At 43.1% G+C, this 224,584-nt stretch overlaps 7 protein-coding genes across 9 annotated transcripts; 4 read left to right on the forward strand and 3 right to left on the reverse strand.

Moving 5' to 3' along the window:
- Positions 1 to 5,055: 5,055 nt before the first annotated feature.
- LOC102574601 (septin-2) lies at positions 5,056 to 68,037 on the reverse strand. Its single transcript, XM_006270931.4, has 13 exons — positions 67,937 to 68,037; positions 53,019 to 53,070; positions 51,928 to 52,027; positions 50,504 to 50,590; positions 48,117 to 48,240; positions 38,028 to 38,162; positions 37,438 to 37,555; positions 32,928 to 33,029; positions 32,020 to 32,165; positions 29,816 to 29,899; positions 28,670 to 28,727; positions 20,868 to 20,961; positions 5,056 to 5,904 (listed from the first exon to the last, which is right to left on the reverse strand). The coding sequence occupies exons 2-12, from the start codon at positions 53,043 to 53,045 to the stop codon at positions 20,893 to 20,895; spliced, it is 1,050 nt and encodes a 349-aa protein (XP_006270993.1). The 5' UTR covers positions 53,046 to 53,070; positions 67,937 to 68,037; the 3' UTR covers positions 5,056 to 5,904; positions 20,868 to 20,892.
- Positions 68,038 to 87,274: 19,237 nt separating this feature from the next.
- Positions 87,275 to 90,514, forward strand: CLDN5 (claudin 5). Its single transcript, XM_019486594.2, has one exon. The coding sequence runs from the start codon at positions 87,484 to 87,486 to the stop codon at positions 88,132 to 88,134; it is 651 nt and encodes a 216-aa protein (XP_019342139.1). The 5' UTR covers positions 87,275 to 87,483; the 3' UTR covers positions 88,135 to 90,514.
- Positions 90,515 to 118,906: 28,392 nt separating this feature from the next.
- CDC45 (cell division cycle 45) lies at positions 118,907 to 140,378 on the reverse strand. Its single transcript, XM_059713477.1, has 19 exons — positions 140,180 to 140,378; positions 139,322 to 139,381; positions 138,943 to 139,035; positions 138,194 to 138,331; positions 137,519 to 137,662; positions 135,430 to 135,485; positions 134,848 to 134,896; positions 133,046 to 133,107; positions 131,226 to 131,276; positions 130,593 to 130,712; positions 129,938 to 130,069; positions 129,449 to 129,547; positions 128,821 to 128,982; positions 125,948 to 126,086; positions 124,665 to 124,748; positions 123,841 to 123,959; positions 122,986 to 123,062; positions 122,055 to 122,121; positions 118,907 to 120,675 (listed from the first exon to the last, which is right to left on the reverse strand). The coding sequence occupies exons 1-18, from the start codon at positions 140,228 to 140,230 to the stop codon at positions 122,057 to 122,059; spliced, it is 1,701 nt and encodes a 566-aa protein (XP_059569460.1). The 5' UTR covers positions 140,231 to 140,378; the 3' UTR covers positions 118,907 to 120,675; positions 122,055 to 122,056.
- A 336-nt stretch (positions 140,379 to 140,714) lies between these two features.
- On the forward strand, positions 140,715 to 156,047 carry UFD1 (ubiquitin recognition factor in ER associated degradation 1). Of its 3 annotated transcripts, XM_019486592.2 has the most exons (13): positions 140,715 to 140,842; positions 141,845 to 141,978; positions 143,058 to 143,190; positions 143,951 to 143,983; positions 144,843 to 144,964; positions 145,323 to 145,453; positions 146,753 to 146,825; positions 148,794 to 148,862; positions 149,368 to 149,433; positions 149,724 to 149,771; positions 150,958 to 151,046; positions 153,956 to 154,037; positions 155,769 to 156,047. In XM_019486592.2, exons 3-13 carry the CDS (start codon positions 143,070 to 143,072, stop codon positions 155,841 to 155,843), a joined length of 909 nt encoding a protein of 302 aa, XP_019342137.1. In that variant the 5' UTR covers positions 140,715 to 140,842; positions 141,845 to 141,978; positions 143,058 to 143,069; the 3' UTR covers positions 155,844 to 156,047. The 3 variants fall into 3 exon arrangements, with proteins under 3 accessions (XP_019342137.1, XP_014453902.1, XP_014453904.1); XM_014598416.3 differs by lacking the exon at positions 141,845 to 141,978; XM_014598418.3 differs by lacking the exons at positions 140,715 to 140,842; positions 141,845 to 141,978 and having other exon boundaries at positions 143,080 to 143,164.
- Positions 156,048 to 159,402: 3,355 nt separating this feature from the next.
- On the forward strand, positions 159,403 to 161,454 carry C10H22orf39 (chromosome 10 C22orf39 homolog). Its single transcript, XM_014598535.3, has 3 exons — positions 159,403 to 159,486; positions 160,014 to 160,181; positions 160,962 to 161,454. The coding sequence occupies exons 1-3, from the start codon at positions 159,463 to 159,465 to the stop codon at positions 161,085 to 161,087; spliced, it is 318 nt and encodes a 105-aa protein (XP_014454021.1). The 5' UTR covers positions 159,403 to 159,462; the 3' UTR covers positions 161,088 to 161,454.
- A 393-nt stretch (positions 161,455 to 161,847) lies between these two features.
- Positions 161,848 to 164,641, reverse strand: MRPL40 (mitochondrial ribosomal protein L40). The gene is made up of 4 exons (XM_019486589.2): positions 164,505 to 164,641; positions 164,180 to 164,263; positions 163,015 to 163,173; positions 161,848 to 162,381 (listed from the first exon to the last, which is right to left on the reverse strand). The coding sequence occupies exons 1-4, from the start codon at positions 164,561 to 164,563 to the stop codon at positions 162,072 to 162,074; spliced, it is 612 nt and encodes a 203-aa protein (XP_019342134.1). The 5' UTR covers positions 164,564 to 164,641; the 3' UTR covers positions 161,848 to 162,071.
- A 1,730-nt stretch (positions 164,642 to 166,371) lies between these two features.
- On the forward strand, positions 166,372 to 224,269 carry LOC102573332 (protein HIRA). The gene is made up of 25 exons (XM_019486588.2): positions 166,372 to 166,606; positions 176,684 to 176,746; positions 179,882 to 179,992; positions 180,701 to 180,791; positions 182,365 to 182,459; positions 184,724 to 184,819; positions 187,526 to 187,686; positions 189,204 to 189,371; positions 196,095 to 196,208; positions 197,136 to 197,206; positions 204,123 to 204,228; positions 204,819 to 205,046; positions 205,845 to 205,930; positions 207,124 to 207,318; positions 208,529 to 208,696; positions 210,662 to 210,866; positions 211,773 to 211,877; positions 213,261 to 213,409; positions 215,596 to 215,757; positions 216,563 to 216,621; positions 217,706 to 217,811; positions 219,162 to 219,284; positions 220,620 to 220,783; positions 222,161 to 222,249; positions 223,307 to 224,269. Exons 1-25 carry the CDS (start codon positions 166,570 to 166,572, stop codon positions 223,421 to 223,423), a joined length of 3,069 nt encoding a protein of 1,022 aa, XP_019342133.1. The 5' UTR covers positions 166,372 to 166,569; the 3' UTR covers positions 223,424 to 224,269.
- Positions 224,270 to 224,584: the final 315 nt, after the last annotated feature.

Genomic DNA, 224,584 nt, shown 5'->3' on the forward strand with positions numbered 1-224,584 from the left:
TCTGATGCAGACACAGCTAACCTCATTTGATGCACACACAGAGCTCACTTCATCTGATGCACTACACACAACTTGCTTCATCTGATGCGCACACACTTTGGTTAGTGCAAATCTACCCTGCCTTGCATTAATGTAGCCTGGCTGCATCAAGCACCTCACCCTTCCTGGAGCCCCAACACTCATTGCTTTGCAGACAGGATATTTTGGTTATTGCCGCACTTGAGTTTCTCAGTGCTTTCTGATTTCTATTTAAAAATATGGCTTGCTAAAACCACCCAGGCTTGGACACTAGCAGCCAGGACTGGGCTTTTAATGAAAGTGAATGTGATGTACTGGTCATAGCTAAGGAAGTGAAGCACAAAGCCACTCTAATTGGGGCTTTCTAAAGTAATTTAAAAAAGACTGCATTGGGTAAATTCAAGCTTCCTCAGGGTGCCTGGCTTTGGCCTGGAGGGTTTTTTTTTTATTATTTCTGTTTAACAAAAGTTAGAATAGTTTGAGAATTGTTCCTAAACTTGCCAAAAGTTGCAGAGTAGAAGACACTGCCGCATGGTAATGGATGCATGGAGAAACCTATTCATAGATAAAAGATAATCCGATCCAGGACTGCACAGACATTACAAATTCTTGGGGAGAAGAATATCTTTCATCATACAAAAATTTCTAGTTTGCTTTCAGCCATATATAACATGGCTTATATTCTTCTCCACATTCAGCAGCTCTGCAACCTTAACATTACATTCAAGAAAATATTTTGCCCGCATTACATCTTTAAACGGAGTCATGTTATGTACCATTTCTATTCCAGAGGCTTCACCCATATCAGAGCTCTCCAGATATTTCAGGAAATAAGCCCCACCTGGTAGAATTTATAATTCTGCCAATTCACTCACTAACAAGAAAACCATGACTAGCTTGCAGAGATGTGTAAACAGTTGTGCATCTGGTTTATGGAACCATGGTTTCTGCATTTCCTGGCTGTGTGATTTCAGCAGCCATAATGTTGTATTATTGTAATGGGATTATGAATTATTGGTAAAAAAAGTGCTTGAACAAAGGGATTCTTAAATGTCACAAACCTTTACACCAATGTTTAACATATAATGTGCATGTCCTGTTGAAATCACAAGTCATGCATGCATGAGTAATATGCAACACGTTAGTAGCCCACTACAGGAAGCCCTGGGATCACAGAAATTAGAGAAATGAAAACCCATTAAGAGACTTGGTTGTCGTCATCCCCCTCTGCCCCCGGCAACTGGACCAATTAGAAAATGTGTGCTCTGAGATTTCACATGGTCTCAAGGTGCAATACAATTCTAGCTTTCCTCACTACAGATACACTGCGCAGAGTAGCAGTTTGACATGCTGCCCTTAATTCATTTTAATCGCTAGTACTGAAATTATAATTTCAGACAAAAGCTCTGCCAACTGAACTACAGCAGAAGTCATCTGAGACAAGGCAAACATAAAACACTCTGCAGACAAGCAGGACTACAGGGTAATTTAGAAACAATAGAAACCTTTTCTCAATACCCAGCATGCTAAGAGCAAGAAGGACACCTTGGAGTCCTCAGAGGCCTGAGTTAACAAAGCTGCTCCCTCAGGCTTCCCCAGTGCCTTTGAAGAAAAAAAAAAAAAAAGAAAAAAAAAATCAGCCTCAAAATATCCAACAGCAGTCATGGGCTCTTACCTGTCAGGTAGTCTGAGGTTACCATTTCCTTCAAGTAATACTGACCAAGCTCATACCAGTACTATGATCTTATATATGAAAGAGGGGTAAATCTCCATCACTGCTTAGTTAGTTTCCCCACTGCCCAAGAATAGTTTCTAGTCTAAGTATTTGGCTGACTTCTGTGTGTACTAACATGCACTTCTTTGACACACACAAGAGCTCTGCACAGCAATGGCTACGCTTAGAATAATAATTGCATAGTAGTTCCAGATTTTGGACCAGAACTGGCACCAGTACTACAGCACTGGCTTTTCAGATGCTTATTGTGGTTGTTACTCCACCTACGCTATCATCACTCCTCCTCCTCTCCCCAAACAATCCTCCAGATCAAAACAAAGAAAGGCTTGTATCTCCTGGCATGTTTGTTTTAACAAACTCCATGAATTGATCCCAAATTCATTTTCACCCATTGAGTCAAGGCTCAGAAAAAAAAAAAAAATGTCAAGTAATTGTTTCCACATTTGCTCATTTCTAAACACTAGACAACCACAAACCGTTGGAGACTCCACCACACGCTACACGGCACCAACGATCCAATAATTAGTTTCATAAATGGCTTTATAGTCTGCCCCAGAATTTTTAAATCTAGTGCAGATTGAACAGATTGTAGCCACACTCCCCCAGACCCTGCTAAAGATAAGCCATTAGAAGAGTCATATGTGAACTCTCAGTCCTGCACTTAGAAGTGGCAAGTCTGCTTATGCCAACAACACTGGGATGGAAAATGAGATGGAAAGCAGATGGATGTGGAGTACCTGGTGCTAAACCTGGGGTGGGCAATTACTTCAGCTGGAGGGCAGCTTAAACAGTTTTGGTGAGCTTACAAGGGCTGCACACAAACCCTTTATGAAGATCTCATTTTAACAAATTACACATAAAAACAAATCATATACTAAAAATCAAACATCTATTGTAGCATTTTAATTTTATTGCAAAAAATACTTTTTGTGCTGATTTGTTGGGGGTTTTTTAATACTCTGTGTGTATAGAGAGATTGCATAATACCTCAAAATAAAGTCTTACTCTTGCATTTTGCATGGGAGGGATGGGTGTGGGGGGGGCATGTGGGGGGTGGGCATAGGGGATGGGGGGGGTGTACAAGAATGAGGGGTTGCCCACGTGCTAAGTCCCAAGAACCAGTCAGGGGTGAGGGGAAGGGAAGAGGGGAAGGGGGGCAGGGAGTGCATGCACCAGAGCTTGCCCAGGCACTGCAGGTACAGTCCATACCCCCTCCCCTCTCATCTGGTCCATGGCTGCCTCCACAGCGCTCCACGTGGAGCTGAGTCCCAACCTGTTCCTGCTCGCACTGCTCCCAGTACAGCTGCAGCCACCCAGGTACTGCTCAGCTCTCCCCCATCTCCAGCAGCTCCTCCTCCCCCTCTGCCCCTTCTGTGATGCTCTGGGTAGGGGGGAAGCTGCAGCCAGGCAGTTCCTGCCCCAGCGGGTGGGGCTTCAGCTCCCAGCTACCTTCCACCCACTCTGCCTGCCCAGCATGATGAACAGACCCCTGCAAGCAGCCAAATGGATGGGAGGCAGCCAGGAGTTGGAGCCACACATACTGGGGCAGCAGCTGCCCAGCTCCAGCTTCCCCCCGCCTGGCTGGGCATTTGCTGCCCAGCATGCATCCCCACAGCTTCTCCACAGTGCCTGCTGTACAGAGTGGTGCAGCAGGGACAGGAGGTTGGAGGTGGTGTGGTGGGGAATCCAGACACCACCCAGGCAGCTGCAGTCACACTGGGAGCAGCCCCACTGAGAAGCTGCGCGTCCTGGCCAGGGCCAGCAGGAGCACAGTTCTGGCTGCCCTGGGCAGGAACAGGCAGCACTCAGCCCCATGCAGGGCACTGTGGGTTGGATACAATCAATCTGCAGGCGCTCCAATCAGCTGAAGGACCAGATCCAACCCATGGGTCATATTTTGCCCACCTCTGAGCTAAACACTGCCCTGCCAGAAGTGAGAACGTAGTGGAAAGGGAGATCCAAAAAAGAAAAACAATCAAACAAACAAAAATCCTACAGCTCAAGAGAACTACTCAGACAGACATCAAGCAACAGCAAAGAGTGCTTTAATGAATATACATCCTCCTCCATAAACCATGAGGCTTCCAACAAAACCACAGCTCTAAGTGTGGTTGAAGAATAACTTTTAGAAGTTGCTGGGAAAGTCATAAAATCAATAAACACTAAAAATTATTTTGAAACATTAGGAATTTGAGCAATGTATCTGTTCAAAATATAAGGTCTAGTGTCAAATCTTTTTAGACCATTTTTCAAGTTGAGTATCCTTTTTCAGACCGAGCATCTCAGGGCACAGTCTCAAAGACAGGGACACAAGCATCAGTCACTAATCTTTATTTGCTTATGCAGCTATTTCTCTCCAATGGGAATTCTGAGACAAACTGAAAAAGTGATCAGTGATTTTCAGCACCTCGTTTTTTGGCTACTGAAATGAAAACAGAAAAAGGGAAAGAGTGGGGGGAGGGAAAGTAGTGGGAGGACTGCTTTTTCAGAAGGGCTGTTCAGCAGTTCCTGAAGAAAAAAAAATAAAAATCAGGCTTTTTAAAAGTATACTCAGGCACCCCAAAACACTGATTTTTGAAAGTTTGCTTCTCAGACCATATCCTTTGCCCAAGAGTTACTATAGTACAAAATTACCTTCTAGTCACCAGGGAAGGGCTTAGCAGTCTCCTGACTTTCATGAGCACAAATGGATAGTATAATGCTTTATGACAGCTGTAGAACATAATGAAACATCACCGAAGAAATATTGCTAACAAGAAATCATATATTAACTTAGTTGAATGCACATCCTTGTCAACTCATGAGAAACAAGTGCACAGATCCACCCCACTCCCCAGCCCCCAAAATAACCACCTCTCACTAGGCAGGTCTGTAGAAGTTTTTAATAAAGTAGTATATGAATAATGACCGTTTAGCTCATTTCACCTTCAACTTCACGTTGGCAACTTCTGTATTAACACTGAAGCCTTACAATATCATGCCTATTTAGCACCAGTTTAACACCACTTAATACAAGCCAAATACACATCCCTTTGAAGAAAATTGTTTGCTAAAGCTGTCCTGATTCAGAAGATAGGAGCTCAGTGGAATTTTCTAAAGCACCTAAGCAGGTTAGGTGCCTAAGTTCAAAGTCAATTTTTAAAATGATTTAAGCTACTTTAGTGTAGTTTGTGTACAGACCAGCCATGGAAAAAAGCCTCTTTCTTCATGATAAATATTTTGAGTCTTTAATACATGTTCTGTATATGACTTGGTTATTAAATAGCAAGCTTACTTAAATGAAAGGATAAACACAAAAAACATTTAATGTTCATTCAATTTATTAAAAAAAATCCAAGGAAAATTTAGTGTTATGATATACATTAAAAAAGTTCAGTACATACCAGCAGTCGCTTGGCTGAGCAATGAAAATGCCTTAGATAGAAAACTGTGCAGCCATACTTGAAGTCAAGTCTTCATAGATATCCAAAAAAGTTATTTGGCATGCAGGGTGTCTACGTATTTTTAAGGCACTATGGTTGGTTTAGAAAAAGTCAGCCTCTCTATCATCATGGCGTAGCATCAGTATTTTGAACCTTTTGTTTTACGTTATGCACATATAAACCACAAGAGATGATGCTACAAAAGTAAACAAAAGCACAACTTACACAGATGGCCCAGGTGTATCATTATATACGAGAGAAAAAAGTTATGATAAACTAGTGATTAGGTATAATGGTTCAACTAAGAGAGCAAATGAAAGCTAGGATAGTGTGCAAACAAATACACATTTACTGTAAACAGTTCACAAAATCTTTCAGCATTAAGTGACAAGACCTAGCTGAAAGGTGGTACATCATCTTAAACCCATTCACAATGACTAATACAAGTAGTGCAGGACATTTTTGGATAAAAAGATAAAAATTAGGGTGTATTATCCTTCCTATAAGTATGAAGACATTATTACCAAGAAAAAAAACAAGAGATACATAGACCATGATTAAGGTTGGACAGAGATATATATAAAAAGTTGTTGCACAACATAATCTTCAAAACTTATTTTGCAGGTTTCGCTTGATCCGCAGCATCCAGCATTTCATTTGAGCATTATCACTGGTTCATTAGTGTCAAAAAGAATAAAGCACCCATCCATTTAAGAGAACTGTATACCACTGCGGGTGAAAAAAAAAAAACAAGAGTGTATTAGGACAGACAATAAAAGAATAAATATTTCAACTACTCAAAAAGCTGTTTTTTTGCTATTTTCAATCAATCCTGGTAGAGTATAGTACAACCTAGAAACCAACACACTTACTCACCACACTGTATACACCCCCATGTCAGAGCTGGAATGAATAGAGTAACTCACTAAAATTAGTGGGTATTGTGTTTGCTCGCTCCTGGATTGAGTTTGGTTCAAATATCTAATACACTCAAATCTTTACTAAGAGCAGAGGACAGAGAATTTATTTTTAGTTATGTATTTTCTCACACACCCACACTCCCATCAGCCCGTAAGATGACTTATATTGAGCATGAAGTGTCTGCAGCAGCAATGTGCAGTTTGATTTCTTTTTAGGAAGCTAAATGCAACTACTTATCTATTTGAGGTTAAAAGGAAATAAGTTTTTATTATTCATAAGGTGTATGCTAAACTGGAAAAGGAATACATTTTTCCACGTCCACCTGAACTGCTCATATAGTAAGAGATATTGGTCTACAGTTCCAAAATTAATTTAGGCGGCTATCTCCACATTTGGACAATGATCTGCAGCTCCATAAAGAAGCCCGGTTTTATGAGGATGGATGCTCGGCACTTCCTGAAAAAAAAAAATCAGGCATCTTAAAAAGGTATCTCAAATTTGAATCCAAATTAAAAATACCCAAATTCTGTAGCCACTAGGCTCCTGGGTCACAAACAAATGAGCTGCTTTTATCCAGTCTTTTATCTGGAAAACAGAAAAAGGAAACAGTAAGACTGCCATATCAAGGAGATCAAACACCTAATACAGTACACCCTCACTGATCCAAGGTAGCATCCCCCATGAGTATCACATGGAATGGAAAGCAAAACTAGAAAATAGCTACGTTCCTCTGCTCTTTGCAGTTCTCATCATGCACATTTTGTGCAGCTAACAAGTCATCCATCATTTTAAGCTGGTCACTTCACAGAAACAAGCCAGCACTGGGTTTCTAAGAAGTCAGAGATCATGGGCAGCTGACTGTAAACTCCAACTATTATACTAAAACAAGATTCCAACTTGAAAAGAGAAATTGTAAAAGTCTACAAATGTGCAGCTGCCTGGCAGGTAGAAGAGAAGTGTGGCCATTATGGAAAATATCCCAAATGGAGATGGGAACTGATATTTCAGATTCAGGAAAAGGGCCGGAGTTTCAAACACATCCAAAGGATCCGATTATCTTACAGAGTTAAGCAAACCCAAGTTGTTACAAACATTACCAATCTGATTTTCATTGTTCATTTTATAATTATAAACCCCTTTTAGAGAAACAGCCAAAGTTCACCCCACGTTCACTGTGTGGATTCATTTCACTGGCATTTCCTTCTCTCTCTGCTGAGAAAACACATTTTACTCTTGGCATCTGTTATATTCTCATCATTCCCTTATACCAATCTGACGCCTGGTTTTGCTGCTCTAATCAGTAAGTCTCCCATATTTTCCTGAATTTGACCCCAAAGTGGTTAAATAACTTTAATACCTCCGTCATACAAAAAAAATGTAATGTAGTAAGTTTTTCCAATGTAATGCCATAAGATAAATCTTACGTAGCCAGGGTTTGCTGGCTGCTACGTGTCAATGCCCATGCACATATACTGGCGTTCAGAAAGCTACAGCCCCCAAGTTAACAGCCCTAACTTCCATAACAAGTTCCAGGGAATCTATAATTAGTGCATTCTGACAGACTACACTGCATCCAACAACAGGGTGTCCTGCCCTGTAGCCCAATGGAAGGACAATTATTATATACTGACTCAAGCATAGAGGGTCACTTTGGGGTTGGTGATTCAGGAATATCTCGTATCATCTCAGTAAGATAACCCACTGAGGCTTAATTCATTCATTCAGAACCTGCTCTGATCTTATGACAAGATCAAAGCTTGAAACAGTATGCCCTCAGGACCTTTCTAAATAATTCTGACTCAACAGCTTGTACAGAATGTTACCCCTCAAAGGATCACACCATAAAACAATTCTTATTAGGCAACCTGAAAATGTCACCAAAGGAAAAGTAATAAGGTAAGATCACATGACTCATCAAGGATGTTTGCCCATAACTCCCTCCAATAATAATTAAGAAGACACTCTTCCTCCACCATGTAATCCTTAAGGTAAGAAACCTGCTTTATAAGCCAAGTCCTTTTCCTCTCTCTGATCCCAGCTGCCTTTTTTCAAATTTTTTTTTTTTTTGGTCATCGCTGCTGCATTCATATAATTAGCATTAGTGGAAATTTGGGAATATGCCATACTTCTGAATGGCCCTAGGCATGAGAATTTCAATCACCAGGACATTCTCTACTCGGAGACATAGCAGTAGGAAAAGTTTGCTTCAACTCAAAAAAGAAGTTAATTTTGTACTTCATATTTCACTGGCTACTTTTGACTCACACATGCTAAATATTTTGGGAGTTCCTGTTATTTCACCATCCTAGTCAATCTCTCTGCTTCGAGTTTGTTCCATTTTGTGTTCCTTTCTGCTGATTTGCAGAAGCATCTTTTATTTTCCCCATATTACATTTCATTACTTAAGTATCTGGAACTGGTCCAGATGCCTTCAAACTTCCTTTTATTGTGTTTTATCAGTAAAATTAGTATGCTTACTGCTGGCCTGCCTACTGAAGTCATGTTCCTCTGTGTTATAAGACTACAGCCGTTCTGAAAATGCTGTTTTAAGCAGATATGAAACCTTGGTTTTACCCCAAATCCCTGCTGCTATTTTATAAACTGGACTGACCCTAGCAATCCACTCCTCAGGCTCCCTATTACTTAAGGAATCTCAGTAGTAAGCACCTCTTCTCCAACCCCCACACCCTGCACTGTGTGCTGGTGATAAAGTTGCACAGTTGGACATGCTGAACTTTTTTCATCATAGCATAGTCCAGACTCATTTCAGAGAGACAACAGACTGGTGCACTTGGACAAGAGAAGAAAGAATGTAATTACTCCTTGTGGGGTCTATTTCCAAGTGCATATGTGTGAGGTACTGTACAAAGGAGGTTCACTTTAGACCTCTAAGTATTATTGAAAAATAAATATTTCCTCCTCCCCAGTAACAATTCATATTAAATTGGAGTTTTGCAGAGCTTTTAGAACTCCAAAAGGAAAAAAAAAATAGAATTTGATAACTAAAGATGTTGTTTTAAATTCAAATTCATAACACTGCACCAAAATAAAAAACCCCTGACATTTCCTACAATGAGCCAATGTTTAAGATCATGTAATCAAGTCTTTTTAACGTGAAACAATCATCTGATGCAATGTCTTTCTGATGTGGGATCACTCAGTGAAATCAAGCTTTCATTTTTTTAACTGACAGAACAGCTGATGCTGAGATACAGGGCCTGTAATTATATGGAATTATTATATAGGAATGCATCTGCACTGTTGGAAAATCATTCCATCTTTTTTTTTTCCATCATTCCAAACATTTCAACCAAAATGTTGAAATGCACTTCTTTTCACTCAAAGAAATCAGAAATCCAGCACTTCACAAAACTTCCTTTGTTCCAGAGCAAAGCCGTAAACATTTTGATTTATGCTCCCAATCTATGTGTAATCCCTATGGACAGACTAAAAATGGCTTCTGAATAATAAACTGAATCCTCCAAATTTTTAAGAACTGCTACACTGAACAGATAAAAGTCTACAAAAGTACAGGGCGTTTTCCCATTCCTCCTTCTGCTGACCTCAGAAAGAGCGCTGAAAGGTTAGACTGAATGGAAATGGAGTTTTGAAGAGTCAGAGATCTGAAGTTATATAGTTAAATGGACACACTGCAGGAGAGAAATAGCAGGATGTTTTTTCCTGGTACAGAATTTCCCAAAGCAGCACTGAATTCCTGGGAACTCAGCATACCAAATGCTTCAAGAAACAAGGAAAAAGCAGAGTTTTGCAGGCTTCATAATACTTCAGATTTATTTAGCACTTAAGTGAAGAATAACTTCCATGTAGTGTCTCAAAGGTATTTGCAGTGTTCTCATGGGAAACTAAATGATTCACCCAAGGCCACAAAGAGAATTTTTGGAAGAGCTAGGTTTAGAATAAGAGCACATGATGCTTGAAGTCCCAGCTACATTCAATAAATGCAAATGGTCTACCAATCTGGGATGAGTAAATGGATGAGTTTTGAATTATATTTTTATCTCAACAGGCCTACATAGAACAGTTTTATATTCCTCACCTCAAGTATTAATAGTTTTCTAAAAAAAACAAATCCACAATCCTAAGCACTTCATAAACATTACAGAACTTCAAGCTGCATAATGACTTTCATACTAGGAGTTTAATGTTTTACCAGTCTTGAGCCTTCACAGCCTTGCAAAATAAGCAACTATTCCCATTTTACAGTGGGTAAAGTTATGTCACTTGCTGAAGTTCTTACAGATCCATGAAGAGACCTTGCTGTTCAAATTAATTGCAAGGCCTGACCACTGCTTGGTGTGTAAGGAGAACATGAACCACCCACACCATTTAGAAAGACAGATTCTCTTACTAGTAAGCAGAATGTTTTGCAACAGCCTAACTTCTACAAGTAAAGCTGCAAATCATTCAACAAAACTTGTGTAAATGACAGGCTGACACACCTTTCCAAGTTGAGGAAAGCCAAAAGAACGGGAGGAGAATGGTGCGGCCTTAGCCTGTCTATCCTAGCATAAAAAACATCCACAGGCTGTGCCAGGTGGTTGTTCCAAATACTAAAAATTTGCCTAAGCTTCACATTCCCTAAGCTTTGGACTTCAGCTGCCAAAAACTACAGCACGATACATTCTTCCTCAGATGACATTTCTCATCACATCAATTCGGTATCAAACATCACTTGGAAGACTGGTTGCTAGGAGAATGCACTGCATTTACATTAAAAAAAGAAAGAAAATTATGTTCATCCATTTGTAGTAAGAACTAGTTATCTTCTGTCTGTGTGTTATGCTTGTCAGAAGAGAACAACAGTGTAAAGACACCACTCTTATCTCCCTAATTTGTGGAAAAAATCTGCTAGCATAGTGGAGTTTTCAGCACACTTTCTACAGATGTTATGAGAACAAAATGTCTTGGTTTTTCTAAAAAGATTTCACTGGAAGTATGACTGCAGTTCCTTCTGGCTATATTCGTTTTACATAGCTTAGGTTTAGCCGTCTTTGTCCCAATATGACCCTGAAACTATCCAGAATTGTCCGAGTGGAAGATAACAGCGATCCAGATGTGCAGGAATGAGGAGGGGAAACAGATTGCAGCAAGCTAAGTGGGGTTTTTTTGAACGAGGGAAGGGGAAGGACAGAACTCCATCTCTTATAACAATCCTTTCATTTTCTTCAAGAAAATCTATTTGGGAGCCATTACTCCTGAGGTAGGCAGGCTCTGAGATGACATTAACTCCAATAGTAGATCTACTAAATCTTTCTTTAAAAGTGAAAGGAAACATTTCAGATTCATAGGTTGTGTTTTATTAGGGTCTGCTGAATTCATAGTTTCATAGTAGCTAGGGTCAGGAGGAACCTGAACAGATCACCTAGCCTGACCCCCTGCCACAGGCAGGAATGAATGCTGGGTTCACAAGACCCCAGACAGGTGATCATCCAACCTCCTCTTGAATTTGCCCAAGGTAGGGGCGAGGACCACTTCCCTAGGAAGTTGGTTCCAGATTTTGGCCACCCTAACTGTAAAATATTGCCTTCTGATCTCCAACCTAAATCTATTCTCCATCAGCTTATGACCATTGTTCCTCATCACCCCAGGTGGTGCTGGGGAGAAAAGAGCTCTGCCTATTTGCTGTTGATCCCCTGTGATGAGCTTGTAGGCAGCCACCAGGTGAGGCCCCCTCAGCTTCCTCTTGCTAAGGCTGAACAGGTTCAGGTCTCTCAGTCTCTCCTCATAGGGCCTGTCCTACTGCCCTCTCACCAAGCACAGTACTCCAACTGCGGCCTGACCAAAGTCGCATAGCGGGGGAGTATCACCTCTCTGGACCGGCTTGAGATGCACCTTTGATGCATGACAAGGTATGGCTGGCCTTGCTGGCTGCGGTCTGGCATTGGTGGCTCATGTTCATCTTGGAGTCAATAATGACTCCGAGATCCCTTTCTGCCTCTGTGTTTTCAAGAAGGGAACTCCCCAGCCTGTATGTATGCTGTGGATTCCTTCTCCCAAGGTGCAGCACCCTGCATTTGTCTACATTGAACCCCATCCTATTCTCATCTACCCACTTTTGTAGTCTGTCTAAATCTAGTTGCAGCCTCTCTCTCCCTTCAAGTGTGTCCACCTCGCCCCACATCTTAGTGTCATCAGCAAACTTAGACGGCGTGTTTTCCACCCCCTCGTCCAAGTCGCTGATGAAGATGTTAAACAGTGCAGACCTGAGGACTGAGCCCTGGGGGACCCCACTGCTCACATCTCGCCAGGCTGAGTACAGCCCGTCCACCACTACTCTCTGGGTGCACCCCATCAGCCAATTTTTTACCCATCCAACTGTGCAGGCATCAATGCCACAGTCGCTTAATTTATTGATGAGGATGGGGTGAGAGACAGTGTCAAAGGCCTTCTTAAAGTCTAGAAAGACTACGTCCACAGTGACACCATCATCCAAGGATTTAGTTACTTGGTTGTAAAAGGCAATCAGGTTGGTCTGGCAGGGCCTGTCTTTGGTGAACCCATGCTGATTGCCCCTGAGCATGATCTCCCCTGCAGGCCCCCTACAGATATGCTCCTTGATGATCCTCTCCAAGGGCTTCCCAAGCACCAAGGTGAGGCTTACAGGCCTATAATTACTTGGGTCCTCCTTCCTCCCCTTCTTAAAAATAGGGACCACATTAGCCAGTTTCCAATCCCCCAGCACCTGGCCAGATGACCACGAATGCTCATACAGCCGGGCCAAAGGCTTCACGATGACCCCTGCCAGCTCCCTCAACACCCTTGGGTGGAGGGCATCTGGACCTGCAGATTTAAAAATGTCTAGCCCTTCCAGAAGATCCCTAACTACATCTGCACTGACTGAAGGCTTGATAGAGCTATCCCCAAGATTGTCTCTACCTCTGGTAGGTGGGATATCCCGGTCCCTGTTCAGGAAAACAGAGGCAAAGAAACTGTTAAAAATATCAGCTTTCTTGTCTGGCGTGGCCACCAGATTACCGTTTGTGTCTTGCAGGGGCCCTACATTGCCTGGTGCCCTCTTCTTGCTCCCAATGTACTTGAAAAAGGACTTTTTGTTGTCCTTAATCCTGGACGCTAGCCTGGGCTCCATCTCTGCCTTGGCCTTCCTAATAGCCCTCCTACACTCATGGGCCAAGGAGGAGTATTCCTCCTTGGTGATAGTTCCTCCCTTCCACTGCTTGTACACCTCCCTTTTAGTCCTCAGGCATTGCTGAATGCCCTTGCTGAGCTAACAGGGTTTCTGAGCACGCTTACCCCCCTTGCCAAAGAAAGCAATGTCTGGTTTAGTTTTTGGTTACCTATTGCTCCATACACATACTTACATAATCTTTTACTTGAATTCTCAAAATACAAGAGCTGAGAGAGCTCTTATACTTATTTACAGGGATGCCATGTTGCCCAGCATTTTAGAATGCAAACAGACAACTTGAAAAACACAATCTTGTGAAAATTCTGTATCTACTTCATATAAATCCTTAAGAATACTGCAATATAAGTAAATGGCAAACATTTCCTGGTGTGTTTTACTTTGATATTTTGTAAGGAACACTTCCACTGAAAGCCAGCTACCCTGCAACTTGTCCACTGGCTTGGCACCACCCCTTATGCTCTGCCTTGTGGATGGAAGGGAAATCATATCCATGGTCCCTCTAGACCCATCAGACTTCCTTTACTATTAGCCACAGCAGCAAAACTGAAAGTTGAAAGCAGGCACATATATAGAAATGAAGTGGTATATCCAAGGATGTTGGGCAGGACTGTTTCTTATAAATTACAAGTGAGGGGCAGAAAGTCTTCCTTGAAATTTGGATGAGATAATGAAGTCTATATGTATTGGCTGCCCCATCCCCCAAGATCTGTTCCATTCTCCTTGATTGCTGGCCATGTCTCCACCACCACTTCTCCAATCCCTTCACAAATTTCCACTCTGACACAACAACAAAAAAAATCAAATTATGCATCCTTTTGCACAGCTCTAACACAATCAATTTCTGTCTACAGTCTTCATCTATACCACTTCATCTATACCACTTCCCCAAGGCATCCCTTAAGCAAAGTGCAGATGGCCCATCCTGTTCCTTCAGCATAATTCCATTGTCTCAGAAAGATTACCAGCTATGATGATGATGATTTCACAGCTGTCTGACACAGTATGTTCTATGCTGTGCATCATCTTGCCCATGGATCTGAAGCCTGTATGGCAAGAACTCATTTAGCACATTTTAATCAGTATATGCGGCAGTGCACATCTGCCATAATATAAATATGTGGAAAATAAATATGGCCATAGAATTAAACCAACTTCTTTCCTTAACACAGGCCCACAAAGCAATCAGTGACTATTTCATATATTTGAATTTGATTCCATGACACTCATCTCTCAGTGCTCCAGCTTTTATCTGTCTAGATAACTAAAACATTCTCCTTCTCGTATTATCCAAGCATGTTGTGCAATCTCTGATGTATTGGGGAGAGAACTTTTTTTTTTTTTTTTTAATTCTGAGAGGAATGTGAAAGTTCTACCTACTCAGAAGAAAAAAAGCAAGCAAACCTAACTTAACTAGTAGAATCTCTGCCAAAGATATGGATGAGATCTGTTCAACATCTTCTGCATCTGGGGAGGAGGACAATCTATGAAGAACAGTTTAACTGAATTTTAATTAATGCAAGAGGCAAATCAACTTATTAGAGGTGCACCAATGCATTAGTCCCATATCGTATGGGCACCAACATAAGGAAAATTGCCATTATCGGCAATTTGCTTTTTTTTGGCTGATGCAGCCGTTAATGTCACCGTGAATGTGCGCAGCTGCAGCGCAGCATGCAGGCGGCCAGGAGCACAACCCAGCAGCGTGGAGAGCAGCATCTGGCTAGTACATCTGTTGTGGGAAGAAGGGGCATGGAGGGGTGCAGATCAAGGCCCCTACAGTAAGGGAGGAAGTGGGGCTGCACAGCTGGGGCGGAGTGGGGCACAGGACAGAGCTGCGAGCAGCTTGTCCAGGGGGCATGGGGAGAGGAGGCAGCTCCCACCACTACATGCACCCCAGAAGGCCATGGGGGAATGTGCCTTCGGATCTGTGCGCAGGGCAAGGGTGGGCTGCCACTGCAGGCTGGGCTGGGGCTGTACTGAGGGGGGGCTATAAAAGGTGGGCTATGGTCGCTTCAAAAATTCACCATAGCCCCTGCTCCCAGCATTGCCACCGCCTGCCCCAAGCGCAGCCCAGGCCCAGTCCCACCCTGCTGGGAAGAGCCCGACACCAGCCCTGACCCCAGCTGGCAGCTGCAGCCGCCCTCGCCCTGTGCATGGATCTGGGCATACATGCCCCCCAGGATGTGCGTAGCGGTGGGAGTCGCCCCCCTCTCCCTGCACCCCCTAGATGAGCCGCAGCTCCGTCCCATGCCCTGCCCCACCCCCGCTGGGCAGCCACTGCCCCTGCCCGACCCCTCTCCCTCCCTCACCACAGGGGCCTTGATCCGCCCCACTGCATGCCCCTTCCCTCCCCCTTTGCCTCTTCCTCCATAACAGACTTACCAGCCAGATACTGCTCTCCAAGCTGCTGGGCTGCATATCAGCAATTGGATCAGTATCATCCAATACAGCTCATTAAAAATCAGCAATCGGTATCGACCCAAATAATTTCTATCGATGCACCCCTATAACTCACCTTCTCAATTTTATTTATATTACAAAAGTAATAAAGACAATTGACAGTGGGTAGAAGGAAGCAGCTGCAACACTCAGAGGACTGACTTCTCAGAAAGCTTTCTGAAGAGTATCTGAGGCAAAAAAAATATTTCTACAGACATTGTCTCATTTTGCCACATTCCACTAGCTAAGGCCAGAAAAGGGTATGGTTAGATTTAGGATGCAAAATTTCCCACTTACAAAGAGAAGAGGCTTCCGCCTAATTAATAAGAAATCTTAGACTAAGGTGCAGATCCCTGCATTTTTACTTTTGTTTTCAATGATTCGCCAACAATTTTGTTCAACGTATAACCAGATTGTTGTGGAGACTGCTGCAAACCCTTTTATCCACCCAAGAGAGGAAGGCCTGAGATCAAGTTCTAGGTTGTGGGTGTGTTGGAAGTGGACAGTGGCTGTGCCATTTGGCTGCGCACTCACTGGACCTGCAAAAAACCACACACTCCTCTGCAACAGAAAACCCCAAGAGATCCATATTAGGGTATGTGCATGAACATTCAAAATAGTTTGAGGGAGGCAGTGTGGCAAGCCTAACCCTAACTACAACCCCAACCCAACAGTGTAGTTGGGGTAGTATTAGTTAGAGCTGCTGACGGGCTCCCATGTCAGCCCTTTGGTTTAGACAACCCAGCACCAGAGCTGCAATGATTTATACCAACTAAGGATCTGTCCTACTTCCATGCTTGGTACATCCAGTGATCTGGTTTTGACAAAAACCGCAGAAATTCTCTAGTTCAATGGCTACTTAACAAATGGCAAGCCCTATAAATAAATGGTGTAGACATGAAATTTTTAACCAAAATTTGTTCACCCCTAGTATTTCAAAGATATGTATGTTTTTCAAATATATGTTAAGCTAGATCCAGACAACTTTTATGGATATTTGGTTAGAAACTGTGCTTTGTTATGACCAATTTTGCAATGATTGCTGGTACAGCACATCTGGAAAGAAACTGAAACAGTCCAGGATTCATGTTATTTTGTATCAAAATAAAAATGTCTTAAAAGTCCACGCTACTAGCCCTTTGGTCTGTAACACAGTGACCTAATATAAGGGCTTCATCAGGCTTCCTCTATACATGCAGGTAGACGTCATGGGATCTAATAAGTGATGCACACCCCCCTACCATGCCACACATGCACAGCAGGAGATGTGACTGTGGGATCGCACTTTAGATCCCATCACACCTTATTGTGGGTCCAGGGGGAACCCAATCCCAAACTCCCCGTGCACCAGCAAAAAGTAAGCTCCCATGGCTGAGAGTCCCACACACCCCAGCTGAGGGGCTCCCAGCTGCAGAGCACCCCATGCATCCCCAAGCCAGAGGATCGTAATCCCTAGGGCTCAGGGGTTTTAATGGCTGGGCACTCCTGAAGCTGGAAGCCCATCAACTGACAGGGCTCCCAGCAGGCAAGTTAAAGCTCAATAGCAACCAACTATAAAGTTAGTACACATTTTTGAGGTCTGTCTTTATAGCTGGTTGGAGCTTCTTATGGTGTGATATCTACTTTGCATGTGTAGCTGATCTCCAGGTAACTGCACAATTAACCAGTTAACTTTGCAACTTTGCAATACCTGTAATGTGTAGAGGGAACCTCAGTAATGCAAAAACCCACAAAAAAAGCATTATATACAGACCCACAAAAGTGTGCCATGGATGCAAACATGGACTGAGATAAATTCTGCTCCAATTTTTAAAAAGCTCCTTATAGCAATACTGGATATGAGTTTTCTGGAGCAGAGGGAAGGCTAGTGTCACTATTAGCCAGTCAATACCCAGGGGGATTTAATAGCAACCTTCAAAAAAAATATTTCTACAGACATTGTCTCATTTTGCCACATTCCACTAGCTAAGGCCAGAAAAGGGTATGGTTAGATTTAGGATGCAAAATTTCCCACTTACAAAGAGAAGAGAAGACACAGGGGATTTAACAGCCAGCTCTCAGCTACTGTATTGCTTAGCAGTCAGTGTTTATGCCCTGGAATCAAAATAAAAGCTTCACGCCTTCTTGTGTCCAAAGTTCTTTTGTGCTTGCAGACAGCAGTTGTAGCAGAAATGTTGAGAGCCGAGTGCAGTTTTATGCAATTTGATATTTTATATGGTGTTGTGCAAATATCTCATTTACAAATGCCAGCAAGGGCTGACTTTTTTTTTTTTTTTTTAAACAAGGAAGTGAAGTACAACGGCACTTGAGACTTCATGTGAAAATAGCTGCTTAATAAAAAAAGGTCATAAGGACTAGCCATGCTAAAACAGAGCCACTACAAATATCTCAGGATGATATCCCATGCACCAGTACAGGCTGGGGGCCAGCTGGCTGGGCAGCAGCTCTGCAGAAAAAGACCTGGGGGTTACACTGAACAATCAGCTGAATATGAGCCAGCAGTGTGCCCTTTTTGCCAAGAAGACTAATGGCATACTGCGCTGCATTGGTAGGTGTGTTGCCAGTAGGTCAAGGGAAGTGATTATTCCCCTCTATCCAGCACTGGTACAGCCACATATGGAATACTGTGCTCAGTTTTGGGCTTCTTACTACAGAAAGAATGTGGACAAATTGGAAAGTGTCCAGTGGAGGGCAACAAAAGTGGTGAGGGGGCTGGGGGACACAATTTAAAAGGACAAGCTGAGGGAACTGGACTTATTTAATCTAGAGAAGACACAGGGGATTTAATAGCAACCTTCAACTACCTGAAAGGCGGTGTGAAAGAGGATGGAGCTAGACTGTTCTTAGTGGTAGCAGAGGACAGAACAAGGAGTAACAGGTCTCAAATTTCAGCAAGGGAAGTTTAGGTTAGATATCAGAAAAAAAACCTCTCACTAGGAGGGTAGTAAAACACTGGAACAGGTTACCCAGAGAGGTTGTGGACTCTCCATCCTTGGAGGTTTTTAAGACCTGGCTAGACAAAGCTTTGGCTGGAAAGATCTAGTTGGGGATGGTTCTTCTTTGGACTAGATGGCCTCCCTAAGGTCCCTTCCAACCCTAATGGTCTATAATTCTATCTCAAACTGCACAAATTTTAAAAACCCACCAATTTACCAGCTAGTATCTATGTAAAAGTGAAAGACTAAGGCTGAATCATTGCTGCTATATGCATAACATGCTCAGCCAGAAGTGACCTTTCAGTTTAGCATTTCAATTCCAGGACTATGTATTCTAGTTTGGAGGTGGGGAGACATGGTCAGTCTAGTCTCAGCTGTGAAGGCTTCTGTTTGCTGGGAACTTCAAACTGAGAGGTGGGGTAAGAGACCAGAGTTTGGTTTTGTTTTTTTAAAAACAGCTTCCACTCGTGGGACATGGTATACATCCCAGCAGAATCATCAGCTTTTTCTTCTTAAATAGGAGTCCAGTGAACAAGCTTATTCCGTTAGCAGGATTAAAATAAATTGTGGGTTGTTTTTCTTAATGTAAACAGGAAAAGTGAAGGTTCAAGTAAAGGCAACAAAAATCCCCTTATTTTAGGTCTGGAATGTTGGCAGCTGTCACAAGGTCATAAGGGATAATATAATCCATTTTATTCAGGCTTTACATTCCAGCAAACCAAAAACTAGAGTATTAAGCTGAAATACTAAGTAATAGTAACATGGACCCTCATGTGTGTTTAGGCTTGATGCTTGCATTTTTAAATAATATAAGAACTGTTTTCTGTGAGCACTTGTGAGGTTTACACTCAGGCCCCAAGGACTACTGTACTACATATCAATTTAAACATGAAGAAACTGCATCTACTGGACACATTTGGTTTGTCTACAATTTCCTTTGACACACTGTAAAAACTGAAATTAGTAAGCAATCTGCTAACAACTCCGCTCTCATTTTTTTTTATAGAGTCAAGTTCACTTTAAGCAACACTTTGCTACAGATACACAAAATATTTTTCAAAGGTAATAGCCATTGCATGTATTAATAAATACCAGCCATTCGGATTTACCTCAGTGGAGCCTTGTATGCAAGAATGAATGAGACAATACATAATTCTGGCAAGAGACATGCAAAGAAAAATGCTACAAAAAACTAGTGTGAACTGAAGCCATATCTTCTATTCCTGATGAAAGAAACCATGTAATTAGAACAGAGCAAGGGGAGTAGGAAACATAACCTATTGCCCCTCCTTTGCAGCTGTCTGGGGAATAGGCGAGCACTAAAACACTGGATGTCTTTGCAATAGGGTGGGAAAGAGCCCCACTTACATGATGCATAGCAGGAAATGTACATGCTAGCCTTCTTCAGCACAAAGCTATGCATCTGGGATACAATGCATTGCCTAATGGCTGTGTTTTCTCTGCTGTAATTGACAGGTGGTTTCATTTTGAACTGCAAAAGCAACTTATTAATATTATTCTTTTGCTCATTTCCTGACTCATTTGATTTAATTTTTAATTATGATTTGAAGACAAAGTAGGTGCAACATTTATGCAAACCACTGAAGAAAGCCCAGTTGGAAAACAGAGCTGCCATCTCGGAAGAAATGGGTACCACTGCGCTGCTCACTCTGTATCCAGTGGAGCAGTCTGATAGACTAAACTTAGCCTTCAAAGTAAAAATGAAAAGGTCCGTATTCAGTTTAACTTGTCAGAAGTACCAAATTAAATGATCTTTTCTAAAGTTATTATAGTAGCTGGACAGCCAACATGCAGATCAACTACATCAATACAAGTTGTGCTATGTCCCTCTTCCTGAGGCAATCAGAACACCTTTGGTTATATGTTTGCTTCTGAAAACACCCAAGATGCCCTAGGCATTGGAAAGAAACAGAAGTGAAGAGGCAGTCCCTTACAAGAAAAACATACATGCTAAAGAGCGAGGGGCAAGTTTAATAGGACCCTGATTAAAATCAAGTATTCAAGATCTCCAGTAATAAATAGAAAAATACCCCTAGGATCTCTCTATCTACTTAGCTCGTAACCGATCTTAGTGTTTCTAAAATTTCTTAAACCCCCAACACCACTGTTTATTAACATCATTGTGAAGACATGACAAAAGATTCCACTTTCTATTACTGAAGTATGACAGACATCACACACACACACACACACGAGAAAAACTGTACCTTGTGTAGCCAGATGTTTGGCATCTCACTCATCACCTGGCTTCATCCTCATCTGGGCTTGCATCTGTGCAATCATCTCCTGCATGCGACGCAACTGTGAAGGGAAAAAAATGACACATTGCATTCTGATTTTGGACAACTAACACTCATTTCTCTTGCATCCAATGGCAAGTACTCAGCATACAGGAAGTTGTGAATCTTATCCTCCCTTGGCAGAAGACAGGTCTTGTATCTTTCCCACCCTGCATTTAACAATATGGAATTTAACTATAACACATCTTTCTTAAACGCGTGTCCCAGTCTGAGATCTTCTTGGCATGAAGTGCCACATCAAGATCATGTAAGACTCAACTGTCAAGCAAATATGTCACACAAGAATCCTAACTGTGAGAGTTCAGTGGTAAAAACCCAGATCTTTTGAAGTCATATTCATAGACCTGTAAGTTGGCCTTTGTGTTTGTGTAGGTAAATAAGGTGAAGCAGCTTTGTTACTACAATTGCTTAGGCCATACCACCACGAGTGAATAGCAATCTTGAGCCTGTTGTCTGATTTTACTAACCAGGCAATTCTGCAAAACGGAATTAACATCCCTAAATGTTAAGCGACTCATGAGTGATGAAAATGGAATTCATCTCCTGACTCCTTAGTCCTGTGCCCTATTTGCTGGGCTATGTGTATGGTTCTGAAGCTAAAAACAAAGTCGTAGAGAAGAAAAGTAAGCCTAATTCTTGGGTAGGAGAGATGACTGGAATATAAAACTGAGGGTTTTTTCCCCCCACCACAGACTAAATGCAACAATATTCTCCAACTAATATTCTAAAATTAAAATAGTATCTAGTGACATTGCCATATAATTATTGCCATTATTTAATGGAATAACAGGGCCCTCCTGCCATAGCAACAAGTAACTGATGCACAAAAACTTAATTTGTTTGGTATATAGGCTCTGTGGTTTAAAATTTACAACAAATTTATGTACAACTTGCAGGCAAATAGTAGAAGACTTAATTTTTCAGAATTGTAAGAGTACAAAATACATGTGCAAATGTGTACTTAATTTGTGTGTGCAACTTATATGATTGTGTGTGTAATGATACTTGGGCATTTGTGAGATGGATGATGACGTGACATTATCTGAAAATCCATCTCAGTGACTTATTTCCTTTTCATTTCTTATTACCATGAATCTAAAATGAATGCAACTCTCAAAAAAGATATCATGTAAATCACTAGCTTGTTTTCTCAGGTGGTAAGATACTGATGTGTCTGTGTCTTAAACTGTGGTTATTTCCAAGAAAACGTGTAGCACTTAACAGTGAAAGCGTGAGTACCTAGTAAGACTTGCTTTCCTCTCTCTCTCCAAATTCTAATAAGCTTCTCTATTTAGCTGTTGGCACAGTTTAAAATCGGCGAGGTTGGGCTTTTCTGCCTCAGTTTCCCCAAGAGAGGGATCTTGCTTACCCAACTTGATGTAGGGTGCTGATGTTCACAAAGGAAGTACAGTAGTGCAAACACTATGCATGTGGTATTTTCCCCATAGTTAATTTCTGCAACTAAATAATGTAATGGCAAGCATCTGAAACCCTGTTAATATTAACAACAGGATCTTTCTTGGCATGCAATGCTCATTAAGCTACCCACACAGTTAGTTGTGCTTCCACCCCACAATCAAAGAGCAGCGGCTAGGAACTGTCTTGGCCAGGGGCACGTCCCAGCTCCGTGCCCCAATTGGGTGATCAGGACAAAGGGCTTGGAAAGAGTTGCAGGGGTGGGGTAGGTCCCAACCCCTCCCTGGACAGCTAGCAGCGAGGTGGCTGCCCCACCAGTGGATTGGGGCTAGGGGCTGGTACCTCCCCTGCAGCTCTCTCTAAGTCCCCTTCCCCTGATGGGGGAGCTGGGGCCAGGAACTCCCTGCTGCCGAGGCAGAGGAACATTGTCCCTTCTGTGCTCCCTGCCAGCCCCTGGGCAAGCACCTAGGGCAAGGGTGGGCAAAATGCAGCCCAGGGGCCAGATGTGGCCCGCCAAGCCATTCTATCCAGCCCGTGAGGCCCCTAAAAAAATTTAGATAATTAATATTAATCTGCCCTGGGCTGCCTGTCTTGCAGCCCTCTGCCCAAAATAATTGCCCATACCTGACCTAGGAGGAACCTAGAGCTCCCCCTGGTCACAGTAGGGGCCTACTGCAAGGCTCCAGAAAGTGGGAACAATTTGCTGCCATTAGCAACAAATCTGCTCCTGCTTCCCTGAACATGTAGATGCCTGCCTGGGAGTGTTTACTCGCACGTAAACTGCTCCTGCATCAAATGTGCATGTAGAGACACCCCAAAACTCCTTTTCTAAACCCAGGGTATACAACAGACCTAATTAGATTACTTTCTATTTGCAAAAGCTTAACATCTGAAAAAGATACTTAAAAATTTGGCCAAACAGACCACTACGTGCTTCATCATAGCATTTTTTCATAGACAATATTTGAATGGGGGTAGATATAGAACCCTAAATCTGGCTGTATCAGCACTTGCTGAAAAAGGATGTAAAATGGTTTTGAAGAGAGAAAAAAGGAAGTATGGGAAGCAGACAGTTTAGTTACCAGGAAAGAATGCTAGTGGGCTATTTGTAAAGTTATGCAATGTAATTATTGTTTGAATTTCTGCTAAACTGTATAATACACCCAGTGAAGAATTCCATGCATAAAAGAAGGATTTTCAATACAGCTAATAATATTTTCTGTTAACTAATGAGAATTATACTTTTACATACTATGGGAACACTCTTCAAAGCCTGAAAGTTATGAATTATCTACAACTCATAATAGTCTTAATTTACAGGATACTGCATTAGAAACAAAAATTGCAGATAGCAGCAGATATGTTCGGCCTGGAACAGACTGACTTATTTGTTTCACTGCATACAATCAGTTATTCCCCCACCACTTCGCCCGCCCCAATCACTGAGCATACAAGGGATAGAAGACTGTATTTAGCACGCCCTTTCAAATAAGTCCTCATTGCTGGAGGAGGTGGCATTATATGTATGGAAGCCAACAAAATCATCTCAATCCATTGATTTTGCAATGTTAGAAAAAATGATTCAGGGAGAATGAGCTGACCTAGATTGCATGCAGAGAAGTGATGTCTGATATTCATCCTTATAAATGAGGAAAGAATGAAAGAACCACTCCTGCAAGTTAGAGCAGCAAGTGACTTATCCCTTTCCTCCTCACAAAAAGAATGTCAGAGACCAGCCAAACTGCACATAAAGACAAACATACACACTCTTTCTACTCCTTGAAGCAGAGCTATGGAGAGACCACACAAGAGACTCAAGCTCATATTTCATATACATCCAGTCTCTTGTTCCTTAGGTTGGCAGGGGCTGGAAGCATCATGGGAGCAGCATACTCTGATCTCACTTAGCTCAGAAGCAAATCCTCTTGCTGATGCAGGAGCAGTATGAACATGCTCCTCAAGGAATTCACATTTATCCCCTGAGAAAGGAGGCTGTTATAATATGGAACCTGAGAGGGCTGATATAAAACCAGGAACAAAAAGCAGGAGAATCTCTTGAAATGCAATTCCCAAAAATTCTGACAAAGCAAAAGTCCAAAAGCAAAAATTACTTAAGGGTAAAATCTACCCATCTTAATGGTGAGAGAGCTACTCACACCAGGGCTGAATTTTACTTCCATTACTATTAAGGCAAAGAAACAGGCATTTTGCAGGAGAAAAGAGAATACAATTAAAAAGGAACCATGTAATACCAAGGATATCAAAGAAAGAAGAAGTCAGCACCCTTCTTGTGCATCCTGCCATTGCGAAAAACCTCAGAGATACAACTCAGCATTATATGGCTGATTATAACCTACAGGGTTGTAGGCTTTGGCCAGAACACAGAACCAGCAGTACTGCACATTGTAAAAGTCGTGCTCAAACAGGTTGAGTAACGCTTAGGCAACAACCCCATAGATGGAAAAGGACAAGAACCTAACGTCTTAACTGGAAAATGAAACATTCATTTTTTCAACTAAATGGAATAAGGGACAGAAATATCCAGATTCTACTTCACAGTAAAATTCAGATTAGGAGGAGACTGCACGAAGACAACAAGACAAAGAAATAGAACTTGGAGCACTGGACTCTCCAGTAATATCAGGATGTTCCCACGAAACTTGCTGTATTTGTTAAAAATACCTTCAATACCAGAGGCTACAACTAATCCAGCTAATTAAGGCCAAGAAAAACAGTCTACTCAAAATTATTATATTGCAAAAAAATAAAAAGACACTTCCATCAAGAGAAATGCCAGCACTTACAAGACACACTGGCATTATAAACACTATATTTTTTAAAAGACAACAAATCATTATGTTCAGTGACAGTACTTTATGAGCAAGTATTTCTTACTTGAAACAACCAATAGAACATTGTACCCGTATGTTACATAGTTTCAAAAAGCAACTTTAAGGAGGCAAAAATATACACCTTTCTAGTCTCCACCAGACTGACACTGACGATTGCTTTTCTTCCTCCCCCTTGATTTTCTAAGAAAAATTTATCACGCTCTAAAGATTGTTTCATCAGTTTGGTGCCCTTCCATTCTTAACAGCAGTCATGCTTGCCTTTTCATAGGAGTACTTTATTCAGCTACAGTTTCAACTAAGTATCTCCCCAAACACATGCAATAAAAACTAATTTTACTATATTTAAATAGCCAGTCCAGGGTTATCCAAGATACTTAGTAAATGACAAGTAAACAGAGGAGACTGCCCCCTTGTGGTTTATTCCTCACACTTTGACTATTACCTGGTTCTCTATTTACCGGTGGGGGACAAACACCAGTGAGCTAAGGCTCACTGCCTCGAGAATAATGTCCAGGTATGCACCTTCATCACAGGGTGCTTGGTTTGCCACTGACTAGCACAATTTGGAGGTAATTAGTTTACACATTTGCATAGCACCTTTCCTCCTAAAGTCCAGAAAAAGCTTTTGCAAAAAGTGCTGTCTGCCTTTTGATACATGGAGAAACTGAAGCAGAGGAAAGAGACATAGTTGTGGAACTGGGGTTAGAACCCACGTACCCTGATGCCATAGTGACTTCACAGCCTAACAGTCCTATTCAAGTGCCTCAGACTTTAAGTTTTATTCTTTTAGCTTTTCAATGAGAACAAATGTCCTTGCAAACAAGTTTGATGCAAGAGGATATGTTTTTACTAGACAAATTACTGGGACTGTTTATAGCAAAATGTCACAATAATCTAAACTGCAATAGATTTACAAGAGTATAAACAACCATTACTTTCTTTTTTTCCACTCCCCCGATTCATAAAACCAGGTCGTGTTATACCTGCAGATCAACAGAAAAAAAAATTCACCCCACTATCTGTAGAAAAGCCAAATTAAATCTCCACAAGATCATTTCTGACATGTAATTTGGTTGAAGAATCCATGTTAGAGATTAATGATTCCACCTGGCCGAGGGCCATGTCCTTTGATATAATAAAGAATCATTATTTAGCAGAAGTGATGCCTTGATAATGATGGCCTTGGCACTAAGCCAAACTTTCATTCCCTTTGAGGTTATGTAAACCTCACAAAACTGTAATAGAACTTCAAGCACCGTTACCGATGGGAATGCAACGCAGAAGGGGAAATGGATGTTTGTTTTCTCAGCAAAAGCCAAAGAATGTAAGCCCATTTCCTCTGCACCTCTTTCCTCCCCAACCTATACCTAATAGATTGCCTTGGAGATGAAGAGATTCCATGCCAGCTTATCCAAAAATGACACAAAAAAGCCTCTCAAAGGACAGGAGACATTGAAAGTTTAAATCCATCTGTTTTTTTCAAGTTTCAGTTTAATCTTCTGAACTTTAACAGCAGTTGTTTAGAGTTGGCTAGTCCCACAGGGAACATGTAGACATTGTCCCTCAATAAGTTTAAGTCTTGATCGCTCTGACCACTTATTTACATCTGTATATGTGCACGTTTTATATTTAAAACAAGGAGAAATACTAATCACTAAACATCTCTCTCCGTCTGTCTCTGCTGTCAGAATAGTCCATGTAACAAGAAATAAAAACCTTTCCAAATAATGCTTCTGAAACTTTTCAAAGCAGCAAGTGATGCTGGCCCATTGTTTTTCAGTCTGGAAATCAGTAAAGACACTGTATTCAATTTGTGGGTACAATACTCTGAGATATTTCAGCACCACCAATGTGAGTGCTAATGCTGCTGGAACACAAGCTTACAGTGCTGTTTTTAGCACTGTAAGAGTTACAGTAAAAGAAATATTGCCATCTCATCTCCCATAGTAAAACAGTGAGGAATTTTCCAAACAAAAGTGTGCCAACAAGGCAGTTAGCAGGAGCTGACCATTTTTATTACGTGTGCTAGAAGAAGAGAGGGAATTCAGGAGATAATAATGTCAGGTTCCTCTTATAGTACACCTGAAATACTGTCTCACAGAGAGATGCTTTCTTTTATAAGACTCTGTTAGGGCCAGTTTAAGCTCTGCCACCTCTTAATCATGCCCTTCCTCCATTCATTAACTGTGACCTAGAGATAAGCTATGTTAAGGTAAAAGAGGGGGTAAAGAGACTAACAATCAATGATGTAGCATACTGTATATACATACTGTAGAGCTTCAACTAAATATGGTTCCAATAGCATGTAGAATTAAACAAAGTTCTGGGTCAGTGCTACATCTGCATGCTGGAAATATCTGATATAACAAACATCAGATTGATACCAAGCCAAGAACTACTGATGTGGCATTTTGGTTTTCTAACATGACAAGTACAGAAAAGGAAAAATAAATCTATCTGCAATAAGATTGAAGACAACCTTACAGTATGTGTGTGTGGGAGGGTGGGGTGACCAAGAGGTAGTGCTCATGGAAAAATTAAGAGATCGGACAGACAGACAACAGGACACTAACTCATCCTGTCGTGCTAAGATAAATCAGGCAATTCACAATCTCTCCACTATGAAATGACTTTTGCACTATAACAATTACTTCAAGAATAATCTAAGATTTAAGACACAATAATATGCTTCTACACTATGCAAAAAAGTGTAAGGACAAGCTAATTCTCAGGGTGTTTATACCATATGCTGCGAGAACATAATGAAACATACAGTATTGCTCAATTATATCAAAGAAGCAGTTTTACCTTGGACCTACCTTTCCCGAGGTGTTGCTTGAAAGGAATAAACTGAGCTAAGACATATAAGCAGGTCTCAATGTTCAAGCAAAAAGTACATGACATAAATTTAAAGAGAATTAGCATCAAGGTGCAAAATATGGGTCTATAACCTGTTTTAGAAGTTACACTGTTCTCTTATTGTAAGCTGCTTTGAGTCTTTGCTGAGAAAAGCAGCATATAATTCTAATAAATATATAAATAAACCAAGTAAATGTAAACACTGTACGCACAAAATACAATTAAGTTTGTACAGACAACTAACTGCGTACAAGTCCCTATTCTCCAAAACTAAAATCTTAGACAACCTGTTGCCTAAGATAGTCAAGTGGACTAGGACACAGAAATCAAAGCTGGGAAAATAAAACATGGAAATTATTCAGAAGACAACCAAAACACTTCTATCAAGGGATTTTTCATGTTCTCCTGAACACAGGAATCTCTACTTTAATACAACTTTCTCTTACAGCACAGGAAACAATTCATTATGAGACCTCATTATAAGACCTACTTGGATCACCCAAAAATTGAATACCACACTTGTTTAAATTTAAGTTTTGTAACAAATCAAAAGAAAAAAAGAGGGTCAGAATGTTGCCTTACCTCAGCTTCTTTCTGTTGGAGGATCCTGTCTTTGTCTACAACTTCTTCTTCAACAGGCCTAGCAGGCATAAATACATATTGAATGGAGTAAGGAAAAAGAGGAGGAAAAGTGCACACTGTCTCAAACTAGATTCAAATCTCATACTTTTGACAATATAGGCAGAAGAAAACTGAGTGCTCTCTCTCACTGGAGGAAGACATACTGATTTAAGAAACTATAGTAAACAATATATAATACTCTGTAGTGTAGGTTTTTGTCACTCATCTTCTCATTTTCCTTCTCTAGTTTCACACACGAGTGCAGGAAGCATCTCAGGTCTTGTTCCATCATTTACTGTAAATTTAAAGATTTCCTCCGCCATTTCCACCTTCTACCACCACGGACACAGAACAAGTTTATCAGGTAGTTGCTGCAAGAGTTATTTCTGCTCTCCTTGAAACTTAAAGTATTTCTGTGAATATTAAACATTTTAATGTTGAGTGGGGAAAGGCACAAGCTGCCATCAGGAAGGAAGCAACATTAGCAGATGCGTTCCTCACATAAGAAACTAAGGCTGTCAAGGGCACAAAAATGCATGGAGATTGAGGACAGTAAGTCTAATTATAGAATGCCAATGTAACACCAACAGTTTGGAACAAAAACCAAATACACAGAGCCTGTTCAAACTAGCTGGGCATGTCAGAATATCCAGTCACTGAACAAGACAAAGTCAAATCGAAATAAAAGTGCCAGCCTCGCACTAAGAAGAGAAGTAGCATCGACCCTAGTCCCCTGAGGCCAGGCCTCAGTTAAAATAATAAACTTAAAGCAACTGAGGAGTATTTTTCTCAGTCTGCTATTAGAGAAAAATATAACGTTTGCAATTTCCCTGCTACTACATGTATTTTAAATTTCCAAATTCATGAGGGAAGGATGAAGGACAGGATATGAAAACAGGACCCAACAAGACAGCAATCTGTACGTGGTATTACCTACTTACTCTTCCATCTGAAATAATGCCTATTAAAACCGTTTCTAGATAAAGACTCTAACGGTGCACTTCAGAAGAAATGAGCTAGGAAAGAACTTCAGGGAAAGAAAATCCACCCCACAGCACATGTGCAAAAGGATAAACAGAAGCAAAGCTCCAAGGAGCTCATACTCACTTGCCAGTGCGTTTTAGTCTCTCCGAACGGAAATTCTCATAGTGCAAATCCTGGGTCACTTCCTGCAGGTCCTGCATGTGCGTTCTACAATAGGGAAATTGGTTTGTGTTTTACACGTCTTCCAAAGGCACAATCACCTGTTTAAACGCACATTTCAAGAACACAAGTGCTGCGTATACTTAGGACTAAATCTGTAAGCAGTAACAAATTATGTCCTTCAGCCAAATAATGTTCATCTGAACAGTGGCAACAATTCCACCCCTCCCTTCTTGAAAATGATCTTCAAAGCCAACTTGATTCTGCTGTATTGCAATGTATTGTTATTCTCAACTTCAGAGATGTTTGCAGCAGTCTTCAAATTGTAGTCATGTTTGCCTTTCCATTATGTTTGGTAATCAAAAGCAATTTCATGAGATAAGTGCTCAAAGGGGATCTCCTTCCCCAGTGCCACAGCCTCCTGGTATGCAAAACCTTTCAATTTGTAGAGGGACACACATCAAGGGTGACCAGCAGAGGGTGATCTCTGTCTAAGAGAGCCTTGCTAAAATGTCAGAAATCTATAATGAAATTGTTTCCAGTAACAAAGTTGCCATAAACACTTTCACTTTAAAAAATGTCTCACAGCCAAATTATTTATACAGTGTATATTAATAAATCAGGTTTATTGCACTTAAGTGGCACTTTCTACATTATCAGTAGGTAAGAACTAATCTATCTTAACTTCTGTTTTAGAGCACTTTAGAAGTGTAAACCAACAGAACAAATTCCTTCAAGCCCTTCTGCTGCAATTCTACTCGTTAAAAATCCCTCTATTTACATGTCACAGAGCAATCACAATCAATACACATAAAACAGAGTTCAGAGAAGAGCCACCCATATGATCAGACACTTGCAAGGCAAACCATATGAGAAGAGGCTGAGGGACTTGGGCCTCCTCAGCCTAAAAAAAACGGTTAAGAGGGGACTTGGTGGCAGCTTAGCACTACATCAGGGGAATACATCAAGGGCTCAGTGAACAAGGTTCACCAGGGCACCCTTGGGGAACACTAGGAATAATGGCCACAAACTCCTGGAAGACCGCTTTAGGCTCAACTCTAGGAAAAACGTCTTCATAGTCAGGGTGTCCAGACTGTAGAATAAACTCCCCCCCGAGATGGTGCAATCACCTATCCTGGAGATCTTCAGGAGGAGACTGGATGGTCACCTCACTGGGGACACCTGACCCCAGTTGTCTTTTGCCTTGTGCAGGGGGACTGAACCCAATCATCTTGTGAGGTCCCTTCCAGCCCCTAACTATCTATGAATCTAAGAACATGTAAAGATAAATCTGTACATGTGTACAGCACACAAAAACATGCATAAAGCTTTCAGGTGTGCATGTGCTGGAAGCAGATGGCAGAGAGTGGCTCCAAAAATATTCCAAGGAATCTCTGAGGATACTGAAGTGCTTAGGAACATCTTAAGACAGGCTTGAACTGGACAGCTCGGTATGAAGCAAAAGGAAAACAATGATGGCTTAAGTCATCATAGACTCTACAGTATATTATAAGTCTTCTAGACCTGTAAAAACTGTTTCTTTATGCTCATTTATTTTACTAGTAGCTTAGTTAGGTGCAAGCAAGAAAGTTACTAATATAGTCAAGTTGACATAAATCATATCTTCCAAAATCACCACAGGTGATTCAGCAGAAAAGAAATCACTATGTAGTTAAATATACAAGCTGTATATTTGTGCAGTAAAAGCTGTGTTAACTGGCATTTTACTAACCGGAATATTCTATTATCTGGCATGCACATAAAGTATTTCTTGAGTAGGGCTGGGGTGGGGAGCGGGTGCGGGCTGCACAGGTGCCGCCCAGCCCAGGAGGAGAGGAGTTTGCACACAGCAGCAGCTGCCATCACCATCCACCACCCTGCGTCGCCGCATTAATTCCGATAACCAGAATTTTTAGATGACCAGCACCCTCCTTATCCCACTCATGCCGGATAGCAAAGCTTTCACTGTATATCACTTCACTCGCTAAGAACCAAAAAACTCCAGAAAGAAAGTAAAAATCAATACAGCTAGAAAGATGTGTTCTGTACACAGAAACAAAAACATCCACAAATGAAATAAGGACACTTTGCTGGGAAGATACAAAAGCGAGATATTTTTCAAAAAGCAAAGTCTTCTTGTCAAAGATTTAACGCTTGCTTTTACTCACACTAGCATTGTACGCAATTTAAGGAAGTCATTGTGCTCTGGATTCTCAACTTCAACCACTCCCCAAGGGTACAGACGACCTCTGATTTTTTTCCCTTTCACCTCAATCAGTTGGTTGGACCCAATAACAGCAAAGGGAATGCTAGCCTAGATAAGACAACAGAACAAAAGTAATTTATTTCTGTAGTGTTATAATCTAGAACACATTTCACTAGAAGACAGAAAAGAAAAAAAAAAATCTCAGATCAACAGGACTAAAAAACCCTTTCCAGTAATGAAGTGTGATTTTTAATCTGTACACAGAGGCTTCCTAATATTAATATTTGTAATCTTATTGTAATCAGTTGTCTCAACACCTGAAAAAGATAGACAAATTAGTGCTTTCATTTCTTGTTACAGTGGTGTTTTTTAAGGTGTGCTATCAAGAGTCTGCAGTATAGATGTCTTAGAGCATGGGCAGAAGCGACCAATTTAAATTGAAAACATCTTCCCTATCCCCGAATCAGATGAGTAATGAAGTGGCCCAATACATTATATTTCTTTACCTCTCTTCTCTGATCTCATTTCAAACATAGATTAACTCAGAAAGAGAAGAAGAATAACTAATTGCAGCTCCTAACAGACATCTGCTTACTTTTAAGTCAACCTAGCACAACTGGACATCACAATTTGAAACTGGTTTCAGAAAGCATGTGCAAAATCAAAATCAAAGTGTCCTACCAAACACACCTGGAAACAGGTAATATAATGCTTCACGCTCATGAAACCGAGTGATAACCTTAAATATTTCCTAAATAAATTGTAATTGAACACAACAGCTGCAAGAATAAAGTAGTTTTATAAAAAATAGTTACAACAAAATGATAATTCTTTCATTAAAAAACAAAACAAACAAACAAACAAGCTCACCTTCAGAACCCTGGTCTGTTCCTTGAACTCCTCATCTTCATCAGAGTCTGCATCTGGCAGCTGGTAAATCCTAATGCCATGCTCAGAAATCTCATCCAAAACCTGAAGGTATTTTTGAGGAAGGAGAAGGATAACAATGACGATTCTTATTTGGCTATAGACCTACAATAGCTTTTAAGTAAATTAATCTCTTATACAGAGCTGCCATCCAAATCCTCTTTACCCTTTACCCTGCAAAGAGAAAAATTTCCAATATGCTTCCTACTCTAAAGGAGCTTGACAAAGCAATAGAGGAAGTTATTAACATGAATTAAATGTGCTTACATTTTGGTTATGTGTATTACCTCCAGAATATCTAAAATTCTTCAGCTTTACTTGGAACCTGCCTTTACCCCTACTTTAAATCAGCACTTTCCTATTTTTAAGCAGCAATGGAAGCTACTTTGAACATTCAGTCCATAAATATCTTAGAAAGCACAGCTCAAAAGTGCTGATTTACAAAACTGTATGATTTGAGATATAGAAGACTAATATTAAAGTGGAAAATAATTATGATGTCTTAAGATGCCTTGAGACCTCCCGTAAACTTTGTAGGAGTTCAATTACTTATCCAACAAAGTTACATCTTGAAAGCATTATCAGGTTTTTTTAATTTGTTTAAGTTGACCAAAAGAGAACCTAGGAGACATATTCACTGAAAGGCATTTTAAAAAGCTGCAAGCTTTTGTGAAACTAATTTTCCCTAAATTATTAACAATTGAAAAAGGCAGTGGCTGCTAATTTACAAGTGGTTAAAAATGAATGACGGCTTTCCATCTTTGCTCTCATTACTTAAGAGCAATGCTTAGAATGTCAAAGCACACAACACGATCGTCTTACTGTGCAATGCATCACACTGATACCTAAATAACGTGAAGCAGCTAGCTTACATTTAAACTTAATTAAGTAGCTTTATTATTCCACATCTGGTGCTTTAGATGGTAGTAGTTCACTAAATTCAAATGTTTAAGAGGTACCATTCTACTATTACCAGCCCTTTACTCAAGGAACTCAAAGACTATATAATATGCACTTGGTGTATTCCCAGTGAAGATGCAACATCTCACTTGTTATGGATGTTAATCTTATTACCAACTAGACAGTGATGCAGCACATGGTACTTTACAAAGATTAAAAGCAAGACGCAGCACTTGCAGTCAAAAACAAACATGGACTTAAAGGACAAAGAAAAAAAATGTAAAAGCAACAGGCAGGAGTTTTAAATAATTTAAGTTGTATACCAAGTATATCATTACCAAGGCTGGAACTTTTAAGAATAGATAAAGGCAGGGCAGGAGAGCAGGGGTAAAGAGCTCATGAAGAGACACAAATGGTGAAAACAAGGAAAAGCTATAGCTTTTGAGAAGAGATTTAATTACAATATCAAAAAATAGCCAGCAGTCAAAAGTGTGCCTTTGTTTATTAATTTTATATATGTTATTTATACAAAAAACAAAGGCTTAGTTCAAGTTTTATATAACCTACTCTACAACTGTAGCCAAGGTCCCATTTAAAAAGGAGATATTATTCAAAATCCTCTACAAGAGAAAAATGTCTGCGCACAATTCTCTTTATTGTAACCAATATCTGGGATTAACATAAAAACTAATCTGGACTTCTGTATACATTCTTTCCCTAATGAAATCACTGCAGGGGTAAGTAGCTAGCTTAACTCTAAGACCTCTGGCAGTTTCAAAAGGTGGTACTATTTAATTTTCCCTACAAAACAGAGAAGAAATTTCCATCGTCACCCAAAGAAAAGTAATTCCCCTCCACAACACTAAGAAGATTTTGTTTAAGTAAAAATAAAATAAAAAAAGTGACTGCACTGAGTCTCTCAGAAAAAATTAATAAGAATATCCTGGGAAAAAATCAGCGCTCAATTATATCGTGGATGCTCAGAATAATTCAAGAATTGTAGCTGATAACACTTTGGCTGAATCTACACTAGCAATGCTAGTGCCCATCTCAAACAGCAGAACAGCTGTAATGGCTTGAGCCCTACATAGACAGAGCTCGGATATCCCCAATATAACAAACGCAGGCTTCTTACGACAGCAGTAAAAATGTTCAAGTCTGTGCATAAAATACTTACAGCATTTTAAGCACTGGGTATGACTGCACAGATCAGTTAACAGGTACTAAGTTGGATAATCCAGATCCAACTACTGAACAAAATATCTTACTACAGTCTGTAGTAACATGGGGTTTCCTTGATTCCTGTTATAACAGTAGCCAGTAAATCCTACTAGCAGAAAAATCTCTTGGTTAACAACCATCTAACTAAAGCTTAAGCAACTCCTAGACCATTTGTTAATTTGGGGGCAAAGAGATTCATGAACATTTTAGAAATCTCCAAGGAGCTCTCTGCCTCTGTAGTGTAAACATCTGGTTTCCCAGGTAGACTACACTGCATCTGAAGCCACAGGAACTCCAGCAGGCTTACAGGGAGATCTCTAGACTCTCAATTTTTCAATTTTAAGAAGGAAAAATAATGCCAAATAAGCTACAGCCCAGACATTAAAAAAATATGGATGTTTAAAGGCTTGCTTGTTAGGTTTTCAAATTGGCAATGTTAGTCTGCAAAAACGAAGGAACCTTTCAAGTTTATTAAATGTATTTTTATTAGATAAGAGGATTTTAAGTAAGCTTCTGTTTTAAAAATAATTCTTCAACATTCAAGTCCACAATCCTGTAGTAGCTAAGATTTCAACAGGGCAAAAAATTAGCCCCATCTAAACCAAAGCAAAATATTTAACACTAGGTAACTGATTCTATCCCAAAGATACGTAAATCTGTACAAGTCAGTAATATTTTGCTGAATGGAAGACAACGCCTTATTGGAATTTATGCTGTCACCACAAGAGAGGGACGTGCACAGCTGGCATAGGTGAGGCAACGCTGCAGTGTGCACCTTTAAAGTGGATGCATGGAGCAAGAAAGAACATTTAACCTGACTGAGATCTTAAAGATAAAAATGTAACTGAAACAATAACGGGAAAGCCAACAACAAGGGGTGCAAGAATAATATATTACAGCTGTTAAGCTTAGTGCTTTCCTGAAAGGAAAAAGAATTGCAATAAAAACAAACTGTATTTTATGGTCTTAACAAAGAAGCAGCATTTTTCTTCTCCAAATCTCAATTTTATTGGCCTCAGAGGGTTCTGTGTTCCTAAAGATTAGGCTTCCCATGGGAAATTTAAAAAAAAAGCAAAATATTAGTTCCCTTTTCATGAAGTCATTCTTCTGAGCAAGTTTCCTCAGCAGCTTTGCATGGCACAGCTTGTGAAACTGCCTTGCAGCTCTTCCCACTCGAGAGTTTTAAAAAATAACTTTGAATTCCAGCAAGACAAAACAGGAATTACTGCAAGCCGGGTTTCCTTCACATGTACCACAACTGATCTTTCTGCTTAATCCAAAAAGCAAAACAAAAACATTCTACCTTAGATTGATCGCCAAGTGGCAGAAACATCTAAAAAAAAAAATATAAAAACTTCCAAGCCCTGCCAGCACAGGCAGATTTTGATTCTTATTCCTGATTAGAGATTTTGTAACTGAGATGTTTTGCGTTAGAACAATATACAGTAGCTAGACTTTCAAAGGTTTGGAACTACATTATACATTTTAGCAAGTTAAACCATTTGTGCTGACCTCTTCCCAAAGGCCAAAAATAATTAAGACCGAATTGTTTACTTGTTTCTTAACCACTCCCACCCAGGCAGAAGTATAGATGCCAACTTCTGTTTTTATAGTGAGGCAACACATGCATTTAATAATGTAGTATACTTCTGCATGAATCAAGTTTGTTCTGTGAGATTTGTTTGTTAAAACGACATACCACTATAAAAAGCAGAGAACAAAGACATTCTGGATTGTCTCTATTCCTTACGCTTTTTGCGTATTTTAGGGATCTTTCCACTGTAAAAATAGATGCCCTGGGAGTGTACACTTTTACAAAAAATGTGTATACGTGACTATTAATTGCAACAAAATGTATGAGCTGTAAGAATACTACTAGTCAGCGAGTTCCAAGGCATGATTTATAAGGATTGCTTTCAAAAAGGCACTTCATTACAGGATACACTGGACGGTTTTTGAGGAGTTAAAACTAAACAGCGTCATCAAAATGACCAAAAAGCAAGATTTAACCAAAGTTTTTTGTAGAATAATAATCTTGCAGCTCCAATTCAAGAGCAGGAACTCATGAAAATTCGATTGTTCCCCGAATTGTGACTTGTACCAACCCAGCCATTTTTAAAGGAGAGGGGAAGATCTGCTGGTGTAATCTGATGAAGGACCATGGACTTTCACAGGATTTTCCTAATTTATATGCATGGAGGACCTGGACGTACATTAGAAATACTGTGCATCTTGGCTAAGGGTGTTTATCCACTTTCAGCCTTAATTTTATTTTTATTTGGCATGAGAGCTGTGCTGAGCCACTTTTCTGATGCCTGAGCATTAAACCTACTCTTCTCTTCAGTCTCTCTCTCTCCTTCAGCGTCAGAGTGTCAGCCTTGGCAATCACAGGTACAATGTTGACTTTTCCATGAAGAGCTTTCATGAACTCGACATCTAAAGGCTTCAGCCTACGAACAGAAAAGCACAATTATACTAAATCTAAGGTACTACTGAATTAAACAGACAGGTTAGTGGCACACATCAGTGATTACTGCACTAACAATGAAGAAAGATACCTTGAATTAAGGGCTACCATGTAAATACTCTGTGCAATAAAATTAAATTACTTGGAGCACTCCTTTATTGGGTTGCTCGTTTAAGAGCTGAATTGTAATCAAGCTTTCATCTACATTCTACTAATTTTTGTGCTGCTGGGCAATAAACAATTTAATATCTACTCCTCTACAACAATATAAAAATCCTACTGGAATGAGGACAAAGTAAAAGGCAGTTATTAATCCAAAGACTTTTTTAATTGTGTTGGCTGACTGACAATTTAGGAGGTAACCCCATCAAAATGAAGGTTAGTTTCCAATTCAAGGAAATTACCAAACTCATGCTTCAGACAAAACGCTGTAAAATACAAATTGACTTTCTTACCCATGTCCAAAAGGAGATATGAAGTAAAAACAGCAGTGGACTCTGTTGTCTATGATGTGGCGCCTGTTCAGACCACTTTCATCATGAAGGTATCTTTCAAATTGATTGTCAATGTACTGGATGATTGTTCTGAAGCTGTGATATGAAACAGAGGCATTTTAAATATGTTGGGGGGGAGGTTCTATTTAATAATTTCTGATAAAAAAGGAAAAAAGAAAAGGAGGAATATATGATCCAATTACGTTTTTCACAAAGAAAATTCAGTTTCCAAATAGTCTATCTGCCGCTGACAATAAGAACAATAAAATAAAGATGAAAACTGTACAGCGTGCAATATGCAGTCTCCCCCATAATGTCTAATCGTGTCCGGCACAACTTTAAATTAACTTCTTTTGGGTAAAAAGTTCAACTGCAAGTTCAGAGAAACGAACTCAATGGTGAGACAACACAAAGACAGGAACATAGGGTTTAAGATTTTTGTTTTTTCTTAAACCAGCTGACAAATGACATATCCAGGATATCCTCTTGATTTACAGTTTGACAACTCTGACCTCAAAACCAGGGTTACCTACAAAAATTCTGATATTTTAGTCTATTTGAATACAGTCTAAATATATTTGAAAGCCATGTGCTAAAACATCAAGTGATTTATTAAGCTATTTTTTGCTACATACAGAACCTTCTTTTGTTGGCAAAGAAAAATCATTGTACTTAGTACACAGCAATTTCACATACACACTGAAAGGAAGTAATGAAATATAAAGTTATGTTGCAGGCAAGCACTGATACACACATACACTGGTTACTAAAAGGAGAAAATGAAAGGGTTGGGGTTTTTTTAAATACCAAAAAGATTTGTTTTTCTGGCACCCTAAAGCTTAGTAGAGGTATCACAAAACAAGACTCTTTCCTTCTCTGGAGTGTTTACAATGTAAATAATGAAGGAGGGGGAAAAGGCAAAGGAACCTACAGAATACATATGCAAGAGTAGGCAGATATCCGTGCACTATATGCTCATCTTAAAAAACTTACTATTACCTTTTTCTCTGCTGAGATAAAAATTGCAATACCATCACAGTGGTACTCTCTTCAATTTCTCGATAACCAAGACCAGTGCTACAGACGTGCGAGTCATCTAGGTGTTTGTCTTAAACAGGAACAGCATTAAAAAGATCATAACAAATATCCAGGTATGAAGTCGGAAGATGACGTCTAGCCTTAGGTCTGGAAATATCATCATGACGCCATCTGATATTAGGGCCTGAGTCAGAATCCTGAGGACAGATTTCCCATTAAGGAAGTTTCCTCTCTCTCTGCTCCATCATGGTTTTACACATATGGAAATGGAATTATGCGGAGTTTATGCTTTTCAGTTTCATACAGATCCATTTAGCCTGCCATGCAACAGGCATTTCTTCCATGCATTACAGACATTTCTTATTATTTTTTACATTACAAATTTAAGTATTTTACTTAAGTGAAGCAGAAGAATAGCCTATCAAAATTTTTTTAAAAAATACAAGGACTTTGGATGACACAGAAGAAGCTGGTATATTCAAAGAGCATCCACCTGCAAAACTATACTTCCTTCAAATCAAACAGTATTAATAACTGAATTAACATGAATGTCTGTTTGGTGCATCTTTAGTATCATGATAATTATAAGCCTTATGATGATAAAGACACTGGAAAGCAGACAAAATGTCTTTAAAATAAGTTTGAAAAGTTCTTGCAAAACTTTATTGTCTTAGTAAAACTCGTTCAAAAAAGCAGCAGCTGCAGCACATATATGTTGATATGTTGAAAAAAGGCTAGACAGTAGGAAGAAAGGACTAAACACGGATATTGGTTGTATGGTATGTTATATTTTACCTGACTCCTGAAGTCTTTTCACACATGAAAGGTGAGAATCACCCACCTCCCTTTTGATAGGCCCACTTGATCTTCCATTAAAACCAGCTGCTTTTCTTCTGCTACTTATTTTTCTACTACCCCTGGGAATTTCTTTCACCCCCTCCGACAACTGTTCTTTATTATTCTGTACCTAACTCGTTCTGGTCAGACCTGCTGAAGAATGTCTTGCACTGGAAAGCTTGTCTAACTCTATCCCAACTACACAGTTGGACCAATACAAGGTATCACCCTAAGAAATCCTTCCCTTCCTAAAAAACCTTACGTTCTTGTTGATCTCCAGACAGCTTATTTATGATGGTGAACGGTAATGAGACTGAAGAGACATGAATACAGGTTTCCCTCGCCTTATGCGGGTTCTGTATATGCAAGTTTGCTCTTATGTAACAACCCTTTTTATAATCAAAATTTGTTACAGGCAAAGTAAATTCACTCTCATGCGATTGGCATAGGTGCCCCCCCCAAGCAGGTAAGTCTGTGGGGAGAGGGGCCCCCTCACCCCAGCCCCTGCTGCAGCTGCTCTGGGAGCAGCCGACGCCAGCTGCCTGGAGCCGCTGGGCTACACCGTGCCCCAAACCCTGCCGGGGCTTCACACTCACCCCAGCTCCTGGGCTTTCATGCCATGCTGCAGGCAGGTAGTGCTGGCTACTCCCAAGTCTGCTGCAGCAGGAGCTGGGGTGAGTGGGGACAAGAGGAGCCCCAGGGGGCTCGGGGCACGGTGCAGTCCAGTGACTGCAGGCAGCTGGCGTCAGGTGCTCCTGGGGCTGCTGCAGCAGGGGCTGGGGTGAGTGAGGAGAAGCGGAGGCCCAGGGCTGCAGCAGGGAACGAAGTGGAGGGAACTGTCAGTGGGTGCAGGGTGCGGGACAGGGGAGCGCAGCTCTTGCTGCGATGTGCACCCCGGGGGGCTGCGAGCTGGGCTCTTCCTGGGGGGCGTGTGCCCCCAGATCTGCACATGGGATGAGAGTAGGCTGCTGCTGCAGGCTGGGGCCCATGACAGCACCAGACTCTTCCCAGTGCTTGGCAGCGGCGCTGGAAGGGCAGGTTGGGGAGGGGGGGGCGGCTACAGCAAGTTTTGGGGAGGCAGCAGCCCCCCCTCCCAGCACTGCTGCCCACCCTGAGCACCAGTGCCACCCAGAGCCCAGTGCCACCTGCTCTTGCCCCACACACAGATCTGGGGGCACATGACCCCCGGGAAGAGCCTAGCACAGCCCCCCAGCCTCCCAGGGTGCACGCTGCAGCAAGAGCCACACACCCCAGTCCCACGCCCCGCACCCACTGACAGTTCCCTCCACTTTGCTCCTTGCTGCAACTCTGCAAGCAGCTGATGGGCTGCACCACACCCATCCCCGGCCCTTCTCCTAGTCCAAGCCTTCCTCCCTCCCTCCTTCACTGCCATGAGAACATATCCCTATTTCTTACATTGTAAACTGGGTTCCCTTTATGTGAACTCTATTTATGCACAGTTTTCTGGGAATGCATGTACTGCATAAATTGAGAGAAACCTGTATTAGAACAGAAACCAAGTACAAACAGTGGAAAAAGCAACACACACAAATCTGTCTGGCAACATAATTAGTTTACGTGCAGTTTTCTAGTACTAACTGCTATAGTTTTTCCTATAAATGTAGCGCTAGTGTCCCGTACCTTCTGACTTCCGGGAAACACCTGGCTTTGCCCCCCAGGGCTAACGTTACTTAGAAGACAGCATATCCTGTACGATACAGCAAACAACGTGACCATTTCACTTAAATAGTTCATTGGGGAAAAATGACAAATATTCCCAAGCTGCCAAAAAACACAGATCCAACCTAACAAAAGCCAGGAATAACAAAAAGTAATAGTTATCAGTAACTGAGTGATGTATTTAAGAGTATTCTGTCACACTGCAGCAAAGATAAAACAAAAAATACATGGACAGTATCTAACAATCAAATTTGTTAGCGGTGAAGTTGTCAGGAGTCCCTTTCATGACTGCTTCCTGCAACAAAGGGTGTATTTAGTAAGTGTGAAAACTGCAAAGCACTCTTCTAGGTACAAAAATCTCAGTGTAAAATCCTTGCCCTCACTTTACACTGAAGACATAAGAGTTGCACACAAAACTGATATTAAAGGAATGCTAGCACTGCAAAGCTGGCTCTCTTAAATCTGGCATCTGTTAACTTTCAACTGTCTGTCACTTCCTAGGTTTTTTGGGGTTTTTTTTTAAAGCTAGCTAAAAGCTAACTACTTCACAATAGCATATGGACAATACATGGATCAACAGCAGGGTTGGCACATTTACACATCCATCACTCAAGCAAATGCTGCTGCTGGTTGCAGTAATAAGTTGCAATATCCCATGCAGACCGACAACTAGAGAGGGTGGGATAAATATATTGCCAGCAAATTCAACAAACATTTGTTGGCTACAGAAAAGGAAATCCATAACTCAGATTGGAACTCATCTCTAGTAGTCACAGACTTTTCTTCTCTTCTAGCTCTTCTTCCCTAGGTCATCTCTCTTTCTCTCCTCTTGGGCTCCTCATCCAAATCCTTACCTCCCTTCCCCTCACCAGTATCTTTTACCCCGACTCTTATTTTCTGTTCCCCTGCAAGACAGTGGAGTTTTTCAGAAACTTATGATCTGGCCATCTGGGGGCTTTTTTCACTGAACTGTAACAGCAAAGATCCCTAACATGCAGATAACATTCTTCCTGAATTTTGAGTCCCTGATTGAAAACATATAAGCACTCAGACTTCAAGTCAAAGGTGGTTAATTAAAAGGAAAAAAATCCAAATATTTTCCGACAAGCTTGTCCAGATGATCCTTTCTTCAGAGACTTTTAATATTTAAGATGAATGCAAACATCTGACCTGGAACAATAGTTAGGGGGCTGGGGTAAATGACTTGAGAGGCCGAGGGAACTAGGCTTATTTAGTCTGGAGAAGAAACGACTGAGGAGGTATTTAAAATAGCAGCCTTCAACTACCTAAAGGGGGGCTCCAAAGGGGATGATGGAGCTAAACTGTTCTCAGTGGTGGCAGATAACAGAACAAGGAGCAATGGTCTCAAGCTGCAGCAAGGGAAGTTTAGGTTAGATATTAGGAAAAACTCTCTCATTAGGAGGGTACTAAAACACTGGAACAGGTTACCCAGAGAAGTTGTAGAATTTCCATCCTTGGAGGTTTTTAAGACCCGGCCAGACAAAGCCTTGGCTGGGATGATGTAGTTGGGGATGATCCTGCTTTGAGCAGGGGGTTGGATTAGATGACCTCCTGAGGTCCCTTCCAACCCTAACTTTCTAGGATTCTGTGGTTTCAGAGCAAAAGGTCAAAGTTATCATCAACTGATAACAGGTCCTTTTAAAAGAAATGGTACCAGCAGCATTGCTTATCACCTAAAATGATTTACAAAAAGTAGTATCAGTCACTACAACCATTGCAAATGGAAAAGGAAGCTGTATAGATAATTACAAGACAAACTGATGATAAAAATTAAGGTAAGTGAGACAGACAGACAATACCCATCTCTTCTTATAGATGTTTAAAATGCTCTCTATAATACATTATTGTATAAATTCCAGAAACAGATTTATAAAAGGGAAAGAATACATCCTCCCTAATTTACTGCCTCCCCTCCCACACCAAAGCTGCTGTCCTTTCTTGGTCAAAGGCCATTGCTGACAACCTTCTCCCAACTCATACAAATTGTTATTGCTCCTTTCAGGATGGCAAGCCAGTCAATGAACAGGACAGAAAACAAAAAAGGTACATAGGATGCCTATGCGGAAAGTATTCAAAGACTGTTAAAGAGTTAGCATTAGCCTTTTGGAAGTGGTTTCCTGACATTTTGCTACCTTTTACCACCTTCCATGCAAACATATAATTTACTGTGGGTATAGTGTTATAATACCATCAGAAAAAAAATGACAGTTACTTATGTTAATTCAGAAGCAAGTGTTTTCACAAACCTAATTCCAGACCAGCACCATCTGCTGGTAATTCCTTACAGCAGCAAATTGTACTTCAGGAAGAAGCAACGAGGATAAGCAGTGAGAGAAAGTAATCAAGTTAAAAGCTTGTACTCAGTGCTAGTAGCAGTCAATGGGAGGTACTGCTGTCATAGGATATCCCCTTTGGATAATAAAGGTAATTCACTTCTCTGCTACCCCTCTCCACAGCTGTCTTGGACCCCTCTACACATGCAGGTAAAGGTACAATGGGATCTAATGCACAATCCACAGAATCACACACGCATAGCAGGAGGCGTGATTGTGGGATCATGCATTAGATCCCATTGCACCTTTCTGTTGATGTAGGGGGAGCCCAGTCCCAGGTTTCCCCAGCACTGGCAAGAAGCAAGCTCCCATAGCTAGAAGATGCAGCTGCTGCAATCTCCCAGTTTTACAGGTGCACGAAACCCCTAGGGATGGGAAATCACAGCCATGCCCCGCAACTGTCAGGACCAGGCTGGGTCCCAGTACCAGGAGACCCACAGCTGGGACCCAGCATCTGCAGCTGTGGTACTCCCTGCCCTGGCAGCTACAGGGCGCTGCCAGAATCTAGGGTCCACAGCTACAGGACTTCCAGCCCCAGCTGGGCATGGTGGACCCCTGCAGTTGGGAGCTCAGTCAGGTGACATGGCTCCCAACCACAGGGGAGACCCTGCTACACAAGCAAATTACAGCTGGGTACCAACCAGCTATAAAGTTACACCTCAAAAACGTGCAACTTGGTAGCTGGTTGGACCTTTTTATGGATATTGGTACTTTGCATGTGTAACTAGTATCAGTTAATTGTGCAATTAACCAGCTAATTGTACAATACCTTAGCGAAAGCTCTGTAAAAGCCAGGAGACACTGTGTTGTAATCACCTTTACTGTTACACACCAAACTTTATGGACAGGAATAGTGTATGCACTACACTGTATAATGCATATTGCTTTCCTGCGTTTTGTACACTATCATTTGTAGTCCTTTTCAAATTTAAAAAAAATAAAATCTATGGTCTCTAATATAGACTGAAGGAAAGGAGGACAGGAGGAGAAGAAACTAAAAGTATGTGTTGCACTATGTTGAAGGAAAATGGTTTGGTTTCTATTGTGTACTTCAAACTGTTCTGAGAACTAGTACCAAAAGCCTAGTACAGAATTCTCTGCTATGTTATTCAGACATGTCTGAATCACCATGGAACCACCTTGCTTGGCAAGCCTCTCCAGAAGGGGGAAAACACGTAGGCCTCTAAGAAATATCTTTACAGAATAAACAAAGGGCATTATAACACAATCAACAGGAAGATGATCTTAATGTAACACAATACGCTGGCTTAGGAGGTTTTAACTGCAACGGAAGTCACCAGTACTGAAAATGAGCAAGAGCATACTGCAGTCCAGAAGGATACCTCACGGTTAATCTGATGTCACAATTAATTTTAATTAGTTTAACATCACTGGGTGAACGTAAGGAAGCTGAAAACACTATTCCCACTATGCTTTCAACTTTTCAACCAATGTACTCCACATTAATTTCAGAAAGATTGTAAAAGAAGTTAACTGCCTCCATGTTATAGTCATCTTGCAAAGCGCTGCATAGAAAGAAAGGAAAACAAAATACAGCAACCAACTGTATTCTTCATTACAGTCTAAATTTTGTTCAATGAAAATACAATGCAAGACTGCAAAATGCAGTCTTACGTGTAGGGGCTGTATAGACTGTTCGCCATTTCCACTAATTTTCTTTGTGTTTGTTTGCATTTCTGGCATAAACTAGAATGAATAAAGTCTTCTATTTATTTTGCTTCTATTTATTTTATTTTGCCAGCTTCAGCTCCAACACAGAGCACATGGCAGTGGGAACCCTGACTCCAACCCAGCACAGAGCAACAGCAGGGCCAGTAGAGACAGTAGATCTGTGGCAACAAGGATGGGCAAAACAATTAGATCTGTATCAGCCGTCACTCACCCTCCTACCACCCATCACCACATCCACCAGGGCCCAAGGGCCCCAGATTCTGTAACAGGCCACACTCACCCCAGCCATACACTTCATTTCAGGTGGTGGATAGAGACGCTCGGCAGGCCAGGTCCTGCCTGAATGCTATATATTCAACACCCCTGTTCTTAGGTATTTGTCTTGCTCTATTTTAAGAGGAAATATTTCAATAAAAATGGAGTGTATTTTGCTCAGCTATTCATCAGATGTTTTTAAAAGCATTAGTATGAAAATTTAAAGTTTAGCCACTGACTGAATTGGAAACACTAATAATCTAGGCCCCCTAATTAGCACTGCCTTTACATTGTATCTTCATTTACAATCCACATACCCCAGGGCCAATTTTCCTAATTTAATTAACAGCATACACAAGAACTTAATAAATTGTACACAGACATTACTCAACTCCTGTTTGGCTTTATGAACTACCCAATTTCTGTACTTTGTAGCTATCATTTACTTTTCCTTACCTTGCAATCCTTAGACTAAATAGTGAAGCACAGGGGTGATGCACTAGCACAACGCCTATAATTAAGTCGTTCATTTAAGACTGTTAGATCTGGCAAGGCAAAATAAATCAGCAACTACATCTTAGATAAAACCAGTTTTCACTAACTTCTCTGCAGAGAAGGTTTGGAGAAATGACAGTCCCCTGGGAGAGGGAGTAGAGAAATAAGTGCTGGGGTCTTTTAAGGCACAGAAACTGGATGGGCCAGTGACACAAAGGAGGGTTTGGGGCAGAAATGAGCAACAAAATGCAGCAGGCTTTTGGTGATTGGGGGAGAAACAAGTCAACAGATCAGCTAAAAGGGGAAGCAGCTGACTATAAAGGTCAGAAAGACTCCATGTGTTGGAGGAAAAGCCACGAACTGCAGGAAAAGGATCCTGGACAGCCCAGAGCACTTTGACCAAGGCCCCAAATATACTCAAAAGCAGGAAGGAAGCTGAGGCTGGCAATGGTAAATGAGTTCCTTATAATTTCCCTAGGACTGTATATTTCTTGTGCCGTCTAAAGTAAAGAGGAATCGTATTAGAAATCTCTTTTACAAAGACTCACTAGTCCGTTCACTAGCCTCAAGGCATAGACAGTGAGACTGCAGGGCCTCAGCTGTCAGAAGTGACAGAAGAGAATCTGTATCCCAAGAATGTCTCCAAACCCACAGGCAGTGCTTAGACTCTGTTGAGACACAAGATGGCTTAAAGCCAATGATCCAACATATGGGGGCCCTAAAACAGCAGCCTGGCAAGTGTTCGGAATAGGCAGGTTTGACAAGGCTTTGACATACAGAAATAAGCAGTTTTGATTAAGAAAACAAGCATCACTAGCAACTAGTAATGTACATAGAAAAACGTATGTCCCAACAAAACAGCGGCAAGCAAGATATTCTAGAGGGGACAGTTATATGCAGAGGAGGGAGTTATATGGAGGCAGATATGTCTGTCTGCACATAATTCCAGCTCACTGCAGTTAAACTACATCAGAGAAGAATTTGGTCGATACTCCATTTTTTTAATCTTATGACAAGGAATTTTTGCAGTCAGGATACAGGAAATAAAGGTTTTATGGTCGTGATGAATATTCTATTCCATTGTAGTTTGTACATGAACCCCGTACTCTCAAAGTTATTTGGGTAAATAAAATTACAAAACAAAACAAAAAAGCAAACACTAGGCCAAATATCAATTTTAAATGGTCTCTACCTGATGTCTAAAGCTCCCTTCTGTCACCTCTCCTTGTGCAGAGTCCTCAAATCTCCCCTGACAACTCCACACTTGTCAACTTCCTTCTTTTAGCAGTTATGACTACTGCCCTCTGCCCCCGCCATTCCCACACCATTCAGGTTTTGTACTCAACAAGCATCAGAGAAGAAAGTCACTATGAAAAAGCAGAAAAAGCATGAGCGCTTTAGTCACTATAGTGTTTTCTTTCCAAACAAAAATGGACAGGGCTAAGAAGACAGTCTACTGTAATCTCAAGATAACAATACATTACTATAAAAAAAAACAAACCAAAAAAACCATGAAGTGGTTGCTTCCCTTTTGGTGTCACAACATAAAAGAACAATACGAGCTGTTCTCGAAAAACCACTCCCAGCCACTGAATCGCCAAGGTACATATAAAAAGGACAGATAAACATATTCAGCTTGTCTTTTTAGGCACACACAGACGTGTTTAGCCAGTAAAGATGGTGGTTAAAACAGACATACCAGTCTTGGCTGTTAATGGCATCTCCATATCCTGGTGTATCGACTACTGTTAAACGGAGTTTCACTCCTCGCTCTTCTATTTCTACTGTAGAAGCTTCAATTTGAACTGTTCGCTCTATTTTCTCTATCAGAAAAATAATATTTCACATGTTAATATTTCCCTTGCCTGGGCCTATGGCTGCCCATATATTGGACGATGGGGAAGCAAAAGTGATATTTAAAGTCTGCTGTGAGCTGTGCAAAACGGCATCCCTCAGACAAAAAAAAGACAAATAAACTAATAAAAATGCAAACAAGCCTTCTAATTAATTGCTCTACCCAAGAGTATAATGAGCTAAGAAACCCTGATGTGTCATTGAGGCAGATGCTATTATGTTTGTTTTTTAATCACATATTTTTACAATACCTGGAAGGTGCGCTAGCTCTTTAAACAGGTCAGTCTTTGTTCCAAAGACTAAATAATCTAGATTAGATACAACAGTTAGGTTGGACAAGCTGTGGAAGTGGGGGTTGCAATGAAAATCACAAAGTCAATTTAGCTGTCTGGACATCTTAAGGTTTCTTTAGTATAACAACACTTATTGGAGAAAACAATGGAAGGAAATTTCATGTAAAGGATAAAAACGAGAAAAAAGTGGCCTACACAACTCTGCCTGGAAGAGATCTTTGATCCACAGGTGGCATGGGGGGCAGGGAAAAAAGAGAAACAAAAGGTGCTTCAAAGCCAAAAATCACTGTCTAAAGCTAAGTATAGAGGCTCAAAAAGCCCAAGGTTTTTCTAAACTGCATAGCTTGAACCAATAACAAACTGAACTGACATGCAGTGTTTGGGTGGCCAAGACAGGCAGAAGCCACCCACCGCAGCCTGGCCAGCAGGGCTCCAGTTGGCTCAGCCCTGCCCCGCCAGCCCCACACCCATGAGAGGGGGTGGGGGAACTCACACACTCGGCCTGGCACAAGCTCCCCCAGTCAGGAGCTGCCCAGCAAGATGGAAACACCCCACTGGGGAGGAGGGGGGAGGAGAGGGTCACTCCCCCATAGCCCAGGTCATCAGGCTGCCCCCACCTGTTGGAGATGGAGGTCAGGCATTGCCCCAGCCCCCACCACTCCAACAAGGTCTGGCCAGTGTGGAGAGGGACCTTCTGCTCCCCTGCAGCCTGGCTTACCAGGCTGGGATCAGCTGAGCCCTGCCCTTTCACCAGCCCCCCACCTCCAAGAGGAGAGGGTAAATGCACCAGACACCCCAGCCAGGGTCTGCCTGGTGCTGAGCTGGGATCAGCTCAGCCCCGCCTGTGAGAGGAGCAGGGTGCAGAGGCAAGGGCACCAGCCCAGCCAGACACTGCCCTCCCCCAGCCAGACCAGCTCAGCCCTGCCACATCCCCAGAACAGGGTGGAGCTGACCCGCATCTAGCTCATCGGGCTACAAGGTTACAAAAAGCTCCTGGTGGGGGCTGGTGCATCTGCCCCCCATGCTTCTCAGATGGGGGCTGGAGAGGGGGCAGGGCTGAGGTGATCCCAGCCAGAAAACCAGGCTGCAGGAGACCCCCCACCTCCTGGGCAAACCACAGCTGGGGGAGGGGGGCAGTGATGGGCCAAGCCAATGCATTCCCCTCTTATACTACCTCCCCTATGTGGGGGGGAAAGAGGGAAGAGGGTACGGGATTGGGCTGCAGGGGAACAAAAAGCCCCTGCTGGGGGCTTTCCCCCTGTGCCGGGCAAACCCCAGCTGGCAGGGAAGAGGGGAGCACCAGGGCCAGGCCAGTGTGGTTTGCTACCCCACCCCCTCTCACAGACTGAGGAGGAGGTGGGGCTGAGCTGCTGCCAACCATACTTGCCAGGCTGCTGGAGGGGCAAAAAGCCCTCACTGCTGGGGCTTTCCTTCACCTTGTCCTGTATAGATACGGGGCTAGGTGGGTCTGGGGGTCCATTTCCTTGCTGCGCTGACAGGTGCTGGCAGGGAACAAAGGCTTTATGCCTTAATAGCTGGGGGAAAGGTCAGCCCTGCCCTACTGGAGCAGACAGCACAGTCCAGGGCTGCAAGACATTCTGGGATGCTGGGGAGTTAAAATGAATTGGGAAGGGATCTGGGACAGAAGTTCCATAAACTGGTTTGACCCAAGTCAGTTAAGTCTGATAACTACATCTAACCAGGTTTATCTTAAACTGGTTTCAGCCATTTTGAAAGTGGTTTTTGAAAGTGTGCACTGAACTGCTGTTCTGTTACAGGTTTAAACCAGTTTCGGATCACTTAAACTGGTTTATGTGCAACTTCTGTCCCTAGTCTAAATGGTGGAGCAGTGACAGGAAGAATATGAAAGTTAATAAAGCTGGAGTGGGCGTGCCTCAGTGAATTATCACAAGGAGTAAGAGAACACAATCATATTTACCTGCAGCTCCTGGAATATAACGTTCTGGATAAAGATCAGTCAGGAATAAACTATTAATTAAGGTAGATTTTCCCAAGCCAGATTCACCTGCAAACCAAAATTCAGGTAAGAAAACGTATTCATCCACCCTTTCCCCCTTGCCCCAATCCTTCTTTAAGCAACTCAATAAGTCTACTACATGGAATAAAAAATAGTTTGGTCACTGAAGGTCCACCTTAGCTTTTAAGATAAAGACATCAAATACTCAGCCCAACAATGCTAAGAAAAACAGGAAAAACAACCCTTTGATGTTTCCAAAAATATTTGATTAAATTTAGCAGTTTCATGCAGTATAGATTACACAATGTAAGCTAAAAGGTCATATAAAGTATGTCTTTACCAACAGAAATAATGTGAAATAAAGGCTGCCTATACACGTGCTCAGAGGTGGGGATGGGCATTTTAATTAGAGTGGTTGCTGGACAGGCACTCTAATTAAAACAGCTCAGTGTCACCTGTATTAAGCTCCCTGCATTTCAAAATAGCTGCAGGTGCACTTTACCTAACCCTTGTTAAATGAGCTTTAGTTAAAGTGCCACTGCAGCCATTTTGAAACGTAAGGGGCTTAATACACATGACACTGAGTCAACACTAGAATGTTCTAATTGGAACGTGTTGGAGCATGTCTATAGGCAGCCAAAAGGACCAAGTTTTAAATAAAGGGGAAAGGTTTGCAGCCATGTTAAATTCAAAGAAACCATAACATTCCTATTTGCATGTTTGCCAACTTGAAGGTTTTCCAAGGCTAGAAATGGAAGTTGAAACAGTGTCTTATACTGAGGTTAAGCACAGCTGGCAGCCAGGTTTAAACTTAACATCTATGCAGAGTGGCGCAAAAGTCAAGACCCAAAGGTATTATAACGGAGTCATTCATTTTTTGTCTTTTGCCCTTTATCAGGTGAAAAATGCCCCAAAAATTAATGAAAGAAAAGTCCTAGCACCACTTCAAAAGAGAATTGAGAAATGTATTGAAGTTAATAGTAGCCAATTTGAACTTTTACTAGAATACATGTTATAACCCCTATGGGTTCTGACTGTATATTAAGGACTATACATTCTATGTTCCAAGAATCAAAGACGGCCATTTTCAGACTGGGAAATGTAGTCAAATTATGTGACTTTCTCTAACATGAAACAGTGAATCACAGTAGCACCAGTAGAAGAGCCAGGAATGGAACACCGATCCATTAGCTCTTGGTTACAAGATTTAACCACTAAAAGATTACTCTGTTTTAAACAACCTAGAAAACAAGATTGCAAAACCAGATTACACTACTATAAAGTTATTTCCTTCCACATACCTGTTCTTAACTAATTAAGAAATACCTGCCACCTTCACCTGCACGATTATTTTACTATTTAAAGCCATTAAAGACGACACCTACCAACCACCATTAGAGTGAATTCAAAGCCCTTCTTTACGGACTTCCTGTGGACCTGGTTAGGCAGATTAGCAAATCCGACATAGCCTGCTGCGTCAGAAAACTGACAAGGAAAAAAAAAAGTTAAGTGAAAAAAACAGGAAACCTTAAATGAAGTTCATGTGATCCTATATCAAAACTGTGACGATGTATACAAATGACATAAAGATAGTCAAGCACTTATCTGCTAGCACTGCTAGGCAGACCTTGGCATACGCCCCTTCCTCCAGTAGCCTGGCAGTCCCAAATTCCCTTAGTGCTCTGGGAAATGCTGCCAGCTCTCCTTGGACAGTGTGGTCTGCACGTCCCCAAGAAAACGCAGTGGTTAAACAGTACCACAATGCATTACAGCTAACCCTGTTTGTTACCAAGTGAGAACTCATTCCATCAGTCATGTTTGTTAAACTGCTAATAGGAATGATTTAGATCAGTAGTATTCAACCGGTAGATCACAATCGACTGGTCAATCATGGAGCCTCTGACAGTCAGTCAATCTCAGTCGCAGTCCTAGGGTTACCATACATCTGGGTTTTCCCAGACATGTCCTCATGTTCAGGCAGGTTTTTGAAATTCGAACAAATGCCTGGGTTTTTGCTTTGCCTCTGCTTTCCTGGGCTGGCTGCTTGCAGCTGGGAGCAGCGGGCAAGATGATTGGCTGTCAGGGGTCATGTGGTCTGCACACAGGCCCCGGCAAACTCCCAGATAAAAGACAGAGAAAAAGTGCTGCGTGGATAGCAGGGCTCAGGGGGCAGGGGCTTAGGAGTGAGGGGTAGAGGCTGGGCATGGGCATATCACTGCCCCCCCACCCATGAGATACCCCTCCCCTCCTCCTCCCTCCCCCAACCCTGACTCCTGCCCACAGGTGTCCTCTTTTTTGGTACTGGAAATATGGTAACCTTAATTCTACCTTTTCTTTGAGGTAGATCCTGAGTTGCACCTTAATTCAAAAAGTGATCTTGTGCCTAAAAAGGTTGGAGACCACTGATTTAGATTCAGGAGTTTAACAAAAAGGAATTTTAAAAAATCAAATTCTAATTATGCAAGCATCTCTTTACCTTTACTTTTTCACCCGACTGAGACATGTTCCGTCACCACAAATTTCAGACCCTGAAAAACAAAAGGCAGAAGATTCAGTGATTTAGGTCAGATTCATTACCATTTTGTATACACAGCCAGGATGTAACATCTACCACACTTTTATGCTAATATACCAAAAGGAAAAGGGATTCTTAGCATACAGTTAATCAATTGCTTTGTATTTGATCCTGTAGTTTTAGTCATTCAGCTTGTGAAAAAAGAACAGTTTATCAAGCAAAGCTGCCCTAATAAAAGGATTCCACTTATTCAAGTAAAGGATTTGTCTTTTGACAATACTCACAATTACAAAATGTCAATGCACAGCTTAAAATACCACCATTCAAAGAAACCTCAGTTAACAGCCATCTATGCAAATGAACAAATTTTAGTTTGCTATGGTTCTACAGTTTTCTCATTAAACCTGACATCCCAATGCCCTGCATCTCCTAACTCTATGTACAACATCATTTCCTTCTCTTATTCTTTTTCCTCTTCTCACAGATAAAAAAAAAAAATGTATTCCCTGCCTCATAAAGGCAATTTGCATACAGCTGAATGCATTTGATCAAGCTTCCAAAAACATACATAAACAAACTTTTGATCCAAAACCATTTATGAAGTTTTTTTCCAGAAAAACAGAAGGCCCAAAGGCTTGAGTGAAACATTAAAAGTAAATTAACTTAAGAGTATAAACACAAGTGCTCTCTCTAAACATTAAGGCTACTCTGAGACCTCAGTGAACACGGCAGAGTCTAGGATGTGGCTAAAATCCAGCAGATACTAAAATTCACAACAACCTTAATGTGCATATCAAAAAAAATATTTTGACTCCAAGTCCAGATACCTATCTGGAAGAGTTATGCATTTTGGTAGCTTCACAAGCCTCCATGCTTGAAGATATTAACTGTGTTACATTCATTAGCGGCTGGGTAAGTGTGGTGCCATTGTATTGAGAGTAGCTATAAAACACAAAGGAAATGGAAAAGGGGAAGGATACTTCACAGCTTGACTTGTTGACAAGATGGCTTTTGGCCTGGACAGAAAGGAAGTGACCTATACAGGCACCTGTGCTCTCCCAATACAGATGCTTTCCTGTTGCTCAGTGAAAGCCAATTTAACCAGCAGGATGCAGTACAAGTTTTTAAATGCAACTGGTTAGCCAAAGCTGAGTATTTCCAGAGCTAGGAAACAACCAAGCAGGCAAACCCCAAGTTAAACATATTTGCAATGTAGTATTTAGCAGAAAAGATCTTCAGTTTGTATGATTTTAAGTTGGCCCAGAAGCAGACATTTCAAATCCTCCGCAGGCTATGTATAACAATACTGGAATCAACTTCACTACCAGGTCAAATGAGGGTCATCTCTACTCCAACCAGTTGCCTATATTTCCAGTTCATCTGTAAAGAAATGGAAACTTGATTGGGGGGAAAAAATCTTGTTTCTAGGAATCTCCTGGCCTTCAGTAACTAGGCATTCCCCAAGGAACGTTTCCCAGGCTCTTTACAGTGCGGTTTTGAAAAAGGTGAGTCTGTTTTTGTGACCCAACAAACCATATTAGAAGTTCATTTGGGCTTCCAGCCAACCTGTAAGCATTATGGGCTCTTATTGGTGGCTCAATAAAGATGTCATTCCCTAGTTACCACAACCTATGGGTCCAACTTTTCATTTATCCAAGCTCTGTTTCAACATTTGGAAACGTGTTGTCACCTTTGCCTAGAGAGCCAACAATATGATGCATGATTTAAGAGAGCAAGACCACCACCACTGAAATAATAGAAATCAAGGGCTGGAAGGGATCTCAAAAGATCATTGAGTCCAACCCCCCTGCTCTGGGCAGGAATACTGCTGAGATCAAATGCACAGACACCTTGCTGGGATCAGTCTCCTCTTGAAGACTTCCAAGGTTGGTTGCCAGAGACATTTTAATAACAACCAAAGTCACTTCTCTAGAAAGCAGATGAGCTAAAATGATTAATGCCACTTTTCATATACATCTGACTGACAGAAACAATCCCAGGACCTCTCAGATAACTACACTCCCCAAAACCAGCAACCTTCCCAAGGACAGCTCACAGTAGCGTTCTTCCTTTTCCTACCTTTCCAGAGCCCACAGAAATTCCCCAAGCCTGAGATTATAACTCTTTGGTCAAGAAGTCTTTACACTTCCAGGAACCAACAGTAGATTAAAAAGTAGTTTTAATTATTGACTGCCGTGTCAAATGCAGCCGACCTTTGTAATGACTGAAAGACCGAGAGAGCAAGATTATGTGAAATGACTGGCAGTCTCAGCTCACTTTCAGGGCAAAATAGTCATGTCACAAAAGCCAGCAAAGGCAGGGTAGATTTGCACCTTATAGATTAACTAAATCAGAGGTGTATAGCATGAGCTTTCATGAGCCCAAGCTTGCTTTATCAGATGCTGTGAAAGGACAGGCACAGAGCCCTGTGTCAAAGAGAAAGAGAGATTTCAATGCAAAACAGGGAAAAGGGCAGAGGGAGGGAGGAGTGGTACTGGGAGAGGCAAACAAGTAATAACCCATAGGGACAAAAAAGGATATGAAAACTAGTCCAGGTGATGGGAAAAGAATCTGTACTCCCTGCTGAGACTATACTTAACACAATCCAGTCTGTGGATGATTTCTCATTCCACAATTTTACATTCAAGTTCATTTTTTAAACTTGGGTTGTTTAAGAACAACTACTCTGAGGTCAGCGATGGACTATCTAGGGAGGCTAAAACGTTCTGCCACAGGTTTGTGCATCTTTCTGGCACTGTTATCAGATCAGTGTTCATTCATTCTTCCACACAGGGACTGCCTCATCTACCCAGTGTTGACAGCAGAAGGGCACTGTAAGCAGGTGATAGCATATGATGCTGGTAGAGGTACAGGTGAACTCAGATGTTATAATCTGCTATCTGGTCCTGCAACAGCATGGTCTGTACTGATGAGAGGGTACAGCTTGCAACTGAGTTGAATGCAGGGCCTGATGCCTCGGTAAGAATAGGAGTTAGGTAGTCTTTTGCTTGAGAGAGATTGTTTGAGGTTGGTGGGGCAGTCTATAAACCAGGACAGATCTGTCCTGCATGACTACCTTGAAGTGACTGCCCTTTTCCAGGAGGGGTTAGAGGTGTGCAAACTAGAAGGGCTGTAGGTAGCAACTAGACAGATTCTGTTGTCATTCCCTTGGGGTTGATGTTGTAGCAGGTCAGAGAAAGGCCTGAGTCTGCCTTCGTTGGATTTGAGTGGCTACAGTTTCTGGGGCTGTAACGTTATTTTGTTCTGCAGTATCATAACTGTAGGAATCCCTACACCATATCCTTAAGGTATGCCACCTGGTCAGTGGGATCAGAACAGATATGGTTGTAATACAGAGGCCGGCTATCGAAGATGGATCTACTGGTGTGCTTAGGATGAAAGCTGATGGCATGAAGGTACCTGTGGCAGTTGGTGGGTTTCCAATACAATGTGGTGGTGATGTGGCCATTGGGAAACCTTCATCATGACATCCAGAAAATGAATTTGCTGGGTGGAGTATTCCAGAGTTAGTTTGATGGATGAGTTGTTAAAGTCTTGTTGAAATTTCTCTAGAAATTCCTTCCCATGTGTCCATATGACAAAGATATCATCAATGTATCTTAGGTATATCAGGGGGACGAGAGGTTAGTTGTGGCAGAAACAGCTTCAAGGTCTGTCATAAATATATTGGTATACTAGGGGGCCGATACATGTATGCAGGGCAGTGCCATTTGTTTCTAGGTATAGGGAGTCCCCAAATCTGAAGGTGTGTATGGGGATAAAATGGGAATGTGACAGAAACAAAAGCAGCATCCTCATCAGGGATAATGTTCTTTATGACTTGTAATCAATCTTCATGGGGGGATGCTGGCATACAGAGATGTGACATCAGTGCTAGCTAATACAGTGGTAGCCGGAAGCTTATGAATGCAGCCCAGTTTCTTTAAGAAATCTGTAGTGTTTTTCAAAAAGCTGGCAGCTCCAGTAGCACACACAAATAGCAGAGAGTCAACATAGCCAGAACTTCTTCCTATAAATCGGACATCCTTGGGTTGCCACAGTTGTGGATACTGGGCAGTAAGCAAAAGTTACCAGGCCTGAGTTCCTGGGAGGTGAAAGCACTAATTTTTTCTTGGGGCTCCAGAGGTAGCATTGTTCAAAGGTCATTTAATTCCTCTTAATTAAAAGCGAGTCTTCAGTCAGGAGATTCTAAGACAAAAACCAGCAACCATAAAACCGGCACCCTTAACAAGGGTTTAAACATAGAAGCACCTTCCTCCCTTCACTCCAAAACAATCTGTCTAGAGCACAGTGGACACCGCGCTGCTTCCAGTACCCCATCTGCTGTAGATAAATACACGTTTTCAGGGTCGTCATGCAGCCTGAACATTCACCAGCACTAAAATTCCTTCTTAGCTGCACTTAAGTTTTGATCAAAAGGATACCTCTGTTTCAGTCACTGAAGAACAGAAACAGGATACCACGTACTCAGTGGAATATACTCCTATATGTTACAGGTATTACCTTGTACAGTACAGCAAATTCCCCCCCCCCCCCGCCCCCCTTTAAAAAAAAGAGAGAGAGAGAGACTACAGCTCTGGAGCCAAGCTACCTCAGCCACTCAAAATTCAGCTATGCTGTACTTTCCATAGACCCTGCTACATGACAAACATTTACCCCATACTTAACCCTGATCATTAAGCTGTAATGTTCAAGACAGCAGGGGAGCTCCTGTCATGTATCATAACTGCATTGTCTGCCTAAGAGCTCTCACACCACTCATGTCTGGTTAGTTATTACATACTACACAGAGGTGAACCCAAGACAGGAGAAGGAGTAAAACAAGTTTCTATTTCTTTTCATGCTTGTGTAATCCCCCAAAAGTGTTTTATAATCGTTTATCTTCTGTAGAATGAACATGTTTGCAATCAAGGATGTTTAATGAACAGTTAGGGTTTGTATTCAGGTTATAAATCAACTAGTTTACAAAACCTATTATAACCAAATCTTAGAAGGCTCTTTTGGTACCCCAACAAAATACACTAAGGATGTGAAAAGATGAACAATTTATGTAGATTAAAATGGGGAAGGAAATGTTTTCCAATGGCAACTCTTCCATGCATCTGCTTTCCTCTGCCATAAGGGAAAGTTAAACCAGGACATTCACTCCTCAATGAAACAACTGCTTAATTACTACACTTTAGCTTCCCCTTACCACAGTACGGAGTAGACAGAGCAGACACACAAAGGCTAGTGGGGAGCGGCTGACACAGGGAGTCCCACTCCCCTTCTAACTCAGTCTAACGTATTGGTCTGTCCATGCCCTATGGCTAATAAATCCAATAAACTGTTGATTTGTAACAGGTTGCTTTATTCCACGCAGCTAGGAGTACACCAACGTATCAATTGGCTATTGAATCAGTGCTGATAAAAGAAAAAATGTTATCAGCTATCGGCTTTTTTTGGTTGTTGTAGCCTATAATTATGGCCGTGTGCCTGCCACCAGTCCATGCTCACAACAGACTGCAGGTCCAGCCAGCAACAGGTGGAGTAGAGGGCACCAGGGAGTGGTCACAAAGTACTGTGCCAAGCAATAAAGGGACTGTTACGGGGCGGCATGCAGGCAGGGTAAGGCGCCATGCAAGGGACATGCCACTCCACCTGGCACCCTTATAAAAGCAGCTTCTCCCTGGAGGCCAAGGGAGCTCAGCTGCATAGGGCCTGCTAGCACTAAGGCAGCAGCATGCCCTGAAGCTCCAAACAAGCCCAGCACTGCTGTCTGCAGGAGGGTCTGCCCGGCCACCTGGGACAGCAGCACAGGCTGTGGGAGCAGGTAGGAGCCATGGGCAAGGAGACAACATACATGGGAATAAGACAGTCACCACCTTCCTGATCAAAGGCCAGGACAGGCAGGATGCATGTGTTTGTGCGTTATACATGCAAAACAAACAAACAAAGAAAGGTTTATGTCAGTAGTTTGGAATGCTTTGCGCTATTACTAAGCACTAGTTATGGGATTGGCATCAGCTGACATGGTTAACCATCAGCTATCAGTATCTGCGCATTCCTGCATGCAACATAATTTTAAATTAATTAAAGCAAGGGTGAAGTATTTATAATGTAAATGTGCTAATACTTCACAATAACATGATTAATTTTAAATTTAGTTCCAATCTGAAAACACAATACACACCTATAGGTATTTCTTCTCTTATTCTTTCATTAATAAAAGCACCTGCAGAAAGATGAGGCTGTTTCAGTACAGACACTGAAATCTTGAGAGAGAGAGAGTTCATAATGTTTCACCGAAAGTGTTTCCTGAACAACAAGCCATGATGTAAGATGAATTCCCAAGTAATTACTGCCATGAATATTGTTTTGCTGAATTAGGCTAAAGGTTAAATGACTTCAACATTTGCTGTTACAGTACAATTCCAAGGAAATACATTGTCCACTCTGGCTTACCAGTTGGGCTTGGAGGTGGGGAGGGGCAGAGAAGAATTTAGAAAGCAACTATACCATCAGCTTTTAAATAAGAATTCTTCATTTGAGCCTAGAAATCTATTGCCATTTGTACATTTAATGGCTTTATAACTCCAGAAACAAATTTACTTCCAACCTCCATCAGCAGCAGCCTATACACTTGATAATGTCCAGTGCAAAGCAAAATGTTACTTCATCAATAGTTCTGTTAAACAGATTGGTTGCAAACATGGGTCAAACTGTAATAAGTGGAAATTACTAAACAATGACTAATGTCTGCACACATTCAGCTGAAGGAGGCATCAAAATAAGATGAAAAGAAAATAACTCAATCAAGAGGGAAACTGCCCTGTATGGAAGCACTTGAGTTTGAATTTTATCCATCATCTCAAGCATTATTAGAAGATTAGTAAAGCAACCAGTAGAAAATGTTTCTGTGTGTGAAGCAAACTATAAAATATGTAAACCAGAAGTACTGTAAAATACACTTGAATTAATAAGACACATGAGCACTCTAACTCATGCATTTAAGTTTTCTTACATTAGGCAAATGTCCTATTTCTACACTTCTGGCACAACGTATATAAATTAAATACACTTTATTTTAATTTAAAAGAGCAAACAGGCTTTCGGAAATAAATTCCTTTGTGCATAGGCATATTGTGTTACACTGCATAAGTATTTTCTCCTGGAACAATTTCTGAATTACACGTATTGTAAGAATATACATTTGTAGTCTCATGGGAATCCTACCTTAAACAATTCTGTGCTCTACAATACAGAAGACAAGGCAAATAGTTCCAGTTACTACCTCTTCTTACGCAAGCAGGGGCCTAAAACATGCACCGCTACCATCTTTTCCTAGGAAAAAAGCCACCCAGTTACAGAGAAAGAGCGAGGAAGGAAACCAAATCATTTCCTTTGTTCTTTTCAGGATGCAAGAAGTAAAATGCTTGCAGTGTATAATCTGGAATTTTCCTAGTGTTAACTAGCAAAGAGAAAATACTGTAGAAAATGCATAAAGAATACTACTGTAATCAGAATTACTGATATCTTTTATTAGACCAACCAGATGCTTGCAAAAAAATATCTTTTTTTGCAACTTTTCAGGCACATGTGCCCTTCCTCAGGTATAGGACAGTGTAAAGATTGTAAAATTTCTCCCAGCTGGAAATGAAAATTCATATTTCACAGGAGTGCTGAAAGGTGGTGTAAGATCTCCTGGCTGGAAAAGTTCATTTTGTACAAAATAGGCTTGGGTAAAAGTTGGAGCAATCCATTTACCTCAAAGTTGCCTAATGGCAAGCAGGTTGTTGAATTATACTTCTTTCTTGTTATGATTTTTCATATTTCACAGGAGGATGGGTGATGGAAGGCTCCCCTTTTTCAATTCCACCTGGGAGAAATTTTACAATCTTTGCACTCTCCTATGCCTGAGGAAAGTGTGCCCAGAAGCTTGTAAATAAAGACATTTTTTGCAACTATCTAGTTGGTCTAATAAAGGATATGACCTCCCCAAGAATTCTGATAACTTTTATCTGCACAGCAACATGGCTACAACCTGTATCCCTAAAGAATACTACAGAGGTTTTAAATATTTTAAATCATCACTGGGTGCCCTGTGGCCAGAGCCAAAGCTACAATAATCAACTCTTTAAACAGATCCAGGATACTATTATATACCCAAAAATGGATTCAGGCTGTAGAATTCATGGGGCTTCCTTACTGGATGCCTGCATGGTAATTTAACAGGGGTGCACCATTAGAGATTTTTGGGGCTGATACCAATAGCCAATTTTTAAGGAGGTATACCAGCCAAAACCGATCCAATTTCTAGTACCAGACCAGCAGTTTGGAGAGCTGTGTCCAGCTGCTAAGTCTGGTGTGGTTGGGGGGGGGGGGGGGGGGGGTGCTGCAGATCAAGGTCCCCACTGTGAGGGAGGAGTAGGGATGGGGCACGGAACAGAGCTGTGGCTCGTTGGGCAGGGGGGGGGCGGGGGGGAATGGGACATGACTCCTGCCGCTGCGTGCTGCTTGTCTGGGAGTTGCTGGTCCAGCACTCTCCCACTCAACTAGTGTTGCTCCCACTGCTTGTCCAGGAGGGACTGTGGGGCAGGGGGAGTGTACCTGGATCTGTGCAGAGCTCTTCCCAGCCCACCCTGCCCTGCGCAAGTCCAGGGGCACATGGCTCCCCATGCCTTCGCAGGCGAGCACCGGACCAGCAGCACACAGCAGCAGGAACAGTCCTCCCTCCCTACCTCCGATGAGCCATGGCTTCATCCCATGCCTGCCCCATCGCAGCTGGGCAACACTTGCCCCAGCCCCTGCCCCAGCCACACTCTTCCCTCACCACAGGGGTCTTGATCTGCCCCTCCCACGCCCCTTCCCTCCTTCCAACACACCAGACTTACCAGCTGCATGCAGCTCTCCAAGCTGCTGGGCAGTGCTCCTCGCTGCCTGTGTGCTGCAGAGGCTGTGCACATGCACGGGCATTTATCGGCCAAATTATCAGCCATATCAGGCCGATTTCTGATATGATCAATTTTCTTTATATTGGTGCTGATCCGATATCGAACTGATGTATTGGTGTACCTCTATAATTTAATAACAGAAAAACATGAAAAATATGTTTGTGTGTGCAAGAACTGTTTTCATCAGCACTATGTGATCAGATAGACCCCCAGCAACTCAATAAAAGTTTTAAGCATAACACAGTATACTCCACATATACGCACACCTAGTAAGTGCATATTCACTCAGCTGCATAACACTCTGCCAGTCCACACTAAGCATCATAGAAATGTAGGGCTTGAAGGGCCTCTGGAGGTCATCTAGTCCAACCCTCTACCTGAAGCAGGATCATCTCAATTTCTAGCCTCCTTCTGCAGCTGGACAGCTGAGGACAAGCAAAACCTGGAGGCATCCAAGACCCAAGCTTCCAGGCTTGGGCCTGAACAAAGGATGCCTGCCAAAAGATTTGGAAGCATCTGAAACCCTAGGCTGAAGTCTGGGGTGGAGGATACTTGCCAGTAGAAGGACCACAGGGTAAAATTCCAAATGTGGTGCTCGGTCTGACCCTGAGCAGAGGGACAAGAACATCTAGCCGGGAACTTCCGAGTTGGAGTCCCAGTAGGAATACTGGCACACCTGTGTCAAAATCCCTTGGCTTGGCTTGGCTACACTGTAACAAACCCCAGTTATCTGCACATCCCTTAGTGCACAAACCACTTAGTACACTGGTGTCAAATTCATCTTGCACCCTGAGCTAGATCTGGACCACAGGGCTCCTTGCAGGCTGGATCCAGCTTGGGGCACACAGCAGCAGCAGCTCTTGAGGCTGCTGGATGCCCTATGCCAGAGCCAAAGCTGCTGCTGCATACCCCATGCTGTGGCAGCAGGTCTGGGGCCAACACAGGGCATATAGTGGCAGCCGCTCCAGCCTGGGCAGCGATGGGGCTGATGATCAAGGAGCTGGGGTTGCAGCAGTGGTAACAAGTGAAAAGACCAGAATGCAACAGGGGTTGTATCAGCTCCCGCTTGTCCTCCTGACACCATTCTGCATGTCTACTGGGGCTCAAGGGCCCCAGATTCTGCAACAAGCCACTTTGCTCCCCACCTGTACATTTGACACCCCTAAAAGTGCATAGCACCTTTCAACCCCACTGTCTTCGTAACTCAACTGTGTATTTCAGAGTAACTTCACAGCAGCTGTAACAGCATCTGTCTCCCTTGTAACTTATCAAGCCAGGTTTAATTGTGTCAGAAAGTGAAGGCAAAACAGCTGTCACAGGGCTGCTATTGGAAGCCTTGAAAAATGCAAAAAACTAGTCTGGCTTCATGGCTGCACTCACCCCCTGCTTTCAAGGCTTCTATTACTCAGTTTAGGAATGCTACTGGAAGCCTTGAAAAATGCAGGGAGCTAGTCAGTTTGAGAGCTATTAATGTCACAACACTGTCGGCTCTTCAGTAAATGTTCCTTAAATACTAGAACGCTGACAGTGCTATATCCGCAGCCCTGAAATTGGCTGGTTCCTCTCATTTTCAATGCTGCTAGTAGTTCCAAGGCTGCTGTCAGAAGCTTTGAAAATGTGGGGAGGTCAGCAGTTTCAAGGTTAGTGATACCATTGCATTGGCAGTGCTGTATACTTAAGCAGCATTGTTTACACTGAGTTTGGATAAGTGCACAGTCTTTTTCCAATCCTGAGGATAACACATTTAGACAGAGTAAACTGAATAATACAGGGGTCGGCAACCCCCAGCACGTGTGCCGAGCATGGCATGCAAGGCCATTTTCCTCGGCACGCTTTAAAGCCAGGGCAGGGAGGCAGCAGCTGTTTGCAGCCTCCCGGCTGCAGCCAGCCCTGGCTCTGGGTAGCTGCTGCCAGCCAGGAGCCCGGGCTGCTCCCAGCAGGTGGCTGGGAAGCTGCAAGGCCTGCTGGGAGCAGCCCAGGCACCATGGCTGACAGCAGCTACCCCAGAGCCAGGGCTGGCTGCAGCCAGAATGCTACAAACAGCTACTGCCTCCTGGCCCCAGCCACAAGGGGCGCAGTGCCAGCACCTGCTGCCTTTCCGGAGCCCAGGGCCAGGAGACAGCTGGGGCCAGGGCCGGGGCTGGAGGGCAGCAGCTGTTTATAGCCTCCCAGCTGCAGCCAGCCCAGGCTCTGGGTAGATACTGATAGCCACAGAGCCCAGGCTGCTCCCAGCAGCCAGCTGGGAGGATGGAAGCCCTGCTGCAAGCAGCCCAGGCTCTGTGGCTATCAGCAGCTACCCAGAACCTGGGCCGGCTACAAACAGTTGCTGCCTCCCAGCCCCAGCAGCAGGTGCCAGCGATGCTCCCGGCTGCGCTGCCCTTGCCGCTGCTTCTGCAAAGCAGTGTTGGTACCCGACGCAGCAGGACACAGCGGGAGGCACATGAAAGCTGCCTGCCGCTCCAAGTTCCCCGCTGCCCTGGCCACACTTCCCCTGCAGGCAGGGGCAGCAGCAAGGAGCACAGGAGAGGGCAGCAGGCCCAGAAGCACAGCGTGTGCAACCCAGAGTGGCAGTGCACAGAGGGGCCACACAGGGAACCTGCCTGCTGCAAACTCCGTGCTGCTGGGTCACACTTCCCCCGTGTGCACAGGAGCAGCGTGGTAGGATTGTGCCCCTCACTGCTGCCCCCCGCCTGCAGGGTAAGTGTGGCCAAGGCAGTAGGGAGCTTGGAGCGGCAGGCAGCTTTCGTGCGCCTCCTGTTCTGTCCTGCCGCGCTGCGTTCCAATGCTGCTCTGCAGAACAGCACAGCGGGGAGCGTCACCAGCACCTGCTGCCTGCTGGGACCGGGTCTGGGAGGCGGCTGGCGCTGGGGCCAGGAGGCAGCAGCTGTTTGCAGCTGGCCCAGGTTCTGGGTACCTGCTGATAGCCATGGAGCCTGGGCTAGGGGGCAGGGGCACAAGCATGGCTGGGAGACAGGGGTTTGGGTAGGAGGCAAGGGACACAAGCAGGGCATCCTGCCATGTACCCCCTGCCTCATTTTGTTTTTCTGGCATGCCAGCACTCCAGCACCTTCCAAGGTAGTCATTGTGGTTTTTTTCAGCACTCTGGCCAAAAAACTTTGCCTGCCCCTGGAATAATAGAATGATGTCTGTTATCATAATGGCCCTTGACAAGTAAAATCCAATCCAGGCAATGGAGCGTGGTACAACAAGAAAAAAAGGACAGCCCTCAGATAGTTTAGAATGTCTCTTGCTTCCACCCAACTTGCATTTCTTGGCATGCAAAGAGAGGATTACACTATTCTTAAAACATATTCCAAACTGGGGGAGTATCAAAAGACAAAGCAACTCATTCCAGGCTATTCTTAGAGGAAGCAACCAATCACTTCCTCTATATCAAAAGGCTGAACACACTGCAAATTTCTTCAGAATGGAGAGCACTGTCACTGCCTGGAAAATGTTATCTTACAAGTCAATAGCTCAGAATAATGCACAGGTCCACGATCAACTTAATCTCTGTGCTGACTACTCTGTTCCCTTATCTTCTGTACTCCTCATTCTCTCTACTCTTGAAAACCATGCCAACTATTCCATTTATCTTTAATAAAAACTGTTACCCAAAATGTGTATTTTTCCAAGTAATTCACATTTAATAAAAACATCTTAGATGTTTTTGTCATTTAGGAAGCTAAGCAAGCACTGCCACCAACACAGAATGCAGGAATTTAAATGGGGTTTCCAAAAAGCAAACCTACTAGTGCTGTACCATTTGCAGGTAGGCCAGGCCAAGATTCATCTTAATCTGTGTTAAGTCATCTTTTTGGTACGTTTTATAGTATTATGTATTAAAGGCAATTCAGAGATGTCCAGTTTGCTTTCCCAACTGTACTAGGAGAGTTGGGAGCAAATATATGCAAATTTACATGAAACATCAATTAAATCAAACTATAAAATATAGTACTACAGGAAGGAAAAAATGGACCAAAGAAAATTAAGAGATTAACAAAAAAGAATTATAAATACAACTGAGAATAAATAAGGAATACCACTTAAGCATCTACTGCAAGTTCATCTCTGTGAAACAGCTTAGATGTTTTAGTCATTCAATTAGCAAATTTATGGGGATCAATAAGAGCCACTTCCACACAGTGATCCGGAGTAACATCTCTGATGGACAAGAGCTCCCCAATTGACAAAAACACCAAAGCACACAAAGATAAAGATACAGACCCCATATTGGTCACGTGAAAGCAGCAGCAGCAAATTTATTTAAATATCTTAGGAAATGGATTTTTAGCTCTGGACGTATTTAATATATTTCACCAAGTTATTTTTCTAGCTGTGAAATATGTTCCCCTTTTCCAACACACTTCTAAAAGCAGAAGCACAGAAATCAGCTTTATTTAGGCATAAATCATACCATTAATTACACTACAAGTCATGTTCTTTGAGAACACTAAATCTGATGCCTCATTATGACACACTGGGGAAGTTTATTTGGGTTGATGCCTTTCAATCCTTTGCTTAGTTCTCTCCTCTCCATCCCTATGGTACTAAGTACTATTATACCAGGTCAATGCGAGACACTGCTTTCTAAATGGGAAGCTCTCCAAACTGAACCCTTTGGAGTCAGAGGGCTTTTTAAAAATATATATATGGTTTACTGATTTAAATTAAGCATGCCAAATTCTCCTAAAAACAGCATTAACAATATTCTAGGCCACCAATTCTCAACAAGGGAACTGAGGCACCCTGGGGTGTCCTGGTGCCCTTTCAAGAGTGTCAAGGCATGCTACATAAGGTTGGCATTGTTACATGTGCGAGCATGATTCACAAGATAAACTCAGAAATTTCCAAAACAGAATTCATAGTATTAAAACCATTCTGACCTGTTGCAGGCTTCCTGAGTTTTTCCACAACAGAAGAATGGCTCTATTATTTCTCTGCAGTCAAAAACCAAGTACAAAACTATGAACAGGCATTTTCTAAGGGGTGCCTCAAGTCTCAAAGGTTGAGAACCACGTCTCTAGCGTAAGAGTGATGATGTAGCCATGATGGTCCAGAAATTATGCGACGGGCCAGGATTTCTTAGGGTGTCTTTTTTTTTTTTCAACCAACTATGTCGTTGGGATAAAGTTAGACAAGCTTTCGAATGTCTTACAAGAGCTGGGTAGGAGAAGCGACAGACTTGTACACTCAGGGGGCAAGCACTCTACCTGAAAAAATAGCTCACAAGCTATCCGAAAGCTTGTCTAACTTTGTCCCAACAACATAGTTGGTCCAATAAAAGATATCACCCAAAGAAATGCTTCCTTCTTGCAACCACTTCTCTTGACACGCACTTCCTTCGCATCCTATTAACAGAAGAAATGCACCAACAGACGTGGAAGAGAGCGAGGGAGTGTCCAGATCAGATGCGGGTAAGTTAAGCAACTGCATCCTTCCCGCAAAAAAGAGCTACTGGTGACACCTCCAGCAAGCGATTTGGGAAGTGAATCTTATGACAGTCTCGTAGGAGTCGGATGACCCTGCAAAGGCACTTCTCATGGGAACAGAACAAACCAAACCGCGGGGAGACGTCACCGAGCGCGTGCCGGGCCCCACGGCCCAGGGAGGGGCGCTGACATTGTGCGGGGTCCCCAAAGTGGGTGGCAGATTTGCAAAACGGTTGTCAAGAAGGAAGGAAAGGAGGTGGGGACGAGTTTCCTGGTCGCCCCTCACGGAGGCACAAGCTGCAGCGACGAAAGGGGCCTCTGCAACCCCGGGACCCCCCCAAGCTCCCGAACCGAGCGCCAGGGGAAGGGGCATCCGCCTCCGCCTCCCCGCCCGCGCCCTGCTCCACGTGGCGGCCGGCGCTGCGCCGGGAGGCCTGCGGGCGCGACCCCCCCTACGGGTGCACACCCCGCGGCCAGGCCGAGCCGCGCCTACCTTCACACCGGCTGCCAGGCCGCAACCCGGAACTGCCCCGCTGGCTCCGCCGCCACCCCACAAGGCACCGCGGCCGCCCTGCCACCACCCCTGCGTCTCTATGGTGCGAGCGGGGAGGGAAAGCGGCCACGGCGGGGGGCAGTAGAGAGGAGTGATAGAGCGGCTCTTTCCAGGCCCCTCCTGGCTGCCAGCGCGATACTGGGAGGGGCGGGGCTTGGAGGCTCCACCCCCTCCCCTTCCCCGGCGCTGCAGGGCGGCTGCTCCTCGCGCCGGGCACGTGGTATTGCGGCGTATCGTGCTGCGGACCTCGGTGCAAGCCCCTGCGCGGCTCCAGGGCCCATTGGCCGCCTCCAGCGGGAAAAAATTTAACACACACTGTTTGTATTGCAGAAGCGGCTGGGATTTTGTTTTTTAATTTTTATGTTATTTTATTTTATTTGCTGTATTGATGTCGTGGGTTTGTATTCCGCCCTTCCCAACAATGGGTCAGGGTATTTTACAGTAAGAGAATGAAATAATTTGTAACGCAGAGCCAGGCTCCACTGGTATTGGTCTTGTATGAACTTTGAAGAGGGAGGGCCTTGCTACGCTGTAATTTTGGGCAGCTCCTGGTGCTCTTAACCCCTGGGTTGTTGGCACCAACAGCTTAAAGTGGCTTTAAGCACTGGTTATTTTATGTGCCTCAAGTTATGCCACTGCAAGGCGGGATTATTACTGGTCAGCACTACCCAGCTCCTGTTACGTTAAACCAGGGGCGGGCAATTATTTCGGGTGGAGGGCCACTTACTGAGTTTTGCCAAGCATTCAAGGGCCGCATGACAGGCAGCCAGAGGCAGATGAATATTAATTTTCAAAATTTTTTAGGGGCCCTGCAGGCCCTGCCGCATTTTGCCCACCCCTGCGTTAAGGGACAGCCACCCCCACAGATGTGCCCCCAAGTTGAAGTCCTCCAGCATGAGCAACTGGTGCTTCCTGAGTCTGGGGGTGCACCAGATCACCAATGGGTTGGGTCCCCCAGCTGCCGATTGCCAACCGGGGGGGTACCCCAGCAGCCGATCACCAAGCCAGTGGCGAAACTGGAAGTGCTCTGGGTTGTTGGTTGTAGCTGTGCCTAAGGAAATAGGCAGAAAAGGTTCTTTGGGTAGATGTGATATCTTTTATTAGACCAACTAAAAAGTTGGAAAAATTGCTCTTTGCAAGCTTTGGGGTACAGACACCCTTCTTCAGGCATAGGGAGAGTCAACAAACTAAAAATGGATTCTCCTTTAAAGGAGAAAAAGTGGGAAACCAGGGCTTTTCCCTTGCAGGCAGGCAGAGTTCCAGTTTACAAGGGGCTGCTTGCCCCCCCATCCTTCGGCCCCACATGCTGCGGGGCTGGGATGGGGGGCAGCAGGTCAGGAATGAGGGGCACTGGGTCAGGACTGGCCATCAATGTTTACAAATGGGACCCCATACAAAAAAAGTTGAGGAGCACTGCTCTAGAGGCAAGTCACAGCTGCGCAGGTGGGGGACAGCCCGAGAAGGCTTCTAGACTAATGGTGTGACCGCTCCTAACTCCAAGCTAAGATTGACACCGATTGGCATTTGTGCAGCTCACAGCTATAACAAGACCCAGAGACACTCTCTGACATGCCAAGCTTTCAGTCTGAGGCAGTGGCTGACAGGTTTAGCTCCTGCCTCCCTTACCAGCTGGAATTATGCCTCAGTCATACTGCAACTGGGTGTCAGCGCAACTGTCTGGGCAACAGTTAATCACCTTTTATTTGTCAAAACTGGCCTCTCTTTGGAGATATCATTACCGTTTTATCCTTTCCTGTTTCTAAATTAAACTTTTTTTTTATTTTGAAACATTCTCAAATTAATCTTCCAGTGGGACTAAACTAACCACAAATCATTGAGATGTTTTTGTTACAGACACAGAAAGCTATAAATGAAATATTCAAATAACACACGTTGATTAACAGACTGAAATATTTAATTTTTTCAATTTTTTTTAATGCTTCAAAATGTTCCCCCCCCCCCGATAGTGTACATGAGACCTACGCTTTCATGTTTTACAGTCAACTTTCCAGCCCTTCTGGTTGTGCAGATAACCTTCAAAATGTAAACTTGTCTAGTATTGTCTGCATGCAACCAGAGTACTGAAACAATAGCGTTGAGAGAAATATGAAGGTTCCCTATTCATGAGGTGTTTACTCTGCAGTAATCTAATTTACAAGTCAAATACTAACATCTTAACTATTTCACTGCTGACTCAAATCAGAGAAGCAATTTTTTTTGGTGATATATTTTATTGGACCAATTATATAATTGGGAGAGATGTTAAACAAGCTTCAGGTACAAAATGCCCTTTTTGAGGTCTGGGAAAGAAACAGGTACAGTCATAATTAAACAACACACAGAAACATTTGGAGTGTATAGTACACAGATGACTTTTTATTAGAAAATACAAATCAAGCTGAAAGTTTTGAATCCAGCAAAGATCTTTTCAAAGATTTCTTATTATTCTTCTAGTAAAATACACACCTTTTTGAGGGAACTTTTAATTGTTGTAGTGGAACAATTTCAAATTCAAAGCTCCTCAGTGTACAGTACCTAAAGCCTGCCAAATACTCCCACATGGGTGCACAGAGAAGACAGGATCAGACATAATTAGGGACCTACTGAATTCATGGAGGAAGTGGAGTGCGCTATGGCTCCTTTAAACTTGCAAGTTCCCCCAGCCCCCCTCCTCCACCAGTCGGTAGCTTGTTCCTCATGATCAGTGGGGAGGTGAAAACTGCAGTTTTAAATATGGCATCATTTATGCCTCCCAGAACTGATTGGCTGAGGGGCCCTAGATGGCGGGGAGGCAAAAATATTGTCATGTTTAACACTCCCTGCTGATCAGGAGGAAACAGCTGGGTCCTCTACTTAGGAGCAGCTTGGGGGGGGCAGCAAGAGGCAAGGTGCGCTCAGGGGAACATGCAAGATTAAACAAGCCACCACACATTCTACTTCCACCATGAATTCAGTAGGTCCCTAGGCATAATATAAAGTCCAGATAATGATTCTGCAATTTTACCACCAAAAATGCCCTTGAGACACATCAGTAGATTTCACCCTTCCTACAGAGTAGGTGGAGCTCCTCAGGCACTTTTACAGCACTGTTCTCTCCCTGAAGAGATCTGTCTAATATCAGGACCTGCATGATGGGCTGCACAGCCTAGGGGTAGTTTCAACCCCATGTACTGATTGGGTGCAGGGTCTCTGTACTGAAAACTCCCTTTAAGAAAGGTTGTATGGAAAAGGCTACATTAGAAGATTTGCAGAAAGCCATTACATCAATTTCTGGGAACAAGGCGTCTGGCAATGACTGCTTGCCTGCTGGAATCTACAAATGTGCCATTGACGAATTACTTTGAAAGCTCCATGAAGTCATACTGCTTCGCTGGAAACAGGAAGTGGTACCAAAAGATTTCAAAGATGCTCGGTTTGTACTATTGTACAAAAACGAGGGATAGAAGCAATGTGACAACTATAGAGGTATCTCCCTGTTGAATATTGTCAGAAAAGTTGTTAATCACATGATGCTCCCTAGGCTACAATCTCAAGTTGAAAGAATCCTGAAAGTCAATGCGGTTCTTGCTCAGGACACTTCAGCGTTAATATGATATTTTCAGTCAAACAGCCACAAAGAAGTGTAGAGAAAAATTAATAGCACTGTATATAGCCTTCATTGATCTGATGAAGGCCTTCAATATGGTCAGGGCTTTTTTTACTGTTCTGAAGAAACTGGGTTGACCCCCAAACCATTGAACATCAATTCACTCAGTACATTAAATTATGAAGGCAACTGTAGTGTATGAAAACAAAGAATCAAATGCTTTTGACATCAACAATGTGGGGGGTGTCTAAGCCCCCATGCTCTTTAACACCTACTTGTCATTCCTGCTTCATGCATTCAAGGACAGCAGTGATGGCATTATCTTCAAACCACTCTAGATGGAGGCTTGTTCAACATCGCAAGGTTTAGAGAGAAAACCAAAGTGAAAGAGCTGGTTCTGAGAGACTTCCTGTTTGCAGTTGATGTGGCCTTGGTTGTCGACAGTGAATCTTCCCTGAGCTTTGGGTTGACAGTAAGTCTAAAAAAGATTGCAATCACGTACCAAAGGGTGGAAAAACCAGTGGTGCCTGACATCAATCTGGAGGGTAAATCTCTTGGTGTCATTGTCAGCCTTTGCTATGTGGGTTCCACAATCAGCAGGAATCTGGACCTTTAGACTGAACTAACTAACAGAATCAGAAAAACAGCTAAGAATTTAGGGCTATTACAGAAACGTGCATGGAACAACAAACTATCAACTAAGGTGAAGATGTGAATCTACAAGACTTGTGTGCTGTCATCCCTGCTTTATGGTTCAGAAACATGGACTACATATGCTAGGCACATCAGAAGACTAAACAGCTTCCACGTGGTCTGCCTGCATAAAATCCTGAAAATAAAGGGGGGAGACAAAATGCCAAACACAGAGGTACTTGAGTGCACAGTACTGACACACTTAGAAGCCACTATCGAGAAGAGGAGGTTGCAATGGCTTGGCCATGTCAGGAGAATGGGAGGAGACATCCCCAAGAATACTTTGTACAGTGAGATTTGAAACAGCTGGAGAAAATGCAGTTCCCCTTTATGGCATTACCACAATGTGTGCAAAAATTATATAAAGTCTTTCAACATCAATGTATAAAGTTAGGAGGAGTGTGCAGAATCCCATCCAATTTGGAAGGAACATCTGACACTGGGTGCAGCTCACCATGAAGCAGCTTTGATCCAGAGGTCAGAGGCAAAGTGGAAAAGAAGGAGCACTGTGCTGTAAACTTGGATTTCAGCTCAGACAACACATGCATCTTTGAAGCTTGTAACAAGCTGTGTCACTCTTAAATTGGGCTTGTCAGCCACAAGTAGATTTATGGGGCACCTGGCTAGACCTCTTATGCATACACCATGATCCAGAGGATCAATGGCTGTCTATTATGGAAAAGTTAACCACAGCCAAAGGGAGCCCTAGAAGCACTGAAGCCAAGCAATGATCTGGAGATGTTGGGACTCAGCCCCAGTGTTGTGGATCTATGGACCCTTGCAGGAGAGTTTGTTCTGGGGAGAGGCAAGCTAGGGAGAACGCCAGGGAAGAGGCATAGAATCATAGAAAATGAGGGTTGGAAGGGACCTCAGGTGCTCATAGTCTAATGCCCCTGCTCAAAGCAGGACCATCCCCAACAAGATTAGCCCAGCCAAAGCTTTGTCTAGCCGGGTCTTGAAAACCTCCAAGGATGGAGAGTCCACCACCTCTCTGGGTAACCTGTTCCAGTGTTTTACTACCCCCCTAGTGAGAAAATTCTTCCTAATATCTAACCTAAACTTCCCTTGCTGCAACTTGAGACCATTGCTCTTTGTTCTGTCATCTGCCACCACTGAGAACAGTCCAGCCTCATCCTCTTTTGAGACCCCCTTCAAGTAGTGGAAGGCTGCTATTAAGTCCCTTCTCAGTCTCTTCTTCTCTAGATTAAATAAGCTGTTTCCTCAGCCTATCCTCATAAGTCATGTCCCCCAGCCCCTTCATCATTTTCATTGCCCTCCTCTGGACTCTCTCCAATTTGTCCACATTCTTTCTGTAGTGGGGGGACCCAAAACTGAACACAGTATTCCAGATGTGCTGAATAGAGGGGAATAATCACTTCCCTTGACCTACTGGCAAAACACCTTACCAATGCAGCCCAGTATGCCATTAGCCTTCTTGGCAACAAGGGCACACTGCTGACTTATATCCAGCTTATTTTCCACTGTGACCCCCAGGTCCTTTTCTGCAGAGCCAATCAGCCCCCAGCCTGTACTGGTGCATGGGATTGTTCTGTCCTAAGTGCAGGACTTTGCACTTGGCCTTATCAAACCTTGTGAGATTCTTTTTGGTCCAATCGTCCAATTTGTCTAGGTCACTCTGAATCCTAGCCCTACCCTCCAGTGTATCTATCACTCCCCACAGCTTGGTGACATCTGAAAACTTGCTGATGGTGCACTGTATACCATCTTCTAGGTCGTTGATGAAGGCAATGAACAAAACCAGCCCTAGGACCAACCCCTGGGGCACTTGATACTCCACTTGATACCAGCTCCCAACTAGACATCGAGCCATTGATTACTACTCTCTGATCCTGATGCTCCAGCCAGTTTTCTATCCACCTTACAGTCCATTCATCCAGCTCATACTTCCTTAGCTTGCCTGCAAGAATGTTGTGGGAGACAGTATCAAATGCCTTGCTAAAATCAAGGTATACCACATCCACCAGTCTCCCCAAATCCACAGAGTCAGTCACCTCATCAGAGAAGGCAATTAGGTTAGCCGAGCATGGATGATTTTCATAGATTCATAAATGTTAGGGTCAGAAGGGACCTCAGTAGGTCTTTGCATCCGACCCCTTGTCCTGAGCTGGAATTACTTTCCCCTGGTGAATCCATGCTGACTGTTCCTGATCACCTTCTTCTCCTCCAAATGCTTAGAAATGGATTCCTTGAGGATCTTCTCCATGACTTTTTCCAGGGACTGAGATGAGGCTATCTGTTCTGTAGTTCCCTGGATCCTCCTTTTTCTCTTTCTTAAATATTGGCACTATGTTTGTCCTTTTCCAATCCTCTGGGACCTCTCCTGATCACCATGAGTTTTCAAAGATAATGGCCAGTGGTTCTGCAATCACATCAGCCAACTCCCTCAGCACCCAAGGGTGCATCCCATCCGGCCCCCTGGACTTGTACATGTCCAGCTTTTCTAAATAGTCCCTAACCTGTTCTTTCACCACTGAGGGCTGCTCACCTCCTCCCCAAACTGTGCTTCCCAGTGCAGTAGTCTGGGAGCTGACCTTGCCTGTGAAGACTGAGGCAAACAAGTCATTGAGCACTTCAGCCTTTTCTGCATCATCTGTCACAAGGTTGCCCCCCCCACCCCACCCCATTCAGTAAGGGACCCACACTTGCCCTGATCCTCCTCTTGCTATTGGCATACTTGTAGAAACCCTTCTTGTTACCCTTCGCATCTCTTGCTAGCTGCAACTCCAATTGCACTTTGGCCTTCCTGACTTCATCCTTGAATGCACAAACAATGCTCTTGTATTCTTCCCTGGTTATTTGTCCAAGTTTCCACTTCTTATAAGTTTCCTTTTTATGATTTAGTTTACTGAAGAGTTCCCTACTTAGCCAAACTGGTCTTCTTCCATTCTTGCTAGTTTTCCTGAGTATTGGGATGGTTTGTTCCTGCACTCTCAGTAAGGTTTCTTTAAAGTACCTCCTAGTCTTCTTTCCCCCTCACCCTGGCTTCCCAAGGGATCCTGCCCATGAGTTCCCTGAGTGAGTCAGAGTCTGCTTTTCTGAAGTCCGGTGTTCTTTGCTGCTCTCCATTTTTGCTTTCCTCAGGATCCTCTGAACTCTATCATTTCACTGCTCCCCAAGTTGCCATCCACTATTATATTCCCCATCAATTCTTCCCTGTTTGTGAGCAGCAGGTCAAGAACAGCCCAGTGCCTACTTGGCTGCTCCAGCACTTGCACCAGGAGATTGTCCCCAACACTCTCCAAAAACTTCTTGGATTGCCTGCACACTGCTGTATTGCCCTCCCAGCAGATGTCAGGGTGATTTAAGACCCCCATGAGAACCAGGACCTGTGATCTGGAAACTTCTGCTAGCTGTTTGAAGAAAGTTGGTCCGGTGGTCTATAGCATACCCCCATCACAACATCACTCTTCTTGCTTTCCCCTCTGACCCTTACCCAGAGACTCTCAACAGGCTTATATCCAGCTTCACATTGCAGCTCTGAACAATCATATGGCTCTTTTACATAAAGTACAAGTCCTCCTCCTCTTCTCCCCTGCCTGTCCTTCTCGACAATTTGTACCCATCCATGACTACTCCAGTCGTGCAAGCTCCCACCAATTCTCTTATTCCAATCACATCGTAGTTCTGTTTTTGTACTAGGACTTCCAGTTCTTCCTGCTTGTTTCCCATGCATTTGTGTACATGCACCTGAGGTAACTGGTTGGTTGCCGCAATTTCTCAAGAAGTATGAGAGCACCTCCTCTATTTCCCCCTCCTGCTTGCTCTTCCTCCATGTTTCCCACTTCCTCACTTACCTCAGGGCTTTGGTCTATCCCCTGGCGAACCTAGTTTAAAGCCCTCCTCACTAGGTTAGCGAGTCCTGTAGTCCTGTAGGAGTTGTCCTATAGGAGTCCTGTAGTCCTATGGGAGTCTTTTCCATGGAACTTAAGGTGCAAGGGAGCAATTTGGTCCAACATTAGCCACTGGGCTTAGAAAAGCATTCAGTGATGATACAGTGTTAACTATACTCCATGGCCCAGTTCTTCAAAGATGTATTCTTGAGCCAGTGCATGACTCCTGGGGTACACACTATGCCTTTTCTGAGAAACAATAAAGTGATCATTTCGTGATCCTATCTTCCCTTGTCGACTTGTCTTATGGTGCAAAATGAATCTGAACCCCATCCCACAGGCAGCTCTAATTGTCTTTTCTTGCACAATACAAAACAATCTAGGGGGAATTTTGTTCTGTCTTCTGAGCTCTTCCGACTCTGACTTTATAGTAAAAAATTCGGTGTTCAAGGGCCCATGAGTCACACTGACTTCAGTTATTGCTATTCCCATCTTACAAAAGAAGAACTGGGTCCACTCCTGCAGCATAAGAAAAGCATTTTGAACCAAAAAGTGAGAACTTTACCACACATTAACCTGTATTATTGTAATACCATGCGTGAATCTGTATTTTAAGGAGGGGAATACTGTGCAACTACACAACGCTCTCCAATTGCCAGGTCCACCATTACTGAAGTCTATAATCAGGATCTAATTTGCACCTCACTTTTGTCTTCCCTTTTTCTGTTCCAAGTGTGGCTTTATCTCTGTTTATACATTAATATGTGAACTTTCTTCTTTATATTTGGGTGTCTATATCTCACATCCCTTATTTGTTTTCAGCTTTACCATTACACAATACAGTTGTGTTTATCTGAGAAGGGAACATAATCATTTTTTATGGAAAAGGCTGAATAAGATCTATGCATATCCTCAAAACAATGTTATCAAAAGGGAAATAGCAGATTACTTTAAACTAAACTGAACACTGGTGAAGTGACTGAGCACAAAAACATGATACTTATGTCTTCTTCTCTGAGACAATTTTATGTCAGAGCTGCTGAACAACAATTAATAGCTCTGGGGTGTAGCAAGCTAAGAAACCCCAATATGAGCAACATAACCTAGATATACTAAGAAACAACCAATCTTGAGTTACATAACACAACTGACACCAGTCTGCTTCACTGACTTTGTATCCTGCAGGCAATGCAATTTAGTTCCTGACTTGTTCAAAGAGTCTAGGGCCACACCCATATAATCACGCACGTGCAGTACACAGCTCCAGAGCCCCGCCTGCAGTGCCATACATGCAGGTGTTCCCTACATTGTTAATTTGCAGCATGGAGAGTTTTTTTGACACTGGGAAATCCCAGTGTCAAAAAAACTCACACTAGAAAAAAATGAGGTGGTACATGTTGCAGCAGCATCCGCCACCCAAAACTGGAGCCTGGTGGGCTGGAGCCACACTCTGGCTGCCAGCCAGGCTCCCTGCTGCCAGATCACAGCTGCTGGAGCCCTGGAAGGCCCCCAGGTAAAACTGCTGGCGCCAGCCTCCCCTACCCCATCCAGGACAATTTGCCATGCACCAGAGTGTGCGTGCACAGGCATTTCCTGGGGACAAGTAGCAGCAGTATAATTATGTGCCATTGCTATTTGTGCCCTGGAGGTACCCTAGTTGTACATCTGCATGCAGAAGTTAATCTTAATCAAAGCAACAGTCAGAGCTCTTCTGCTTCAAATATTCCCTCACCAGATTATTTAATTCTTATTTCTTACCAAAAAGCTCCACATTTGCAGACTGTCCATGTACCCAGCAACTCCCCTGGGTACCACTAGCACAGAGGACCATGTTCCTACTTTCATTATCAGCAACTTTTTCTTTTGCTTCCTTTTTTTTTCAATTATAAAACAAGCAAGCATAGTCGCATTCTTTTTTATTCTCACCCCAAGCAACACACCTGTCACACCCTGACATTAGCCTAAACATAGCCAGAAAATTGTTACCATTATGTCTTTTAAAAGTGCTGTATCAGCAGCCATAGAAAATTAAGTTTATTTAGCCACCAACATGGTGGGAACAGCCAAAAGAGAAGTTGTTGTTCAAGCTTCATTTAATTGCCAAAGTAGTTGCACCAATCTATGAGATGGATGGTTCACATATGGGCTGGCCCTTTCACATCTGGGGACTTTGAAGTTGAACTGTCAATAGGGACATCAATAAATACAAATAGAGGACTGTGATATCTTTATTGTAGACAGAGATTATTAATTCCTTTCAAACAGACCACCACAGACTCACCAGAGGTGCCAGCGCTTGCTTACTACCAACCCAGGCTGAATTTTATCTAGTGGCACGAAGAAGAAAAGTTTCTTAGGCAGACATCCCTGGAGAGGCTTCTTAGAATTTCACTTCTTGAATCTGCAGCTCAATATTTGTAGACTGCAGGGAAAAAACTTGCAGACAAATTGCAAAAAATATTTGAGGTTAGTGAAGGATGCAAGCATCTATTTAGCTTTTAGCATGCTCTTCCATTCTGCTGACTCCTTTTCTAAGCGTTTTCTGTTTTTCAAATTCACAATCAACCACCCTCAACTTTTGGGAACAGAACAAGGATTGCAAAAACAGCTGACGTCTATCATTCTTTAGGAAACTTTACTCTCTTGATCCCACTAAGAACAGAGAAAACATTACTGAGAATTAATCAACATAAGAGACAATACCAGAGTTTCAAGTCTCTGACAAGTGCTTAAGAAATAGACATTCTTGGGAACTGTGAACAATGTAAATGATTCTAGTGTCAACAGGACCTAGTACCAACAGGATCTGCAGTCACCTTTATGGCCATATCCTTTCCTTGGTAGTTGTAACATCTGCAATGTATATTACAAAGCAATCTTGTACGTTCTTCGCAAAGCTATTCAAAATAAAATGACCCTGCTTTCCCAAAACAAAGATTTCCCAAAATCTGTGGTATGAAAGAGATTAAACAGAGTAATGGGACAAAGTAATTCGTCAACTTTCAAACAGGGCAGAATTAAAATAGGGCCAGAAGGGGTCTGAAACAGCTGAAATTTGTACAGTAGCCCCCAAGCACAGATTAATATAATCTGGGGCTGTATTCATGTTTGTGTGTACAGGCAGTCCTCAGACTTACAATGCAATTGGTTCCTGAAAACCACATCTTAAGTCGAAATGTTGCAACTGGGAACCAATGTTCTCATAAAAACAATGTTATAAATGGGGAATTGGTTCCTGAACCAAGGCCCAATATCCTATTTTCACTAAAAATACCCCAGGATTTTGTACTCAATCAATTATAGATGAGTAATATAGCTACATTAATGTATTGATATTGTAAATAGCAATCATATTGATTTGGAAGGAATTCTGTGAGGAGACTTTGCTGGACTTTTTGAAGGGCTCTTAGCTGGAGTCTTCTCAGGAGTCTTGGCTGCAGGTTTTTCTGGAGTCTGGTCTGCTTTCTTAAAGAAAGTGTCCAAGGGAGTTTAGACAGATGATCTCCAGGGAGACGAGCGATGCAGCAAACTTGTTCACTGGCATGGCATTGCATCAGATCAAGCGTTGTAAAGTTGAAACTGATGTCAGAAAGTGAAACAGGGTGGCAATTTATAAACGTAAGTGTGAAACGAAGAAACTTGAACCATTGTAAGTCGAGGACTGCCTGTATTCCCTATGAAGTAAGGAGGGGACAGTATGCTTTCCTCACAGTTTTCCTCCTTCTTACCCAAAGCGTGTCCCCTTCCCTCCATGTAGATCCAGGACACTGCTGAGAGCACTGTGAGGTTTGTGGCTCTAGTGTCATGGAGGCATCTGAATTCCCTTCCACGTGGCAGGATACAGATTTGAACATAGAGTTCACTCTTGGCAAGTGGGGTAACCAGGCCCTAACCGGACTCTTTAGGATTTGGCCTATAGCAATTCAGGTCCAAGATTTTTAGAAAAGACCTCTTAATTTATTCTACTACTTGCCTGAATCATATGTGAATGTGGGGTAGACCTTGCCCAGGGATGCCTTGTGCCTTTCCAGAAGGTCAGTCAGCCAAATTCATAGCTCTGAGAACACAAAAATGAGGAGTCAAGGTACCTGTCCCCCAGAACAACAATAATTCTGACCCCAGACCTGCCATCAGGAAAGTTGCTATAAGAAATATGAAGAATAATTAGCTTTCACCTCCTGACTTTTAGAAGTTTCTGTGTAGCTGATGTTCTGGGAAGGCACAAGCTACCACCAGGCAGCCATAACTCTGTTTTGATGATGTTTTTTTCACAGTTGATGCCCATAGGGTTGGTTTTTTTCAATAATCTCTCAGGACTTCATATTCTACAACTCCGCTCTGCTTCCCACTGCCTTCCATGCCTTGGCAATGATTAAAATGGCCACAGAAGGCACTGGATGCATGTTAGTCCTTTCACTGAATATGTCTGCTGGACCAGCACAATCCACTTTTTCTTTCCCTGCCTTCTTCTTCACAGAGAGGCAGGCATCAAGGGAGACCATACAGGTTAAGGAGCTTGGCAGGGAATGCAGGAAAAATATAGAGACTGACAAAGAGTTGGGGCAGAGGGGCATGTCTTAAATAGATAATAAACTTAGGAGTACAAGATGCAGGGGTAGATTTGAAGCCTCTCCCATAACATCACCTTTAACAGAGGTCTGCCTTGCCCCTTTTCTCTACACATTCTCCTACACTTTCTGAGCTCCTATTTTCCCCCAGAGGCATCATGACTGAGGGAAAAGAATGATCTTGGTGTTTCTTTCCCAGCCCTGGAGTTTGTCAGGTCACAGTTGTACTGAAATTATAAAAGGGGGTATCAAATGTAATCAGTGCCCCTAACAAGGGCAGAGCAGCAGCTATACAAAATCTTGACACAATTTAACAGTTTAGGAAGTCAGACATTGCTTATCTTTGTTCACAAAAGAAATAACTGAAAAAGGAAGTGTCACTAAACTCCTGGTACAAACCCACTCGCTCCAGCTCCCAGCGGAGATAACTCCAAGATGAACTCTATGATGAAATAGGTCTTCAACACTGTTTTGTAACAACAAGCCACTCATTTGATGAGGACTCATTCTTTTACGTCAATCTCCTAGTACAGGTCACATTGGACAGAGGACGTGTCTGTACTGGTTTCACGCAGTAGATTCATTGGGGCAATGCCTCGTAGTCAACATCCAGTGGCAACTCGCACAGTTATATTTCAGCCACAATAGAGTCCCACTAAAACTTTTCAATGGGGTCTTAAAAGCAATGTCAAAAGAGTAGATTCTGATTGAGAAGAGTCAGGCTCTTTTAAAAAAGAAGAGCAGCTCTAAGATAATTTCAGACTGTTTCTACAATCCATCCCCTCTATACCCTTCCCTGTCTGACACAAATCAAAAGAAGAAAACTCCACCCAATCTATCCAAAATGGGACTGAAACTCATCATCCTTCTTCCTAGTTAGTGATCATGCCAAAAGCCATTGAAGGAAAGACCCCCATTGATAGCACCCTGCTCTTCTTCATTCCTCAAACTTCCCTTTTCTGTTTTTTGGAGGAATGATATTGGGGCTTAAGTATAAACTTTATACTAAATCTAATTTTTTTCTCTTGCAAATGCTCAGTGGTTCTGTGGCCAGAGAGAACAAAGGCAATTAGCCACTTGAACACAGAAAGTTTTAAACGCTTAACTTTTCTCCTTCAGAGGCAAACCTAACAGAACTGTGACTGTACCAAAACCCGTTGGCACAGTCAGTGGAGTGTTCATCTTGATCCCTGCAAGGAAAACGGGAGAAAACAACACATACAATCTCTGATGCTCTCTCAGCACAACATGGCTTTTGTGCAGCTATTTACAGCTGGCACACTATATCCACCCCTTGCTTACAAGCTGCAAAGCCCTACACATTCCCTTCATGATGAGTTAATGGGTGCATGGGTGTTACAGCAACGCATGTAATGACATTAATGATCATTTGTTAATGAATCATTTAACTGAAAGGGCATCAGGAGTCTAGACAAAAAGGAACCTGGAGTCTTACTAGGTTTATAATTAGCAGTTTTGTTTGTAACATTCCGAATGAAACATCAAATTTATGTGCATTTACTTTTAGGCAATAGCAAACTTCACAACTTCCGCGGCTTACAACTGGTTCCTTAGTCACAGCTTTAGCACTAGTTCTGATGGATATGCAGAGCTCCCTTGCTCAGAGTATCCCCACATTTTCTGCCAACCATGCTAATTTATTGGCCTATAACTTCAATTGAACTAGAGAGTGCTCAGCATTTCCCATTCACATATCTCTGTTCAAACCTACAAAAAGGAGCTTGTGCTGCTTCTCACAACCTTGGTATTCTAACAATCAAAGAATTTGTGACGATTAGGGCACTGGAATAGCAATGAAACCCCGAGGCCCTTGATAATTTCTTATGCCAGGAATGATCCATGTTTATACAGTTTAAGCAACAAAGTAACAACCACCTGTTTACTTTTGCCTTGCAGAACATGCATGCCCCCCTAAAGCTCAAAGGAGCTTCACAAAAGTAATGGCCGTTTCATGCAAGTCTGAAATTTAGCTATGTTTCTCCCTGTGAACACCCAAACATTATAGGAATCCTGTTAAGTTTAATGTAGCTAACTTTATGAAGCAGCTACAAACACATGCACACTGGATCTACACGAGCATAATTAATACATCCACACAATGCATTTCAGGACACTGAATTCCCATGACCCATAATCATTTGTTATCCACCTGGTACCATGGTATTGCACCTAGACCCTGATCTCCCTTTCTCTGCAAAGGAAATCTCAACGGTTGCGTGCATTGTTATTTATCTCTTTCCTACTTATGCCGTGTAAGTTGGCTGCACTCAGAAGTTATTTATCTGGCAAAATTGAGAGTTCCATGCTTTCGGTCAAGTGGTATGGGTGGTGGCCTTCCTGTGTTTCCAGGCTCAGGCAGGCAGCTTCCCTTCCTCCTTTCTTTTATTGTTCTGCTGTGATGGGTCTTTTAATCAATACAAATATTGTTCAGTTTTAGTCTGTAGTACTGGACTCCTCTCTTCCCCCCTCACTTCACTCCTTTATACCTGGAACTTTTCTGATTAAACCTAAAGTCTCCTCCTTTCACTGGAGGAGCAGCCAGTCACAGCTTCCATTACTAACGTGACGAGATTCACTGCTGGAAATAGAGATGGCTAGCCTCTTAATCTGAAGACAGGCAGAAGGCAGTTGGTTCAGAGAGGCATGCTGGAAATACTGGTACTTTAGGTAAACTGTACCCACTTAACAAATGGCAGAAAGGATGGATGATGCCTCTCAGCTGGCACAGCTGCTCAAGGAAAGATAATCAATTTGAAGCTCTGAGTTAGCATGATTATGTTGCTCCATAGTGAGAAAAGGGGTATAAGCATTTCCAAATTGGGATGGACTGGTTGTGCAGCTACCTGGTAAATGTAATTTATGCATTTATTTATTTATTTGATGTATATGCTGCCCTTCCTAAGGGTCTTAAAAACCAATGTTTGGTGGGGAGTAGAAGACTGCAGAAACAGTGATCAACAATACAAAAATGAACAGGAGAAAGAATATAATGAAGTGTGCTGGCTGCTAAACTTTTAATGGGTCAATTTGTTTAAGTGCCTGCTTGTTGATTAGGTCATTTGATCCCCATCATTCTTCTGGGGATAGCTCAGGCTGAAATACTTATCATTAGAAGATGTAAATCACATGGGGAGAATATTCTGTGTTTGTAAAGCATCAGCACAATGGCCTTCCTTCTTTCTTGGACCCCAGGCACTGTTGTAACAGCCATGACCAAGGACCTTGTGCTTATATTAAAACAGGAACAGCGTGCAAGGGGTTGTTGATGTCATATAAGTGCCCAGTTGTACAACAGAGGAACATGAACTTATTTACCCCAAAAAAACAAAAAAAGAAAAAAACCACAAAGGTTAACTGAAGTATCATAAGTGATAGGTGGGCAGGAAGCTGAGACTGGAAGGGATTGGAAATAGAGGCCTTAAGCAGACTTTGTCATTTCTGTGGTTTCTTAGAAAGTTATGCTAATTTAACATCAATTGGTTTTAGTTAAAATTAGTTAAACCAGTACAAATCCCAGTGGGTGCACCTACAAGTTCATTAATGCACCATCATTACACTGCATTAAATTTAGTACCTGTAATGACAGGTACTAATTTAATACACCGTAATCGGTACTACTGCATATTAGGACAGATGAACTTTTTTTTAGGATGCTACTGTGCATTAGACTAAATCGACTGCACATTCGCAAGGGCTGTGTCCACCACGCTAATGTGCAGAATTAGTCTCCTGCACATTGCCTCATGTAGACACACTGTGCAAAGTGGGAACTCCCTGACTAATAAGGCTGTGCGAAATGGCACTGTTCTGTTTTGCCTTGAGTTTCGACGGTTCGATGGAACAGTGTTTCATCTCAAATTTCAAGTCAAAACAGCTGTTCCGTTCTGTTTTGAGTTTTGCTAGATTGCACCGGGGCAGGAGGCAGCCCAGCTGGCCTGCCTCTCACCCCCGGCGTTGTAGTGCGGGGAACTGGGAAGCAGCCCACCCCTACACTGCATCCCAAACCTCGCAGATGTTCCTGACAGCTGAGCTCTGCTCTGGCCTGAGGCTGGGCTCAACTCATCCCAGAGCCTCTCGCTCTCTGCCCTATTACAGGCCACACTCATACTGCCTCACTCTTACTGAAGCCTATGGTTTCATAGTTTCATAGTTTGAGGGTCGGAAGGGACCCTGACAGATCATCAAGTCCGACCCCCTGCCATGGCAGGAAAGAGCACTGGGGTCAAATGACCCCAGCCAGGTGTTCATCTAGCCTCCTCTTAAAGACCCCCAGGGTAGGAGCCAGCACCACTTCTCTTGGAAGTTGGGTCCAGATCCTAGCCACCCTGACAGTGAAGTAGCGCTTCCTGATGTCTAGTCTGAATCTATCCTATGCCAGCTTGTGACTGTTATTTCTAGTCACTCCGGGTAGTGCTCGGGGGAACAGGGACTCCCCCAATACCTGCTGGTCCCCTCTGACTAGTTTGTAACAGGCCACCAGATCCCCTCTCAGCCTTCTCTTGTGGAGGTTGAACAGGTTCAGGTCCTGTAGCATCTCCTCATAGGACCTGCTGTGCTGCCCCCACCTCGCCCACTCCACCACCTCTCACAAGGTCTCTCTCATACTGCCCCTTTGCAGGGCCACTCTCATACCGCCCCTCCTTTTCCCGGGACCACACTCACCCTGCCTTCACCCAAAGGGTCCTGGGGCTTGTTTCCACTGAGGCCCATACTCTGCCCTCCTACGCTGGGGCATGGGGTCATACACATACCTCACAGGCTCAGGTGGCTGCAGGCACACCTGGCCCCAAAATACCTCCCATGTTAATTGACCCACCCGAAGGTGGGGGCTGGGGTTTAGGCACGCCTACTCACCTTCCACCAGGGTGGTAACTGGCCTGGCATTTCTGGGGGGCTGTTCTGCCACAAACAGCCCCACCAGGCCACCCATCCCCAGCAGGGTGCAGTGTTAGGTCTTGCCCAGGACTAAGAGCCTCCTAACCATCCCCATCAGCTCTTGCCTTTACCTCCTGGTGTTACCGAAGCAGCAGCTCCACCAGAAGATGTTGTTTCCTCAGTGCCAGGTAGCAGAGTGCTGCCTCCAGCTCGGCTGGCCTGAATCTTAAAATGGCCACTCGGCAGAGCTGGATCGCACCTGCCGGCTCTTACAGTGACAGACACCAGAGGTGCTCTGCCACACACCTCCCCCCCTAGAATAGTTCCTGGGGGTGGTTCCCCCTGCCGCTCTGCCAAAACAGGCTCCCCTCAGAGCTTGTGAAAGCCCTTGAGTGGCGAATACCCCCAAAGGTGCTCCACCACACACACCTATTAGTGTGAACACCTTGTGCTTCATCTTAACCCACTCACTCCCTAACCAAAATAATCCTGGTTTAAACTGAAATGCAAGGATCCGTACAGCCTTTGCACAAAGCCAGCTGCATCACTAGGACAGGGCTGGGCCCCAGCTGCCCTCAAGTGCTTACAGCAGCTGTCACTATTCGCTGCATTTGATGCTCCTTTAGCAAGACTGCGAAAGCCAGTGAAGCACCCTGAACACAGAAAAGAGTTTCTTCAGAGGGAGCATGGGCTTGATTGACAAACAGCCCCAAACATGAGGTTCCACAGGAGAAGTCATAAAAATCATATAAAGAAATCTTGTCCCTAGATGGAGTCCTTCCAGCTGGCCACCTGCTCCCTCCCTCCCCATATGAACCAAAGGCTCTATGGATGAAATGGAAATCAGACAGTTGACTTTGATCAACACAGTACTATCAAAGCATGCACCCAGTTCTGGTTCACATGATTAAACAGGCGATGGGAGAGGAAACCTCTGGCGAATCCCCCCAGTTCCACACAAACACTTCTCCGAGCCCTGAGCTCCATACTGATGCCCCAGTCGTACAAAGAGCCAAGTGACTCCACTGCAGAGTTGTCCTCACACCACGGTAGTGATCGGCAAAGGGCGCCGTTTCAGTCCTTCCCCTCCCAGCAGTGAGGCTGGGCTGCGCTGAGCATAGAGCCAGGCCATGACACTCGTCCCCTAAGGAAGGAGGGGGAAGGTCCTGCGTAGAGGGGGGCTCTGAGGTGTGGGGTGCGCTGTGGGTCCTGCCCAGAGAGACCTCAGGGTGCTTGCAAGGCTGGGCTGCTGAGGGCTCCCTCTCTGTGCCCCGGCCCCTGGCATGAGGCTGAAGTTGGGTCCTTCTTCCCCGTCCCTTTTTCAGAGCTAATCTTTACACAGTCAGAGCTTGTCAGCAGTAAATGAGATGCTCAGGCGTTAGGGTGTCATCCCCAACGCGCTATTTACTAACTACAAAAGCTCAATAATAGCCAGTAGTGTCAGGTGCAGAGCCTTGATTCCGGAGCTGAGGTCAGGCTGGGACCAAAGCCTTCCCCGGCCACCCCAAGCCGGAGGAAGCGGGACTAACTAAGGGACCAGCTTCAAGTTGAGCCCGTCCCGGGGGGCGGGGGCGAGGGACGCGCTGGACGGGGCGGGAGGGGACGAGGCAGCTGCAGCGGCCGCGCCTGGCTCGGCCCCAGCGGCTCTTCCTGCCCCCTCCCGACGGCCCGGGCTCCCTCCGAGGCTTAGTCACTCGCACGAGCCTTTGTTCTGCTTTCGCCCCCATTGGCTGCGCCCCGGCCGCCGCCCGGCGGGGGTGGGGGCCGCGCCGCATATAGAGCCCCGGGCGGCCGGGTGGGCAGACAGACCGCGCTGCGGGCACACAGCGAGCCGAGCCGAGCCGAGCCGAGCCGAGCCGAGCCTCCTCTCCTCTCCTCTCCTCTCCTCTCGACATGGCCTCCGCCGCGCTGGAGATCGTGGGCATGGGGCTCAGCATCCTGGGCTGGGTGGGCGTGCTCGTGACCTGCGGGCTGCCCATGTGGCAGGTGTCCGCCTTCATCGAGGCCAACATCGTGGTGGCGCAGAGCCTGTGGGAAGGGCTGTGGATGACGTGCGCGGTGCAGAGCACGGGGCAGATGCAGTGCAAGGTGTTCGACTCCATCCTGGCGCTGAGCCCCGAGGTGCAGGCGGGCCGCGCCATCACCGTGCTCGTGGCGCTGCTGGGGCTGGTGGCGCTCATGGTGACCGTGATGGGCGCGCAGTGCACCAACTGCGTGCGGCCGGGCCGCGCCAAGTCGCACATCGCCCTGGCCGGCGGGGCCATCTACGTCCTGTGCGGCGTCCTGGTGCTCATCCCCATCTGCTGGTTCGCCCACATCACCATCAGCGACTTCTACGACCCCACCGTGCCGCGCTTCAAGAAGCGGGAGATGGGCGCCTCGCTCTACATCGGCTGGGCGGCCACGGCGCTGCTGCTCGTGGGCGGCGGGCTCATCTGCTGCGGCGCCCGCGGGCACAAGGACGAGGACGCCTTCCCCGTCAAGTACTCGGCCCCGCGGCGGCCCACGTCCAACGGCGAGTACGACAAGAAGAACTACGTGTGAGCCCCGGCGGGGCCGCAGGTACCGGGCATCGCCGCCTCCCCCCGCCCCCGCTCCTCCTGCAGGCGCCCGGACTCGGGCTGGACTGGGAGGCTGCGCCCCGCGGGCCTCGGGACCAGGCGCTCAGGTGCCCCCGGACTGTCCCCGCCTCGCTCCGAGCCTCCCCGCCCCGAGCAGCAGCTCGACGCCGCGCTCCTCCTTGCTGCCGTCGGCCCCCGGGCGCAGGCTCCGGCTCCGGCGCCGCACGCCCCCGCCTCCGCGTTGACTCCCGGGGCTGCGACCTACCGCCCGCGGCCGGCCGGCCGGAGGGAGGCATCGCTGCCGGCGCACAGCCGCCCGAGGAGACGCCCGGAGGGAAGTACGAGCCCGGTTTGCCTCGAGCTGCCACATGCCTGCTTCGTGCATCGCTTCCCCCGGCAGGGCCGCGTCCCCGCTCTGCCCTCGGCCCCGCACCTGGAGCGCAGGGGCGCGTTTGGGCTCCCGGGCACCGCGGGAACTGCCCCTCGCACCGGGGCCGGCGGCCCGTGCGCTCATTTTCCGGTCCAGGCAACTGTCCCTCATCTCAGATCCTCTTCAAAGCAGACTGTTTGGGGTTGAAACGGCTCTTATTTATTTATCCTCCCTAACTTGTCCACTATTTAAGAATGGTTTGATTTTATTTTTTGAGCTTGAGTAACCAAAATATAGATTCTTTCTAAAACTTTCCACTAGCTTTGGTCTTCATTCCTCCTTTAAACAAGTCCTCTCTGCCCGGTTCTGATTGAAGACATTTGGGGAAAGAAGAAGCATGCTGAAGCTGGGCTTCACGATTTTAACTGACTGTTGGATTAATTCTTGGTGGGGGAAAGGCAGGGAAGGGTGGCATCATTACAGCATTCACGCAATGCAAAATGGTTACAGCTGAACATAAAACTGCTCAGTCCTTTATTCCTTCACTCAGGCGACCCTTCTCTCCTCCTTAATCCGCTTCTGTTCTGTTTACTTGAACGTGAAATCATGTCAGGTGTCCTGCGGCAGCAGAGGAACAAATTCACTGACTCAGGAGGTCTCTTGACACCCCGTGTACAGCACGCAACATTTGTGTGTCCTGGGACATGTTGTGCACACACTGTTGGAAACGGAAGGTGTTCAGAATATACATGGTTGGACCTAATGGGCTCTTTTTGTAATCTCATTTTAAAAGACTGAGAGATTTGGGTGGCTTATTTACTGAACCTGTCTGGTTCTCAATGTCAGATTTTATACTTAGTCGACCACATGCAAAATTATAATGTGGGGCTGTGCAATCACAGTTAAACTGACCAGAACTCACTTTCCTTTACATGAAAAAGTACAGAAAGATTTTTAAATGCTCAAAGATCTTAGCCCAATGACTTAGCTGACACTTCACACAGAGTAGTCCAGGAGTTCCCAAAATCATGCCACCAGGACTTTATCATACTGTACATAGGGGAGGGAAGATATCTTAATTTTGCTCTGGACAGCTTTAACTTTGGATTTCTTAACCTTGACATGTTGTAAATTCTAGTGCATCATGTGTTCAGCATACACTTCTTGCTTTTATATGTACAGTAGACAAAGTGAAGTTGAACTAGATTAGGGAGCAAGAGACACTTCTGCATACAAATCCTAAGAACAGGAAAACAAGACATCTCTCACCTGTAACTTATACCAACACAGGACTCCTAGTAACCACCATGAAGCCCACATCATGGGAAAACTGCTTCTGCCTCCACCCCCAAAGATAACATAGTGTTCAGAACACAAGAGTCTCCCTTACACCATACGGCTAAATTTGATTGCCATGTCACAGACACATATTAATGTGTTGCTCCCCTAACCTATAGGCTTGTACATCAGCTCTGAATATCTGCTCATATCACTGAGCCTTGTGACTTGACTGGATCTGTAGTTCTGCAATAGGGTTTCGTAAATACTGGTTTTGCTTTGTTTATAAGCATCGAAAAGTGGTGGTACCAATACATAAGGAGACCAGAGACCTGAGGCACTTGGGTTGTGATCCTGCTAATGTGGCTGTGGTTAATGTTAAGCAAATGATTAGTCTCAGTGAAGAAGTGGGGTTATTGCTTTCATGCCTAAAGTTAAATGCATTCATGGCTGCAGACTACTAGTTTATCTAATAATTCAGCACACCCCATCTCGGTAGAACTCTTTCTTCTCTAAAGAGCTGTGGTTCTTAACCCATCAATGTCTTAAATAAGAGCTACCATGCTGTTATTGTGATCTAATGTGTAGTTTTGGTACAAGAATGAAATATTCTGTATTTCATCATTGCAACTTTTAAAAAAAATGTAACCTTACAAACTGTAAATGAATTTAAATGTATACATTTTTAAAGAAATCTACCAAAGTTGGCTTGTAACTTGTTTGGTACCTTATTTGTGTCAGTCATACATTTCTTCAGGCAAGGATATAAGACAAATTAACCTCCATGCTGACTACATAAAAATCAATAAGGATACATCTACCACCTTCTGTTTCTACAATTATCCCCTACACTGCACTGTCACTCAAACTAATCTAGCCACTGGAAATAAGGAAAGCAGTCAACAGATATTAAACAAAATCCTGCAATCTTTATTTAGTTTTTTCTTAGACTCAGCCCCATTGAATGAACTGAGAATTTTGCCCAGGTAACAAATAAAGCTACTCTTCTACAAACACATCTGTATGTAACTTTACTTGTATGATTTGTCTCCATTAGTCAATGAAGATAAAATTATACACGTGTGAAAGTATTTGCCAGATTGGGAACTAAACAAACATGTCAAGGTTTGAGCTTTAGCCAGGGGATATTTTTTAAATTGAGCTGGTATTTACATTTTGAACTGCTTGATGGATACCTTTACACCCATATAAGACTGGATCAGCTGGGAAGCAAACCAGAAAGTTACTGTATCCAGACAGTGTTTCCTCTGTGTGTAGCTATCAGTAAAAATAGTATCATCCTGCCTATAATGAGCTAAATTCTCTGCCAAAGTAGGCCAAAACTCCACAAGTCACTAGAGCTGTGCCCTTTCACACAAATAGAAAATCTGACCCATTTTTTCTCAAAAGTTTATTTATCCTTAATCTCATCCTTCCGTAGTCTTCTCTCTTGTCATACTTCATAAAAATAACCTGGGAGGTTACAAACAATGACATCACTGAGGTTGGATTTGGGACAGAACCCTGGGTAAAAAACAAAGAAATTAAACAAGTGTTTCCAAATAAGGAAAGATGTTAAGAAAAACCTGCTTTCATCACAGTGACATTTGGGCCTGAATGTGCCACAGCTTAAATACCTCCAACTTCCATACTTAAAAGCTAAGTCACTTGTTTTTTACTGGGGATCCAGAATGGAGAAATCAGACTTAGTAGTTTTGACCTGTTTGACCTCAAGTAAAGGAGATGGATGACACAGTGATTCTTAACCAGGGTGATGCCCAACCCTTTGAAGGGTGTGGGGATATGTAAGGAGATCCTCCATCCCTACTGCTTGGCCCCTCTGCAAGGAAGTAAGCACAGTAAGATATAAATTAGTTCTTGAAATTGGGTGCCACTCAATTGACAAAAGGTATGAAGGGGTACCTCAAGTCCAGTGGGGGTGCCTTGAGTCCAAAAAGGTTGAGAATCATTGACATACACACTTTCCAAGCAAGATTCTTTTGCGCTGCCCATTTGCAGCTGAGACAGATGGATCACTTCTACTGGGAACTGGCTAGTTTGCTGTCTACAGACTAGTCAGCACTTAGACTCCCTCCCGGGGCTGCAGATCCGAGTGCCAGTAGCGTTGGTAGGTTTTATGACAAGAACACTGGGAAATGAAGTGACCATCATGTAGACTGCTAACCATGGGAAAAAAATACATTTTAATCACCGCTAGTCCACATTCAGTAAAAAGACGCTCATTGACTGCAGTGGGTTTTAAATCAGGCCCAGTGTGACATGATATCCTTATGGCTTCTACAAAATGGGACTGCCGGAAAAGGAACATTTTCTCAAATGCCACTCTCATAACCCTATGAAAAAAATTAATGTTTCACCAAATTGTACTTTCTAATTGGAGTTTAATAGGAATTGCACGTTCTAATAGAAAATGTCTAGTAGGAACCTTGCTCAGGTTATAGCCTTCTCAGGGAGATCTATTAACTTTTTCCAAGACTCTCCCTCTTGTTTGGCACAGTTGTTGTTTTAAAAATGAAGGCAACATCTTCAAAGACTTCATTTTGTGGCATTCTCGCCAGTTCTGTTGGGATTAACAAAAGCTCCTTGCCACCCTCCCATTAATGCTGGGCTGGAGAAAAGGTGTCTGCCAGTTTGGCCTTTGTCCTGCTAAATGAACCATTTAATGAATTTGAACATAACCTACAGTTCATACCCTGCAAATCTAGTTAGATCCTGTCTGTGCAAGGAAGGGAAATGCACTAAGAAGAGGGAAGGGGAAACTCAATCAGTCACGTTTGCAGCAGGATGTTTAAGGAAATATTTCCTTTTCCTGCAGAGATATATTTGTCATGCATCTGCTCTTTGGAATATACTGAAACCTTTTACATTCTGAGGGTGGAACAACCCTATCCCCAGGGTACTTATGTTAAAACCAGACTGATAAATAATATGCAATTTTTCCATTTTTTTCCCTGTTCAATCTCTCCAGTTTCAGTTAGGTAGTATACCTTACAACTTTTGTTAAAACCCACCTTGTTCTCTTTGGGACACATCAAAGCATCCAAAATATTCTATTAGACCCCAGTCTCTTAGAATTTTTACTTACAAAATGCTGCAAGAGGGAATATTCAGGATCCTGTGGGGCTTCTCTAATAGATCTTTGAAATTAAATGAAGAACATAATTATCTTTTGTTTTGGTTTGGAGGTTTGTTTGGGTTTTTTTTGGGGGGGGGGACGGGATGTTGAGGGGTACATCATGCAAAATCACTAATTTAGGCACATTTCCTGGGTGCTAGATTTTTCTCTTGTAACTCTACTAAGTATGATTTAGCTTAGATTTCTGCCAAATTAAATCAATCAGAAAATAGCCTGTGAATTCTGCCTATAGGTCAAGATCTGTATTCAACTTACTGGTAGACTGTGGTTGGTCAAATCCTTTTCAAAGAGAGTCACAAAAAAGACCCAGATTTATGTTTTAAAAGTGACTAGATTCTGTCAATCCCATTTTGATCGGGGTAGTTGTGCACGTGTCTATGAGAAAGAGAGAGACAAAAATGTAATTCCAGCCTGCTCCTTGCTGATTCCCTGCAGGAGAGGGCTGCCTGTTTGGAAAGACCCCTCTTACTGCAGCTTTCCGTTACAAGAAAAGGACAATTTCAGCCACTGCGTCATTGATAAAACTTCCCATGGCAACAGCGGAGCTTTGCAGTTGCTTGGATACACAACCCTTGCTTTACCTTTTCTTTTTCTTAAACACAAATTGAGACATTCTGCCATGAATCAGTTTAACAGCTTGCTTTGTCTTTGGCATTTTAGGAGTTTGTTTACAACACTGAGTTTTCTCCCCTCCCATAATCCCCTGTGCAGGTTACACAGCTTAAAATCGAAGTTATAACAATGAAAGGTCATAAGTATTTTGAATGAACTAAAAGGGATCTAATCATATGCATTGTATCCAAAGCATCCGCTCAGACTTGTAACAATCTCCTCATTACACTGAATTCCTGTTTCTGTGAGCTGTGCTTCTCCAGAACATGGGGTTCACCTTACTGACTTCAAATTTAGTCTCCAGAACTGTCCTCAGATTCAGAACCAAAGTTTGCCCATTGGAAATTGCCATGGAATTGCAACAGGAGTTGTTGTATAATCTGTAGTTTCTCTTCCTTCAATATCCTGGTCCAGACACAGACAGAAATAGACACACACTACACCTGGAGATACTGCACATGTTTTTGGGAGGGTTAATGGGTACTGAATACTTTTTTAGGATGCCTGAAGTATAAACATATTTCTTTACTCTGCACCTCATACTCCGTTAGCAGCTCTGCAAAATAATGCAATAAGGAAGATTGCAAGGGAGTGCCTGGTGGACTGTTGAGCTGCCTGGGAACTACCAGCAAGACCCTGGGAGCCTACAGAAGGATGTAACCCAGAGTTGGGGGGGTTACGCTGGAACTGACTAATAACTTTACCAAACCACTGACTTCAGCTCAGTCTGCACCACAAAGTTGAAGTGGCAGAAATCCACCCCACCCCACTGCCCTGCCACCAAGTGGCATAAGGCTTTGGCTTCCACCCAGCACCAGGCAAGAGTCCCATGCCTCCAGCCAGTTCCTGTTGTTGCTTCCAGCAGCTGATGACTTCCTAGGGTGCACTGCACTATGGCATCAGAGCTGCTGAGAGGTGCCATGTAGAACCACTAGAAGCACCTGGCCACTCCTGTACTTGGATGGCTTGCCTGCAGTGGCTGCTGGCTGGTGCCAGAAAGGGGTAAGTAATAAATAAAGCCTTCAGCATCTATTAAGTCAGGGAGAGCTGGGGGAAGACAAAAAACAAGTATAGTGCTGGTGTTCAACCAACAAGAATGCAATAACCCTAGCCATTAATAGGAAAATAGCAGGGAATATTGCTGGGAGGCACTGCAGGAGGTCACCTAGTGCAGCCCCCTGCTAAAGGCAGGATCATCCCTGTGTAAACCATCCCTGCTAAGTGTTTATCCAACTGACTAATTATTAGTAATTTTAACCTCAATCCATTCAAACAATTGAACAGGAAAAGGGAAAAAAAACTCACAAATCATCCCAGGGATAATAGAGCCATCAACAACAAGCCACATGTTCATAACATTTAGAGACAAAACTGAAACGAGGAGATGCAAACACCAGCTAGAACAGAATAATACCAAGGGACCCAGACTGACTGAAAAAACAGGCAGGAAATAAACTACAACACATATGCTGATCCTTGTCAGGGCAGTTCAAATGGACAGGAAGTTTTAAATCACAGCTGGCAGCTTCTCTGCAACAGGGCTCCCAAAGCTGCAGACACTAGTGGAGTTGACTTAGTACTGGCAATCATAAGTGGTTTCAGAATTATACCCCCTAATTTAGAAAAGGCCAGCAAATCTCGTGTGGAAAATGCATTTAGAATATGGCAGTCTGTTTTTGGCTACTCAACACCAATGGACTGTCACAGTAGCTGTAGAGCAGGGGTGGGAAAAATGCAGCCCACCAGGCCATTCTATCTGGCCTGCGGGGCCCCTAAAAAATTTAGAAAATTAATATTTATTTGCCCCTGGCTGCCTGTCATGTGGCTCTCGATGGCTTGCCAAAATTCAGTAAGCAGCCCTCCGCCCAAAATAATTGCCTGCCCCTGCTGTAGAGCCATTCACCACCCTACCAACAGCTTGGGGTAAAGGATGATTCTCTCCTTTCTAATTCCTAACAGATCTCCCTCTTCATCCAGGTCTGCACAAGGCAGAATTTGACTACTGAAATGTAGTCAGTTCTTGAGTGGAGATTGTGAATGGCAGCCAGTGGTTTGCACATGTCAGGGATTGGGAATTACACTGGGGCAAAGACCACTGGGGCAAGCCTCTCCTCTGCATAACAGCAAGTACCTGGATTTTTAAAGTCTTTACTGAAAGACTCATGCAGAAAATTGTCTAAAGTTCAGTTTACCTTCCTCAGAAGGATGACTAATGAACTGAACCTGCTAAAATTTCACCTTGTGGTTCCAGAGTGTGTGTTTTTAGACTTGTGCTGAGACCACTGAAATCTAACCAGACGGTTCTAGTTTCACACCTACCAATTCTAGAGCCCTGCATTAACTGCTTCCATGGCAGCCAAGAGACTGGAAGATACAAGGTATCTGTGGAAAGGAGATCCCAGTCCAAAATGAACTAGGTCCCAAGTTACAAAAAGATGGTAAAGAAGCAGAATGATTATGCCCTGATCTTCTTCAAGGAAACTAGGGAAAAGCTTCAACAGGATTAATTTACAAGGTTTCTAGTGAATGGCTAATTTAATTGAAAAGTAGAACAACATAATCTGATAAAGAAGTTAGTCTTTTTCATCTAAACCAACTCCTAGACACAGAAAGGGAAGACAGCTCTGGGATTTAGATATGATCAGAGCCAGATTAACTCTTTGGTGGGCCCTAGGCAAACAAACTCATGGGCCCCAGGCCAGACAAGACCCCCCTCTCCACCCTGATGCTGCTGCCCGTGGGGAGCAGAGCTCAGAGTCACCACTAGGAAGCAGCCGCCCCAGTGGCAAGGCTGGCAGAGGGGAGGGGAGGGGAAGGGAAGGGAAGGGAGGGAAACGGGGCCATTTGTGCTGCTGCCACAGAAGGAAGGAGCAGGCCCCCGCAGCTCAGGGCCCTAGGCATGTGCCTAGTTTGCCTATACATTAATCCAGCCCTGAATATGGTTTATAAACCCAGCCAATCTTGGAAACAGTATTTACTCAAATAAAAAATGAGGAAGCCACATTAAATGCATTGTCTATCTTTGAACTGCTGCTGAAAGCAGCATGTGCTCAGGAATGGAAATCAACTATGAAGTGGATTAAATGCAGCCAACACTAAGGGTGACTATAAAGGACATGGCCCATATGGAGCAAACATGCTGGTGTGGTTCCCTTGTATGTGACTAAGACAAGAAGCTTTTTTCCCCAATGTTGATTAGGAGGATTTTTTTTTTTTTTTAATTTCATGTCTCAGGCCAGATTAGCCAAATCAGTTCCAAATTCTATTTGGAACAAGCTCAATTGTTCAAGTCTGTGTGGTGCTACCACTGGCAAGCATCCTCCCCTCCAAACTCTTCAGCCTGGGGCTTCAGATACTCACAAATCCATGGCAGGTATCTGGTGTGAAGGCCCCAGGCCCAGAGGCCCTGGAGTTCAGATGCCCCTGAGTCTTGATTGCTCTTAGTCAGAAGTCCAAAGGAGTAAGCTAAGGAAAAATCCCCCATCTCCATAAACATAAAGCATGCAGCCAAGATCCTTCCATTGGGAGGCTATAATAGACTTCCCCAGGGGCTTCTGCCTGAAGTGCGTTAGATGAGTTTTCCACCCTTAACTACACACAAGGGTAGATTAGGATAACATGTTGATTGAAGGGAAAGAAAACTCATATTTGAATAAATACAAGACATGTTAGTGCCCATTGAGCACAGTCTCCCTCACCATCTGGCAGCAGTTTATGCCATCGAAAACCAGAGCCTGGCCATCCAGAGCCACACTCTGCTGCCAGCAGGCTCTCAGCTGCAGAAACACCATGGCTGCAGCTTCCCTGGCCCCCAGGACCTCAGGTAAGGCTGCTGGGGTCAGCACAGTTGATGGCCCCAACCTTCCCTACCCCACCTGGGATAATCTGCCATGCGCCACAGCATGCATGGCACAGGTGTTCTCTGGGGACAAGTAGCAGCTGCTTCTTGTCCCCAGGGAAACAAACATCTGTGCTCATGTGGACACAGCCTCAGATTTATTTTCTGTGCTGTAGCACTGTAAGGGGGACATATTCAAGAGAAACCTCCAATAGGATTCTATACCTGGAAAATGATACTGAATTTATTCATTTTCTGTATATCAAATCTAATTATTGGGAGATCATCTTATAATCAGGGTCATCTTATATTCCACTAAATATGGCATTTCTACCTTTCAACCTTTGTGTTACAGCAAAAAGTTGTTTATTTTAAAATGCACCAGAAACCAGGTTGTTTATTCCTTAAAGTAAATGTTTAAATGGTTGACTTTTAAATATAAACAATGGATAACCCTCTAAAAACTGGCCTTGTTCACATCAGTAAGCTTTGAATTCTGTGCCAGCTTTTATCACACTGAAGTGTGTTGCTGACTTCACGCCCAATCCTGTGAGAGACTCAGGGACATCCTCGCACTACCTCAGTTTCTGTTTTAAGCAACATTTTCAACAAAACCTCCTTGATTTTTGAGTACATCTCCACATCTGCACACAGGAAAATAGGCAACAGCACAGGCAGATATGAATTTCACACAAAAATGAGGAATGTTACAAGCACTGAAAGTTAGGGAGACCCAACAAAATATATTCCAATATGGTCTTGACTAGTTTGGCAGCAAACTTGAGCTGCAATATCAAATGGTTTCTTAAACTTCAGTAAGAGTGTATTTTCCGAAGACTGAAGCCAATCAACACTATCCAGACTGGTTGGGTGTTGTGAGCTCCCGATGACATTTCTCTTGGACATATTCCAACTACCCTGTCAGTTAACCTCACCATATGTGGGTACCTCCAATTCCATCCCTACTTACTAAATACACTCTGCATAGTAGGGGCTGTTCTCCCACTGGTGTGCATGCATCAGAAAAAGAAATGGATTTCACTGAGAGCAGGTTTGCTTAGAAAAATAATCTAACCAAGAAAGGAAAATATAGCATTCTTTTTTGTCTGGAGCATAAATGAAATGTCAAAATGATACAATTCAGTTTTAATTCAGGGTGATAGGAAAATCCTGTCCTGTTTGAAGGAACAAAAAAACCCCAAAAACCACACTGGAAAAACTTTAAAGTTCTTATCAGCTATAACTAGGTATTCTAGCCTTGCACAATCCTTGTTTCTACATATATTTTAGAATAGGTATTTCACTCATAATATGCTGTCTTTATTGTGGGTTTTTGATAGCATTAAGATATCGGTTACAATAACCAGGAAAGTCTTTACCCTGAGCTGCAAAGCTGTAACTGTTCCCAATTATAAAGATCAATCTTTCATTTTATAATACAAATAAACTCAAGCATTATCTCAGTACAGAAGACTAAAATTAATACTCAAAGGTTGCTGAATGATTTCACCATTTTTTTGCTCCATAATTTCCTGCTATTATTTCTTTGCAAGCTACTGCCAAGATTCAAGGCAACATAATACTCTTTATTGTTCACATTGCTGGCTTTGTTTATTACTTTTTTTGTTACAATGCTGATATTTTTAAAGGTAACAGCAAAACTTGTTAAATATAGTATCTGCTCTGGATCCCCAGCTGTTTTGAACCCCAAGATAATTTCCAACAGCATGGCTTCTTCTGGATTATTTTATCCCCTTATCTAGTAAAGGAAGCCAGTATTCCTCACATTCAAAAAATAAGCTCTCTTCGTTTTCAGAAACATATGCCATGGGATTGGCATATCTTGAAAGTTGAGAGAGTGAAGAGATACATGAGCAATAGCAGCTTTCTGGATCAATGGAAAGACTTTTTTGGCACAGATGATCTTTGACGGTCTCAGAAAGATTAATTGAACATCAGTTCACAGTTAAAAAGGGTTAGTCAGTGACTAAGTTGGAAACTACCACCATCAGCAAACGCTGCTTAAACCACTGAATTGCGATAATCATTGTTACACTTCCCTATGATCCTACTAGAGATACTCTCTTTTGAGTAAGATAGAAAGCAGAGATCCTTTCTACTTGGGGCCATGGAAACCACAACTATTCCAGACTTCTGGGTTCCTTATCATCAGTATGGCATTCCTCCTAAGCTGAAGTTATTATTCATGGCATCCTAGCCACATTCTGTCACAGTGATTATATTCTGCCTAACCTGTGTTTTCCAGAAGTAATATTCTTTTTTACTTCCTTCCTTAAACTGTTGTACATCACAGCTTCATGTTTTTACATCTTTTTGAGCATTTTACCCCAAATGCTGCTAGATGATTGTGACAAATGCTCCCACCTCCAGCCTATTCTACCAGGTTATTTGGAACTTTTAATTACTGTTTGTAAAACATTTTGATAACTTATGTGAAAGGTCCTAGAAGAAGCACAAAGTATAATGAGTGACTTATATTTGTGCATAGAGGAGACTCCCCAATGCCAACTGCTGTCCCTCCTATACTGAAAGAGGTATGTGGATGCACAGATAGAACCTTGCCTGTGCATCAACATAATATTTGCAACATAATTATTTTAGAAACTACAAAGGGGAAAACTTGTAGAGAAGTGCTCCAGATCACTCCAACCCAGATTTTATGACTATGCAGAGAACCTGTAAAATCGTAGAAAATTAGGGTTGGAAGGGACTTCAGGAGGTCATCTAGTCCAAACCCCTGCTCAAAGGAGGACCGTCCTCAACTAGATCATCCCAACCAGGGCTTTGTCTAGCCAGGTTTTAAAAACCTTCAAGGAGGAAGAATCCACCACCTCCTGAGGTAACCTGTTCCAGTGCTTCACCACCCTCCTAGTGAGAGAGTTTTTCCTAATATCTAACCTAAACTTCCCTTGCTGCAACTTGAGACCATTTTTCTGTCATCTGCTACCACTGAGAACAGTCCAGCCCCATCCTCTTTGGAGCCACCCTTCAGGTAGTTAAAGGCTGTTATTAAATCACCCCGCAGCTGTCTCTTCTCTAGACTTTTTAGAAGCCTGGTTCCCTCAGCCTCTCCTCCTAAGTCATGTGCCCCAGCCCCCTAACCATTTGCATTGACCTGAGGAATGAAATATTGCCTTACAAGGAATGGAATAAGGTACTAATCAGCAAAGACAGACATATTTCAGAGAGCCAAAAGTGTAGGGATGGGGAAAGATGAGCTGAAAGGTCCAAACAGATTAAAACTTGAAAAGGACACAAACAAACAGCAAGAAGTTCTTCAGCTCTAAAAGAAAGAAAACCAGGGAAGAATCAAGTGGGGATGCTATGCAGTGAGGCTGAAGTAGAGATCAAATATAATGTAGGTGTGGCCTAAGACCGACATGCACCTCAATTTTCAATAAGAATGAGGAGGAGCATGGGGGAGGCAGGAAGGGTTATAGGAAGAAGGATACTGTTTATTGTAAGTAAGGATAGGACAGAATATAGAAAGAAAAAAAGAAAGAAAGACCACCTCTAAGGTGGAAGCATACTCAGAAAACCCGATGTGCTGACTTTGAGTAGAACAAAGTGCAAGGTCCCTTCCAGCCCCTTACAATCTATGAGTCTATGAAACTGCCCTCCCAGAACCCTGGATTTACAAGGATTAAAAAAAAAAAACTCAGACAATGTACTAGGCTGTGTATGGTACTGTATGACTGGAAAATAGCAAATATAGTGCTTGTATTTAAGAAGGGAGAGAAAGTGAAGCAGGCGATGACAGGCCTATTGGTTTGACTTGAATAATATGCAAGGCATCAGAACCAATTTGAAGGATAGACTTCAGACATGTAGTTTAATAAAAATAGGAAAAAATTCAACATAAATTTACAAAAGGTGAATACTGTTATCCTAATCTGATATTATCTGTTTGTGTGGCTGCTGATGCACAAATTTCAAGTAATGTGCAATGGGTCATTTTGAATCAGAGAAGCTATTTTAACATCCACACTGGTGAAGAGTCAAGATGAGGCCAGAAGGAAACAAAAACTTGTAAGACTTAATTAAAAGGGGGGTGGGGTGCACACATAAACACAAAGAAGTGGGTGAATCATCACATTTTTCCTAAATGCTGTAACAAGGGAGAAGGAGAAGCAGCCACAGGAGCAATCCTTAGCTATGATACTCACTGGTTCTCTACTATCAATACACTTGCAGCCATGTACTGCTATCTTTGAAGGGCTTTGTGCAAGGCTGTCTGAGAATAAAAAGAAAAGGAACAGTGTTTAATGGGGAGGGGGTGGAAAAGATGAGTAATGAGATAATACACATACTCCAATGAGCATGCAAGATCTGCCACCAAGAGGGAAAAAGTTAGAATTTAAAACATAAGTGACTAAGAAGGACTTTTCAAGAGGCACCTGGCTTAGCAAGTTACAAACTATTTGGCTATCAGGAGAAAAGGAAAATTCATAGAGAAAAAAAAATTGGCTTTGCCTTTTAACTATTCAGTGGTGACTACTGAGACCCAAGTGTCAGCATGGTGTTAGAGAGGATCTTTCTTCCCATGGCATTAAGTTGAGAGTATAACAGTGTATGCTTTTGCTTCTTCCATGCTGTGATTTTTAGAATCAAACACTCTCTTTGCTGATAATGTGAGCAGCTAAAGGCAAAATTCTCACAGAATCAAATCTTTTGTAAATCAGATCACCAGGGTCCATATACAAGCCCCTCTACAGCTGCACTAACTTTTAATCTCCCTTTTCCTGCACAGACCATTCCATGAAACAAAATTGTGCCTCCACCCTTTCTGCTGTTACTCATACAGAACCTTTCACTTTAAATCCCTAATAATGCCATGTGGCACTGTAATTCCAGGAAATGCCTAACTGTTTACATGGCTTGAGCAGGCAGGCATCCTGCTGACAAATTCAGGGAACACCTCATCAAAGAGAAAAAAAAAAGGCAATTGCTGCATAACTATTGTTTTCCATTTCATTTCACACACTGAAAAGAGCCCTGGTGACCACCCAGTGGGTGCCCTCAGACACAGAGTCCAAGACACCTTTTTGAGCTCAGAAAGCCAAACCGGATTTACCATTCACCCGCTATTGTTAATCGCTTTCTTCTTTTGGGAAGTTCTTTCATTTTCTATTTTTGCATTTCACCCTGTCATTTTCAGTCCTTTTCAGGTTCTCCTTCCAGCTGTGCGTGTAACAGCTGGAGAGCTTTTCTTATACAGGGCACGCTATGCTCTGTGAGTTTGGTAAAGGGATGTTTACAATGGAAGCCAGTGGGACTGAGAGTCAGAGTGCAGTAGCTCTAGGACAGAAAAACATTTTTTCAAACCCTCTGTTTATTACATTATTGTCCTAACTACTGTAATCTTAATGCTAATACAAACTAAGCCACTTAAATGGTGGCTCGTAAGAAAAGAATCCCAATAAAAAGACATTACTCTTCTTGTGCCGAAGTATACAATATAACCAATCTTCCTGTACAGGATGATAGATGAGTGGGGGCAGAGACTGCATTTGCAAGACATATTACTATATGTCTACACACGGATCTCTCTGGGTTTTCAGTTACCTATCTGGTGTGAGCAAAAGCTGGTAGCTGGTACAAACAATAGCCAAATAGCAGAGCAGATAGACTGAAGATTAATGATCTAACAGAGACCTGAGAAAGGGTGCTTTGTATCTGGAAGCTTGTCTAACATCTCCCAATTATACAGTTGCTCCAATACCACTGCAAAGACCCTTGCTAACACAAAGAGCAATTTGGAGTTCCTAATAGGAAGTGTGTGAGGCAGCTTGTTGAGTAGTTAGATATAGATATTATTTAGCCAGGAAACCTTACAAAAGGTGAGGGAGGAAAAGAGTGGTGGGAAAATACATGATTTTCCTTGTGGGAGTTGCTGTCCCCAAACTATTCTGGGGGACAGAGGGACAATGTCTATTCCTCTCATTTCCAAAAAAAAAAAAAAAAAGAAAAGTTTAAATATTCAGAATCCACAAAACTGCCTGAACCTTAAGGCATGGATCAACAAAAGGTGTCTGTATGGAGGCCTTGGACAAGTCACAGCAGCTGTGCCTAAATTTTCTCACTTGTAAAAAAGAAATAATGTAATTTTATAAAAATCAGTGAGACCCTTGGATGTGTACATGATACACAAAGTGGTAATAATGCTGAAGAGTAACGGCCTCCATACACAATGTGCATAATGCAGAAGAGACCGACGGGACTGGAATTTATGTAATGGAAAAAATGGAGCCGTCTCAGCCAAGAATATTTTGATGAGCGTAATGAAGAACACACCACTAGGAAATATAAAATTAATTATGGATTTAGGTTTTTAAGGGCCTTAAGAAATCATATGTGGGATTTTACACTGAGTGGTAGATGCCAGGCTGGAGTAGCCCTAGACAAAAGCTAAGCTCCTGAATTCTGGATATGATTAATTCTGCAGATGGATTTAGTGTAGAATCCAAACACATCATCATGGCAATTAAACTGGATGTTTCAAGTGCACCAACTCTGATCTTCAAATTAACTTAGGAGAGAATTTTGTCAAAACAACAGAGCAGAGCATGTGCCATGCACCATTAAAACCAGCAATGTTCTCATATGTAGTACTTGGTTTTAGATTCATGGCAGAGCACTAGCTCTGCTATCATTGTTTGAGAACCTGTTTGAGAGATTTTTTGAGTGCTCTAAAATCCATTCTGATTACTTGGAGGGAAGGGCAGGAGACATTCTCTGTTCCAAATTTGAGCTCATGTGGAGAAGGGGTTTCCATAGCAGTAGCTCATAGTAGCTAGCTAGGGTCAGAAGGGACCTTGTAGATCATCAAGTCCGACCCCCTGCCTTGGGCAGGAACGGATACTGGGGTCATATGACCCCAGTCAGGTGTCTATCCAGCCTCCTCTTAAAGACCCCCAAGGTAGGAGCGAGCACCACTTCCCTTGGAAGTTGGTTCTAGGTCCTAGCCACCCTAACCATAAAGTAATGCCTCCTGATGTCTACCCTGAACCTGCTCTCTATCATCTTGTGGCCATTATTCCTAGTTATCCCATGTGGTGCCCAGGGGAACAGGGCATCTCCTATTCCCTGCTGATCCCACCTGGTGTATTTGTAGACAGCCACCAGATCCCCCCTCAGCCTTCTCTTGTGGAGGCTGAATAGGTTCAGGCCCTCTAGTGTCTCCTCATATGGCCTGCCCTGCTGCCCCCTGATCATGCGAGTGACCCTCCTCTGGACCCTCTCAATGCTGTCCACATCTCTCTTGAAGTGCAGCACCCAGAATTGGATGCAGTACTCCAACTGCAGTCTGACCAATGCTGCATAGAGGGGGAGGATCACCTCCTTGGACCTGCCCGTGATGCATCTGTGGATGCATGACATGGTGCAGTTAGCCTTACTGGCCACTTCCTCGCATTGGCAGCTCATGTCCAACCTGAAGTCAACAATGACTCCAAGATCCCTTTCTGCCTCTGTGTTGACGAGAAGGGCATTCCCCAGCCTGTAGGTGCGCTGCTGGTTCCTTCTCCCCGGGTGCAGCACCCTGCACTTGTCCATGTTGAATTCCATCCTATTCCCATCTGCCCGTCTCTGTAACCTGTCCAGATTTAGCTAGATGCTGTCCCTCCTTTCTGGCGTGCCCACCTCGCCCCACATCTTGGTGTCATCAGTGAACTTGGACAATGTGCTTTCCACCCCCTTGTCCAAGTCATTGATAAAGATGTTGAATAGTGCGGGCCCGAGGACCAAGCCCTGGGGGACCCCACTGCCCACATCCCTCCAGGTCAAAAATGACCCGTCCACCACCATGCTCTGGCTGCAACTGTCCAGCCAATTAGCCACCCATCTGACTGTGTAGGCATCAATGCCACAGTCATTTAGGTTTTTTTTATGACACCGGGGTGAGAGACAGTGTCAAAGACCTTCTTAAAGTCCAGGAAGACGACATCCACCCCCACGCCTTCATCCAAGGACTTTGTGACCTGATCGTAAAAGGAAATAAGGTAAGTCTGACAGGATCTTCCCTTCATGAACCCATGTTGGTTCCCCCTGAGCATGATCTCCCCTGCTGGTCCCTTGCAGATGTGCTCCTTGATAACTTTCTCAAAGATCTTCCCCAGGACCAAGGTAAGACTGACGGACCTATAGTTACCTGGGTCCTCCTTTCTCCCTTTGTTGTAAATGGCAACCACATTGGCCTTTTTCCAGTCATCTGGCACCACACTAGAGCTCCATGAGCGCTCACATAGCCTTGCCAGGGGCCCTACAATGGCCCCCACCAATTCCCTCAGCACCCTTGGATGAAGAGCATCCAAGCCTGTTGATTTGAGCACATCCAGCTCCTCCAGAAGTTCCCTAACTATGTCATCCCTAACCCTGGGCCTGGTGGTGCCTCCTGAGTCCTTCTGTACTCCTGGTGGGGGAGATGTCCCAGTCCCTGCTCAGAAAAATGAAGGCAAAGAATTTGTTAAAGAGGTCCGCTTTTTTGTTTGCAGCAGTCACCAGACTGCCAAGTGCATCCTGCAGGGGCCCTATATTACTCAGTGCCTTCTTGCTCCCCATGTATTTGAAAAAGGACTTTTTTTATCCTTAATCCTGGTTGCCAGCCCCAGTTCCATCTCTGCCTTGGCCTGCCTAACAGCCGCCCTACAGCCTTGAGCAACGGAGATGTGATCCTCTTTGGTAATAGCCCCTTGCTTCCATTGGATGTACGCCTCCTTTTTAGCCCTCAAGCATTTCTGAATGCCCTTGTCAAGCCATGGGGGCTTTTTAGCACTTTTACCCCCCTTGGTATGCATTGGGACTGACTCCCTTTGGGCTTGGAGATGTAGCTTTCCAAGATATAGCTTCTCCCCAGCTCCAAAAGGGCTGTCTTAAGGTCAATGGATTCTACCAGCGATATTCTGTGTACATCTAAAGATCAAAGCAGAGCTCTGATCATGTTTTGTGCAACATAAATATCTTACAGAGTTAAGTTTTTGGGAGGCAAGATCATATCTATGCCAACTGATATCTTATCAAAGAACAGGAAACATCTTGTGCAAGACAATGTAGTGTGGCAGAGACCTGCCCCTAGAAGCAATGAGGAGCCAATTACATTTTTTTAAGTCTTGGATTTAAAAAAACCCAAAGATAACTTTCTAGTGGGAACACTTCAAAGAGGCATGTTGCATAAAACAGCAAGATGTGCAGGATAGGGGGAGTGGACATTGCCATAACAGTGTTCCTGCCAAGTCTGCACCCTATTTTAGAGGTGAGATAGCAGAAAGGATTGCTTAACAGACAAGACCTGCTGAGGCAGAGAGGTCATTTTGACAAAGTGTGAAGACAGACTGCTTCACCAAAGGGGCTGAAAGAACTGACTTCATGTCTCTGAAGCGAGCAGCAAGTTCTGCCACTTGCAGCTGCCCTGGTCAGTGAACTACAGGAGGGATGGGGCCACTATGTGCTTTATTTGCTGTCACAGGAGCACAAAGCAGTGCAGGTTAGCCTATGAGGACTATTAGACGCCTGGTCTTGCTTGTGTGAGGCACACGTGCAGCTAAAGCAGGAACCATGCTGGTGCACATTCAAATAGCTGTGTTTGTTATCCTACTTGGGCAGGTCTCTGACAAGCCATTCGAATCCTACTCCAGTGGACCCTCCAGGAGTGAGCTCTGTCTCTTACAACAGCTATGATGGTAGGTACAAAACATCTGTATCTTAAAGTCACTGATGCTCTGAATAAAATTCTCTTCTTGAAGGATAATTATTGTAATTTATCGCCAAAACAGGGAATGTTTTGTGCCAGAACACCAGCTATATAGAAAATACCATTAATTATTTTACAATGAATACGTTTCTTCTTGCCTTGCTATTGGGTTAGAAAACATTAACCAGAGATCTCACATCTGTTTGCCTGATAATATCCTGGTTGCATTTACCTCTGTTATATGGACCTATTGCATCTGGAAGAAGATTGTCACAGTCACAACAGGGACTGTAACCACCTCTGCATTTATTCTGATTTGTTTCCCAACTTGTAACGTGATACTCTGTGCAGTATGTCATTTATCCATTCCACTTACCTATTCTACAGTGCCATACAAATCCTGTAACTATAAGAATTAATCCCCAAAGAAAAAGGTATAATTTTAAATGTTCAAGCAAAACATCAGGTAGCAAGACGTGTCAGATAAAGGCACAAGGAACTGACAAGCATATTTTACAATCCAATTATTTGTTCCTTTTGAATGTAATCTAAGTAATACAGGGATCTCAATAACCTTCAAATAAAGTATGATTTTGTTTGCCCATTCTTTTAAATGCAAGAGACTTGCTTAGGTTTTCAGACTTGGCAGGAGAGAAAATTTCCTGGCATAATTACTTCTGCAGCCCTTTGGTGACTTCTTTCAGCAAATGAAAACATACCAAGTGCTCGAACGTCCCTGTGAATTCTTTCCAATTCAATGGCAGGTGTCTCCGATTTTCTCTGGCATGCTGTGAATGGCTGATTAAAAGAAAGTAAATTCCGCAGAGCTAAACAGTGGAAAGAGACACCAACACCAACTGGATTGTGAAAATAGACTAGCTGTGCCAGCTAGAAGGGAAGTCTTTAAATGAATCTGTACACCCAACTCTGCGAGAAAAATCCCAGTGGTTTTAGGAGCCTTCCATCTTATGCAAACTAGGAGCACACTGCACTGACAGTGGATTGGGTGTATTGCTTTGATAAAAAAAATGGTCAGAAAATAAATTGAGGGATAGGAATACCAAAGAATACCTTAAAATAGACCATTCAGCTAATACCTAAGGATGCTCAGGGCAGCATTCTGCAGCTCTTCACCTGTCTGACTTCATCTAGTATTTTTGTTCATTTGAGGATAACAGGATGGGGGGAATTTCATCCGAAAAGGACTCACTGGCAAGGCTTGATTTGGGAGGAAGGGGACATATTAAAGTCCTTTCTGTTGATTGGGACCCCAAAGCTTTTGTCTTTCAAATTTGACATGTACAAATATAACCTCATTAATATTTGTGAGTCATAAACATAAATATCTTGACTGACCCTACAAAGCTTACCACAGCGCGCACACAGAACAAAAATATTAAGACGCCTTCACACCTCCTCCTTCCTGTTTGATCCTTGAAGTTTGGATACTATATGTTGAAAGTTTCCTTCTCCATGAATAATCATTTTGTATCAGCACAACTTGCATGACAAGATTTAATAAATTGTTAATTCAGTGGAATATGAAACATTGTTGGGTATGATTGAAGAGATCTTGATGAACCTACAAAGAAAATCATTAGCTGAAAAGGAACACCAAAAAAACCCAAAAAGCTATAGCTCAATATATATTATTTTTGTCTGTGTGAATGTGTCCCTATCAAGATTGCTTTCTCAGAAAAAATCAAAGTTAAGAAAAATATTTGAGGACTGTTCATGCTTTGATGATTTAATTGATTTACTTTCAGAGTCAAAAGAGACAATCATAATGCTGATAAAACTTTGATAGAATAAAGGCTTCTATGAGTCTAGTCTAGAACCAGTTCCAGCTGTGCAAGGCAGTCTGAGAACAGCCTAACAAAGGACACTTAAATGCTATGTGCATCTGGATAAGCTTGCTACAGAATTCTGCAAGCAATTTAAAAATCCCTGTTTCTGTATTTAGCAACAAGATTGCCAAACACATTCATGTTATAATAACCCAATTCCATACTCACAATCCCTTCGATTCCAGCCTCATTAAGGACTCATTTAGATTTAGAAAGTTTTAATGTTTAATGCTAGGAAGCTTGTGGTCCTTATTCTCCCTGTAGACACCTGAAGTTTTGTACAGTTGCGCATGGTTGAATAAAAGGCATTCAGGGAAAATAATCTTGATCATAGTTTCATATCTTCAAATCAGCCAAGTTATGAATGGTAACTACAGAAATTAAAACATTTGCAGAGAACTGGCCCCCAGCCTGAAATCAAGATTTTTTTAATCTACTTTGTCCTTCCATCTTGAATGTTTCCTGCCGAGAAACTGTTTATATCCAAAACGACAATATTTTAAGGTGACGTTGATCTTTAACGCTCCAACCTCGAACAACATTTTTCCTCAAACCTTGAATATAGGCCAAGTAGAACTTTCTGTACCACCTTGAAACCAACCACGATAAACAATAGGCAGTGGGAACTCTTTTTTCCAGTTTTCCATGAAGCAAAACAAACATCTTGCTGGGTTTTTTTTCTCCTTTTCACAATATCCCCTTGAGCCACATAATGGCTTTTGAGTTGACTTTTCTCAAGTATAGTTAACCCAATATATCACACAACTTTGGTTATGGGGTGCAGGAGGAGGAGGGCAGGAAGATTCTTTGCTGTCCTTGCAGATTACCAGAGGAAACCTCCTTCGCAGGAAAGCTGACAGTTAAGTTTTACTGGGAAATAACCCACCATTCTCCAAAAATAACAGCCATTCCAGCTGCAAGGGAATCAAACTTACAACAGCGACCAACATACAAATCATGCATAAAGGGATGATAGACTACTGCGCCAGACTAGAATTTGGGGGTCTTTACACTCCTAATTTTGCTCAGATGGGGTTTTTTTTCTATTAATGACCTTGCACCTTATTTGAATAAATGGTTTTACAGTGTATTCTGATCTTACACTCATATTAAGGTGAACAAGCTTTCTTCTTCACACACTTCTCCACACTCACCCAAGATTAAATCTCTGTTACAGAACAGGCTCCACCTTCCCTAAAACCAGCGCACTCCAAGTGCAAATTTAATTTTCTTCCTAGAGCATCCTTACTATTTGAGGCCTGTTGGGCACATCTACACCATAGTGTACCATCGCCGTACAGTGCACTATGGTGGTACAGCAATCACATGCTAGTGTCTCCTATTGACTTCTGTATATAACACTAAGTCTCATACAGATTCCAGAAGCCCGATTCTTAGGTCACTAGTTTAAATCCACATTTTCTCATAATTTAATCCCTAATTTTTGTAGGCAGCCCCAGAACCCAATGAGAAAGGAACAAAGATGTCTCTCTGTAACCAAATTTTAGGTAGACAAATTTGAGAAGACAAACCACCTCGCATTGCATTCTTTTGCTCTGCTGCTCCCTGTTGTGTGTCCAACTTCTCAATTACATGACTACATGGGATTTACATCCAACTCAGATGTTATAACCATGTTTGCTGGGCTTCTGAAGACTTCTGCATGCACAATAGTAGAACCTGTAAAAGCCATTTGTCCTGTAGGAAACTCAACTCTCCAGAGTGAATGATGTTGAACAGCCGCAAGTAAGGTCCCTTCCAGGCCCTAACATCTATGAAACTGATGTGTGGTGTTACGGGTGTAAGGAGGCAGTACCTTTCACAGTCCTGCTGAACACTACGGGATAAAATAGGTAAAATAAAAATGATATAAAAAGATCCTTTATCTCCATTAAATGTGATAACGGTTTACAGTAGCTGATAAGAATGGTTGATTATCTGTAAAAGGCCTGTCACACAGATCTAAAACAATGAACCAGGGTTTTAACCTCACTTGCAGGAACGAAGAAGTTACCAGCAATCTTCCAGGATGTTTACTGTAATCCCAATCTTCCTACTTTAGAGCTTAGTGGGAAGGGGTTTAAATCATTGCAGATATTTCTAACATTTTAGTCATACTATGTCATTTACTGAACAAAAGCATTACTAGTTTCATTAACACCATCAGAGTGGAACAACACCGACTGAACGTAGACCCTCAAAAAAATTGGAATATCTTTTTTTCAACTAGGATTCTTCACCCTCATGTATTGATGTTTTGAAATTCCTCATAGTAACAGCATCTTCGCCTTGACTTTTAGAAAAATAAACGTCCGGATGAACAGAGGCAGTTGACGTGGACCTGGAATATTCATACCTATGAGAAAGTTTTAGTACTTTATCAAACAGTCTTAAGAGAGACCAGGGTAGTAAGAAAAATACTTGTTTTCTCAGGCTCTTGCATAATACAGTCCAACGGTTAGATAGCTGGTAGGTCTTTTCACTTACTGTGCCCCTTCTGGGTGAAGGATTCATTTTCATTCCAATCGAATGAGGTCTTTTCAGCTTTCTCTCAGTTATGTCCCACTTCACCTACCCAGCAAATATTGGGTGGAGGAACCGGTTTGTTTTGGAAAGACTAAAGGTGGCAAGTCACTGCATAGCCGTGCTATTTCAGTTAGCTTGTCTAGACAGTTTTTTGTTATTTAGTAACCTCTATCATAGTGGTCATTATTTTAAGAAAAGAAAGCTTATTTACCTAGGTTGAAGGAATTTTTGCTATGCCATGTTTATGTAATATTGTTCTCTAAAATGGATGTGAAGCAGCAGAGATAATTAAAAGAGCTGATTTGCCACAGGGCTCTAACTGTGAATGAGTGCATTGGGGGGAAAAAATAAAGTTACTGCAGCTCAAATATAATCCTTAGGGAATGTTTCTATTTGCATTCAGACCCGGCTAAATGGAATGTCACCATACATCTAAAGGGGTAAGCCGATTTGTTAGTGCCTTAACCATTTTATTTTAAAAAGGCTCTTGCAGCCAAATTTGATGTTTGGACAAATAAGTCTAAAGCATATTAAACCCCTTCATGAGGAAAAGTTAAGAGTTCTTGGCATCAAGCCCAAATTCACTAGCAAATCCAACAGTCACTGGTAAGGGGTTAAGCACAATGTGGTTCTTAACTGGCTGAACTACACAGCAGGATATTCCACATTAATTCTTACACACATCACAGCACCAATTTACTGCTATTGAAAACAGCTTATGCTTTAAGTACATACATTACAGGACTATACAGACTGTGCTTTTTTTGTGCAGCGGTGGTGGAGCAGAGCAACCAACTAGATTAATATGTTAACCTGTTAGAGCACAGTCAGTAGTGTGACCCTCAATCCCATTTGAAAACCTATTAGCGGGCCATGCTACCTCAATGTTCACTTTGGTTGATAAGGCTCTGGAAACTTATTTGTCAAGGACTTCTAAAGCTTCCTGCGGAAAAAAAAAAGTTCTGTAAGCTGAACGTCTCATTATTGCGTTTAAATGTAGAACTAATTTTTTTCAGAAAAAAAAGTCTGAGACTATTTACCTGATGAATAATGTTTTACATTTCTACTCTCCTGACTCTCTCTCAGCCTGCACTCTGGATAGAAACAAATACAACTGAAAGGAACCTCGCAAACTTTCGTGCTATGCATGTAGTTGACTGCATGTGGGTATAACCTTGGCTCGGTATTTTCGTCCACTGTAACTGCACTCTACATTAAAATGAAAAACACGAGGCTGAGATACTACAATCTTATTTGGATACACAACTGTCTCTACTCGAATCCAAGACAACTCTGCTCTGAATTTAAGAGGACTCCCCAATAAGATTTTATACATGGAACTTATAAATCTTATAATTTTCCATGTATAGAATCTAATTATTGGAGGGTCATCTTTCCCTGCAGCAGGCAAAGCAGTGGTAAGGGACAGGGGACAGGTAGTAGAGGGAAGCAGGAGGTCAAGCCACTTGATCCATGCTTCTTGCTCCCACACACAACTTGCCTCCTGTCTTTCCCCCCCCACCACCTCTGCCCCCCAGCCTACCCCCTCCCCTTTACCTTTGCTCCAATGCTGCAGGCTCCGTCTCTGCCCTGGGCTGGGGTGTGGAGTACGTGCTTGCTCTGGCCCCAGCCAGGACCAGAAGCAGTGGTGGTGGTGGCAGCAGTAGCAGCAGCAGCTCCAGCCAAGCCCCAGAACTAGGGCTGGCACTGCCATTGCTGATGCTACCAGGCTGGTCTGGGGGTTTGCTCTGTGCTCCAGGCTGGAGTGTGGAGACAGCTTGCAGCACCAGAGCAAGGGTTGAGCATGAGGGGCAGAGGCTGCACTGGGGGAAGCAGCAGAAGCAGAGGTGGTGGGGAGATAGCAGCAGCTGCCTCTCTTCCCCCCACTGCAACAAAGGGCTTTTTCCCCACCTCCTGTTAAATTGCTGAGGGGGGAGTCGATCTAGTGTTGGAATAAATCCAGTACGTTATTTGAAGGGCATTTCAAACACAGTTGAGCATTACTTTAAGCATGTTATTTTTAGCCAAGCTTGAAAGCCTTTATACTTCATAACATTTCTCCATTTGTCTCCTGGACATCACATGGGATCTGAACGTTTCAGGAAATGCTCCAGACAGACATTGTCAGAGAGAATCCTACTGGTTTTGTGGAAATCAGAACAGGGAGAGAGGAGGAAGGATAAGGGGGAGGGGCGGGGAGAGGTGCAGAACTGGAAGTTCATCAACTGAGGTGGACAGCCAGTTTCAAACATCTCTGCAGATCCAAAAACTAGTTAATGTTGCCATTCTAAAATAAAGGCAGGTAGAGGGCAGAGGGAAGGAGGAATGGATGCAGACATACATATGCCCCCCAATGCTGGACACAGAGAACCCCTGACAGAAAAAGGGATAATGGAGGCAAAGAGGAAAACCAGGTAGAGGGAAAAGGAACGTGGCACAAGACCCCTAACATGGGGGAGAATGGGGACAAAACCTTGGGTGGAGGGGCAAGGACAATTGAGTGAGGTTGCAGAGTCCCTGAAAGAGGAAGTGATGGGAAGGTTGCAAACATGGAGCCTGGGGAAATGCAGGGAGTCTATGGCATGTGCCATAAGCTAAAGTCTCCAAGGAGTACGTGCCAGTTATACGCAATGTGTAATTTTTTTTAAGGTAGCAGTTTGAAGCACAAAACAATGTGAAGGAAATCTATGTATGGTCCCACTGTTTTTTTAACACTGTCATGTATTGTGCATATACAGTGAGGGTCTAACAACAGCAATACAATCTATTATACTATCTGGGACCACAGTTACAGCTGATACATTTCAAGTACTAAAGAAGTTTGGACTTTTACTCCTAAATTCTCACCTTTAACAGAGCCTTTGGTATTCTACTCTGAAACAGCCTATATTTTTTTTTCCACTTTCAACATTTGTTATAATTAGGGATGCACCGATAGAGATTTTGGGGACCGATACCAATAGCAGATTTTTAAGGAGGCATATCAGTCCATACCAATCCGATTTCCATTACGCAGCCCAGCAACTTGAAGAGCTGCGTCCAGCTGGTAAGTCTGTTGTGGTGAAAGGGGAGGGGGAAGAGAAGGGGCAGATTAAGGCCCCAGCAGTGAGGGAGGAGTTGGGCTGGGGCAGGCGCTGCCCAGGCAGGGCGGGCCACGGGGCAGAGCTGCAGGGGCCTTGATCTGCCCACCCGCCCGCCACTCTTTCCTCTACAACACTTACCAGCTGCACACAGCTCTCCAAGCTGCTGGGCTGTGCTCCTTGCCGCCTACATGCTGTGCTGTGGCCGCGCACATGCATGGGTATTTATCACCCAAATTAATCGGCCACATCAGGTCAATTTCTGATACAGTCAATATTCTTTATATCGGTACCGATTTGGTATCAGACTGATATTATCAGTGCACCTCTAGTTTTAATATTGAGCAACAATACATGATTTCAAAGATTTCATAGACATTAGGGCTGGAAGGGACCTCGGAAGATCATCGAGTCCAGCCCCCCACCCAAAGGGCAGGAAGTCAGCTGGGGTCATAGGATCCCAGCAAGATAAGCATCCAGTTTCATCTTGAAGGTGTTCAATGAAGGCGCTTGAACAACCTCCGGTGGCAGGCTGTTCCAGACCTTGGGGGCTCGGACAGTAAAGAAATTCTTCCTTATGTCTAGCCTGAAACGGTCTTGTAGTAGTTTGTGACCATTCGACCTCGTCATCCCTTGGGGCGCTCTGGTGAACAAACGTTCCCCCAGACACTGGTGGTCACCCCTGATAAACTTGTAGGTGGCCATCAGATCACCCCTGAGCCTGCGCTTTTCCAGGCTAAAGAGCCCCAGTGCTCTCAGCCTGTCATCGTAGGGTCTGCTTCCCTGACCTCTGATCATGCGCGTGGCTCTTCTCTGGACTCTCTCAAGCTTCTCTACATCCTTTTTGAATTGTGGAGCCCAAAACTGGACGCAGTACTCCAGCTGCGGCCTCACTAAGGCCGAGTACAGGGGGAGAATGACGTCCCGGGATTTGCTTGAGAAGCATCTATGGATGCAAGCCAGCGTTTTGGTCGCTTTACTAGCCGCAGCATCGCACTGCAGGCTCATGTTCATCTTGCAGTCAATGATGACCCCCAAGTCTCTTTCTTGCATAGTGCTAGCCAACATAGCACTGCCGAGCCTATAAGGATGCTGCGGGTTTTTTTTCCCCAAAGGTGGAGAACCTTGCATTTATCAGCGTTGAACACCATCAGATTCTCATCCGCCCACTTGCTGAGCCTGTCCAGGTCAGCCTGGATCATCCGCCTGTCTTCTGGTGTGGATGCTTTGCCCCAAAGTTTGGTGTCATCGGCGAACTTGGCCAGTCCACTTCTGACTCCCGTGTCCACGTCATTAATGAAGATGTTGAACAGTATGGGTCCAAGGACAGAGCCTTGGGGGACCCCACTGGTCACAGGACACCACGATGAGTGACTTCCATCAGTTACTACCCTCTGGGTCCGACCCCGGAGCCAATTTTCCAGCCAGTGGATCGTGGAGGACCCAAGGCGACAATTGGCCAGTTTCTCCAAGAGATGATCATGGGACACCAGATCGAAGGCTTTTTTGAAGTCAAGATATATGACATCAATCTCATCTCCCTTATCCAGGTGATAGGTCACCTGGTCGTAGAAGGAAATGAGATTGGTCAAGCAAGACCTACCCGCAACAAACCCGTGCTGGCTATCCCTTAAGATGTTGGTGTCAGCCAGTCCATTAAGGATGGCCTCCTTAATAAACTTTTCTAAGATCTTCCCCGGGATAGAAGTCAGGCTGATGGGCCTATAGTTAGCCGGATCCACTTTCCTCCCTTTCTTGAAGATAGGCACCACGTTGGCCTTCTTCCAGTCTTCGGGCACTACACCAGAGCGCCAAGAGTTTTCAAAGATCCACGCTAGAGGCTGGGCTATGATGCTCGCCAGCTCCTTGAGTACCCTGGGGTGAAGATTGTCAGGGCCGGCTGACTTGAAGGTATCCAGCTTCTCAAGATGTTCCTTCACGAAGTCAGCATGAATGGAGGGCAGGGGATCACCCTCACCCAGATTTCCCAGCCCAGTAGCGGGCATGGGCGTCCCATGGGGCTGATGAAAGACCGACACAAAGTACCTATTTAATAGGTTGGTTTTTTCCTGGGCGTCAGATGTCAGTTGCCCCATCTGGTTCAGCAGGGGTCCAACGTTGCCCCTGCTTTTCCTCCGGCTCCCCACATATCTGAAAAAGGACTATTTATTGTCCTTGATGCTCAAAGCTAGTTGGAGTTCAGTTGCAGCCTTGGCTTTCCTGGTCTGCTCCCTACAGGACCGGACCAGTGCAGAATAATCCTCCTTGGAGGTGACTCCCATCCTCCATCCTTTGTAGGCCTTTCTTTTTAGCCTCAGGAGGTGTGCTAGGTCCCTGGAGAGCCAGGGGGCTGCTGTGCCCTCTTGCTGCCTTTCCTCCGAGATGGAATAGACTTAGTTTGGGCACTGAGGATCGCTCCCTTGAGGAGCAACCACTCTTCTTGAACTCCCCTCTCCCTGTGGTCACAGTCCCTTAGGGCCTCACTGACAAGCCTCCTGAGCTTGTCAAAGTCGGCTTTCCTGAAGTCAAGGACTTCCATGTTGCTGACTGACTTGCCAGCTTTTCGGCGGATGGTGAAGGTGATCAGCTCGTGGTCGCTGTCACCCAGCTTCCCATCGATCACTAGGTCGCCAACTAGGTCATCCCCAGTAGCCAGCACCAGGTCGAGCAGCGCTTTGCCTCTCGTTGGCCCATAGACTTCTTGAGTCAGGTAGAGGTCATCCACGCACGAGAGGAAGCTTTGCGACCGCTCAGATTTTGCTGAGCGATCCTCCCACGAGATGTCCGGGTAATTGAAGTCACCCATGACAACCATGGTCCTGGAGCAAGCTGCCTCAGCCAGTTCCTGGGCAAACTCCTGGTCAAGCTCAGGACTTTGGGTGGGAGGTCTGTAGTAGACTCCCACCATTGTGTCCCCTGTGCCGTGTTCCCCACGGATTTTAACCCAGAGGGTCTCCAGCCGTCCACCCTGGTCGCCAATATCGGCTTGCAGGGACGTGTAGCTTTCCTTAACAGAGAGAGCTACACCCCCGCCCCTTTTATCTACACGATCCCTCCTGTACAGGGTATAGCCATCTATCCCTGTGGTCCAGTCATGGGTGGAGTCCCACCAGGTCTCCGTTATCCCTATGACATCGTAATTGTTTGCACTGAGCAGGAGGATGAGCTCCTCCTGCTTATTCCCCAAGCTCCTGGCATTAGTGTACAGGCAGGCAAGTGCCCCCTGGGGGGCTCCTTCCTTGCCCACAGATTTTACCAGGGCTGGGGTGGGCTCCCTTGAGTGCCATGATCCGCTGGCTTTGCAAGGATTGCTCAGCGGGCCAGCGGTAGTCCCCCCGTCCCCCAGCGGGCTTAGTTTAAAGCCCGGTGGAGCAGGCCAGCCAGTCTGGCTGAGAAGAGCCTCCTCCCTAGGGGAGAGAGGTGGAGACCATCTCTTCCCAGCAGCTCGCTGTCTCTCTCGCCAAAGAGCGGGCTGTGGTCATGAAAGCCAAAGCCTTCCTGACGACACCAGCGCCACAGTCTTTGGTTGACCACATAGATCCTCCTGTCCCTGATGATGGCTAAAGCATATTACAAGGAGCCAAGAATTCTACATTCTAATCCTGGCTCCAACACAAATAAACCAACCTGTGTCTTAGTTTTCCTATGCCTGAAGTAGAGATAGCTGCCTCAGAGGCGATGTAAAAAAACACAACACCCCCAAAAAACCCAGTTTACTAATTAATGAATTTACTGCATAATATTAAACCAGTGCTTCTGAACCTTTTTAGACTCAAAGTACCTCCAGTAGACTTATTTGTTAACACTATAGATTCCTATTTGAAACATCTAGATTTATCATGTGAATCAGGTTTGCACACCTAACAGTGCTAACATTGTATGGCACCCCACAGCACCCTTAGAAAGATTTCATAATGCCCCAGGATGCTGTAGGGGTGTAGGTTTTAGCCGTGTTGGTCTAAGAACATAGGCATTCCGTCCAGGAAGAGCACACACCAACTGCTGAAACTTCCTTAGCCAGACAAAGGGTTTTTGAACCCGAAAGCTTGCTTAATAACTGTTCTCCAACTATTTGGGTTGGTCTAATAAAAGATATCAAACTCACCCAAGGAACCTTGTCTGCCAGGATGCTATAGCATTCAGGTTACATATCACTGCATTAAACACAGAATTACACTAGAGACATAACCAAAAGTATGCTGATAAAGGCTATACTAATAGATCATTTTGAATAATAAAAATAAACATGCAGGAGAAAAAAAATACGTTGCTTAATTTTATTCAGTAATAGCATTCTACTGCAATCTGGCAAGTAAATGAAATTGCTAGAACAAGATGAAGTATTAAAACAACTTTATTTGATGTGAAATACAAGTAAAAAAATTTATTCTGGCTACATCTAAAATCCCATTAATTTCAAATTAAACTACATAAAAAAAAATCTGTACAAAATATGGCAGAACATAGACAACAAAATCTTTACATGCTCAATATACAAGAAAAGAAATTTAAAAATCACATGAATCCAAGCAAACATTGAAAGAAGAAAAAGAAAAAGCCTTTAAAATATACCCCCAAACACAGAAAAAATAAAAACCCCAGCAGCTTTAATACAAGAATTAAAAGCTTTATGCAGAACTGCATTAGATGATCTGAATATAGCTATCATCAGATACTTTTTCTATATCCTTATAATTTACTTTTAGATGCTTATCCCTTAAGTTATGTCTGATACTGTTGAGCATCAGACAGATAATTTAGTTACTTTGCTGCTCAATAAAGCTTTCACATGGCTAAGATCATCTAGGACTTGGCTTGAGGGGCTTTACCCTGGAAAGCAGCTGAGATTGAACTAATTAATTTGAATTAATATCCAAATACTGCAGAAGCTATGCATGAGCATCACAAACTCAACTTTTAGAATACCATTCCCAAAGCCATATTATAATCGACAGTACAGTACCAGAATGGCTGACTAAGGAAATGGTATCGGGATGGAAGTCTCCTTCAGGAGGTGCTTGTAACAACATACAAATATTGCAGACCAGCAATGCTTTCCTTTAGTACTTTTGCTTGTTCGGTATTTGGATGTATGAGACCTATAATCCTAAAACCATGCCTCAGAACTATTACTTCCATGAAGTGAAAATATGAAGAGCTACATTCTGGTTGTTTATCAAATCTCAATATACTGAACACCTGATTGGAGCCCTCCCCTACCTTAAAAATAAAAAAAGAAACAACCCAAAGCACCCTCTCTTTAATAGATTTCCCTGTGCTATTCAGACCTGCTAGGCAGAGACACCAATTCCTGGATCCATTTTTCTTCTACTTACCCAACTGAGCTTCCTCTATAAACATACACAAGATAAATTTATCCTTAGCTTTTTAAAAACACATACTTTAAAAAAAAAGATCAGTTGAATGGCAGTATTATAAGTTTATTAACATAAATATCAGCACAGAAACATGTAGAAGAGCCCTGAATTATCAAGAACTGTTATAGAAACCTACTTCATAAGTACTGTTTCTTTCTGTTCCTACTAATCTGGAAGCCTGAAACTACAGGATCCAAATAGCAATGCCTATTACCTCTTATTATCAGGAAGGTATGTTTTTTAGTTGGAGGGTTGTTATTTTTTTAAGGTGATCTTTTGTCTACCTAAGAGACAACGAATGGAGTCCATGCCTGTTCCAAAATATATAGGAAGACAATAAGACAAGGCATTACAGTTATACACACCATGAACCCTGAAGGTATGGGGGACATCTGCAGGACATTCTGCCCATTAGGTCCTTTGGCTGTTTCACAAAGCCAAAGTGCATCTTCATGGAATGAAGGCAGAAGATAAACCAAAGCCAGACTGAAGTGCAGCAGGGCAGCAAAAGTGGTCTTAAAAATCATTGACTGGTGATGGTCTAACAAGTGACAATACCGGCAGGTAACCCACTGGTTCATACTTTTGAAGAACAGAAAACCATATACTGTGTGTCTGGTGCTTGATGAAGCAGGATACATAATTCATGTAGACCTCTGGGGATCTAGTCTCATATCTATCACTGTGTGACCTTGGGCAAGTCTCAATCTCATGTCTCAGTTTTCACATCTATAAAGGGGAAGAGTCAGTTATCTCACAGGTGACTACTGAGGATCATTTCTCAACATGCATTAGAAAGCCATTTAGCACATCTGAAAATCCTCTCTCATTTACAATACATCAATACAAGAACAATATTTAATAAAAAAAGTGGTCAAAACAGAGGAACGGATTATTTGAGAATTTAGATGACAATACTTTATAGCCAATACCTACAACAACATTTTCCATGTCCCCAAACAATTACCCAGATATTTCTAAATGTTTTGAGGTCGACACTGTTGTGCTGTTCAGTGGAGGCCAAACTGGCTGAGAGTTAGTTGTGCCTTAACCCCACCACCTGTCACCACGTTACCCAGACTAGTTATAAGAAAGTTCTTAAGAAATTTCAGAAGAGAACAAGTTTGACTAAGTAGACCAGGTCTTAACTGAGCACTAAAATAAATACTACCTGTATAAAATTGAACAAATAAATAAAACACTGAAAATGAATCACAAATGCTCAATGTTAAGTCTCAAACTGAACAAAAGTTTCATGTGATTATGTTGTCTACTTATGAACAGCATACCCTACAAGGACGTATGCAGTTGTGCTCTAAAAGTTTATTGACATACCTAAAGTTAAGGAGTCCCAACTTTATTCCAAACAAAATCCCATGTGCCATCAAGGTAGGCCATAACAAATGTTAATTATATTTATACCATATTAAGGCTATAACAAATATGCAATGTAGGAAATGAACCCCTACGGCCAAGCTTGTGTCCTGAACTTAAGTACATTGTCATGAATAATAATAATAAAAGATTTAAAAAGGAACAAGACAAGGACAGAGCATCAACCTTGATTTTGAATCTTTTGGATTTTGGAGGTGTTTCAAAACAGAAGTAGCCTGTTCCCTTTCCTGATTAAAAGCCCACAGACTACCACAAAAGAAAATATTTGACAGATAGGCAGAGCTTATGTAAGTCTCTCAGAAAAAATAAAAGTTGCAGCTACAAAGTAGTGTTTTTTTGTTTTTAAATCAAGTTGTTATTCTATCAGGTTTATAAAAATTCTGTTAGTGTTTATAAAAGGCACATTGTATGTTGATTCAACAGTTAAGTAATGTTATTTGTTTTAAGGCACTTCACCTAAAATTTATAGCTAAAGAGTTTCAAGATGGTGACCACACAAGAAATCTTTTCAGAACATATAATTTTTTCATCTCATGTATTTAGGGTACTTGTTTTATCAATCATTATGCACCCATATTAAACTTAAAATTAAAAGAAGGAATGAAGTGAGAGACGTTCCTGGGACAATTTGAAAGCCATTTGTAAAGGCCTTATGGACCACCAGTTTGGGAATCAGTACACTGAGACACTACTACAATTATATGTGTTCTTACCATTATGACAAGAGAGAAATAAGTGCATCCAGAAATTTGCTCCTATCTTCAGTTTTCAGTTCAATTACTAAAACAATTAAAGCTCTTATTAGTACAGCAGACAAGTTCCAGATGCAATAAATCTCACACACTACAAATATTATTTAACAATTCCAATCAAATTTAAAGAGAGAAATAAAAGATCTGGGCAACATTGAAATATCTGACTGTACCTTAAAGCAAAATTTAAGGAATATCAGGAGTTTCAGGCTCTCACTATTTAATACAACCACCATTTTTAGATCGGTGTATGGATGAAACATACTCTAGTTTTTCTCCATACACTACCTAACATAACTAGGTCATAATTTTCAGTTTGAAAAACATACAAAGACTGGGAAAGTTTAGGTTTCAAAACAAGTTCTTTGAATAAAAGGATCTTAAATCCCTGTCCTTTTGTATGACTTTCATCTCACACTTGAATAAACCAAATAATCGTAAAGACGCTGATGCACGTAAGTCTACAGAAAACTTGCACATAATTATAATTGGTTATTGTAAATCCAGGAGCTTTGGTAGAAAAAAAATTACTCTTCCAATTAAAAGTATTTCTCTCTAAAATTAAAAGGTTTACAAAATTCCAGCTAGCAGGTTTTTTTACTTTTAAGTAAAGATGCAAGATGTCAAATGAAAAACAAAAATGGTCACAGTGCTATATTCTGGATTGTGTATTACATTACAGAAAATGTGCTACACAGAACACTTGCACACTACCCTGTCCACCAGGGCTAGCATTCAGAGCACGTGTTAATAAAACTACTCATATTAACATTCATTTTGTAAAATGGTCAAGATATCTTAGGGATTCGTAGCTAACACAGTGAGAATAGTGACCCCTAAAGGAAATCCTGGTAAAATGCCACAAGTGAATACAAAAGGTAAAATGACTTACTAGACATGTCAAAATGGTTGTGTAAAGTCCTAGAATGTGTGCTCTCTGCAGCCTTCTCAAACGCTCTGCCAAAAAAGCTAAGAGAAAAAACCACACCCACTACACATTAGGAAATATATAGGTTGCTAAATTAACAGACACGGTTCTTGCCTATGTCCTTAGACCAACATAGCTACAACCAACACCATTAAATTAACAGAGCATTTATTAACTTCTCAAATGAGACATACAAGATAAAAATATCTTTTTTCCTTCACCAGCAACATGCCTGGTTCAAGAGATACAATCTCCTATAAGCATGCAGCCATAGTATACATGCTCCAGTCAGCAAAAGCAACACTGCTTGTTTTATCCTCACGTAAACCCAGCGAGACTTTTCCTTTAAATTATAAAAACAATACGTGATTATAACTCTTGCTTATTCTAATGTGGATATTTTTCTTAAGTTTGTCAATGGCAAATGGCCTACTAAGCAAGCACCTGAAACACAGTTTACAGTCAGAAAAAAAATTAAGCCTTAAACAGCACAAAAATATTTGCTACTTCTAATCTTCATCATGATGATGACTGGTATTTATATATCATAAAAAGAATGTGTTGTTCAATGTAAGTGAACAAAAGAGTCAGAAAACAAATTTGTAACTACTAAGTAACACATGACTGTGTCACCTTTCATTCAAAAAGTTAGATGCCTATAGCAAGCAATCTTTTAAGGATGTACAGTTAGTCATTAAACCATCATTAAGATAAACATATTTAGCATCAAACTAACAGTTCTAGCTCAAATATGCTTACATAGAAGCAGGTTAAGTCTACAAATGCTCTTGAGGGAAGAGACATAGCAAAAAAACTTACTTCTTTTTGTCAGAGCTTTCTGTCTCTGGAGGAATCCCCACCATGATCACTGTTCCCTGCTCAACATCCATGGGTGCTGCCACTATCAATGGCAGCAATTTACAGCGTTTATTTTTCGTCTAGAAGGCAGAAAGTCTTTTGGTTAGATCAGTGGTTCTCAAGCTTTTTAGACTCGAGGCACTCCTCATTGGACTCAAGGCATGCCTTGAAAAATTCCAGCTCTTAGTTTTCACTCTTTTTTGACTACAGAAAAATAATAGACCAGTTTTTCTGGTGCAAAGAACTCAGAAAGACCACAACAGGTTAGAATGTTTGTAACATGATGGATTCCTATTTGAAACCTCTGGGTTTATCTAATGAATCATGTTCGCATATCTAAGAGTGCTAAAAATGCATGGCACCCTTGAAAGGACCTTAAGGCACCCCGGGGTGCTACTGTCCCCTAGCTAAGAATCACTTGGTTAGAGAAAGCTAAGGTGATGCAAGTGTGCCTCAGGCAATGCATAAAGTACAACTAAAAAGACATTAATTTAATCAACAGAGGGCAAGTTGTTTGTTTTAATAATTACTGTGATATACTGCAGAGCATCAGAAGGGTCAAGATCTACAAAGAGCTATTTCCAGTTCAGCAGATCCCGAGATTGGGATCTTCTCAATGGCAAAATTTGTATACTGGTGCAAAGGCTATCTAAACAGCCCATTAGCTGAAAAAATTCACTTGAAAAATTTAGTACTTTAATAATCCATTTAATAAATAATCCACAGAAGAATGGTAACTATGTACTCAGTCCACAACTTAGCTAATTACAAGCTTGTAAACTTACAGAGCAAACAAACGACTTGAGTAAGTATTTACTGAGCAGACACAAAGATACTGGTCTGGAGAACAGCTTCACATCTGGAGTGCCCTTAAGTGGGGGAGAAAAAAAAAAGTGTTATTAACTAAGTTACACCTAAGGATATTGCTATCTCTGCTCTATTTCATCTTTAGAATAACCAGAAGTTTTAAAAGCTGCATGTCACTCTAGGAACATTTCCATTAAATGAGCCCCATTTGTTTTCATATAAAATGGGAAGATTAAGGAACCTTGCCTAAACTACACAAGGTAGGACTCTAAGGGCATGTCTACACGAGATGCTTTACTGTGCAGTAAGCGTTCGCATCTACACATGCAGATGCTAACTGCACAGTAAATTGTTCTAATCATGAGTAAATTTACTACCTGCAAAGGCAAGTAGCAAATTTACTTTTTATTAGTTACTGCATAGTAGTGCACATGTAGACACCTGACTAGGAGCAAATGTGCTCCTGGTCAGCCAAACAAAAAGGGGGTGGGAGATTGCTCCCTGTCCTGGGGAGCTGCCTGCTGCCAGGGTAGGCTCCGCCACTGGAGTCCAGGCGGGGACTAAGTCCCCCTACCCTGGCAGCAGGGAGCTCCCAGCCCCCACTTCACGATTAGGGAACGGGGGCTGAGAAATCCTTATCTCCCAGCCCTGACCCTGAGATTACCAAGTGGGGGCTGGGAACTCCCTGCTGCTGGGGTCAGGGGGACATTGCTCCCTGCTCCTCAGATCTGGCTCCTGCTGAGGCAGGCTCCACCACCAGAGCCTGGGTGGGGACGATGCCTCAGCCCTGGCCAGGAGACAGCTGTCTCCTGGCCTGGTACTACCTGCCAGTGGGTAGCACCCAGGGGGAACCTAGAGCTTCCCCTGGCTGCTGCAGGGGCCTGGTGTAGGGCCACAGGCAATGGAAGCAGTCTGCTGCTGGAGCAGCAAGTTTGCTCCAACATTCCTGCACAAGTAGATGCATGCCCGGGAGAGTTTACTCTAGAGTACTTTCCTCTAGAAACTGCTCCTGGATTACTTGCATGTGTAGATGCACCCTAGAAAGATTAATCACTGTGCTGATTTGCACGTTAAACCAGAACCCCCCAAACTACCAATTTTTACGAAGGGGAACATTCAGGGGAAGATGTAGGCCAGCCAATGCAATACAGAAAACTACATTATTTCAGACTTTCTAGTCAAATGTTCTTAACAGCTTGCCACTTAGGAATCACAGTTTTACTAAACAAGAAGCCCAATATAGAACCAACAAAATTCTGACCTCCATGAGACAGCAATAGAGAAAAGGCCCTTGAGATATTACAAGATTGGTACAGATACAGCTGGCCACAGTCTGCTGAATGGCACGTAACTGCTTTTTGGCTAGTTCCAGACCATGGTGCAGCTTCTCCAGGTTACTCCTATGGTAGAGCAAAGGAAGGAAGAGAAATTATTTCATTAACAAATAACTAAATAAATACATAAATCTCATGATAAACTGAGTTGCATCTCGATACTATTCATAAAGGGATTAACTTTAAAATACTGTAATAGCAGAATCAGAGTCAAACTCAACCTTAATTACACAAACACAAAGGCTAACTACAGACATTCAGGAGGTTAAATCGGGTGCAAAATGGCCACCTGATTTAAACTTCGCTTGTCCCAGTGCCTACCTTACACTTACACACCCTGTCAGTGACCAGCAATCAGTCTAAACCTGTAACTGAACAGAAGTTCCATGCACACAAACCAGCTTAAAAATTGCAGAACCTAGTTTAAGATAAACCTGGATCTACATAGTATCAGATTCATTCAATTTAGGTCAAATCAGTGCATGGAACTTCTGTCCACTTCCCCTGCGCAGCCCCGGGGATGGGAAAACCCAGCCACTGGCCCCAATGCTGGGGCTGCTCTCTTCACTCTCCCCTTCCCCTGCACTGGTCTATTTTTTGCACCCTGGCCCCTTGCTCTCCCTCCCAGCCAGCACTCTCCACCCCCATCCCACAAGATGCTCTGGGTGCAGCCGCTTTTATCAGTGTTTGCTGCTGCTAGAGCTGAGCAAATAAATCGTGGTGGGGGGAGAGATGTGGGTAGAGGTTCACTGGGGAGAACCCTGCCTCATTCATAGATTTCATAGACATTAGGGGTGGAAGGGACCTCGGAAGATCATTGAGTCCGGCCCCCCGCCCGAAGGCAGGAAGTCAGCTGGGGTCATAGGATCCCAGCAAGATAAGCATCCAATTTTTTCTTGAAGGTGCTCAATGTAGGTACTTGAACCACCTCCAATGGCAGGCTATTCCAGACCTTGGGGGCTCGGACAGTAAAGAATTTCTTCCTTATGTCCAGCCTGAAACGGTCTTGCAGTAGTTTATAACCATTTGACCTCATCATCCCTTGGGGTGCTCTGGTGAACAAACGTTCCCCCAGATACTGGTGGTCACCCCTGATAAACTTGTAGGTGGCCATCAGATCACCCCTGAGCCTGCGCTTTTCCAGGCTGAAGAGTCCCATACCTCTCAGCCTGTCGTCATAAGGTCTGTTTTCCTGACCTCTGATCATGTGTGGCTCTTCTCCGGACTCTCTCAAGCTTCTCCACATCCTTTTTGAATTGTGGGGCCCAAAACTGGACGCAGTACTCCAGCTGCAGCCTCAGCAAGGCTGAGTATAAGGGGAGAATGACGTCCCGGGATTTGCTTGAGAAGCATCTATGGATGCAAGCCAGCGTTTTGGTCGCTTTACTAGCCGCAGCATCGCATTGAAGGCTCATGTTCATCTTGTGGTCATTGATGACCCCCAAAGTCTCTTTGTTCCATAGTGCTAGCCAGCGTAGCAGTGCTGAGCCTGTAAGGATGCTGCAGGTTTTTCCTCCCAAGGTGAAGAACCTTGCATTTTTCAGTGTTAAACACCATCAGGTTCTCGTCCACCCATTTGCTGAGCCTGTCCAGGTCAGCCTGGATTGCCCCCATCTTCTGGTGTGGATGCTTTGCACCAAAGTTTGGTATCATTGGCGAACTTGGCCAGTCCACTTCTGACTCCAATGTCCACATCATTAATGAAGATGTTGAACAATATGGGTCCAAGGACAGAGCCTTGGGGGACCCCACTGGTCACAGGGCACCATGATGATTGACTTCTGTCAACCACCACCCTCTGGGTCCAACCACAGAGACAATTCCCTAGCCAGCAGATGGTGGTGGACCCAATGCCACAATTGGCCAGTTTCACCAAGAGGTGATCGTAGGATACCAGATTGAAGGCTTTTTTGAAGTCAAGATATATGACATCAATCTCTTCTCCCTTGTCCAGGTGATAAGTCACCTGGTTGTAGAAGGAAATGAGATTGGTCAAGCAAGACCTACCGGCAACAAACCTGTGCTGGCTATCCCTCAGGATGTTGGCGTTGGCCAGTCCATTAAGGATGGCCTCTTTAATAAACTTTTCTACAACCTTCCCCAGGATAGAGGTCACGCTGATGGGCCTATAGTTTGCTGGATCCACTTTCCTTCCTTTCTTGAAGATAGGCATCACATTGGCCTTCTTCCAGTCTTTGGGCACATCACCAGAGCGCCAGTTCTCAAAGATCCGTGCCAGAGGCTGGACTATGATGCTTGCCAGCTCCTTGAGTACCCTGGGGTGTAGATTGTCAGGGCCTGCTGACTTGAAGGTGTCCAGCCTCTCAAGGTGTTCCTTCACGAAGTCTGCATTGATGGAGGGCAGGAAATCTCCCTCACCTGGATCTCCCTGTTCCGCAGTGGGCATGGGCGTCCCATGGGACTGACGAAAGACTGACACAAAGTACCCATTTAATAGGTTGGCTTTTTCCTGGGCATCAGTTTTCCCATCTGGTTTAGCAGGCGTCCAATGTTGCCCTTGCTTTCCACCCATGGGTTGTGGCTCTCCCCACCCCTCACAGGTTGTACCTTTCTCCCTCCCCACCCACAGGTCACACCTGCCTCCCTATGTCCCAGCAGACCCCCAATCCCCTCCAGCCTGCTGGACACCCAATGCGCCAGCTAGCCAGCACCCCCCATCCCAACTTACCTGATATCGGGCAGCCATTTTGAATCAATTTAACCTCCCCCTAAAGCCCCTAAATGTCTGTACTTAGCCAAAATTAGACAAGATGAGATAGAGAGCACATATACACTGTACCTGGAGAGACTGTCCAAAGCCTTGATAAAACTAGCAGTTCCAGGCTCCTCCTTCTCTATATTCTCCATTAGAGAAGCCGTTGCATACACTATGTCACTTGCTAAAAACTTATTCTTAAAACCAAAGTGAATGCTGAAAGTCTGCACTCTTAAATCTTTCATTCTGTAAAAGTAGATCAAATCAAAACAGTTATTATAACATTTTAATGATTAACACTGATCACTCCCAAAGAAAGCTAAAATTTCAACTTAACTTCTCTGGCTAGCCTATAATAAATTATCTCTATTTCTGCATGTATTACTTTACAATTACGTACGGCTTCTGAGACAAGCTGTGACCTCCTTTTGAAACTTAAGAAATGACTACACAAATGATTTGGACAGAGGACAGCACCAGGAGTTGGAAGTGTTAAGTTCTAAGTCTAATGCTGCAATAATGGGAAAGTGCCTAGAAGCCCTACTCTGCCAAAGTGCCTTTTAAAGTCAGGTCAACTTTTTCCAAGCTGTTAGGTTGGAAAAATAAAACTACTATTAATTTACTATCTCTACTATTGCAGGAGCTGAAAGGTTTGAAAGTAACTGAATCTGGGTACGCAAAAAGGTTGGGTTTAAAAAAAAAAAAAATTTACCCAAATTTGTTAGCAGATTCTTCAATCATGTCCCGCAAGTTCTCCTTCAAGGACATGTCCATGGAATTAAACTTTTGTTTCACCTGCTTCAAAGGCAACCTACAATGTGGAAAAATACATCATTGTGCACATTTAGGGATGAACAGTTAAATTACCTGCATTCCAAGCACGGGAACAGTTTCTTTCCATTAACACTAGATTAAAAGCACTTCTGTGCTCATCTACATAAAATACTGCAAGGATGGAGATCACTTCATTGATCAACTACTAGTCAGTTCAATAGCTAAAAACAGCTTGCTGAATGAATGAGTACAGCAGGCTGAGCAAAGCACAGGTACCATTATCTGCCCATAGTACCATTTTCATATTTAATTAAGTTTTGAGGTGGGCAGTTATGACCATGACATTTTTAGGCTCTCAGTATTTTCATGCACCTACAATTATGGAAAAAATGTTTTTTCTTTTCCCCAGTTGATCCTCATAACTTACCCCATATCAGCCAGAAATTCCTGTAGTCTCTTTTGCCCTTGAACAGACCAAAGCTTTAGACTGGCAGATGTATAACAGGTGTTACACAGGCTTTCATACAGGGACCAATGCTGATAAAGGGCCAAGCGCAGACTGAAGATGTGGACAGAAATTAGGGAAAATAATTACGATGTACATGCTTTAAAACTTAGTAAGTTAGTTATTACCTTAAATAGTAGTCTTATTTTCCCTACCTGCCACCTTCACCAGTCCTAATTACTTCTTTATTAACTATCCCATTTGAAGAGAGTTCCAAGTGTATATAACAACTCAACACAGTGAATATGCTTGTATAGCCATCATTCTTTCCCTTGGGTTTACATATCAACTTAGAAAGTGTACCCACATACTTCATACAACACTGATTTGAAGTAACACAATTAAACCTTCCAAAAATGACACTCGGGAACTTTAGTCATTATGGGCATGTCCCTGTGTCAATACCATTTTTTTCCCCAGCAACATATTTCTTAGCACAAAGGGAAACTTAAGTTTCTTTTTCCTAGATGAGGCCTTGAACCTGTCACAAAAGGGTTTTTCTATTGTTTATTTTATTTAAACTCCTGAATATTTATAGATCAGCATAAAGTTAAGGTCTAATTTTAGGCAAGGATACTCGTATTCAAATGCTATTCTCATGCAATCAATAGAAAGGGAGTTCTCTTCATCCTCATTGCGATGATTATGCCGTGACACATGACGCTGTAGGATTCCAATATCGGTCACATATTTCATTCTTTAAAAAACAAAACAAAAAACAAACCAATAAAAAAACAACAATCCATACGCAAGAGTCACTTTACCTTCTTTCCCTTCAGATGTCCAATCCTATTATCTACTGCAAAAAACTTCCCTGAGAGCTACACAATGCCTAGTCAACTTCACAAAAATGAGAACCAATTTTTTAAAAGATTTTTGCAAAAAGTGTTTAAGGTTTTTTTTGATACTCGGCAGTACATAGAAAAAATAAATCAATAAATAAAAACACATACACAGAAAATGAAACACTTCCAAATTTTAAAGAGTAAAATAAGCAAGAAAATGCTCAGGAGTACAGGATGAACTGCAATTTTTCCTTTAACCAAAGTTACCGCTATCAAGTTACCCTTTCAGTGTCCCACCATTAATCGCTACTTTCTTATGATCTCAGCAACTCCACATACATTCATTAAGATATTCAAGTGTAGGTTGTTTAACATGCATCACAATTTCTGTTACTTATTTTAACAAAGACAAATCAACAGCTTACTGAGTGATTTTATCTTGAACCCACTGGTCTGTTAGCCCAACAATAGCCCACCTAAAAATGGAAAAAATATATAGTCAGATAGGAAAAAGACTTTAGTCCAGCATATAAAAGTTAATCTTACAGCCATGGTAGAGGAGGAGTCTGCTACATTAAATAAGGTTTGTGTACAACCAATGTCAAGACAGTTCTGTACTAACTTAATACCTATTGCATAGAGGTGCACCAATATATTGGTTGCATACTGGATCGGCACCAATAAAAGGAAAATTAACATTATTGGCAGGCAGCTTTTTTGGCCAGAGAAGCCAATAATGTCACTGATAAATGCTATGTGCATGCACACAGCCACTGTCTGGTTGGTAAGTCTATGGGGGAAGGGCCACGTGTGAAAGGGAAGGGGTGTACGCGCACGTGTGTGGTCAGATTGAGGCCCCCATGGTGAGGGAGGGGCTGGGGTAGGCACTGCCCAGCCATAGCGGGGAGTGGACCCGGGGGCGGGGAGGAGGAGGAGGGAGGGCACTCCCTGCTGCTGCACACACCCCTGGGGATGGCATGGGGGGCATGTGCCCCTCAGATTTGTGTGCAGGGCGAGGATGGGCTACCTGCTGTGGGCTCAGGGCCAGGGGCTGTGCTGACTTTTTCCTGGCACGGGGGCTAGGCACAGTGCTTGGAGGGGGGGCTATGGGGAAATTATGGGTGGCTACAGCCCGCTCCGTAGCCCATCTCCTCTCAGCACCGCCACCTGCTCCCACCTGCCCTGGCCCCCCTGTTGGGAAGAGGCTGGTGCAGCCCCTGGCCACAAAGTGGGCAACTGGCCCTTGCCCTGCATGCAAATCCAGGGGGCACATGCCCCCCATGCTTCCCCTGGGGGGTGCGTGCGTGCAGAGGAGGGGAGCTGCCCTCACCCATTTCGTGCACCCCAGACTAGCCACTTGCAACTCCACCCCACTTCCAGGGTCCATTCACTGCCTGCCCCTGCCTCTACCCCTTAGTTACTGTGAAGTCTTGATCTGCCTCTCCACACCCTCCACCCCTTCTCCTTCCCTTCCACAGACTTACCAGCTGGATGCTGCATTCCTTTAAATTGGCTACTAGATCAGTATCAGGCAATATAGCTGGTTAATAATCTGCCATCAGTATTGGCCAAGAAAATCTTTATCAGTGCACCCCTACTTCTACTGCAGTGATTCTCAGCCAGGGTGCTGCAGCAGTACATATTAGTGAAATAGATATGAATGTAACGAATGGATCAAGTAATTGTATTTTTACTGGGCAGAATTAATTAGACAGGTGGCCAAAGAAATAGTTTCAACTGATCCATGCAGCAAGTTTCTGTTGAAGTATAGTAGCCAAATTTTCAATGAAGGAACCCATCTCTAATCATATTCTCTCACACACAAAAAATCTATGTATATTTAAATACATAAATATACTCTGCAATAATTCTAATATTATAAAAGCCTAAGTTTGTCTGTCTCTAACGCTTTATTCGCACTCTGACTGGCTGATGGAAACAGCCAATCAGAGTGCTTCAAGTGTGGGGGAGCGCTGCCATTATTCCAAAGCCGCACCAAGGACCAGACAGAGGGTGGGGGAGCTAAGGACAGCAGTGCTGGCCTCAGCTCCCCCACCCCACTCCCTGCAAGAGACAGAAAAGTGTCAGCATGGGGTGTTAGGTGGTGGTACTCCATCCCAGTCATCCCCCATCAAGAATTGGCAATTGGCTAGTACTGAATATAAATACCATTTGGAAATTTTGCATGTCTGGCCCATTATTTACTATGGGCAGTGAACATTAGCACTATAACAGGGCTACTTACCACAACATGTCATTCAAGTCTTTAGACATTTTCCAGGCCAAATCAAACATCACTATGGCAGACTACAGGAGGAAAAAGAAAAAGACAAATAGATGAGGAACCATAACATTAATTAGTCTCACATTAAAAACAAACTGCAGAAGTGTTATTCTCATGCACCAGCTTAGTAATAAAGCTTCTTTTAGATGCAGGCTCAAATCCAAGAATTCCAGTGTCCTGTTTCCCAAGATACCAAGGGAAATATGCATTACATTGCTGAAAAACATTATGTTTTCATATAGAAACTACTTTTCACAAAAAATGTAAATTATTCTGATAAACTGCTAGTTTCCAGAAAGAACAATTTAGTTATCTACAGTTTAGGTCTGACAAGTCTATAACCCTTGAATATAAAAGGTACAAATCTCAAACTACTTGGCTCCTCTCTTTTGAAAAGTAAATTGAGTAACATGCATGTGTGAGTATAATCAGATTAGATCTTCAAAGGACAGGCCCCGCCAAGCACTAAAGATTGTCATACAGCATCTTAAACTTAGAAACTTCCAGGTGACGTTAGAACAAAGAACTACTATTTCCCTTCTACTACTGTATAGAATATGCTAGGACGGTGCAAAGCTTTGGTCACTGATTCGATTCGGCAGAGATTCAGTGGTTGAATTTCCAAATCTGAATCGAATCAGGAGACCCTTTAATCTCTCCGAATCAAACTGGAACCCTCTGAATTGATTTGGAAAGATTTGACAATTCAGACACAGACACAGTTTTAAATGTTGTTTCTACATACCTCAAGGTACCAGGTGGCTCATGAACGCTGTGATGCTGGGGTGCATGGAGTGTCCCACAGGAGCACGGGGGAGTCACCAGCGCGGTTGGCAGTGGACCCAGAAGCAGACCAGAAGCACTTTCAGTCCAGCTGGGGAGCGCGCTGGCCCCCCCCATGGCTGATTGCTGAGCATGGTGGGGGAACCCCCCTGTGTGCTCCCCAGCAGACTTGGAAGTGGGCTGGAACTACTTCCAGGCCGCTTCCAGGTTCACCACCAAGCATGTGGGGGGCCCCCCTGCGCTCCTGTGTGATGTTCCATCCGCCCCAGCATCGCAGTGATCATGAGCCGTGCCTGGTACCTCGAGGTATATAGAAAAAAAAACATTTAAAGCTGTGTCTATGGCTGAATTGCTGATTCTCTGACTCAGCACTGAATCTTCAGATTAGGATTCAGCTGAATTGAATCGGGCCAATGACCCGAATCAACTAATCGAATCACTGTCCCCGATTTGGGCTGAATCCAAATCAAATGCAGCCTGCTTCGCGCACCCTTAGAACATGCAATATCTTGATGCAGGAAAAATTAGCTCGAGTCAGAAGTACTTAATAAATAGTCAATATACAGGAAAAGCTCTGTTAACCGGCACCTTCCAAGCCAGCATGTTCTATCAACCGGCATGCTGGCTGGTAAGGTAAAGTGAAACCGTAAGTGCCCACTGTGGCACTTCTGGTTTCACTGAGCCCCCATGGCCTGGGGCAAAGCAGCCTGCATGGGGCCTGCCTCTGTCCTGCAAGGCCCACAGGAGGGGTGGTGACGCCCCAGATGTGGCGGGAGAAGCAGCAGCCAGAACAGGCAAGGACACCTGTTCCGGCCGCTCAATTAACTGACATATTTTGTGATCCGGCATCCCCCGTTCCCAGGGGATGCCGGATAACAGAGCTTTTACTGTACTCCTATTCTCTTATTACAGGAAGACACTTTCTTTGTGGTAGCTTGTTTTTTTTTTTTTAAATGAAAAAACAGCAGCTTAAAACTTACTGAGGTCCCATGGTATTCATACTGCTCATAATCAAAGAGAATTTCTTGCCTGAAAGAGAGAAGAAAGTTTTTGTTTTTTTAAATGTTTGCTTAAGTGATTAACTTGCCCTTCTTTCAAGTTCATTACATAAACCAAAGACAGTCAAGTAACCTTTAAATTTCAGATTTACTGTAGACAAGGGAAAAATATGAAATTCAGGAAAAAAACAACAACACAGAAGCTATATGAAAATTCCAACACTGAAGCTGAAATAGCAATATTATGAAAGTCTATTTCTTTCTATTTTTCCAATTGATTAGCTACCCAGGAATTCCCACTGTCACTAAATGGATTGAACAGGGAGCAAATTGAGGCAACAATTTGACCCTACGTTAAATTTACAATGAAGTATTTCTAATAAAAGGAGCAAGTGTCTTCACTAGATATGGACTTATGCATCATTAACCTCCAACTTCTGAATAAAGTATAAAGTAATGAAATCTCATGGAATTAGCGGTGTAGAATAGGACTTTCATGGTCTCAACATTAAGATTTCCAAAAGGAAAAGAAAAGAATAAACAACAAAGAACGCTGGCACATACCTGCGTGCTTCCCACACTCTCCTCTCTCGTCTTTTCATTGTTCTCTCCACTACAGCCTACAGCCAGGTGGTAGATGCCAAAGATGTGATGTAAGCAAGTAAAGAAATTACTTCAGACCTAAACTGACAACTATTGCATCTAATGTTCAGGCTTTGCAAAAGTTTATTTTTTTACAGATATGTGGTCTTTTTTCAAAATATTTCCATAAAAACAAGCTTTAATAAAGGAATATATTTTGTTTAGTGCATTTGTTACACATTTAATTCACTACCTTATTAAAATTAAATTATTACATGATTTAGCTACTACAATTGCATCACCTGAAAGACTTTATTTGACACTTGGATAACCACTTAATACTTGAAAGTACTGGGTTAGATCCTTCACGCTCCAAAAAGTTCTCACCATCTCAAAAGATTGAAGCACTAATGAAGGTCTTTTAGGGATATTGCCTGATCAAGAACTTGGACAGGACTGTAAGAGTAATCAGAAATAGAATAGCCGCTGTAAAACCAAGAGTAAAGCATTTGAGTTTTGTGGTCAGTGGGTGTGTCTACATTTTCATTAATGCGCCATAGTACTGCGCCTTAAGTTTAGTACAGTAAAAGCTCCGTTAACCGGCATCTTACAAGCCAGCACATTCTATTAACCAGCATGGCGGCTTGTAGGGTAAAGCGAAACTGGAAGCGCACACCGTGGCACTTCCGGTTTCTCCAAGCCCCCACGGCCTGAGGCAAAGCAGCCTGTGCTGCTGAGCCCCCATGGCCTGGAGCATAGCAGGCTGCACAGGGCCTGCCTCCCTGTCCCTCAGGGCCCGTGGTAGGGTCAGCGATCCCATGGGAGGGGCAGCGACGCCCCGGACATGGCAGAAGAAGCGGCGGCCTGAACAGGCAAGGATGCCTGTTCGGACTGCTCAATTAACCGGCATATTTTGTTATCCGGCATCCCCAATCGCTGGGGGATGCCGGATAACAGAGCTTTTACTGTACTTGGATAACCAAGGACTAATCAATGCATAATAACCTGTGCTACTGTGCAGTAGTGCCAGCGCATGGGTTTTTTTCAGACGCTAATTGTGCAGCCAGTAGAGGAATACTACTGTGCACTAGCATATTCGCATGGGTCTTGCCCAGCATGGTACTGCGCAATGTTATTAGGCTACTGCGCAGGTAGCATCTTGTAGACGCACGCAGTGAGATGATTATAAAGTTCTAATAAACAGACTTCGCTCCCGTGTTTTACTTTTCTTAGAGAATTATTAAAAGGACAGAGTTATGATAGCTTAGCTACATTTCTTTCTATACATCCAAAGGCTTGGAGATTGATTCACAGGGAGACAAAGTTGGTTTCAGTACAGAAACTGGATTAAAAAAAAATTAAGTCCAATTAATTCAGGTAAAATATATTTTTCTTTCAACCAACCTATTTAAATGTGACATTATGACAACCTGTTTAGCCTAAATTTGCTATAGTCTACTAAAGCCACAGACAACAAAACATTCAAGAAATCCATGTTCACTGGCAAAATTTTGAAGTCCAACCACTGGAAGTCACCGGCAAAGCAGCTTGATCTCATTTCTTTCAAAGAACACCCTTTGAAAGAAGTAACCTCTTCTGCAAGTGCAGAGAATTTCTTTTCTTAAATTTATTTATTCCACTAGTTTAGTTCAATGCCTAGGACACTCAAAGTTGAGAAACAATTCATGAATAAACAAGAAAGCCTCTTTTGCTTTTCTAATCCACAAAGGAGTGAGAAACGTTTATCAGCTATTTGAAACCGTCAATTTCTTGAGATGAATTATTTTACCAAATATGTTGTTTTTGTAAAAAAATATATATTTATGTTAACGATAAATACTCCTAACCTCTAAACATGCACATTTATTTAAGAATAAGATGTTCTACAGTCCTTCAATTTTCTTATTTTTAACATTATAACAGGGCTTATTTTACCTTCTGTAACAATCCACTTTGTTTGGGTTTCAAAGGCAAACGACACCAAAGCAATAGTATCAAACTTTCTGTAGAACAGGGTATACATATAAATTTCCACCCTCCCCTGCACAGAACAATGCTGTAAGAAATATACCTCTTCAAATCGTTTGCGCTTCCCCGAAGGTTCTGATCCATCGCTTTCATTCCCAGAATCCTCCTCTTCCTCCTCCTCATCTCTGAAGATGTCATCGTAGGCAGGAATGTTAAGATCATCATCTGGTTTAACCAACAGCTTAATCTAAGAAGAAAAGAAGCATTTTAAAAAAATCAAACCTAAAAACCCCTTTATATTCGACCAACCTAGCAATTTCTATTAGTTGTTCCTCTTAGTACAGAAGACTAATTTACTCACTCTGGAGTTGATCTGTTCCTACTAGGACACCAAGATTTTGCTTTATATGAATTAGGTGATCAACCCAAGTGACAAGCTAGAAGATCTACCTTCTGCCCTTATGAATTAATAAAAATTGAAATGTTTATTCTCCTTTATCAACAAGGTTATATTTATAGCACCAATAACATTGAAGAATGTAGACTTTCAGTGAAAAATATATTTGTTAAAGGGAAGCTGTCTAGCACTGTAGTATAAATCTCTCAGCATTCATAATTTAAAGTTATATTATTTAGTCTCCAACCAATACAATCTAGAAGTAAACTTACTGTGCTGTGGTAAATCACCTTTGTTGCAAGGGATAGAAAAATGATAGCTCACTTACTGGATATTGTGAGCCAATTTAAACTGCATATCATCTTAGACAATTGGATTTACCTGCATATCATTGTAAACATTCACTACATTGATAGGCCTGCGGGAGTCACAAACAAAGAAAAAGGTGTCCTCCTCAGGCTGCAGAACCTCCAGTAGGTCAATGTTGGCACCACAGTTTATAAGAACAAAATACTTGAACTGCAAAAGAAAACAAGGCATCTCCAATTTAATAGGTTACATGGGAGAATAAAACCAAGAAATTATCAGAACTATTCTACCTCCAAAGTATTTAACTTTGTACACAGTTATGTTTCAGGCAGCTTGGTTAAGGAAACTGAGGGGAAAAAAATAAAGGCCGTTTTTATAGAAGGATAATGTACTTTTAGTTTTCATTGTACAGACAACGAATGCTCACAACTTTCTCAGTTGAAGATGGATACAAATTCAGTTTATAAAAATCAAAACTTGATCTAAACCACACACAGACTGGGGCAACTGCAAGTTTTACTTCAAAAGAAATTCTGTAACTGAAACAGCAGAAGCATTTGCTGAATTTTTGCTAAAGTTTGCTAAATTAGGTGAGACTGTGGCACATGACAAGAACAGGATATGGGAAATATGCCAAGCATTTGTCCATCATCCACCTAACTTTATTCAGTATTATTTTAGCTAACCACAAAAATATCAACCTAAGAACCTAGAAGTGAACTGGGGGTGAAAAAAAGGACACTTCAAATTACAGATAAGTAGGAGGCAATGTTACATACACACATCTCTCATTAGGTGAGGTTTTTTGTTGTTTTTTTTACCTGATCTTTATGTTCAAGAAATGCAGTTTCAAGTTCCTGCCACCCAGACACTGGAACTAATGTGTACTGTACATGGTCACATTGAAACAATGCCTAAAAAGAAGCAAACAAGAAATGTTTTGCTAATGAAGAAAATTAGTAACAATTACTATATTTCTGAAAAATACTCCCATGCAAGACTTTGAATAGGAATTATCATGAAATCCCAGCATCATAACTGGTAGGACGAAAAAGGGTTAAGCATAAATAAAACACTGAATGTTTAAAACTAAAGTTAACACTTCCCTCTCACGTTCCTTTCCACACTTCTTTATTAAACTCTTTCCCATACATTTTCTTCTGTTAGCAGTATATAAAATAAGGACAAACATTCACTTACTTGGAGTATTTTACACGCACATAATGCATCTACATCTGAAGCAACGAGAAGAAGAACACGCTGCAAAACATTAGAAAACAGCATTAATACGTGATACTCGATGCGTGCCCCACAGTCATTTCCAACAACTTCAGTGTCTACGCCTAAGACTGAAAATCTTTCAAGTCAAATCAGGACTGGCGGTAGAGGTGATATCAAACAAGCGCATGAATGCAAACAGTGGGAATGAGAGCATGAGCCCGTCTAAGGGCTGTAAAAAATAAGGACAGGGGACAAGTCATTATGAAAGAGGGACTGGCCAAAGATCACATGGTACGTTGCACGTTACTGGCTCTTGCTGTTTAATTCAGCCTCTTGGCACAGGCCAGGGGAAACGCACACCGCACCACAGGACACAAACAACCCGCATTTTACACGAGGGTAAAATAATACATTTGCATTGACTTGATAACATGATGCTGGAAAAAAAAAAAAAAAGATCTGGCTTGCAATAACCTGCAAACAGGCAACCCCGCCGCTTTTACAGATCAGCAGGGGCCTAACTAGAAAACCCTGATGCTGAATAACACAAAACGACCGAGAACAGCTGCCGCGGACGGTACCACGTCCAAGCGCGCCGCCGCGAACCCGGCCGCGGACACAGACCGGCATTTCTGGCGTGGGAGAAGGACCCCGCGTGTGCGGCGGGGATCGCGCCACGGAGCAGTAATGGCGTGACACGGACTTCGCGCGTGGGGCCGGTTTTCATCCATCGCGCCATAAACGTAACGTGCCCGAAGGAGCCGCCGGGAGCGCGCCGCGCCGCGCCGCCCGCTCAGGGAATCAGAGACCCCGGGGCGGCCCCGCAGCGGATCCCACCTGGGTGGTGATGACCTCATAGAACTCCCTGCGCACGTCGGACAGGAACATGGTCCCGGTGTCCGTGTCCGTGTCCGTCTCGCTGCCGGCGCCTGCCCGCTGCACTCAAACCAGGCGCCAAATCACGTCTGTCCCTATTGGCCTCGGCTCCCGCCCCGCAAGCCCGCCCTCCGCAGTGCTGATTGGCTCGGGCAGCCGATTCCTTAGTGCCTCTGCCAATCGCCGTGGGCGAAGCTGATCACGTGACCAAAACAACCCGGGGGACTGGAAGAGCGGCCATTTTATTTATCCGTGCCTTGCCCCTTCCGCCATCTTTAGTGTGGGCAGGGCACTGTTCCCGCCTCTTAGAACCCCCCCGAGAAAAGCCCGGGGCATTACAAAAAATATGCAGTCAAGTAAGAGCAGAAATGGGAAAAACAAAATCGGCGAAACGTTGTTGAGGTCGAGTCGGGCGCGGTTCTTCCTTCCGCCCTCACTCAAAATGGCGGACATGAAGGCTTTTTGTGCCTTTCCAGCCGCGCGGCATTGTGGGAAGTGTAGTGCGGACGGGCAGGGGCTCGAGCGTCTAAGGAGTTCCGCGGGTGACGTTTCGGCGTAGCCTGACTTGCCCGGGCACTCGCGGACACCTCAGCCGCAGGAGCCGGAGCCGCGGTCGCCACGATGGTGAGCGCGGGGCCGGGCCGGGCCGGGCCGGGGCGGCGCTGCCGAGTCATCCTGGGCGGGAGGCGCCGCCGCCCCTCGGCCCGGCCGCAGCCTTTCTCGCTCGGGGGCAGCCGAGGCTCGGCGGAGCCTCCCCCCCCGGCTCGGCGGGGAAAGGGGTGAAGGGGAAAAGGCTCCAAAAAGAGCCCCTTCCCCTCCCGGAGCGCGCGCCCGCGGCCCTACTCAGGCTCCTCGCTCGCGGCCTTGCCTCCTTCCCGGCCTCCCCTGGGAGGGGCCGGGCCGGGCCGGGGGAGACCACCCTGCCTACAGTGGGGGACAGTGCCTGGCAGGGTAGATTTGCACCTTAGAGACTAACTCATAGATCTAGATCTATAGATAAATAGGTAGCTGTAGCTCTCTCAATACATAAAGCATACAGACATCTAGAGAGTGAGAGATTTCCAGATATACACACACACACACACACACACACACACACACTGTTTATATATATTATATTATAATCAATATAGATAGATATATAGAGAGATTGATATGTGTGTATATAAATATAGATATGTATAAATATAGATATACATATATAAATATAGATATATGTATGTGTGTGCATGTATGTGTGTGTGTATATATATATATTCACACACACAGAAACATATATCTATGTGTATAAAGATATATAGATATCTATCTGTCTAGCTATAGATCTTGGGGGGGGGGGGCACAAAGAGTTACTTCACAAGCTTTGGTGAGTTTCAGCTCATCATCATTATCAGATGATGATGTGATGAAACCTCTGATGAAGTGAGCTCCGGCTCCCAAAGGCTTGTGCCTCTCAACAGTAATTTAGTTTATAAGGTGCCAGATCTGCTCTGCCTTCTGCTTGACTTCAGTCTAATGTGGCTTAACCACATCTCTGCTAAAGGAGGGCAGTGCCCGGGGTTGGGTCTGAACGAGTGAAATTCTTTCACCAACATTTAAGGCTTATGTCTGCGTGTTTTCCCATAGAGAGATGACGATGCATAAACTGAGCCTGAAGGCTATGGGCCTAGCAGTGTTAGTGTGGAGCACTTACAATGGTTATTTCTAATTTCTTCAGTTTAGAAGTGTGGCTGAGAACTTGATATTAAATCCAGAAAGAGGTAAAAGTTGTTCAGCTTTTTCACTGAGTATCCAGTTAGTATTTTGATTTGTAAAAGAAACAAAGAGAAGAATTTTTCAGGATATGGGAAGCTGTTAAACCTGGTACCCCACATTGTCTGAGCTTGAAGAATGGGGAAAAATGGTTAAAATGGCTAGTCTTTCCTAACAGCGCCCTACACTTCATTTTCTAAGTATTATTTGAACTGTCCCAGAAAATGAGCCTTTTGCTACTTGCTTAACTTTATTAATTACTCTTCATATAATTATTATTGTAATTATCCTGTATTATTGCTAGTGTCTTTAGGAAGCAATCATTAAAACTACAGTCTTGGAAATGTTTAAGTACATGCTTAACTTTATGCAGCTGAGTAGCTACACTGAATTTAATAGAATAATGTGTGTATGGAAACTGAAGCATGTGCATAACTCGCTCGTTTGAGGTCTGAAGTTTTACCATCTGCATTATTTTTTCCAAGTTGTTCATATTTTATTTTTGTTGATCCATCTTTTAATCTGTTTTCTAATACCTTTTTAAGTTGTGTGTGGCACTCTGGAAACGTAATGCAGTGTTCATCATTTTATCAGATGTTCAATTTCTTAATGTAGCTGGTCAGGATTAGTGTTCTTTTCATGAACTTGATGTACATTTGCAAAGCTGCTGGTCCTGTGATGAATAATGTAGAAGAAATTGTAGCCACTTTATTCCTTGTTGATTGTACACTGATAGATCTGTACAGCATACTGCTACAGCACTGTACAAATCAATGATCTCTAGCATGTATATTTTTAACTTGGAACTGAAGTCTGTTCTGCTTTAGTTTGTAAAAACAGTCAAATTGCAATTGTGGAAATAATTCATAGCTGAATTTCCACTATCCTATTTCATAAGTTCATTGGTACATGCATGTAACTAATCTTTGTGTTGTATTTTTATGTGTACCTTTCTTGAACATATTAGGTCTCAGGAAAAATAAGTACACATTATTTATCACAATGGCTTTGGCTTGATGAACAACTGGCTGGAAATCTTAGTATGATGGTGGCTGCTAATATTCGTCATTTTTTTTTCTTCCTCTAGTTTTCTTTTAACATGTTTGATCATCCAATACCCCGAGTTTTCCAGAACCGTTTCTCAACTCAATATCGTTGCTTCTCAGTGTCCATGCTTGCAGGACCTAATGACAGGTCAGATGTGGAGAAAGGCGGGAAGAGTATGTGCATGTTTTATTTTGAATACTACATTGTTGAAGGTTACATGTGAATGATAATGTTCATTAGTATTGTTTATAGAAAGTGGTTGGAGAAACAGTGTTAGGCCCCGAGCATAAAAGCACATGTGTATGTGTTGGTTTTGTGGCTTGAGTAACAAGGGCACTGTATAACTCAAAATCATGTTTTCCAACACTAGTATAAGTTAACTGATGCTGGGGTTGTTACTAATTTACGTAGAGATAAATTGGGAAAGATCTACTATTTATTTTTTTCACAAAAGTTTTTCCTTATCCCTAATAATGTGTCATGTAAACTTCATAAGCTTTAAAAATCTTTTCCTCTATTACTTTCTTGATAGCTCACTCAGTTTGATCAAAGAAAATAGATATACCCGCTTTACTTTCAGGCTGTCATGTCAGTCCTGTCTCATGATGTTTGAGTTGTCCCCATTTCAGAAGAATGAATGAATCCAACCAAAAAAAAATTACTTGTGGAAAGCATATTTATTAATATTAAGTCCCATAAAACTTTTATATTCTCCTTTCACCTGTGTCTCCAAAATAAAATATACATTTTGGGCTAGTGAATATTGTTTGTCTAGATTAACTTCTTTTGTAATTTGAAAAATTACTTTTCTGAAGTCAGTACCACTGTGATGTGCTGCCTGACAAAAAGGAAAGATAAGGCTGTATACTATATTGTCTTCCATAGCTGTGCTGTTCCTAATCTTACTTTACCTTTTTTGTTTAATTTCTGCAGTAATTATGCCACCGTCTGCTTTGGATCAATTGAGTAAGTAATTTTTATTCTGCAGTTAAAAACATCAGACAATAAGGCTGTGATAAATGCTTAGTCAAGTAACAGACTTGCATATTCTTTAAGGTCTGGTTTAAATCAAGACATGCCGGGCGATCCCATATTGAAACAAAACATTTTAGACAATACATCCAGCAAAAGATAATAAATACGAAGTCATTTGTTTTTGTCTACATGTTGCTCAAATGATAGGCAGACTGTAAAATTTCCAACAGCTGCTTGACCATAATGTGAATGTTTATATTTATGAAGTAATTTATCCTCCTTTACATTTATGCTTACAAATAACTCCATTTATTTGCTGGCTCGGTTTTACTGGGCAATGAGAATTCACAAAGTTAATTTGAAAGGCAGAAAAAGGATGGTCATTCAACAAAATGAGGCGTTTGTTCCCTTTATTTAGTTCTCCCAGAAGACAGGTGTTTTGACCATTTTTGTTCTTTTTTCTAGCTAAGGGCTCTTATCTTTTCCTTAGTACAGTACACCACTTGTCTAGAGAAACTCTAATGCACTATCCAACTGAAGATTATAAGTCATATTCTGTAGCTGATTGAAGCTAGAACAGAACAATGTTTCAGTGCTAGTACAGTAGTACTCTTTTACCATGTCATCCTGCACTCCAGAGGCGCATTGGAGAGGCACTTACAAAGGCTAAATGCAGAATCGTAGTTTAATATATTTATGTCTGTTTTATATCTTTGGACTTGTTTGTGGAGCTGGGGTATTGGGCTAAACCATCCAATACTAGGATATTAGCTTGCTATAATGTATAGCCTTAGTGCATCCTGTAACTGTGTTTGTTTGATAACAAACAGTATTTTTTCTCATTCACCAGGTCGACTTAACATTACCTATCCTATGTTGTTTAAGCTAACCAATAAAAATTCAGATCGAATGACACACTGTGGAGTGCTGGAGTTTGTAGCTGATGAGGGCATTTGTTATCTTCCACACTGGGTAAGTTGCCATTCATTGAACTGGCATAAACTAAAGAATAGGATTTGTGTGGTGTGTTGCTTTAATATTGAAGTAAAATATTTGCTGAAATTGTATCCTTGTTGCACAATAACATTTTCAAGCATCTTGGTTGCAGCTGAAGCTTTGCTTTAAGTTAATCAAAGTAGATTGTGGCGTGTATACCGTGTTGTTACTGAGGTACAGGGCTATGATGAAGCCCAATGCAACCGTATGGATTTCAGGGCATAAAGCCCGATTATATTTGTATATTCCCTGGGGAAATTCCATATAAAATGATGTGGTTTTGTTGCCTAGATCCTTGTATATAGTATATTATTCTTGGCATCGTTGTTTGCAGATGATGCAGAACTTGTTGCTGGAGGAAGGCGGCCTGGTGCAGGTAGAAAGTGTCAATCTTCAAGTAGCTACTTACTCCAAATTTCAACCACAGAGTCCAGATTTCCTTGACATCACCAATCCCAAAGCTGTGTATCCTTTTCACTGAATACCTAATAGAATAATAGAAGGGGCTTGGGACTGTGGCTATACTTCTTTCCCATAATTAGAGAGGACAAGCTGGGAACAGCTTTCCAAGTACTGGTTGTATATTTCTAACACCAGGTAATAGTTGCTACTTCTCAAAAACTAGTAGCAGTAGAGCAAATGATCAGAAAAGTTGTGACTTGCCTGTAAAAAGTATGGCATGAAATGAATGCAGTCTTCTAAACAAAGGCCAGGTAAGTTAAGGCTAACTTGTGTACAGGCAGTCCTCGGACTTACGACATAATTGGTTCCTGAAAACTGCGTCTTAAGTCAAAACATAACTCAGAACCATTTTTCCCATAGGAAACAATGTTATAAATGGGGATTGGTTCCTGAACCAAGACCCAATACCCTGTTTTCACCAAAAATAACCCAGAATTTTGTACTCAATCAATTATAGATGAATAATATAGCTACATTAATGCATTTATATTGTAAATAGCAATCACATTGATTTGGAAGGACTTCTTTGAGGTGACTTTGCTGAACTTTTTGAAGGGTTCTTGGCTGGAGTCTTCTCAGGAGTCTTGGCTGTAGGTTTTTCTGGAGTCTTGTCTGCTTTCTTAAAGAAAGTATCCAAAGAAGTTTGGACAGATGTTCTCCAGGGAGATGGGTGACGCAGCGAACTTGTTCGCTGATGTGATGTCATGTCAGATCAAGCGTTGTAAAGTCAAAACTGATGTCAGAAAGTTGAAACAGGGTGTCAATTTATAAACCTTGTAAGTACGAAACTTTGTAACTCAAAATGTTGTAAGTCGATGACTGCCTGTAGTTGGCCTTAACTGGCTGTAACTGTTGCTCAGGCAGCCTTTGACCCAATGGGCAAGAAAAGATGAGGAATAGTTTTTCCTTGTAATGGTACATATGTAATTCCTTGGTACTTGGTGAATCAGGCCACTGATTTCAAAAGCCTAACTTGAGACAATCTCTCTACTTTTTTGCTGTCCTGGCCTTTGTTTACTGGATGTTCTGAATGAGTAAGAAAAGGTGTGGGGGGGGGGAAGCCCATTATAGCTGGAAATGGATGTCTTGGCTTACTGTCCAGAGAATCTTTATCAGGCATCTCGAAAGTTATTTATAAGAGATGCTTTACAACTTAATGCTTCTTGGACAGCTGTCCATGGTACTTAACTTTTTAAGCCTGCTTGTTAGGAAAACCTACCACTGCAGAATGCAAATGCAAGTTATATTACTTTAATTCTACACAGAAAATAAGTATATTTTTTATCTTAACATAGTGCAAAGATTAGAGAATGCACTGAGAAACTTTGCCTGTCTAACCACTGGGGATGTAATTGCCATCAACTACAATGAGAAGGTATAGTATGTAATGTAAATGGCAGTATCTAAATACATCTCTGTGGTAAATGGAAAATCAGTTCTGGTTTTATACCCATTTCTCACGTGCATAAGCACTTTCCTAATCAAAACAGCACCTGGGCACTTGTGCTTCCTTAATCTTCACAGATAGTTGGATACTGGGGAAGCTAAATGGTCAGGAACAGATCGTTCCAAATAGAAAAGATGTCAGAGCTCTGAAACAGGGACTTGAGAAGCATCTGGGAAGCAGTCCCATAAATCGAAATGTGCAGTCACCAATAAGAATTCTGTGTTGATATCACCTAAATTAGTTTCTGACAGTGAATAGTGCGATCAATAGGTAATGTTGGTATTGTATCCGTATATCTTATGCTGTCACGTTTTAATGTGGCACAAACTTTTGCATTGTCTCTCCATGGCTGCCTTGCAAGTAGTTATGGGAGAAGTTGGCATTTTAGGCAGCTGGACATTGAAGTAGCTGAGTGTATTGGCAACCTCAGCAGGTATTGAATCATTTGGGATTGTGGGATAAGGACGTTTTCTGGAAACTTTGCATTATTTGAATGATGAATTATGAAATTATGTTGGTGCTAAAAGTATTGTCATTTGATTTCAGAATCAAATCCTTATTGCAAAAAAAGGATCAGTTTGTTCTTTTCTGAGCTATGATTAAGATTAGTTATAGTCTCTGGCAAACAAAACTGTACTTGTTGAGGCTCTGTTCTTGGTATTTAAGGCATGCTTAGCAACCATGATTACTTTTTTGTTTAAAACAAAATCAGTTTCTGGAACGCATATCTACAGAAGAGGCAGATAATGGAGCTGCAGCATATGAAGGCCCTGACCTCAACAGTGAGAGGTTTCTATCCTCCTTGATTAATTCAGACTGAACCAGAAGATGGTGAGCAAGGGCAACCCTCCAGATCTAAGCTAAGAGAGGAGGAAGAGCACGTGAAATTCTGAGCAGCCACAACTTTCATTAATTTTAATAGGAGCTTTATATCTTGTCATACTGGGCCACTTGTGAAAAATGGGCTCTCAAGTGTCTCTTACCTAAATCAATAATTAAAATGACATGACAGGGGGTGCCACTGGGAAATTCACTGAAGCTAGACATTTCATACTGACTTAATTTAAAATATGAGTTTTGTAATTTAAAAAAAATGAAAGAAAAAGCCTGACCTACCTCTTATTTGCTTATATGGCATACAAACAAGTTACTATGAGGTCAGCTAGGCTGTGGACTTAACATACTAGTGACCATGGTAGCTGCCAGTGAGCATGTTTGCCCTACTTACTGCGAGGGATAAACTACCTCAACTACCACTGAGTAATGGCGTGCACACAGGCACTTGCCACAGAGCAGCTGTTTTTCCTGCCTACCTATAATTAAATGAGAAGTATTTGAAGCCAATGAACCCAAACCTAACTTCTTTAAAATTATTGAATAACTCTTTAAATATTATTTGTGTTTTTGGGCAAAGTGCCTGTTTTCCAGCTTTTAGCTCGGCTCTGCTGATATACAGGTTAATCATAAGTCATATCAGATAAAACGTAGTAATCAAACTATAGAAGGGCATGTCGCAAAACAAAGACAAGACACCAAATTAAAACAATATTCATTCTAACTTGCAGCTGCTGCTTCAAAACAGGGTCAGAAGATGTAGAACCAGGTGATTGGCCTTGACAAAATAAATCTGCCTAGCTCTGTTCAGAAGCAAATGCTAATCTTTACTATAAAATTCTGCCTTTTTGGAATACTGTTGCTTGTGATGGCTTCCAGAAGCATTGTTCTGAATTGAGGCCTTGCACTACATTTTGTTGAAACACGGAGGCAGACCTTCCTCTTGAACAACTTATAGTCCATTGAAAGAAGTGTTCTCGGAAATGAAGTGTTCACCCAAGTGTCTGATCTTTAATTTGCACACCAAAGAAAACCGCTTCATAATGTGATTTACTTTTTCAGATCTATGAACTTCGGGTGATGGAAACCAAACCTGATAAAGCTGTGTCCATCATAGAGTGCGACATGAATGTAAGTCAGGGTCTTGTGGCTGGATTTCTTTCGCCATTTGAGAAGGGGTTGCTGATCAGTACAGTGTGTTTCATCATGGGAGGATTGTCAGTGCATCACTGACCCATGCATCTTAGCTGGTCTGAAAAGATCTTGCATATTCAGGTGACTCAAGTGAGATGGTTCCTTTAAATCTAACTTTCTGATCGTCCTTTTTGGCACTTGTATTTTATGTTGTCATGAAAGGTACTGGTTGTTGGATAGCCCTTAAGACTGAAGGTCAAAGCAGCTTGTGTTCTGTGCTGCCCTGGCAGTGGATTTACATTGTGCGCTGGAGAAGCATGTTCAGAGGTCCAAGCTGCCACACTTTCAGTATATTTGCTACCTGAACTTTTTAAAAGATAAATTATCTGTAGTTCAAAATAGAGTGGCAGTCTACAGAGATCTGGGAGTAATGTTATGACACGGAAATCTAAAAATGAGGAGTTACTGGATTTAAACAAATAATCTCTTCTTATAAAAATAGGTGGATTTTGATGCACCCTTGGGATACAAAGAACCAGAAAGAAATACACAGCATGAGGAGACCGCAGTGAGTGAATGTATCTTGTTCTCCAGAGCAAATTCTTTTTAGTTGCCAACCTTGTTTGTTATAGAGCAGAGATCACTGTTGAAAACATTAGTCTGAAAAGCCTCGATAGATCAAGATTCCAGGCCATAAAGTGTATTGCTTTCTCTCTTTCCTTCCCAATTCCATTCTGTGGTAGATGGTCTGCCTCAAATGATTTATTTCAAAAATTAAAACATGGATCTGTAAATTTATTTGCTAGGAATTTCATGGGACCATTTATGAAGCAACTTGTTTTTCCTTCTTTTGAATAGGATGTCGAAGCAGATCACAGTGGATATGTGAGTGACATAGGATTTCGTGTAAGTCTGCTTTTTCTGTCTGTAAACTGGTGGGCAGGAACTTTAACCAGGGAATATGAAACCATGTTTCAGACACCTGCACAACTCCAATCCCTCTGCTTAGTGCTTTTCTTTATTACCTAACAAATAAAGATACAAACAGATTGACTCTGCCTCACCAGCTCTGTGGGTCCTGTCTTAGTCTTTAGGGCTTCACAGCTCTTCTCTGTTAAGGTTCCCCAGCTGGCTTGTACTTTATGCAGGTGCTTGCCTCAGGCTTTCCATCTGTCAGAAATGTCCATTTCTGCTGAAGGAAGGGTGCTTCTATTAATGGCAGGTGCTGATTTAACTATAAGTTGCAAGGACACCTCACCATTACAGGTCCTGCCTTCAGACAAGGCTCTGAGCCATTTTTGCAGATGTTCCCAAGAGCCATCACCAGGTGACCATCACCAAAAGAAAATATATAATCCTTTGATTAAGAGAGATCCTGCATAGTATATTCTTTCTGTAAGAAACATTCCCTTGGGAATGTACAAAATACAGGTGCAGCAGTAAACATCATTTGTGGTAAATGAGCTCTGTTTAATGAGAGTAATGTTTAAGAGCATATTCTAGGGAAGCAAAATTTGTTTTTATAATATATATTGTTTAGCAACTTGGAGACTCGTATATCAGTAACTATATTTATATTAAGGACTCAAAAAGTTCCCTTAATTAAAAATAGATTGAAATGGTGGAATAAGAACAACTAGATGCTGTTGTAGTATTAGGATGTGGAGCTTTTGTAAGATTCAGCCACTTTAAGCAAATTCTTTACATTAGTGAGCAGTGATTTATGAGCAGGTACTCACATAAAGTAATAGAGTCTGTAAGGTTAATCCGGAGGATCAAGTAAGAATTCCTTCATAATTGGTCATTTTCATGCAAGTGGGTGGAGAGGTGGTAGCCAGTGATAGTAGGTGCCCTCTATCATGTCAGCTTAGGAGGATCTAGAACGTGGGAATTGAAATAACACTTCAGTTCCCTGCATGGCAATGCAGATTACAAGTACTGGACCAGTAGAGGAGCCCAAATCTTGATCCTCTGCTCGTTCTAGCCATATTTATTTATTTATTTAATATACCTTTATGTGCAGCTTAAATTTGAAGTAGCTGTAAAGTGGAACTTAAGGAGAACTGACCGTATTTACTATATGCACTTGTAGGCATTCTCTGGCTCTGGAAACAGATTAGATGGCAAGAAGAAAGGTGTTGAGCCTAGTCCATCGCCAATTAAACCAGGAGAAATTCGAAGGTTAGTCCATTTTATGCAGTGTTCAACAGGTAAAAAAATCTTTAAAGCAGAGTGAATCGTTCTTAAAATGTTGTTCTGCTACTGTAATATCACTGAGATCCTGATTTTTTTCACATGTGTTTGTTCAAGTAAAAAATGTTCTATTTTAACTGGCTAAAGTTCAGGGGTCATCAACTTTTTATGAGTGGCAGGCCAAATTAGCGCAGCTTACTCCAAAGACAGAATGCCACTTGCAGTCCAGCTGCTGCCACTTTCCCCCATCACTAAATTGCTGCCACTGCTTCCAACCTAGTCACTGCTTTCCGTGCTGCTGAATTGTCACCAATTTCTCTTCTCTACTGAATTGTTGCCAATTGCTTTGTGGGTTGGATGGAATTGTTTGCCAGGCCACATTTTACCCACAAGCTGTAAGTTGCCAACCGCTAGTCTAAAGCAAGCATTTAACTTCCTTTGCTTTTGAAATTGAGCAGATAAATCTTGTGGTCTTGTTTTGATTTTAGATGAATGTAATTCAAAATTCTCAGTTATAATAGAAATGGTCCTCTGAAAATGTGGGGTTGCAGCTCACTGGTGTAAGAATGTGGAACACTAGCAGAAAAATTGAACCTTCTTGAAAAGTGCAGACATGGCAAAGGAGCATGGCTGCACACATTTTAAATGTCAGTTCTTCACTGGAGGTTCTGTTTCTTGGCAGCATTTGCTTAGCACTTAATAGTTTTGTGTCCAGACTCTGATGTGTTTACAAGGGAGGGCAATTATTACGACAGGAGGGCAGCTTCACAAGTTTTAGTGAGATGTCAAGGGGTGGGGCTACCCTTGCAGCCCTTGACAAGTGCCCCGCCCCCTGGTTGCCATCTTGGTGCCAGAAGTCCCACCCCCTAACTGCTGACCTTTGTCACCGGAAGTCCCTGCTCTTGCCCCAGAAGTACTCCTTTTGGGAAAGGGGTTTGCCATCATGGAACATCCTTGTAGGCTCGGCAGTGCTATGTTGGCTAGCACTATGCAAGAAAGAGACTTGGGGGTCGTCATTGACCACAAGATGAACATGAGCCTGCAGTGCGATGCTGCGGCTAGTAAAGCGACCAAAACTCTGGCTTGCATCCATAGATGCTTCTCAAGCAAATCTCGGGACGTCATTCTCCCCTTGTACTTGGCCTTAGTGAGGCCGCAGCTGGAGTACTGCGTCCAGTTTTGGGCTCCACAATTCAAAAAGGACGTGGAGAAGCTTGAGAGAGTCCAGAGAAGAGCCACACGCATGATCAGAGGTCAGGGAAGCAGACCCTACGAAGACAGGCTGAGAGCCCTGGGGCTCTTTAGCCTGGAAAAGCGCAGGCTCAGGGGTGATCTGATGGCCACCTATAAGTTTATCGGGGTGACCACCATTATCTGGGGGACCATTTGTTCACCAGAGCGCCCCAAGGGATGACGACTAGGTCGAATGGTCATAAACTACTACAAGACCGTTTCAGGCTGGACATAAAGAAGAATTTCTTTACTGTCCAAGCCCCCAAGGTCTGGAACAGCCTGCCACCGGAGGTGGTTCAAGCGCCTACATTGAACACCTTCAAGAGCAAACTGGATGCTCATCTTGCTGGGATCCTATGAACCCAGCTGACTTCCTGACCTTTGGGCAGGGGGCTGGACTCGATGATCTTCCGAGGTCCCTTCCAGCCCTAATGTCTATGAAATCTATGAACTAGGAAAAAAAACAAGTTATATACTAAAAATCTAACATCCAAAATAACATATTTTAATTTTATTTTTTAAATATTTTTTTGTCCTAATTTTGTGTGTGTGTGTGTGTGTCATGTATATAGAGGTGATTGCTCAACATGAAGTCTTACTCTTGTATATTGCTCTGCAACAGCCCGGAGCCTGTGTGCCTTGCAGCCTCCCTGCCACTGCCAACAGCGCCATGCCACATCCGCTCCATACTGATCCCAGCAGGAGCTGATTAGCCAGACCTGCACACAGCCCTGACCCAGCCCGAGCCTGCTCTGCACCACCCACCCGTAGCACATCATAGGCATGCAGCAGGGTCAGAGCAGCTTTGTGCTGGACTGCCTTTCCAGGCAGCTGCTGGCCCCAGCCCTGTGGTACTGGCAGGGACCCGTGCATAGCCTCGTCCCGCCCTGCGCTTGCTGCAGACTCACCTGCTCACATTGAACAGCTGCAGCAGCAGTAGTGCCAGTGGGGAAGAAGTGTGCTTTGTGCGGGTGGGAAAAGCAGACCCTCCCCCTCAGTGCTGCCCAGCGCTTCCTGCAGCAGCCACGCAGAGCCCATGCTGGGTTGCCTTTTGCTGTCACTGGGCTGTCCCGCGGGGCAGCGCAGAGCTGATGCAGGGCAGCCCAGTGTGGGATCTGCATGGCTGCTGCAGGAAGCACTGGGCAGCGCTGAAGGGGAGGGGCCACTTCTCCCCTGTACTTACCATGCTTCTGCCCCGCTGGCACTGCTGTTGCTGCAGCTGTTCAGTGTGAGCAGGCAAGTCTGCAGCAGGGGCAGGGTGGGGCTGTGCACGGATCCTTGCCAGTACCGTGGGGCTGGGGCCAGCAAATGCTGCTGCCTGGAAAGACAGTCCAGTGTGGAGCCGCCCCAGTGCCACTGCGTGCCTAGGGGACGATAAGACGTGCCACTGCAGGACAATGCTTGGGCCAGGTGTAACTGAGGAACCTGCCATGGGCCAGACAAAGCCCCTTCACGGGCCGGATATGGCCCGTGGGCCATATTTTGCCCACCCCTGGTTTACAAGACAATTGTGATGACAGTCATTCAAAGAAGTCAGAAAGAGATTCAAATAGGAGGAAAAAAAAAAGCCAAGGATCCTTCTTTTATTGTTCATTACATGTGTTCCTCTGTAGTGGGTGCAAAGGTTTCTTCTTTAACTCAATACTTCAATCTTCCTTTTCCAGAGGGATACCCAATTATGACTTCAAAATTGGTAAAATCACCTTCATTAGAAACTCACGGCCACTAGTCAAGAAAGTTGAAGAGGTAAGTAAGACTGAACCTTGCCCTTTGAATACAGAAATTATTACCATGTGAGTCTATTGCTTTTGGGTTCCACAAATGCTGGAAAACTTTGTGTAGTGTGATGCTGCCCACCCATCTGCGATCGGACCGGTTCAGAACAGTATGCTAGTTTTAAATATGACTATTTTACTGGAACACAGCCAAAATAATTTCCTAATAGCATGAGAAAATTCCTTTCACTGAAGGATTTTTTTCATGGAAAATAGTGCTCCTTAGAGTATTTGACTCTGGCTTCTGATCAGTGTGATCTCTTTCCTGCTGATAAATCCATCAACAATGGGGATTATTGTGTTCCAAGCACTTCTTATCACAGATATCAGTAACTCCTATCAGACCCAAAGCAGTTACTTATCTTTGATGGGAAAAACAGGGCTCTGTTGTAGTATCCTATCCATTGTATGATGATCAGCCATATTTTTCAGTAGATGTGAATAAATGGTAGCATGTTAGGGTGGGAGTGGCTTGCTCTCTCGTATCTGTTAGATCAGGGTGTCAGATGTGGGCCTGATCCAGCCAATGGAGGCCTGCCATCTGGCCCATGGTGCTGCCCAGGGGTCTGACTAGACCTATGTGAGATCAGGCTGATGGAACTCCTTGCATCCCAGCATACCTGATCCAGTGGTTACTCCAGCCAGTCTTGGACCCTCATTGCATGTGGTGCAGATCCTGAAGTGGCCAGAACGGGCTCTTAGTGAAGCTCAGTCCAGCCAAAGCAGTAGCCAATTTGCACACGGTGCCTGTCCTGGCAGACTACCGCATGTGGTGCCTGCTCCAGGACCTAGGCTGCTCACAGGTGCTGTGTGCAGTTTGGATCTCGATCTGGTTGGAACAGGCGCTGCGTAACAGTCCTGAGTGCAGGTCCCAGACCAGCTGGAATGGCCACCAGATCAGGTATGCTGGGGCAGAGGGAGAGAGAAAAAGAGAGGAACTGTTGGCCCGATCCAGCCCGAGGACTGGCTTAGCACCACTAATCCAGCTCATACAGCCTAGTGAGTCACCCCTATGTTAGGTGGTGAATAAGGATGGGAGCGTTTTACTGATAATGAAGATAAATCATTTCTTGCTGAGGACCGTTGGATCCATTTTCTGGGTCCTGAGCCTTTGTCAGCTTAAGTTCATCATGGAGAACTTTTGTTAGTGCCCATAATCTACAGGAAAAATTTAGATATTCTCTTGTTAGCTGATTTTTAAAGATTTGCCTAGTGTGGGTATAAAGGAAAATATGAAATGGAAGTGGTGCCCAGTGGATTTTAATGCTTTTATTAAATTGGAAGGTCACTAAAATACTAACATTTTTGATGGATGAAAGCTGTTATTAAGTCCCTACCATCACTTATGGTGGCCTCATTGGTTTAGCAGTGGTCATAATTAGTATTAGCAGTGAAACTAATCAGAACAGCTCAACCTACTTGAAATAACTGCTTATTTGATATGGTGCGAGCAAAGGCTATGAAATCTAGATAAAGGGCAAATGGCTGGTGCTTTTTCCCTGATGGAGATGGTAGGCTGCATTAATTGTGGATATTTTAAGTGGTGTGAGTTGCGCTGTATAAGTTTTACTTTAATGATTGAGATTTAGCACATATCAATGCTTTTATGAGGGAATACTGTTTGAAGTAAATGTCTGAAGACGTACATCTCAGTTGTGAACAAAGGAAATCTAAATCACGTCTTCTCCTTCCTCCATTTCAGGATGAGGCTGGAAGCCGGTTCATTGCATTTTCAGGAGAAGGTCAGTCCCTGCGGAAGAAGGGAAGAAAACCATAAGTTATGGAACCTTTAGCCAGCTGGGAGGAAAATAAAATAATACGCAGCATATTTGGATTTTAGTTAGTGTGGTTAAGAGGAGAGAGACTTTGTTCTTATGAAACAGACACTGTTACCTTTTTTTTTTTTTTTTTTTAATTTTAAGTGGCGTTACTGGTTTGAATTCTTATTTTCATTTGAGAACTAAATTCCAAGAGATTGAAATGGTTCCTTTTGTGTTCTGGAAAGAAGGAAAGTACTTCTCAGGTTTATCTGAGATAACAAAACCACCAAGCTCTGTTTTATTCAAAGGAACAGTGACTTTTCTGCTGAGTCAGTCCTGGAGACTGCGCTATATTCTCTTCTATCCTTGGTGATAATAGTATTATATTCTTCTATGCTTGATAATTTTCCTTGTATTTTGGCCACTGTTTCAAACAAGATTTTCAGAGACATGTTCATGACAAACCAAGGCTGACATAGTTAGATGATGTGAGACCTTAATGGGAGGAAACTTCATAGATTCATAAATTGTAGAGTTGGAAGGGACCACACAGGATCATTGTGTCCGACCCCCTGCCCCTGCCAGGAAAGAGGACCAAGGTCAGATGACACCAGCCAGGTGCCTATCTAGCCTTCTCTTGAAGACCTCCAGGTTAGGTGATAGTACCACCTCTCTTGGCAGCCCGTTCTAGATTCCGGCCACCCTTACTGTGAAAAATTTCTTCCTAATGTCTAACCTGAATCTACTCTCCACTAGTTTGTACCCATTATTCCTAGGGGTGCCCTTGTAAATGGCGCATCTCCAATTCTCTGTTGTCCTCCCTCAATAAACTTATAGGTGGCTACAAGGTCTCCCCTCAGATGTCTCTTGTGAAGGCTGAAGAGTTCCAGATCCCTCAACCTCTCCTCACAGGGTCTTGCATAGAAGCCACTAATCATACGAGTGGCTCTCCTCTGATTTCCTCTGACCAATGCCGCATAGAGGGGGAGCATCACCTCCCTCAATCTGTTGGTCATGCATCTGCTAATGTATGATAAGGTGTGATTGGCTTCGTTACACTGCCGACTCATGTTCATCTTGGAGTCAACTATAACTCCAAGATCCCTTTCAGCTGCTGAGGAGGTCATCCCCCAACCTATAGGTGTGCTGGGGATTCCTCCGTAGGTGGAGTACCTTGCATTTGTCTTCGTTGAATTGCATCCTATTTCATTCTGCCCATTGATCCAACCTGTCCAGATCAGCCTGTATCCGCTCCCTGCTCTCTCGTTTGTTAACTTTGCCCCATAACTTGCTGTCATCTGCAGACTTGGACAGGGTGCTCTCCACACCCCTGTCCAAATCGCTGATGAAGATATTAAATAACACTGGTCCAAGGACACCACTACCCACCTCCTTCCAGGCTGAAAATGACCCATCCACCACCACTCTGGGTGCAGTTCCTAAGCCAGTGGTCACTCACCTGACTGTAAGCATCCACTCCACAGCCTGCTAGCTTCCTTATGAGAATAGGATGTGAAACTATCAAAGGCCTTCTTAAAGTCCAGGTAGATGACATCTGCCTCAGTTCATGTGTCATGGCAGTGTGTGACCTGGTCGTAAAAGGCTATAAAGTTTGTCAGGCAAGATGTACCTGTGACTAACCCATGGTGGTTTCCCTTCAGCATCATTTCCCCTACTGGGCCTTCACAAATGTGCTCTTTAAGGATTTTTTCCAGTGTTTTCCCAAGGATAGAAGTGAGACTGACTGGCCTAAAGTTATCTGGCTCATTCCATCTCCCCTTCTGAAAAATGGGCACCACATTGGCCCTTTACCAGTCCTTGGGGACCTGGCTGGAGTACCATGAGTGCTCAAACAGTCGTGCCAGCAGCTCAGCTATGACACTGGCCAATTCCTTCAGTGCCTGTGGATGGAGGTCATCCGGGCCTGCTGACTTGTACCCATCCAGCCCCTCTAAGTGCTTGTTAACTAAGTCAGCACTAACCATTGGCAGTCTAGTGCCTCCCAGACATCTATGTTCAAGTTGGGGGAATTGTCCCGACCAGTACTTAGGAATACTGAAGTGAAGAACTCATTGAAGAGCTTTGCCTTTTTCCCCTGTGTCAGCCATCAACTGTCCTGATTTGTACTGCAGGGGCCCTGTGTTACTCTGCACCTTCCTTTTGCTTGCTGTGTATCTGTAGAAGGACTTCTTTTTGTCCTTGATTGCTGTAGCCAGCCAAAGCTCCAGTCCTGCCTTGGCCTGCCTAACTGATTCCCTGCAATAGCATGCCAGGGAGGTATATTCCTCCTTGGTGGCTGCCCCCTGCTTCCACTGCTTATACATCTCTTTTTTTGCCCCCAGTCTTTTCTGGAGTTCCCTGTTCAGCCAAGGAGGCTTTTTTGTCCCCTTGCCCCCTTTCCTGCGTAAGGGGATAGACTCCTTTTGTGCCCCAAGGATCACACTCCCTTGAGAAACCGCCAACCCTCCTGGACCCCCATTTGCTTGATGTTCTTTGAGTTCAGCCACCTCACTAACTAGCTTTCTAAGTTTACTAAAACTGTCCCTTCTGAAGTCTAACACTTTAGCCTTGCTGATTATTTTTCCTACTCTCCGCTGGATTGTGAAAGTGACCATCATTTGGTCAAAATCTCCCAGGCTACTGTGTACTCACAAGCAACCCAGGACATCATCCCCTGTTGCTAAGCCCAGGTCTAGCAACCCTGGTGGGACTGGACACCTCCCGGGTTAGGGGGAGGTCCTGCTCGCAGTTTAAGAACCTACTTGAGCAGCTGGTTTTGGCTGTCTGCTCCTCCCAGCAGATGTCTGGGTAATTTAGGTCCTCCGTGACCACCGCCTCTCTCGCCTGAATGGCCTCTGAGAGCTGCCTGGAGAATACCAGGTCTAGCTCATCCTGATGCGGAGGTCTGTAGTAGACCACCACTACCAAGTCCTTTTCCCCTGGTCCCCCATGTATCCTGCCCCACAGTACCTCGGTATTCCCCTCCTCCACCCCTGCCTTGTTCATGGAAGATGTGTACTGCTCCCTAACAGAGAGCTACACCCCCTGTACAAAACTTGTCTGATTGTAGCTTCGATATCCAGTAACAAATCAACCTAAGGGATCCTGCTTCTAAAGAATCAACCACTTGGGGTTATTTGCTATTTTAGTTAATGACATGCCTTTTTAATAGAGATACAATAGATTATCTTATTATCGAGCAGTTACTGTACCAAAATAGTGGTACGTATTTGAATAAACACGCCCTTTATGACGCGTGAGTCCTCCGGGGGCGGGGCGCTAGCGTCACGCAGCGCCTCGCAGGGGGCCACAGGCCACGTTCCCGCATCCCGCCCACAGCCTGGCCATTGGCTGCATTGGTGTGTTAGCATGTGAACAAGCTGAGTGGCTCAACTGCCTGTCTCTCACGCCCGCTCTCTCCCACCATTGGCTACTGCACGAGTCAGGGGCGGAGCAAAGCTCGCAGTCGAGCACCAGCGGATCCTTCTGAACCTTTGTCAGCTGCCGCCGAGCAAACGAGGTCTGTCGCAAGCTCCCTGGCCATTGGCTCCGGCTGCGCTGTCTGTCAAGCGTCTCTGCGTTCTGATTGGCTCGCTGGGCTGAGGAGGCTGCGCCGAGGGGGATAGTGGCAGCAGCATGGCTGACAGCGGCGCGTGGCGGGTAAGTGGGAGCGGGTTCAGCCTCCCCCCACCCCGGTTACGTGAGCGCGGGGCGTCGCGGGCACGCGGGGTGATGCTCCGGGCCGCGCGTGTCTGGGGCGGGGAGCACATGAGACCGCCGCGCAGCGCAGCCAGCTGTCACCCGCCGCCGGGCCGGGCCGGGCCTGCCCAGCTCGGAGATCGCTCAGCTTCCAGGGCAGAGGTTGGTCCTCGGTCCAGAGATCTGTGGGCGCCGCTACACGTTACATCCATCGCCCAATGCAGTGCTCAGTCGTGCAGTAAATGTAGACCAGCCGCATGCACCGAGTCATCGTCACCGGGTAAAAATGACCCTCCCGCTTTATAATAAAGAGAGCGACCAGCTAGAGCCAGCGCTTGAAATGGTGTAAGAGCTCGAGAGCCAGTTTCCATCCTGCTTTCATTGGAGCAGGGCCCCAGTTGAGGCCACAAATCGGGGTGCGGGGGGGATTGTTTTCTCCTCACCTCGTGTCTTTTTAAACGTACAGCAGCTTCACGCTTTCTTGCCAGCCGCCACGAGCCTGTAACGATTATTGGTCCGAATGGAAACACTGCAAGGGCATCCAAAACCTCTTCCATCACTACTACACGTTCGGAGAGGTGCCTTCCTGCGCTCAGTGGAAAACGGACTACAAGGACTGCAGAGAGTGGGAGAAAAACAAGAGTGCACACGCTAAGGTACAGGGAACACCCAAGGGGAAGCTGTATTAAATACTCACCTGGAAATCAAATTGCACATTCAACTCAAGTGAGCCTTTCACCATCTCACACGCCATCTCACTTCCACACCCATGAAAAGGCTGTTTTCCTCACTTGTCAGCAATAAGTCATTGCCCTGCTAGAGCAACCCAAAATATTTCAAGCTTAGTTTAATAAAAGAACAGGCCTTCTCCACAGTTGTAAAGCCCTGAATGAAGATTTTAAAAATTGTTACTACTATTAATGTGGATGTGTGAGAGTTCTGGGAAGTGGGACTAATCGCTGCTTTTAGAAATTTTACAGGTCTTTAAAAATAATTAAATTATGAACTCAAAATGCTTGCAACTGTCTCTTGCAACCTAGAACTTTTTTCAAATGTTAGCCAGATTCAGAACAGTAGGAGGGAAAGTACCTTTTTGCCACTCCCCATTAAGTGTTACCACCAAAATTAAACAACCTTTGTCATGCTGACTATAGCACCTTCTTAAAAATCTCTCCCTTGGTCCTTATCTACGTCCATATCTACTGCAGGAGCAACAGCAAGCACGATCATGTCATAAGTCAAGTTTTTGTGCCATGTCTTCATTGTCACATTACCATTGCAATCAGCTTTCATTGTAGCATGACCACTTTTGTTCCACTTTGTATTATATGTTCACAGGTAAGAAATACCATGGTCTGTGCGAGTAGTTGATGTTTTAAAGGGTGCTTTGAAGATGAAACAGGATGTGTGGAGTATCGTTTTGTCATGCATTTTAGGAATCTCTCTGTAAGAGTGAAAGAGCCCGGATTCTGGAGAAACAGAAACATGCTCCTGTGTGGAAGCTGAGAAAAGATCCGCCAGCTGATTGGTACCTTCCACTTCGTGAAGACAAAACAGAGTAGTAATAGTAATAGCCGTGTTTGGTCCTTTCATAACGGAAGACGAGAAAGGTTCATGCAGTCTTTTCCACTGAGAGATGCAGAAGCTACAAAACTCTAGCATCTGATCAAGTCACGTCAGCTTATTTTTGTTCCCATTGGCCAACCACTTGACTAGTACCCAGTTTGGAGTACATTTAATGTTTTTTAACACATCTTCCTGAGATGTATTTAAGGGTACAGTAAGGGTGGCAAACACCAAAGATGCAGCAGATGTGCGTTTTGCTCTGGTGAAATTTTTCTTAGGTGGTGTTATGTTTTTTGTAAACGAGTTTGCTGAAATATTAAAAGCAACCATAAAAATAAAATTGTAAATGGCATCCACAGATAAGTCTGTTGTGGTCTTAAGCAAATGTAGTTAAAAGTAGAATCTCTTATCACATTATTCATTAGCCATACAGCATTTTTTATTTTTCACTTTCTTGCAATATTAATTTTATCTGTTTTTTTCCCCACTGTATCAATTTTCCCTTTCATATGCACCCATACACACCTCAAAAATCCAAATGGAACTTAAAGGAGAAACTGAAACTTTTCTTCTTCCTACAGACTGACACAATTGTTTCAACAATCCTTCCTCATATCATGATTATATCTCAAGAGTTGTGGTTAGAGCAGAGAACAGCTACCAAGGAACAGATAAAAGAAAAAGATTCCATAAATATGTTTTAAAAAATAAAACCCTTCCTAACCTGCTGTTATGTGACAAATACAAAAATCCATACCTAGTTTACTTAGTTTTTATTGGACATTTTATTAGCAAGATGGCTAATTCTAAGAAAGAAAGTGGGCAGGGAAAGGTGGAAATTTAATTTTCTGTGAGGATTTCCTGACAACCATGTTAATCATAATTTTTGACATAGCAAAACAGACAGTTTAGTTTAATCCCGTTGTGTCTTTTAATAAACTAAGCATCTGCTGCCAGCCTAATGGTGAACTCTCCCCATCTCATTGTGTGTACACCTTGGTGACATCATTGCATTTCCCATCAGGAGCTTCATAGCCAGGAGCTGGTGGTGTGTAACTCGGTCCCTCTCTCTCAAAAGGAAACAGTCCCACATCTCTCCTTATTGCTGCTTGGTAAAGTTCTTCTGATTCCAGACGCAGTTCCCTTAGTGCTTCCTCCTGGGCTGCTACAAGCATGGTAACTGTTTTCATCTCTGCCTTGTGCTGTTTTTGCTTGTACAGGGTCCATTTCTTCATTAGTAGGGCACGTCTCTCGCTCTCCTCAAAGGACAGCGGGGAGGCACTTCGGACCCTGGCAGATATCAAAGAAAGTAACAATTTTTAACAAACAAACTGCTCCCATTCCCAAAACTAAAGAGCATTTAATAAAAATCACAGGTGAGCTTGTAGGAAGTCAAGTTGACCCAGTAACCACAGTAGCTGTGTTAATTTACATAAAAGTGCTTTATAATCGTACAGTAAAAGATTGTAACAGGAAATTCAACTTATCCAAGGTACTTTGTTTTGTTTTTTTAAACAGAGAAGACACAAATGCTATTTCACTAGGCTGATAAATTTTGCAAGATTCCTTTACAAACATTAATTAGACTGATGTACCAGCGCAAGGCAATTATTTTCCCTTCTGAGAGAAACAGTGCAAATTCAAGACAAACTCTGAAAAAATGCACATCCTCCACCCAGAACTACAATTCTACTTCCATTAGAAAGACAGAACAGTGCTTCAAAATTGGGCAGAAAGAAAAAAAAGCTGAAACTTGAAAGTGACAACTTTCTCAATCCTTTAGCAGTTTATCACCATGCTGTTACCCATAGATAAAAGCCAGGGTAGCTCATGGATGAGTAGCATCACCTCCAAAATTTGCTTCCACCTCTACCTCTCCTGTTCATTATCAACTCTGGAGGGAAAGTGGACAGTTTTCTGTACCTGGTGCTCTCCAAATATTTGCTTGGTGTTATGAAGTCCTCAATGGGAATCAGTTCTGGGATAGCTTTCTCCAACTTTCTTATCTTCTTTTTCAAACGCTCCCTTGCCCGTTGCTCTCTTTTTGGATCCATCTTCTTCTTTTTCCTTAGGGGCTCTGCTCTAATGGAAAAAAAAAATTAAAAATTCTGTATCTTTGCATATTCATGAACTAGCAATAACTTTTATTTCTACATTGTACTGTTGCCCAAGGAAGTTTTAGAAAAATAAAACTGTTTATAGACAACAGATCACAGGACATAGGTTTTAGTGAAGCTGAGGAGCTGGATTAAAGTCAGGCTAGACTTGAAATTGTAAATGGCAAAGGCAAAATTATTATTTTTATTAGGCAGTGTTATGTGAGGTAAAAGCGGCAAGGGCTTTAGGACATAGGAGATTTTAGAATTTACCTGGGGTGTACTTGCCAAAATAAAACAGTACAGGCTAATGAGTTTTAAACAAGACACATTTTATGTATCAAGTTCAAGTTTGTTATTTACATGATTGACACGTTTGACACATTGATAGACTTGGTATGGCAGACCAAGTACCTTAACTCAGTGCTGCCCAACCTCTTTGCTACACAGAGTAGATGGGCAGTGCCAGGTCAACCTCTGGGCCCAGCCCCAGTGTAGCAACACTCAGCTTGGAAATTGGGCAGCAGGGGAGGGATGTCAGTGTTAATTGCCACCGCACCCTCACTGCCATATTTCTGGGCCAGTGAGCAGCCCTGTGGGGTGCATGATGTGGATCTGTGGGCCACATTTATCCTGCAGGTTAAGCTCTTCCAGCGGGGCTGGAGGATAAACTGGTGGAAGTGAAGCACCCTTGGCTCAACCAATAATAAAACAGCATAAAAAGAGGTATTATTTTGGGAGCAGAGTCTCCTATCCAAAGGGCATCCCAGCAGCCTATGGGATCCTACATTCAACTGCTCCCTGCTTGAGCTGCCCGAATATTAACCATGCTTTACCAACCAGATCTGGCTCTTCCCAACCACACTGGGATCAGACGCACCTCTGAACCTGTATGGATTTACCTACGTTGAATTTAAAAAATACTCCAATAACAAGGAAAGGCAAGAGCACCGGAGAAGGTTTGGCGAGCGGGAGCAGTGCCCCACGGTTACCTCATGGGGATGGAGGCCTTGAACGCCAGCACCGAGGTCTGCCAGTGGCTGCCCCAGGACTGGAGGGCGCGGGACGGCGGCGAGCTGCGGGGAAGAGAGCAGGTGGTCAGTGCGAGTCGGGCAGGGCGCTGGTCCGGCTCGGGGAGCCTCGCTGGAGACCGGGGGGGGGGCCTCCACGGGGACACCCTGGCAGGGAAGTGCTCTGCGCGGAGGGGGGGGGGGGGCAGAGGTGGCTCTGAGGGGCAGGTCCCCTGTCGCCCCCCTCCAGGCCCGAGGCTCAGAGCAGCCCGTCCCACGGGGGAATTCACTGCCGCCCGCGGCCCACCTGAGCGCGGAGCCGGCCGCTGCACCCCACGCTGAGCGGAGCAGCCTGGCGGCCCACATGGCCCGTGCGCGGGCAGCGGGGTCGGCTCCGAGGTGTCCGACAGCGCCGTGGCCGCGGCGTCCGCCCCGCAAACGCGGCCGGCTGCAAACCCGCTCCCCCGCGCCGAGGTTCCGCGCCGGCCACAGCGCCCCTGTCGGCGGGAGGGACGCAACGCGCGCGGCGGGGCCGCCTGGGGACAGACACCCCGTGCCCCGCACTGCTCCAGAGCAGGCCTCTGCGCGCCCTGGCCCGGCTCCTTCCCCCGTGCCCGCCGGGTGTCCCTCGGGCGGGGCCTGGATGTCCAGCAGCGCTGGAAGAGCCTGGCACTGTGCCTTGTCCTCTTCACTCCCTTCCCAGGCCTCTCCCTTTCCTGGAGGCTGCCCTGGCCATCAGGCAGGTGCCACAAGCTTCCCACACGCAGGAAAGAGGGAGCCATAAAGGCCCGTGGCAGCAGCCGTGCTGGGGAAGCCACTAGCGGAGGATGCTTTGGATGAAACAGGAAACGGGCTTGGTTTGAAACTGGACGGGCGCACGCTGGGTCCTGGAAACCGAATCCGAGCGGGCCCAGGTGTCGGCAACTGCAGGCACCAGCCTGGGCCGAAACCTCGATTTGCTGGGGGAAATGAAGGCGCTTCTGGCAGTGCTTGTGTCTGAGCACGTCCTTTGGGCAACGGGGGGGGAGGACGTGCTTTGAAAACCCTAGGCCGTGCGGGACCGAGCCAGCAACGCACAGACAGCCCCGGGTCTGGCTACGCCGGTCCCCTCCCTCGCTTGCTCGCCGCTCAGAGCACGAGCGGGGGACGCTTCGCTTACTGTATCCGCATACCCGTATCTGTAAGGATTTATACGCATATCTATGTAGAGTCTTGCTGAATCGCTTATTCTCTTATCTGAATATATAGACTGATAGATATACCGACCGACCGACCGGCTGCGATCGAGCGCCTGACCGACCGATCGAGATGGATCACTTGGCATAGGTCAATAGCTTGATCGATTGGCACCGCTCGATTGCTCAACACAGCTCGATCGACCCACAGCTAGACACCGCTCGACTGGTCGAACACGGCTCGCTCGGTCGACTGAACGGACACGGCTCGCTTGGCCGATCCATCGATGGAATCGGCATGGCTCGGGCGATCGACCGACATGCTTTGAGTGATCGACCAACTGACCAACATGCCCCGATCAGTCGATCGATCGATCCACATGGCTCGATTGGTCATCCATGGAGATATAATTCAGATAAGAGAGTAAGTGATTCAGCAGAGAGTACAGGGGTCTGGGTTGTAGCTGTGCGGGTCTAAGGGCCGAAGTATCTGTCAGTGTCTGGGCTGCATCCCTCGCTCAGTAGGAGAAATCCCATTCCCCCTTCCTGGCTGTGCTGACGTCAAGGCGAGCTTTGCCCCGGCTGCACGGGGCGCGCTCCTCCCCGCCGTGCCGCGCGGGGCCCCCGAGCGCAGCCCCCCGCGCAGGAGTGCCCGCGGGCTCGAGGGGCAGCTCCACCCAGGCTGAGCCCGCGCAGGGGCGGCCGCCCGCCCGCAGCCTCCGGGCCCTGCCGCATCCTCCCCGCAGGGAGCGCTCGGGCCCGGCGCGCCTGGGCGCGTGTTTCCGCCCGGGCCCTCATCCTCCGCCCCCCGCCCGCACGCACGCAGCGCACGCGGAGCCGGCTCGGGCGGCTGTTTCCCGCCGGGCCGCTTAGGCGGTTGCCCGGCGCTGACTTCCGGCGTTGCCGGGGAGCCGCTGGGAGCCGAGCGGGGGATGCGGCCGGGCGGCGGCGGCCGGGGCAGGGCCGGGGGCAGGGGCCGGGGCCGGGGCCGGGGCGGGCGCGCGGCCGGGGCATGGCGCGGCGCTGAGCGGGCTGCGGCCGGCGGAGGGCGCGGGCAGCGGGAGCCCATGGCCGCCGGGCGCCGCTGAGCCGAGCCGCAGCCTCGCGGAGCCGCCCCGCAGCCGGCGGCGGAGTCAGCCCGGCCGCAGCCCGCGCGCCCTGGGCTCCCGGCGGCGGCGGCGGCGGCGGCGCGGGACGATGAAGCTCCTGAAGCCGACCTGGGTCAACCACAATGGTGAGCGCGCGTGTGCACCTGCGGCGCCGGGCGTGCAACGCCGTGGTGGTGCTGCGTGTGGATGGATGCGTGTGCAACCCTGCGGGCGCGTGCGGATGTGCGGCTGAGCGTGGCGGCACGCGGGTGCTTGCGGCCGTGCGACTGGCAAGCGTGGCGGAGCGCGTGTGCGACTAGCTGGCGTGTGAGTGTAGGGCGTGTGGCTCCCTGCCGCCGTCGGAGCCCCGCGGGCTTCCGAAGTTAAAAATCGCTGGCTGTGGCGGTCGGCGGTGACGGCTGCCGAGGAGCCGAGCGCCGCCGTGAAACCGAGTTAAGAGCCTCCTGCTGCTGCTCGCCCACCTGCCAGCCTGGTTGGCATTGCCTTCCCTCCCTGCCTGATCACACGTAGCTGTTACAAGTGGCCCCCAAACGACATCTGGCTTTAGGAGCTGCAGGACTGTAACGGCCCCTCGGCCTTCGACAGAGCGGGTTTGCTGAAAGCAAGGTAACGACGGTTCGTTTGCCTGCGAACCAGCCCGGCTTCTCTTGGGGAACCACGGCTCTTTTTTTTTTAGGTCTGGTAGGCTGAAGGAATTGATGTAAGTTGTTCTCCAAAGTTGTGCGATGAAAGTGCAGCTAGAGAAACCAGGCTTCTGTAATCCAGTTTGGCTGGGGACTGTGCCTTGCCCAAGTGTTTGCTGGGACACCTGTGAGCTGTCTGTCTTCTGCTGGGGTGTGTGAGAAGAGGGAGTCCCGTTGAGTGATTCCTGCCTCTTACCATGCAGAAGAAACGGCGCTGTCTTTTGGGTAACAGTCCTGGTGACACTTCACGTTCAGGAGATTGCTTGCCAGAGCTAAAAGAATATAACCGAAGGCAACCAGTTATGGATGTTTTGGTAGCAGTGGAGTGATATTGTAGCTGTGATGGTCCAGAAAATACATGAGGCAAGAGTTTTTGTGAGTGATATCTTTTAATGGACTGACTGCACGGTTAGGATAGACTTATTTCAGTTTTCAAATGCAGTACAGTCCTCTTCAGATTCTTGGCTTTCCCACTGAGTAGTGAAAAGATCTGGTAGTCAGGGGAAGACTGAGCTGCTTATGTTTCTTCATTGCAAATTGCATTTATCTGAATGCTAATCAAAAAGAAGACTAAGGGTTTAAACCAGGCATCGTTTGTGCAGGAAGAATGAAGACTTCTGCACTCCGCTCTGCCAGTGCACCCCCAGCTTGTTCTGGGCTTGTGGGGAAATGTACCGAAGAAGTGGGTCTAACTTGAGTCTGCCAAAGTCGCTTCATTTGTTTTGCTTTGAGGTTTTATATTTTATATTCACCTTCCACGTTTGGGTTCCCAAAACTGATAGGCTGTTGCACTAGCTCATTGACTCTCTACTACATTGTTGTAGAAAAAGATTATTACCACACAGCAGGTCACTTTTAACGCGTCTTGTATACTGCTCTTGTAATTACAAGTCGTAGAGGTTTGTGACGTAAGAGACATCTGACGTTCAGGAGGAAAGTGCTTCCAGTGAGATAAACACATTTGCAGAGAAATGTTGTAATTCTTGCCAGGATATTGTTTAAAATGCCAAATACTATTAGTGACTAATAATTTATTTTTAAACTTGCCTCTTATCAGTAGGCAAAAGAAGCAAATTAAAGTAATATGTGTTGTTACAGAAGTAGTCTCAAGTGGAACAAATTTCATGTGAAGAGTTAATTTTGAACGTTCAAGTTCTGCTCATATACAGAGATGCTTTATTTAAGTAATTTGTTCAGCATACACCTTTATTTTGACAGATAAATTTATTTCCTCCTATAAACTTCTAGAAGCTTCAGCTCATTTCTTCTAGATGACTTGTATCCATAGTAAACTAAGTATTATTCAAGCTGGATAGTTTTGCTGCACGGCTAAAAGCCACAGACATTCTTAAAGTTAGCTTACTTCATAGTTTATTTTCTTTTAGCTGAATGAGTATAGACCAGAGTCAAACTTTCTGTTTTGTGAAGAATAAGTACAGATCTTACAAACATGCGCGCACTTTCATTTTACTGTTTGAGTAGTCAATGCATGAACACATGTAAAGACTGCATGGAGCCAAAAAAGTGAAAGTGCAGTGCTCTGAGATGCGCTTGTCTTTATTTCTACTTGGCTAATGTAAAACAAGCATAGCATTTAAGACTTGATCTTGCAGCTAGCTTCATGTGGGATGACTGTGTGCTTGTCTGGATCTACAGTGCAGTCCCTGGAAGCCTCTTTGTGAGGACCTATTTGCAAACACGTGGCCTAAGTCTTTCCATGTTGATGATATTAAGTCTCTGTCAGTAGCTTACAGGTGATATGTGGCACAGTGGAGAAAGCACTGGTCTGGGACTCAAGAGATCTGAGATCCTTTCCTGCATCTGGCATAGGCTGCTTGGGGATGAGCTTGGCCAAGTCACATCGCCTCCGTGCCTCAGTTTTACCATTGGCAAAATGGGGGTGTTGATATTGGGATTCCTTTGTAAATTGCTATGAGAACTGCTGATGAAAAGTACAGTGCTGTTATCATCAAATGTATGGGATTCAGGTTGACACTTGGTGAAATACATTTTTAGTGTAGTTGTGTTGTTTAATATATCATGTTTCTCATCCTTCAACACATATACAAGTAATCCTCATTAAGTTTAATGGGATTACTTGTGTGCATTGGAGTTTGCCTGTTAGGGGCACAGCTGGTTCTTTTTGTATACATCTGAAACCTGAGGTGAATGTTTTTAATGTTCCCTTTCCTGCCAATAGAAGAGTTTCTGCCACAGCAGTTTTTAGGGAACAAGGCACCAAAAATCAAACATGGGTTTTCAACATAGTGCAAAGTACTAACATTTAACCCCTTCTTCCCTGCACTTCAGGGGTTTTACGTTATTGAATAGACTAAAAGAACTTTAATGTTTTTAATGCAGTAGACCTGCATTGGGATCTGATTTCCTCTCAAAGACATCTACTTCTGTTTTGTAATACATCTGGGAGTCCTGTAGCATTCAACTGAGATACAGTCTGTTTACTGTAAGAGCACTTGATATAGCTAGACACTACGGGATTTCATCCCACCGAGTTACTAAACATTGCCTTATCTGAGCTCTTATCAGAGCAGCGTGGTATATTTCTTCCTTTAATGCGTTTTCTCTCATAGGCTTTTCACATTCTTTATATGTATCTACTCTAGTTCTTTTGTAAGTGTCTATCATTCTGCAGTTTTCCCTTTTTCTTTTTTGTTTTCTTCCCCCTTTTCCTAAAATCTCTGCCATTTTTACCTGGCTTGGAGGGTAGGGAACATTATAATTTAAACAAGGGATGGGCAAAATCTGGCTTGCGGGCCACATCTGACCCACCAGGGGATTTTACTTGGCCTATGGTGGGTCCCTCAGCCCTGCCCAGCCCAGACTTGGAGGGCAGCCTGGGCCAAGGTGTGGACAGCCAGTTCTGCTACCCCTGGGCATGCAGTAGAGCTGGGGCAGCGCGGTGGCTGGACTCCCCTTCCCAGGAGCCACGGTAGTGGCAGCTGCCAGTGTCGCTGCTACCACCAGACATGGCTTCACTGCCTAGCCACCCCAGCCCATCCACCTGCACCCACTGCTGGGAGTGCTGGATGGAGTGAGTGTTTGGGTCTCTGTGGATACTGGCAGGGCACACTTGGCCAGGTGGATGGGATGGGTCAGTGGGTGGGTGGGAAGCAGTATCTGGAAGCGGGACGGGCAGATGGGGAGCAGTGTCCAGGAGCAGGCTGGGCAGGTGGGGCCAGGACTGGGATCAGGATTGCAAGATGGTGACAATGCAGAGCTGGGCCTTGGAGCAAAGCAGTAATCCACTTCCCACCTGACGTGATAACATGGCTGCAAAGTGGAACAGCCCAGCAGTGCCGAACAGCCTAATCCAGTCACAATGTGTTGGGGCCACACTGTGCTGCTTGGCCATGCTGCTCCACAGCCATGCTACTGGGGTAGCCCACATGCACCTGTGCTGGGGCAGGGGCAGTGGGGGCCAGGTCATGGGCATATGCTCTGCCCCCCTCCTGGGTTGGGCGGGTCATGATCCGTCATGTGGGGACCAGATTAAGGCTCTGCCCCAGGCCCCAACCCTGCTCTGTGACCACCCCACAGTCCCAATCCCGGCCCCAGCCCTGCCCCACCTGTCCCGCTCCCAGACATCAGTCCCCACCTGCCCACAGTCCCATCTCATCCACCCGGCTGAGCATGCCCTGCCCGTGGGGGCCACTTAGGGAGTTTTGGTGACCTGTTGTGGGGGGGTGGAGGGGGCCCACAACAACTCACCAAAACTCCCTAAGTGGCCCTCCAGCCCAAATAATTGCCTACCCCTGATTTAAACACTAAAGAAATGTAGAGTTCTAGATTGGGGTGGACAAATTATGGGCCATAGAGCCATGTCATCCAGCCTGTGGGGTTCCCCATTGGTTCCAGAAATGTGGTGGTGGCAGTGTCCTGCTGCCACATTTCCAAATCTGCAAGGGTCCCTGCATGCTGGTCCTGTGAATTGGCTCCATGGGTTGAGTACAGTTCGTCTAGATCAGTGGGGTGAATCGTTTTGGCAGGCATGCCACAAATTAGTTCTGCACCATCCCCAAGTGCCATTGTGATCCCCTTGCTCTGTCCAATCTGCAGTTTTGCTTTCTTCTCCCTGCCCTGCCTGCCACTGACCTGCTTCCTGTCTCCTCTTCTATCTGCTCTGTGTCACGCATACAGGCTGCCTATGCCACTTGTGGCACACCTGGTCCGGATCATCTGTTTAGTGTTCCTTCTCAATTATTTAATTTAGCATCCATATGAAAAGGGATCAGTATAATGACATTGTATTTAATAAATCTCTGTGGCCCCAGTCCTGCAGTATGTTCCTAGCTCCAGTTTCTGTAAGGATCTCTGTTCAGTTCTGTGAGTTTTAAGGCCAGGCACACTTGTCTGCTCATGTAGAGCAGCCCTCAGAATTGGGGCCTACTTTTACTTAATTGAGGTTTATAGCCTATTTTCTGTTTGAGCCACAGTAGCGGAATGTAAATATTTGAACTGATCTGCGAGTTGCATTGGATGCTAGTTTGTATTAAAAGTGGCGGAGAAAAATAAAATCAAAAGGAACTAACCAATGTTACTGTATACATCCACACAAACAATGTTATAACAGCTTTATATTTTGGTTTTTCATGGCTAGAGTTTAAATAATAGATAATACAATAATGGGTGTCTATTTCATATTTATCGGCAAAAGAGATCCATTACTTCAGCGCTGAATGTGGGTTTTATGTGTGGGGGTTATGACTTTAGATCTCGGTTTGCCCTAAATTTCAATTAATTTCTTTTATAAGATATTTCAAGCTCACTTTCAATATTGGAGTCTTCAGGGGATACTGTTATATTCCTTATCCTGCAAGAAATATCCTCATGACAGACCATTTTTTGTTAGACCATGTTTTTCCCTTTCAAACCATGCGTTTTGGTAGCTTAAACTGTTTGTTAGGGATTAGTGTAAGAGGAAAAAAACCCCTCTAACTCACTCTAACAAATTTGAATGTTCCCTTTGTTATTGTTTCACTCAGGGTTTGCTTTGCTGCTTAATTACTAGAGTTGTTTTAAATTTCCTATTGGTTTTTTGAGTATCTGACAAATGGGAAAGCATTCAAACACTTGCAGACAGGAACATCGAACCTTTTGGCTCATTTTAACAGGATATAACAAAGTAATCAATTAGAGGAAGAAAAAGAGCCAGGAAAGGAAATGGTTACTATCAAATAATGGTTCTTTTGTTTGCGTAGTTTCAACAAAACAATAGAATGAGTTCTTGTTTGTAAACTTCCCCCAAATACTAAGAAGTGGTTCTTAAATATTTGAATCTCAATCTCCATTTGGGGGGCCCACAGAAGTGAATTATGTTACTCTGCTAACTTTATCAGACCAAAAATATAGAGCATGGTGGTGGGAACAAAATTCTAACTTGTACATTTCTGTACTAAATAGATGCAGATTTTTCTTTTAAAATAATTTTGCCTCTATAACTTCATAAAAATGAAAGCAAATGCAGTTTTTGGAATGCTTGGAAGCCTCCATAGAGAATCTGACTGTTGAAGGATTCTGCATTTTAAAGGTAGAAAGATCCATGTGCTCTTGGTGAACCAAGATACCATGCACATTATATGTAAGGAGTCTTGGTACAGTAAAAGAATGGCTGTACATTCACAATATGCAGTTTTGCTACTAGTTTTTATCCCATTTAATCAAAGAATAGTACTATATTTCTTAGGTTCATATAACAGTGCAGTGAGCAGCTGAGCACAGGAACAGACCTGGGGCTATGTAGCTAAGGGTGTGGGCAGATGTAATACCTATAACAGTAGAAGACGTACATATATTGCTGTGTGATCTGACCACAAATAGAGCTACTTATTCCAGTATAGGAGTGAACAGTCTGAACAGCTGAATTAGAGCATCTGATGTACTCACCCAAACTGCAAATTCCTCTCTCCTTTTAAAAAGAAGTTAAAGGTATATTTGTCTGCAGCTTGAACTGATTAAAAAAATCATAAGTTCTAAACACCACAGATTCAGAACCTCTGTTAATTCCCCTGTGTCAGTGCACATATCTGTCTTATCAACAGGGATCCGTGTTTTCCATTCCTCATGGAAAAACAGAAGAAAACACAGACTTCTCATTTTAACAGAGAAACCCGCGGATTTTGCTGTTTTGCAAAGAGCTCTCTGCAGGCTGGCCGAGTTCCAGCCTGCAGGGGACCGGGGGTGGGGTGCGGGTGGAGGGTGGTCAGGCAAGGGGTGCTATATACATGTATATGCATATGACTGCCAGGCAGCCTGGAGAGCAGCTCCCCTAGATAAGTGTGGTGGGGAGGGCTTGAGGACACTATAGGAAGGGAGGGAGTTGGGCAGGGCTGGGGCTAGGGCTGCTGCCAAGCCAGGGGGTGCAAGGGACAGTTGTTGAAATAATTTGAAATAGCAAAATATTGTATTTACAACGAACCTTGGATGGTGTGTAAATATGAGCATTTCATGCTTAGTGTTTGGGTTTGGTTAATGGAAGTTTCCACTTTAAGGACAGGGTGTGGCCACCTGAGTGTGTTTGAGAACAGGTATCACATGAGACGTTTTTACAAGTGTTCCTTGAGAGTGAAAGACTAATTGTGTAAACTACAAATGATTAGATTTTAATTTAATAAGCGTCCCTGGTGGGAGGAAGCTCACTCTGGGAAGCATAACATTAATATTCATGATCAGATGAGCAATATATAGGCAACTAGTGAGTTTCACGACCATTTGTCTCCAGGCAAGTAGCATGAAGCCAGTCAAGCTCAGTCGGGAGTACCGTAAATGGTCCCCATCCATCGTAGCTCTTATACAAGATGAGTTGGAGACATCTGACCCATTGTCTATACCATGAATTCATCACCAGGCTTTACCTTAGCTGGAAGAATCAAAAGAAAATCCAACACTTAATGGGTCATGGAGACTGATCTATCTGTGACCTCTAGAAGTAATTCCCTGCAGATCAGAGTTGAGCCATACTGGCAGGGTAGTGTTTGTGGGGACACTTACCTTGCTGTTTCCATGAGGGTTTCACTCGCCAGAACTGAATTTTGTGCTGATGAAAGGCAGGGTGCTTTTGGAAAACAGGTTCAGGGTTCTATGTTAATAGTTCCATATGTGTAAAGTAGAATCATAGGGCTCGACCCTCATGAGCTCACCTCTGCCCTTCTCTCAAGCCAGGATCATTCCCATCTAAATCATCACAGGCACATGTTTGTCTATCCTACATTTAATAGGAGTAATTTTATTAAATAATAAATAATATGCATGAACTTCCCATATGGAGCTGTGCAAAATTTGGCAGATGAACTTTGTGCAGAAAAAAAGAAAGTGGCTGTTGCTGAATAAAAAGGTGCTTCTAAGGTTGAGGCAGAAATTGCAGCATTTGGGGTTTTTAAGAACTAGGAAAGAGTCAGATAAGGAAGAGGTAGAACAGCGTCCCGTTTCTTTTCTTTATTTTTTTAGAAGAAAGGTGCCCTGTAAAATAGGTCATTTAAAATTATTGTTTCTTGGATTTGAAAAAGTGACCTCTCCTGAGTACAGAAATCTCCAGACTTCAGACTTTGGAGCCAAGCTACTGTCAGTTTTTCAATTGTAAGATGGTTGTTTTCCATGGTAAATCTCTACCCGGATGCGGACTCGCAATATCAAATATTTTAATGCCAGTTGTTTCTGCAAAGGAACAGGTATAACAGCTTGTTTCACAATTATTCAGGATGTACAACATTAATTTGGTCTAAAGATGAGAATAAGCATGAGTGCCAAAGAAATAAATTTGTCTGTGTTTGCTTGGGCTGTAGCAATTTTTTTATATGGCCTGTGCCATTTTGTGAGAGAAGTAAGAAGAGGGGAGGGCATAGGGGTGGGGGGCAGGAAGTAAGTTTAATTGTACAGTCTTGTCTTCATGAGAACGTAACACGTTTAACTTCAAATCTGTTTTTCAACTGGCCCCTTAAACTGAAATAAGTAGCCAGCGCCTGGAAATAGTTTAAAACGATGCCGTCTGTTAAACTAGCATAACATTTAGGCAAGGCCAAAATAATTTAGTCTTTCAGGGCACTTTTACACGTGCTTCTGGGGGGGGGGGGAGCAGCTCTTTTATTAGAGCGGCTTTTGGAGCTGAGCTAATTAAAGTGCTACCACATCTCATGTATCAGTGTCCCTGTGCTTAAAAATGGCACCCCACTCGGTTTTTAAGCACAGGGACACTGATACACAAGACACACAAGGCTGCTGGAGCGTGGCAGTTGCCACATTCCAGCAGACTTGATTAATTGCCCTCAGTTTTCTGCTTTTAGAAGACCCATATTTTGTTGGCCTCCTGTGCTTCCCAAAGCCTTGTCTGTGTGTTACAGTCAGACCCGTCCCTGGGGTACAGCGAATCGGGTCAACTGCCCCAGGGCCTGTGCTTTGGGGGGCCTCCGCGGAGCCAAGTGGAGCAGCCATGACCCCTCCGGCGGGGCCCGCCTGCAGCTGGCAGCTCAGCCCTGCACTGCAGAAGAAGTACGGAGAACACCCCCTCCCCTTTGCGGGGGTACCATGGTCCTATGCAGTGTTAAGGGGGCCCCGCACAGGCTGATTTGCCCCAGGCCCTGCACCCCCCTAGGGTTGGCTCTGGTTACTATCATCACATTAGTGGAGGAAAGGATAGATGCAAACCCACTCATCTGAAGAAAAGCCACAGTTCTTTAGCAGATTAATGTGTATGTTCTGTATGGTTTAGGGGTACTCAACTTCTGGCTCATGGAGCCATGGCATCTGACCTGTGGGGCTCCCCATGGGTTGGGAATTTTGGCAGTGGGGGAGTGGTGGCAATTAGCACTTCCATCCGTCCCTTGCCAAATTTTCAAGTCCTGTGTGGCCAAATTGATTCATGTTTTTTTAGGTTACTTCGGGAGAGTCTATAAAAATAGGATTATTGCTTTTGAAAAAGAAAATTTTAAGAGGATGTAATCCCCAGCCTTTGAATTGGTTAGCTTCTTATTTTTCTTCTTTCTGGAAGCCATAAGTAACTAGAAAGGTCTGGGTGCTACAATATAACATTAGCAACAGGATTTAAATTTGAGCTGGGTTATTGCATGGCCAGTAGAATTAGTTGCACAAGATGATGTTGGGGTAAATTAATTTTCTTACTTCAGGATATCAGGTGATTGCCGTAGAAATTGGGAGGCTGTTTTTTCCTCAAGGACAGCTTTACATAATTGTAATTGGCCAGGTGTATTGTACAGTGGTTGAGGCCTATGTTACTACAAAAGCAGGACAATCATCTTGATGATCATTGGTTTGCTTTCTTATGAGCAATTTTATATGCCAATGAATTTTTAATCTGTATAGGATGGTCTCTGAAGCAGTGTGTTGCTTTATACTTTCCCATAATTTTTAGTTATACACTGACTAGAACTTTTGGAAAAAAGTTAGTTGCTGCTTTGCTAACTAGAACATTTGAGCTTCAGTTAGCATTACAGTATTCTTAGGAGTATGGACGTACTCACTGTGTTGCTTTTCTGTCTCTGTTTCCAGGAAAGCCAATATTTTCAGTTGATATTCACCCAGATGGGACCAAGTTTGCAACTGGAGGGCAAGGTATGTTTGCATACTAATAGGAGGAAGAATTCTGAGCTAAAGTAATCTTGTATCCTCACCACACTTCTTCACTTTATCCGTTTTTTAAATTCATCGTTTATGCGGTGTCTGGAGAGAGATGACCAACTGAGCATATTTGAAAATGCTGTAATGAATAGATTATAACTGATGTGGTTGATGAAGTCATGGGTAGACATAGTTGTGTTCCTGTTCTTTTGGACATCAGGTCATGTCCGTTAGACGTTTGTCTAGACGAGCATGCACGTGCTTCTTGCTGTATTTCAAAGCAGCATGTTCAGGAACAAAAAAATGTTCCCTGCGCTGGCAGAATTAGACCCCTGGATATCCAGGGGTCAAAAAATACCCTGGGCAAAAAAAGCTGGGCAGGCAACCAGAGGCTCGGGTCCTTTACAGAGATGCTCTAGTAGCCAGTCAGAGGCATCTCTGTGGCTGGCTTTCATCCCAGTGCTGAAGCATGTTTCATGCCTGTGCGGGGCAGGCAGCGTGCCAGCCACAGGGAGCTGAACCTGGGCTCCTTGTGGGTAAGTAGGATGGCTGCCCCGCCTAGCCCCAGCATCCTGGCAATTAAAAAAAAAAAAACCCCAAAAAACAAAAAAGTCTCACTCACTGGCACTAGCAGCTGCCGGCGGGGTCACTGGGGCCTCTGGGCCTGGGGGCAGAGGCTGAGTGGGGCAGCCATTAGGGGTCTGGGGGTGCAAGTGGAAGGTGGGGCTGGGTGGGGCAGCCATTGGGGGGCCTCGAGGGTGCAAACGGGGGTGGGTCTGGGCAGGGCAGCCATCAGGGAGGGAGGGAGGGAGGGGGCTTCAGGAGCCGGTGGGGAATCATGCTGGGCAGGGCAGCAATCCAGGGGGGCTAGGGGAGCAAGCGGCGGTGGGCACGTAGGCCCTGCAGGGGGGGGTGGTAGCCCCTGTGGGGGCCATGTGACCTCTGTTGGGGGGCCAATTCATGAGCTGTCCGGGGGGGCAGAGGACCCACCCCTCCTGAGCAGCCCCTCCCAGTCCCCTCATAATGCACCCACGTACCCAGTGGGCCCCCCACATCCCTCCACCTCTCTTCCCACCCCTCCTTCTGCAAACCCCACATCCCCCCAGCATGCACCCTATGTGCTCAGCTGCCAGACAGGATGAGACCTGCTGGGAGGAGCTGTGGCTCCAGGGGCAGCTGTCCCCACATCCTGGTTAGTGAAGGGGTCAGGGGGAGCTCTGATCTATGGTAGGAAAACCAAAGGCAAAGAGCAAAACATATAGGTATTTGGAATTCATTATATTATGATGATGGAGACACTGGCAGGCCTCCATATTTTTTTAACACTGTAGACGTATCAATAAAACATTGCCCAACTGATCGCGCTGTCTACATATAGTGGTCTTTTGTTTTAATTGTGGAGGAACATGGATTTCGGGGTATTTTACAGAGTGACTTGGGGATTTTTTTTTTATCAGGGATTTTTCAGTTTTCAAATAGGGAACACCAGAATTCCTGTTAGAGGGGCAAGTGACAGGACACAGGTAGAGGAGCCTGCTCAGAGCTGGCATCGTGGACCCAGCTGGAAGTGGCTGGCCTCCTGGCCATTTGGGGCCAGGAGGACATGCTTTGACCATTCAAAGCAGGCCACCACACTGGAAACATCTTCCAGGCGATAGCTGCCCAGATGGCTAGGCAGGGACACACATGGCAGTAATGCCGCACAAAGGCCAACTCTGCAGCCACAGCCCGCTCGCAGCTGGCCCAGAGGGCCAGATGCCTCTACTGGCTGTGCAGTCCCCATCTGGGTCTGACAGGTGTGCAGCAGGTCACAGCGAGGCAGCAGCCCCCACAGCCAGACTGCCGCAGTAGGTAAAGGGTGCAGGGAACTCTCAGGGCTGCTGCAGCAGTTCAGCTGGCACAAGGGGTAGTGCCCCCAGGTATCAATTGGCTGGGCCCCAGAAACTCCTGAGGGCGAGTAATCCTGAGCTACTTGCCAGGGCAGCTTTTTGTACTGATGGGGCCAGGACAGCAGCTTTTTACACTGCTGGGGCCAGCACAGGTGCTGGCCCCAGACTTTAGCTCCTCCTGGCTACAGATCCGGGAGGAGCCAGGCAGGATTATTTTGCCCCAAGTGGCACAACTTGCACCACAACAATGTGCATGTCTGGGCACATGTGCTGAGACAAAAAGCCCCAGCTCAAATTTGCACTGTTTCTTTTTGAGCCACTGCAAGCGCACGTGCTTGCATGTGTGGACGCACCCCAGCTGAGAATAGCAGCTCTATCAGTGGTGAACCCAATAGGGCTGTTAATATTGGCTGCTTACGGACCTGACCTCCCCTCCCCCAACAGTGCTTTACTTTAAACTCGGCAGACCCCCATGCTGAGCCCAGTGCATGCCTAGAAGGGGCATTATGTTAGTTGGACCAAGCTTGCCCAACATCTGTATAGATTGTGCATTTCAGCAGAGCTTTTCTGGCTCTTTTTTCTAATAGCTGATTGACTTGGCTTTAGATAAAAGTGCCAAAAACCCTGCTGAAGTATGTGATCTATACGGACCCTGCAGAGCCCAGTCAAACTAACACACTGGCTCTTCCAGTAAAGCATGTTTCCCCCCCGCCCCATGTGTCAGCAGCCATTGGTGTTAAGTCCAGGCAGAGCTAGTGACCAAATGTTTTCAGTTTTAAAGAGGAGCTGAATACTCTGTTTGATTAGTGATAGAAACGCTGGGTTTAAAAAGGGCTTTTTCCATAAATAGATTTTTTTGGGAATTACATAATAAACACATTGTTTGAGTTAACACAGTCACTAGTTTTATAATGCAGCTTTCAATCAGCACGTTTTAATTAATGCCCCTTTTCCTTCTTCTCGAAATCAATTTTAGCATAAATTACACATCTTCATAATGAATATTACTGTTATATACACTTTGATTTTTATTGTTTTTGAACAAAGATGTAACTATCTTAATCACAATTGGAGAAACTGTAAATTAATGTGAACTCTGGATGTCTTTGTCCATTTTAAATATTTTGAGGCACTCTTTGTTGCAGTTTCCAAGTGCCAGTGTTTTTATGGACCTGAAAATAAAGTTGGAAATCTCTGCTTGCTTTGTATACATGATTGATTTCTTCTTGTTAATTTTTAGGACAGGATTCTGGGAAAGTGGTGATCTGGAATATGGCTCCTGTTCTGAAAGAGGAAGATGAAAAAAATGAAAATATTCCTAAGATGCTTTGTCAGATGGACAATCACTTAGGTAACATAGAAGGGTTCTCCATAGGTTTTGAGCCTTGGCAAATTACTGACAGTTAGTACATCTGTTTGTAATTACAAATATAATACACTGTTCAGTGAAAGAGAATCTGTGGTCTACTGCTGGGGGACCTCAGAGCTTGACTGCTTGCCTGTTCTGCAAAAAAAACTTGTCAGGTTATCTGCAAAACTGTCCAGATATTTCTGTGGCTCAGGAGATTACTTGCTTAATGCTTCTTCCACCTGATTTATTGGGGCCACAAAGTAATTTGTAGAAAAAAGTTTTCAAAATTAATAGAATTTCAAGGAAGGACAAGTAAAAGAATGAATACTAGAAAGGAAACCTTATGTAAAACCCATCTTGATTATAGTTTTCAGATACAGTGTATGGTAAATCCAGAATAGTTGAAGAAAGTCTATCTGAATAGGATAGATGAATGCCACTGTTTCCCTGTTAAGCTATTTTTGCTAAATGTTTTTGGTTTTTTTTTAGAGGAACTAGTTTATTGTTGAAATGAAGCTGCAGTTGAAGATAAGTGTCAGTGCCTTTATCTGAAGCAGACAGAGTAACTGCTTTCAATGGAACAAGCATACTTAACAAATCCCAAGGCTCTTCTGTCAAAACTCTGCATAATATGAAATCTGGTGCTGTTCTGGAACCAGTTCATTCAGCTTTTAATCTTCTAAATTTTAATTTTCTTTTACATTGCAGCTTGTGTAAACTGTGTGCGGTGGTCAAACAATGGTGTTTACTTGGCTTCAGGGGGAGACGACAAATTGATCATGGTGTGGAAGCGAGCTGCGTAAGCATTTCTTTCCTTTTCAAATTCATATTTTGAGTGGGTTACTTTGTTTGACAAAACGTCCCTCATACAAACTTCTCATGAGCTGCTTGCTTAATGAGAATGTAAAGAGGAAACCACAATTACAGACCAATGACACTAGAATTCTTGTTCTGATAACCTGCCTTGACTAGTAGCCTGTTTCGGCAAGTCAGTTATTCCTCCTGTCTGGGACAGGGGTTGGCAACATTTTCAGGTGGAGGGGAGGGGCTGGAATGACCCATCTCAGGTCAGAGGGGGCTGGGCCACTGCTGCTGCTGTATCTCCCCACTGCTCAGCTCTGATACAGCAAAAGCCCCTTTCTGTTGGAGCACCAGGTGGCCAATTGAGGCACAGCACATGGAATTGAATGCCGCCATTGAATGCTGCCAAAGGGGTTCCATAGGCCAGATCCAAAGGCTTCTTGGGCCAGATCCAGTCTGAGGTCTGTAGGTTGCTGACCCCTGGTCTAGGAAGTGGGATATTTTCTAGGGCTGTGTGAAGTTTTGGTCCATGATTTGATTTGGTGGCCGAATCTCCAAATCCGAATCGAATCAGAGGACCCTTGTATCTCTGTGAATCGAATTGGAACCCTCCGAATCTATTTGGAGAGATTTGGAAAGATTCAGAGATTTGGATGTAGACACAGCTTTCAATGTTTGTTCTACATACCTCTTGGTAGCAGGCGGTTCATGAATGCTGCGATGCTGGGGTGCCTGGAGTGTCCCACAGGAGTGCGGGAGGCTCCCCAGCGCGCTCGGCAGCAGAGCTGGAAGTGGACCAGAAGCATTTCCGATTCACTTCCGTGTCCACTGGGGAGTGCTCTGAGGGGCCCCCCCAGAAACTCCTTGGTTTGGCAACAGGTGCCTCCTGGGTCTGCAGGGGCACCCAGGGTCCCCCTGTGGCTGATCGCCGAGCTGGGGGGCGCTCCCTGATGGACCCAGAAGTGGACCACTTCCGGGTTCACTGCAGAGTATGTGGAGGGTCCCCTCACACTCCTGTGGGATGCTCCATGTGCCCCAGCATCGTAGCATTCACAAGCCGTGTTGGTACCTTGAGGTATGCAGAAAAAACTTTTAAAGCTGTGCCTATGTCAGAATCGCTGATTCTCCGAATCAGCATTGAATCTTCACATTTGGATTCAGCTGAATCAAAGCAGGGGCAGTGATCCGAATCAACGAATCAAATCAGGGGCAGTGATTTGGGCCTTATCCGAATCTGAATGGAATAGGCCCCTTTTCGCACACCCCTAATATTTTCCTCTGTGTTTTGTAGAGAGCTTCACTAAGACTGTTCAAAATGGTATTTTAACTATTAGCATTCTCAACATGCTTTGGACAGTATATGGCTTTTTAACTAACTAAATGTGTACATGATGGAGGTTTTACATTTGTATAACACAATATTGCTGTGTTCTGTGAGTCTCGTTCCTTGTTATGGTAGTACCTGAACAGATTCTTACTATAAAGTTTTTCTGTTTTTTTTTTTTTTAAATTGTTAAGTTACTTGTTGAGAGAGTTTTTGTTAATAACTCTTCTGGTCCTGTTTTAACTAGGTACATTGGACCTAGCACTGTGTTTGGTTCTAGTAGTAAGCTTGCTAATGTTGAACAGTGGAGGTGTGTGTCAATTCTCAGAAACCATTCAGGGGGTAAGTAAAAAAAAAAAAAGTTGTGGAATTAATGTGACTAGAATATATTTGAATAAAATGTTTTCACAAACACACTTTGCTTGGGCATATTGTAATAACTTGATGACAGAACTGACTACGCAGAAATCAGTAATTGATTAGGTCCAGTTATATGAGCAGATAACATCCCCTAAAACTTCTCTAATTTTTAAGGTTCCTGATACTTAATGTATCCAATGGCTAGAATAGGGGACTAGGTATCAGAACTCCTGGATTCTATTCTTGACTTAACCATTGATTTCATATGTGACCTTCAGCATGTCACTTGATTATGCATTGACTTGTAGAAGTTATCTGTAAAACAAGGATAATATTTTTATTATCACTATTGCCTTCAATCACATCCCCTGCCAGCCCATGGAGCCATGCCATGTGCTTTGTAGGGCTTCCCATAGGTGCAGAAATTGAGGCTACAATTATTGCAGTAGTTAACCCTATCACCACTCATACTGCCATCAAATTTCTGGACCTATGGGAAGCGCTGAGAACCAGGTGATGCAGCTCCAGATGCCAGATCCAGCCCATGGGGCTGGACAAGTTGATCACCACTGATCTAAATTAGTGTTCTTTAACTAAAAACCCGATTTTCAAATATTGCTTTTGTGCATTTTAATTGATTTCTAATTTCTATCCAAATGCAGGTTGACATAAATCATGGGCAAAATGTTAATCATCTAGTAAACTATAAATACATAATTTGCTGTTCTCTTACAAATATTTAAAAATTAAGGATCTAAATAAAAAATAGGTTAAGCAATGTAGTTGTTTTAAAAAATGTATATAATCTTTTTCAGGAAAAAAGGCAAATGCTGAAACATATTAAAATGCATTTTTTTAATATAAGTTTTCTGGAAGCTCATTTAAATAATTAAAAATCATTTGGACTTGGACAATTGGAAACTGATACATTTAGGTTGGAGTATTGTACCTTGTCAGCTTCTTTTGATCCTTTACTAACTGAATACATTTCTGTTGGTAGAGGAGATTATGGTTCCTATAACTGTTCTGGACATCACGTACTATATTTCTTTCAGATACTTTTGATCCATATTAAGCCATATAATTTTGATCATCTCAGAGCCTCTCATACATATTTTCCCATAACACCCCTTTCAGGTTAAATTCGCAGACAACACCAAGATTTGGGGTGAGGTGGGCTCGCTAAAAGGGAAGAACAGATTAGAGCAGGACCTGGACAAGTTACAGGGGTGGGCAAATAAAAATAGGATGGGATCCAATACTGACAAGTGCAGGGTGCTGCACTTGGGCAGTAGGAACCAACAGCATACCTATAGGCTGGGAACTCTCTTCTCGAAAGTACGGTGGCAGAAAGAGATCTTGGAGTCATTATTGACTCCAAGATGAACATGGGCTGACAATGTGAGAACACGGTCAGTAGGACTAACCATACCTTGTTCTGCATCCACAGATGCATTACAAGCAGGGCCAAGGAGGTGATTCTCCCCCTCTATGTGACACTGGTCAGGCCGCAGTTGGAGTACTGCGTCCAGTTCTGGGTGCCGCACTTCAGGAGGGACGTGGACATCATTGAGAGGGTCCAGAGGAGGGCCACTCGCATAATCCAGAGACAGCAGGGCAGACCCTAAGAGGAGAGGCTACGGGACCTTAACCTGTTCAGCCTTTGCAAGAGAAGGCTGACGGGGGACCTGGTGGCCATCTATAAACTTACTAGGGGGGACCAGTGGGGTTTGGGAGAGACCTTGTTCCCCTGAGCGCCTCCAGGAGTAACAAGGAATAACGGCCATAAGTTGCTAAAGAGTAGGTTTAGACTAGACATTAGAAGGCGCTACTTTACAGTCAGGGTGGCTAGGATCTGGAGCCATCTTCCAAGAGAAGTGGTGATGGCTCCTACCCTGGGGGTCTTTAAGAGGAGGCTCGACGTTGATGTGGCTGGGATCATTTGAGCCCAGTTTTCTCTCCTGCCCAGGGCAGGGGGTCAGACTAGAAGATCTACAAGGTCCCTTCCGACCCTACATCTATGAATCTCATTGACTCAGTCACAAAAGCTTCACTTTTGCTCCCTTAGTTCACTTACTTTATGTGGACTTTAAATGATGATGGTCTTGTTTTGAGTCTTAAAAGATATGGCAAGTTTAATCATGAAATAGGGGTGCAATGACTGGTTAAACTGGTGTTTATTCTGTGACTGTTAATTAGCAAGTTTAGTCCACGGCATCTCATATATGACCTTTTTGTTTAAATAGATGTCATGGATGTAGCATGGTCTCCACATGATGCTTGGCTGGCCTCCTGCAGTGTGGATAACACTGTTGTTATCTGGAATGCTGTCAAATTCCCTGGTGAGTATTCCTGGAATTCAGGTATACAAACACCCAGTTCTCTGACACATAAAAATTACTTTTTGGATCAATGCCTTGTGGTGAGTGTGAATATATAAGATGTGTTTTGGAACAGGCACTCTGCTTTTACTTTGGTGACAGATCCTAAAGCTTGGTCAATTTTTGTTACAACTTTTGTTGAGAATGAAATGGTTCACAGGAATACTGTAAGCTAGGCCTGTGTGAAGTGGCTAGTATTCGCTTCGGATTCAGATTTGGCCGATTTGGGGGACAGCGATTCAATTTGGTGATTCGAATCACTGTCCCGATTCGATTCGGCCGAATCTCCAAATCAACCCGGCTCATCCCCCACCCACCTGCCCCAGCAGTTGTTAAAAAAAAGTCTTGGTGCTCACCAGGTGCTGTCGGGCAGGGGATGATCCCCACTACCCAACACTGCATGGGGGGCTCTGCACTAGCCCCCCTCCCAATGGGTGCCCTGCCCGGGCCAGCTCTGGCCCTTTAAAAAACAAACAAACAAACCCTGAAAAAACCGTGGGCGATCCCCATTGCCCCACGCCATGTGGGGGGGCTCTGCACAAGCCCCCGAAGCCCTGAGGCTGCTGCAGGAGCAGTGAGTCCCAGAGCTTTTCTCAGCTTTTTTTTTTTTTCTTAAAGGGCCAATGCTGGCCCAGGCGGGGCACCCGTGGAGGGGCTGGGGGGGGTGAGGGGGGTTGGGAGGGGCTCATGCAGAGCCCATCATGCGGTGTGGGGCAGTTGGGGGCAGCGGGGATCACCCCCCACCCAACAGCACCCGGTGAGCACTGGGGCTTTTTTTTAAAGTACTAGAAACTGGAGTGGACGGGGGCAGCCATGAGGGTTGCTGGGGGAGCAGGTGGGGGTTGGGGGGGCTGAGGGGGCTGGGAGAGCAGGGGGGGGTCTGGCAGGGGACCCCCAATGGTCCCCTCCCTCAGCCCCCCCTTCCCTGCCCCTAGTACTTACCAGTTTTGCAGCTTCCTGCTGCAGCCACCGGGGACTGCCCAAATCATCAAAGCTCTCCAAATCTTTTCCAAAGGTTCGGAGAGCTCTGAATCTATTCGGACCTTTAAATTGGTCCCCTGATGTGATTTGGTTTCGGAGATTCGGCCACCGAATCAGGCCCAATCTCCTCCAAATCGAATAACCACCTGAAGCTTTGCACAGCCCTACTGTAAGCAGCTATCAGGTTCGTACTGCGCTGCTGGTTTTGCATAAAATTATAATTACTTGTGTTTTTTCTTTCAACTTTGCAAAAACTGAAATAAAAAGCCACAGTTTAAAACTTTATAAGTTACTTATTGAGATGTTTTTTGTTACAAAGATCTTGTTCTTTTCTTGTCCCTGCTTGTAAAGCAGCCTCACATAGCAACTACCATCCTTCTCTCTTTGGAGGCTTATTGAAGCATCGTTCTTCAATAACTACAATTATTGCTGATGAATTACATTAGCTCAGGGGTGGGCAAAGACCAGATAGAGCCTGTGGCAGACTCCATTTCCCAGCAGCCCCTGCCCATGTTGCTGTGGCCAGTTTCCATGGAGACCCCAGGAGTGGCAGTGCCATGACAGTACGAGGCCAGGGTTTCCATGGAGGCTGGCCCCAGTAGCGCTAGAACCTGGGCAGAGCTGTGATCTGCTACCTGTATGCCCTGGTAGGGACATGCAGGCAGTGGATTGCAGCTCTACCCTGGCTCCAGACCACGCTGTCACCACTGCAAGATCCCAGCCCTGGAGCAGCTCCCCGCCCAGCCGTGTGCCTTGCCAGCACAGCTGGGGCTGGTTTCAGTGTAAAACCTGGCCCCATGCAGCGACATGGGCAGAGGCTGCTGGGAAATGGAATTCAGCCACTGGCCTGATCCACCATTTTGCCCACCCCAGCATTAGATGATAGTTTCCCAGTTAAATATGTGGTTCAGCATTTCTCCCTAAATGGTGGTCAGTGACCTTTTTAGGCCGCGGGCTGGTGTGACCCAGTTTGGGTTAAAGGTGGGTGAGTGGGCTCTAGGACCCAACCGCTGTTGCTGCTTCTTCCTATGGCTGAATGTCTTCAAAGTGCTATGTCTGTAGGCTGGATCAAACAGCTTCGTAAGCTGGATTTGGACCATTGGCAGAGGTTGCTGGCCCCTGCTCTTAAGCAGTCTGTGATTAGAAGAGGCAATTGAAAACAAATTATAGGGCCTCCCAGACTTGCATATTCTTTAGAATGTCACCTTGGCATAGGTCACATATTCAAATGCTCAAAACTGAATTTGTTTTGATGGTCACTGGGCCAGAAGGAAGAATAAGCATATATTTTAATTAAAGTTTGTTTAAAACTGCTGCTTTCCAGAGCTTCACAGCTTGATGAAAGTTCTGCAATAGATTTTCCCATCTCTGTTTTCTCATCTGGACCTGTTTCTCCTTTTGTCAAGTGTTCTGCATTCATTATTGCCAGCAGAGTACTCTTGTTCTTTACCGCATTTATATGAAACTCACTTTAAGCAGAGGTTCCAACTTAGTTTGTGAATTTGTGTTTGAATTGTTCAAAAAGAAAAAGCAAACATCCAGTGCAGGCTGTGGTTTCATATTTTACAACAACCTTTTACTTTATCAATCCTCTATCAGTCTCTACTAGACTCTCTCTCTATAGGTAAATCTCCTCCTAAAGTTAATGACAGCATACAATTGTTCTCTCAATTTTCTTCCCCACAGAAATTCTAGCCACTCTGAAGGGACACTCTGGCTTGGTGAAGGGGCTGACCTGGGATCCTGTTGGGAAATACATTGCCTCGCAGGCTGATGACCGAAGCTTGAAAGTATGGCGGACCATGGATTGGCAGTTAGAAACCAGCATCACAAAGCCATTTGATGAGGTATTCATCCTGCACTGAAAAGTTCAAAGTGGATGTTTTGGGGAAGAATGAAGACGATAACACTGTGTCTCATCTTCAGAGCACCGCATGAATGAGCTGGTGTTGAAATGCTGACAGCATAGTGTTATGTCTTTTCCCACTGGTACAGGTGGAAATTCCTCAAGGCAGCTCTTTTCTTCTATAATGCACTGTCCAGGAAGAACACATCAGCTGCTCGAGGACATGAAACATCCAGGTTCAAACCATATGAATACATCTTTATGAATAGCCTCTCTTCACCTAAGTAATCAGTTTGATCATTCTTGAGCCCTAGAAACTGACATCATTTTTCCACCACTTCCTTCAGTGTGAGGCCTGGATAATAGTCCCTTACAAAATACATCAATCCTACTCCTCTGTTTGCTATCAGATGCTATTACTAGACATCTGCAAGACTGCTCTTCCCACTGGAGACTGGGAATGCTGCCGATATAGCGGTGGCTCAAACCTTCAAACTTTATTTTCCACCCCTCCCCTTACGCACACTTTAAAAAAATACTCTTTGAAGCTTTGAAACAGGTTTATACTGTATCAGTGGTACTTTTAAAAATATAAATAGTATGGAGGGCATTGTAATGAGACTTGGCTTCTTTTCTAGGGGTACTTACTTTTGTGCTTACTTCTGACTGCCTTTCTTACTTTTTGTGGGAGATGCAAATGTGCAGAGTAGAGGTATCAAAGATAGGTCTCTGAAGCCAAAGGCTATCATTCGGCCCATGGTTTCAGGCTGTCTGTGGGTCCCTGACTGAACTTGCATGCCACATTCACCCTATGTCTCGGACTGGCCCACATGCTGCATGTGGCATGTAGCATGTGGGGAGAGTCTGTGGGCCTAATTTGGCCCACAGACCAGTCCTATACCATTCATCGAGCCCACTGGGCCTGAGAGTTTGATACACTTGGTGTAAAGTGTTTTTCCATAAGTTCATAGTGATACAGTGAGCAGTGTCCTTCGTGATAATTAGTATCTGTTCAGCCATTTAAAGTCTCTGAGGTTAATGCCTTGGCAAAACTGAATCTCATTGTTTACAGTTGATGTGTTTACAGCCCTATCACTGAACAGGATCATAAAGAACATGTGGAGCGTGGTATTCTATAGGGTTCTGTGTTGCAGTTAAGAATGACATTTTCAGCTGTTCTTTCCATTTGAAAAATACCCGGAGAGTAATAATGCCAATCACATTCTAGTTTGCATCTGTTTTGACCATAACCAGATATTCCTGTTAACACATTTAGCTCCTTTGTTACAGCTTCCTGACTTGGAATGGCCTAACCATATACATGCAATGAAGCTCTGAGAAATTTGTGCACTGAAATGGTAGTACTGACCTTGTTTCATATTCACTGAAACCACAAAATGACTTATTTTCTTCTCTCTGAAATTCAAATGGGAGTCATAAACACGCTCTGTCTTCCTTCACCCCCCTCTGCCTCCTGCTGACCCTTTTTAAGGTGTAATGTGTTGTTTTTTTTCTTAGTGCGGAGGGACAACACATGTATTACGTCTCAGCTGGTCACCTGATGGTCACTATCTGGTTTCTGCTCATGCCATGAATAATTCTGGACCTACTGCACAGATCATTGAGAGAGATGGATGGAAAACTAACATGGATTTTGTAGGGCACAGAAAAGCAGTGACAGTGGTGGTAAGTTAATTTAAGTGTCGCATCTCCCTTAAATCATAGCTTTTGGAAAATTGTTTTCTTCATATTTTATTTGCAGCAAAGGGAAAAATTTAGAGGTACAAGTCTGATAAAAGTGAACGTGTACACGGTTGTGTAACAGTCTGCCTATTTTAAGATAAAATTATATTTTTACATAGGAAAAAATACCTAAACTTCTTTCAGTGAGAAAAGGATCTTAGATGTGGAAGGAATGGTGCTTGGATTCTACACCTCTATACCAAAAGATGTCTTGAGTTCATCTGAAGGTTGTTCAGTGGCTTGTGTGAAATAACTTGCTTATTCCAGGTTAAAATGAAAATTAATTGTTCGCTTCACAAAGGCCATCAATACTAGCTATACCTTTTGGCATTCCTGGTGGTGCAATCATAAAGTATGAAGGATTGAATTGGTTATGGGGCTAGAAATACTTTTATCCCATGAAGGAGGCTTTTTCAGTTTGTTGAAGGCACATTGACTAGGCAGTATAAGGAAACATAAATTGCTTTTGTCAATGGTGTACCTCTTTGTGGGATTAGTAGGGAACTTCATTGTTCAGGGATGTCAGTCTGATGTCCTTCCTGAGTGTTAAATTCACTTGCAAATTCCTCCTAAAATAGTAGCAGGCAACTGTTGATCCTCTGGATCACGGTGTACACTTAAGAGGTCTAGTGAGATGCCTCGTGAATCTGTTTGTGACCTGACGAGCCCAATTCGAGAGTGACACACAGTCTGTTACAAGTTTCACATATCCAGATGTTGTCTAAGTTGGAATCCAAGTTTACAACATACTACTTTCTTTTTTCTTGCTTTGCTTCCATCCTCGGGATCAAATCCACTTCTTATTGAGCTGTACCCAGTGACAGATGTTCCCTCCAGATCAGATGGGATTCTGCACACTCCTCCCAGCTTACTATGTTGATGTTGAACAACTTCATATCATTTTTTGCATGCACTGTGATACTGCCAAAGAGGGTGACCCCACTTTCTAGAGCCATCTTGAATCTTGCTATACAAAATATTCTTGGGGGTGTGGTCTTCTCCCATTCTCCTGATATGGCCGATCCATCGCAACCCCCTCTTCTTGATAGTGATTTCTAAGCATGTCAATCCTGCGTGCTCCAGTACCTCTGTGTTAGGTATTCTGTCTTCCCACTATTTTCAGGAACTTACACAGGCTGATCATGTGGAAGAAGTTCAGCCTCTTGATATGCCTGGCACATGTATTCCATGTTTCTGAACCATGAAGCAGGGATGACAGCACATACATCTCTTGTATTTGTGTCTTCACCTTTGCTGACAGTTTGCTGTTATTCCATGCGTGTTTATGTAATACAGTAAAATCTCTGTTATCCGGTACGTCACCAGCCGGAATACCTTATTAACTGGAAAGTGGTGGGATGCACACAGCGCTGCACCGCCTTGCCTCCTGCTGCCCTGCTGAAAGCAGCGGGACACACACAGTGCTGCACCAGTTTGCTGCCTGCTGCGCTGCTGAAAGTGGTGGGATGCTCACGGTGCCGCGCTGCTCTGAGGGTACCTGCGCAGGGTATCTGAGTGTGCACACCCTTCCCCCCTGCTGCAGCAGCCTGCGACAAGGCTACCCTGGCCTTTTCCGTGGCTGACTATTATGGCATCCAGTATGCTTTTTATTGCATCGAAAAGCAAAGATGAAAAGCAGAAAAGAGTTGTGTTGACATTAACGCAGAAAATAGACGTTTGTAGAAGTCTAGAATTTGAGAACCGTAATGTTCTGATGAAAGAGTTCAGTGTTGGATTGTCAACGATATATGATATCAAAGCTCAAAAGGAACAATTGCTCAAATTTATCTCTAGTTCTGAGACAAGTAAAGCTGTTGAAAAATGCTGTACAATAAGCCTAAATTAGAGCAGCTTGATAGTGTTTGATATGGATGGTTTTCATTAAAATGGTCTGAGGGTGCCCCTGTCTCTGGCCCAATGTTCATTGACAAGGTGAAAGATTTCTACAAGCAAATGGATTTCACTGACCCCTACACATTTTCAGCTGGATGGCTTATGCATTTTAAACTTCGTCATGGCATTAGAAGGCTAGATGTGTCTGGTGAAATAAAATTGGCTGACCATGAAGCTGCTGAAAAATATTGTGGATTTTTTAAGAAATTAGTTGCCGAGCATGATCTATCCCCTGACCAATCTACAATACTGATGAAACTGGCCTATTTTGGCGATGTTTGCAGAATTCTATCCTTGCTGATGCAGGTGAATTTAGTGCTGCTGGTGTCAAGCAGAATAAAGACTGAATAACTGTGCTTACATGTGCTAATGCAGGAGGCACACAAAGTGAAGCTCTTGGTGACTGGAAAATGTAATCGTCCTAGAGCTTTTAAGGGTATTAGACATTTACCTGTTGTTTGCAAAGCCCAAAGTAATGCATGGATGGACAAAGAAAAATTTTATGACTGGTTTCATCATGTTTTTGTACCCTCAGTGAAAGAACATTTTAGAAAAAATGGAAAACCTGAAGATAGTAAAGGTATTCTGTTGTTAGACAATTGTCAAGCTCACCCTCCTGAATGTGAGTTCGTGTCAGGTAATAGTTTTACCATCTTCCTGCCTGCCAATGTGACCTCACTAATTCAACCAATGGACCAGGGCATTATCCAGAATATGAAGTGTTATTGCAGAAGAGATTTTCTGAGGCAGTTAATGAATCAGGAAGGCACTATCCAGAACTTTCAAACTCTTTATAACAATTTTTAATGTGCCTTGTGCCTGGAATTCTGTAAAAAGTAAAACATTAAGGAGGGCTTGGAGAAAATTGTGGCCTAGTGTTATGTTTGCAGAAGGGTCTTCTGATGAAGAAGACCTTGACGGTCTTAATGTGAGACGTAAAAATACAATAGCTCAAATTCTTGAAGTGGTGAAGGATGCTTCTTCTACAAACCCAGTCAACAAACTTAAAGAAAGTGAGATAGAAGAGTGGGTTGAAGCTGACAAGGAAGTTGAACATGTTTTTAGTGATGCAGAAATAATAGAGAGTGTTGTGAATCCTGAGAAGTCTAAGGTCACTGAAAAAGACTCTGAAGAAGAAGACTGTGGTGAAGAGGAAAAATATCCTGGGCTAGTGCTGCTTCATATATTGACAACTTCATTAAATTTGCTGAAAGGTGGAGTTGTTATTTTGCACAGGAGGTTATGCAGTTACACATTATTCACTCTAATTTCTTGCAAAAAAATGCAGGCAGCATGTAGGCTAGCTGATATCAGCGATTTCTTAAAAAAAGCTTCCAGGGCTTGTCATAAAGCCAGTACAGAATCATCCCCATCACCATCATCTACATCTACAATTGATGTTGATGACTCTGAGGCACTGCAAGATCCCCAAGTGCCTCTTCAATCTCCAAAGAGGCAATAAATTATGTACAGTACAGTAGTGTAAATAGTTTTAGTTATAAGTTACATCACTGCCTCAGGATTATTCTTCACTCCAGTGCTGCTTTACTACTGCATGATTGGTGAGTACCTGCGCACTATTTTATTCTTTATACAGTATGTTATACTGTAATGTATTGTACACTAATTCTTTGCAAATTTGCAATACAAGTATGGCACTATATAACCCTCAAGTAACTGGAATTTTTAGATAACTGGCAGCCCCCATTCCCCATTCATGCTGGATAACAGAGATTTTACTGTAGCCTGAAATTCTTAGCTGCTTTTCCAATTTTGTTAGTCAGTCCAGCCTGAAGGTCCAGATTCCTGCTGATCATAGAACCCAAGTAGCAAAAACTGTCAACGATGCCAAGAGATTTTTCAGGGAAGATTCACTGTGGGCAACCAAGGTTACATCATCTGCAAACAGGACATTTCTCAGAACCAGCTCTTTCACTTGGGTTTTCGCTCTAAACCTTGTGATGTTGAACAAGTCTTCATTTAGCCTGGTTCACAGATAAATGCCAACATTGCTGTCCTTGGGTGTACAAAGAAGCAGAAATGAAAAGTAGATGTTAAAAAGCTGAGGGGCTAAGACACACCCCTGTTTCACCCTGTTCTTGACATTGGAGGCATTTGATTCCATACACTACAGTTACTTTATACCTTGATTTAATGAGCGAATGATGTTTAAGAGTTTGGGGAACAACCCAGTTTCTTCAGAACGTAAAAATGCCCCGTCTTTACTGTATCAAAGACCTTCACCAGACCAATCAAGGTTATATGTACAGTGGTATTTATTTTTCTCTACACTTCTCTTGCAGTTGCTTTACCAAAAATATCATATCAATGGTAGAGTGTCCTGTGCAAAAACTGCAATGGCTTTCAGGATAGATTCTTTCACCTAGGGGTTGCAGCCTAGGAGGCATGATGCAAGTGACAATTTTTCCAACAGTGTTCAACAGGGATATACCTCTCTAGTTGTCACAGTTGCTTCTATCCCCCTTTTTTAATATAATTGTAGAAAGTGAGTATTTTTTTAAACTTGCTGTAGTATTTCCTCTTTCCAACAGAGCAGTATAACTTCATGAAGCTTTGGAAGTAATTCATTGTTGGCACATCTGTAGATTTCAGCAGGCAAGCAGTCACTGCTGGATCCCTTGTTCCCAGGAATCAATTAATGGCTCTCTATGAATCTTTTAATATAGGCTTATTGTCCAAATCCATCATAACTTCAAACTGGTAATCCTCTGAGCTCTTCATGTTTGATTTTAGTCTCACTAGAGTATATCGTTCCATGGTGTTCAATCCGATGCTCAGGTTGTTTTTGTTTATCAGTAATGGTATTTCCATTTATGTCTTTAAGCAGAGCTGTTTTCTTCGTGACTGGACCAATTGCTCATTTGATGTCTTCGTACGTTCCATGGCTATCAGCTGCTTTCTGAATATCATCACAGTTTCAGCCAAAAATCTTGGGCATACCTCTTGGACTCCTTTTGCATTTTTCTTCATGCCTTTCTCAGATTTTTCTAGGGTTATGGTGTTGGGAGATTGGCTAGTGCTGTCCTTTTCTTCTCAACCAGTAGTGGAAGGGTTTCAGAGCACTTTTTAAACCAGTCTGCATTTTTCTTGCATTTTTTGCCAAATGCTGTTATAGTACTATTGTATATGTTAGTTTTTAGCTTTCCCAAGCCTCAGTGGCTGAGCTGTTAGGCAGACTTGCTTTCACAACTTCTTCATTGAATAGCCCACATTTTTCTGTCTTTAGTTCGGCTGATATCTATGGGTGCATCTACATATGCACTTTAATACGCATTAGCCTATTTTAATGCACAGTAAAGCCTCACAAAAAACCCTGGGGCATTTGTACGTGTTTGTGCCACAGCACCAGGTGCTTTTAAAAGTGCCCGGCACTGTGGCACATGCATTTGTATAAATGGCAAAATGCCTGTCAGTGCTGAAAAAATGGCAGCAGCACACTTTGAACTAAAATGCATCAAAGTTGTTTTAGTTCAAAAGTACACCACCGCCATTTTCTCTGCGTTGAGGTGCGTTTTGCCATTTATAGAAATGCATGTGACTCCCCGCTGGGCATGTCAGCTCACATGTGGAGCAGACTTGATTAATTGAGTCTACTCTGACGCAACAGATCTCTGGTGCATCAGAGCAGACAAATATATGTGTATAAATGCCCGTGTTCTTTAGTTAATGTTCATTAAAATAGGCTAATGTGCATTCAAGCATCACTAAAAACCACACTCTTTAGTTAATGTGCGTTAAGATAAGCTAATGCACATTATTTCCTAGTACTCCACAATGGAGGTACTAAATTTAATGCACATTAACGAAAGTGTGTTAATGCACATGTAGACACGCCCATTATCTGAGGGCGACTGGTAGTTTTGCTGTGATGGATCTTTTTGACATTGATTCTGACTTTGACCGTGCCTTAGTCAGCTGTCAATGTCACGGTCAGAACTGTGATAAGATCTTGTATGCAGGGTTTCTTTCAGGTGGTTATACCTGGTCAGTACTAGATGTAATTGGTGCCAGTGCCCTGATCTTGGATGTTTCCATGATATCTGTCTTGTGATTTTCCCAGCAAAGTAGGTGTTGGTAACACATGGCTTTTGACTTGCACAAAATCATAACATTTGCTGGCCATTTTTTCTTTCATATTACCAATTCTGTGTTTGTCCAGAATACCAGACCAATTCTTCTCTTGCATTGAAGTCACCAAGTATTAAAATGGTGGTCTCATTTCTGTGAGTCTTCTCCATTTCTTCAAGTTGTTGGTAGAAAACATTCTTGTCTTCGTTGCTAGCTTGAAGGGCAGGTGTATAGACACTAAACAGTGTGATGAAGCTGTTCTGTGTATGCACTGTGAGCGTCATGAGTCAGAGATACAGTAGTGAGGCTTTCACAGAAAGATAGTAAGCTGTTTCTAATAGCAAAGCCTACTCCCTGCTCTCTCCTTTCTCCTGCTGGTTTCCTATGCCAGAATATGGTGGAATTGTTCTCTTGGATAGAACCTGTATCTGAGAGCTGAGTTTCTGATAATGCAGCAGTGTCAATTCTGAGTTTAAGCAATGCATAGTTTAGTAGTGTTGTTTTCCATAAGTATGAGTCCAAATCAAAACCATGGATCAGAGTTCAAACACTCCAGCATATAAGCTGCTTTATCATTTTGGCTAGTATAGATCACACCAAGACCTTCAGTGCATATGCATAGGCAAGAGTTAAATAAATTACTAATTATGATACATTTTGTGTTGGTTTTTTCTTCTTATTCAGAAATTCAATCCAAAAATTTTCAAAAAGAAACAAAAGAATGGGAGCTCCACCAAGTCAAGCTGTCCCTACTGCTGCTGTGCTGTTGGCAGCAAGGATCGATCTCTCTCTGTCTGGGTATGTTTCTTTGTTGCTTTCTGTGGCTAATGCAATCGGTTGAACAGCTCAGGGACTAAATGCAAAGATCAAGTCTACAGAATTAGGGCCTTTTATTTAGATATACATTTTGGTTGTTCATTTTGCCTGGTAGCAGAAGATTATAGGGAGAAGCTGGACTGCTAAAAGCTGCATTGGCTATTCACCACTAAGCCAAATAGAAAATGAGGGATTAGGAGAATCTGTAAATTGTAGTAGTTAGATGAGGTCTGCAAGGGGAGAAGTATCTCATGGCCCAGACCATGGTCATACTTATTCTAGCAAACATAGTCCAGAGCTGCACACTGCATTGTCTTTCTGGCTTTACACTTCACATGAACTTTTAAAGAGAAATAGTCCCTACCTTTAATTCTGTTTTCAACCCAGCCATCCTCTATTCACCGTAGGAACCTTTATTTATTGATCAACTTGACATTACAATGCTAGATTGGCTGTTTTCTTTTTGGGAATAATTACAAAATGAGTTTCCTTTTGCTTGTTGATCAGCTTTCTATACCTATATCCATAGTTGGAATTGAGGGCACGTTACGCTGAACCATGTTCTTTCTGTTACGTTGCTAACTTGCAACATCCTTATCTCAGTGGAATTTCTTTTAGTGTGGTGGGCAGTGTGTGCATAAATGTAATATATAGATGGATAGCTTGTTCCAAAGATTCAATCTCTGTTTCAAAAAGCAGGTTTTGAATATCATGAAAGCTTTTGGAGGTAATTGTTTTGCTTATAGAGAAATAACTGATATTTGATGCAGTCATATATCATCAAACAAACAGCATTCCTGGCCAGAGGATATGGTTGGTAAATACTGTTAGATCCTGAAAGAGGATGGGCTTATGTAGCTTGTGCACAGCGCTTCTAAATTTCTGTGTTTTGAATTTTTTTTTTTGAAGCTTACATGTCTGAAACGGCCTTTAGTTGTCATACATGAACTGTTTGACAAGTCAATTATGGACATCTCATGGTAAGATGTTTTTTATTATTACGCAAAATCTAAAATGTTATTGTATATTTCTGTGCAGTTGTTCACTAGAAGGTCTTTATTTTAAAATGATACAGTGCCATATGCTTTGAGCATTATTTAACTACCACATCAATAACTGAGGCTTTTAATTATGCTATAATATCTTTGATAACTCCGTTAGTTTTGCCTCAGCTCTAACTTTACATATTCCTAATAGGCCTTTATTATCTCTGTGTAGCACATTCTCATCTCTTATGAAGATTCAGATTTTTCATCTGAAGATTTTAAATAACATATTTTCTCACATATATTCCATACGTCTTGCCCCAAAACCAACCAGGGAAGATTGGGGTATGTATTATATATGAGGAAAAGGGTTCGCCACAAATGTATACATTTTGTGGCAGGGGGTGGGCAAGGGGTGGGGGCAGTGTCCCTGGAGCAGTGACAGCATTAATTGCTGTGGCTGTAGGAGCCATGGCACTTAACACTGCCATCACTCTGCTCCTGCCTGCTGCCTCCCTCCCACCCCTGTGAGGAGGGTCTGTAGGGAGCCTCCCAGCCTCTCTCAATGCATCCTGGATTGGGCCCTGCTACCCAGTCCCAACACAAGCAGGCCAGATGAGGCCTCATGATGTGCACACCCCCCTCCCCTCCACCTCCTCCCCCCCAGTTCCATACTCCAGGATAAAATCTCTTCCTTGTATGGGGCCTTTCAAAATAGGGTGTATATCATATTCATGGGTGTAGTAAATGTTTAAAAAAATGGTAATTTCCCTTCTATGTATTTAGGGGAGTATTTGTTTCCATCAGGGGAAGGATATAATGTAAGTAGTTTGTAATAGTGAGAGCAGTGTTATAGTGCAGAAAGACACGTGGACTAAGCTCCTGCTTTTTCATTAAGTTGTATAGAATATATATTCTGTAACATAATGAATGTCATGTATGTCCTGTTAGCTCATCCTCCCCCCTCTTCCAAAAATTCATATTGCTGTGTCTATAAAAGGTTCCCTTTTTCTTCGACATAGAGTTCTTTAAGTGTTCCCACTCACTTGAGTGATCTAAGCTTCTTGGTGGTTTTTCATTCAGAAAAATGAAATAAATAATATATAACAATAATTATATTTCAATAAATATAATTCATTCAAAGGTATTTCTGTGGTCTTTAAGAAGGTAAAGTTTCCACTATGATCAAGAGCAGCAGAAGACTTTTTAAAGTTATGTATTAGGCCTCAAGTAAAGGACAAGGATTTTGTAAAGTAATAAAACGCACTTTAACCACTCACCGCACAGAATATAGTAGCCTTCTGAGGACTTGTTTTCTCTCAAAAGGTATGGAGTCTAGGACAGGCTTCTCTGGTGTCCAGTATTGTATGGGACAACATGATTTTTTCAGTTATCTTCAGGGTAGGTCTCATTCTTGCTATGTTGCAAGAGATCTGCAGTGACCACTGCTTCCTTCCTTCCTTTAGTGGTGGTAATACCACCGTTAGACAACTCTCAGTAGCACATGATGCTGCATGGCATCAAAGCACTGGAGAAAGGAAAACAAGATCTTTGAGCTGCATGCATCAACAGCTTCCATTGTGCTGCCCTGCACTATGTCATCCAGTCCATCTTGGGCTGCTGTGGTGCTGCAGTTGAAGTGGGGAAGATTTCTTTTGTCCTCTGGCCTTGGTGCTCCCCCTGTTGCACATGCATCAGCATCTTGCTGGTTGGCCTGGAGAGAAGGAGGTGGTGGCCATAAGCTGCACCATTCTTGAAGTGCAGGCAAGAAGAGGTAGAGCAGACGGGAGGTGGGCAGGGGGTTGGAGGACCAGGGCATAAGGGTGAGAGTGGAACATGGGAGACACTGCCTGGTGCCTTCCCTAAGGCTTCCTTTCCCTTTAACAACATCAAGTCTCAGGCATCCAATCCCCCAACTCTTTCCCATTGTTCCAGCATCTTCCTACAGGCCTTAAACTCTTCTCCCCATACAAAGAAATTCTCCCTGTTTGTCTTTGACCCTGGTCAGCATACAGGAACACTGGTTGCTGCTAGCTGTCCCCATGCTGATGCCCTGGCACTTGGAGGAGACAAAGAAAGGTTGGGCAAATATGGCCTGTGAGCCAAATTTGGCCTGCCAGACAATTTCATCTGGCCTGTGGGTGGGTGCCCACCAATTCATTGTATTTGGCCCAACCTGCAGTTGCCCATGCTGTGCTCCACAGGGGTCAAGCCCCTCTGTTGCTGCTGCTGCTGCTGCCAGCAGTGGGGGGCTGTGCATCATTGGGAAGGGGAGGGGGGGGCGCTACAGGCACGCCACACCATACCTGCACATATACCTACTCCCCAGACACCCTCCCTCACCCCCCACATGCCCTCCCCCCACACACACCCCCACATCTCCCCCCCAATAACTCCACACCCACCCACACACATTATACAAGAATAAGACTTTATTTTGAGCTATTATGCAATCACCTTTATATACACTACACAAAGACATATAAAGCAGGACAAAAATATTTTTTGAAATAAAATTAAAATATGTTATAGTAGATATTTGAGTTTTAGTATATGATATTTTTTTCTGGTTCCAGGATGGTAACTCCCTTCCCCAAAAAGGAGTACTTTCAGGGGTAAAGGGAGAGGGATGTCCGATGGCAAAGGTCAGCGGTTAGGAATGAGACTTCTAGTCCCAAGGTGGTGACCAGGTGACGGGGCACCTATCAAGGGGTGGGGCTACCCTTGTGACCCTTTACAGCTCACCAAAACTCATTAAGTGGCCCTCCAGCCAAAATAATTACTCACCCCTGAGATAGAGAGAAGGGCCCAAATGAAGAGATGGGGAAGCAGGCAAGAAGGATCTGTGGTAACTAGCAGATATTCCCCTCTAGAACCTGGAGCTGCAGCAACCCACCTCTCAGCAGTATCTCTGAAACCCACTGGCAAACTGCGTCACCTCGCTCTAGGGCAGTGGTCTCCATCTTTTTTAAGTAGGAGAAGGAGATCACCTTTGGCATTTAAAAGCAACCCAAGATTTACCATGCACTGCTGCCACCCCCCCAGCAGGTAAGTTTGTTGGGGGGGGCAGGGGGCGCAGATCGAGGCAGAGGGAGAAAAAATTATTTGGGGGCATGCCTCCCCAGCAGGTAAGTTCCACCCAGCCAGGGCCCCACTCAAGTTACCCCTGCTCTTGCCTCTGTGGCACTGTCCCTCACCGTGGGGGCCTCGATCTAGCCCCCGTCGCTTCCCTCCCACACGGACTGACCTGCTGGGCTTGGGCTTGGGCTTGGGCGTGTGCGTGCATGTACATGGGCACTCAGCCCCAGCCTTGGATTGACTCCAAGAGGCTCCGAGATCTACCGCAAGAGGCTCAGAGATCTACAAGTGGATCTCCACTTGTTGGCGACTACTGCTGTAAGGACTGGCCCACGTACAGGATAAGAGGCTGTCTGCTACCACCTTCTCCTTTGCCTCTTGTGACAGGATGATTCTATGAATCTCAAGGTTCAATCCCACCGATGACTCAGGCTTGGGGTTTTCTCAGTTTCTTTTTATTAAATCTAAAAAATTACATTAAAAAGTTTGTGCAGTGTAGAACGTCACAGTTGAGTGAATCTCACCACAGTAAGAGATGCCAGAATTAAGGCTGAATCTCACTACAGTAAGAAATGCCAGAATTAACTTGGTAGAAACTTGGTTTCAGTTCCCTTGTGTTTGATAGTCTTATTTACATGATCACACGCTTTATTTTCTACAAGGCCTCTGCCTCATTTCCTGCAGAGGAACAGTGGTTTCTCATAATGGATCAGAGTTCCCCAGTGAATGAGGATGATGTCTGTAGACCCATATTTCATTTATTGCAGGAACTGAAAAGCAAGGGATTTGGAACTAGAGGATTGTCTTAGGGTTAAAACAGTGGACCCCACTGCCCAGTGGATTCTATGCTGGCTGAGTCGCTTACAAACATTTGGCAGATGGCTGCAGTGTTCCTCAGTTGCTGAGGAGCTTGGCTTGCAGAGGTTGTGAGGGCGCAAAGATGCAGCGTCTGGCAGTGGAAGATGTATTTTGAAAGGCAGGGCACGCCTATGCTGGCTATAGACTGCTGTAGGGAGCACTGCAGTGACATGTTGCATGCCTGCCTGTGCTGCACCGCAGAATGAACGTAATGTAGCTGTCTTAGAGCAGTGCTGGGCATGTGCCAGTAAGCGTGCCCAGAATAAGGATCTTCCTGTCATGTGCTCTAAGGCAGCTAGGTTATACCTGTTCCAGGGTGTAGCGTGTATGGAATGGGCATGCCAAGCTTCATTGATGCAATCTTTAGCCCAGTGCTGTAATGAAGATAAGTCATAAAGTGCTATAAAAATGCACCCAGGATTAATGGACATCCTTAGCAAAAAAAAAAGAAAAAAGAGGTCTAGAAAATTTGACATATGAGGAGATGTTGGAAGATTTGAGGTTATCTGGTCTGAAAAAGAGAAGATTGAAGGGTAATTTGATAACAGTCTTCAAATGCAAAACAAGTTGTTCATAAAGATCAATTCTTCTCTCTGTCCACAGGGACAGGACAAGAAGCAAGGGTCTCAAGTTGCAACAAGGGACATCTAACTTTGAAATTAGTAAAGGTTTTCTAGGCATGAGGGTGGTTAAACACTGGGTTAAATTACTAAAAAAGGTGGTGGAACTTCCTTTGTTGGTAGTTAAATAGAGGTTGGGCAAAACACTTGGCTGGGATGGCTTATATGGGAATAATCCTGCGATTCTTCCAGTCCTATTTTTCTATTATTCTAATTTGGGCCTTAAATACAGTATCGTCTATAATTTGGAAATAATATGAAGTGACATCATGACGATACATTCACTGCTGTTTAGGAATTACTCAGATGTTACAGCGATGGACATCATAAAATGAGGCAGAGTAGTAATTCTGCATTCTGAGTGGGATCTGAATGCTAAGCAGGCAGTCAGATCAGATGTTAACTAATGAGGATAGAAAGAAATGCAATATGTGAGGTCTCAGACAGTAAGTACTATCCATTCACTCCGAGCACAGAATGAGATGGGTCCTGTGGCAGAAAAATAGTATGAGACTGTAATTAAAGCCTAGTATCATAATGCGCACATGTGAGAAGGGACCAAATAAAGGTTTCCCTGGCCATCTTCAATCCAGCACTGCCTTGATGATGTTACATTTTTGTTATGCAGTATATTTTATAACTTGCAGTCCTGTAGAGTTCTGGTTTCTATATGCCTCATCCATAGATCTTACTGTCAAATTCAGTCATGTTTCCCATACTACCTTGCACCAAAGGTCTTCAAAACATTTTACATGCATTAATGACTGAAGGCCAATATGAGCAAAGGGGTGGAACGTAGAACAGAGTGCCCTGTTATTCTTGTTGTTGTACTACGGTGGCTTTGTGTAGTTTCACTTCTTCTTGGTGGTTTGTTTGGATTTTCCATCTGCAAGTTACACATTTTTTGTGACCTAAAATCATTGGAAATAATAGGTAGCTAATATTTTTGACTGTGCACTCAAGTGTTCTCATGGGCTATTTAAAAAAAACACTATAAAGGATCAGTAGGTAACTTGTTACTTTATATCCTGTTTGGAGAGTCAAATTTGCTTGGCTAAATTTTCTGTAATACAGACCATTTCCAGAAATGCAGTTTCAGTTTTGTTTGAAATCCGACTGACTAGGTCCAAGGATACCTGATACTCTGTCCGCTTGGCGGCTGCTTAGGTTAACCAAGTCTTCTACTGTTGGGGCAGTTCCACTGGGTAGGATACTGCAGATGCTGCAGTGAGGGTAAATAAACCTTTCCCTTTTTCCCTTTCCCTTTCTCTGCAACAGTATTTTGAATTGTTTGCACTTGGGCGGACTTGGCTTGGGACATGTCAGTGTTCTGCCTGTCATGCCTTTCATTTTGCTCATATACCACTGTGACCTGCGAGAGGGAAAATTGTACTGAAGTACTGGGAAGGCAGAGAAAAGGCTTGCATATATACTAAGTTTTAGTTGGAAGACTGTTGCCCCATAAGGGCTGCAATGTTTTACGTTTGTGTATTTTTACTAATATCATGTTCTATAGTAACTGTTAAATCTACTAGAAAAGTTATGGTATGGAGAATTACTGTGTATCAAAGCAATCTGCTCTTGCATGCATATATTTAAAAAAGAGAAACATACAGACTGCTCTGGCCAAAACAAGATACTCTTTGGCTGATTTAATGCTCATCTGGGTTTCCTTTATTGCTGATGCCCCATGGAGTGATGGCATTGCAGTGGAAAAGAGATGTTTGGCTATTGTTTGGCTTGCATACTACATCCTTTCCCCCTACCCTTCATTTGTCTTATCTAGTTAGACTGTAAATTCTTTGGGTGGGACTGCCTGCTATTCTGTGTTGCATAATGGAGCCTCGTTTTTGGTTGGCTCCAAATCACAACCACAATATAGCGTTTCTAAAACCTTAGAGTATGTTTTTCAGTTGCCTATGTACTAAATGCTCCCTCTTGCTCAGTTAGCGGGCATATTTAGCACATGGTTTCTGATGCAAATGGACTTGTGCCCTTTCTTTGTGGTTGTCCTTTTAATATTTCACTTGAAATTTGTCTAGTTTTATTCCTGGTGTTTGGTTTTTCATAGTCCTGGTTGCTGACATGGGTGGGCATGTAGTTCTAAAGCACTTGCTTGTAAATCATTCTATTTTACAACAGATCCTGTGTTGTAACAGAATCTCTCGACTACTCCTTGTTTCCCACTTTGCTTGCTTGAGTATTTGTGATGATAAATCTTATATGAAGTTTTTGCTTGTTTTTTTGTGTTTTAAACTGCAAAGCTTCTCTAGATTGTCTTAACGCAGTCCTATTAGGTTGGTAAAAAGCACTGGTTCAAAACAAGAGTGCGTCTTTACTGTACTGTTTTGCAGGACTTTAAACGGACTTGGTATCTTGGTGTGTTCCATGGATGGATCGGTGGCGTTTTTGGACTTTTCCCAGGACGAACTTGGCGATCCCCTCAGTGAGGAGGAGAAGGTACTGGGAACTCTCAGAATAAATGTGATTGTACATTCTGTATTAAGATCGTAGGCTAAGGACTACTCAGAGAACTTCATAGTGAGACTTGTTTTCATTTTAGAAAAATGTGGTCCTGTCTACTTTCCAAAACCAGAGAGCTTTTTTTTTTTTTTTTAAGTAAAAGTAATCAACTTAACCAATCTGTGGTATTAAATATTCTTTCCAGGGTAGAAACTGTTTGGAAAACACCCATCTGCTTACGTTGCATTATATTGTTGAAACTTTTATGATGGCCTGGCTTCAAAATTATTGTTTTAAAATTATTTTTGGGGCTTTGTATGCAAGTCTTTTTTACTTGCTTTGCTATCAGCTGGTTTTTCACTCGCATTGGAGCTGGCAATTGTAGCTCTGCTTTGCATTAGATGTTATCTGGAAGCATAAACAAAATGATGGGAAAGAAACTCTTTGAATGGCATGTAAATAATACTGAAAGTGCATATGTTATATTGATCCTAATAGATTTGTGTGATGCCTTTATAACACAATTGCTGATATATTGGTAGCAGTTGTAATCAGGTTTTCTTATATTTGCATTTTAACACCTATAGAGCAACATTCATCAGTCTACCTATGGTAAAAGCCTGGCAATAATGACAGAGGCTCAATTGTCCACTACCATTATTGAAAATCCAGAGATGCTGAAGTATCAGCAGAGACAGCAACAGCAGCAGATGGAGCAGAAGAACTCAGCAATAAGGGATGTCACAGGGGCTGCAACAGCAGCTCCCAAAGTTGCAAGCATGGTTAATGGGGAGAGTTTGGAAGACATTAGAAAGGTAGGCCCTCTTGGTTGGTGACTTGACAGCATCAAGTACAAAGCTAATACCTATCAAACAGTCTGTACAGGAGCAGACTGTGATATCCTACTTGTGGTGAACAGCACCTTAGTCCACAAGTAGCTCATTTAAGGTTAATGGGACCATTTGTGGTGTTCTAATGCTTTTAAACTGGAGTAAAGCTACGCAGATTTGATCTGCAAATATTCTTGTAATATATTTATGTACGTTTATGTATGGGCTTCGCAGTGTTCAGAAAAGGAAATCAATTAAAGATACTAGTTGTAAAGCAGGGTTTTGTAGCTTGATTTTATCATGCAGGAGATTAGATATCAAGAACAATCCCTAGATTCACTTCTGAGCGTACAGGGTGACTTGCTTATATTCAGCATGCACAGATTAGAGAATATTTCAGAAAATGGGTTGCATGGCTGGAAAACATCTTTCCAGAAAGGTGGATACAAATCAGAACATATAGTATTTAGAATGAACTGTTTATATTTATGATGATGTCTATGAGAACGAATCAGAAAATAGGGCTCCATTGTGCTAGGTACTGTATAAACTTTTATCAGAAAAGCTATTCTTGTTCCTAAAAGCTTGCAGACTGAAAACCCTGTTTATTTGTATTGACAGGAGATTGAGCAAAAGGTAATAGTTGGGAGTCTTAAGTTCAGAAACATAATTAAAAAATAGTCCCTTCATAACTGAGAAACATGTTCCATATGATGCATCTACCATTGTGTCATTTGGAGGACACATTCTGATTGATTTGATTATTTTTCTCTTCACCAACAGAATCTCCTAAAGAAGCAAGTGGAAACACGGACAGCAGATGGCCGGAGAAGGATCACACCTCTCTGCATAGCTCAGCTGGACACTGGGTATGATTTGAAGCTTTTTGTTTTTATTCTGTCCTCTACTTCCAGCTCCAAACGAAAAGTCATGTCCCTCTTAATTACTTTGTATTTTAAAATGTCTTATCTTCAGAAAATTTTAATTCACAGGGTATTTAGCTTGCTTTGCAACTATCACTTCATCTGCCACCACAATGCAGTCTTTTCTTGGGTAGGAAGCAGCAGCTCTTCTGTGGAGACAATACTGCACGTAAATTTAAAGAAAAATAAATTAAAATTGTAACACAGAATAATTTAGGTGAGGAGACTGTAATAGTCTAAATCAAAATTTGGCTGATATCCAATGGTGAATACCTTTTCCATCATGGAAATTTGTATGGGATCTTGATTGACCATCGGTGCAGTTTTATGTCTCATCCAAAAAAGTTTTCCTTTCTAAAACTGTATTATCTTATTGAGTAATTTAGTTTTAGATCAGGCAGTCTGAACTCCTGTCCTCAGCATGAGCATTTTTGCTTGTATTTTTAAAGAGGGAAAGTTGCATGCAATAGATGTCAAACAACAGGCTCATGAGTGAAAAATAAACTTATTTTTTTAAGAAGGTGCTTAGATTACTCCGTGCTCAGTCTAGAGCGCTTTCTAGAAGATACATCTGCATACAGTGTATTCATGTCAGCCATAAGTTTGACTTAAATGAGCGACTTTCACTGGCAGTATTCTTATATATTTGTGACTATCTGCAATCATCCTTGTGTTCTGTTAATAGTAAGATCTTGATACTCCCTTGAGAAGTTAGATGGGTTGCATCTGAAAAGGCAGCTTATTCTGAGCTTTAAAAGATAAAGCTAATGTTCTGCATCTAACAGCTAACTTTATATTATATAAACACTTTAAATGTTTATTAGAGTTCACCAAAAATGGTTGAGCTTCTCCCCAGCCTGTTCTTCAGCAGTTGGGTAACAGCTGTTACCCCAAAGTAACACATCATCCTTTTATTTTATTAATTAATAAAGGCAGATAAACTAAGATACACCACATTTGCCTCAAATGTATTTAAAATAAGAAAAGAAAATCAATGGAAGAAACTGAAGGTTTAAAAAAAAATTAAAAATCATGTTATCTTCCCACAAAAGGAGATCAAAGTTGGCTTAAAATATTCCTTAATAAACCATGTCAATATAAGTTAGAGATATGATTTTTTTTTTAATGTTTTCTCGTAGGGATTTTTCTACAGCATTCTTCAATAGCATCCCAATATCTGGATCTCTGGCTGGGTCAATGATGTCTTCTCAAAGTAGCCAACAGCTTGTGTCATTAGAGTCCAATGCAACCAACTCCCTCAATACTTCAAAGCCTTCCATAGAACCAACAGCAGCCAGTATAAAACCAACAGATGATGCAGCAAATAAAGATGGGTCAGTATTTGCAAGATGTCTAATTTTTTGCCTTTGTGACTTTTTACAGTTTTTATTCTTCAGAATGATGAACAAATCTGCAGGCCAGGCCTGGAAATGAACTTCTCAAGTGCAACCTGTTATTTATATTCTCGTTCACTGCTCTAAGAATCCATGCTTAAATTTCTGAGTGCAATTAGTAATAATGAAACTGTCCAAAACTGCGGTTTTGGGGCTGCATAAATGGAAATATTGTGTGCAGGACATGGAACTAAATGGTACTAATTAGTGCAGGTTAGACCTCAGCTGGTGTAATGTGCATTTTTGAGTTCTGCATTTTAAGAAAGATATAGAAAAATGAGGGGCAGAAGGATTCCGTGGGGTGAGGGCAGGGGGAGATGGACTAGTAGGTAAATATGTACTTAAAACACTGCTGTGAAGTAGGGACACATGGGAGCCAAATTCAAGATGCATGGACAGTCTTAATTTTAGTGTTCTAACTTGAGTATTGTATTTGGCTTTGAAACCTTACTAATGTTCTTTTAACATTGGCTTTTTTGTATGTAATTTCCTAAATAAAAAGCAAATTGAAAACTAAGTTCTATCTTACTGACATTCATGTGTATTCCCACAAAAAAAGATCAGCAGGATTGAGCCTTTATATTAACCATGCTTCAACTAATGCAGTAAATGACAGCAGGGTATTTATTTACTGATAGTAAAACAATGGGGCAACTAGAAATCTTGGGGTTCTCTTCCGCACTGCAGGGGAAGAGGCTGCTCTGATGTTCACTTTTCTGCCCATTCCCTTCCTCCTGTTCCTCTCATTTTCCCTACCCCCGTCTGTCTATCCTGGTCAGCACATCATATTTTTCCTTCCAGACCTGCTTGCCTTATTCAGGCAGACCTATTTTCCCCATCTAGGCTCGCTGTCCAAGTTCTGGTCATTCCTTCCCTTTTAGTTGCTCATTTGATTTCCTTCTTCCCCACTCTTCTGGTCTTAATCTGCTTCTTGGGAATCTTTTGAGGCTAGCCAAGGTTTAGAGTATACTGACAAAAGAAAGGATGAGTTGTCTTACAATTTATGTATTTCCCTGTGTGGTCAGTTTCATTCAACTTCTAGCTTTGGTAGGAGGTTTTGAATAAGCATTGATTGGTGATCAGGAATATAGGTTTCCAGATTGTCATGTTTTTTCAATCTTTGGGTTTTTGTTCTCTTTTTCCTGAACAGTGTAAATGCTACCTCTGCTTCAGCTGCTCCTCCTGCATCATCTTCTGTTTTAACAACCCCATCCAAGATTGAACCAATGAAAGCGTTTGATTCCAGATTTACAGAACGATCCAAAGCCACCTCAGGGACTGCTGTTGTAACAAATGCAAATCAGACTGCCATAGACAGGTAAGAGACCCTTCAAGTCAGAGAAGGGCAATAAAGCAGAGAGTTAAAGCTGTACGGTTCCCTCAGCTCTGCATGCATTAATGCCAGGTGTCTCAAGATTGACTTGGATCTCCTCCGTAGATGGAAGCCAAGAAGAGGAGGTGCAGGTGATTAAAGTTTTGAGGTAGCATTAGCCATGCATGTTCGTATGTGTTATATGGCCTCAAGCATGTGGGGCCAAAGAAACTCAAAACTTTCAGTTAAAACTTTTGCTTTGAGAGTTAAAATCATTGTGTGTTCTTCATGGAGTATAAAAATAGCTGGTGTGCCTCCATATAACAAACAGTAAACTCCATCCCCACATAAATTATGTTACCATGAGATATAGAAAATATCTCAGCATCCCAGTAGCTGCAGAGAAATTTCAGTGTTCTGTTCTAAAAAAGATCCAATAAGAAATATTGCTTTTAAGGTTCTTGCCTATGGAGCCACAAATTCTTAAATCTAAAAATGAAAACATTTGCTATATGACCAATCTGTGCAGGCTATAACACCTCTATCCACATGTCCCATAACAAATCACATAAAGGTCACTGGTGTTTGCAAGAGAGGTATGTAGTCTGTTTTAAAAAAAAAAAGGAAAGAAAAAGAAAAGAACTTGCTTTACCTTTATCCTATTTCTAGTCCTAAAGCTAACCTTATTAAATTCCAACACCAGTGTCTGTGCATCCCCAAATAAGGAAACAAATCCACACAGGATGATTTGGGTCCATCTATACCTGGTAAATTGTTTGAAACCTATCTTAAAAATATAATTAAAAAAAATCTTTTGTTCTGTAGGGTCTAGCCAGCATGCTTTCTATACATGAAAAAGTATCCTACTAATCACTGAATTCTTTTAATGTGCCAGTAAAGTAGTAGATAAAGGAGAACTGCTTGATGTAATTTTAGAGTTCTGAAAGGCCTTTAACCAAGTCCTGTACACAAGAAGCTTGTAAAGAAACAAAGTGGATATGGGATGAAGGACAAAACATCACGAATCAAAAATTGACTAGGAGAAAAAAGCAAAGAGTAGAATAAAATGTGCTGTTTTTCTCATGGAAACACTCAGTTCTCCTCGCTAGGTTCCATGTAATTTACTGCATAAATAATTTGGAAAATGGGGGTTAGTAGCAAAGTAGCTGAATATGCAGGCAACAGTTACCTAATTGAATCAGAACCAGAGAAGACTGTGGAATTGAAACCCAATCAAGCTGTGTAAATGGAGAAAACAACTCAAAATTTCATCTGCCATTAATAAATGCCAAGTAATATATGTATATGCACCTGTATGTTTTTCATGATAATTTTTCAAGCTCTCTATTGTCAGTTTTATTCCCTTTCACCTCCTGTACTCCTGTCTACCCACCGATGCACCAGAGAAACCTACCTTTAAAAATGTCTTGGAGGTGTTCAAAAGGAGGCTGGACAAGCACCTTGTTGAGCTTGTTTGAGCCCAATAACCTCCTGCCCATGGCAGAAGACCGAACTTGATGATCTTATGGGTCCCTTCCAGTCCTTTAAGTCTATGGTTCTGTGAAATCAACAATAATGAAACCAGTTTCTTTGCATAAATTCAGGTTGCATTGTCTGGTTGGACAGTTGTTCCTCATGTGGAACAGTATCCATAACCCAGTTAAATGAAGTTTATTTACAAAAGTATGGAAGGCTTTAGTTGCTGAGTCTTACATTGGCTTAGTGGTCTGCACTCTAATTTTTCTTTTAAGCAGAGAATTAACTTGAACAAGCTGTATTTTGTACAACCTATACTTGCACAATGAAATTAGAAGTTTTCTCTGGGTTTTGTTTACTTTGCACTATTTTCAATGTTCAGGCAAGCCTAAGAATGGCCTTGCTGCTTGGCTAGAAATACCTGGTGGGTAGGATTGGTGGCAATTTTAGAAACAGCTTGTATAAATGATTTGTTGTTGTTGTTTACTCATGCAGATTGAAGGATCAGAATTTAATTAAAGAAAATAAGCCCAAGGATATCCTGGAGAGTAGCAGTGACAGTGAGGAGAAGATTCCAATTGCTAAACCACTGTCAATACCCAAACGTAAACTAGAACTTGAGGGAGAAACAGTAGAAAAGAAGAAAAAAGGAAGGCCACGAAAAGATTCCAGACTTGTACCTGTGACTTTAACTGTTCAGGTGACTATGGTGTCAACAATTTAATTGTTATCTATAGTGATGACTCTTTGCAGTCTCTAATATTTATTTAATTTTAAAAATCTCATGTTGTCCTTTGTTTTAAATTTAGCCAAGGTGTGTTCAGGGAAGGATCAGAAGTATGAAGGTCCCTGAGAACGTTGTGGATAGTTCTCTTGCTTGGCTGCAAGACTTTAACATAAAGATGCATATAACATCACAGATCTTTGTGGTGTATACATACAAATATAGCGCTTACCTACTAAATAGTACGCAAAGTATTAGAATTAGATGCTGGACCTTTGCAACAGCAACAGATGTTTGCCACTTGATCAAAAAGAAAAAACTCCGTTAGCTGTCAGTAATCTTTAGACTTGGTAGCAGTGACACAATAGAGACATCTTGAGCAATTATGATCATCTAGTCTACGGATGATGGTACAGAGCCGACAAAGTTAGTGCATTACAGCAGTATGTCCCATCTTTATCTGGGACACAATAACTGTCTTTATTCCTAGTATTCAAAGCTGACTTTTTGCCCTGAATCACATGAGGAATTCTGTTAGTTAGTTCATGTTGAAAATGTTAAAGGTGGCCCAGTACATGAAGTAATGATCACATTTATGCTTGTTTGTTCTTTTAAAAAAATTTTTAGCTGCTAGGGAGAACTCAGACCTAGTGTTTATGTAATTAGAAAAAAAAAGATTTTGAACATTTGCAATAGGATTTTTGTGTACAATTAATCATGTGTAGAGGATTTGCTTTGGCAAACATAATCTGCGTTATGGCATATTTGCACGGGAGAACTTTAAAAAATGCCAGTCGTGCTGTTCTATTTGTCCTTAACATTCTATTGCTAAGTATTATTTAACTGTTTAATTGTTTTTTGGGGTTGTTGGTTTTTTTTCAGTCCCCAGCTGCACTGGCCTCTGAGAAGGATGCTATTTGCATCTCTGCACCAGCATTAGCACTTAAACTGCCAACCCCAATCCCTCAGAAATCGTTTACATTGCAAGTAAGTGGGCAGCAGCGAACCCATCATTTTTAAAATGTTTACTTAAGTGGCTTTTCCTCATGTTCAAACGAGACTTGATTACTTTGTCAAAAGGACCCTTAAGATGCTCAGTCTTCATTCTAAATTGAACAATTACACTGCTGTCTGTCAAAATAGGAGGTCTACTCAACTCAGTTTTTTTCAGGGCTGACCTAGAGAGAGAGACACTTGGGAAAGTTAATGTGAATCAGATTAAGTTGTGAAGTCAACATGGATAAGTTGAAGTGCTTTCCACTTCTGTGTGGTTGGTCTTGTTGTCAAGTAAAGTGGTTTTATTGTCCAGGGCAATGCTCAATTAACTTCAGTGATACCAGGCTGCTTTCCTCCTGAACAAGAGCTTCCACATAGTGTTGAATGAGCTGTAAAATATGCATGTTCAGTTTCAGTCCTTTAGTTAGAATCATAGAAAATGAGGGTTGGAAGGAACCTCAGGAGGTCAGCTAGTCCAACCCCCTGCTCAAAGCAGGACCAGCCCCAATTACATCATGCCAGCCAGGGCTTTGTCTACCTGGTTGATTTGCCTAAACTTTCCAGGGTCGTCTTATGTGTAAGACTTTTCCACTGGCTCCTTCCTTCCTCTGTCCCCTACTACTGAAGACATCCCTACAGACTGTTCCCTCCCTAGGTTCCAGTATGTAACCCCAGCTTCCTCTTGCTGCAGCCTCTTTGCTTCCCATCTGACCTGCCTGTACAGCTGATTTGGCTTCTAAGACAGTTGTCAGCTCCCTTCTTCCTTCATTTAGCTTTGGTGAGAAAAGAGGAAAAGTAACAGTAGACACAGTCTGGGTCTAGGGCTTTCTCCTCGCATGTTTGTCACAACCAGATCTCTACAATATTAAGTGAATAGCTGTATAATTCCTCAGAGACCTATGCGCAAAGTAGGAGGACATGCTCAGTGTCTATCGGCTTGTGTGCCTATAAAATGCCTCGTCTGTGTACTTGTAGCACAAAAGTCTGGCTGTAGGCACAGGAATTCTGGAAGGCTGGAGCAAAATCGGATCCAGCTACTGGAATTGCTGCCCAGGAGTTGGGGAAAAACAAAGCATAGAAAAAGTGTAGAAAAATATAAACACTTTCTTTATCTATGTTTTCAAGATGTGCTGGAAGCATCGCTGTGTCTTAGTCCTGAATGGCTCTGTCTCCACAGTCTTTCCCTTTTCAAATAGTGTTGTTCTGTTTTGAGGCCATTTAAAAAAAAAATTGGAAATTTACCACTCTTGTTCCTTAATGTTTTCAGTGCTAAACACTGAAGTATTAACTGGGCCCTGTATTAAACCTACATCATTTTACAGTTCCTTGAGCTGTTTTCCTATATATAAAAAGATATACCCTGTTCTTTTGTAGGTAAGTTCAGATCCTTCCATGTACATTGAGGTAGAGAATGAAATGACCACAGTTGGAGGTTCAAAGCTGAGCAGGCTAAAGTGTAATCGTGAAGGGAAAGAATGGGAGACAGTCCTCACCAGTCGAATTCTCACTGCAGCTGGAAGCTGGTAAGAAAACGTGTTAAAGAAGTAGGTACTTTCAGATAACGAGCAAGTCTTTTGGGCAAGGGAGTCTTTGGGGCTGTATTGTGACACGATTAAACATGCGGTTAGTGGTTACTGTATTCAGGGTGCCTTTGGAAAATTTTCAATGTGTTAAGTATATCCTATTTAGCATTTACATGTTCTTAGACAGCTTCTCTGAATTTTGCTACTTACTGATATACATTTCTTGAACATGGATACATTTTGTAAAATGTTCACTGAAGTGTACTGTTACAGTTCATGTCTGGCTTACTTTTAGAAGGTTATATGATTGCTCAAGCATGCTACAAAATAGTCTTAAAACTTCTCTTCCTGTTAACCCATTTTAGTCCATTGTTTTTCATCCCCTTTCCCCCTGCCACAGCACCTATTCTGGGGACGTTGGCTTTCTTTGTGACTCCTGTTGATTTCTGCTGTTTAGCTTTGTCATTAGTTCTTTTTTAACCCTTTTACAATGCTTTGGTATTCAATGTGGCAGGGGGATAAATATAATATGCTCTGCGTATAGTCCTGATGGAAGCCTTATCATTCTGTTTGCTCTGAGAGTCCTGACCTAACCAGTATCCCTATTATGCAATTGTCAGACACCAAGTCTCTGCTTTAAATGTCTCCATTAAAGTGAACTAAAACATGAGAAGTAACAATTGCTTACTCAATACTTCCAAAACAAAACTTAAAGGAACATATTAAATAGGTTCTTTTTTGGGGAGTAAAAATGTCCTCTGAAATATCTGCAGTTTCTCCTGCTTACTTGTCTCAACTGTTACTGTTTAACTTCCACATCAGAAATTGAGTTTAAAGTTTGTGTTCTTCTTGAGGTCAGAACTATGAGAGACCCAAAAATTCATGTAAAACCCATAATTACTCACATACCATACACACACCTTTTCCCCCATAACTAGCCCTGCAAAACTGGGGGGTGTATTTTAAGCAAGGAAGCTGTTTTTTGCTGGAATGGCGGCTGGCTTCCTGGTGGGCTTCTGACCACGTGCAGGAGGGGTGGAGCCTGTCCTTCAGCATCACCTGTTCTTCATCATTTCAGCTCCACAGCTAAAGCTTTAACCCTGCCTCAACCACTGCCAAATTGGCTGACAGAGTTAAAGCTTAGCTGCAGAATTTCAAGGAGACAGCGAGTGATGCCAAAGAAATAGACCATCTGCTCCATGCAACCAGCATTCAGTCATGGGAACTTTTTTTGCATTCTGCCTTCCCAAAACCAAAATGCCTGCCTGCCTTGGAAGTGTATGGTACACAAGGAAATAGAATAGTTTTATACTGGGTTTCTGAATGGAACAAAGTAAACTCATGAAGCTCTGACAAGGTTTTCTTGGTTGCATTTGGAAGGTGCTGTATTTTTGTAGAGTTACATACATCATTTAAAAAAATCTCTTAATTAGCCAAAGTGGGTTCAAAGGTCAGCCCAAGGTTTGGTTACCATGGCTTGTGTTTTAGGCTACTCAAGACGAGTGCTAGTTACAAAACTATGTACAGCCTTCTTTGTTTTAGGCATGCCTTGTCTTCCATAACAGGAAATTGCAAGTGCCTTGCCCCTCATGTCCTTTATCCAACATTTAGACTAAAAGCATTCTTCAAAGCAGGCTAAAACAATGGTTCTGAAAAGCTAAGGTAAATTTCCCTCCCTCGCTCTATTGAAGGAGATTCTAAGCACTCCTTTTTCCATGCTAGGACTCCTTTGCTGGCATAACAATTGTCCAGCACTTTTATTTGAAGGATACATTTGGGTTTTAACAGCAGGGTTTTTCAATCTTCTTTTAATTAATTTTGTCATTTAGAAATTCTGTATTTCCACTCTTTCCAGGGGTCAGGCCTGAGAGAGCACAGCATCTTCATCCCACTTTCTCTGCTAGGCCTGGGTATAAAAATAATCTGTCTAAAAAGCCCAGTAGGATTGAAGGGCTAGCTTTGTTAATCAGCCATTTCCTCTCTTTCCCACTAATATGCGATATTAACCTCCATCCTGAGTGGGGAAGAGACTTGAATTTAAAACTCAAAACCACATTTTTCCCTTTTTTTTCTTTTTTCTCTTTTACCTTTGCTGCATAACTATCATCAGTAACTCAAGGGATCCATTCAGTTTATGCAGCTTTCAGTTTTACTGAATTCCAGTGTTTTCTGTTGATCCTTTTCAGTGACATTGTGAGTGTAGCCTGTGAAAAGCGGACCTTGTCAGTATTTTCAGCTTGTGGTCGTCGTCTTCTTCCACCTATAATGTTGCATTCGCCCATCTCCACCCTCCATTGCACAGGTCCTTATATAATGGCTCTCACCACTGCTGCTACGCTCTCTGTGTGGTGAGTACCAAATAGGCTGCCATGGCAAACAATGGTCATTGGCTGCATGTGATTTCTTAGCCTGTTACTTCTATTCAATGAATGTGAGAGATTGTTTTGATCAGTGGTTGGGTTGGTGACTTATTGTGTTGCTGCTTCAGGTCAGCTTAGATCTGGATCCAGGGTTTTTTTGTGGACATGAAATCACCCAAAGGGCCCATTGTGCAAGACTTGAGCCCTCTTGGTTTCCTTTTAAGGGCTTAAATGGCACTCTGCATGGGTGAAAAGTCCATCCTAAAAAAGCACGTAATTTATCATATCCAAGGGTCATTAGTTTGAGCAACTTTCTAGGTCAGGGTGATTATGCATGTTGGAGATAAAGTAAGTAAAATACAAATGATTCAAGTTCTCATTTTCATTAAACCAACATTGGAAGGAGCATTATGATTTGTGGTTTAGCAGTTCAGGTGTGGGTTTCAGGAGTTGGTAGGTTAATTTCCAAGTTCTGTTGATTTGCCGTTTGATTTTGGGCCACTCAGTCTCTATGCACTTTAATCTACTTATCTGTAAAAAGGGGCAAATAAGTCATACTTATCTCAGAATGTTGAATGGCTAAATGTTGGCCAAGTATGAGGAGATTTTTCTGGTGAAAGGAGCCACAGAAGCACAAATCATTCTAACTCTATAACATATAGCTCTGCCACCTTAATTAGTTAACATCCTGATAAAAATGATTAAAACAATTCTGGGAAGTTATTTGTTATATGATTGGGAGTATTTCATTTGTTTTTAAAGTCTAGATTTTTCCTTTTGTATCTCTCTGCAGGGATGTTCATAAACAGTTAGCAGTTGTTAAAGATGAGTCTCTGCAAATATTATTATCAGGTAACAAAAGGGTACATTTACTTACTGTCCTGAGTCTTGTAGCCCTCCTGCAATATGTAGACCCTTTAATGAAATGTTAAAATTCTACTGAGCCCTAGAAAGCAAGAACAGTGGGTTTTCTTTTTTATGTAGTTGGGTGTTAAATGGAAGTAACTGGGTAATGTTGTATTATGACAGAAACAATTGAGGGAGGCTATAGAGGATGCTGGAATTTACTCCATTCTGGTTCATTTGTAAATGTGTAAATGCAGGGTTGTAGGGTTAGTATGAAATACTTTCTAATCCTAAATTTAAATCCACTTGGTATTAGAGTCCCCATTGTATAACTTTCATATAGCGTTAAGTATAGTACAGCTTAATAATGGATAAAAGATTTAAAGATCATCTTAAATTTAAGATTTAAAAACTCTTATGTCCCTGCCAATATTTAGCAAAGGAAGAAAATTAACCTTTCAGTGTACACACATGTGCACACATTTTAATATCAACTGTATCAATCAAAGTTAAAAATGTCTGTCCATATGTGTGTAGTATAGAATGCAAATAATCTTCATGTATAGTCGCATCTGATCAGTCAGCCATGTACTCAAAAAGACTCTAGGATCAGGATATGCTGAAAAGCCAGAAAAAAAGGTCCATTACCTTTTTTTATAGCACATTCTTTCCAAGCATACTTTATTAGAAGATTAAATAAAGATGAAAGCTTTCTCTTGAGAAATAACAAACTTAAGTAACAGTGTGAATATTCAACCATAATATACTGTAAATATCTATTTCCTTATAATTAGTGTTTATGTATCTTGTACCTTCCAAAGATAATATCATGACAATTGCAAAAGAATGATGCATGTTACATTACACTGGCCTCAGTCTGCCTGTGGCATGCTGCGTGCATTCTGTGAGTCCATTCCTTTCATTGCCTCAGTTTCCCCTCCAAAAAAATGGGCACATGACATTGCTTCTTTTATCAATAGAACTGTTGTGAGGATTCATTAGTGGCGTTACAGCCCTTTGAATATACAATATTCTAAATGTTATATAATAATTATCGCAAAGGAATCATGTGTTCTGATTTGATCTATAGGAAGTGATGCAACAGTCTCTCAAATCTTGTTGACTCAGCATGGTATACCAGTAATGAGCATGTCTGATGGAAAGGCATATTGTTTTAATCCTTCTCTATCTACGTGGTAAGTTACACATTCTTTCCTATTTTATAAAGCTTTCTGTGTTGACATGGTATCGCTTCTGATTTACTGCCACTTTACCCTGTACTTGAAACTAAGCCAAGCAGGAACAGACTAGGCTTGTCTGTTGCTTTGCTCCCACTGCCCCAGTATGTGAATGGGTGGGCCAATACTGTTAGATTTTTATTATTAAGAGTTGTTTAAAATATGCAGCTTAGGCCTGTAACTTTCAAGGCTTTTGTTTCCTTGCTATTTTTCCTAATGACTACATACATGTTCTGGTTGGTTATTTTAGGGTTTAACTGCCAGGCATCTAGCAACGATATAAAATAATCTTTTCTTTTTTAGTCATGTTTTTTAATATGAAAGATTAGTTATTGGGAAATTAGTCTGAAAAAGCTTTCAGGAAGTTCTAGAGTTCTGCTGGGTTTGTATGGGAATTTGTGTTTCTAATGTTGTGGTCTATCTCACCTCCCTGCCCTCCCTTTTAAATAGATTGAGAAAACATGCTCAGAATATCCCACTTTTACTGCCTGGCATCAGTTTGTTTGTATCCCAGGCCAATGAGGAAGGGAAGATAAAATTTCAGCCATTCTCCGACTTTCTCATTGTGTTTCTATTTTCCACATCATCAGAATTATATAAAACAAAGATTCTTTTAGTTGCTAGCTCAAATTAACTGTTATAAGCAATCAAGATCAGTGTAAATGCTGTTGTCCTTTTACATCTGAGCTGTCTGATAAGCTTAAAATTGGTCTTCATTTAAGAACCCGTTCCCTTGCCTGCCAAGTCCAGGAAGATTATATCCTGGATTAGGTGTGGGAAATGCCAGCTATAGCTGTCAAATCTCTAGGCATCCTTACATTCTGAGAGGAGAGTGTAAGTGAATGGGTGAACAGCAGTACAAGAGCAGGGTTCAACTGTGCAGAGAATCAAGACTTGGAATAAAGTTATAGATAATGACTTCCTTGTGAAACTGTTCCATATAGTCTTGGTTTTGGGCACCCATCTTGGTTTTCAGTATACCAGTTACAAGTAAGGTGACCTATAAAACATGCCCATGAATAGTCTTCTGCTTTTTTCAGAGCATGTGCTAAGCACTGCTTACATTACTTGAACAATCCTATGAATTATTGGTGTGATCATTTGTATGAAAAGAGTGAATAGTATTTGACCCAAAGTCTTGGACACCAGTATTTTGGTTCCTGGGATTCTTTACTAGAAAAAAGAACCTTAAGGGCACGTAATTGTGAAAATACAAATCTCGTTTTAAGACAGAACAGAATAAAATCCATTTGTCAGCTGAAGCACCACATACTCTGTTTTAACGTGTTTATTGTGTTTGTTTCGCAGGAATCTTGTCTCCGACAAACAGGATTTGCTAGCACAATGCGCAGACTTCAGGAATAGTTTACCGTCCCAGGAAGCCATGTTGTGTTCAGGACCCTTAGCAGTAATACAGGGACGAACATCAAAGTATGCACTTACACTTTTTATTCATCTTCACATATTAGCCCAATGTTTTTTTCTTCCTTCTGGAAATAAGGTTGGGAGAGGGCACTAATCTGACAGTGAGGTTAATAAAGTGAGTGATTTTTAAAGTCTTACACCTTGATAACTTATAATTTAATTTAGTTCAGAAACTGTTTTGCGCAGTATAAAGGAGGCTACACACTTCAATTAATACTAATGCTTCTGTCTCTTTCTTACATGATGATGCAGTGTTTAATATTAATGTCTTTAGCTCACTTATTTAACAGGATCTTTTTAAGCATTTTGAAGAAGGTTGCATGATTAGTCATTGTTGCATATTCCTAACTTTTGAAGACTTCAGAAGGGCATAGCAAGAACAAGCAGGAGGCTTCTACAGGCAGTTCACTGTCCTATTTCTCTTGCATGTGAACTGGCTTTTCCAAGCCTTTCTGCCTATCCTAGATCTGCTTCCTGCATTTCATACTCCTTAAAATATATATGTTCAAAAAAATTGTTATTTGAGACAAATGTTTAGGAATGCAAATAACTTGTGTGGTTTTTGTTGTTTGTTTACAAAAACCAAATAACCAGATGACCAAATAACTTAGCTTAGATCAGGGGTGGGCAAAATGCGGCCCATGGGCCGGATGCAGCCCGCCAGGCCATTCTATCCGGCCCACAAGGCCCCTAAAATTTTAGAAAAGTAATATTTATCTGCCCCTGGTGGCCTGTCATGCGGCCCTCAATGCTTGCCAAAACTCAGTAAGTGGCCCTCTGCCCCTGGCTTAGATATTCAGGGTGGGACAAGAAGGGAGAATCCCAAATGGGGAGAAAAGGGAGAAGAGAAAGAATCACAGAGGACAAAGAAGACTAAAGCTAAGCAGTTGAGAGTTGCAGCAATGGGAGAGAGAGTGATTGTAGGGAAAGGAATGATCAGTGGCTACATAACAAAATCCAGAGACCTGTTTCTGCTGGGGTGAATGATGACCCCAGGAGGCTGCAAAGACTCGACTATTGCTGGTCCCATTGTAGAAATTGGGTTGGGGGAGAAGGGAACCACTGAGCCTGGCCTTCCTGGAAAGCCAGTTTGGGTCCTTTTGGAGTGAGGTACCCACGTCTAGAAGGTGATTTTCCATTTTTGCCCATGTAGACAAAGTCTTAACATAGTCATTTTGCCTGTTGGAGCAGTACTAATGTTGCTGCTGGAAGCCCAGACTTGTAAAGCACTAGATTCCTTTGACGTGTGAAGCCTAGAAGAATAGTGTCTGGAGTATGGCTTTTTGCCATGCTGACAACTGACTTTATTTATATTATGCTAAATCCTCTTTGGCCTTGTAGTTCAGGAAGGCAAGCTGCAAGATTGTTCTCCATGCCTCATTTAGTACAACAAGAAACAACACTTGCTTACCTGGAGAATCAGATAGCAGCGGCACTTACGTTACAATCCAGTCATGAATATCGCCATTGGCTCCTTATCTATGCACGGTACCTAGTTAATGAAGGTGAGGTCTGGTTTACATTGTGACTTCTGTACGGATCTGATTGATTGTTCTTAGCTCCCTTGTTTTTGTCATGTATGCACGATTGTTTATAATATCCTCATTTGACAGTTGGCTTCAGATATCTGTGCTAATAAAATTAGTATTTTTCACTGAATTTGCTTTCTAAGTGCTTCACCATCCTGCAGAATCTCAGAGTGGTGTAAGTACTGTATTTTCTCATGTACCACATGCCCCTAGACAAAGCACACACCTTGTTTTGGGAAGGAAGAACAAAGAGAAAAGAGTTTTCCAGTCATAGCTGAATCCTAGCCACATAGAGCAGGGATGGAGTCCACTCTTCAGCACCACTCAGTCCTTGCAGTGCAAGCTTTAACCTTGTTATGGCCACTGCCAAATTCTTCTACTTTTTAAATCTTAAATAATGTCAAGTTTTGTTATTTCTAGTTTTGTTGAAAGACTTTTTTGGTAAGGATTTGGAAGCATACTTATTGCATATGCTCATGCCTTAACTCAGGAGGCAGAGCTGTTTGGGTTTATAACAAAGGCATCCTTCCCCAAGCTGATTTGAATATTAGCATTAAATGTGTGTTAATAAAAAATGAAACACAACTATTTTAACCAGTTGGACCAAACATTCCTTTCCTGTCTTAGTTTCTCAGCTTAAAGTCTTTTTACTTTTGTAATAGTTTCTTTGAAAATAGTTTTCCTATTATCAGAGTCAACCAGGTGAAATCAGACATTTCTAGAGGGGGAGTGCTGTTACAAATGGTCATAATATAGTAATTAACTATTCCTTTTCTTGTTGCGGGTCAGGCTTAGAAGACTTTTTATGGCAATCTTTAAATATGAAAGCTTTTTGAAATCTAGAATAGATCCATTCGCTGATGTTTGTCCACTCTTTTACTTTTGAAAGAATACTTTCTGTTTGCAGATGTTACACTGATCGGTCTGTTTTGACATCTTTTCAAGGGTGTTGTGAGTGACACACAACATTAGCATTTTTAGGTGTCTAAACATATTTCACAGGATAAACCCAGAAATTTCAAATAGGATTTCATACCATCAAAAACATTCTGACTGTTCGCTGTCTTTCTGAGTTGTTTGCAACAGAAGAATTGCTCTATTATTTTTCTTTAGTCAAAAAATGAGTGAAAACTCAGAGCTGACATTTTCTGAGGGGTTTCTCGAGTCTATTGAGAGTACCTCAAGCCTGTCAAGGAGTGCCTCAGTTCTAAAAAGGATCTTGCGAGGTCCCTTCCAGCCCCTTACAGTCTATGAATCTATAAGAACTATTGGTTTACATGCTTAAAACTTGAATTAAGACCGATATGTTGTCTAGCGGTTACAGTTTAACTTTTACTAATGACTTTATTTCAGGGTTTGAATATCGTTTGCGGGAATTATGCAAGGATCTACTGGGTCCAGTCCATTACTCAGCTGGAAGTCAGTGGGAATCAACAGTAGTGGTAAGTGCTGATATCAGTGTTAACAAAGAGGTTCCTTTGTATATAAAAAGACTAATTTCTTTTGATAACATTGAAAAGACCATTGCCAAAGCTGAGAACCCAGTTTGCAATCTACCCTTAGAAATGCTTCTGTGGGGTAATTTTATTGAGCTCTTAAACCAGAAGTTAGTTACTGAAGCAATTTTTCAATGTGTTGACAAGTCAGGTTCAAAAATACAATGGGAGTTTTCACTTGATTTAAATACAATAAACTCTGGTTAATTCACCCCTCCAGGGCAGATGCAAATAATGGTGAATTATCCGTTGGTGTCCATTATCAGGAGGTGATAATTGCAGAGGGGTGCTGGTTGAGAATCAGAAAGATTGAAGAATTATCCCACAGGTGAACTAATCAGAACTGACCATTCTGTTTCTGAAGCTGTGCTAACATAGTAATGATTTGTGAGCAATGAAGCTAGAACAAGTCAAGCATCACCCAGGCACTGTTTCTTAAGAAAGATGAAATGTCTGTCTTTAAGGACTTAATATAGTGTAATTTTTCAAAAATTGGGAACATTAATAGCCCTCAGAGATGCAAATATAGTTGAAACTAAATGTCAAGTAAATAAGCAATCTCTAAACAATAGCTATGAAACCCCTTCCATTCTCTCTAATCCATCATTTCCCTTACCTAAATAGTAATGCCCTTGGGGAGATCCTGGTCTTTATTCTGTCTGGTATTATGTTATCTAAGCAACCTAGTAGATGGGAAGGGGTGCAGCCTGTGTTTTCCATTCACCAAACATATATTTAAAGGGCTGCCATGTCAATGAAGCCATCTGCCTTTTAATAAAACACAAATTTTCTGTCACTGCACAGAAGCTATAGTAGGATCACTAATGTACTTTCCCCGAGGCATTCTTTTTCTCTCAGTGTCTCATCAAAGCAGCCGGATGACCCTAAATTAGCAGTTCTCTCAGTCAAAGTGAGAATCCAAGCTTGAATGACTGTTATATCAAGGGCCTATGCCTATCATCTGAAATACACATGAAAATCCTATTAATGTTTTTTTGTGCAGGGTTTACGAAAGAGAGAGCTGCTGAAAGAACTTCTTCCTGTCATTGGACAGAACCTTCGTTTCCAGAGGCTTTTCACAGAATATCAAGAACAGCTAGACATCTTGAGAGACAAATAGCATTCTCCAAGATTTTCCCAGAAGAATCTGGTCTGAGAGAAACTGCTGAAAAGCATTAACCAGAGACAGACAGAAGAGGAGAAAGCCCAGTTGGAATGGGGCACTCCTAATAAGGGCCGTACCGGACGGGTTCCCAATGTTTTGTGAATGATCTGCTTTTATTTCTAAAGAAACCCATAAGTGGATATGTGGAAATACGTGGATGAGCTGGACCGTTTTCCAAGTGGAACTTGACCATCAAAGCGGTGGCCTGTATTCCTACAGGGAGTTGTGGATTTGTACTTGCAGGGTCCTTTTGGGTCTGACTGTCATTACAATATCAAGGAGGCTAGCTGAGAACTGTTTGTGGGGTTTCTTGTATGTCCTGTGAAAAGCACAGTACTTCAGAGTACACTGAACAGCATATTTAACCCTGTTTAGGGTTTTTTGCCTGAGGATTTATTGAGGCTCAGCACTATATTGAGTTAGATGATGAGCCACAAAAAAAAGAAATTTCATAAAATATTAATGTATTATGCAGCCAATAGACTCTTACCTGTGAATACAATGATAATAATAAGAGGCTGGTCTAACACATGGACTATTTTTGTACTAGAATTTGCTAACTTGTAATAAGAAATTTTATTTGGCCAATAATCAGGATATCCCTGCAAGTCACCTTGCAGGAAATGTAACTCTAATTATGACAGCTGTGTCGAAAAATAATTGTACCAAAATTAACATGTCATCATCTGGTTTTTAATTTTTAAATGTTTGTAAAAGACATTTTTGGGGGAGGGAGGGAATAAAAAGGGTGGCTTTTTTTTGTAAGTACCAAAATAAATGAACATTGCATTGGTTAAAAAAGATGGTCTTGCTCTGGATATTCATATGCTGCTTATAGTAGCAGTATAGCATTACTAATTCAGGCTGAATTGTGTTAAATGTACTTGGAAATCAATATGGAGTAAGCATGCATCTGGCCAGTACTGAAGAAGGATTTTGCTCAGTGAGCTAGACCTCTTTTTTGGACCTACTGCCTTAGGCTTCTAGACTGAATTATGTCTTCACTAGCATGTTTCTTCACATAACTTAGTATTGTAATGCCAGAGGTGCAGCTCCACATGTGGTAGTGGCAATGGTAGTCCACTATAGGCTTGCTGCAGTTATCTGACTTCTACT

The sequence above is a fragment of the Alligator mississippiensis genome, chromosome 10 (genome assembly GCF_030867095.1).
Source record: "Alligator mississippiensis isolate rAllMis1 chromosome 10, rAllMis1, whole genome shotgun sequence".
Lineage (NCBI taxonomy): Eukaryota > Metazoa > Chordata > Crocodylia > Alligatoridae > Alligator > Alligator mississippiensis.

Bases quoted from the DNA above. Each gene is read 5' to 3' on its own strand.
- LOC102574601 (XM_006270931.4), bottom strand. From the start codon at position 53,045: ATGTCTCAGTCGGGTGAAAAAGTAAAG. The intron at 38,163-48,116 runs GTATGTCTGTTT...TTCATATCACAG, and splicing joins GCCATTAACAGCCAAGACTG to CTTCAGAACAATCATCCAGT. The intron at 37,556-38,027 runs GTAAGAAAGTCA...TTCTGTTCGTAG, and splicing joins ATATCTCCTTTTGGACATGG to GCTGAAGCCTTTAGATGTCG.
- CLDN5 (XM_019486594.2), top strand. From the start codon at position 87,484: ATGGCCTCCGCCGCGCTGGAGATCGTGGGCATGGGGCTCAGCATCCTG.
- CDC45 (XM_059713477.1), bottom strand. From the start codon at position 140,230: ATGTTCCTGTCCGACGTGCGCAGGGAGTTCTATGAGGTCATCACCACC. The intron at 130,070-130,592 runs GTATCCTTGCCT...CCACATCTTCAG, and splicing joins AGAATAGCATTTGAATACGA to TCTGCGCTTGGCCCTTTATC. The intron at 123,063-123,840 runs GTAAGTTTTTTT...TTTTTCTCTTAG, and splicing joins GAAAGCTCTGACAAAAAGAA to CTTTTTTGGCAGAGCGTTTG.
- UFD1 (XM_014598416.3), top strand. The intron at 143,984-144,842 runs GTAAGTAATTTT...CTCATTCACCAG, and splicing joins GTCTGCTTTGGATCAATTGA to GTCGACTTAACATTACCTAT. The intron at 149,772-150,957 runs GTAAGTCTGCTT...ATGCACTTGTAG, and splicing joins TGAGTGACATAGGATTTCGT to GCATTCTCTGGCTCTGGAAA.
- C10H22orf39 (XM_014598535.3), top strand. From the start codon at position 159,463: ATGGCTGACAGCGGCGCGTGGCGG. The intron at 159,487-160,013 runs GTAAGTGGGAGC...CTTTCTTGCCAG, and splicing joins CTGACAGCGGCGCGTGGCGG to CCGCCACGAGCCTGTAACGA. The intron at 160,182-160,961 runs GTACAGGGAACA...CATGCATTTTAG, and splicing joins ACAAGAGTGCACACGCTAAG to GAATCTCTCTGTAAGAGTGA.
- MRPL40 (XM_019486589.2), bottom strand. From the start codon at position 164,563: ATGTGGGCCGCCAGGCTGCTCCGCTCAGCGTGGGGTGCAGCGGCCGGC. The intron at 164,264-164,504 runs GTGGGCCGCGGG...TCTTCCCCGCAG, and splicing joins GCGGCCGGCTCCGCGCTCAG to CTCGCCGCCGTCCCGCGCCC. The intron at 163,174-164,179 runs GTAACCGTGGGG...TTTTTCCATTAG, and splicing joins AAGGCCTCCATCCCCATGAG to AGCAGAGCCCCTAAGGAAAA.
- LOC102573332 (XM_019486588.2), top strand. From the start codon at position 166,570: ATGAAGCTCCTGAAGCCGACCTGGGTCAACCACAATG. The intron at 179,993-180,700 runs GTAACATAGAAG...TTTACATTGCAG, and splicing joins TCAGATGGACAATCACTTAG to CTTGTGTAAACTGTGTGCGG. The intron at 216,622-217,705 runs GTAACAAAAGGG...TTTGATCTATAG, and splicing joins TCTGCAAATATTATTATCAG to GAAGTGATGCAACAGTCTCT.